Here is a 253,160-nt window from a genome sequence, read left to right on the forward strand (position 1 = left end):
TGCATCTGATGACCGGATCTTTTCTTAAAAGGTAAATGCATCTCACAAAATTTTAATCTACATGGAAGTAATCGCTCACCAAAAGACAACGCCATCTACTTGTTAGTGGTTTCTATAATTTTTTTTTTCTTTGTGTAAGGTGGGGGAAGTGTTGTATTTGAATGGCTGCATTTAGAAAGTTGATGGACTTTATGGCAATGAGCAAGATTCTGCAGTGCCAGATAAAGCAGTATATACAACTGTTCCTGTTTTAATTTTTTGCTTCCGTTAAACGTTTAAAATGTTGTTTTCAAAGGGAAATATGTTTCCTGCTTTTCTTCACCCGAATTTTTAAGTAGTTATTTCCCTTTAGCATTGTGTGATGGGTTTTGTTTTCTGGAGTGGGTTGGTCTAACTTTTTTAGGTAGTAACTCTTCCTTGGAATATTTGTACATTCAGAACCACTAATGTAAAGTTCAGAATTTTACACAGACCTACCATTCTCTCCATTTCCACCTCCCCAATGGTAAAATCTAATGTAAGTGAATGCCTTCTTTAGTACAAATGCATACCTCAATACCTTAAAAGTATTATATTATACATGACATATTAATATAAAATAAGATACTATGTCCATGTTTGTATATATATTATAGCACTACTTAATGGTATGTTGCACGCCTTGAATCTCATGGCTCATACTTCTCACCAGACTTTTTTGTAGGCACCTTTCTTATGCACTGCAGAATTATTTAAAAATGTCTGGTGAACTGTAAGTTACTTGATAATGATGCTGTTGCTGCTGTTGTAGGTGGTACATGAAAATGAGTTATCCTTCTCCCAGCCCTCCCCATGTCTAGGACTTGGAAATTAACTTTTTTGAGAACTGAAAAATGAAAATACATCAACAATTGATGACATTTATTATCTAAATAAATTATATTAAAATTCAGCAGAAAAAGTAGAGTCAAAAATTTTTAGCATATTTACCTAAATATGAAGTAAAATTATGGCCATCTAAAATATATAATCAGAGAGACACAAAAAGGCTTATGTGCAAAAATATCTGTTCCCTTGTTGTTTAATTAAATTGAAAATAATTTATATTAATAAATGGGGAGCTGGTAAAGCAAGTTATATACAGTATCCCCCCACACACACACCCATACTATCACTTGCCACATGTTTAGTTACTTCCTGTTAACTGTGGTCTGAAAGTATGAAGTAAAATTTCCAGAAATATGCAATGGTAAATTTTAAATAACTTTTGTTTCATCATATTGTTGTATTGCTCTATATTGTTGTTAATCTCTTACTATGCCTAATTTATAAATTAAACCTTATCAGAGGCACATGTGTTTAGAAAAAGATAGTATCAACTGTGTAGGGTCTGGTACCACCCAAGGTCTCAGGCATCTGCAGAACACCTTGGAATGTATCCCTCACAGATGATGGGGGTCAAGTGTAACAGAAAGGTCAATTATCACTAAGAACGTTACACAATTTTTAGTGGCATGGGAGAATGTGTATGATAAAAAGCTAAGTGAAAACGAAGGATATAACCTCTTGCAGAGTGCAGTGGTGCATGTGACTTGGGAGACTAAGTCTGGAGGATCAAAAGTTCGAGGCCAGCCTCAACAATTTAGTGAAACCCTCAGCAACTTAGTGAGACCTTATCTCAAAATAAAAAATAAAAAGGGTTGGGGTGTAGGTCAGTGGTAAAGTGCTCCTGGATTCAATCCTGGGGAGCAAAAATGAAAAAGGAAGATACAACCTCTTAAAGAAGTAGCTCAAGCAACTTTAATAGAATGCATGGAACAAGACTAAAAGGAAAGTTACTGAAATATTAATAATGAGAGTAGGAGTTTAGATGATTTTACTTTTTTGCCTTTAGATATTTTATATTTTCTGGCTAAAAAAATAGATAAAAGAAGTCTTAACAGGTAGAAGTCTAGACAAGGATACTGGCATACTTGAAAAGACAACATGTGAACAAATTTAAAGCATCTGATGGAGCCTGTAAGAGCAATTTGTCAAAGTTTACCTAGCATTGCCAGGGAAAAGTGAGGTAGATGCATCAGACCTGGAAGATTCTTCAATATTAAAACCATCCATTCATCTTCTCTTATGCTTCCTTCAGTTCAATGTTTAACAAACAAAATTATGGTTTTAATTGGAGTTCATACAGGTTCTCATAGTATGCACTGATTACATCAACATACATCAGTCTGCTGTGAGTAGGTAGATGGGAATCGGTTCTAGAGCAATCAGTCAGTTCTTAGTGATAAGTTCAAATTTCTGAACCTACAAACAGCTGAGTTGGTGGCTAAGCTGTAGTAATCATACCAAGTAAATTCTTGGCCCATAACTTGCCTTTCTCTCCTTGTTACTGGCCTTACATTACTATCAGTCTCAGACTTAGTCCCTCAGTTACTGGTCTTTATTAACCTAAAAGGTACCTTTTTTTATTCTCAGGTGAAGCCAGCATGGGAGGAGGTAACTCCAAACCTAAACCCAACAATGGTGAGTTCAGAACAGGAACCAGAAATAAAAACAAACTAGAAGAATAAGATATTGTGCTAAAAGGGCTATAATGGGAAACCACTGCTAGTGCATTTCTGAAGTTAGGAATATCAGCTTTTATCACAATACAGACTCTTTAACCACAGAAATGAAAAGGGGAACCAGAAAGAACTGCCAACCCTCCAAATTTGAGTTAGATCACCTGGGCAGTTCGTGAGAATCTAACTCACTTCCCTTAATTCTCTCCTATTTGAGGTGTAGACACAGGGGAAACCCACAGTGGCTGCTTTTGGCAGGATATTGTTTCTAGCTGCCCTGCAAAATGACAAGCAAAAAAGGGCGGCAACTCCCAAGGTCAAGGTCCTAAGGGACTGGGGAAGCACTGGCTCTGGGTCTCACTGCTGGTTCTCACTACTTGCTTAGGTCAAAAGGAGCATATTTCCCAGGGCTTCCTGCTAAAATCTTTGAAGAGGGAGACAGCACATTTTTGTTTCTCTGAGGGACGCCTGGGGCTGCAACCCCAGACCGCTCTTCTTTCATTTGCATAGTTTTAAGTTACAGTTTAAATACTCACCTTAAATGACATAGTATCCTCTCTCATGTAGAGCCACCCAGTAGCTAATCTCCACTGGTTGCGTGGGTAAGAGAGGCACCTGGGACACTTACTGGAAGAATTGCTTGACAAATGGCAACTACACTAATCCCTTTCATGTTCTCTCACAGGCATCTCCTCTACCATCGCCCCGATGACTACTAGCTCCGTACCCTGCGTACCCTGTCTCTCCAGCCTTCCCAAGTAAATGAGCATTCATTCGTCTGCTTCATCCTCTACCATGTGGCATTTGACTTTGTGTTGACAGCTTTGGCTTGAGGACTGGGGAGGAGGATGTGGGGAGAAAGGAGCAGAAGCAGTCAAAGAACTGTTTCCTAAGCTTGTAAAATGCATGTTGAGGCAGGAAGGGTGAGGAGAGAGACTGCCATTTTCATGAAGGCCTCAGATGCCTCTGGAACTTAAAAGCAGAAAGTTGCCAGCCAGTGGGTGAGGACAGCAGTCCACTAAGCAGGGTGACAGCTGCTCCAGGCTCTCCTGCAGGCAGGGAAGGCTGCACTGTGGCTTTTAGGAACAGCCATCAAAAGCTCAGCAGTTCACTCTCTTCCTTTTTCTGCCAAAAAGCACAGCACATTTAATCTTGGCCTTTTCTGCTGGGGTTCTATTGACACTGCTGCTGACAGCCATCGTCTTCCTCATCATTAAGAGCTGCAGAAAATGTAAGTGGTCTATGAGGAATGGGGCACCCTTCTCTGTCACTGAGGACAGTTAGCCATGAATGAGTAGGGGTGTGTGTGTGCGCGATAAAACCTGCTTAATACAGACCAGAACTGCAGTCCTTCCCCTTTTCTTCCTCCCTGTCCTCCCCACCACCCAACACTTCCTCCACTCTCCCCTTCAGCTGAGATTGAAGTGAGAGGCTCCCCAAACCTCCAGACCCCATTGGTGAGACTTGTCCCTCTTCTTTCTGGTACTTGTTGCAGATCACTACAGTTCCCAGGTCCCAGATCCTGACTCAGATTCTCCTGCCAAGGTAGGACTATAGTGTTGTTCCTATCTACTCCAGTTCCTCCAGCACTGGAGGCTGCCGCTGTTGGGCTTTCCCTCTGTGTTTCACTACTGACTGGGGTAATTGTATTGCTTCCTGGACCCTGGGAAAGTGATTCTTTTAAGAGTTCTTCTTATCTCTTCGGGTCCCCTCTTTGCAAAGTTGCAGTTGCTTCTAAAGAGACACACTTTTTGCTCCAACTTTATTCACTCATTCCTTCTCTCTGTCCTTCTGAAGCATTCATCCATACCAGAGGACTCGCTAACCTACGCCAGCATGACTTTACAATCCTTGGGAGAAAAGAGCAATCACTTGACTGCAAACCATTCTGCAGACTTAGACCCTGTCGTCTATGCTCAGATTAAAGTGACAAGCCAGTGAGACTTGAATCCAGTTCCTCTCATCTCAGCATATTACTTTTCCCTTTTCTACACTCTTCGGACTGCAGCCCATGGGAACATGCAGAGTTGTTTAGGCATGATCTGACAGTCCTATCCAGAAGTCTCCAAGACCAGTAGTCAGTCATTTTCCTGGCTAGAGGAAAGGTTGTTGGACCTTCCCACTTGAACCGACAGACTGACAGCTCCTTGTGTCCTCCCCTGTAGCCTCCCAAAGTGTGTAACACAGAGCTCAGTGTGCAAAAGGTAGTTCCCAAAAAAAGAAAAAGAAAAAAAAAAAAAAGGTAGTCCCCAGTGTCATTGATCAACTACAGAGGAGTCAACCCAATGAATAATCTATCAAGAATTTCAAATAAAGGCAAACCCTTCCCAAATGTTGACTCCTTCTTCATCAGTAATTTGTCTGTCCCTGTCACCTTCTCCAGAAATCAGCACCAGAGTTCTACACAAATACAAAGTCCATATTTATACAATAAATTTGTACTTTATTGTATAAAGCACTATTCAAATGTGAGTTTCCACCTCCTTTGTATGGCATAAGCAATATGCATAACAACCTTATATGAGTACCAAAGATAAAGATTAATTTAAACATTAATTTCCCTCAAATCATAATAATTATGTAGACAATACCATTAAAAATATCAATCCCATTAAGAAGATCTAGGCAAGCTTACCTAAAGTTCCTATTTAAATAATAAACAAGAAAACAAATTCAGGAAAATTCATAAAGATAATTTAATGATAAATAAAATTTATATAGAAAGGCTTTCTCTAACAGCTAACTTAAAGTACCTGTTTTGTTAAGCACAATTAATATGCTAATGATGCATGAATAAATTTATCAGTGGAATAGAATAAATAGACCAGAAATAAACTAAAGTACATAAGGACATTTAGATTAGGAAAATGGTTTATTAAATGATTTGGGGAAATTTGGTTTATTCAGTGAAGGTATTCAGATAAAAAATTAGCCATGAAACTTTTCACTCCTTATGTTAAAATGAATTCCAGGTATGTCAGAAATTAAACTGTAAAATATCACTGAAGTACTGCGATAAACATGAGAAAATTTTAAAAATAATTTGGAGTGGGTCATGTCTTTAAATGCATAACACAAACCCCAGAAATCAGAAAATATTGACTTATAAAATACCTTTAGAAAGTGAAAAAGACAAATGACATGTTTGCAAAACATTTGCAAAATATCTCATAGATGAAGAACTAGTTTTCTTAATTTATAAAAAAAATCTGTTAATGAATAGGGGAAAATCAAGAGACAGAAGGGCAAAGACAAGTTTGGGCCATTGGGCAAAAAGGAAACCAATAGTTCTTCAACACATGAACATACACTCACTCAAGCTCACTCCTAGTAAGAGCAACAGTAATTAGAACTACTATTAGATAATGTTTTACATCAATAAGTTTAGCAAAATTCAAAAAGTTGCTAAGGAACTGTGGGTGCAAGGTGGTGGGGACCCGAGACAGGCATATACTGCCAGTGAGAGAAGTCGGTTCAACTACTACCGAAAGCAATTAGCCATACCTAATGATGTTTTAAGTTCTATTTCCAAGAATTCCTAAGCAATTCTATTGCTAAGAATTTACCCTACTTAAGTACATGGAAAATTTACTATATAATTTTAACTGCAGCATTAATCAAATTGGTTAAAACTGATACTCCAGGCATTCTTCTAAGTGCTTGGAATTTATTCGTGGAATCCTCAGAGAATCCTATGAGATTATAATCAGTCTCATTTTAGATACAAAAATGGAGGCATGAAGAGGGTAAATAATTTGCCTAAGTTCACACTGCTAGGAAATCGTGGCCCTGGATCTCAACCCTAGGTAGGCTGGTACCAGAGTTTCCTTATTTATTGATCATCCTAACTCTCGGTAAAAGCAAAAGACTGAAACAATGTCCCTTGAGAAGAGATGAGTTCATGAAATCCAGTGCATTAGAGAGAATGAAGAAGCTGTTCTGTTTTAAAGAGAGATCTACAAGGTGTACTATTAAATAAAAAGTGCAAATTGCTGAACAGAACCCTGAATATGCTTTATTCATGTAGAGAATACGTGCATGTGTGCATTTGTATATTTAGGATACCTCTGGAAGAAAACACAATTAGCTGGTTTTACTAATAAGCTCTGGGGAGGGGAATCTGTTACCCAAAGAATGAACATCAGGGTTGGAAAGGAGGCATGCTTTCCCTTAATAGCCTTTTTGTAATTTTTGAAGTTCTTCATTTACAATCATGTTGAGGATCTTCAGGGAGTCCCACACCTAATGCTCCCATTCCCCACCTGATTCCTGAACCACCTGAGAAATAAGAGGACTCAAATCAAAATATAATTTTTATTATAAATATAACTGACATGGGAGAATATAGCTTATACTGTAGCTGCAAAGAAGAGGACTTTAGATTCTGAGCTCCGTAACCAACTCAGCTCGGCCACAGCAAGTCCTCCCTGCTCCTTCAAAGCAATTCAGTGGCTCGGCCTGCCCCTAAGGACTCAAAAAGAGATCATGTGCTTTTCGAAACGTACACCCAAAATATTTTTTAAAAAGGAAGACGAAGGGCAAACAACATACGCCAGTTCCTGCTCCAGTCTCACGTCAGACAGGATGTCCCAGGAAGAGTCCTTGAGGGGTGTTACCCAATGGAGCCTTGTCAACAGGGAAGGAAGCAGGAGTGAGAGAGAACCATCCACCACAAATCTCTTGAAAAATACATTGGGGCTGGGGGGGTGTAGCTCAGTGGTGAAATGCTTGCCTAGCCTGTGTGAGACCCTGGGTTCCATTCCCAGCACCAAAAAAGGAGGAGGAGGAGGAGAAATATATATTTTTAAAATCAAGGTAAAGAAATTGAGGTTTAAGAAGATGAAATAATTTATTCAATGTCACACAGCTAGTAAATGACAGAACTAAAATTTAAATCAAGTCTTCTGCATTAAAATTCCTTGCATCTTGCCTCCACACCACGGCTGCCCCACAGCACTAGTGGCAGGGGAACTGGAAAGGCAAGAACAGGTGATGCAAAACAGTGTTAGAAAACTCATTCTTTCCAAGATAGAGCAGCAGCTCTGGGCAGCTGCACTTGAGGGAAAAGCCAGAAGAGGGTTTGATAAAGGTGGAAGCTCTTGGTGAAGTGAACTGGTTTAAGCAAATAGTCCCTTGAAGAGGTCACAGCACAAACAGAGCAGCCAGCCCCAGGAATGGTCTTCAAGGAAGCCGCTGACATCAAACATGTCTCCCGGCCCCACGGCTGGGAGCCACATCAGCTTTCCCATTCAGAGCTGCAAGATCAGAGGTATACAATGTCCTGTGGCCATCAATTGATCACTCTTCCCTCTTTTCTTGAAGCTTCCCATTTTTATGTATTTCATCTACCTACCATGAGAAGTGGTGCACAGTCAGAGATGTTGGGGGATAAAATGAATAATTAAATAACTTAACAAGGATTCAAAAGATCTTTGCTAGGTGATGGAAGGAAAAAGCTCTTGGATCCTGGATCATGGAATCAGAACAAACCTGTATGCTGCTCAGGGGAAATTGTTCTGACAGTGTGAGTGTAAATCTTTCAGAACATCTGAGGTCTTGACCTGCCATGGAAGATCAATGTCTGCATCTCATCTTGTACAATAGGATGTCCTAACTTAGGTGGAACCGGATTGCCATTTGCAGAACCAGAGGGCTAGTGACCCTTTGAGCAAATTCCATGTATTGCCACAGGGAGGGATTGGAGTTCTGTTTCGGTAGAGGGGAAAGGGAGCACTTTTGATATTGAGGCTGGAGCAAGGGAGGCTATATGGAATCATTCAGGCATAGTACCCATACCCTCATCCCTTCCCAAGCTGCTTAGGGGGTTCGACTTCACTGCCTACGTAGAGAGGAGTCAGGAAGCAGACTGATGGACTGTGCTCATGAAAGACTTTTCAAGAGTCCATCTAATCACACAGGACACATGCAGAGTCCTATCAACAGCCAATCTCCCTGTCCTAACCCTGCTCACATCAGAGCCACTTGAGTATTGTTAAGACTGAGGTTGGTCAGCACCCCCATTAGAAGGAACCATGGCACTTTAAGAAGTGGGGTTCTGATGAGGACCGCTGAGCCTACAAACTCCCAGAAATAGGAGGAGAGGCACTATACAGGGAAGAGAAGTGCCGACATGTAGATGAGCGCTTAGAGTGCCGGTGAGTCCGGCCCTGATGGCAATATAACCTCACGAGTACCCTGGCTGCTCATGCTTCGGTTTTGAATCGTGTTTTCTGATTTGAATGGATATGTCCCTTACCAACTCTTGGTTCTTCGTTGATCAGAAGCAGCATCCCTTCACTCTGGCAGCAGTTTCCCGTAAAGGTTATAATTAATGGACAACAATCCTTTCATCAAGAGAATCTGAGCTCAACTGATTTAATTAAGACAACATTTAATACCAATTCAGAAATAAATTGGATATTATAATTTTGGGGGGTATCAGGGATTGAACCCAGGGGTTCTTAACAACTGAGACACATCCCCAGCCCTTTTTATTTTTTATTTTGAGACAGGGTCCCAAGTTGCTTAGGACTCCCTTAAGTTGCTTAGGGCCTCTCTAAGTTGCTGAGGCTGGCTTTGAATTTGTAATCCTCCTACCTCCACCTCCCAAATTGCTGGGATTATACGAATATGCCACCCTGCCTGGCTGGAATATTGTACTTGTGTATGTGTGTGTGTGTACTGGGGATGGAACCCAGGGCCTTGTGCATGCGAGGCAAGCACTCTACCAACTGAGCTATATCCCCAGCCCCCATATTGTACTTTTTAAGGAACTTTTCAAGAAATGATTTTTCCAGTAATATCCTGGGAGGAGTTAGTCATACCCTGGAGTTCATTAAACATTGATCAGAAATTTATTGGATAACAAATAAAAGTGGTTTTCTGACCCCATGACCCAGATGCATGAGAACTAAGGTCTGGAGATGTTATTCAATTGCAGCTTTGCTCAGTGTGTTCTGCCAAAGTTTTTCTGTCACCATTGTTAACCCATCGCAAATGATTTGCTGATAAGTTTAGAAGGTCCTTCTGAGAAATCAGAATCAGTCCCCAAGATGTGGGACAGTTGTCATGGTGATACTAGTGTCTCATTTATGAACTAAATAAACGAAATCTTCAGCCACATCTGTTCAGTATGAGCCATTTCCTTTGGAGTCAGGACATACAGGAGGAGCTTCTGAGAGTTGCCTACTTTGTTGGGGAATAGAAAAAGGAAAATTAAGTTGAGATCTGTTGCCTACTGAATGGTTCTGCAGCAAAAATTGCAAGCCCCCTCATGGGAGCTTCAGGGGACTAAAACCAAAGTTGGTTTTCAGGGCTGAAATCCGATGTCATTACTGTGAAACTCATTGGTTAGTCAGTGGGAAAGCTTGGCCCATGGGGTTTGTGTTGGCCTCTCCCTAGCTTAGATGAGGTGAATGCAACTGGGTTCTTTAGAACCCAAGAATGTCAAAATTAGTAGGGCCCATGCTTCAGGCTACTGCACTTTAATTGCCCTAGTGGGAGGAAGCAGACTTGATGGAAGTAGCTTGTTGAACTCCTTGCTAAACACATAGTGCTGGCCTCCACTGTCTCATCCTTCATAGCACCCTGTGTTTCCCCTTACTCCAACTGACAATCTTACATTTGTGTGTTTGTTTGGTGGTTTGTCTCCCTTCCATTTTATACCACGAGCTCCATGTAGGCTGACTCATTTATTTTGCTCACCCTTACATCCAGCATCCAACATGGTTCTTACTGAATGAATGAATAAATGAAAGGAAAATCCTGGCTAGTATGGGAATGGGGGTTCCAATTTATAGAGAAGAAAACAGGTTCAAAAAAGTGAAGGATGGGGCTGGGGAGATGACTCAGTTGGCATAGTGCTTGCCTCGAAAGTACAAGGCGCTGGGTTCAATCCCCAGCACTGCAAAAAAAAAAAAAAAAAAAAAAAAAGTAAAGGGCTGCCCAAGGTCATGCTTTAAAAAACTGATGAAGAAGTTGTTTTGAAAAAACATAGAACATGATTGTGTCGCAGAGGGAGTGGTCACTGGCAGACCAGAGAATGGTGTTGTTTTGTCCACGTCCCCCACCTCCACCGCTCCCAGAGCTCCTAGAGGACTAACAGCCAGAAACGCCATGGGAGCTGCCACTTGGCTTCTCAGGCTTCCTACTCTGGCCACAGGTCAGAATACCCAAGGGAGAGCACAAGTCCTCGCAGTCTTGGCTTTGGATTTCAGCTTCTCCAGGCTGCAGACTCATGTGTCTCACATTACAGTTCGCTTTTCCCTCTTTCCTTGAAATGTTGCTTTTACATTTCTATACCCAGAGAAGGGTGGGATTTATTTTATAATTATTTCTACAGTCTTCACTGCCTAACATGTTTGAGCATTAAAATAAATAAATAAATAAATAAAAGTTGACCAGAGGCACGTGCATCTGTTATTTCTGCTTTGTGTGCATTTCAGAGCTTAGCAGAACCACCACATAGTGGCTAGAGGATCTTCCAGACAGTAAGACCAGCACTGGTGCCTCTGATGAACAAAGATGAACAAATCACACAGTCCCTTCTCTATTTAAGACGTGGGGAGACCTGAAGACCAGGTTGCTGTGGGGCACAGGTCTCTGAACAGAACTTACCAAGGGTGTGGGGTTCACCGGAGAAGCATGGCTATTCTGGGGGCCTCTAGCAAGGCCTTTACCTGTAGCCACCCAAGGGAAAAAGGAGACACAAAGCTAAAGGGCAACTTCCTTGCATCAAGACTAAGGTTAAAACCCCAGAGACCGACCGCTCCCACCCCACCCCTTCTCTAAGAAACCTCTCTCGCCTGCTTACCCAGGATCCCGGAAGCTCCTTCTTTTAACAGGGACTTTGGCTCCAAAAACTCCAGATAAACAAAAAGTTTCAATCAAGGAGTAAGTCTCCCACCCAAAGCTTGTGTGCTGGGGAGGCAGATGACCCTCCAGACATGGAGGACATGCTGTGGTGGTCTCAGGACTTCCCTCCTCCCTGTCTACACACACCAGCTAAGAAGACTAATGATGCCTTTGTCACCATGATATAGATATCTTCTCCAGCCCATGGACTGGTCACCTTGGTCTCCAGGTGAATAGACAATAAGAAGAGGGTCACATTCATTCACTAGAAACTGCTCCTTGACCTCTTTTCATTGGCTTTAATTCCTGTCCTCCTCACCCCCACCCCCAAAGGCTACTTACCCCTTCTATTCCTTTGACTTCTCCTTCTCTTGGACAAATGGCTAATTATAGAGATGATCCCCAAACTGGTAAGCAGTATACAAATGATAAGAATGGACATCCTAGAAGGAATCAGAGCCAATTTCATGTCCCTTGGAAGGAACCATTTTTTTGGCTTTCTGCTCTATTTCACCTTTTCTGAGGTCTGCACACCACCCCTCCCAACCTAACCACAGAGTTCCTGGGAACTGTATCTCTTTAGAGTGACTCTGTCCCCTGGACCACACATGCCTAGACCTGGTAGACATCTGATCAGACTGGGCCAGTGAACCCTTTCGTCAGAAATTAACTGGGGACTGGGATGAGGTCTCAAACTGCCCAGTCTCATGAATGGGGAGTGGTAAATCAAGATGCCGTATTTTGTGGTGGAAGAAGAAAAGGGGGAATAAAAGAAATATCAGTACAGAAAGAAAAAGAAGCAAAAACATACAAGAGTAGTAGATTAGCGAGGGAGATGAAGTCCTGCTAATACTCCTGACAATTTCTGAGGTGGCCACATCCCAGCCCCTGCATTTGAGACACTGCTCTGTTCTTAAAATAAACACCCTCTGGGTTAAATTAAAGTAGCTAAAAGCAAGTTTTGCATGAGAGGCAAGAGCTCTACTAAATGGTTTTTATTTGTTTGTTTGTTTTAAAGAAGCCACATAGTCCTATTGAGGCTATGCAGTTCAAATGAAAAAACAATAAGCAGCTGAAAAGTAGCAAGTGCAAACCAGTCAATCACTGTATTGTGTTGTTGTGTCCCTCCCTTCCGCTCCCCTCCAAGCCCATCCATCTTCTAGGATTGTCACTCACCTGGAGCGGTCAGCTTTGTGGATGACTCTGGAAGCCCTGCAGCTTCTGTTCTTGTGGCCTGGCAAGTCTGTATCAGAAAGGATTATTGAGAGTGAGTGAGGCCCATACCCAGGTCCTTCCTCTGCCTTCTGGCTGCCGCTCTACCCACTACTCTCAATCTCCAGAGAGTGAGCACCTTTTGACTTCTAGCAAAGGAAAGGCACCAAGCACAGTTGTATAAATGTGCCCTGCACAGGGAACAAGACTGAGGGGACAGATCGGGGCTGCGCTCCAGGCCACGGTCTACTTGGTAAGCCACGTGCCCTGCCACTGGACTCCATGCTCTTAAAACACCTTTTCCAGATTTGTATGAAGGCTCCATGGGGAGTACAAATAGCCCATGGTTAGAGACCCAGGCTGAGGACCACGTCCATAGGAGGTTACATCTGAGGCACCAGATGGCCAGTTTCAGGCTTAAAGAACAGATCAGTAGGTGATGTAATTGTCACATGCTTCTGACAACCACAAAGAACTCAGTGGGAGAAGTCCCACCACAGTCACCCACATTGCCTCCTCTGAAAAGATCTAGGAGGGGTCTGTTTATCTAAACTGAAGAATACATTTAGAAGGATTTCTCTCATCCTGAGCTTCAAACTCAGGGCAGGCTCTACAGTGAAATAAAAGCAGAAGCACACGAAGCAGGAAGATGGGGGCAGGGCGGGTGTGAATGACTCCACACACTCCATGTGATGCTGGGTCAAGTTCCAGTAGGTCAAGTGTGAACAAGGTTCTCTTTCCAGCTCGGGAAGGAGTAGAGGGGGGTTCCTTTAAGTTCTCTGGTCTGTTTTCCTACTGTCATTTGTGCTCCAGATTGTGATAAAGATTTGCTTCTAGAAATAGAAACAATAAGAAGCCACAGGAGAAAAACAAAGAACAGCCAGTACCTTCCATAAGTCCTCTCCTGAAAGACAGAGGCTTTAAGGTGCAAAAAGAGGTTTCCAGCATTCAGCAGAAGGAGTTTATGAGTGAGCATCTACGGAGACCCCTATCTTAGCTCTGGCCAAAAGCTGCAAAGGACTGGTTCCACTGGATTTGTCCCTGTAGGTTCCAGTCCCACACACACCCTCCCAGTGACCTCTGAGCAGAGACTGCATTCCTTATAAGTAATAGCAGATATTGACTGGTTTGACCACATTATTTATCCATGTAGATTATTATTTAAGTTGACAATTTCCAGGCACCTGGGTCACATTTTGCACCCTGTGTCACTCTTCAAGAAGCTGACCATCAACACAGAGATCTCATACCTGTGAGACCCCATTAGCCTCTTCCAAGGCCCATCAACCAGATTGCCATGAGGGAATTGATGTTCCAACAGTGGACAGTAGTCCCAGGGACCAGACACACTCCCTTTCCCCAGACTCCCAAATAATCCCCAGCATCATCATGACTGCAATACCTTGGAGGGAGAGACCAGGCCACCACCAGAGAACCAGGGGAGAGCTTGAAAGGTACTCATCTTTTGTGGGATTTTATCACACCAACAAATGTCCCCACCATAGGTTACCCATGTAGACCCCTGATGGCCTCTACCTTTTCCAGACCAAAACTCATTGGCCTGGTCTCCTCTGTTGTCAGTCACAATCAGCTCTGTAAAATCCATATCGTCCCTGGCAAAGTCTCGCTGGATGCCACACCAGTACCAGCCTGTGTCTGCCTTGGTCAGGCAGGACACAGTGATGATGAATTGACTTCCTGTGTCCTTCAGAGCCACACGGTCTGTGCTGTTGGGAGTCAAAGCAATGATGTGGCAGTAATCCCGGAAGTAGCCTCGGCACCAATATTTAGTGTGGTCCTTATAGTAGGCATCATAGTTGCAGATGGCAGAAGCTGTGCCCAGCACAAAACTTTCCTTCACCTTTTTGTCCATGACCATGGCATCTGTGAACACACACACACACACACACACACACACACACCCACACACACCCTGTTATTCTTCCAAACATGCTGCAGCTCCTGCCCACCTGCCCACCTGAAAGATAATTAAAGAATTGGAGCCTGGTTTTTATTGCCTGTTTTTGGTAGGCAGCTGTTATGGGCTGAGCTGTGTTACCCTAAAATTGGTTATATTGAAGTCTCAATCCCCAATACCTCAGAATATGACCATCTTTGGACATAGGCCTTTAAAAGAGGTAATCAAGTTAAAGTAGGATCAATGAGAGGTAGTCCTTAATCTAACACGGCTAACATCCTTATTAAGTGAAAAAGAGATTCAGACATGGAAAGAAGGATAACCATGTGGAGTCACAGCAAAAGGGTAGCTACTATGAGCCAAGGAGAAAAGCATCAAAATAAAATAAAATCTGCAAGTACCTTAGTCTCGGACTTCTAACCTCCATAACTTTGAGGAAATATATTTCTGCTGTTTAAGTTAGACTGTGGTATTCTATTATGGCAGCCCTAGAAAACCAGCATGGCACCCTGAGAAGTCTCTATTCCTGGTCTAAGGGATGGTGCACTGCAGGCCTCTCACCATTGCCTGGCAGGGAGCCTGGAAGAGTCCAAGGTTCACTGACAGCACATCATCTGTCCCTGGCTTCCCACCTTACCTTGGCAGCCTCAAAAATAAAGTGAAAAGTTTGGAGGCTTCTGCTGGTTGCATAGGGCTGAAAAAAGAGGGATGCAGGTTCTGAGCCAGGAACTTACTATTTTGTCCATACAAGACCAGCATGGGCACCTCCATCATGTCAGGATATTGGTGTGAATTCATGCACACCAGGTCCAGCAAAGGAAGAGATGTCATGGTAGAGACCATCCCTCTCAGCCCTCCAGCTGCTATGTGCTGGGGGCCCCCAGAAGCTGCCTCAAATGTAGCTTATGGGGGCATCACCATCTGGCAAAGCAGGCACACATGCTAAATGTCATTTGTTCTCCTAAAAACTCCACAGGGAGGATTGCATAATCAGGACAGGCACACTGATGCTGACCCAGAGACAGGGGCACCAACTCCCATGGTGACACTGCTGAGGGGTGACAGAGCACGGCATGCCCCATCCTGAGTCCCATCTTTGGTGTCAGGCTTGGGCAGAAGGGAAAAGTGGTGTGGCCACATAGCTGCACAAATATTTTTGAGGGAAAAAGGGAGGGGAAGGGGAATTCAAGTAAACTGAAAGAGGAAAAACAGAACCCACATTTTAGCCAAGGGTTTCAAGCTCCCCACAATCCTCTTATCTGAGGTAGCCACAAGAATTAATAGGGACAAGACCTGCTTTCACCTTTTATTTTCCCAACCATTTAGGTGGCTTGAGCTAAAGAGCAGAGACTCCAGATTGGAAAGGAGAGGAAAATGCAAGGTATCTGGGAAGGTCACGGCCTGGAGGGCAGAAATGTTCCCTCCTCACATCTTACTTGAAAGAAGAGCCAAGGAGAGCAGAATGAAGAGCCCCATGACTGGACCTTCAACTGGAACGAGAGGAAGAACCCGAGGACCTCAGGAATTCTGGATCTGTTCGAAGAAAACAGATGAGTTTGAGCTTAAGGGTTTTATCCATCTTTGGAGAGATCAGTGAAAAGTGGGAACAACCAGTTATTCCAAGTAGTACTGGGGTGTATAGGTAGCCAAATTGTCCACTGAACAATGGTACCTCATCAGAGGGATGACATTCACCAATGTAAACTTATTATTTATGGGACAACTAGGAAAAGTCTGGGCTTCCCAACAGAGCCAAAGATAGCAATGGAGACACTCCTCCTGGATAAATCCACTCTGGCACAATGGGGCTTCGTAGACTCTCAAAAGAACACACACACACATCACGGCTGGCACGCTTTATGTGTGCAACCGCACCCTGTCTTGCTAGTGCTCTGGGTCTCATCAGAAGCCATTGCTTTTGCCCTTTCCCCACTCTTGAGACCCAATGCGTATCCAGGTGGGGGGAATCCCAGCAAAATTCCTACCTAAACTGACTCCCAAGGGGATGCTGCAGGCTCACCTGGGGAACGTGGTTAGGAGTGGAGCATGCCAGCTGTCAGTAGCAGTTGTGTCTGAATATGGAACACGGGGGCAGGTAGAGGTGTGGTTATTTTGGTGTCAGCAGACAGGGCTGCAGTCTCCAGAATTCTTGAGAACTTTCGTACACAGAGTGTCAGAGGCCATGTGTGAATTATGAAGTCTTTTGAGTCATTACAAGGAAGAGGGGTTGCTTTTCCGGGAACTGTCAGTGAAATTCCACCGATCAAGACTGCTCAAATTATGCCAACATCCTGCCTTGGCTCAGACAGCCTGAGGTTCAAATGCAGCCACCCAGAGGTAGAGAGGAGGTGGGCGTAAACTGCCAAGCCCCAAACAGCTTGTTTTTCTCATCATCGTCCTGTTTTCCTCAAACCTGTCACACTGAAACCCTTTGATGTTCCTGCCTATAAACTGCCGGTCCTTGTTCTTTGTTAGACCCAGTCTCCATCAAAGCTGGTCCCCATTAGATCCTAGTTTGCACTTATTTCCATGTCTTGTGTTTCTTAAATTTCTCATACCTTTAATATTTCTAATCTGACTCATTGCCTTAGCTCAGGGAAACTGCATAAACGTCACACAGGTCGTGACAATAGAGCCAGGGCAAATCAAGGGGTTCTGTCTATGCAACAGCTGCAGCAGCTTCTCCTGATTCCTAATGGGACTCGTGCTCTGACCTCTAGTTTTAAGTTTGACTTCTTGAACCCCCTTAATTCCTTGAATTTAAACTGGGAACTAATTATCACACCTCAGAACTAGCACTCCCATCAAGGGCCAGATGTGGATGGTTTTCTACATCATGCAATGTCTTCCCTCAAGAAAGGAGAGCCTTCCTCTAACTCACAGGAACTAGCATATGGGCCAGCAGTGAGCTTGTATCATGGTAGGTATTTTGCCTACATTAACTCATTTACTCTTATTAAAAACCTCTGAGTTTGACAAACAAATTGCATGGGGAGAAAGAGGAAAGGAAGGCAAACCTACAGATTAAACTGGATTAAAGAGACATAGGGACAAATACATGTAACTTGTGTGCATCCTGTTTCAACCAAACAACTCAGGGCATTTGGATAGTGGATAGAGAGTTGATACTGTTAAGAAATATTAAGAAATCACTATTCATTTTGTTTCAGATGTGATCATGGTATTGCTACAGCCAGTCTTTAAGATGGGTCCTGGCATATATTCCCTTATATAGTCAGTCTGAAACTGATCATACAGGTTGACCTGTGAGCAACAAAATATGGCAGACATGTTGTAGCCTTCAAATGCTAGATCATAAAAGGTTTGCAACTTCTACCTTAGTCTCTTACTCTGCCCCCCCCCCTCTTGGGGAAGTAAACCACCATGTCCTGAGGACTCAAACAGGCTATGGAGAGGCCTAGGTGGAAAGGAACCAACTTGTTAGTATCAGTTCACCAGACATGTGAGAGCCACCTTGTGAGCAGATCCTCCAGGAACAATCAAGCCTCCAGATGACTGTAGGCCCAGTAACCTCATGAGAGACCATGAGCATGAACCATCCAACCAAAATACCCCTTGAATTCCTGACTCATGGACAGGAGAACACAAGAGATAACAAAGCCTTATTTTCATAAATCTCTGAATTTGGGACTAATCCCATATGCTATAATGAATAATTAATACAGATGTTGTAGTCCTATTTTTTAAAGCAGTCTCTCTGTCAATGTTCTATGCAAAACACTCAGTATTACTCAGAGATGGCACCATGAAACCAAAAAATCAAAAATGCCAACAGAAAGAGAACAGATTATGCACAAATGGGTATCAGCAAAATGCCCAAGATGTGAAGAAATAAAGCAAATGAGAGGGCTAGATTTAGAGAATGAGTGATGTGTGTCCTAGCATTCTGAGTATGACTTATTAGTTCCACTGCTCCATCTGCAGGCTGGAATTAATTTTTACTCTATATGTGTCAATAAGAAGGCAAATGGGTGCTAAGAATAAGCTGAGTAATAACTTTTAAAGCATCTTTTATAAATACAAACCAAAATGTTCACAGATAAAATCATTTGATGTCCAGAATTTCAAGACAATAGGGTAAGGCAAGCGGGTGTGGCCGTAAATGAAACAAGGTTGACCGTATATTGATCCTTGTTAAGGCAGGATGGCAGATATTTGAGATTCATTATTCTAGTCACTCCACTTTGTATGTTTGAAATTATCCATAATAAGAAGTAAAAAACAAAAACCACTTTGACTTGAGTATTACTATTCTCATCTTACAAATGAGGAAAAATGAGGCTCAGAAGTTTAAGTAGCTGGCCCAAGTTCACACACCCAGTAAAGCTACTGGGATCTGATGCTAAATCTGGGGAGGGTAAAGGGAACAACAACAACAACAACAAAAAAAAATGAAATGAAAAGAGAAAACCCTCTTTCCATTGCAGTATGCTTGCTTCCCCAACTGCAGCAATACTGTAAAGTTGTATGCACTTTAGAGTTTACTAAAAGACTTTACATACTGTGTCATCTGAGTGATTGGGGCAAGATGCAGCCCAAGCTTTCTTATTCCTCCTAACAGGCTATAGTAACTAAGGGCAGAGTTTCTCTAGAAAATGTGCATTCAGTTGTAAGAAACTGAATGTGAACAATGCTCAAACTGTATGTAAAAACAGAAGTCTGACTCATAACCTGCAGCAACCTGCTCAAGAAGCCAACAGCTTATCTATAATACACCATAAACCAGCTGTGCTAAGTTAGGCTTAAAGGAAGTTAGATTGTTATCTCTAGTGACATTTCGGGAAGCCAAACAATCACCCTATAAAGATTCCCCCCAAATTTCCAGGATATAACTAATAAAGTGACATCTTCCCCAATTTTTTTTTTTTTTGTACTAGGGATTGAGCCACCCAGGGGTACTTAACCACTGAGCCATATCCCCAGTGCTTTTTGTATTTTATTTAGAGACAGCGTCTCACCAACTTGCTTAGGACCTTGCTTAGGATCTTACTTGCTGAGGCTGACTTTGAACTCACGATCCTCCTGCCTCAGCCTCCTGAGCTGCTGGGATTACAGGCACATGCCACTGTGCTCAGTCATTCTCTGATTTTTGTCGCCACTTCCAACCAGATATGCACCCTCAACCAATCACACAAAATGCCCCCAATTCAGTTAGCTTACAAGTTCCCCATGCCAACATCCTCTAATTAGGACACAGTTGAAGTCTTCCCTTTTTCCCTCTGTTTAAAAAAAAAAAAAAATTACCTGGACTGCAGTGGCTCCTGCACCTTGAGTTCCTACATTGTCAAATTGAAACCAACTCAGTGTAAACCATAGAACAACACTTGAGATCAATCAGAAACCATTCAACTGGCATCTAATTTCCAACTTCCCACTGCAACTGATTAAAAGTATTTAGATCAGTTATACAAATATATCTTGTCTTGCTTCCACAAATGCCTTCTAAAAGTCTCCCACCACAATCCCTCTCAGTGTTGTCCTCAACTACTTGCTGTCTAGCACTGCCCAGTTCATGAATTGTTGAATGCTCAGATAAACTCATTAAAATTTTCATGTTTATCTTTATCTCTCCACAGCACTATAAAGTCTTCCCACTCCTCTGCCCACCTGTGAGCCTCTTCCAAAGGCTAGTGATGGTGGTCAGTTTCTTTGCTATAACAAGCTCAGAATAACAAGCCTTTGCTTATTCTCAGTAAGCTAGTCTTCATTTATTTTCACACTTGACTTCATAAAATAATAATACTTTTGGAAAGATAAGCAAACCCAGTTACTCAACATTGACCTTGGTTCTAGCTTCTTCATATGGAGGACAGGGAAGTAAGATCTCAGTTTTGTCTGGGTGGTCTTTCAACCTATTCCCTTAGAACAAAAGCCCACAGCTACCCTTTACTGTTTGGCTGCCGAAGGACCTGAAACCAGGGTGGATCTCCCTATTTCTAACCGACCTCCTCACCAATGATTTTTGGTTCATCTTTTTGAGTTTACTCTAAAAAGGCACTTTCTCTCCAAGGGCTTCCTCTGGGCTAGTGGAACGCCTTATTTCATTATCTCAAGAGATTCCTATTTGACAAAAAATACAACTCCCTGCAAGCCATTGTGGCAATCAGAGAGGAGAGAGAGAGAGAGAGAGAGAGAGAGAGAGAGAGAGAGAGAGAGAGAGAGAGAGAGAGAGAGAAAAGCAATTCTGGAACCTAGGAGCTATAGCTTTTCTAATGACATCAAAAGACCCAGGGCAGTAGTTTTTCTGACTTCAGGGAAGTGGTCACTTTAAATCTAGTTTCCAAAAACTAAAGGGTGGACAAGGGCTACATGTTGCTACAGAAACTGGGTTAGAGTTATGGTTTGAAGATTACCAGGAAACTGAGAGCTCTATGGTACTTCCCGTTAATTCTCCAACTGGGCAGAGTTTTTGAACTCAGGGCCTCTTCCTGGAGATGCCCATTAACTAAAACCAAAAATTAAGAAATGGGAGGAAAATCTTGATTCTTACTGGACTGACAAAAGGAGAAATAAAGGACCCTTTGCTAAAATGAAATATTAACAAGATAAATTTGGTTATCAGGCTCTGGCCTAAGATTAGGTTTAGGAAAAATTTTCAGGAATGGCTAAGATACACTTATTCTCTTTGTTTAATTGGAATTTTCATCTTGCTGCACTTGTCAAGTTAATACATTGTCTTGGGAGTGAGCACCTAAACAATGCTGCAGATTTGGAGGCCAAACCAGAGATGCCTGGAGCCACACTCAATGCTGGACAGTAATGAGTGACACTTGTCCTGTCAATATCCTGATTAAGTAAAAATCAGCATAAGCAGCTAAAGCAAAACACCCACCAGTCCTCGCATATATGCTTTGTAGCTTGAACCCATCCATCTGTTAATAATACATGAGGTGAACTTGAGAGTTTGGATTTGAAGTTACCAGCTCTTCCTTTATGTCTGAGAATAAGTGGCAGGAAGCTTAATTTTTCCCACAGGGCACAGCTGAGTTTAAATCTACTGCTTGTTAATTGTGTGAACCAGTTACTTCTCCATGGCATCAGTTTGTTTTTTCTGTGAAGTGGAGATAAAAAAAAAAAAAAAAAAAAAAAAAATAGTTGCAGTACCTACCTCACAGATTGCCAGGACCAAAGGGGATAGTGTAAACTGAATGCTTAGTGCAGAGAAAGTGTTCAGCGAATAACTGTTTGTTGTCTCTTTTTGCCCTACATCCACTACCCCTATTAGAATGAAACACTAGGGTACATGATCAGGGCTCTTTTTCTAACAATAGATGAATAGTTCAAAAAGCTGGCAAGCACTTTGATCAGCCCAGGAATAGGGAGCAGGAAGTCCTGGGACAACAGGTAAGAAGGTGAGCATGTCATCTTGCTCCAGGTAACAAGCAGGCTGAATGCCCAGAGCAGCAAGCTGGGTCCTCAAGCCCCAAGTGACCAGCAGAGAGCTATACAACAGTTAGCTATCATCTTTTATTTACTCAAATACATCCACAGGTGAATGTAGCAGTTTACATCCCATTCAACTCAGTTTACTCCTTCTGTTCCCACCCTCTCCTGGGACTCTTTTGAGAGCAGGTTCTCTTCTAGAAATGAGTCACCATCACATAAGTGTCCAGCCCAATTAGAACCTCCTATTGGTAAATCAAGCAGACACCCTTCAAGTTCCATGACTTCTCCTGTTTTGGAAGGAGGAACATGGTCATTAATACACTTTCCCTCCAGTCAAGCCTCCAGAAAATTGAATTAGAGAAGAACAAGGGGAAAAAATTGGAGTGGAGGAAGAGGGTAGTAGTAATGGTATCACTGCAGGCAAACAACCTTCACTAGGTTACCCACCTAGTGAAGGAGTCAAGGGTACCTGGAAGGGCCCAGAGGGATAGGCCCACAGCATTGATGCTGAATTCAAAGGTCAAGGAGACAAAGAGGCATCTTTCATGGAAAATTACCCAGAAATTTGCTCAGGGCTTGGGTTGAGCTGGCACACTCTACAGGTTTTGAGGATCAAAAAATAGGTTTCCTTGAACTTCTTTATTTTGCAAGCATAGATGATAGGGTTCATCATGGAGTTAGCATGAGATAGTAGGATGCTCAGGAGCATCACATACTCTGGCACCTCAATATTAAAGTATATAATACAGTTGATGAAGGACAAAGGCAGCCAGCACAGAGCAAACAAGAAGAGAACCAGAAACAGGGACCTGGCTGTCTTGAACTCCCGTCCAAAAAATGCCCTTGTCTCTTTGGAGCCAGAAAAGCTCTGATTGAGTTTGTTCCGGATAACACAGAAGATTTCCAGATAGATGGTGCACATGATGATCAGCGGGATGAAGATCCAGGTGAAGAAGCTGAAGTAGACCATGTACTCCATACTCATGACAGAACGGAAACAGCATGGAAGGAAGGTGTCGTTTTGGGGGTACGTTGAGGTTTGTTTCCCATTCCAGCCAAGCATGGGAGTCAATCCCACCAGGAAAGACACCAGCCAGCAAAGACCCAGGGCCAGCCATATTCTTCTTTGAGTGGTGACCCTCCTGTATCTGTTTGAATGGAAAAGAGTCAGTGAGTTCACAGTAGGAACTGTGGAGATGATAAAGGAGTAGGGGTGAGACCAAGCACACACCCTTGCAATTCCTCAATCTCCTGTTAAAAGAGAAAGCTCTAATAGTCTATGGTGATTCTGGCTAAGACAAGGTGAGTAGGCACTGATTAGAGAAAAATTCAGTGAGGACTTTTCTAAAGAACAACCATTTAGAATGGGTCAGGGATATGCTGTCTAGAGTCAGGTGTTTGCATGCCCCACTCATGGCTCCAGAAATTTTTCAATTCTGCATGCAAGATTTATATAAGTTTCCCGGGATCAACTACCTGGTGAGAAACTATCTCTTCCATGTATGCTTGCCTGCAGTGCTCTGCACTCTTATCTGGCTGTTGTGCAGAGGCTCATAAATTACACTATGCCTCCCCCTCTCTTCCCTTTCCCTGTGCCTGCCCCTGTGTCTCTATCCGCATGGCATCCATACTTGGTGTTTGAGTTACATGAATCAATAGAGTTCCCATGTCGTGTTGAAGTGCTTTGGAGCCCTTACCAGACCCATCCAGTGACTCACCATTTCTCCTTGGAATGTCCCTCCTGACAACAATCTACCCAGATGGCAAGAGGAAAACTAATTGTTAAGTGCTATCTACTCAGTAGACTTTTCCTCAATTAACACTCACAACCAACTGGAGATATGTTTATGATAAAAAGAATAGCTACCATTTACTTGTAGCTACCATTTACTGAGTATAGACTATGTAACAGGAATTTTCTAAGAACTTCACATTGAAGCTGATGAGGAAGATGCAATTATTATCCCCATTTCATAGATAAAAAAAAATTAAAAGGAATCACAGACAAGTAACATATGCATTTGAAAGGAGGTAAGTCTGGCTCAGAGTATCTTAACCAGAGCATCATCTTATGATACAGATGAGGAACTGAAACTGAGAAAGTTAAACAACTTGCCCAAGGTCAGATCGCAAGATCAGAGATTTGAACTCAGACTTGTTTACCTCTAAAGTTTTGGCAAGCTCCCTCAACAGACTCTCTCCCCAAGAGAAGAGAGAAGAAGCACAAGACCAATGCAATTTAGGACATGTGAGGAATTCAATTTCTCCTTTTGGCAGTCTGTTCTCCTCATATAGTCACATGTTCTTTGCACAAAAGGAGAAACTTTTTTTTTTTTCAGGGGGGTGGGGGGATCTCTCATACCTCCCAAGAAGAAGAAAAAGAAAATATATATTCAAGAATCCCTTTCTCAACATTATGGCAGGCACAGAATAGGAAGCAAAGTTAAAATACTAACCTACATTTGCAAAGCAACACAGCCTTCTGTGCATCTCCTCTTACTTGTCTTCCTATTTCTCCTAAAATATCTTTGTGGTAGGTTTTTCTCATTTCTAAAACTCAAGAGCATTTTCTACTAAAGATGCATCAAGTTTTCTCTATTTTTAGCTGCTCTAGGGACTGATCACACACCCAGGGTCAGAGAGAAGGGATTAGAACATTCCTCTGAGAACACTCCTCTGTTTTTCCTTCCTGAGTCTCAGCTCATCATTGCTAAACTCTCACAGACCATACAGTGAGAAGTCATTCGCTGTCCTCTTTCAACCTCAAGGACCAATGTGAATTCATTTCCATTGGAAAAGTCTGCCATCTGAACTTCGTAGCCCCTCTCTCAGGCACCTCTACCCCTGTGGCACCCCTCTTTAAGCAGGTTACCTGACCGTGAGCTTGACCCGCAAGTATCGGTCCACAGCGATGGCCAGCAAGGACATGATAGAGGCATGGGTGAAGATCAGCAGCATGCAGGACATGAAAAGACAGCTGTAGAAGTACATTGGGATGTCCAGGCTGATGACAATGGCAAAAGGTATGACCAGCACCCCAACTGCAATGTCAGCCAGGGCTAGGGAGACAATGAAAAAGAAGGTGGTGGTCCTCAGACTGGGGTTCAGCTTGACCACCCAGATGACCAGCATATTGCCCACTATGGCACAGAGCCCAATGAAAACCTCCATGGCGATGTAGGGAATTTTGACCCACGGCAGAGTAGTGCTGTTGTCAGACATCATCCTGTCCCAGAGAAGCCTCCCAGGTGACCCAGCAAGATTTGTAACAGCGAGTGAACCTAGCTCTTGCCAGAAGTCTTCCTAGAGGTCCACACGCAGCAAGTCTGAAACTCACAGCTCGCTCATTGCTTCTCTTCTCTGGTGGGGCAATCTCTTGGAGAGCTCTCTTAGAAAGGACCATCACAGGATGCCCAGGTCCAGCCCCTGTGTGGGCCATACATCCCTGGCCTCCCAGAAACCCGAAGTACAGTTCATTGTGTACTAAATCCAAAAGTGTTGCTGTTCTTAGTTCCTGAGACAAGACACGCTCAAGGCCTCTGCCTTCTTCTGCTCCCCGTCCCCGCCGGGCTTTTCAAGCCCCATCAAGATAAGCAACCCTCTTCAGGGTGTTTCAGGAAGTGAGATAGGCCAAGAGGAAGTACAGAGCCAGGAACTCTAAGCAAAAAGATGGAAAGAGCAACAGAAGGTGGCGTGAGTGGCATGGAAGAGGCTCAAGATGATACACATCGGAATCCATTCATTCGGGGACTGGAGAGAGCATAGGTTTGGGTGGAGGAGGAGCTGGAAGCACTGACTATATAATATCCTTGCTTTCTGCTTGCCCAGCAGAAAGATCCCATGATAAGGACACACAGGAAAAGCAGAGGAATAAGAATTAGATTTTGGTAACAGCACCCTAACCTCAGCCAGAACTTATTCTTGGTGAATAATAGCAAGCACTGAGAATTCAGCTGCACTTGTAGACTCACTGCTGAGCACAGCTGGTACCCAGCCTCTGTATCAAGAATCCTTTGTCAGAGGGACAAGCAAAGAATCCCTGCTCAGGAGAACAAAAACTTAGCACATCCAGTGAGCATTGCTGCAGAGCCCCCATCTCTTCTTTCCAGCTCATCCCCCAGAAAAGTCTCAGATGCCTTCACACTAGCAGCCTGTGTCAAACCTATTTGAGGAACAGCCAGATAAGAGAACAACCAGTTGTATAGAAAAAAAGAGGAAAGGTAAGGTGTGCACATAATCACATGGTATAGCTTGCCACTCTTGTTCCCTAAGCCCAAACCCCAGTCCCACTCCACAGGAATAGGCTTCTGTTCAGATACCAAACCCCTTTTCCCTAAAGCTGCTCACTTGGCCCCCAACTTCTGGGAACCAAATACTTGAATGCAATTGTTATTTGGTCCAGGTGCTTCTCAGTGCTGCCCACAGAAGTCATTTTAACCAGGCATGTTAGAGAGACAGCAAGAAGGAACTCTTGGACCCAAACTCACAGAGTGGGATGAAGAGTTTGTAATTTTCACCTTAGGCACATATATATGTTTTCCAGCCAATATTTTTCAATGAGGCACTTGAGAGATGCCTGGCTGGGAGGCCTGTTGGGGTCCTCTTCTTTAGTTCTGCACAGTCCATGATCCCCCTTCTGTGTCTCAGGTTGGTCCAAGCTGATCTACCTCATGCTCACCCATACCAAATGTGTCATTTCCCCTTGAACAAACTCCTCAGACATTCACGGGCAGTCCTCTCCAGCTTATTTCTAACGTTTGCTGTGCCAACATCCTTGTACTGCTGGACCTTGCAAAACTTCACGAGCCTTCCGTGTGGCCTCTCATTCGTGATTCTACCACAACTGCTTTCCTTATCTATGTTTTAGAAGAGGAAGCTACTGAAGGAAATTTCTACCATGCTGCATGATAAATGCCTTTCTTACTGTAAAGCAATCTGAATCTTGGTCAATCACAGTTAAAAATAATAATAATAAGAAGAAAAATTCCCTAACACCTGCCCCGCAGCTGTCCAGCGGCACCAAATAACCTTATAAGAGACAAAGATCTTCCTGTGTAGGGATGAGTCGTGTTGCTTGGTTGTTGTATAGGTAACGTGTGGTTTCCTGAAGGGGTCTGGCTTCCTGAGGTCTGCCTCGGCACAGTCCATCCTGTGAGGCTGAGTATGGATGGAGCAGGCCTGGTGGCGAGGTAGGAGCACAGGTTTGCTGTCAAAGGAGTGTTGGTTACACAATGGGCAACTTACTCCTACGTTTAGCAAGAAAAAAACTGATGAACCCCGGTGCATAGTTATGGTTAAGAAGGTGGAGTGAGGGAAAGGTGGTTGGACCCCTGGAAGTGGACTGGTGGGCTGGCATCATCAGCAACGTGTCTGACACATGGATCTGGAAGCCCAGTCAGTTTGTGCTTTCAGGTTCTTTCCCCTTTTGTTCTTTACTACCTAGTCAGGCTCTTTTGGAACCAGCCTATCTCAGCTGAGGTAGAGAAATCAAGGGAAGGGGTCTGTGTTCAAGATTAGATAACTCAGGAGAGAATAACCCACTGGAAGAGGGGGGGCAGGAGACTTACTTGGGGCCACCAACTTAGCCACCTCCTCCCACCTGGGAATTCTGCCTTGAAGCCTCTGCACATACCTTAGAGTTCCTTTTTCTGTGAATAAGGCAGGCCCCTCTTTGGTGCTTTCTTTTTTGGGGGTGGAGGCAGGTACCAGGGATTGAACTCAGGGGCACTTGGCCACTGAACCACATCCCTTGCCCTTTTTTGTGTTTTATTTAGAGACAGGGTCTCAGTGAGTTGCTTAGCACCTCACTATTGCTGAGGCTGGGTTTGAACTTGCAATCAGCCTGCCTCAGCCTCCGGAGTTGCTGGTGCTTTCTAAAGAGACACAGTCCATCGCTGCTCAGGGAAGATTTGAGGGGTGAAGATCAAGGCTTTACCAGTCGCTTCTCATTTCAGTCTATGAATGCACCCTAAGTGTCCTGTTCACTTTAGATTAACAACTGAAATGCTAGCTGGGAAAGAGAACAGACAGGGACCAGGGCAAAATTCACTTCATTTGCCTGTTCCACCACCTGCATTCATAGCACACAGTCAGGCTTAGTTAACTTTCCTCACTGCCCCTTATTGGCCTTGGTCCCTAACCCATGCTCCAGAGGTGACCCGAATGATACTGCTGAAACCATCCCAGGATGGCCAGTCCTCAACTTCAAAGCCACATAGTCTCCATATTGCCTTGGGATCACGTCCACGTTTCTTGGAATAGCTTTCATTGGGAGCCTGCCCACAATGGGGCCTTGCAGCCTCTGCAGGCTCCTGCCACCTGCTTCTCCCCTAGAAACCATACACCCCACCACGCCCAGGGACCTGTAGCTGGGTCATTCTCTTTCACTTCTTCTCCCCTGTACCCACCCTCTCTTGGCCTGGCCAGAGGGCCCGTCTCCTGGAGTCCACCTAGAAAACAAACAGGCCTGGAAGGAAACTTCCCTGATATGGCTCTTCCCAGGGTCACCTCCATGCTGAGTTTATATGACCCCTCCCTTGTTAGCCTGCGAGTTCCTGGAGAGCTGAGACCATCCCTCTTCATTCCTGCATTTCTAGCCCCTATCATGATACCTGACAGATAGAGGGTGCTCAATACGTTTTTGATACATGAATAGGAAAGCACCTCAGTGAAACAGGTGGCATAAACTGGCACTGGGTATATGTGGGGCGCCATCCTTATCTAGCAGAATCAGACGAGGCTAAGCCATAGGACACAGAGGCCTGACTTCTTGGAACTGGCAGACACGGTCTGTCCCAGATTGCCAGGGAGTCTGTGGCATTGTGGGAGTGGCTCCCTGTCTAGTTCTGTGATTGTTTCCCTGAGCAAATGACTCTAACTCCATCCCATCCTGTCCATCATAGAAGCCCCTCCCATTCCAGCCCCCTTTGCCTGTGTATCTATAAATAAAAGAGTGGTGGGCTACTCTATGTTGTTAGAGGCCAGATCTGGTATGGCCAGACTCGCCACACCCTGCTCCCATTTAAAAAAGAGTACTGGCTCGTGTGTGTGTGTGTGTGTGTGTGTGTGTGTTTTATAATCTGCTTTTTTTTTTATTGTAAACAAATGGGATACATGTTGTTTCTCTGTTTGTACATGGCGTAAAGGCATACCATTTGTGTAATCATAAATTTACATAGGGTAATGTTGTTTGATTCATTCTGTTATTTTTTCCCTTCCCCCCACCCCTCCCAACCCTCTTTTCCCTCTATACAGTCCTTCCTTCCTCCATTCTTGCCCCCCTCCCTAACCCTAACTCTAATCCTAACACTAACCCCTCCCTCCCCCCATTATGTGTCATCATCCACTTATTAGTGATATCATTCGTCCTTTGGTTTTTTTGAGATTGGCTTATCTCACTTAGCATGATATTCTCCAATTTCATCCATTTGCCTGCAAATGCCATGATTTTATCATTCTTTATGGCTGAGTAATATTCCATTGTATATATATACCACAATTTCTTTATCCATTCATCAATTGAAGGACATCTAAGTTGGTTCCACAATCTGGCTATTGTGAATTGAGCAGCTATGAACATTGATGTGGCTGTATCTCTGTAGTATGCTGATTTTAAGTCCTTTGGGTATAGGCCAAGGAGTGGGATAGCTGGGTCAAATGGTGGTTCCATTCCAAGTTTTCTAAGGAATCTCCACACTGCTTTCCAGAGTGGCTGCACTAATTTTCAGCCCCACCAGCAATGTATGAGTGTACCTTTCTCCCCACATCCTCGCCAACACCTGTTGTTGCTTGTGTTCTTGATAATCGCCATTCTAATTGGGGTGAGATGGAATTTTAGGGTGGTTTTGATTTGCATTTCTCTTATTACTAGAGATTTGTGTGTTTATTGATTAGATAAGTTTATGGGTAATTGACTGATTTATAGCCACCATCGTTCTCCGGCAGTTAACCCTTTTCTCATCCATATGGGATGTGGCAGAAACCCCCACAGGTATATAATGACAATAATAAATCAGCTAGGAATTATCAAGTACTCTCTGTGAAGCCAGGCACCATATTAGACATTTTCTAATGCACAGTCTTATTCAATGTTCTCTGATGGAAAAGACATTGTCATTACTGCTGAACAAGAGGAGGCACAGAAGGGTTAAATCACTTGTCCTGGGAGCACAGCTAAGGAAGGGCAGAGCTGGTGTTCAAACCCAGTCTGGTGGCTTCAGAGCCCAGGTTCTGAATGACAGCCTTTACCAAGTGGGGGAACAACCAACCATATGAAGCTTTCACAAGTACAAGGAGCCCCTGGTTTTGATGTTACTCTATTATCAATATCAACAGATCAGTATCCTCAGATCTGGAAAAAAGAGTGACCATGAAAATTATGGGAACAAAACAAAAGCATATAATGCTTGGCAACTGCTCAGAGTTAAAAAGAGACGGCAGAACCAGAGATGATTGCACAATCAAGCTGCTGGGGCGGATGGGCCTCAAGGGGAGCTCTGGGTCAGAAAGAAAACCATTTATGGGATAAGAGTGCAAAGCAATCATTTTTTTATAGAGCAACAGAGTATAAGTGAACAGTGATCCAGATTTTCCCACCTAAAAGGAGAGTCGTGCCAGTTTTCAGCTCAACTATAAGAACTCAACTCCAGGGTTTACAAATAGCTTCTACTTGAACTCAGAGAATTGACAGCTCTGAAAATGTTCATTTCTACTTGCATCTTAGTGTATCCTCTGTTTGGGAGAATCTTTCACAGTTTGTCTATGTGGAGAGGATTTGTTAAAACCAAACATTTCTACTTAAGAAGGTGCACTGTATTGCAACACACCCAAAGCACATGAGCAGGTGAAAACAACCCTGAGCTGTTGCAGGTGCTCTCAAGACACCCTGGGTATCCTAACTACTTCATAGCAGACCATGGTGGGGGCACCAGAGTCAGTCAATACTGTGACTATTCATGCGCTTAATTCCTTTCCTACATGTTTTAAATAATTTTTTTAAAAAAATTAAAGTGTACATTGCAGAGGCAAGGCTCTTGGAGGATATCATAGGCCTAAATCACAGGGAAAGCCCTCACCAGTCCCACTCCCTGGTCCAGAGCCTCCGGGGACCTGACGCACCTGGGCAAAGCTCAAGCACAAAGCTGCAACTTTGCCCCTGGAGTGCTGCTTAACATCCTGAGGGGCTGGCCCAAGAGACAAGTCATTGGATCTTTTGTAGCGTCCCAGAAAAGCCTAGAAAACTTTAGCTGCCCACTTCCAATGACAGCAAGGAATAGTGTTTGGAGAAGTCAGGGGAAAGGACTTCTGGAGCTCCTAGAACTGGTTGCCAAACTGTCGGGACCGGATGTCGGGCAGCAGGCGGGCGGAAGATGGTGGCTGCTGCCCAGGACTCTTTTGCTGACTGGACTGCACAAAATCAGTCTGCTTGCTTCCTCTTGGCTTCATCACCACTTCCCCAAAGCCCTATATTTTTACAAAGCTTTATGTTTGCAAGCCAACAGCAGAGGCTTCGAAAGAACCGGTGCTCAGAGTCACCCCAAAAGGTGGCTCGCCCACCATGCCCACTCCTCACTATGTTCCCTTCTCTGCCTCTCTGCCAACCCAGAGGGAAAAGGCTAGGTCTCTCCCACAGCTTCCTCCAGAGGCTGTTCTGGAGCTGCCAGGGTCTTCTTACACAGGCCTGGTCTTTCCAGGTGTGGCCAAGGATTCATGACTTGCAAGGCCATAAGTGGGAGGGCGTGAGGCTTAGTACTGGCCTGAGGGAGTAGGAAGAGGTGAAGGCTGGGAAGTCGGGGTAAGGGTCCTTTGCCCCAAGTTACAAGAAAGCCTGGCCAGGGAAGGGAACCTGTACAGGGTGCCCACACCCCACCCACCCACCCACACAGAGTGTATCTGAAGGCCTCCTACCCCAAGTGGAGGATCTAGAAGAGAGTTCAGCTAATCCTAAAGTTGTTCCAGGATCTAGGCACTCAAAAAATGAGGAAGTCTTTCAACACCTGAGTCTTAAGCAGTAGTATCAGCTTCAAGCGTCTGAAAAACTTATTCCTGCGTCCTTGCTGAGCGCTATGCTCAGCAGTGACCACCAGAGGGCAGCACGTCTCCACTGCCACTCGGGATGGGGCTGCCACTGATAAAGCAAATGAGAACTTCAAACACGGTTTAGTCAATGATCTCAGATGGTGCAGATGATGAAAAGTGAGAACTAAGGGGCAGCAAGGGAGACAAGGATCGGTAGCCAACTGCCTACATGCACTCCAATCCCACAGAATATTCCAGGATGGTACCAAATCCAATTCTCTTGACTCAAAAAGCGTTGAGAAGCTGCTTTGCCTTTCAAACCTATGAGCAACCTAATAAAAACAGCATTAGGCCAGGTGTGGTGGCACATGCCTGCAATCTCAGTGGCTTGGGAGGCTGAGGCAGAAGGATCATGAGTTCAAAGTCAGTCTCAGCAACTTAGAGGCTCTAAGAAACTCAGTGAGCTCACACTCTGTCTCTAAAATACAAAAAAGCACCTCAATGTTTAGGTGCCCTGGGTTCAGTCCTCAGTACAAAACAAAGCAAACAAACAAAAAACAGTATTGGTGTTTTGGTGTTCAAAGCTCTTCACACACTCCACCTCATTAAATTAACAAAACTCCATAACTCAGGTAGTAGTATTGCATCTCAGAGGAGGAAACTGAGGCCGAGGTTCAGTGTTCTGCTCAGGATGGTACAACTGATGAGAAGCAGCGCTAGGATGGGAGCCCAGGCCCTGGCGTCCACATTCAAGGTGAAGACAAAGGCAATCTGGGAGGGGTTGCCAGTAGGTGGTCTTCCTGGAATTTTTAGCTACCTGCCAGTGTACTTCATAGTCCTTCCCTCGGCACCCGCTCATCTCTGACCTATCTTCCTCTTTCATTGGTCACAGGCCCATTGATCATTTTCCAGGCCTCTCTGGGGTGCTTTTTGTCTTTCGGAGCCCTTGACTTCTCTAAATGCTCTTGGGTTTCTTCACCAACCCCCTTGGGTCTCCTCTCACAGCTCACGCTCCTAATCACCCACAATAGGTGTACCCTCAGTGATAGAGCCTCAGCCTGTGATTTTGCATGGCCCACCATGGATCCCAATGTCATTCCCCAGGCGATAAACACCAGCAGGTGCAGGAATGAGCTCTGAATAGAACAACTGCTGATCCTACATATTTATAGCAAGGGCATATCCTGAAACCCACCCTCCCCCACCGCTTCTTTAAACTTCCACCTAATGACTCCTTAATGAATTGAATGCAAACCCTCCTCCCATAGTAAAAGACAAGTAACCTTCCCTACTTTGATGGCATGTGTCCTCCCTCCCTATTCCACTGAGACCTTCCATTATTAGTTTCCTAAGAGCTGCTATTGACAGGATGCCAATTGACAAGTACCAGGCAAATTGCTGGGTGTTTTACTATCACTTAGACAATCCCATATCAGCCCTGCGAGTATGCATGATGACATCCATTACACAGATGAGGAAACAAAGGCTTGGCGAGAGTTGAGTGACTTATTCTGGGCAACGCAGGCAGCAAGTGGCAGAGCTGAGGCCTAAACCCAAGTCCATCTTGGCTTCAAACCCTGGCTCTTTCCAATAAACCATATAAGGGCAGTCTACTATTGATTATGCCATTTTGGGCAGAAACTCACTTGTCCTAATTGGGTAAGACTTGATTCAGCTGGTTGGGCCAGCTGTTGGGAACAGCACATTTTGCGTCAATTTGTGTCGATTGTCTGCTTTCCAACTCCTACCAAAACTCAGCTAAGATTGTTGTACAGACCCGTGGAGAGCAGCTGGCCTCCCTGCCTCTGTGCTCTCCCCTCACTACTCCTGCGTCCAATCCAGGACCAGACAGCGGCATCCTGAGACAAGTTACTTTAGTTCCCTGCTGAACTGCCTTTCCACATAACCTTATTCCCTCTACTTTTTATTAAAGGTTAATAGAGAAAACTGTCCTATAAGTATGTCTCGGCATTTCATCATAATTGAAGATGTCATGTTGCTATGTCTCTGTGAAGTTTCATGAGAAGTCAGGCACAGGGGCACTTGCCGGTAATCCCAGCAATTTGGGACACTAAGGCAGGAGAATCACAAGCTCAAGTACAGCTTCAGCAACTTAGCAAGACTGCCTCAAAATAAAAAATAAAAAGGGCTGGGGATGAGGCTCAGTGGTAGAGTGCTCCTAGGTCCAATCCGTAGTACCAAAAAATAAAGTTTGATAGGACACTTTTCTCAGAGAAGTTTAGTGCTTGAAAAGAGGTTGCTTTTTGTTTATTTTTTTTATGAAGATCATTTTTATGGTGCATTACAATTGTTCATAATAGTGGGCCTCCTTGTTATATATTTATATATTCATATAACATCATTTGATAAATTTCATTCCCCAGTAAGGGGGCTGCTTTTTTTTTTTTTAATTGGTTCTTTTGAGTTATACATGACAGTAGAATCCATTTTGATATAATTATACAACATGAAATGTATCTTATTCTCATTAGTACCCCATTCTTATGGATGTATATGATGGTGGGATTCACTGTGGTGTATTCATATATATATACACACACATAGGAAATTATATCAGATTCATTCCACTGTCTTTCCTTTTCCTATTCCCCCTCCTTTCCTTTCATTCCCCTTTGTCTAATCTATTGAATTTCTATTCAACCACCCCCTCTTATTGTGGGTTAGCTTCCTCATATCAGTGAAAACATTCAACCTTTGGTTTTGAGAAACTGACTTATTTCACTTAGCATGGTAATCTCTAGATCCGTCCATTTACTGGCAAATGCCATAAAATCATTCTTCTTTATGGTTGAGTAATACCCCACTGTGTATATATTTGACATTTTCTTTATCCATTCATCTGTTGAAGGGCACCTAGTTTGGCTCCATAGCTTAGCTATTGTGAATTGTGCTGCTATAAACATTGATGTCGCTGTGCCATTGTAGTGTGCTGATTTTAAATCCTTTGGATATATACTGAGGAGTGGGATACCTGGGTCAAATGGTGGTTCCATTCCAAGTTTTCTGAGGAATGTCCATACTGCTTTCCAGGGTGGCTGCACCAACTTCCAGTCCCACCAGCAACTTATGAGTGTGCTTTTTCCCCACACTCACCAATGCCGTTACCTGTATTCTTGATAACTGCCACTCTGACTAGAGTGAAATGAAATCTGTGTAGTTTTAATTTGCATTTCTCTAATTCCTAGAGATATTGAACATTTTTTCATATATTTGTTGACCATATTTCCTCTTTTGATGGATTGCATATCTTCTTCTGTGAAGTGTCTGTTCGGTTTCTTTGCCCATTTATTGATTGGGTTATTTGGGTTTTTGGTGTTAAGTTTTTTTAGTTCTTTATGTTTCCTAGAAATTAACACTCTATTTGAGGTGCAGACGGCAAAGATTTTAGCCCATTCTGTAGTCTCTCTCTTCATGCTCTTGTTTTCTTTGCTGTGAAGAAGCTTTTTAGTTGGATGCCATCCTATTTATTGATTCTTGATTTTACACTTTCTGAGTCTTGTTAAGGAAGTCAGTTCCTAAGCCAATATGTTGAAGTGTTGGGTCTACATTTTCTTCTAGTACATGTAGGGTTTCTGGTACAATTCCTAGGTCTTTGATCCACTTTGAGTTTTGTGCAGGGTTAGAGATAGGGGTTAAATTTCATTCTACTGTATATTGATTTCCAGTTTTCCCCACACCATTTGTTAAAGAGGCTATCTTTTCTCCAATGTAAGTTTTTGGTGCCTTTCTCTAATATGAGGTAACTGTATTTACGTGGGTTTGTATCTATGTCTTCTATTCTGTTCCATTGGTTTTCTTGCCTGTATTGGTGCCAATACCATGCCATTTTTTGTTACTATAGCTCTGTACTATAAAGTATGGTATTGTGATGCCTCTTGCTTTGCTTTTCTCACTAAGGAGTCATTGCTTTGACTATTTGGAGCCTCTTATATTTTCAAATGAATTTCATGACTGCTTTTTATATTTCTAAGAGGAACATTATATGGGAATTTTGATGGAAATTGCATTGAATCTGTATGGTGCTTTTGGTAGTATGGCCATTTTGACAATATTAATTCTGCCTATCCAAGAGCATGGGAGATCTTTCCATCTTCTAAGGTCTTTCTCAATTTCTTTCTTTAGTGTCCTGTAGTTTTCATTGTAGAAGTCCTTCACCTCTTTTATTAGGTTGAATCCCAAGTTTTTTTGTTGTTGTTTGAGACTACTGGGAATGGGATGGTTTTCCTAATTTCTCTTTCAGCTGATTCAGCTGGATTATTGAAATCTCATTGATTTCTGGGTATTCATTTTGTATTTTGCTACTTTTATGAATTCAAATTTGTGGTCTAGAAGTTTTCTGGTAGTTTTTTTGGGTCTTCTAAATATAGGGACATATTCTCAGCTCTTCTTTTCCTATTTGTATTCCTTTAATTTCACTTTTTTACTTAATTGCTCTGGCTAGAGTTTCAAGAACTATGTTGAATAGATGTGGTAAAAGTGGGCGTCCCTGTCTTCTTTTTTTTATTTTTTAAATAATTTTTTATTTGTTCCAATTAGTTATACATGACAGTAGAATGCATTTACACATTTTGATTAATTGTAGATAAATGGAGTATAATTTCTCATTTTTCTGATCATACAAGTTATAGGATCACATCAGTTCCTTTTTTTTTTAGAGGGAATCTTTTCAAAAACTTTTTCTCTACATTTAGAATGATGTTGGCCTTGGGTTTGTCATACATAGCCTTTGCAATGTTGAAGTATGTTCCTTCAAATCCTGTTTTTCCTAGTATTTTGAACATGAATGAATGGTGTATTTTGTCAAATGCTTTTATGCATCAATTGAAATAATTGTATGATTCTTTTAAGTCTATTGATGTGGTGAATTACATTTATTGATTTCTGTAAGTTGAAAAAAATTGCATCCTTGGGATGAATCCCACTTGCTCATGATGCCCTATCTTTTTAATGTGTTTTTGTATGCAATTTGGCAGTATTTAAGAATTTTTGCATCCATGTTCATCAAGGATATTGGTCTGAAGTTTTCTTTCCTTGTGTCTTTGTCTGGTTTTGGTATCAGGTTGATACTAGCTTCATAGAATGTGTTTGGAAAGGGTCTCTCCTTTTCTATTTCATGGAGTAATTAGAGGGTTAGTACTAGTTCTTCTCTAAAGGTCTGGTAGAACTCAGGTGAGAATCCATCTGGTCCTGGGGTTTTCTTTGTTGGTAGGCTTTCAATGGCTTCTTCAGTTTCCTTATCTGAAATTGCTCTGTTTAAATATTCTATATCCTGGTTTAATTGGGTAGGTAATATGTTTCTAAAAAGTTATCGATGTCTTCAAGATTTTCTGGCTTATTGGAGTATAAATTTTCAAAATAGTTTCTGATTATTCTCTGCATTCAGTCATGTCTGTAGCGATATTTTCTTTTTCATTATGGATTTTAATAATTTGAATTTTTTCTCTTTTGGTTAGCTTGGCTAAGCATTTATCAATTTTGTTTGTTCTTTCTAAGAACCAACTTTTTGTTTTATTGATTTTTTTTTTAAATTTTAGTTGTAAATGGACACAATGCCTTTATTTTATTTATTTTTATGTGATGCTGAGAATCGAACCCAGTGCCTCACACATGCTAGGCAAGTGCTCTACCACTGAGCTACATCCCCAGCCCTTGTTGATTTTTTGAATTTTTTTTTAATCTCAATTTCACTGATTTTGGTGCTGATTTTAATTATTTCCTCTCTTCTATTGATTTTGGTGTTGTTCTTTTTTCTAGGGTCTTGAAATTCTCTTAGAACTGCCTTCATAGTGTCGCAGATTTTTCTAGGGTCTTGAAATTCTCTTAGAACTGCCTTCATAGTGTCGCAGAGATTTTGATATGTTGTATCTCTGTTCTCATCTACTTCTAAATATTTTTTTAATATTTTTTATTTTTATTTTTACAGACTGCATTTTGATTCATTGTACACAAATAGGGTACAACATTTTCATTTCTATGGTTGTGAACAATGTAGATTCACACCATTCATGTAATCATACATGTACATATTTTTTAATTTCACCCCTGATTTCCTCTGCTACCCTTTTGGCATTTGATAGTGAATTATCTAGTCAAGAAGGCTGCTTTTTTTGTTCATCTAGTTAGTGAAAGAGTTTTATATAAAGATTTTTTTCTGGTCCCAGGCATTGAAACCAGGGGAGCCCTAACCACTGAGGTACACCCCCATGCTCTTTAAAAAAAAAAAAAATTTTTTTTTGAGACAGGGTCCTACCAACTTGTGCAGGGTTGCCTTGAACATGGGACCATCCTTCCTCAGCCTCCTGAGTCTCTGGGATTACAGGAGTGCGCCCCCATACCCAATTATTCATTTTTGCCTGAGAAACTGGGATGTTCAGAGCAGGGCTTGGTTATCAGTGACCATGCTTTGCTTAGGTTTCCTAGGAAATCTGTATACCCTGTCTCATCCCTTGACTCCAAGTGTTTAGTGATTGTGTCTTGCCTGGGTTTTTTTTTTTTTTTTTTTTTTTTTTTTTTTTTTTTTTTTTTATGAGTAGTTCCACATCCTTTTTGGAAGTATGAGAGACGTCTAGTAAGTACCTAGAACTAACATCAGGAGGAGCCCTAGCATTTATTTCCAACATGTCTGCTGGTTGGTTGCTCCAGTCTGTTGCATGGGGGTTCTTGTCAGTCCCCTTCTTGATGTGAAGGTGAGGATTTTTTCTCCCACAAGGGGTCCACAGTCACATTTTAGATTCTCAGTGTGGGCCAAAGGGGAGGAAAAATGATAGAAGTGGAAATATCCCTCATTTTAAGTGAGTATTTAAGGAAGGTTCTCGATACAGCACTTGGGGCACCAATGTCCAGCAACATCCAGAAATATCTAGGAAACACTCCCTTAGGGATGGTGCCATGTAGAGCAGAATGTTTTGATTCACCAACATAGATGTCATTGCTCCTTACGTGCACCCCATGCACAGAGGATCACAGTCACCGCCAGGATGAGTTAATAGCTCCCTTCTTGGAATGGGATCCTACATCAGTTTATGCATTCCTTCTTGTGAGCACTTGTACAGTTTTTTAGAGTTATTCATTTACATGACTGCATCTCCCATTTGCTAGTAAAATCCTTAAGAAAGTATGCCTTGTTCATCTTTGTATCTACCTCCCACTCACTCCCTTTATCCTAAGGGTCATCAAGAGCCTGATCGAGTACCTGGCACCTAGGAGACCAGCAATTAACTGTAGTTGAAAGTATATAATGTGTTACTCTTAGGCGTGTCTTCTCCCTACCTACATAAATGCTACCCATATCTCTCTATGCTCACTGAGGAATCAGGAGGGATATAGAAAGACCTCTTCCTCTACACAAAGATGTTTCTGTGTCTTTTAATTTCAATCCCAAACCAGTACAAGTAGAAAACATCATGTGACCTATTTGGGTCTAGTTAAAGGGACCCTCAGGGAGAATGTTCAACGTTTATGATTTCCACATTTTTACCCACCCCAGACTGTTTCCTCCTCTCCTCCCTGTGATCTATCTGAACCGTGGGGACAGGTAGTCAGAACTCAGAACTCTTACAGCCTTTTCTCTGCTCCCTTGCTTGTCTTATTGATGCTCTGTCAAAACTAGAGCCCCTGCTGACCTTAGTTGACTGCTTAGCCTGACGTGCCTCCTGCACTAAAGTGAGGTTTTGGGAATACCAGGGATATGGAGTGTGGATGGGATACCAGAGGAAAAGGACACACAGAGTGGCTCATTCAAGGTCTAAACTGGAAGCTGCAACCAGGTTTCTTGGCTCACCAGGCCCTTTGCTAGCTCCTTTCTTACTCTGGTCCCCATCTGTGAATCCCCAGCTTGAACATCCTGAGTCCCGCCAACCAGGCACACGGCCCTTCTCTCAGCATCATGGCACTTGCTCCTTGGCCAGTCTGCTGTCACGGTATGCTAATGGGTGCAGTCTGGGTTCTAATCAATGGCATTACCCTGCATTGGCAGTGCCTTTCCAGGCCTGCCCTGCTTGAGCTGTTGCCAACACATGTCCAGCTATAGCCAGCCGCTTGCAGCTGCTTGTGCAGCCTGCCCAGCCTGCAAGCAGTGCCTCTTCCTCTGGGTGTCAGGCCTGTCCCACTTTGCTCTCACCCTGATGCACTCCAGAGGAGAAATTACTATCAGGCTCCATCCTTGTGTCTCAGAATGTGCAGCATCTTTGTTTTTGTTTTTGTTTTGCACGGTTGGGAATTGAATCCAGGGGAGTTCTACCACTGAGCTACCCGCCCCCAGCCCTTTTTATTTTTTATTTTGAGACAGGGTCTCACTAAGTTGTTGAGGCCAGCCTTGAACTTGCAATCTTCCTGCTTTGACCTGCAAAGTAGCTGGAGTTACAGGTGTGTGCCACCGAATCTGATGCATCTTTTTGTTTTGATGGCTGTTTCCAAATTAATAACTTTGACCACATTGCTTAATCTCCCTGTCTTTTCATTTCCCCTTTGGTAAATGAGAAGGGAATTCTGTGGGAACTGCAGCCTGCACAGGATATTGTCTCTCCACACAGCACCACCTCAGACTGGTATCAGAACATGGGTTTGTAGTTCACCATTAGGGCCTCTCAGGTGCCCAGTAAATGCTCCACTTAAAAGATGTTGGCAGATGCTGAACTAAAGGAAAATCCTTTCACTCACCCCTTCCTAAACTTTGAACTTGGCTTGTTGGGAACCCAGAATGATGCACTTGTTCCCTAGACCCAGGGTTTCTTGAGGGCTGATTCTTCAGTCTTTTACCGGAGGGTTCTTTTACTGTTTTAGCTCTCCCAGAGTGCACCTGGCTTCAGATACAGGATGTGTCCAAATGAGGTCGTGGGGAGGCAGTGATGTCTTCCTCTCTCCTCCACACTTGCCAGGAAGTCAGTGGCTTGTCAGCATGACAAGTCCTGCTGGGTTGACTCTGCAGCATCCCCTCCTCCATCATCTCCTTTGTGAGTCTGGTGGAGAGGCACACTGGGGCTGACACTGCCATTTCCAAGCACATAGACTGCTATGCCACCGACTCTCAAGGGCTACGTGGGCCCCCTTCAGCCGCTGCAGATGAACCTCCCAGGGCTGGATCTCAAGAGTCAGATTATCAGAGCAATAATCATAGTTTCCGTTTCTCACATGTCATTCATTCTGAAAGGCCTGGCAGATCACTCAGCACTATTCACTGCTGTAGAGGGGCCACCTCCTGTGCAGGGTATGAAGGTTACTGAATAACAGGGATATATTACAGCCAAGTCCTGCCAAAACAGCTGCATGACAGACATGGGGCATATGTGGCCTGTAATTCAATTTGCATTATATATATTCATATTTGCTCTTGACCCTAAATAACAAACATCCTCTAATCTTTCATTAACCCTAGGATTGTTCCTAATTTCAAAGGGGACTAGAATTTGCCCTCAGTCGAGAGGTTAGCCTCAGGGCTGAGACATGAAACCAGGCTCTCCAATCACTCCTAGGCCTCCGAGATAGTATCTCATTTCGACCTTGTCCCTCCAGAATGACTCAACTGGCCTAGTCTGGTCATTCCCCGAGGTAATCTAGACAGACACCGCTTCAGTGACTGTGACTTCTGGGAGGGCAACAGAACTCTAGGTTCCCAAAGATGGTCCAGCCTATGCGCCCTCCCAGCTCCCACCTCCACCCTACCAGTGCTCATGACTAGGGCTTTTTGTGTCATCCTGGAGTTGACGCTCTCTCCATTTCCTGCCAATAATGCTGGCTGTTGTTTCTGAGCAAATGGAACAAGTGACCAACGTGAACTCCATGCAGTCTGCAACTGGAAACATCTGCAGGGAGGCAAGGGCAGCTGCCGCTGGGCAGGGGGGCGGGTGCTGCAGGGGAGCTGCTGGGAGGGTTGGTGGGAGGAATGTCGGAGCACCCCAGGGAGGGCAGCACAGGGTGAAGCCGCATCAGAAATCAGCAACTAGCAACAGGGCAGGTCCTCACAACCCTCCCCTCCTCTTACTTGCTGAAAATTAACTCTTTACTATGTGTTGACCAAATGAAAGGAGCCGTGCAATTCTTTTTATAGATATCCTCTTAGCTAGGTGCTGTGGTGCATGTAATCCCAGCAACTTGGGAGGCTGAGACAGGAGAATCACAATTTGGTGAGATCCTTTCTCAAAATAAAAAATAAAAAGGAGGGTTGAGGATATAGCTCAGTGGTAGAGGGCTCGCCTAGCATCCACGAGGCCCTGGGTTCAATCCCTAATACCAAAATAAAAAAATAAGTAAATATCATTTTAGGTGTGAAACTGTGTTTCAAGCTGAAAATAGATCTTAGGAAATGAAGTCCAACTCTCCTTTTCATAGGTGACAATAAAGGTTCAAAGAGAAACAAATGTAAAGGGTGAACTTGTGCCCAGCACCAGCCATACCCCATGTGTAAATGTGTGCAGAAGGAGAGTGCATGCACACACACGTAATTTACTAGACTACCTCCCTTAAAGTCATGCTGAGTCATGCCTCCCTCAAAGTCAGGAGCCATGCTAGGGACATTCCTTTGCTGGGGACATGCTAAGGACATTCCAATAAGAGTAACTCTCCTGGCTCTCTGGGCCTGGCACAATGCTGGCACATCATCTAATCTACCACGACTCTCCCTTGATCCTTGGCACAGGCGTATGATACAGCCTATCGTTTTCGTCTGCTTTTTGCAGGTAAGGAAGTCGACATTAAGCAAGGCTAAGTAGTTTTCCCCACGTTGCACTGCTGGTGGGGCAGAACCAGCCTTGATGTCAGGCAGTCTCTCCGTGTTAACAAACATCATGTTACCCTGCCTGGAGCAGTTTGGCAATCCAACTGCAACTTTGAGAGCTGAGTTTCACTCATTTCTACAGATGTATAACAGAGGTTGAGAGTTTAGAATTTCAAATTCAACAGAAAGCCACCGAAAGCGCTTCCCCAACAGAGGGAATCTCTAGAGTGAAACCTACTTCTTGATTCAGACTCTAACCTGGCCAGAATTTTCTGAGCATCACATGGATAGTTCCTGTGGAGGGGACACAGACGGTCTCTTCCTGCCTGGTTTCACAGGGACCACTCAACCACCTGCTAAGCGCTCAGCCTGCGTTCCTTGCGCTTTGGACAGGAAGCACTAGTTTCCTCATCCGTACCCTGCTGGGCCTCAGCCCCTGCTTGTCTGATGAGCCAGAGAGAGACCTAGGAGATGGGGAGCAATGGGGGCTTCCTGTTCCCAGCGTGGGGACTCTGTCAGCCTCCTTCTAGCGATAACAAAGGAGGAGGTCTCTGCCAGGAGCTAACTGTCCCTAACACCAGAGGCCATGGGCACTGGCTGTCCCAGGCAGTTGTTGCCTCCAGCTGCACTTGGGACACTCCCTGTGGGCTGAGAACCGAAGGCAGGCAGAGGCAGCCGTGAGAGCACGGAGGAAGCCTCTGAACAGGAGCTGGTGGCCTGGGCAGTCCCAGAAGTCACAGTGGCGTCAGCTCATCTCCCCTGCTCTACTGTGGTGGGTGGAGGGGGTGGGACTGTCGTTGTGATTCATCTGGCCACACAATTTGAGGATGCTGGTGGTGTACCGGGCCGGACATGCTCCCCCGGAACTCCGCCAACCAAAGGACGCCAGAGGGAGGGTGTCCCCACAGAGCACAGGAGTCAGTGTAGTCTGAGTCCAGAAAGGGGAGCTCCCTGGAGGGTTGGCTGGGTGACACCACAGTGGCATTCCACCATTAATCTTGATGCTGCAAGTTGGCCTACATGATTCCTGAGTGACTGGTCTGGCTGTCTCCCAACTCTGAGGCCAGGACCTGGGCCTCAGACTGGGAGTTCTCTGCACAGTCCTGTCATGATATCATAGAGTTTGAGCTCTACCTGTCAGGACAGTACCCTTGACTCTCCTCAGTCGTGCCACTGTCCACATGCAGGCAGCTCTTGCCCCATTCCCTGTACCTCACCCCCAGGGCTGGGCATGCTGCACCTCTGCTGGAGCTGGCCTACGAAGGAAGCTGCTCTCAGGGCATTTGAGAAAGGGGAGCAGGATGGGAGCCAAAAGGAAGTCACAAAGATCAGCTTAAAAATAACCCCCTCCATGTCAATCGTGAGGAGGAGCTTGAGGAGCCGCCAAGTTCTGCCGGTGATGGCTCAGGACAATGTCAGAAAGGCCCCAACGCAAATCAGCAGGAGCTGCCACTTGGAGCCCACCCCTTGCTCTTATCAGCTTAGGCAAGCCACTGCCCAAAGCCTGCTCTCCTCAGAGACTTCCGCCCCAGCCGGCATCTGTTTCCTTTCCTATATTTAAACAACTGGGTAAGTGAAGTTGCATGAGCATTTCTGCCCGGGAAGAACGGAGTCTGCCACAGAACACACAGGGCACACAGTGACTCTGGGGCCTTGCGGTTCTTCTGCAGCTTCTGCTGGCTGAGTGGGGCCCATGGGTCCCAAGAGGGCCTCAAAACCCCATAATTCTGTGCAACGAGCAGCAAAACCGATGGATGCAAGGGCCCAAGGTTGATGGAGGCAGGCAGGCAGCTGGGGAGGTCCAAGTGTGAGTACTGAGTGACACCCTCTGACGCCTGCTGGAGTGAAGGGACCCTCAGGAAAATCAGAGATGCACGCAGCAGCCCCAGGCCTAAGCCCCTGTGAACGCAACCTCTTCACTTAGCTCTCTTGGGTTGGTTCAGGCCTCCTGGCTATTTCGGGCACCATTTCCACCCTTGTCTAAACAGAACTGTTTGTTTAGAGGAAGGTGACACCATCAACCTAGGACCTTTTCCTGGTTCTTTTGGCTCCTGGGTCCCAGGCACACCCTTGTGCGTGCAGGCGCACACACACACAAATAGCCTCATGGGGGAGGGGTATCACTGGAACTTTCTAAAAGATCTCTCCTCATGGTGATCCTGAGCCTACCTCCTTTCTCTGAGGCCACCAAGCCTCAGACATCACCCAGAACTGTTGTGAGTGGCCTTGTGCTGCCATGCACAGCAGCTGTCATTGGAACATAGTGAGGGCCTCTCCTGTCTGTTCATCCTGTACCCCTGGCCTCACTTCCACCTACCCCAGGCTGTTTGTCCAGTCAAGACACAAAGGCTTGGTTTTAAAATTGTCTTCCCTTCCTTAAACGTAGAAAACTCCCAAACCGTTGAATGTTTTGTACTTTGGGAATTTGCCCTGAGTTTCTGAATTTTAGCCATGAGAACACAGACTGGAGTCACCAGAATCTGAAACCTCAACAGTGCCCCTTACTGGCTGTGTAGCCAAAGCAAGTTATTTGAACTGCTGTGAGCCTATTTCTAAATCTGTAAAATGAGACCAAAGTAGGTTAATAAAAACCACCTCAAAGAGATGTGGGGAGGAGTCCATGAGATGATATTTACAAACACCTGACCAGGAACTCTTAGCCAGTCCTCAGCAGCTTGATGTACTCTCTATTGCTGTGTGAATTACCTGTTTCTGCTTGATTTGTGTTCCCCTTATTACTCCACATCAAAAACTTCATAGCTTCTTATTAAAACGAGCATTCCACTCAGCAGTTATAACTACTTCCCCTGTAATAACTGCAAATATTGAGGAGCTGCTGTGCTGTACAGAATGGTCCTTTGTGTCTGAACACATCCCTGAGGCAGGTATCCTTATTGTACCCATTTTATTTTGAGACAGGGTCTCACTGAGTTGCTTAGGGTCTTGCTAAATTGCTGAGGCTGACTTTGAACTTGTGATTCTCCTGCCTCAGTATCCCAAATTGTTGGGATTACAGTGGAATGCCACCACGCCCAGCCGGATTGGATGTTCTTTGTCCTGGAGGGGGTTGTTTGTGCACTATAGGGTGTTCAGCAGCATTCATGGCTTCTCCCCACTACATACCAATAACAACCTTCACCCCCAAATCAGTACAATAAAAAATGTCTCCAGAGAGTACCAAATGTTTCCCAGAGAGCAAAATCATTCCCAGTCTAGAACTTCTGCTCTAAATAAAAAGTCTAAATTTCAGAGAGGTTAAGCAACTTTCCCAAGGTCACAAGGTTGACAAGAAACAGAATGTAAACCAAGGTTTACCTAACACCAGGGCCAAAATATTCATCATTGTATCATGCTCAGGAGCTGAGAGCATGATACAGTGATAAATGGAACTCTGTAATCCCAGTGGCTCCCGAGGCAGGAGGCTTGTGAGTTCAAAGCCAGCCTCAGCAACTTAGCAAATCCCTACAACTCAATGGGACCCTGTCTCTAAATATAGTATAAAAAGGGCTGGGGATATGGCTCAGTGGTTAAGTGCCCCTGGGTTCAATCCCCACTACCAAAAACAAAACAAAACAAAACAAAAACAAACAAAAAAACCCTCAACAATAAAAACTGAAAGTAAATTCTCCAGGAAAACTAAGAAGTTATTTCAAAGATGGGTTCACTGCCAGAGGTAGCATGCTTTCCTTTATGGGGAAAATGCAGCTAATAGTAGCAGCTCCCAGGTTAGTTAAGTTCAAAGGCCATGGTCACCTTAGTAACTGCAGTCAGCAGTCAGGTAGCTACCACATTGGTGGTTCCTGACAACCCCCATGGCGTTCCTCCTGACTAGAGTCACCACAGAAGAATTTTCATTGTGAAATTACAAAATCAACAATCTCCCAAACAAGTCAGCAGGAGGATGTCGACAAAAGGGTGAGTCTCCATCTCCAATTCAAGAATTTAAAAGATCAGGACTTCTGCATATGTTAAAGCTCTATAATTTGTCAACTATTCGAACAGAAGGAGATGAAGTTCAATGGTAAAGACAGAAACTGCCTCACTGGAGCTTGTCAATGTAATTAAGAGACTGGGATGCAAATCTTTTGTTTTTGAAATACTATTAGAGCTGTGTGTTCAAACTGCAGATATCAACCCATTAGTGAATTGTGAACTCAACCTAGCAGATCATGACCAAGGTATATTTTCAATTAAGTGAAGTGGAATAAGATGAATGTCAGATTCCACTGCACCCAGTAGTTATTTTTGTTTTGATTGTAAGTGTGGATTTTCTTGCTCTACACCTTTATTGAAGTAAAATTAACATGCAATAAATGGCACATAAAGCGCATGATCTGACATTTTGGCATGTGAATGACACCGGTGCAACCATCACTGCAATCGACATAATAAACATGTCCGTGGCTCCCCAAAGTCTCCTCGTACCCCTCGATAATCCCTTCTTCCCTCTCCTCCCCAGTCTACCTCTTAACTCCTGATCTACTGTTTGTCACTATATATGCCAGTTTGCACTTTCTAGAAACTTACATAAATAGAGTCATACCATAAATATGTACTCTCTTTCATCTGGTTTCTTTCACTCCATAATTTTTGAGGTTCACTCATGCCATGTGTGCATCCATGTTCATTGTTATTGGACAGCAAGATCCCATCACATGCATCTATCACATTTGCTAGGCATTCACCGGTGGATGAACATCTTGGTTGTTTCCACTTTGGGGCTATTACAAATACAGTTGTCATAAACATAAAATATACTTGTCATAAACATCGTTCATGTTGTTCCTTGGACGTATGTTTTCTTGGTAAATACCTGGCTATGGAATGACTGGATTTTGTGATAGCTGTATGTTTAATGCCTTAAGAAACTTCCAAATTGTAGTGTAAAGTGACTAACAGTTTACGTTCCCTCAGTAATGAATGAAAATTTCAATTGCTCCCATAGATCCTCGCCAGTGCCTAAAATGGTCAGTTCCATTTTAGTCATTCTAGAAGTTTATATGGTAGCATCTCATTTAAATTGCATATACAATCAGGCATTGATTAACAAAGGGTATCTGTTAAGCAGTTTCTTCCTTGCTGTGTGAACTTCATAGAGAATACTTATACAAACCTTGATGGTATGGTATAGGTCAGTCAGTTACTCTACATGACCTGGATTCAGTCAAGAGACATGGTAAACTCAAGACATTTGAGATTGCTGCCAGTGTAACATGACCGGGTGTTTAACAGTAAACTTTTAAAAAAAATAAGTAGATGAAGTATTGTCTAAAACAATAATAAAATATAAATACATAAGACAGTAACATAGTCATTTATCATCATTATCCAGTATTATCGTAATTATATGGGCTAGACTTTTTTTTATCAGTACAGGGCATTGTACACGCTAGATAAGAGCTCTATCAAATAAGCTACATCCTCAGCCCTTTTTTAAAAGTTTGAGACAGGGTGTTGCTAAATTGCCCAGACTGGCCTCAAACTTTCAATCCTCTTGTCTCAGCCTCCCAAGGAGCTGAGATTACAGGCTCAAGGTAGCTTTTTAATTGGATACCAGACATGTGGGTTTTATATTGTCAGTGCTAAATATTTTTATATCCCCATAAATATTCTCAAGTGTGTTCCAGAGCACAGTTAAGTTACTTGGAAAGTTTTCTCCTTTCCAGACTTGCCTTTAAAGTGGTTAGGTAAGACCAGAGCCACCTTCAGTCTTGGGCTAATTTCTGTACTCCAACTGATGAAATATCTTTCTAAATCCTCTGCTGTGCCTGGGAGGAACATGAACAGTCTGACCCTTTGGGCGATTCTTTCTCAAGCTCTGAGTTCCCTCCCAGGCACGTGCTGACCCACAACCAGCTGAAGATTTGAGAGACCTCCTTCAGGCCCCCAGGGCTTGCTCTCTCTGGGTGCAGCTCTCCCGACCGTGCTCTGTGCTGAAAGCTCTGGTACTCTTGGCCTCTCTGGAGTCGACTCCCATGTCCATGTCCCTGACTGCGCTCTGCCTGCCTTTCTACCGTGTGCTGCTATGCGGAACTCTCCCAGAAGTAGGCTGGGCTAATTGTTGGACTTGCTTCATCTGTTTTTCCTCTCTTAGGGACCACGTCCATGTCCTGCCTGATAAAATTAGTGTCAGAACATTGCTGTGTTGAATATTGCCCCCACATTACTTGTCTCAGGCAGGAAAGTCGACCCGGTTCTTCGTAGGCCATCTTGGTCAGTAGCCTAAGTCTACACTGCAGATTTTTGCAGGTTATGGAAGTATGGTCAAACACTGTCTTCAATGACACGCTTCCTTGAATAGTAAAATTTCTATCCAGGCAAAGATTCAACCAGCGTTAGAAAACCTCTCTTACAGAACTCTAACTTTATCTTTTTAGGAAACTGTTTTAGTCAGTTTTCTTGCTGTTGTGACTAAAGGACCTGCCCAGCACAAGTATAGAGGAGAAAAGGTTGATTCAGGGGCACGTGGTTTCAGAGGTCTTAGTCCACAGAAGGCTGACTCCATTCCTTGAGGCTGGACATCATGAGAGAAGAGTGTGGAAGAGGCAAGCAGCTCACATGGTGATCAGAAGCAGTGAGACAGGTCTCTACTTGCCAGCTGCAAATATGTACCCCAAAGCCACACCCCCAATGACCACCGCCTCGGACCACACCCTCCCACTTCAGTTACCACTCAGTTAATACCTATCAGGGGATTAATTCACTGATTGGGTTAAGACTCTTACAACCCCACCATTTCTCTTCTGAACCTTCTTGCATTGTCTCACATGTGATCTTTTGGGGGACACCTCACATCCAAACCATAACAGGGACTCAGTATTTATGCAAAGACTGGGCTTGAGTTCAAGTAGTTTAAATAATTAAGATCATGTACAAAAGAGCAATGAGAAATGGAGCAGAGCCGTAACAATTACACAGACCACCTTTACCAGAAGGAGATGGCATCAGCAGAGCACCAGTTCTCAAATGCTGATCAACCCTGACTAATCGTCGGTTACTTTCACTGTACCTTCCTTTTGGGTGGTGATGAGCTCAGAGAGCCAGCCATTGATCTTGGAGTGGTAGAAAGGATGGATCTGCTTGGCTTGTTCTTCAGATCTCTGAACCCAATCAGAGCAAATCCTTCTTAGTGCTAGAATTATATCTTAGGCACAAGTGAGAAACTCTGAGGACATAATAACTCTTCTAGCACCTCTTGATATTTAGTAGCTGAATAAATATAGTTTCAAAGTCACATGTGCAAATGCCATTCATACCTGGTAAGGTAAGAAGAATCTGAGACATTAGGTCCTACAAGATGCAAGTCTGTTATGTTATAGCTCTATTCACCAATTTTTAGGGAGCTACTTGGTTAGAAAATAGTTCCCATTTGCATTTGAAAAGGTAATCTAACATACTGTATAAATTTACCAGGTGTGGAGCTGAACAGACCAGGGTTCAGATTCCCTGAAAGCCACAAACAGGTGGCCCCAGAGAAGACTCTTGACCTCTCTGATTCCATTTATTAAATATGGAATTTTAATATGTAATATGATTCCTGGCACATAGTATTCACTCAACAAACAGTTATAATCACCATCAGAGTAGTTACATGGAGAGGAAACAGTGACCGCAGGAAGGACATCTAAAGGTGGCATCTTTTTATTTGACCAGATAAACCATTTCCAAGTCTAGGAAAATCTTGTCTGTACTTCATAAAACCAAAATTGTCAGAAGTACTCTAAGTGGGGATGGCTGTTCTTATACCTGCCCTCCTTTCAAGGCCACCTTTCCAGACTCAGCGTCTCCTACAACAGTGCCCCATGAGAGCTCATCAGGATGAAGGTGGCCTTGGCACAACATTCAGGGCTAATTGTTGCCCTGTCCTGATATTAAAGGAAATAGCATGCTCCTTCCTCCAGAAACCTCGGCTAGTTCAAGGGCGAAGGTGGATGAACTGAGAGCAGAGCTACTGGGATCCGCCAGGATGGGGCCAACTTGGAGGCCTGTCAGCAGACCAGCAAGGTGTCCAAATAGCTCAAGCGTGATCCCTGCCCTTGTGGGCCAGAACAGTTGTGGGCAACCTGGTTTATTCATAATGCTCTGCAGAGGAGAGGATTCATCTGAATTTGCCTTTTCAGAGACAGAGAGCTCCCTGCTGTGTTAAAACAGCAAACTTCCCTCCAAAACAGAATACCTGGTCTCAGGATAGATCCAAGCCTGCTATGGCTGGCATTCTCCCCAGGACCCTCTGACCATCCCGCAGAAGGATTACAATTACTGGTTAACTACAAAATTCTTCATTTCTGTACTTGGAGAACACAGTTTTGTCTCCCTCCACTGAGACTTTATATCAAAATGTGGATCATTAAAGCTGTATTAAGGGCTGGGGATATAGCTCAGTTGATAGAGTGTTTGCCTCACATGCCAAGGCCCTGGGTTCAATCCCCAGCACCACGGAAAAAAAAAAAAAAAAAAAAAAAAAAAAGCTGTGTTAAATATCCAAATTCCTTACCATACACGGACACAGATTTTTAATTCTTTTCCCTTCTTTTCTGCCTCCTCTTCTGTCTAGCCCATTCTCCCTCTTTTCTAATTCCTCTCCTACCCTTTCTTTTCCACTCATAAACCCAACGCAGTTCCCCTCCTCTCCCACTAGAAACAATCTCTTGGATCCCCACAGATTCCAGTCTGTATCCCTTAATGCATTGTTAAAATTATGAACAATTAAATAGTTTAAGAATAATGCCCCAAAGTATAAAAGTATATATTATAAAAATAAAATATCCCTTCCTGTCCTTTATCCCACCCACCATTTCAACACCTTCTAGCTAACCATTCTTAGCAGTTTGTTGTGGACCTATCCAGAATTGTTCAATGCTTACACACCATTTATAGTCTAGCATATTAGCTAATAGTAGACACTTGAGAATCAGGGTACCTGGATGGAATTCTGAGTTAGCCATTTACTAGTTGGGTAACCTTGAGAAAGTTACTTAACTTCTCTATAAATTTTTTTTTTTTTTTTTTTTTTTTTGAGTTTTGGTCTCAAACTCCTAGACTCAATCAATCTTCCCACCTCAGCCTCTCAAGTAACTGAGACTTCAGGCACACGCCACAGCACCTAGCCGTACTTTGATTTCTTCATGCAAAATTAAGATATTAGTATCTACTTCATAGCGTTGTCCTGAAGATTAATAAGTTAATAAAATTAAATCGCTCAGAACAATGCCTGGCATATAATAAGCACTATATAGGTGATGATGACAATGATTGTGCATTTTATTATGTATTTTTCTCTTTGTTACACAAATAAAATCATACCATAAATGCTATTCTTCAAGTTTAAATCACCTACTAAACATACCACAGGTATCTTTCAATATTAATATAACCTTATTAATTACAATAACAACATGACATTCGATTACGGTATGACTGTAAAAGCTGGAGCTATTTTTGAATTTTCAGAACTGGAGAAAGTCTGTCATGATAGCACATCACAAAATATGTCCCAAGGCGATGATTTTGAGGTGCTGGGTTTTAGGCACAAGTCGGGATAACACATCAGAATTGGTGTTTGCTTTTCTCAGCACTGAGCTCCTAAAGCACAGGACTGGTTTCCTTCTGTGCTCTGAGAGCTGTTGGTTGCACCATTTGGATTTACAGTTGCTATTCTTATTGATCGATTTTCATGTGTTCCTCTCCAAACATGGTTTTCTGACAGGCCCTTCGAAAGGAAGTCTTTGCCTTCTGCCCCTTCCCATGACCTGGAGTGGGGAGAACTGATCCCCCAGGGAAGGTCTATGTATAACCTGGCAGAAAAGGAGCCTCTGGGAGCACATGAATGATGTGAATATGAAATCAAGAGACCAGATTGTGGAAGTGGGTGTGTGTGCACATGCATGGGGTGTGTGCCTGTGTGTGAGTGTGGAAATGTCATGGATTCTTCCCTTACTCTTCACCCCGATTTTCTCTCCCATGACTTTCTACTTATGCTGCAGAATAAAAGTTCAAAGTCAATGAAGAGTTAAAAACTATATTCAAAACTAAACCACAACATAGCTGTCAGGAAGCCCAGAGGCCTGAAAATTAGAGGGATGCTCTGCTCAGAGGAAATTAGTATCTGATTATAAGTACCAGGTCCAACCACCTATCAGTTTCATGACTTAACTTCTTTGTGCCTTCAGTTTCTGCATCTTTAAGGTAATGAAGATAATAATACTTAAGAGTCACACTGAAGAGTAAATGAATTAAATTCATAAAGTACCTCTAATAGTGCCTAGCCAGAGTCACAAATAAATGTTAACTATTGTTATCATTGTATCTAAGTACATCCACCCCGTCCCCACCTCCAAACCCCAGTTTTCTTTTGTGCCAACTTGCTTAAGCTTCACTGTTTAAAAAGTAATTTCAGGGAGGCACGGTGACACATGTCTGTAATCCCAGTGTCTCCAGAGGCTGAGGTAGGAGGATCACAAGTTCAAAGCCAGCCTCAGCAACTTATCAAGGCCCTAAGCAACTTAGCGACACCCTGTCTGAAAATTAAAAATAAAAAGGGATGGGGGAATGTGACTCAGTGATTAAGTGCCCCTGAGTTCAATCCCTGGTATCCCCCCCCACCAAAAAAAAGTAATTGGAAAGACAACAACAATAACAACAACTATCACCCACCAAGAGGCTTATGGGAAGAAAAATGTATCACTCTAGAAACTGTTCCCAAATAGAGGGTCAGAGCCATTTCAGGAACCATCTGATTAGATCTTGTAAGCAGTAGGCACAGAAATCCCTCTGGACTTTTTTGCAATCAGATGGGCAGTTATTCAGCACATTCCTGGAGGGGTAGTTTACAAAATTAAGCTAACACAGCAAAAGGACATAGCAGTCCAGGAACTTACCCACCTAAAATGGTCAATCAAAGACAGAGCAAACGTTTAAAGGGAGGGGAAAGTGTTTAATTATTCCTATTTTCCCAAAGCCTTTATTCACGTATTGCTCAGCAACTCTCCAAGGCTATGTGCTGATGGCGCTTTCAACTCCTATTCATGATATGCTGCTTGTTTCCTAGGGTTTAAGCATGACTGACAGGTAGAAATACACGTGTCCTATGGGTTATGTCTCCAACAGAGGAGAATCAAAATGGAATCAAAAAGATACTGGCCACTGAATTCAAGAAATCCAGCTGCCTTCTCCCAGCCTCTGGACACAACGGCTTCATTGTGTGAGTACAGAAAATTGAACTGAAGCTTTCCCGCAAGCATATCTGAACTTGGACCTCCAGTACACAGACTAGCAGCCAGCTCCCAGCCCAGGCACCCCCTCCTCTCCTCTCCATCTTTGCAAGAGAATTTAGTTCCATTTAAGTCCAGGAGACATGGCAAAAGCAACACTCCAAACACCGCTCCATTTATGGCAATGGGATCCTCCAAACCAGACATAGCCCTGCAGCTCATAAGCTCTTTAGATTCTCTGTGCCTCAAACATTCATTTCCTCTGCTCACATTGGAGGGAAGGGATAGGCCTGAAGAGTTGGAATTTTATCTTTTAAAGTTATTTTTTAAGGGAAAGGAACATCAATATCAGCAAGAGGACAGAGTCACTAATTATTAACACTAAAAGGATGTTAGCCAGCTACAGGTCTTAGCCAGTTTCTGAATCTTAGTTGAAGAAACTGAGGCCAAAGAGGTTAAAAGCCCAAACAGTACTTGGGAAGGATCCTTCAGATGAGCCATCTTGGGTCACCAGAGAGGTCGAAAGCTATGCCCTTGTTTCCCCTGTTTACTTCCACTATTGACTTCTTATTAACATTTACTGTATACTAAGTCCTATAGAAGGAGAAGGAGCAAAACTTTTCCCTGCAGGAGTTGACAGTGACTGACTAATTTCTTTTTTGTCTAAAAAAGAAATTGACCAGTCACTTCCCGCCCCTGCCCGCCCCCCACTATGGATCATACTCAGTGCCTCATGAACCATAGGCAAGCAATCTACCACTGAACTACATCCTCAGCCATTTTTTTAAATTATTTTTTGTTTTGAGACAGAATATCAGTGAGTTGACTAAGTCTGACTTTAAACTTGCAATCCTCCTGCCTCAGCCTCCCACGTTGCTGGGATTACAGGTGCACACCATTATACCCATGAAGTTTTTGAATCCCCTTCATCTTTCAAACCTCCCAACTCCTTCAATGCAGTAAGGAGCTATCCCTTTTTGGACCCTTGCATTCATATTCTTAGAGTGGAATCCTGTCTCATGTTCACCCCCTTTTAAAACATCAAGAAGTCCTGTTAATTATCCATTTAAATACTCAACACACATTTATTTGTCTCCTTCCATGCCAAGCACTGTCCTTTCCTGCTGGAGTACTTTCCTTACATCTCCATCCCTTCTTTTATCCCACAGTCCCACACTTGAAAGCCTTCCATTTGACTGGCATCACCAGTCCTGCCCAACCGACCTGCCCAACTTCTCTGTCACCAACATGCTATGTCTAAGTTCCCCTAGACAACTCCCAGGTCATGCTGTGTTTCCGCTCCTTAGCCTATGGTTGATTACTTGTTATCTATCAATTCAGTTTTAAATTCTTCTACTGGTGGCCAAGTTTTCCTGGAACCACCTCATCTATCCCAACTTAATTCCCCCTCTCCCCACCTAACTAGTAGAATGGCACTCATCCTTAGAGCCCTGTGATCATGTACCACCAACACTCTGTAACATTCTTCTTCCCCACCCACAGAGCAATGGCTCCCTGTTACTTATCCCCTGGCTACTCACCTCTAGTACTCGACTCTCAAGCTGCTGTATGCTTATTTGCTCACAGGCTATCTCCTCACCTGTATTCTGAGCCTTTTGAACTCAGGGACCATACTTTTCATTTTGTATTCCAAAGTCCAAGAAAGCCCAGATGCTCAATAAATGCCTTCATCAGATTAACCAATAGATCCCAGCCCAGCACAGTTCTCCAGAGTGCTCAGTGAAGACTCACTGACATCAAAGCATCGCCCAGGGATACAGGCAGGCGTGTAAATAGCAATTATGACACAAAAAGATGCTCATAGAACCTTGTTTTTTTTAAAGGGGAAACTTCCCTTTTTAGAGAAACCAAAGCCAAAGAACCTCAAAAGTCCAAGGGGTATTTTGAACTTTGTCTTAAGACAAACTGTCCCAGGGCACCAGAGGAGGCACCAGACTTTCTTTTTTGACACATTAAAGAATTGGAAAGAAGGTAGTCTGAACTTACTTGTAATTACTAAAAATATTATGCTTTCAAGAGAAATGCTCTTACTTTACCATGCCTAAGGAAAACATAGCTGATTTGGAACTCAGAAACTTTAAGGAATATTAAGACCTTATCATTAGCAAAGAGGCACACGGTGTCTGGGATAATCAGGATGAAAACAGATGTGATTTTTTTTCTTGTTGAACCATTTTAATTACTATTCATTTATTCAAGGGGATTTCCCCCCTGTGCCTTTACTACGAGAATGGCTCTCTTACTATTGTCTTTAAAGACTTTCCTTAAATACCTAAGCATTTAAGATTTCACACCTCTTGTTTGCTATTTGTTAGTTTATATGGCACATTCACATTTTTAAAAGAATGATTGGATCCAAAACATGAGCACATCAGAATGTACTAAACATTGAAACTATACTTGCAGGCCTGGGGGTGTGGCTCAGTGCTTGCTGGTCCAGTGCTTGCCTAGTGTGTGTGAGGCCCTGGGTTCAATCCTTGGCATGGAAAAAAAATTCTTCAGTCTCACCAAAAAATACAATTGTTCTTCTGAAGCTGGATCTCATATGAGTGGCTTTTTGTCACCAAGTCATATGTGGAAGGAGGATTTGGGCTGGGAATCTCATTGCTCATTCCCTTCTCATGTCAACAGAAATTGTGAGGCCTTTGCATTACCTGGTTTCCTTTGTGTCATACAGCTCCGAGCAGAGCGTCGGGAGGAGCCTCTTGTTCTAGCTGCTGAAACCCTGTTGGCCCTTCTATGGTGGGCACCTACACTACACATTTTGTCCTACAAATATTTGCTCATCTTGATTGTCTCAGGAATCCTTTGAGTTTAAAACCATATTGTCTGTAAAAAACAATTGCAAATCTACAGTCATCAAAAGGCATTTGGAGAAAAGTTTTCAACAACCAAAGCTGCATAAAGCACTGGAGAATAAAAGGGTTCCCAGGGCCTCTGGCATTCCTCCAGGAAAGGACAACTACACCACAGAGGAACTGGACTTTTGCCCAGTGGCCTTTGGAGTGACCTGAACTTTATATACTTTTTTTGAATAGAAGCCCTGTGTAATGACTTGGCAACAGGGAAATTTTCCAAGTCCATGCTATGGAAGTCAACTGATACTCAGATTCCTGTCAGTGCTTATATATTCCACACCCCAGTGAGTCTGATGAGGCCAATAGTAGAGGATCTCCCCAGCTCAGGCTTCCCTTTGCCCATGGCAGAGCTAGTCCAACCCTTAGCAGCAGGCCCTGGCTTTAGAGTCGAAATTCCTTTCAGTTCTGTTAAATTAAGTTTAACAGAAGTTATGTGTTTATCCACTCAAAGTTCAAGAAAAAGATGATGATGGAGGTCTAGTTCCTGACTTCAAAGAGTTTCTTGAAAACTGCTGTATTATAATGTCTTAACCAAACAGCATGGACAGAGGGATTCTGGAACTCAGAAGAGAGGATCTCAACTGAAATTGGGTGTTGGGGAAAACTTTCTTGGAGCAGATGGCACATCGTAACATAACTGCTAAAGGAAAAACTGGGAGGAGTCAATCCCAAAAACGTAGGTTTTCTGGGCAGAGAAAGCAAAGCAATATAAAGAGAATGGGCCATAATAAGAAGTGCAAGCAATTAAGCATTAATGAGGAAATTAGAAAATAAGTGGGAGACAGAGGAAAGGATAAGGTGTGATAGGGAAGACTAAGTCTACAGAAAACAGGCCACAGAGCATCTTCAACGACCTGCAGAACAGGTCCCCACTGCAGGGACCTATTGGTTGTGCTTTGGTTCTATGGGGTGGTATCAGGGAATGCAGTTTTCTATTAAATTTGTCTCTTAAGTTTCATTTTATTAAAAAAAAGAAAAACTGAGTAACAAAAACAAAATCTAAGAACAGCAACCCTAAATAACCAAAACAATCTTGAAAAGGAAGGAAAAAGTTAGAAGGTTTCACACTTTCCAAAGGTGGAAGTGGAGCAACAGCCATAGTGTTTGATGCTCAAAAAGTCTGTTTTGGAGCGCTAGGCACTGGTACTTGTGAATAGGTTCTAGGTTATCAGGGTTTCATTCTCTGATTATACTAGACCTAAAGGTATGCATAGCCCTGTTTCTGATGGCCATGGGGATGCTAGTATTATCTAACAGGCAGTGACCAAATAGTTACACAAATTAGCACAAGTTGACACCTTTGATCAAATGCCAACCGAACAGGGGTTGTCAAATTTCTTCTGAAAAGGGACAGATAGTAAATATTTCATTCTTTGTAAGCCATACGGTCTCCGTTGCAACTTTTCAACTCTAGTTGTAGCACAAAAGCAGTCGCAGACAATAAATACATGAATGGGTGTGGCTGTGTTCCAATACAACTTTATTTACAAAAATGGAAAGAAGGACAAATTTGTCTAGGAGGCAAAGCTTACCGATTCTGCCATAGAAGGTAAAATTTTAAAAGAGCAAACTGCTGTCTGAGGATATTTTAGTGAAAATATGAACTCTAGTGGGATTGATTGCTTCTTAAATGTGCTGGAGGACTTGGGGCAAGAAAATGCTGAGCTCAGGATTTTACAATCTTAGCTGAAGGTCCATCCATGTAAGGAATCTGATCTCTTCTCTGAAAGATACATAGTCTGAAGTTCTGGGATACATGTCAATGTGAAAACCACCCTGTGTTAGTCAGCTTTTCATCACTGTGACCAAAATACCTAAAATGAACAACACACAGGAGGACACATTTCTTTCGGTTTATGGTTTCAGAGGTTTCAGTCCATGGTAGGCTGGCTCCATTGCTTTGGGCCTAAGATGAGGCAGAACATCATGGCAAAAGGGCATGGCAGAGCAAAGTTGTTCAGTTCACGGCTGCCAGGAAGGAAAGAGGGAGAGAGAAAGAAGGAGGAAGAGAGAGAAAAGAAAGAAGGTCAAAGATGAGATATATTTCCCAAGGGCACCCAATAATCCACTCATACTAATCCATCAAAAGAATTATCTATTGGTGAGGTCAAACCCTCATACTCCTATCATTTCCTAAAAGCCCCACCTCTGGACATTGCTGGAGTGCTTTCAGCACATGATTGTCTAAGGAACAGTCTAGATCCAATCCATAATACAACCTCACATCACTAGACAACCGAAAAAAAAAAAAAGAGAGAAGAGTAGTCAGCTAAGGCAGACCCTGAGGCACCCAACACTCAAGTGGATGGGAAGGAGACAAGGTACCCATAAAGGAACCTAAAAAAATCTAAGACCTCCAAAGAGGGTGACATCACCAAGGCCAAGGGAACAGAGTTCCAAGAAACTGACTGACTAAAAAAAATTGGATGTGGTGGAGGTTGATACATTCAGTAAGTCGAAATTCAAAGAGATAAAAAATATCCACTGACTTCCAGAGAAACAATTGGAGAAAAGAAGTAAGTTGGGGAATTTTTAGAAAGATCTGTCATGAGGAACACTGTCCATTCCACAAGCACTCCCTTCCCTTATTTTTTTATTTTTTATTTTTGGGTGGGGGCAGGGGGTTAACAGAGGATTGAACCCAGAGGCACTTGGTGGTACTACAGTTATGGGCCCCTGAGCCACATTCCCAGCCCCTTTTTGTATTTTATTTAGAGACAGGGTCTCACTGAGTTGCTTAGGGCCTCACTAAGTTGCTGAGGCTGGCTTTGAACTCACAATCCTCCTGCCTCAGCCTCCTGAGCTGCTGGGATTACAGGCATGTGCCACCGCGCCTGGCAGCATTCCCTTTTTTAATTAGGAATCTCTCTTACCACTGTTTAACTTGCTGATGACACAAGAGGTTAAAGGGGACGTGGTTGTGTGGCTCCTCCTCACAGGGATGAAAGCATTGTGCCAGCTGAGTGGCAGGGATGTCAGGAAGCTGCCTAATGCCTCCATTCATTGGATGAAGTACCAAGCACAGTCATTGAGAGAGGAAGTTGGGGGTTGAGTGGGGAGTTGGGGGAGAGAGTGAATTTTTGGAGGAGTCAACAGAAGATGGGGAATTTGGGGGAATTTTTCTTTAAAGCAGTACAGATTTCCTGTAGCTCAGCATTTTCTTCTGTGATTTCTTATATGAAGGGAACATTTCTCTGATGCATAAACTTACAATATTAGACATGTTTGGTCACTTCTAGACCAGTTCCTAAGGTTTAAATCTGTCATATACATTTCTTTCCTTTTTTCTTTTTTCTTTTTTTAGTAGCAGTAATTGAACCCAGCTAGACAAGTTATCTACCATGGAGCTACATTCCGGTCCCTTTTTCTTTTTGTTTATTTTGAAACAGGGTCTCTCTAGTTGCCCAGATTGACTTCAAACTTGCAATCCTCCTTCCTCAGCCTCCTAAGTTGGTGGTACTACAGGCAAATGCCCCTGTATATTTCTTCTGTACATTTAATACATCTGGTGTATATGTAATATGTATTATATGTATATGGGCAGTAAATGAGTAAATAGAAATTTTCCTGGTTTCTAGCAGATCTAAGTGCATCTTTTCAAGTTCCTGATTCTCTGAGGACATTATCTAAACATCTGACCAGAGGAGCAAATCAGAACTACAGGTACAACAGTATTGACTCCCTCAATGTCTTACCAAGCATTGCTGGCAGATTTCTTCGTATTCCACTGTAAAACTTCCGGGACTTGTACTAGAAAACAGAACCACCCCTGCTGAAATGCCAGGTAAGAGCTGTGCACTGTGTATGTCTGCTCCTTCACAAACACAGTTTCCTCCCCATGAAAGGACACATGAAAACCATAATTTGGAATGCGATGAGAAACTGAAATCAAAAGTTTGTGTGTAGAGGTGACAGTTCTTTGGTGACCCAGCTGTGAAATGCAGTTTTTATGGTGTTTTTACAGATGAACAAAAAAGATCAAGCTACAGTGATTCTGTGTTAGCTTGGGTGTGTATGTATTTCTTAACCTTTAAATCAGAGAACTTGATTTGAAAGAAAAACAGAAGAATTTCACCTCCCAGGAGATTCATTGGTCTAAAGGAAAAAAAAAAAAAAAACTATACCGTCTGGTCTCACCTAGTACTTTCTTGGGTCCATTTCCCACACGGCAACCAGAGTGATCTCTTGGAAACATAATTGGTTCACATCACTCCTCCGCTTAAAACTCCCAAAGGATAGTGTTTACCAACATATTAACACAGTCATTTCTTGGTGTCTTAATGCTTTAGGGAAGTAAAAAGTTTTTCTTAAGAGATTGATCCCTTCCTGCCTTGAGTAGAAGTGAGGAAGAAGCCCTACTACAGATTGAGAAGCTTCAGATAAAAATAGGGTTACCCCATCCCTGCAATATCATTCATCTTGCCAACCAGAGTTGCAGTTTTGACATTGGTGGGGGCTTAGCATTTGACCTTCTCGGAGAGAAAACAAGCTGCAGTATGTAGAGAAAGGCCTGGTGGGGCTCCTCTCCGTACTCCCAGGCTCCACTGCTTCTGTGCTGCACATTTCCAAATTTTATTTCTAGCCCAAAGTCTCACTAGACAACTATAAGAGGCCATAATTACCAACCGAATGCAGTCTTCAATTTGAAGCTAATATGTTTAAAGTCAAATTTGACCTTTGTCCTCAAAATTCAAGATCCCTTTCCAAACTTATCCATCTCTAAATCTCCCAGGCTGGAAACGTAAGACAATTTGCTCATCTTTGATGTGCCCCTTTTAAAATTGAAATCAAATCCATATAACATAAAATTCATGATTTTTACCAATTTTAAAGTGTACGATTCTATAACTCTTAGTGTATTTACAATGTTGTACAACCATCACTGCTTTCCAATTCTAGGATATTTCCACATTCCTAAAAAGAAAACCCACACTTCTCAATTACCCCCATCCTAGCAGTACTAAGCTATACTCTATGAATTTGATTTTTTTAACATGTCTATAAATGGAGTAGTAGAATATGTAAACTTCTGTATCAGACTTCTTCAATTTAGCATATTTTCAATCATCATTGTAGCATGTAGCAGTACTTCATTCCTTTCTCTGACCAAATAATATTCCATTATATGAATATACCACATTTTTTATCTACTTATCAATTGATAGATGTTTGATTAGTTCCACTGTGGGGCTGATATGAAAAATACTTCTATGAACATTAGTGTACAGGTTTTTGTATGAATTTGTTTTTCAGTTATCCTAGATATATACCCAGAAGTGTGCATTAGTCAGTTTTACATTGCTATAAGAAAATACCTAAGATAAACAACTTTAAAAAGTTGAAATAGTACTTGATTTGGCTCACAGTTTTAAAGGTTTCAATTCAGTGTCAGATTGACTTGTTACTTTTAGGCCTGTGGCAAGTTATCTACTCCATGGCAGCAGGAGAAGCAAAAAGTAAGGATAAGAGTAAGTGGTCCCGATATTCCCTTCAAAGGCGTGCCTCCAGTGACTTGACTTCCCCTCACTAGGCTCCATCTCTTAAAGGTTCCACTGTCTCCTGTCAGCACCACAGGCTGATGACTGGGCCTTGAACACGTGGGCCTTCAGGAGATCAAAGTAAAGTAGAATTACTGGGTCATTTCATAACTCTGAGTTCAACTTTTTAAGGAACCGCCAAACTGATTTTCCAACCTGGCTGCACCATTTTATATTCCCACCAGCAATGTGTGAGGGTTTTCATTTCTCCGAATTCTTGCCAAATCTTATTTGCCCTTTTTGGGTTTTTTTATTTTAATCATTCTAGCTGATGCAATGGGGTATTTTATTATAGTTTTGAATTGCGTTTGTCTAACACCTAATTCTTAGGGTATCTTTTCATGTGTTTATTGACTTTTTTGCAGAAATAACTATTCAAATTCTTTGCTGTTTTTGAACTGAAGTTTTTTTTTTTTTTTTTTTTTTGTCTTTCTATTGTGGAGCTTTAAGGATTGTTTATATATTCTGGCCACTAGACCCTTATCATATATATGATTTACAAAAATTTTCTCCCATTCACTAAGTTGTGCTTTCACTTTCTTGATTATGCCCTATGATACCTAATTTTTAAATTTTGAAGTAAAAGATTGTATATTTATTCTCTTGTTGCTTTTTGCTTTTTGTTTAATGTTTTTAACACTGTAACCTAATCCAGGGTCATAATGATTTACAACTATTTTTCTTTCCAAGAGTTCTGTGGCATTAGCTCCAACATCAAGGTCTGATCCATTTCGAGTTAATTTTATATATGGCGTGAGGTTGGGGTCCAACTTCAGTTTTTGATATGTGACTATTCAGTTGTCCAACATCATTTGTTGAAAGACTGTCCTTTACACCCTGGATAATCTTGGAAACCTTGTTGAAAATCAGTTGTTCACAGATGGATGTATTTATTTCTGGACTTATAATTCTATTCCATTGATCTACATGTTTAGCTTTCTGCCAGTACCATACCTGTAGCAAGTTTGTTTAGTGATTTCTCTAAACTAATTTTGCAAAGTCTATATTCTTCGTCATTTGCAACCAATGATGTTGCTGTTCTGTTAGTGTTTAGCTAGTGATTGGACAAAGATTTCCTTAACCACTTGGAACGATGACAACAACAACAAATTCTCTCTTTTTAGATAAATTCTGTGTCTTTATTGGGGTGTGCCTTCAACACTCAGCCATGCAGTTTACCACTCCACCTTGGCCTTTACTGCCTGTTTGTAAAGGCCAACTGGAGGTGAGAGCTTTGAACTTTCTCTGGTTTTTCTTGAACACGTGAACAGCACTGGGCATAAATATGGGCTTGTACGTTCTCAGAAATGTCAGATCTTTTAAAAGCCCTTATTCTTCAAAGCATCTGATTCTTCAGGCTATCCTCCCAAGGTATTTGGTTAACCTATTACTTTCCCTAATTGTTATCTAATCACCTTGGCAGCAAAGACTAAAACATTTAGTCTTTGTTTATGTTTTCAACAAATGGCCCTAGGTATCCCACTTCTCGGTTTATACCCAAAGGACTTAAAATCAGAATACTGCAGTGATGCAGCCAAATCAATATTTATAGCAGCTCAATTCACAATAGCTAGATTGTGGAACCAACCTAGATGCCCTTCAATTGACAAATGGATAAAGAAACTGTGGTGTATATATATATTATATATATAATGGAATATTACTCAGCCATAAAAAAGAATAAAATTATGGCATTTGCTGGTAAATGGATGAAGTTGGAAAATATCATGCTAAGTGAAATAGGCCAAGCCCAAAAAACCAAAGGCCGAATATTTTCTCTAATAAGTGCATGACAATATATATGATGGGGGGTGATGGGGAGAAGTGAAGAATGAAGGAACTTTGGATGATGTAGAGGAAAAAGGGGTGGAAGGGGGTGGGATGGAAAAACAGTAGAATGAAACAGACAGTATTACCCTATATATATATGTATGATTGCATGAATGGTGTGAGTCTACATTGTATACAACCACAGAAAGGAAAAGTTGTACACCATTTGTGTACAATGAATCAAAATATTAAAAAATATTTTAATAAAAAATAAATAATTAATTAATTAATTAAAAATAAAAAAAGAAAGTTATAAAGCAAGATAAATCATGCCTTTTGAACCGATCCTTTAGGGAGTGACCAGGCAGATCAACCAAGGACAAATATTTCCAAGTAACATTCATGATATTCCCTCTAGTACTGGTACTAGGATGGAAGCTAAGCAGGCTAGGTCTGAGGCAGGTTAAATGCCACAAAGAGTGGGGATATAGCTCAGTGGCAGGGTGTTTGCCTAGCACCTGCTCTTGGGTTTGATCCCCAGTAACACACAAAGAGTTTCTGTGTTTGGACTGTAGCTCAGTGGTAGAGCACTTACCTAGACTGCACAAGGCCCTGCATTTCATCTCCAGTACTACAAAAGCAAGCAAACAAATAATAAAAATAAAATGCCACAAGCTTGCTCTTCAACAGGATTCAGCTGGTTTCTGTGCATTCGAATGTCTCCACTGATTTTCCGTAAACATTCAACTGTTTTTCAGGGATATGAAAAAATTTATTCTGACAGGTTTTTGCTTTTGTTCTTTACCAGATTTTTTGTTGTTTTTATGGAGACATTAACTTTTGAAGTCTCTTTCTCCACTATTTTCAGTGAGATGACATTCTGCCCCTTTTCTCAGACACCATGCCCAGAATAACTATTCCTTTAAAAGGCACCTTTATCTGTTTTTCTTACCATCACCACTACCACCTCTCAGACAGGCCTCAAGAGGCCACTTATCACTACCAGTTAAAAACACAGGTTCTTGAATTGTGTGTTGACGTTTGAATCCAGCTCTACCACTTCTTAAAAGTGTGACCTGGAGCAAGTTAATGAACATTTTCTATGCCTCAGTTTTACCATCTTTAAATGGAATAATAAAAGTGTCTATTATTATAAAGAACAAAAGAGTTAATTTTTTTTTTTTTTTTTTTTTTTTTTTTTTTTTTTTTGGTGCTGGGGATTGAATCCAGGGCCTGTGCTTATAAGGCAAGCACTGTACCTACTGAGCTATCTCCCCTGTGAGTTAATTCTTAATAAGTGATTAGTGTGAGGCCTGGAACAAAATAAATACTCAAAAATTGTCAGGCACTAAATGCATTCAGCAAACATTTGTTGAGGAAGCATTTATTGAGATTAACTACTTATCTCTGGGACTATTATACTGAACAAGATTGACAATAATTAAGATCTCTACTTCGTGGAGCTTACACGAAATGTCCCAAACACCTCATAAGCAGATTGCCATTTCTTAGAGGACTTCTGTTAGGAAACGATTTTTCACGAGGCTCTCGTGTTTCTTTCTATCTTATGAACAGAAGCACAGGTGGACTTACTTTTGAACCATCTCCATCTAGGACAGAGAACAGGTTTGTTTATTGTCTAGTGTAATAAAAGATCTCTTCCTCCAGGGCAAAGGCCAGGCAGGTGTGTATGCAGCCCATTATAACAGATTTGAGTTTCCCAAGTTGCTCAACTCTTGGTTTATGTGCCATCCATTCTGCATCACCTCTATGGAACTTGAGGAGGAAGGGGAATGTATGTGAAACTGACATTCACACTGTGTGCTGTGTGGTGAGTAAAAAAGTCTGTTGTCTCTGACTCAGGAGACTCATGTCTTCTTCATATCCACTCAACAGGCTAACATTTTAGCTTGCAGATTAGGACTCCACAGTAACGCATAACTTTGTAAGAGTATGCCGCTACGAAGGTATCTTCCTTATATCTCATTTTTACCTATTACATCTTGACTTCCCCATCTGGTTTTCAGGTTCCTTCCTACCGATACCTCTGAATGTCTTTTTCTTCTTGAAGGAAACCTGCTTCATGAAGAGGATTTTCACTATCATGTTCACTTCTACTTCTGGCATTTGGCCAGAACCCCTTTTGAAAATCGTTTCCTTTTTCCTTTTTTCTTATTTAATTCAAATTCATTTCTTTAGACCTATTTCAGGTCCAAATCTGACAAGAAAGTTCCTCATTGTTTCCTTTTCCACAAACATCTGTAGCACCTAAGAACCTACCCACGTAATACAGAGTTTGAGTACATATTATCTTACATTGTTTCCTAACGGCTCCGTGTAGGTGAGCGTTGCCTCCCGATTCTGGTTGTAAATAAGATGGAGGAGTATATGAATGACTGGAGTGATTAGGCATACACTCTGAAGTCGGAGTTCTCAGGTTCAAATATCTGCCACTTATTGACTGTGTGACTTGGGCATATTATTTAACTATTCTGTGCCTCTGTTTCCTCATCTTTAAAATTGGTATAATTACAATGATAATCCTCATTTCATCAACATGTGAGAATTAAAAGAATGTACTCAGTCAGGCATATTGACACATGCCTGTAATTCCATCTACTCAGGAGACTGAGGCAGGAGGATGGAAAGTTCGAGACCAGCCTGAGCAACTTAGTGAGACCCAATTTCAAAATAAAATGTAAAAGGGCTGAGGATGTAGCTCAGTGGTACAGCACTTGCCTAGCATCATGTACAATGCCCTGAATTGAATCACCAGTACTACACACCCACCAAAAAAAAAATTATATAGATATAATATGTATATATTATATATACATATTACATACATAAATACTGAAGATCAAGTTAGAAATTTCACAGAATTTAGAACTATGAGGATTTGTGGAGGAATGTAATAGTACAGAGGATTTCATATCTGAAAAATCTTTCTTATAAATCTCTCGAAACTACCAGATAAAATTAAACAAATGTCTTTTGTTTGTCAAGAAAATAAAGGAAATATTCAAAGGTCAAAATGAGACCAGAGCACAAATCTAAAGAGGAGAGTGAATGCCAAAGCTGGTAGCTATCACAGAACACTTGCTGGTTCACGATAATCTAGAGCATTTGTTTAATGGCCACTGGGAGACAGGACAGTAAGTTTCAGAGTCACACAAATTCAAAAGTAAGATTAGAAATCCAAACATTTATCCATGAATCCTTGCAAAGGATTGCATGCTCAGTAAATAGTTAAAAGAAACATAAGTATAAGCTTCAAAAGAATATAGTGAAAAAATCATTCATACCTTGTTGGCACTTGGTTTAGAGTTCAAAAGGTTTCCCCAAGAATTTTTAACCATATGTGAGAATTCAACTAGGATTGGGGCCTGAATTCAGATTTCCTTTATGTTCCAAAATTCCCAAGTCAAAATTTTTGTTCAAAGTGGCCCCTTGTGGGTTGTGCCTAATACATGTTGCAAAAGTAAACACGAACTCTGTCTATTCAGGCTTCTAAGAATTCTCATAAAGTTCCGAAGAATGTTAGTCCACAATCAAAAATCACTAAATATATGAGCACACAACATTCCCTAAATGAGAGACAGCAGAATAACATGTAGAGGAGTTAACGACCTGCAAAGACTTTAAATGCCCATGGAATATTAAGTAAGTATGCGTAATATGTTTAAAGTAAAAGAACTAATTGAAAATTCTGAGAAAAAATAGAGACTATTAAAGGCAACAAGATATATGTCGGAAAGAAGTAAATAGATATATAAATAGAAAAAACATAATAATTGAATTGAAAATTTAATGGACAGGGCTGGGGATGTAGATCAGTGGTAGAGCACTTGTCTAACATGCCTAAAACCCTGTGTTTGATTCCCAGGACCAAAAAAAAAAAAAAAAAGGAACAAGAAAAGAAAAACCCAAAACCCAACAATTGGACACGTTAAATAGTAGACTGACCAGAAGATTTAGGAAATTGAAAAACAGAGCTGAAGAAATTCTACAGAATTCAATTTAGAGAAATAAGTGGAATTTAAGAAAGATTCAAAAACATGGAGGATGAGTGCAAGAGCTAATCTATTCAGTTTTCTAAAAGGATGAGAAAAGATGAATGGGAGGCAATATTCAAAGAAGTAATGGTCTCTTCAATAAATGGGGTTGGGAACTCAATAATTATATCACAAGAATGATATTAGGCCCTTGCCTTATGCCATATACAAAAATCAACTCAAAATGGATCAGACTCCTAAACACAAGAGCTAAACCTTTAACATTCTTACAAACTCTCTGCCCCTCGTCTTCTCATCTTGTGCAGTGCCAGCAGTGTTCCTGAGACACACATGGTCACCAGGGAGCATTCAACACAGGCAAAGTGGCTATTGTGGCCATCCACTGACCTCAACTACATGGTCTACATGCTCCAGTGTGATTCCACCCATGGTAAATTCCATGGCACAGTCAAGGCTGAGAACGGGGAGCTGGTCATCGACGGAAAGTCCATCTCAGCTTTCAGGAGCGAGATCCCGCCCACAGCAAGCGGGGTGGTGCTGGTGCTGAGTATGCTGTGGGTCCCCTGGTGTCCTCACTACATGGAGAAAGCTGGGACTCATTTGAAGGGCAATGCCAAAAACATCATCGTCTCTGCCCTTTCTGCTGATGCCCCCATGTTAGTGATGGGTATGAACCATGAGAAGTATGACAACGCTCTCAAGAGCGTCAGCAATGCCTCCTGCACCACCAACTGCTCAGTCCCCCTGGTCAAGGTCATCCGTGACAACTGTGGCATTGTGGAAGGACTCATGACCACAGTCCATTCCATCACTGCTACTCAGAAGACCAGGGATGGCATCAAGAAGGTGCTGAAACATGTCCCAGGAGGGCCCCCTCATGGGCATTCTGGGCTACATGGAGGACCAGGTTCTCTCCTGTGTCTTTCAGTGCTGGGGCTGGCATGGCCCTCAATGACCACTTTGTTAAGATTGTTTACTGGTATGACAATGAATTTGGCTACAGCTGGGTGGTGACGTTATGGTCCATCTGGCCTCTAAGGAGTAAGAGCCCCTGGACCACCTGCCCGAGCAAGAACACAAAGGAAGGGAGAGGCCCTCAGTGATAAGGAGTCCCTGCCCCTAACTCAGTCCCTTAATATACTGAGAATCTCCCTTCCTCCCAATTTCCATCCCAGAACCCCTGAAGAAGGAAAGGGCCTTAGGTAGCCCTACTGTCACATATCATCAATAAAGTTCACAGCACCCAGTCCAAAAAAAAAAAAAAAAACTCTTAGAGAAAATAACAGAAAATCTTCATGACATTGGATTTGGTAACAATTTCTTGGATATGACCCAGAAAGCACAAGTGACAAAAGAAAATATAGATACATTGAACTGTGCCAAAATGTAAAGTGGTTGTGCATCAGGAAAGACTATCAACAGATTGAAAAGGCAACCAACCCACAGAGAATGGCAGAAAATGTTTGCAAATCATCTGTCTGATAAGGAATAACAAGAATATGTCTGAAACTTCTTCAACTCAAAACCAACAAAATCCATTAGTAAAAAGGAGGGAAAACAACAGAAAGTTTAAATTGAGATAATAGAAAAGAATCTAATATTTCACTAATTACAATAAACAGACACAACTCTGGGTTCAAAGTCAATACAGAGGTTGGGGATGTGCTCAGTGGTAGAGTGCTTGCCTAGCATGCTCAGCACCCTGAACTCAATCCCCAGCACCAACACACACACACACACACACACACACACACACACACACACACACACACAAAGTCAATACAGGGCCTGGGCATTGCTCTCTGGCAAAGTATTTGTCTGCCATGCATGAAGCCCTGGACTTAATCTCCAGCAACACACACACAAAATGTCAATATGGAATGAATATTTTAAAGTATTTTTTAAAATCCACTTTATTTGCTATTTACAAGATAAACTCTCAAAACACAAGACAAACAAAGGGTGGAACTTAAATGGCAACGTTGGGCTGAGGGTGTAGCTCAATGATACAGCAATTACCAAGAATGTGCAAAGCCCTGGGTTCAGATCCCAGAACAGAAAAGAAAAGGGGGGGGGGGGATTATTCTAAGTACATGAAAACTGGTATAGCTATATTAATATCTGATGAAAATATTACTAAAATAAATGGACCACTACATAATCATCATTTCCATTTCCCAGATAGAAACTTCTAAACTCTTTTGTACCTAATAAAACAGTTTCAAACTATATAAACAATGATGGAATTACAAAAAAATTGATAAATTTATTTCTTTCATTAACTGATGGAACAGCTATTATCAAAATAGCAATAAGGGATTATTTAAACATCATAAGCTGAATCAAGCTGACTATATATAAAACGTACTTCCAGCAAAGGAAGAGTATAGTTTTACAAAAATCGAAAAAAAAAAAACTAAGCCTATACTAGATCATAAATTATGTCATAATATATTTAAAATAATCCGTTCAATGCAGATCAAATTCTCTGAATGTAATGCAACAATTCTACATCAGCTTAAATGATAATTTTTAAATCATATATTTGAAATTCTGAATATCAAAGCATTTAGACTTCAACGGTAAATGATGAAAATAACATCAAGACTTGTGGGAGGCAGGACTGGGGGTGTGACTCAGTGGTGGTGCACCTGTCTAACAGGCCCAATGCCCCGGGTTCCATCCCAGCACCACAAAAACCAAGATGAAGCATAACTCATAAGATGCAACTAGGTAGTACTTTTTTTTTTTAATGTTTTATTTTTCTTTTCTCTCTCTCTCTCTTTTTTTTTTTTTTTTTTTTTTTAAACTGGGGATTGACCTGAGTCACAGCCCTTCTTAATATTTTATTTAGAGACAGGGTCTCACTAAGTTGCTTAGGTCCTTGCCAAATTGCTGAGACTGGCTTTGAACTCATGATCCTCCTGCCTCAGCCTCTAGAGATGCTGGAATTACAAGCATACACCATGGCACCTGGCAACCTAAATAAGTATTTAGAGGGATAGGTACATAATTGCCCATAGTAGCAAGAAAAAAAGAAAATTAGAGTGCATCAATTAAGAAGTGAGAAAAATTGCAAGTAAAATAGATTCAAAAAGCAAAAGGAAGGAAATATTTTAGTCAACAATTAAACTAATATTTAGAATGCTCTTTTACTGAGCATTTCTTATGTGCTGGACAAGGGGCTAGGTGCTGTGGATTTAGAGATTACAATTTAATGGATGAGGCTGACAAAATTGCTGCTCATTCTCTCAACACACTTAAACACATGAGGCTCATAAAAGAGGCCACCCCCATCCCCACCAAAGCCCAGTCTTGTCATACCAGACTTACAGGTGAACTAACAAAGAGAATGAGGGCAGAAGTTGATGGTGATAGTTTCACTTATTATTTTCCATATTCCTAGAACCTGGGGCAGGTGCTGATACTCAGTAGGTTCTCAACAAACACTTGAATAAATGAATTGTGCAGAACAGAATGAATTGGTTGCTTTGGAGACAGAGCAAATGTACAGTATCCAGCCAATTTGCCTCCATCTTTCCAAACCTTTGTCAGGCCATGCCTCAGAACTCTTGACCCAATAAAGCTCCACCTCCTTGCTCCTCCTATAAAAACCTCACTGGATCTCTGAGTGGTCCAGAAGTCAGGTTAAAGCACTATCGCCTTCCAAGTGCCCATCCCAAATTATGCTGAGCTTTGCCATGTGTCCTGTGAACAAGGATGAAAGAGCTCCACATCCCAAACAAGAAAATAATAGGACTTTGGTTTTCAGAGGTCCTTCCTATCCAGTCGTTAACTTTGGATGGATGATCTGGTGACCAACTGGCCACCATTAGTAATTTTCCATCTGGCAGAGAAGTGGATTGTATGCATGTGTGTGTTGGGGGAAAGAGGGAAGGTGGTATAGAGGTCATAAACTCACATCAAGGTTACATGTTTAGGTCAACGACAGCAGATGACCCATCAAAGGCCATTGTTATTCTCTCCTCTGCTCACTACTGTCTAATTTTTTTTGTTTAATTTTTTGTGAATCTCCTCTCATTTATGGAAGTCTGTCTTGAAAACAGGCTCTCGCCCATATGTAATTTGAAGAGGGCCCTGAGTTGAGTAATTCTATCAGAAATGTCTCTAAAATTGATTCCCTTTCTCTATTTCTCCCATGGCTATTGTCTTAATTTGAGATCAATTATCTGTGGCCCAGACATTTTCCATATTCCTCTCAAGGCTCTTCCTGTTCCTGGTCTTTCCCCACTCCATTCTCCTCCCCATTGCTACAAAAACCACCCTTGAATCATGTCACCCCTAGTTTCACTCCTTCAAGATTTTCATGGTGCCTTCTGAGTAAAGTTCTGCTTAAGAGAGAATTCAAGGTGCTCCACAGTCTGAACACAAATTAATTTTTTGGTCTTGTTCCCTGACAGCCACCCCCCTCTGTGATTCAGTGACAACACATATGCCTCCAGGTCTGTGTGCCATTTCCGCTCCATGAGATGATCTTTTCCTATGGACATTGTAAAATCTTAGCAGTTCCTCAATATTTTTTCTGTGAATTTCTTTCTGATTCTACCACTTCTCCCCACCGTTCCCACCTTCCATGCACCATACCATTTTGTACATTCCCTTGAAAAAGCACATTCTGCATTTCAGTGCATATGTTCATGTGTCCACCTCTCCAACCAAGATGTGAGGTTGAGAACTGTGCCTCACCTTTGACCCCTGGAACCCAGCACAAAGACCAGCAGGTGTTTAAAAACTATTGATGCTGTGGCTAAATTAAATAAATACTAACCCAATAAATACAGTGCTAGTAATTTCTAGTGATGTACAGTAATACACCTACATTTGTGTCCATCAGATTTTTTGAATAAAAATCAAGATACCTGGTCTGAAAATGGAAGAAAATAATTGAAATTGGGAAATGTCCTAGAACACTGGGTTATGCTGCCCCAAACCTATGTGTCACAACAATCTGATCAACATTTCAAGACTAATGTTGTTAATAATCCCTTCCTCTGCCTGTCATAATTCAAATGAGATTTATCAGTTGTCAACTCAAAAAAATATTTTACCTTTTATTGCTGTTTAAGTCTCTGCCTGGGTCAGGAAGCCTTAAACCTTTCTGTTTCTATTCATAGACTAGGACACTAAAGCTAAGTTTGGCCTGGAGTTATTCTGCTTTGTTTACTTTATTCCCAGTTCCCAATCAGGTATTTTGAGAAAACCCATTTCTAGTATGTACCTAGTCTTATGCTGGTAATTACAGTTAATAAGGTACAATTCATCAGTTCCTTACCTTGTACTAGGTAATGGGTTAAAAACTTTAGATGAATTATCTTTTTTCATTTTCACAAGTACGCTTTGCAAAGGGTATTATTATCATGGTAATATCATGGATAAGACTAATACTTAAAGACATTAAGTAACCTGTCTAAAGTTCTGGACCACAAATAAGAAGCAAAGTCAAGCTTTAAACCTAGTACTGAACGAAGCAAGAAGTCTCTGCTCATATCAAGCAGACTACATTTCTCTGAGAGGATAAGACGTTCACAAATAAAATGAGTGGAAAACAGTATTTATGGAAATACCAAGATAGGACTTTTTAAATCACAAATTACGAAGATTCCCTTAGGCCAGATTGAGATTTGATTTGCTTAACCTTGAGGGATGTTTAGGAGGAAAGGGCCTGAGTTTTAAAACAAAATAAAGTTTACAGAGCCCTGGGGTTGTAATGCAATCAGTAAATTCAATGATTAAAGGTGTAGGGTGGGCAGACAAGAGAGCTAACTCATGGGCAAATACCTCCAGAGCTAATAATTTGTTTGTCAAAGTCCCAGAGCACTTTCACATACATTATGTCAAGTCATCTTCAAACAACCCTGTGAAATACAAATCATCTCTATTTTGCAAGTGGGGACAAAGCATTGATTCAGTAGCTTGCCCCACATCACCAACCCGTCAGTTTGCAATCTTTGCCTCCTGGGTCCTAAGTTTTCTGCTACACCTCAATGCCACTCAGGACTTGAACAGTATGGCTTCTTGACAGCTTTCTTACCTGGTCCCTTCTGCTCAGTGGGTCCTAAAGGAGTCCTTCCTATCTGTCCAACTGGTAGTCTTCACTAACTGCCATGGAACATTCCATCATCCACATTCCGTCCATCCAACCCTTCTCCCTCCAGAGAATCAGGGATCCCCTGGTTGTAAGGACAGAGAACTGGACATACTCTAAAGTCTCAAGCTTCTAAAATTCGTGATTATCCTTTTTCTCTGGCAGCAATGTTTGTACCAACGAAAAACTGTTTGTTGGGCGACTTCCCAAGCCACTTGGACTATAAAACTTGAAATGGAAGAAAACTAGAAATTTCTGGAACTCTGATTTTGAGTATCTTGTCTTTTTCCTTTCCCTAGGCTTCCCTCTGAGGATAGTCTGTCTTACAGTCAATAAAAAAAATTTTTTGAGCACATATTGGGTGCCAGGGACTATTCTAAGTTTGGAGAATATATTGCCACAGGAAAAAAACCTGCTTGCTCTCAAGAAACTTGTATTCTAGCGGGAAATTCAGGTTAACTAAATAACATGCCAAGTGGTAATGGGCTTTCTGATGAAAAGGAGTAAAGTTAAAGAGTTAGAAAATGACTGATGGAATGGGGTCTGTTTTCAAACAGTTGGTCAGGGGAGCCAGCTTTAAAGAGCTACCTAAAAGCAGTAGGGAGTAAGCAAAGCCAACTGGCCAAGGGCTTCCCAGGAACAGAGAACACAGTGCAAAGGCCCTGGGGTTAGCTCATACTTAGGTTATTCCAAGAATGATAAGGAGGTCAGTGTGGTCAAAACAGATGAACAAAGGGGAGTGTGGAAGAGATGATGTCAGTGTGAGTGAGGGACCAGATTTTGTAGTGCCTTGTAGGTCTGTAGAGGATTGTTGTTGTTCAGGCATTCAAACTCACTCAAACAAACAAACCAAGCAATTATTTTAGGCCAGAATTGTTGGGTGCTGACGATGCAGAGATGAATTAGACAAAGTCTTCATTGTCAAGAAGTTCAGAGTCTAATGAAAAACAAAGACAAGCAGGCAACTATATCACAGTATAATAAGTACTGTGATCAGGCTAAGCACAGAATATCATAGTAAAATAATGAGTGAATGTCGAAGAAAGCTGATGTCTAAATCTGGGCTATTCAGTGAGGTGGCCACCAGCCCAATGGGGTTGTTTAGGATGTGAAATGTGACTAATCTGAATGAGGAGGTGAATTTTTACTATTACTTAACTTAAATATTAAGCAATGTGAAATATTTTTCATTAAACACAATCTCACACTTGCAGTTTGGGTAGGACTACGTCTACTTTTGCCATTGTTTTGTGGAGATATTATTGCTGTTTTGTACTGCTCATGAACTTTTTACCTTATAAAATGTGGCTACTAGAAAATTACAATTAAAAAAATATGTGCCTCTCATATTTCTATTGGACAAAACTAATCTAAACTGATAATGGAAGAGATGAATCAGAAATCTACCCATGCCAAAGTCCAGAAGGCAGAGAAAGCCTAGCACCACAGCACCTTTGAAGAATGAGAGGTGCTCAGAAGGATGCATCCTGAAGTGCCAGCAAGGAGGGAGATAAGGAAGGTCAAACAGCAACTGGGTCTGAATAGAATACAACAGAATCTGAATTTTGTCTTGAGTATAATGGACAGCTACCAAAGTGTGTCAGTCTTCCTTTTGTTACTGTGACCAAAATACCTGAAAAAGTTTATTTTGGGCTCAGTGGTTTCAGAGATCTCAACCCATGGTTGGCGCACTCCGGTGCTCTGGGCCTGAGGTGAGACAAAATATCATGGCAGAAGGGCATAGTGGAGGAAAGCTGCTCAGCTCATGGAGCAGAAAAAGTGAGCAGAGAGCCAGGGGACAAGATGTAATCCCCAAAGGTACACCCCCAGTGACGACTTCCTCCCACTGTGCCTGTCAGCTCGCAGTTATCACCCAGAATCAAAGTCTTTTAAATTTTTAATCCAACAAATGGATTAATCCACTGATTAGGTTACAATTCTCATAATCTAATCATTCACCTCCTAACATTCCTGCATTGTCTATCATGTATCCAAAACATAACACAAGGGATTCAAGCACAAGAGTTACCCAATCCACTGCAATGTTGAAAAGATCACTCTGGCTCTCATGTGGAGCATGAATTGAAGATGGGCAAGAATGGAAGGAAGAAGACCATCTAGTGCTGGGTGCGAAAATAAGGCAAAAGTCCAAGAGAGTGACCCAGGAGAAGAGAGAAGTGGGCTAACATGAGATATGAAGGAGAGATCAGGATGGCTACACTTGCCTTGGAGCAAGTTTGAAAAACATTCATTGTGACTCAGAGAGCAGTCCCTAATGTTTCAGGCTTAGGGGAACAAGTGACCCTCCAAGTCAAGAGCTCAGGCAATGACTGGGCTCCTAAAGGGACATGGTAAAAGAGCTGACCTTCCCACCTCCCTAAAGATTATGAGTAATAATTGGTGGGAAGAATGCTTTCCTGGAATCACACTGGTACATCTTGCTTTGCCTTTAATGAATGTGACTTCGGGAAGTCAGTGTATTCCATGCTGCCAGGCACACAGCTCCAGCATTTCCATTTCCTTTTATCAAAGGATGACTGAGTGACAAGATTGTATCTCTCAGAAATAGTCTCAGGGAAGGTGAAATGAATTTGAGGTGCACCCCCCACCCCAGTGGCAAACAAGAAATATTAAACATAGCAGACAACCACACCTCTCCTCAGCAACCCAGAGGCATAGTTTTGTAGAACCTAAAATCACTAATTGATTTGGGATTTGATTTTTTTGCTTTTTTGGTATGTGTGAGGGGATGTCTCTTTATGGAAAAGAATACTAAACTATGAAGTCTCTAGGCATCCAGACAAATGAATGTCCTTTAATGAAGGTCCTTGAAAATCAAGCTTCATTAGCTTCATGGTAAATCTGCCTCCGTAGAAATAGTTGTAGGAGGTTGTTTGTTTCCATCCATCAAACGTGTGTCAAATATATAGAGGGTATGGGCACTGAGCAGGGTACTGGGAATATAAATGTGCATGAGACCAGATGTAGGCTCTGCCCTCAAGAAGTCCACCACGTGGAGGAAGACATAGATAAGATTATTGCAGAAGAACATTATGAATGCAAGCACAAGGTTCTGTCTCTAAATACAGTCACATTGGGTGTTAAGGGTTCAAATAATAAACTGGAAGGGACAGAGTTCAGTCCATGATCGGGTTATTATTTTACTCTGGGGAGAATCTCAAGCTATTAGTAAGTACTTCATCTATTCACAGAATTATGGGTGCAGGGAGAAAGGGCACTCAATTACCTGACGGGAACCATGGCTTTGATATCTTCCTGGGGTATGTGACACTGGGGGGAGGTGTAAGATCTATGACTTACTTGAACAATATACAGAAAATACCTTCGGGGTAATATTTCCTGCCCCATGAAGCTGGGAACATTATCAGCTAAAAAAATAGAAATGAATTGAATGGCAAATTTAGTTCTTGCTAAGTCATGTCAGGACCAAGATGAACTGCTTACTAATAACTTGAGATTCTCCCCAGAGTAAAATGATAACCCTATCATGGGCTGAACTGTGTCCCTTCAGATTCATATTTGAAGCCTTAACACCCAATGTGACTGTATTTAGAGATAAAACCGTTAGAGTTAAGGTTAGATAAGGTTATAAAGGTGAGACCCTGATTCAACTGATCTGCTACCTATTGAAAGAAGAGGAAGAAATACCAGACAAACTCCTGTCTCTCTGTTGGTCTCTTTCTTCCTCCCCTCTTTCCTTTCCTTCCCCTCTCTTTCTCCATTCATCTGCAGGGCACGGAGAAAAGACCATGTGAAGGACATATCCATAGAGGGAAGGCAGCTATCTACAGTCAGGAAAAGTCTTCACCAGAAACCAAACTTTTCAGGCACCTTGATGTTAAACACCCAGCCCCAAGAACTGTAAGAAAACAAATTCGTGTTGTTTCACCAATCTGGTATTTGGTTATAGTATCCTGTCCTGACTAAGAAAGACCTCTAAATGAATATGGTCAATTTCCCCTCGGCAGAATATCCAAGAGCAATGAGGTATTACTGTGCCTCTCCTTCCATATTTCCGGGGAAAATCCAAGAAATGTGGTTAGTGTCCTCTCATCTCTTGGATCCTACTCCTTCTTCCTTCTTCCTTAGCCCCTCAAAGACTCTCAAGAGTCATCCCCAAGAGTCATATTCACAGCTAGCCAATGACTCTCTGTTCATGGATTAAGGAGGTCACTTCGTGATGCTGAAAAAGTACTGGCAATATTTAGAAATAGCTTGAGTACAAGATCCCAGGTAAATAAAATCCTGCTCTGAATGACAAACTAAAGGGAAGGGGCTCCATTATTCCCACTCTCCCTTCTAACTGAGTGATTCTAGGATCTAAGCTCTATTAGCTACTTCTTATCTGCAGTTTTGCTTTCTAAAGTTTCAATTACCTGAGGTCGACTGCAATCTGAAAATATTTAGTGGAAAATTCCAGAAATAAGCAATTTATAAGTTCTAAGCAATGTTTATTATAGTATATTGATATAATTGTTGTTTTGTTATTAATTATCATTGTTAATCTCTTAATGTGCAGACAGGTTTCCATGATTGTGACAAAATTCCTGAGATGATCAACTTGTAAAAAGGAAAGATTTATTTTGACTCACATTTCAGAGGTTTTAGTTCGTGGACACTTGTCTTCTATGGCAAAGCAGAATGTGATGGTAGAGCAAAGCTTCTCACATCATAGTGGCCAAGAAGCAAAGAGAAAGGGAGGGAGCAGGGTTCCATTCCCCTTCAAGGACAAGCTCCCAGAGATCTCACTTTCTTCCATTAGGTTTCACCTCCTAAAATTTCTATCATCTTCTAATAGTACCATGGACTGGCAACCAAGCCTTTCAACATGAGACTTTGGGAAACATTATAGATAAAAACTATTACATTCCTCCAATGACCTCCAAAGGCTTGTGTCCTCACAATGCAAAATGCATTTAGTCCACTTCCAAGAGTCATAGGAGTGTCAACATTTCCATCATTGCTCAAAAGTCCAAGTCCAAAGTATTCTCTGAGATCCAAGGTAAACTCTTAGCTGTAAGTCCCTGTAAAAACATGAAAATAAGTTACGTACTTAAAAAATACAACGGCACAGGATCAACATTACCATTCATAAAGGAAGGAATAGAAAAACAGTAAGGGGGAATCAGACTAAAGCCAGACTCAAAACCAGCAGGGCAAACATTAAAATTCTATAACTGTATGTCCAGTGTCTAGGGCATGCAGTTATGGGATGTGGGTCTCTAAGGGCTTATGTAGCCCTGCCCCTGTAGTCTTACTAGCTGCAGCCCACATGGCCATTCTCTTAATCTGGCTCTGCTCACTGCCTGCAGTTTCCCTTGGCAGGTGCACTGCATTCCTGGCATCTCTAAATTCCTGTGGTCTCCATTGCAGCTTGGGCATCACCCTCAAAACTTCACACTTCACCCTCTCTGAGGCTGCTCTCAGGGACTCCAACCCTGCCACACATTGCCTGGACTGCCAGACTTTCCTTTGAAATCTTGGTGAAGCCTCCAGGACTCGGCAATTCTTGAATTCTGCATGCTTGCAAAACTAGCATCATATGGATGACACCAAGGTTTTCCACCATCTCAAGCAGTATCCAAGCCCACTTGAACCATGCGGTGGCTTCGGAGTGCCTGGCGAGTCTCATGAAAGTAATGCCCTAGGCAGCTCTGGGTGAGGAGGTTAATGGAGGCTCTTAGATGAACACCTTTGAGCCTCTGATGGGCAGGGTCTGGCTGACCCCTGAGATGCCCTTAGGCATCCTTCCTATTGTCCTGCTGAAAAGTACTTCATTTCTTTTAATGGCACTAATCTCCAGTAATCACACCTCCTTGGCCACAACTTTAAATACACTCTTTTTCTGGAGGAACTACAGGTTTTTCATATCTTCATTTCTCTGTTTTGCTTCCTGGCTGCCATGAGGTGAATAGTTTCCTCTATCATATGCTTCTTCCATGGTGTACTGGTCACCACAGGCCCATGGTAGCAGATCCAAGTGACCATGAACTGAAACTTCTGAAACCATGAGCCAAAATAAATCCTTCCTCCTTTGAAGCTGATTTTCTGGGATATTTTGTCATAGCAACAGAAAGCCGACAAACATACTATACCTAATTAATAAATTAAACTTTATCACAGTTATGTATAAATAGGAAAAAAACATAGGACACATAGGTCTTAGTATGATCAGTAGATTCAGACATTCATGGGGGGGGGGTGTCTTTGACAATATCCCCTTGGATTAGAGGATTGTCTGTATCATCTTTCTAGAGGACTTCTCAGACCTGAATGTCTCCAAGTCCCACATGAAGGGATCATTCTCTAAGACAAGGAGGTACTTCTGGCCAGGTGGCCTCCCTAGACATCTTCAAATCACCCTTGAGTGCACAGGCAGCTGCGCTACTTGCTCAAAGTCCTAAAAACTCTTGTTCTTTGGCATTTGTGACCCAAATGTCTTTGCAAGACATGGAAATTCAAAGGTTTCACTGGAAGGGTTTGATTAACAAGAAATGGTCTTTCCCACTTACAGAAGGCTCTGTGGATTCCTTCTAACTGAAATGGAAAAAATCAGAGTACAATGTTAGGGAGAAAACTGCTCAGTGCTATGTCCTAAATGTATAGAAAGAGGAAATTTCTTAATATCCTAGGTGGACATACAAACCTGTGATGACCTAACTTGCATTTTGTGTGGGATTTCAAATGTTCTCTGAGCGAACACCAAGAACCCTGCTGAGCCGAATGTTTTCTCTGATAAGTGAATGATGATATATAATGAGGAGGGTGGTGGAGGAAAGAGAAGAATGAAGGAACTTTGAATGGTGTAGAGCAAAATGGGGTGGTAGGGGCTGGGGGATGGGAAGATAGAATGAAACAGACAGTATTACCCTATGTCATGTATGATTACATGAATGGTATGAATCTACATTGTGTAAACCATAGAAATGAAACGTTGTACCCCATTTGTGTACAATGAATCAAAATGCAGTCTGTAAAAATCAAAAAAAATTTAATTAAAAAAAAAAAAAAAGACCCTGCTGAGCAGTGTGGCAAACTCTCCCGCGAACAGGCTTCAAAACCAAGCCTCAGGTCAGGTGAGATGCAAGGAGATGTCTCTTACCTTTTTCCCCCTCTTATAACCCCACTGTCTGCATGCCTAAGAATCCTAGAATGAAACTATGCTGAAAATTGAAAGGGATTTTGAGGTCAAAACAAGACTTACTGAGGTTGCCTCACTTCTTGAGAACCTAGCCACACAGTTTTGAATTATGCATTTTTTTCATGAGCATCTGAAGGCCCAGTTGATTGCAAACTCTGTGAGTAACTATTTCTTTTGTGCCTTCTCTTGGCACTAGTATTTTCACTTCTGCATGGTATTTTTGGACACCAAATGTAGGGGAATTTTCCACATCAATTCTTCAATTCTCCAACACCAAATAGATGTCCAACATTTCAATTCTGACACTAACAGCTCAGGGGGTCCTTCCTAAAAAATTTCCCCCAACTTTAGATGCTGAAGTTATCTTTACTTCTGCCTCTCCCTACAAATTTGAGTTCCTGTGACTCCCCCTTAGGTTCAATCACCAGCTAGAATGACACAAAATTCAGGAAAGCACTTAGCTTATGTTAACTGGTTTACCAAAAAAACAAACAAACAAAAAAAAGATACAACTCAAGAATAGCCAGATGGAAGAGATGTATAGGGCAGAGCACAAACAGCATCCATACTGTATCAGGATTCTGCCCTCCCAGTACATCACTGTGCTCAACCAACCTAGAAGCTCCCTGGATCCTGGTGTACAAGAGTTTGTATAGCCCATTTCCAGTCTCCCCCTTCCTGGAGGTCAGGGAGTGGGACCAAAATTTGGTCCTTCTGGAGACCAGCCTCTATTCCAATACTATGTAGGGACTTCAACCTGAGTTGCCTTATTAGCATAAACTCAGGGGCAGGTGAAGGGACTCCTTATGAATAACAAAAGACACTCCTGTCACTTGGGAAATTCCAAGAGTTTTAGAAACTCTGTGCTAGAAACAAAGGACTGAGATTGTCACTGGAGTCAGAGGCTGAATTCTGGAGCTCCCAATGAAGCAGGCCCAACCACTTACCCAAAGAAATTAAACAAAAAAGCAATGGTGAAAGGCAGGAAAGGAACTTAAATCAGTATAGCTCTACTGGGAAGAAAAGAGGAGAAACTCCTCAGCCCCGTCTCTGGGGGACTGACACAAAGTCCCAGATTATATAGACAAGCAGGGACCAGGTATCTACATAGTCAAGCAGTCTTGGTCACACTGTGGTCCTGGTGATCATTATTTCAAGATTGATCAGGCAGTGGAGGTGGGGAAGTTGCCTGTGTCTAAGAATATTGCTATGCCAGAGGGGTAATTTTGACCTTTCACAAGAAGTTTATCAATTAGATCTGTTGTTTCTGGAGTCCAGAGGACTTGACTATAGGAGAGAAGGACTCAGAGGACAAGAGATAGATACAAAATGGAGGCAAAGATGCCAAGATTTTATCCTGGTTTTAACTACTTATTGGGCATTTGTAAGCCCAAGAGAAGAGATTGTGCTTTTAGCAAAAGCAGTCTCTAAATCCTTGTGACAAGATCAAATGAATGTGTTTGTATGTGTGTGTATGTGCGCGTGTGTGTCTGTGTAGGTTTAAGAGATGGGATCTTGCTATGCTGCCCAGTCTAGTCACAACTCCTGGACTCAAGTAATCCTCCTGAGCAGTTGGGATTATAGATAGGCATGTACCACTGCACCAGGCAAATATATTTTTATTAGACCTCAATTATGCACAGTAGATTTTTAATTTAGCATGTACCAGTTAGTTCCTTGAATAACTTGGAATGCAAGAAGGATAATGAGAGAATAAAAATGGCTAAGAAACCTCCTTTCTCTGAAATCAAAAAGATTATCAGATAACTTTGATTTTGTGAGACCTTTGTTTTCTACCAGGAGAATTTATGGCTTTAATTCCACACATAATCTTGAATATTATGAGAGAGTAGATAAAATGACATGCATTTTGCCTGTTTCTTTTTCTGTTGGTGTTGTTGTTAAAAAGCCCAATTCCAATCAGGCGCCATGGCACATTCATGTAATCCCAGCAACCTGGGAAACTAAGGCAGGAGGATCACATGTTTAAGGCAGCTTCAGCAACTTAGTGAAACTCTATCTCAAAATAGAAAATGAAAAAGGACTGGGGATATGGCCCAATGATTAAGTGCCTCTCTGGGTTCAATCCCCAGTACCATACACACACAAATACATAGAGACACACAAAGAGTTAAATTTCTTATTTGGCATTTCTCTATAGGATTAGCTAATTAAAGAGTCTCCCTGACCGGTCCTTGCTCTCTGACCCTCTTCGCTGCAGCTTTGCAAGCCAAAAGCATTAACACTAGCAAATTCTGGAGTCCAGTGTACTTGGTGCTCCTGCAGGTGAGAAACCCACTATTCCCGTATACAGGAGCTTGCAAGAAGCTGCATCTGAGGGTGCTATAAAGTACTGTGGGCAGTAGAAAGATGCATTCACATAGGAAAGTAGGAGAGCAGGTCAGTGGGCTGTGCCATGGTGCTCAATTACGCAATAGAACTTGGCAGTCTTTCAGAAGCTCCTTTCACCACATTCCAAGGGCTCTTGTTGAAGGAGCACATGGCTCTCTATTCTCCCCAAGGTGGTAAACTCAGAGAGGATGGCCTGCACTGCCCCATAACTTCCCACTATTAGAGTTTCTTAATTGTTGACAATCAAAACAGATTTTCTAAGAAAGGCTGGTTGGATATTTGGAACTGAGAAATCCCTGGATCCTCAGGCTTACACACACCTAATGTGGTCATCTGTTTCATGCTTATGCTGAGAATAAACAATGCCGAGATGTTCCATTTATCCCTTGATTCGCTTCCCATCTTTGGAGGCAATGGTGAAAGCAAAGGAAAACCTGTATAACCCTCTAGTTTCACTTGCTTGTACTCACTTTTATTACCAATTTTAGCAGTTACTTAGATAAGCAATATACTCCTATTAGCTTTGTTATTGGTAATACAGTTGATGTATGGTCACGATGGTAACAATTATAGTGTATTTATCAGCTTTTCATCACTATGACCAAAATATCTGATATAAACAACTTTTATTTTGGCTCATGGTTTCTGAGGTTTCACGGTTGGCTTGCCTGAGGTGAGGCAGAACATCATGGCGGAAAGGCATGACAGAAGAAAACTGCTCAGTTCATGGCAGTCGAAAACACAGAAAGGGAGAAAAGGAGAGGTTTGGGGACAAAAAATACTATTCCAAGGCATGCCCCAATGACCAACTTCCGTCAATCAGGTTCCACTTCCTACAGTTTCCACGGCCTCCCAGTAGTTCATTTAGCTATCAACACATTGATCCACTGATGAGGTTAGAATCTCCATGATTCAACCACTTCCCTGAAGCCTGCCTTTAAACATTGCTGCACTATGGACAAAGCCTTCAACACATGAATGAGTCTTTGAGGGACATTTCATATCCAAATCATAACAAGAGGTTGTTCAGGAATTTGGAGGTTGCTTTTGTCTGTCTTGAACTGGTTGAAACCACAGATCCTTCAGTTGGACCTGTGCAGGTATCCAATGAGTGATCTCCAAAAACTCCACCCTCAGATATCAGTAATGCCTCTATTTTCTGAATATGCATCCAATGATGAGCCATGAAGTTTGACTACACGTGCACAGATCACTGTTTCAACTTTCCTTAACTTCAGATATTTTTCCTCATCCCTCAGACATTTCTGCTTCTTTAGCCCATAAATATCCCTAAACCCTATACTCCGAGTTGTGGATTTGAGTCTGGGCACTCTTCCTCTCAGGTTTGGTCGTTTTGTGAATAAAAGTCTCTTTTGCAAAACTCATCAGATTGAGGACTGACATACTGTGTGGTGTGCAAAATGTGCCTTTTTTTTTGGTTTCTTTTCCATTTTCTGTCATGTTTATTATTTATTTCTTTTATTTTTTTTAATTTTTTTTATTGTAAACAAATGAGGTACAACTTGTTTCTCTGTTAGTACATGAAGTAGAGGCATACCATAAAATGTGGCTGTTTAGTAGCAATATGCTGAACTGAGAAAGACCTAAGAAAGCCACAGAGAAAGGTCTTGGTGAAGCTGAAGTTTTACCACCCCATGAATCCATCCTGATACTGAAATTGGGCTCTGTTAATGTGATATCTGCTCCTTCCTCATCTTCTATAATATCAAGGCCCAACTCAGGAATAACTATCACAGTTTGCCTGGGATAGATGAATTTCCTGGGACCCAGAATTTTCATGATAAAACTAGGAGAGTCCCAGGTCAAGTAGGATGAGTTGGTCACTATGGGCAATGACTTTGAAGTCAGATTTAGAACTTGCTTTTGTTTGGAAGGTAAGCAACTCTGTTATTGTGCTCTCTTGAATTTGGCAATAAATAATAATGTGTGGCTACACAAAAGTATATCTATAGCAGTAGAGAGAGGAAACAGACTTCAAAATAAAAAATAAATGTAAATTTCATGAGAGAGCAAGAGTCATGATTTCTACACTCCCATCACATATTGCAATGCATGTTATACAGTGAGTATCAAATAAATATTTGTGAAATAAATAAATCGACATACAAATTCCAGCTCTGGCTCTATCATTACTGCCTGAATGACATTAATTAAGTTACTGAACTTCTTTAAACCTGTTTCTTCACCTGTATAGTGGTGATGATAATAATTAGCCTCTTTATAGTAGTTATGGACTGAATCATGTCTCCGCCTCCAAATTCATACACTGAAGTCCTGGCCCATGGTATCCTAGTGCATCCTCACAAGAACTGGAAATTGGACACATAGGGACACCAGATAGATGCACACAGAGAAAAAAGCATGGGCGAGCCCAACCAGAAGGCCTCCAGCAAGCTGAGGAGAGAGGCCTCAGGAGAAACCAAACCTGCCAACATCTTGATCTTGGATAGTTCGCTTACAGAACTATGGAAAAATTACGTTGTTTAAGCCACTTCATCTGTGGCATTTTGTTAGAGCACCCCAAGAAAACGCTAATAAAATTGTGATTAAAAGGAATAACATACATAAATTACCTAGCACATGAATGCTCAGTGAATACTTCTTGTGCTTTTTATGATTATTAATAAAAATATCTGATCAGGCATCAAAAATATGTACAAAAATCATACAAAAGGGGTCAGAATTATTGCCTCTACCAGAGAACCTTGGGGAAAACTGAAGCTGTCCCAAATACTATTCACCACACTGGGATCCTAGAAAGTACCATGTATGAGTGTATCACTAAACAACATTGCAGCCCAGGGCGCCTCAAACTTTAAGGTGCATATGAATCAGTTGGGGGGTCTTGTTGAAATGCAAATCGATTCTGTGGGACTGCCATGGGGCCTCAGAGTCTGTATTTCTAACAAGCTCTCAGTAGACTGGCCATACTAGTCAGAAGACAACACCAGGCCACATTGAAAATATTGTGTATTGGCTACACAAGACACATGACACAAAACCAAATACACGAAGCGGCTAGAAAATACTCTCAAAACTGGATCCTGACACTGTAGATATGGTTAGAGCTCTCTGTACCTTTGAAATATACATATAATTTGGAGTCACAGAGTTAAGGTGCCCAAGCAGGTAATATTATTGGAGAATTTTGGAAGGAAGAAAGGAAGGCACTCAATTAAGCAGAGGGGTAGTAAGAAAACACTCTCTGTAGGGGAAGGCCTCTGGGACAGAGCAACCTTACATAGACCAAGCCAGGTTGTCTTCAGTTCCTTATTTCCCTATCCAAATAAGGACAGGAGTGGCAGGTGGGGGAGGGGGAGGGAAGGAAGGTGTGGGTGTGTTTATGGCACTGTTTAAGCTTCTGCTAGCTAATGTTTGGTTTCCTTATCTTTGGAGAGTGTAATGGCTGTTGGTGCCAGCTTGCAGGCCACCTGATCTCAATCAGGAGGTAGGCTCCGACAGGGAAAATGGACTCGACCTGAAGTTGCCTAACATGAGCATCTTTACTAGAGCCCCCAAATCTATATCACCAGGCTTTCACTGTACTCCAAAAAGCGATTCCTTCCAGGTAGCTAATCACACACAACTCAGATGTTCCTTGTCCCCTGAAATCCAGGAAGTTCCACAGGGCCATCAGATATGGATCCAGCAACTCTGAGAAGCTTATGTTTTCAGTGTTTTTCTAGAATTGGAGTTGAGAGAATGGATCCATAAGAAATAGCAGAAATTTCAGGTCTGAAAAAAACTTGGACTAATCGCTGACAACTGGGCATTCTTTTACAAGAACCAGGTTTCTTGCATGTGAAGTTACCGGAATGATTTCTGATGGTAATTTCTCCCTGAAGAGATTTGTGAGGACTTCATTCAAACTACAGGATCAAATACATTATTGTTTTTAGATAAGAAATTTGAACTTTGGAAAATGACTGTTTCACATGGGAAAATCACTTAACCTCTATGAAGTCTTAGTTTTCAATACTTAAAAAATAATATTTATTTCCAAGTAAATCATGGATTGAATGAGAGCTAAAGCATATAAAGTGCATGGTTTTATTATTACAATTTCTTCTTTCTTCAGCCTGTTTAATCACATTTCTTTCTATGATGTGATGGCAGGCTCCCTAAGGGCAGAAGGGGCCAAGGGCTTATATCCTTCTGCTCCTCCCATTCTGAAGTCTTTCACAGTACTTCTCAGTTTAAAAAGAGAGAGAGAAGCCAGGCTTGGTGGCTCATGTTTTTAATCCCAGCAGCTTGGGAGGCTGAGGCAGGAGAATTACAAAATTCAAAAGTCAGCCTCAGCAATATAGCAAGACCCTGTATCAAAATAAAAAGGGCTAGGGAGTAGCTCAGTGGTTAAAATCCCTGGATTCCATCCCTGACACATAAAAGTAGAAGAAGAGGAGGAGGAGGAAGAATTTTTTCTTGTGGTGCTGGGGATCCAACCCAGATCCTTGCACATGCTAAGCAAGTGCTCTACCACCAAACTATACTAGCAGTCCTCGGTAGGTTAATTGAACATCTTCCACATGCCAAATAAGAGCAGGGTCCTTGGTCTTAAAGCTCTTAGAGGTTTGGATTGTGCAGAGGGGAGTGAAGGAAGGGGTGAAGTGGTGGGGATGGAAAAACAGTAGAATGAGACAGACATTATTATCCTATATGCGTGTGTGATTATAATACTGGTGTGACTCAGCACCATGTAGAGCCAGAGGAATGAGAATTTATGCTCCATTTGTGTACAATGTGTCAAAATGCATTCTACTGTCATGTAGAACCAATTAGAACAAATTAAAAAAAAAAAAAAAAAAAAAAAAAAAACCTCTTAGAGGGAGACAAGATGAGTCAGATAAATATACGTGTCCTAAGTGCTCTGACGAATGTATAAGTGGGCAGGAGGGTGACAAAGCACAGCATGTTTACTTTTAATTTGGAGATTTAGATTGGAGGAGGGTTCAGACCAGATGTGTTTGAACCAAGTTTTAAGAAACACAATTTGGCCAGATATCCCACAGTGTGTGTCCAAGTATGGATTTGTGTATGTGTACTGGATGGAAGGGGAAGAATGGAGAACAAGGAGAGGGAGGGAGAGAGAGAGAGAGAGAGAGAGAGAGAGAGAGAACTCTGCACAGACCAGCAACTGTGTGGCCAGGGTTTGGAGTTGCCAGTGTGGGATGTGTGGGGAGGTGGTAGAGCAAGAGATAAGATTCCACACCTAGACCCAGGTCTACTCTTGGGAGATCTTGTAAGTTATACTTAGAGGTTTATGCTTGAACATGAGTGCAATGAACAGCCAGTGGAGGGAGTGGCACCATCAAGTGCATATGGAAGAGTGTTTTGACAAAACTTTTTTCTCTAGTTGTAAAAATAGGTTTTTTTCAATGGAAAAAATAATTTAGAGAACACAAGAAAACAAATCACTTATAAACTCACTACCAATATACAACCCTCAACGTTCTGGAGTGTGTCTTCCAGAGAAATCAGCAGGGTACACTCTGCTCCTACTCACCCAACCACAGAGCACTTCTGTGACCAGACGTGTGTGGGGGAGGAGGGTTCCCCACACAGCAAGCTATTCTCCAGCACATACTAACCGGGTGTCCAAGAATTCAATTCAATTCTGACATTGAGAGTGTCAGAGCCCATGGCAGGAGGCTCACTCACAAGACTGCACCCACTTCAGATGCTACTAGCACATTCAGGCCCCCCGTATTTCTGACAAAGTGGCTACAAACTAAGGTTCCCTCCACCCCCTCCTTGGGTTAGATCAATTTGCTAGGATGGTTCACAGAACTCAGGGAACACTTTGCCAGTTTGTTATAAAGGAAATCATAAAGGACGGTGCCAGGGCTGGGGCTGGGGCTCAGTGGCAGAGCACTTGCCTAGCACATGTGAGGCACTGGGTTCAATCCTTAGCACCACATACAAAAATAAGCAAATAAAATAAGGCATGCTGTCCAACTACAACCACAAAAAATTAAAATAAATAAATAAATAAAGGACAGTGCCAAACAGCTCGATGAAGAGATGATAGGGCAAGGCAGGGTAGGGTAGACTATGCAGAGTATCTCTGAGCTGGGAAGCATTCTAGACTTCTTGTTCAAGAGTTTACATAGAGCTCATCTCCAGTCCTGACCCCTTCCCTTCCCAGAGGAAGGAGGGTGGAGTTGAAAGTTCCAAACCTCTAATCCTCTAATCACTAGGTCTTTCTGGTGACAGGTCCTATCCTGAGGCAGTCTAGGAGCCCCACCCTAAATCATATCATTAGCCCAAACTCAGGTGTTATTAAAGGGGCTTGTTATGAACAGCAAAAATACTCCTATGGCTCAGAAGATTCTAGGAGTCTTAGTAGCTCTGTGATGGGAGCCAGGGACAAAGGTCAGGTATATTTTACATTATACTACACAGGGAAGGGAGCTAACAGGTACTACTGAATGCCTACTTTATGTTAGGTAGTTTATGGACATTATCTCATTTATCATAACACTAATGTTGGACCCCGTCAGAGCAGGTTCCAGTCACTTGGGAAAATAAAAAGTCTGAAATAATCAGTAAGAAATAAGACAAATCCAAAGTTTAGATTTAAAAAGTGGAGCCCCTGATGGGTCTTCTAGTCCTGATAGGAAATGGAACTGAGCAACTGAAAAAGGCCCCAATTCTTTATTCAAGGGGGAATACAGGGATAAGCTTTCAGGGGGAGGACTTTTGTTTCTGTGCTCATTTCTCAGTGTGGAAGGGGTCTGGCAGTAAATAGGCTGATTGGCGTTTAGCAGGTTACACCCACGTCTGGGAGGCAGTATTTGAACTTGAGCTGTGAGCAGGTCAGGGTGCCAGCATGAAGTAGGCACTCTCACACCAAATCCCACCTGGGAATCCCCAAGACAGTGACTTCCCTGCCTAATGGCTCCAACATGGCACAGTTCACACAGGCTCCTAGATGGCCCCCAGCAGTTCATTGCTTCATGTGTCCCCACAGCCACAGTGTTATGAAGAGGGCCTGTGGAGGGGAAGAACAAACTTGGCCTTGCATTACTAGGTAACCTAAGAAGAACATCTTTGCTAAAGTGCCAAGGTTCTGCATCATCAGGACCTAAAGCTCCCACTGTACACCACTAGGTAGATGAAATTGGGCACTAAATGGTGGCAGGACAGGCAACTTGAAAAGAGGAGATGGGATAATAAGTTCTCTTTGAGATGTTTGTGAGACACACAGGGACACACAGGCTTAGCACTCAGAAGAGAAATCTGCACTTCAACTAGAAACCTCGGAATTGATGCTTAGATTAGAATCAAAACCATGAGAATATGTGAATGTGCCCCAGGAAGAGAGGGGAGAAGACCAAGGAAAATGTCCTGGTGAATGCGGGAATTTAAGAAACAGTGAAAGAGACCTTACTAGTGTTTGTGAAGGATCAAAGAACCATGAAAGAAAGACATCCTGGAATTCACTAAATGTCGAACGTCAGAGGCAATCAGTCAGGTGAGCAGTGTAGACAGGAAACCATGGGGTTGTTGGGGGGGGGGGGGTCCCTGGGGAGATGCCATTTTATCAGTAGGAATTTTGCCAGAGCATTTCGTGCAGTGGATGGAAGGAGCCTGCCTGCAACAGGCAGGAAAATGGATGAGAGTGACATTCAATGCAGATTATATTTTTATGGAGAGCTTGACTATGAAGAAAGAGGGGTTAGCAGTTTATTATTTCATTTTTAAAGAATGAATTAAATAGCATCTTGTTATAAGGGGAGGGAGTCAACAGAGGCTGAATATAGAGACTGAAGAGAAAGAATAACCAAGGAAGGAAAGTTCTTCAGCAGCTTTCCTCAACCAGAGGCAGTAAATGTCTGGAGACACTTTAGGCAGGGAAGTAATTTCTAGAGTGTTAGTAAGTAGAGGCCAGGAATGCTGCTCGACATTCTACAGTCCCCCTCAACAAAGAGCTATATGGGCAATGTCAACAGTGTTGAGGTCAATAAACCTTATTCTAAACCAAGAAAAATCAGATCACGAACACAAATGAGGGCTGGAGATGTAGTTCAGAGGTAGAGCACTTGTGTAATGTGTGAGGCCCCAGGTCTGATCCCCAGCACAAACCAAACAAAACAAAACAAAAACAAAAAATAGAACATAAATGATAGGATTGGTTTCCATCTGATAAATGTCACCTCATCAAATAAACATTTGTCAAATCAATAAGTGAATTAACAATTCCATAAATAGATTCCATCCCACCTCTTTCCATCTGGAAAATTCTGTAACTTCACCATGGCACAAAGAATTTGAATATTTTGTATAAATACTACAGACTCAGAGACAAAACACAGGACCATACTCTAAGTTTTGCATAAAACAATGCTGCTGAGAGAATGCAAAAAAGTCTTGGAAGATGGGAAGGCAAAAAGGAAGTGCACATTTATTGACTGTTAACTTCACATACGCAATTTATATGGTCGTCTGACATCAGTCACCACACTCCAGTAAGAGAGATACTAGCTCCACTCGCCGGAGGAGGAAACGGACTCACAGAGGTCAAGTTATCACTAGGCCACTCATTCTAGTGAGTAAGAGAATCAAGAGTCGAACCCAGCTATGTGTCACTATAAAGTCCAAGTTCTTTCCACTGTTTGATGCTTTCCTTCTGCAATTCAAATCAGGCAACATCTCAGCCTTAAAGGACGAGCAGAAGTTTGCCAAAGAGGGGAGAAGAGGCATTAGGGGCATTCCAGATGTTGGAGCACATGCAGCACCCCGAGGTATGCAAATTTATTTGGGGTGTCTCTGTGATGGAAACAAAAGGCACATGGGAGGGGTGGACCACAGCTAAGCGTTCTCTAGAAGTCAGCCTTTGCTAATGCCATTCAACCAACTGCAGCTCCTCTATGCTGGGTTTTGCATGGTTTTCCTTTTTCTCAATATTCCAAGCACAGAGGTGTCTAACTAATGGTTTAGAGTTTAGTAAATCTTTTCCTTTTCCATGACAGCAAAAACAAGCTAAGTAACATACAACTCCCTTGACCGAGACTCATTTTATAAGGCAAAATGAGATATAGATTAATTTGGGATTAATTAAGCTCTCAGTAAGCAGCAGTGGGCACACAATTGACCAGAACATAAAACCAAGACCATTAAGGAGAAGCTCTAGCTTGTTAAGGGGAATGCCAAGTAAATGTCACCCTCTGCTCAAGCTTTTTAATAGTTCTTCAAAAATAAAAATAACAAGTACTCAGTTGTATTTCCTGACATTTCCTGTTTACTGAGTGTGTGTTCGAGCAGCTGTGTTAGAAAGCGTGACCTAAGAGCTTTTGGATCAAATTGTCCTTTGAAGCTCCTAAGTGTCAAGCTAGGGGATTACTCCCACCCAGGCCAGACATGGCCTCTTGGCAGTTCTGAGTCCCCGGCTCCTGCAACCATAGAGTCCTGTGATAACTGTGAGAGGATAAAGGGTACATGGAGGTCAGGACATCACTCTACCTTCATGGATAATGCCATTTAATTGGAAAAAGCAGGAAAGAATGATTTTTTTTTCCAGCAGGAAAGATAGTATTTTTCAGGGATTCCTGTATTTCCTGGTCTCAGTGCAGAGGTTGCCAGGCACAGATCAATGCTGAACCTCTCAGCTCTTCTGCTCTCTCCTGCACCCAAAATCTTTCCCTGCTCTAGTGAAATACAAAAGGGCAGGATACAGCCCAGGCTGCTGGATATATGCCAAATTACTTTCTGGGACAAGGATCCCACCCCTGATGGTAATAGGTAAATGTTCATGCTTAAAAATAAAATTGCTCTCTTTAAGAACAGTCTGTTTAAACACAATTTTTATCACTTTTGGGCCATTAACTCACTAATTCTAGCTTTGCCTCATTTAAAAATACCTAGTCATATTTTCACAATTTCTGTATAAATCTCTTCACACAAAAGAGTGATGCGTAAATATATTCATTATGGCATTATTTATAATAGCAAAGCCTACATTGCAAAGAAGAAAAGTCCAACAAAACTGAATTAAAAATAGCAAAAAAAGTAAGCTCATTTTCTTTCTTTCTTTCTTTCCTTTCTTTCTTTCTTTCTTTCTTTCTTTCTTTCTTTCCAAGCACTCTACCACTAAGCTATACCCCCAGCACTTGTGGGGTTTGCTTGTTGGTTGGTTTATTTATTTGAGAAAGGGTCTTACTATATTGTCCAGGCTGGTCTCCATAAGCTCAAGTGACTCTCCTGTCTCAGCCTCCCCCATACCTGGGACTAAAGGCATATACCACAGTGTCCAGCTTAATTGTAAGTTTATAATCACAGGTAAATGAGTAAAAAAAATATGGTACATTGATAGTGAAACATTTCACAGCTATTAATGATTCTAGTATTAGTATTAAAAGGATATGTTAGTCTTAAAAGGAAATGATGATATTAATAATGTTGAAGCTGGGCATGGTGGCCCACACCTGTAATCCCAGATACTTGGGAGGCTGAAGCAGGCAGATTACAAGTTTGAGGCCAGCTTAGGGAACTTAGTGAGACCTTGTGTCAATATAAAATTCTAAAAAAGAATTGGGAATGTAGCTCAATGGTAGAGCACCTTTCTAGCATGAATGATGCCCTGAGTTCAATTCCCAGTATCACAAAAATAATAATAACAATCATCATCATCATAATGTTGAATAAGCAAAACAAGGTACACAGTCACATAAGCAACTGATATTTTAACAGTAAATATCATACATAGCCAGGTATGGTGGGGCACAGCTGTAATCCCAGCAGTTCGAGAGGCTGAGGCAGGAGCATCGAGAGTTCAAAGCCAGCCTCAGCAAAAGCAAGGCTCTAAGCAACTCAGCAAGACCCTGTCTCTAAATAAAATACAAAATAGGGCTGGAGATGTGGCTCAGTGGTTGAGTGCCCCTGAGTTCAATCCCAGGTACCCCCCAAAAAACAAACAAAAATCAAAACAAAACAAACCATACAGAGAAAATAATAGAAAAGGTGTACAATAAGATGTACTTTGGATTAATTTCACTATCAGAAAAGGCCAAATATCCCTGTCTTAGTATGTTTGAGCTGCTATGACAAAATATCTTAGAATTTTCTAACAGAAATGTATCGCTCACAGATTGGTAGGCTGGAAAATACAAGATCAAGGTGCCTATAGCCTCAGCATCTGGTGAGGACATGTTGCTCATAGCTGATGCCCTCTGTGTCCTCACAAGACAGATGGGGCAAGGGAACTCTCTGAGCCTCCAAGGACACCAATCCCATTCATGAGGGTGGAGCCCTCATGATTTAAATTTCCCAAATGTCTCACCTCTTTATATTATCATATGAGGTATTATATTTCAATCTCTGATTTATGGGAGACACCAATATTCAGAGCATCCTCTCTACTGGAAATGCTTAAAGACAAAAGGAGTCCAAGAGGGGAATGGACTCACCCATAGTGCCTTTTACATGCTACCAATGCCTCTAGCACAGTCCATTTATTATTAGGGAATCATTTATAACTGAGTTGTGTGGCTGGTGACCAGAATGACATTCCTTTGTAAGAACAGAAAGAGTAGCAGCTGTTGTGACCAAGGAGTGGGGGTGGGGGGGTGAATTTGATTCGTACTCAGTTGATATACTGAACCTCAGAGAATGAACACTAGCTGCTGACCATAGGAGTCTCACTGCAAGGGTCCGCAGCTTTCCACTGAAAAGCTAGAAAAGTAGGCATCTGTCATCTTTATTTTCACATCCTCCTCTACATCTTCTTACTAATATTGAGAGCTATGGGTGGTAAACAGAGAGATTGCTTCTCTGATAGCATGGACCACAAGAAATGGGGTAGGCAGAGATAAGTCTGCTAGTTGCTCTGCTATGTTTCATCCACTGGATAGGATGTGTATCTCCTCTGTTCTCAGCTTAATCCTCCCCTTTCAGGTTTGGGCACCTGCTTTCATTAACTAGCCAAGCTTCAGGGGAGGCCTGACAGTGAGGCAACTTAATTTTTTAGATATGGGAGAAAATCACATCAAATAATAAATTGCTATCTATATCTATTTTTAAATTGTCACATGTGACTTAAAAATATCATGGAGAAAATAAAAGGGGACAGTGAGAAAGTCTGCTCTATGAAATATTTAAACTATAAAGCCAGCATTAAGGAGATTAAATAGATATAGATGATGGGCATAAATCAGAAGCACACTGACAAAGATTAGTATTTACTAAAGCTGTTTATCATCCTTCCAATGGTGGGGGGAAGCAATCACAGGGTTTTTAATGGAGGTCTAAACTATCATGCTATTATGTAACTTTTATCTCTTCTTGCTCATTTTGCCACAAGGCAAGACAATTTCTTCTGTAGCAAATAAACTTCCTCTGCTTTAAGAAGCTGTAGGGTATAATCCTGGACCAAGCACCCACCTCTTGGGACTCAGTTTCCTCATTTGCAAAAGGGAGAAGTTGATTCTTGTCATTTTGATACTCTGTTTATCTAAAGAAGAATATTTAGGGCTGGGGTTGTGGCTCAGTGGTAGAGCACATGCCTATCATGTGTGAGGCATTGGGTTCAATCCCCTGTACCACATTTAAAAAACAATAATTATAAAATAAAGGTATAGTGTCCATCTACAACTAAAAAAAATTTAAAAAAGAATATTTAGATATTTCTAGGACATGAATTATAACGTAGAAGCCATTCTAAAATACATTAAATTGTAAAGCACATCCTTATTTATGTACCACTAACAACAACAAATAAAATCCTGTCAACTAAACTGTGACAATTCTAATTCTTTAATTAGGCATCGTGACCCAGTAATCAGTCACACCAACCTTTTGTGCTTTGAAACATGCAGCAATTCTCCTGCTTTATAGTGTCCTGCTTAGCTTATCTAGGAAATTCTTGGGTATATATCTCAGTAACAAAACATATCTTTCTTTCTCAGGTCTCTCTCCCTTCCCCTCCCTCTCTTTCTTCTTCTTCCTTTGCAATAATATGTGAGATTTCAATCATTTCTCCAATGATGACTATTTCTTCACTAATATAAGATTCATGTCTCACTATTTCCATCTTTCTGAAAATACAATAACTTTGCATTTCACTGTCAAATCATAGCGCAATTTTTTGTAATTTAAATAGCTACTAAGCTCAACATGTTATTACCAACAGTATACTTAACTCAATTGGAGTGATGACAATATGAACAACTATGACTGAGTTAGAGCCTGAGCAGACCATGACATCAGGACTACAGTCTGACTTACATCAGCGTAAGCAGCATCCCTGCTGACTTCAGAGATGTTAAAAACATGGGGCAGGGTTGGGGTGTGGGAAGGATACAGGTGTATTTTTGAACTGATGAATTGAGATGTCCTATTCTCTTCCAGTAAGCACTTAATAAATATTTTTAGATTGCTGAAAGAGTGAATGAAAGGGGAAATGAACAAATGTGTAGCTAGTTGGGCATGTTGAAAATGTATCTCATTGCCTTTTTGAGAGTTTCTGAATCCGTGGCAAATTACCCTTCGGTCTTGATTTATCAGAATTGGCTGGAATCATGAGTCTCCCAAGCTTCACCTAGGACGTGGGCATCTGGTTCACATTTCTTTTCTTCCCTTCTACTTCTTATGCCTCTAACAGATTGAGAAACTACAAGGCCTATGTAATGAAGACTCAGTGTAACAGGATCTTGAGTCTCACCAGTGGCCTTGACTTCTTGTCCTCTCTGCAGCCCCCTTCCTCCTTGTCCCAGCCCTCTCCTCCTGTCCTTGTTTTCAACCATTCTATAATGTTCCATCCTTACACACTGACTACCCACCTGCATCTGCACTCCTGTGGCCAGGGGGTCACCAGCCATGTCTTGTGCGGTCTTCTGGTGGCCCTTAGGCTGCTGTTAACCTATTTCTCTGCTTTTCTTCTCAACTGCTATCTTACCCATTCCCTTTTTCCCCAAGCCTGCAACATCTCCTTCAAGTTCAGCAAATCATCTTCTTTCCTACTTTGTGATAAAATTAAAGCCATCAGGTTGGAACTCTTTGAGCTCCCTTGCAGCTTCTAAAAACTCTCATTCTATCCTTTCTTCTTTCTCTCCTGTCTCAGGGTAACATTTTCTCTGCTTCAAAACCACTTGGTCTTTCCTACACTTCAGGAAGCTCTTACTCTAATAATTATTCTATATCCTTTACACTAAGCTTTGCCTTTAATTGATGTTTCCTGACAGCAGATAAATATCTACTTCTTAAAAAAATACTTCCACCCATCCTTTCTTTTCTTCAGCTCTACCCTTTTCTCGCCTCCTCTGAAACCAAGTTTTTAAAGTCTTCCTATTACTGTTGTCTTTACTTTCACCTCCCATTCACTTGAAAGTCTACCACAATCTGGCAAACATGCTCACCATGCCAATAAAATTCTTCTTAAAAGTCACTAATTATTTCCATATGGCTTACCCTTACCTGACTTGACCTCCTCACAGATTTAATACTGTTGAAAACCTCCTCCTTGACATTTCTTCCCTGTGGGTTTTTGTAAAACCATTCTCCTATTTTTTCATGTCTTTCTCTGCTTTGTTCTTTCATCAGACAAAAGGCAGCTCTGTCTTCATGCTTTTGCCCTCCCCAGACTACTTCTGAGCTCTCTTTGATGATCTTTAATAAAATACGCTACTTTACTTCCACATACGACCCACAGCCTCAAATCTACACGTCTGACTAGAACTTTTCTCCACATTGATGATAATGGCTTTCAAATTAACACATCATCTTCCCTCATAAACCTGCTTCTCTTCCTGCCTCAGTGAATAGCATCGCTGTCCACACAGGTGTCAAGCTAGAAATATGTCCATCCCCTTGGACTCATTTCCTCCCCCTCATCTGATCAGTTACTCAGGCTTCTGGGGTCTGTACCCTACCATCTCTGGGACCCATTTCCATGGCTTCCACAGTAGCAGAGGCCCTTGCCCTCTGTCACTTGAACCATCACAGTGGTCTACTAATTACTTCTTCTCCCACCTGGCACACTACTGCCAGGTGCCACACTGCTGCAAGAAAAATCTTTTAAAATACAGATCAAACAGATCATGTTATTTCTCTGCTTAAAACACTTCATTTGCTCCCCTGGTAGCTTTCAAAATAGAGTTAAAGCACCTTAACCGGAAGGATATCCCATAATGTGCCCCTGCCTACACTTTCAGCCCTTTATTCTACCAAGTATTCCTAACACTTTCTTTTTTGATTGTTTGTTTTCTGATCATATTTGACTGTATACATGTGCTGCTTTATGCCCCTTGAGCTTCCTCCTGGGATATTCTGTCACCCTCTCATCTCTGGTCCAGCTAACTACCTGCTGAACATCTTCTCAAAGGTCTCCTCCTCTAGGGAGCCTTCCTTACCTCCCTCAATGAAGTAGATGCCCTACTTTGTTCTACAAGGATGACTACATATACCACTACCACCTCTGCTGTCATTATTGATTTATTTATAGGTTTTGCACTAGATTATATGCTCCATGAAAACAAGAACTATGTATTATTTATGATGTTATAAGTAGTAGTAGAATAAATGAATGAAAGAATCACTAAGCTTTTGAGTCTAAACTCAAGGTCAAGTGAATAAAAACTTGCTTGATACCCAGGATAAAGTAAAAATGTGTTTAAAGTAAGTAGTAATGGAGTGAAAGATTTGTAAAAAAAAAAAAAAGAAAGAAAAAAAGCACCTTATTATAATTAGATATCTACATTTATTTACATTTTTCTCTAAATTTTTCAGTGTCTTAGTGATATTCTAATTTTTAAGTGGAAAAACCTAGCTCATTAGGAAAATATCTCAATCTGAACAGCCAGTAAAATAAATTTAAATGGAACTGAAATACTTTAAATACAAATCCAGACACTACAGTACATCTTAGGCAACTTGTTTTCTCACCAAGCACCTTAACTGTGTATTTAAACTTCTCCAAGATTTTATCCCAATCTATCTTTCACCATTATTCTGTACTCAGTCTATACTCCAGGGAAGTTGAGCCTTTTCTTTCTTTTTTTCTTTTTTTTTTTTTTTTCACCTTTGCTAGGCAAGCACTTCAACCACGGAGCTACATCCCAACCCTAGGCATTATTTTTTATCTTTCAATTTGGCTTTGTAGTTATCTCCACGATTATTTTACATACCTTCAGTTAGAGGTATTCCTATTTTTATTATGGAATTTTATTTTTGGTTAGTAGGAAACATTTTTTAAATTATAGTTTCTGATTATTTGTTTCTCCTACATGGAACACAATTGATTTTTGCATTTAAATCTGTTTCTATGGATTTTGCTGAATTTGTAGATTGTCTTGAATTTCTATGTAGATAATTATATTGATTGTTAATACAATAGTTTGTTTCTTCCTTTCAAATCTCTTTACATTTAATATCTTTTTATTGTATAGTTACTTCCTAGGACCTCCAGTGCTAACTTGAATAGCAGTAGAGTAGTGGTAGATATTCTTCTCTCCTTCCTAACTTTAATGAAATGTTTCTAACACATATTTAATTGTGAAGTATACTAATCATATTGCTAGCTGTAAATTTTGGGTGGATACCCTTTAACAATTTAAGAATGTTTCTTCTATAATGAACTTGCAAAGAATGTTTCCTGTGAATTAAATTTTATCAAATGTTTTCTCTTCCCTCATTGAAATGATCATTTAATTTTTTCTCCTTTAATGTGTAAATGCAGTAAATTATATCAGTACATTTTTCTAATGGTCTAATATTATTTTCTGAGATGACTCTAAACAAATGTTAATTCTAATGTATTGTTGGATTTAATTTTCTATTATTGTGATTAGGATTTTTACATCTGCATTTGTGAGAGAGTTGGCGATAATTTTCCTTTCCCATTTATACTCAGTCTAATTTTGGTATCAAAACTCTGCCAACTTCATAAAATACGTTCTAGTCATTCCTTCTTTTTCTTTTTTTGTTTCAATTTCTTCTTTTTCTATATGCTGGAAAAGATTTGGAAAAGATATAGAAAGATTTACGAGATTTCTATTTTTTTCCTTAGGTGTTTGGCAGAACTTCCTTCTAAACCCTCTGGCCCTGATGTGCTTTGTTTTGTCTTGTTTCTGTAGGTAGATTTTAAACTATCAATTCAACATTTTGAAAATAACTATAGTTCTCTAATTAGATTTTCTATTTCTTCTTGACTTCATTTTGGTAAGTTTCATTTTTCTGGGGAAATGAGTAGTTCATATAAGTTTTCAAATTTAGTTGTATAAAGGTTATGACATCCTCATTTTTTAAAAAATGTTATATATGAAGTGATTTTTTCCCTCTTTATTTCTGTATTTTATTAGACTTTTCAAAGCATCAGCTTTTGATTTCCTTGATCTTTTCTACTGTAACTTCATTTTAAAATTTTATTAATTTCTGCTCTTTATTATTTCCTTTATTCTGCTTTCTTATGTGTATGTATTATTTCCTTTATCCAGTTTCTTGAGTTGGATACTTTGTTCATTAATTTTTAGAACTTCTTTTCTAACTAAGCATTTTTAAACTTCTGTAAATTTCTCTCAGTAAATTTCTCTGCATGTTATAAAATATATTTTATTTGTTATTTAGTTCTCTATGTTAACCAATGTTAGTTATGCTTTGACCTGTCAATCATGATTTATTCCAGAAGCTGTTTAGAAGTATGTTTTAGTTTGGTTTGGTTTTGGTCCAGGAACTTAGGCATACTAGGTATGTTAGTCAGCTTTCTGCCACTGTGACAAAATACCTGAGATAATCAATTTATAAGGAAGAAAGACTTGTCTGGGTTCATGGTTTTAGAGGTTTCAATCCATGGTAGCTTGTCCCTGTTGCTTCTGAGCCTTTGGCAATGCAGTACATCACAAGAAAACCAAACCATGGAGGAAAGCTGATCACTTCATGGCACCTGGGAAAAAGGGAGAGTGAGAGGAAGAGATTGGGATCTCAATATCCTCTACAAGGGCATCTCCCCTGCAACAATGTCACTTCCTTCCACCAGATCCCACTTCCTAAATGTTCCATTACTCCTAACAATACCATCAAAAAGGACCAATCCTTCAATACATGAGCTTTTGAGAGACATTTAAGATCTAAACCATACACTAGGCAAATGCTGTACCACTGAGCTATTCTCCCAGTTCATGTTTTATTCCCAAATCTACTTAGACTTGTTTTTTTTTTTTTTTTTTTTTTGCTTTGTTTTGTTTTTGTTTTTTGTTTTGTTGTTGTCATTGGTGGTGGTGGTACAGGGGGTTGAACTCAGGGGCACTCAACCATTCAGCCACATCCCCAGCCCTGTTTTGTATTTTAGAGACAGGGCCTCGCTAAATTGCTGAGGCTGCCTTTGAACTCGAGATCCTCTTGCCTCAGCTTCCTGAGTCGATGGGATCACAGGCATGCACCACCATACCCAGTTTATTTAGAAGTGTTTTAAAATTTCCAAAGGTATGGTGTTTTTTTGTTTTTTAATTGACCTGAAAATGTGATCTATTTGAGACTGATTTCTCATCACCTGGGCTAAGATGTTGGCATGATGCCATCAAAGGCCTGGATCCTTCTATCTTTTTGTTTCATTATCTTAATATACGGCTTCCACCTGGTGTCTTTTTTTATATTTCTTACTGTTTCCGGTAAAGTAGTTTGCTTATAGCAACTGTAAGACATACCCTGCTACTTGAACATACCATGATGCATAAAAAGGAAGAAACAGCCCAAATTCAACATCACAAAATTCATCAGGAATCATTCTCATCAGCTTCTTTGACTCAGAATTCAGAATTCAGAATTCAGAGTCACATTCTGGATTTGCTTATCAGAAGTCTGGGCACTATCCCATGCCCCAGCTCTGGACCTGGAGGGCTGGCTCCAACATTAGGCATTTGGGGAATATTTGTTGTATTAAAGACTACATAATCAGAAAAGAATGAATACTTCTGGCAGGCTAATCTTACAAGCCCCAAACTAGAAACCAATGGCAAAAGTCACAAATATTAACTCAATACTCTTCCTAACAAGACTGAAAACATTGCAGGCTGAGGATGCAAGCAGAAGCACCATGTACAGCTCATTCCTGGGGAGAACAATTTAAGGAAAATTAATTTATAAATAATAACATTATGAAGACTCTCAAACACATATTTATAAGTCTTCTGGTGGACTTGTTATAGGTAATTTCTTTCTTTCTTTTTTATGTGTTGGGGATTGAACCCAGGGGCACTTAACCACCAAGTCACATCCCCAGCCCTTTTTTGTATTTTATCTAGAGACAGGGTCTCACTGAGTTGCTTAGGGACCCACTGTTGCTAAGGCTAGATTTATACTTGTGATCCTCCTGCCTCAGCCTCCAGAGCCACTGGGATTACAGGCATGCATGTACCACCACACCCAGTAGTCACACGTGACTTCTGTTGTTCACAGCATAAACAGCGTATGTCTCCTCAAACAGTAGCCACTCCACACCAGACATTATCCATAGAGCAAATTTAGATAGTTTGAGCCAAAGGCATGTGTATACCGGGAAATAAGGTTTTGATGTTTAGGGCAAATGTTTGGATTACGTTTTGGTTTGTTTTTGTTTTTGGTGGCACTGGGAATCGAACTAGGGGTGCTCTACCTCCAAACTACATCCCTGGCCCTTTTTGTTTTTTACTTTGAGACAGGGCCTCACTAAAATGCCCGGACTGGTCTTGAATTTGTGGTCCTCCTGCCTCAGCCTCCAGAGTTGCTAGGATTATAAGTGTGTGCTACCATACCTGGCAGGATTACGTTTTGAAGGCTGCACTTGACTGTCCTATAACTGTACCCTTCCACCTTGCTTTGACCAAGTCAACACAGCTTGGGTGTGGTTGTTCAAAAATATTCCCAAAGAGCAATGATGATTCTTTTGGATTCCTGAACACATCATCTCAGTTGTGGGAGAACTCTGGGTAGTATGTCTAGGCCTCTCAATGAAGTTTTAATCAAAGCCCCATTTCCTTCCCGTTGTTGCTTTTGGAGTGGCCTTGTTCTGGGAGTCCTAGCTTTGACAACCACATCTCAGCTGGACTTTTCCACAGCAACCTTTGGACTTCTGCCCCACCCTCTCCCATCTGCACGCCATTTCCTCTCTTCTCTGTTTTGGCTCTGTGTGGCTCTTCTCAGTAAAGTGGTTGAAGAGTAATGAACCCGAAATACCTAAGTAACAAATGAGTCACCACACTTCTACAGCAGAGCTCTGATGATCAGCGGGTGTGTTGGGGGGTAAATAGCAGAGGAGGTGGTTGCCCAGAGAGAGAGAGAGGGAGAAAAATAGAAGCAAAATGAGCAAGCTGGCAGAGGTGGCTGAGAGCAGGCTGAGTGGGCGGAGGGGGTGGGAACTTGGTTGGCTTGCAAGGTGAGATCAGTGCTATGGCCTGTCACACCCTGGCTGACTCAAGCTAAACCCAGGCCCCTCAGGAATTGCTAACCCTGGGCTGTCTAGTAAAACTCAGCTGGACAAGCCACCTAACTGGTATCCCCTTCTGTGTACAAGTTCTGTGACTTGAAATTCTTTGCTTCAAGTTGCTGTAAAGCTGCTAATCAGAGACCTAAAATGGAATTACTCCAGTTATATGGTATCTGGGTACCAAGAATCAGGCAGAATTAAAATTTCTACTTTGTACTGTTTTAGTCTTTTGAAATTTTCAAGAATGTATAATTTTCCTAAAACTTTAACTTGGAATATAAAGTAGAGTTGGAATGACCATCTCAAGGTCAAAACTGGGCAATAATGGAGGTGACCACCATGAGCAACCAGGAGGCACTGGTCTGCTGAAACATCTTGGGATGCTGCTCCATCAGGACTGGATTGGCTTAGAACCCACTAGATAGTTTTCTGGTAGCTTAAGACAAGACTCCTATTTTTTATATGTTTTTAAGTAAAAAAGGAGTGGAGTAGGCTGAGCCCTTGGAACATATCTAATGTTGTAATTTCACGGAGATCTGCTTGGCCAGCCCACAGTCCTTCTCTAAGATGTTTAAACTGTCACAACAAGAGACCAGAGAGAAAAATCACATGTTCAAGGAACAGGGCTTGGATGCATCTAGGACTGTTAATGTGATACAACTACTAGGAGAATCTTTTGGTAAAAAAAATTACAAAATGTCCCCTGAGAAAGGCTGTCTCAGATCATGAGGATGACAGGATTTGATCACAAGTTGTCTGGTTCTCTTTTAGGTCAAAACCAGGAAGTGCAGGCACTAGTTTAAAAACAGAGGAAAATAAAATTGGTTGATTTGGATGTTTAAGCCACCAGCCCTGTTCCGCTTCACTTGACCCTGCAGTGGGGGCTGGTGTCAGCCTATGGTTTTATCTCCTGCAGCTCTCCCACCCCTATCCCGCATAAGTATAAAACCAGATGCCATGACTTGGCAAGAGTAAAGCTTCATCTTGAGAGGAAGTGGGAAGACGTAAGGCTAACACAGCTTTGGCAGCTAGAAAGAAAACAACTACAGCCCCCATGAAGAAGGACCAGACCCAAGACTTGATGGAAGTAAAGTTTTTGGTCCCCATTTAGTTCCTTAAAATGCCACCTCTGCATACTCCAACTTCCCCTAAGATGAGACAATCAGCAAATAACTGCAAATCCTCTTTGGAAATGACTTATGAAAGTAATGTCAGGGAAGTTCATATTCTTGGCCTCAGAAGTCTTCATTTCAAAATGTCACATATATATTCATATGTAGTTATATAGATACACACATATTTTTATTAGTGCATTTTAATTATGTAGAATAATAGGCTTCATTGTAAGGCATATTAGGACATTCAAAATGCTCTTTAAGACCAACTAAACAATGCATGCTTGTCATAAAAATAAAGGTAGAACCCCCCCCAAAAATTAACCTTCACATATTAACATTTTAAAATATTTAAGGGTCCAGTCCTTTTATAAGCATAGATTTACTCTCTTAACACAGTTGTGCTCATTGTGTATACATAAAATTTTATCTGCTGCATTTTAGATAAATATATCTTACAGGTTTTCCCTGTTATCATATGGAAAAATTAGGCAACCATTATTATTAATCATTATTAATAATGTCTTAGACATTAAATTTGTTTCCAGCATTTAAAATTATAAACCATCATTTAATTAATGTACAAAATTCGAAGATTTCTGCATCAGCACCACCACTCAGTCATGTGGCAAATCTGGCTTAGTGACCTGAAGGCTGCCGGACCATCGGGGGGCTGCAAGAGAGACTCCTGGGGGATTCTAAGCTTTCTTGAGATGTAAGACTCATGGATTTCTGGGACAGGGATCCTGAAGGACATAGAAATTGCCTGAAGTAATATCACCAGTCATCTATTTGTGTTTTTTCTGTCAAATATGACCTATAATCCTATCTCCAGGCAACACTTTTAGAAATTCTGAAGAAAAGAGAAAATATTTTCAGTGAGTAAGAGGAATAGGAAAACAAAGGACAGGAATGACACATGGTAAAGCTGAGGATCTCATTTCTAAATGCAAAGTGTCATACTATCTCTCATTGGGATTTCTTGTTGGAGCATCTTGATTTTAGGGGCCTTCGCAGGTGGATCACTTGCTGGGGCGATGTTTCAATCTGCAGTTAGGGCTGCAAAAGCAGAGTCAGCACCAGTCAGATGGGCCAGTCAGCTATGGATATGATTTTTCATTTGCCAAATGACTGACAGTGGTACAGTTGTCACTAAATGTTTTCTTTCAAAGGCAAGTGCTGTGTCAGACAAAATATAGTTCCTGAATGTGATAGAGGAGAATGTACTACAATACTACATACTTCTTAGTGGTAATTTCATTTTAAATCTCACCAATCCAAAGTTAGGTGCTCTTTTCACCATTTTGCATGTGGGACAATTAAATAGCAAAAAAGTAAAGTAACTCGCCCAAGGCCATATGACTAAGAAGTATTTGAACCAAGATTAGAACCCAGGGTTTACTTCAAAGCATGTGGTCTTTGCACTGCTTTGTGATGTCTCCCTTGTTAAACCTAACACATAAACAGGTTTGCAATAAAAAACTGAGTTAATACTTACTGATCCAAGGTGGAGCTTTTTCTAATATCGAGGAGTCACCATTATGAGCAGAATTATTCATAGCATTCCTTTGAGGGGCAACTCATGAAGACAACTCATGAAGATTCAGGTCAACCAAGCAAACTATTGATGAAGAACTCTGCCAGCAAGTTTGTGGAGTTCTTAAAGGCCTCACGAAGACTCTAATAACTAAAAGACCACAGCATAGGGTTGGGGGTGTAGTTCAGTGGTAGATGGTAGAGTGCTTGCCTAACATGCTTGAAGGCCCTGTGTTCAATTCCTAGCACTGAAAAAAAAAAAAAAAAAAGTCACATGGCAGCTTCTACTTCCATTTTCTCCAAGGACAGTCCTTGGGACGTATTATGGTTGTTGGAAATGGAAACCATTACTTCTACTCAACTTTTTAATGAATGATTAGATCAAAACATAAGTGTCTGTTTTTCCACTGTAATGACTTATGTAATGTTAGGAACCATGTTCGTCTTCTTTATTGTTAGATTCTCACTCCAAGTACTGTGCTTGATCCTAGTAGATTGTCTTAGTCTATTTTGACTGCTATACCACAATACCACAGACTGGGTGGGTTATAAACCACAGAAATTTTTTTCTTCACAATTATAGAGACTAGGAAGTCTAAGATCAAGGTACTGGGTCTCTTTTATAAGGGCATTATTATGGTTTAGATCTGAAGTGTTCCTCAAAGACTCATGTGTTTAAGGCTTAGTCTCCAATGCAATAATGATCAGAGGGTGGGGATTTGGAGAAGTGATTGGTCCTGATGGCTTGATCTCATCAATGAGTTAACCTATTAAAGGATTCAAATTTGATGGTATTATTGGGAGGTAGTGGAAACTGTAGGTAGTACAGCCTAGTTGAAGGAAATAGATCACCAGAGGTAGACCCCTTCTTTTCTCTTTCTCTCTGTCTCTCTGTCTCTCTCTCTCTCCTTCCTGGCTACCATGAGGTGAATAACTTTGCTCTGCCATGCATATGCACCATGATGTTCTGCCTTACCACAGATCCAGCAACAAAAGCCAGGAACTATCAACTGAAACCTTGGAAACTATGAGACAAAATAAACCTTTCTTCCTTTAAGTTTTATTATTTATTTAATTTACTAATTATTTATTTAATACCAGGGATTCAACCCAGGGGCACTTAACCACTGAGATACATCTCTAGTCTTTTTTATTTTTTTATTTTGAAACAGGGTCCTGCTAAGTTGCTCAGAGCCTCACCAAGTTGCTGAGGCTGGTTTCAAACTTGCAATCCTCCTAAGTTTTTTTTTCTTTCTTTCTTTCTTTTCAGGTATTTTGTCATAGCAATGAAAAGCTGACTAATACAGGTATTGATCCCATTCATTAGGGACCCACCTTGTAACCTAATCACCTCCCAAAGGTCCTCCCTTCAAATGCGGTCACACTGAGATTAGGCTTCAACATTCGAATCTGGAGGTGGGGTGGGGGCCTTCAGTCTACAGCACAGATGTTCAGTAAAGTTTACTGAATGAATTAATGAATGAACAAAAGTAATATCTGGGCCAAAGGTGTGGCCTGGAGATAGGAATGACTCATGGTCAATTCCCTACATACAGATGTATTTCTTAGGCTATATAGTATGAATTAAAGTGGCCCAAATCAAGATAAGTCAGGAAGTGTATATAATCCTTTTCCAATTTTTAATATATACAATAAACTCTTGGTCATAAGCATGATGCCATCTGAAATGAGAAGTGAAGAGTCTTCCTCTTCCTTTAGCCTGGTAGCATGCAGTAAGGATAAAATTTCTTTTCTCTCTCTCCTGCTTGATTCCTCAATCAAACAGGATTTATACTAGGCTTAGGCAGACAATCCCTCCTAGAGAGAGTGTGTACAGCATCCTGTTTGTTTCCCAATGGGAAAATTTGGACTGAAAGTGTGCATTAAGTTCAGTCTTTAAGCAATTAATATTTTGCCTGAGAAATAAGAAGTAAGAACATTACAAGTGGATTTTGTCATAATCCTACATCTCCCAAATGCGTGAACTCCAGGAAAGTCCAGATCCCCAGCAGAAACCCATCTGCTATTTTTCTAGTACAATCCTCCTCTGTTTATATTTGCTCGTTTCCCCCACAGAGTGCCAGGAGAGAAAAAATGATATTTTAAAAATTCATCTGCTAGTATTTATGCAAACACTTTTCTCTCCAAGTGTGGGTTGAGCAATGTGAGTAAAGCAGACACACATGCCTGCAAAGGACTACAGAGTAATTTTAAAGAAAAAAAGGGGAAAGTACACATCTAGGACAGCTGAAGTTGCCAGCAGAGGGGCAGGAATCATCCTCAGACCAGTGACACTTGACAAAGGGAAGTTCATGGCCTTGAGCCCTAGCTTTGGCAGCTCATTTGAATATGTCAATGAATCTTTTTACTATGAGTTTCAACTATGTGCTAGTCAGTGTGGGGATGATAAAAGCTTAAGATTTCTAGTTAAGAAGATAATAGTAAATAATTATGCTGGCATGCTACTCAAGTTGGGAAAAAGGAAAAGAAACATCAGTCGAACATCAGTTAGATACCACTCTTCACTAAATGTTTCACATACATTATTTCGTTTTATTGTCACTCCTAATCCTACGATGTTATTATTCTCATTTTTCAGATGAAGGTCGATACCAGTCTTATAACTTGCTCAAGATTGTTTAACTTGGGTTCTTTTGAAAATTCATGCTCTTTTTCCTGCATAACACAAAAGAAGTTTCTAAGGTATAAAATCTAATGGTATATGTATGTTTGGAATCTAAATAGCAAGGCTTTGTTGAGTGCTTACTTTGAGACAGGCAAAAGTCCAAGTTCTTGATATATATTAACTGATTTCAATTCTGTACTATCCTATGAAGTAGGTGTTGCTATTACCTCATTTTAAGGACAAGGAAACTGAGTTTACATATAAGTAAAGTTGTCTAAATCTCAAGAAATAGCAAAGCCACTCCTGGATCAAGAGCTCATGTTTCTAAGCACCAACCAGTCTCCTTCTCTTGTTTGAGGAACACCTTGAGGCACATTCTACTACACACACACCCTGCCAACATCCCAAGACTACTTGGACATAATGAAGACTGTATTCAGCACAGTATTTCCACTTCTTCCCTAAATTCCTCTTCTTGCCCACATTCCAGAAGCCACACCTAGAAGCTTATCACCTGAGTATGTCAGAACTGTTACTGAAAACAAACTAGATATTCTATACTCTTCAAATTTAAGAGCCAAGTCTAGCAGAGTGTGGTGGCACATGCCTATGATCTCAGCTAACCAGGAGGCTGAGGCAGTAGAATCACAAATTTGATGTCAGCCTAGGCACTTTAGTGAGACCCCATCTCAAAATGAAAAATAATAAGGGCTGGGGATATAGTTCAGTGATAGCAGTTACCTGGCATGTGTGAGACCCTGGGTTTAATCACCAACACACCAAACACACACAGACACACACACACACACACACACACCAAGTCAATGGTTTTAGAATTTCCCCTAGTGCCAAGACAATATTCCTCTGCCTGTGATAGAGACCAGCAGGACTCCTCTTCTTGCTGATGCCAGGAGGAGATGTAGGGGACAGTTACATGCCAGGCAAGGAGGCTCTTTGTCTTTTCCTGGTCTCCCCTCTCCAGGTTTCTGCCCACAGAATGAAATAAAAACATCAAGGGTAGGAGAATTCTTGCCCCATTCCCCTTGAAAGGGGGAGACTACTGTGTCTGTGGCTCCACTCCACCATGTTTAGGAGGGCAGAGCCATGGAGGAGGTGGCCAGGGGATCTGGTCTCAAAGCATTGGGTACCATTTAAAGGAAAGCAAGCAGAAGACTCAAGGAATGTGAAAGACTTCACCTCCACTCTCCCAAAGACACAGGGCGAGGTCTGTAGAGCTAAAATTAGTTTTTTCCCTCTTGCTACTTAGCAGGTGAGAGCTCAAAAGGGAGGTCATAGTGATATAGAGAAAAAAGAAACAACTTTTTTTTTTAACATATCTGAGTGGAATGAGTAATTCTGCAACCCCTGTTTACACACAAAAGTAGGCAGATGTGAGTTTCAGCAGTCAAAATCAAAAAAAGAGCCTGCCACAGTTTTGCTCGCTCCCTCTTCATAACCTTTCTCTAAGGGCCTGATCTTTTCCCAATGGGGTCCACATACTAATTTTAGGCACTGTGAGTACACATCCATCAACCTCAACCCCAGTGTTCAGTATGGGTAACCACCTGTCTCTCTCTCTGGTGAGGACTCTCATGATTTTCTCTGGGATCTTCTTTGTTCAAGAGATGCAATGTCAGCAATCCTGTAAAGCCTGCAGGTCCAGGACAATGACTCCACAGGAGGGTAGTAAGCCACCATTGAGATAGGAGATCCCAGTCTACAGTCACCCCTCACTCCCAAAATGAGAGAAAGATGCTGAAGATCAGCTGAGGAGGACAGAACGAATCTGTGTGATGAAGGACTAAGGAGATAGTCAGGAGATCTATCTTGCAGGTTGACATGTGCTTGGGGAAAAGAGACTTAATGTTCAATGTTATAAAAGGTTGCTATTACTCTAGGAATGGAGAATGAGAAAAGAAGAATCTTTTTAAAATATAGAAATCACCCTTCCTATCTGTGTAGAACCCTTTGTGACAGCAGATAGCAGAAAAGGTAGTCAATAGGTCCCCAGTTTGGTAAGTTCAAATCCCAGTTTTATCATGTCTTTCCTATGTAAACTTGGGCAAGTTTCTTAACCTCTCTGTGCCTTTCATCTGTATAGGAAAAATAATAATTTTTTTATGAGTCCAGTTACTTGAAAAGCTGAGGTAGAGGGATCATAAGTTTGAGACCAGCTTTGGCAACACATTGAGACTCAGTCTCATACAAACAAAATAATAATAATAATAATAATAATAATATCTTCCTCATAGGATTGTTGGAGGATTAAATAACACATATAAAGCCTAAAGACTAAAGAAGAGTGCTTTACACAAAATAAACCTGTAATAAATTTAACTTTTTCTGATAAGAGTAAGAGTACCGTAATTTTGACAATCTCTCAAGTTTAAGGCATCACTGAATTTGACAAGTGGTTAAAAGTAAATGCCAACCAAATTTTCAGAAAACATGTCATAGGGTATTTCCCTCTACAGATCCATCACCTTTTTCTAGGACCTGCACCCCACATCCTGCACAGAAATGTATTTGTTTCCATTTTTCATCCAACTAGGGTTTTGAACACCATTTGTCATTCTGATCTGTCCTCATTACAATATTCTGATAAACATGTTGAATAAGGAAACAGTACCCAACTGCTGTCCTTTTCCTCCTGTAGGCTGAGTTAAGGGTCAAGTCAGTCTTCAGAATGGGCACTTTAGCAAGAGAACAGGAAAGAAAGGAGACCATAGAAACAGAAAGCCTTGGGTTTTAAATTTTGGTTTCATAGCTACCTAACTGCTCAAGCCTAACAGAGTTATCTTTAAAAATGAGAGATTACACTCTATTTATGTATGAATGTGTTCTACTGTCATGTACAACTAATTAGAACAAATAAAATCTAAAAATTTTAAAATGGGGATAATGATACCTACATGGGAGGGTCTTGTTTTGAAGAACTAAATGGGATTATTTATATGAAGTGCAATTATTAAATAAATTGAGTTGGCACTCACTAAATATCAGTTCCCTCTTCCTCTTCTGCCCTTTCCGGTTGAGAGACAAAGTTGGACTACGCTGGGGGCAGGGTACATCATCAAATGTTGTGTCTGTTTACTTTTCTCCTACTTTTCTGAGAAGATGGGAAGAAATGAACAACTTACTGGTCTACCCTCTTCGTCATCCATCCTTCTCATACTTAAAAAAATGATCAAAGTTCAGCTAGATCTGAATTATTTAGCTACTCTACCAACCAAGGAATGAGTGTTCTGATTATCTCTATTAAAGATGAAAACAAATAAGGCCTCAAGAAAATTGACCTCAAAAGGGCCCCTTTCCAAAGTGGAAGAGGTATATCCAACACTTGAGGAGGCAGGACAATGAAGTACGGGGGTCTGGCTTGGCCTGGGCATGCTCGTCAAGGGAGGAGGTAGTGGGAGCCTGGCCTTTTCCCTATCAGAGTTACAAGGACAGGCTGAGTCTCCAGACCAGTCACCCCCATTAGGCTAATTCACCATCCAGAGTCCTCCTTCCCCTGAGTTCCATCTAATCACCCATCTTCACGTGTACTGAGGCCTTGCCCTTTGGCCCCACCCTCCCCATTCTCTTCACCAGCCAGAGCGCTTTCCTGAGATGAAGCTGAGGCTGAGGCTGAGGCTGAGGATGTGGGGCCCCTCGCCTGGGAGTCTTAGCTGCTGACACACACAACTGCTGACACTGGAAAGTACCGCTGCTCAATCAAAAACCACTTCCCAGAGATGACAGCAGTGCTCATGGCTTGGTTCCTGGAACATCAGATTTGGTCCAGAACCTTGAAGTCCACACCTCACAATTGTCCTTTCATGCCCCAGTTTCCCAGTATTTGGGAAGGGTAATGACAACAAAGGGAAATTGCTATCTACTGTCCAACCTGTCATCACTATAAGTTTGAATGATTTGACCAACTCCACATACTTTGAAAATTAATTAGTATTTGTCATGTATTCTGAAATGAAATTAAGCAGAGTAGAGGAAATTGGGAGGGTGTCCCAGGTGCAGTAAAATGTCAACAAATGTTATTTTTCTTATAAATTGAACTTTCACTTTATGTCTAGGTGGAAAATGTTAGGTGACAATTACTTTACTTTTTCATTTATAAAATACTTTCTTGTGTCCCCTTCCAATTTGGGGACATGAACCCATTACTCCCAGTTGAAATGCTTAGCAGTATGATTTTTAAAATAACAATAAGCATTTTTTAAGATTCTTCTTTGTACCTTGCCAACTTAGGGGATACTATCTTTTTTCTCTTCTGTTCTGTTCTGTTCTCTTCTGTTCTGTTCTCTCCTTCTTTCCTTACTTCCTTCCTTCCTTCCTTCCCTCCCTCCCTCCCTCCCTCCCTCCCTTCCTTCCTTCCCTCCCTCCCTCCCTCCCTCCCTCCCTCCCTCCTTCCCTCCTTCCTTCCTTCCTTCCTTCCTTCCTTCCTCCCTCCTCTTTTTAACAAAACAAGTAAAATATGTTAGATTATGACCTTATGAGATCTTGCTCAATCTGAACTCTGAAAGTTGTCTTTGCATTTCAGACTCTGTTTTGTTTGTTTGTTGTTTTTTCCCCCTCAGTGCTGGAGATTAAACCCAGGGCATCACACATACAAGCAAGCCCTCTATTGCTGAGATACATCCCCAGTGTTATTTTGAGATAGGGCCTCACTAAGTTGCCCAAGTTGGCCTTGAACTTGCTATCCTACTGCCTCAGTCTCCTGAGAGGCTGGGATAATAGGTATACTCACTGCACCAGGCTTCAGACTCATTTTAGAAACACAAATGTTTATTTGCTCCTGGTCCACTTATTTTTTGCCTCTCTGCTCAAATTTCAAGAGCACAAAAGTGTAAGTTTGCAAAGATCATTTGCAAGCTGCCATCCCAAACCTCTGATGTAAGAGATGTAAAGCGTGCAGTGCCGAAGCCGGCCTTGGCTGCTCTGATGAGAAGCAGCATGAGTGGAAGGAAGTGGTGACTCTACTGGCACAGTCAGCGCCTACAGCCTCATAAAGACAGCACATGAGCTTGGTTGGCACTCTGCAGCCATGCTGCCCTATCTGTCAACCTTGGGAGGATTGACAGCCAAGTTTCAGCATGCTGCACATACTCCCCAATGCTCTCATCACCCAGGCACACTTTGAAGTTAGACGACTATTTCTTATAACACTAAAAGCCTCTGCCTCATTCACACCTTCTTAGTGTCCCCCCACTGCCATGCTTCCGTCCAAATTCCTCCTGGGAGGTCCTTATTGTGCTCTGGTTCTACTGGAAATTAATTCCCAGGGGCAGGATATCCATAATTCAGCTTATAGCCTTTTAAAAAGTTATCATCATCATCGTCTTCAAAATAACTAAATATAAATGAGTCCCCACTCCTAAAGATTTGGGTTTGGATTTTTTAACAATGCTACAGTTTCTGTTCAATGCCTCCTCTAGTACTCTATTTTCTCTTGGAGTCAACCTATTGACAACCATTCCACCAAATAGCTGGAGGGCAAATTCCCTTCCTTATAAAATTTATTCTGAAAACAATTACTTAATTAAAACAGTCTTGGGCTGTTCATCTAAAGCAATGGGAAATGTGTTTTGAAGTATTTGGGCCTGTTAACTCTCTGGGGGAACCTGGAACTAAATGTGTTTATCTTCATTTCTGTGATTTAGCCACTATTCTGCCTCTGTTTTCCCTACTATATGATTGCTTTGGGGGGATTTGAAGATGTACTGCCAAAAGTTCAAGTTAGTAGTGATAATTCTTCATTGAACTCAGATTGAAGACTGACATGGTTTCTTGCCAGGCAGCAATCAGTGACCACAGGACTAAGGTGGTTGCCAAGATTCAGGATTTGCCTGAGTGGTCCTGATAGCTAACAGCCAACAAAGGAAGCCATCCAGACTATTCTGGGCCATGTTGGGCACAGTTGGTCTACTGAGGATGGTTATTTTTGCAATTTTGTGTTTTGCCAATCATTTTGGCAGGTTTAAAATCCCCAGAGGCCAATTTATGCTGCAGACTGTCACCTGCCAATGCAAAATAAAAAACTTATATATGTTTACTAGGAAGAAAGTCAAAGTTCTTACAAGACAAGGTCTTTGGATCCCCAAGGCCTGACAGTGTCAAAAAATATTAAAGTTCTTTGATTCCAGTCCTGGTATTGTCCTTAGAAAGTGAATCTCTCTCTTAAGTACAACCAGGGATTGATGATGGGCAGATTGAATTCTTCATTCTTTTTTGTTTGTTTTGGTACTGAGGATTGAACCTAGGGACCCTTTAACACTGAACTATATCCCCCAGCCCTTCTTATTTTTCTTTTCAGACAGGGTCTTGCTAAACTGCTGAGAGTGGCCTCAAACTTGTGGTCTTCCTGTCTCAGCTTCCCAAATCACTGAGATTACAGGTGTGGGCCACCATACTTGGTGAACTTTAAAGCATGATTTGGAAAGGAACAGCAATAACCTGAACTTAAAAGTTTAGAATTCATTGAATAGTTCTCTGATGATTTAATATAAGTGTTTCTCTCTAGAAATTGGTGGGCAAAGAAGGGAAGGTCCAAGGTGGTCACCAAAATAGCCAGACATCCAAACATTGTTCAAGGCCAAAGTCTTCAAGTTAGTAGTGATACTTCTCCATTGAACTCAGACTGAAGACTGACATGATTTCTTGCCAAGTCAAAGAAAAGAAAACTGAACTCTAGGATTCTCTTGTGCCTTCCTGAGGTTAAGTCAGCAGTCTCCCGAGCCACAGTTTCTGCTTACTCAGAATGCATTTGTTCAGGCAGTGCAGTTGGGGTAGCAGGGTCCAATAGCAAAGTGTTAGCTGATAAGGAAAAATCAAAATGATGCCCACTAAGCTCTCATTATCTTAAAAATTAGAAACTCTAATGAGAGCCTTCCAGAGTGAGCTGAGCAGCAGGAGGGCACCTCTGACGGACGCTGCCCTCTGTGAGGATGTCACTGCTGTAACCATGGGCAAGCTAAGTGCCCGAGTGCCTCAGAGCAGTTTCCCTGAAAGCAGCCAAGATTGATGAGACACTTCAGGATTCGGAAGCCATGATGAAGAGACCATGAAGCAACCCAGAATGGAGGCTGGCACCTGAGGGTGATTGTCTTTACCCATGAATTTTGTTAAATGTGTCTCTGAATTTCTCTTGGAATAGACTTGACTTTTATGGTGCCAGATTCCTCTAAATGTGATGCTATCTAAAGACAGGTAATATGCCCCTTAAAGTTCTCTGTCAAATCTGTGGTTCTAAAGTTGGGTTCTCATCATATTACAGGTTGAGGAAACTTTTATGTGAAGATGGGAGCTGGGGAATGCTTATTTCCCCGGTAATGAGCAACTGTGGAAACACACTTCTCAGACCTGGTAAATGACTTCTAGTGTTTTCTGTTGAAATACTACATCTCCTCACCCACTCTGCATCACATCTTGGCACTGCATGGCCCGGTGATACTGCATTCCCTCGTGGCTCAGAGCCAAGAGTGTGCCCAGCAGTACTTAGTACCATATAGGGAGTCAGCAGGACTCTCCAGGTTCCCTCCATCGCACTCCTACTGGAGCAAAGATTATCAGATCACTAGTCGCAGTGTTATTATTACCCTGATGTGCAATAAATCTGTGTGGTGCAATAAATTAAGGCAAGGCTCTGTTCTCACTTTATAGGCTGCCAATAGTTTTATTTTAACAGCTCGAAGATATGAGTTTCCTTTTTCAGTAGAGTAGAGGAAGCTGTGAAATTTGAATAGAGAACAAAAGGATAGTTGCGTGTGGTTTAAAAGACAGGTATTGTACAAGAGCCAAGTTCATGAGGACGACCGACACCTAACATTTTTGTACTTAATGGTATTAAAGGACTGTGAGGCCTTACAATGCCCACAAGAATTCATTAAAATTCATTTTCACATCAATGTCTCACGGCTGTGTTCTGCTGAGCTGACCTCTAGCACCAGACTTACAGACTTTCTTTTGGTGATAAACCTGAGCTGACTGTAAGATCACAAATTGGTTCTGGAACTCATTAAAGTCAGCAAATGAGCATTAGTGAGATACTTGCATAGTCTGAAAGTATGATAATCTCTTTTGGCAATTACAGCTTTGGGGATGAAGAGAGGGGTTCTGAGAAACTCTCCAACCTGCAACAGGATCCTGATCTATTTCAGATGTCTGTTAAGAGATGCACACGCCTTGGGTTTTTTCCTTCATGCACCATGCACCCCCACTGCAGGAGGCAAGGAAACGATTTGAGACATGCTTCACCTCTACCCTTGACCACATTCAAAGCCCAGCGAGGCCTTTAATCACAGCCCCTATGTATCTGACACTTCATTATTTTTATTTATTTATTTTTGTTAAGCACCTTCCTCTTTGGTAACAATTTCTATATCTAGTCTGTTTTAGGATATAGCCCTTACTTTAAAAAAAAAAAAAAAAGAGACTCAAATGTTAGTCTTTCAAGTTTTCTTAATCCTCTGGTTACAGAACCTTCCTTCTATCTTCACTTTGATCCATAGATTGCTTTTGTCTAAATTAAAGTGCTGGCACTTGGCTTTTGTGTCATTGTATCCCCTGAACATATTAAGCTATCAAGCATACGATTGATACTCAATATAAAAATATTGATTAATTCTTTCAAATACTCTTCCCAGCTCGTTCTATAACCACCAGTTCTGTCCATGCTCTCGCCCAGTTCACCATCATCCCTGCACTGCCCTGAGAAAACAGGCACTCTTTATGACTTTCCAGCCCCAAACGACAGGCTCCCTTGGTAATCCCCTCTGTAAAACCCTCACACATTCACCCTCACTTCTCCTCAGCAAATACATACTCTTTTTGCTTGAGTCTCATTTATTAGCAGCAAAAGTAAACACAGAAAATTTTATTCTCTGAGTTTAAGCATTCTTGTAAATTCTCTTTCTCTCTCTTCTTTCCCTTTAATACAGTCTACCTCTTGTTAATCTACAACAAGCCTAATCAGTAGAAACTCTGGAAAAACTGAGATCATAATCTGTGAATCTGGTTTGAATTTGGAATTTGTTCTCTCAGTGTGAAATTAATATTGTAAATTTACTGGAAGTGTGTTTTCCATGTTTTGTACTCTAATTTTTTTTTTTTCCTGCACAGTTTGGTATCCAGTTTAAGGAATTATCAGAAGGAAAGAGACATTTTTCCAACTCCTTTTCTGGTCTTTCCTCCTTCCCCAACCCCAGCCCCAACATACACACACACACACACACACACACACACACACACACGCGCGCACGCGCGCGCGACACTGAAGATGACAAAGATGGATGGAGTCCTTACTTGCATTCCCCTTAGGTTATATCATTGTTTGGAAGTAATTGGTTCTTATCCAGAGCAGACATGGACAGAGTAAGGAGTTTTAGCTCAGCCTTATAAAGTAGTATAAACCCCAGGCTTGGCTCTTGTGTGGTCTTCTTTCTAATGAATCAACACATTTGTGTTAACAAGCATTTATTGAGTGCTTACTTTATGCCCAGTACTTATATTATCTCATTTAACTCTATTCTTGCTGTATAAGATAGATATTCTCAATTTATAAATGAAGAAGCAAATATTCAGAAGCATTAGGTGACATACTGAGTGGGACAACCAAAATTCTGGTTTCCAAGCCGACTGCACTTTCTACTACACAATTTCTTCTTGTCTGGTGTTTAACTTTATGCTAACTTTATGCTAACTCTATATTCAAGAACTAGAATTCTCTGTATAAGTTGGTAATTCTTAAATAATTTATAGAGATCAGAAATTCTATTATAATAAATATCATTGAAACAAAACCCCATTTAGGGGCTATCATTGATTCCTAATTTTGATCTAGCAAACACTCAAGGAATATTTTGTGAACATTTATTCAAATTTCTCACTGGAAATCTGAAGCTGATGACACCTTAAAAATTCGGTTCATGTATAATTATAAAAAAATGGAAAAAAATTTGGTTCAATGATTAGGCTTCAAGAGAAGGAATAGGAAGCTTGTTGATTCTCTAAGGTGTTGGTAGTGGGTTCCTTTATACTATAGCAGTGAGTCTGAAAGTCATATTAGTTCACCTTGTTGTAAACTAAATTGAAAGTCCCAAGGAAATAGACAAAAAAAAAAAAAAAAAAACAAAAAAAAACCTTCCACCTAGATCTTTAAAAAGGTACTTAGAAACATAATGTCAATTTTTTTTTTTTTTTTTTAGAAAAAAGATTTTGGTTAATGAAAAACCATTGATTTTTCCCTTTAAAGTAGCTAATATTTTTATCAGTCTTTACTATGTGTCAGTTACCATTCTAAGTTTTCATATGTATCATTTACTCTTAACAACAACCCTGTGAGGTAATTAAAAATTTTTTTCAGTTGTAGATGGACACAATACCTTTATTTTGTTTATTTATTTTTATGTGGTGCTGAGGATTGAACCCAGAGTCTCACACATGCTAGGCAAGCACTACCACTGAGCTACAATCCCAGTCCCAGGATGAGGTAAATGTTATCCAAATTTTACACATATGGAAACTGAGTCTCAGAAAGTTTAGTAATTTGCCCAAAGTCATACAGCTGATAAGGGGTAGGATCAGAATTTGAACTTACACAGTATGGATTCAGAGCATGTTGAACCTCCTATATAAGGTTATCAGATAAAATATGGGACATGCAGTTATATTTGAATTTCAGATAAATCCTAAACACTGCCTGGAACATATTTATACTAAAAATATATTTGTTTATTTAAAATTTCAAACTATATTTTTATTGTTAAATCTAACAACCCTAACCATGCTTTTCTGCCTTCTATAAATTAAGATGTTCATATACTGGGGTTCCTCGATTTGCAGTTTACAAATGTTTTGTTATAGAACAATGTTAATTCATACCAACAAAGATGGTGAAAACCCTCTTGGATTCCTTTTCCCTCCATTTATTGAAGGCTGGGTTGGTCTGGTGACAGTCTTGTCCCTGATAGTGCAGCTGAATGCAAGCTTTTCCCTCCAGATAAGAAAGGACTGCTTACTTTTGACATTCTGGCTCCCTGCCTATACCGGGCTTTCTCTTCAGTGGCTAGCTGTGTCCTGCCTGCCTGGTGCTCATCATTATCCAACCTCCTTGGTGCAGGAATTCTTGACTCTTTCTGGGAGTTGCAGAGCTGCATGGGTGAGTAGCTGCTTCCTTCCAGATGACAAAGTTCACAGAGGGAAATGGAAAAGAATGAGCAGGCTGGAGTTTAGCAGAAACAGACTTTGCATATTAAGTCTTTTGTATAGAAATATAAGTAGGCAACATATATGCTATCAAACAAATAACCGTATGTGTATGTGCATGTGTGCGTGTGCGTGTGTGTGTTGTTGGAGATTAAACCTAGGACCTTGCACATGCTAAGAATATCCCGTACCACTGAGCTCTATACCCAATCTATAGATTTCATGCAATGTACACATGCCCCTTCCTGGCTGCCTTCTTTCACCAACCAGATAAGCTGAGCTGAAGAAACAACTGCTCTTAATGGACATCTAGAAACTAAATGTAGTGTCCCTCATATCACATCATGCATTAAAAACAAATATTTCTGGGTGCAAGGGCACATGCCTATAATCCCAGCAACTTGGGAAGCTGAGGCAGGAGGATCACAAGTTCAAGATCAGCCTGGGTAACTTGTAAGATCCTATTTCAAAATTTAAAAAAATAAAAATAAAAAGAGCTGGGGATGTAGCTCAGTGGTTGAATACTCTGGGTTCAATCCCCAGAATGACAATAAACAAATACAAATACAAAGAACTTTTGGAATTAGCTGATATGTATTGTCTTTTAACAATGTTTATAACTGAAAGTGACTGTTTATTTACAAGGTTGGATATTTATAGAATCATCTCTATTGTGAAGGTTTTAAAGAACTTTACAAATATCATAAATTTTTATGATCCCAGAATGAAATAGTATAATATTTATTATAACATAAAGTAACATTTCACCATGTTCCAGTTTCTATAAACTGCATTACCTGCCATAGTTTTTATGAAGGCACTCTGAAATTTTACACTTTTTTTTAGTACATATTGCAGATAATAACATTGAGGCTGCAAGAGGTTAAGCAATATGCCTAAGCAGTTGGTAAGTAGCAGAACCTGCATTTAAACCTATGTCATTTCACTCCAGGGACCATAAACATAATCACTGAAAACAATGTCTCTGCATCATAAGATTAGTAGACATTACTTCTATGGTAAAGAAGCAATTTTTTAAAAATTTTCAAATCTTCAAAGGCTTGAAACATTCTCTTGGTTAAATAGTAAAGAATCTTCAGGAGGTGGAACAGGTGGGTGGTAAATAGCCCAAAGGGTGGGACTGAATTAGATGCTGTATGACTAGTACACAGACTATGCCACATGACTCCCCATCCAAGCTGGACACCTGAACTCACCTGTCTCCAGGTTCAATGAGACAAGTCCACTGATCACTTGCTTAGATGTCACAGTAATGTCAGGTTGCCAAAAGAGATTCTAAATGTTTGCTCACTTTCTGTACTAATCTCAAGATTCACTGGTAATAAACAATTTGTGCCTCAGTACCAGTTTATGGACCACATCTTAAGTAGCACTAATATTGGTAAGATTGGCTCAGCACATAATTAATTAAAATAACAAAAAAACTAATGATGGTTGGCTTATTTTCTTCTCTCTCTCTCTCTCTCTCTCCCTCTCTCCACTCATTCACATTCCTGTATATTTACTGAGAATATAGCAATGAGCAAAATGAATCAACATGCTGTCTTCAAGGAACTTATATTTTAATTCAACCAATATCTTGATACCTGAAGATTCAGGTACCAGTTTGAGGCCTTGCCAATTACTAGCTCTGTGATTTTGTACAAATTTATTTAATCTCTCCAAACAAGTTTTTCCACTCTTAAAATGAGGCTAATAATACTGAATTTAATGGTGTTATTGGCAGGATTAAATTAGTTACTGTGGAATTATTCTGAAAACTGTAAAACTGCATGCCAAAGCCTTGTCCTGTCTTTCCATGTGTCCTTCAGGGCAGGAATCATATCATATCTTTGTATCCTCAATGACAGGCAAAAGTCCTTGTTAAGTAGCAAGCCTCTGCTAAAGTATACTGAATAAATGTGCATAAGGTCCTATACGTGTAAGGTACATTTTTGTTTAAAAACAAAGTAGGATGGAGCTTATTGGTACAATGCTTACCTGGCATGCTCAGGGTCTTAAGTTCAATTTCCAGCACTGCAAAAATAATTAATTAATTAAAATATTACACCTGCTTCCCAAATTCTTAAATTCTACTGCACCAATAGGACAAGTACATCAGGTACTGGCGGGCATAGTTTATGTAATTCTACTCTTGGATTACAGACTTCTAACAGTTCAAGTTCTAAAAATACATTTTCTAAACATTTATTAGATGGAAAGCTCTTTTTATCGATTTGTATCACAATCTGATACAAATTTGCTTCTTAACGGCCTTTCCCACTAATTGATCCTGGAAGTGGCTATGCTGGTCCTGCCAGTTCTAAGTATACCCACACTGTCTAGGATTACAACCTCTAATGGAATTGTCAAGGTATCCTAAGTTTGGGAAGCATCTGGAAGAAATTCTCAGCCAGTAATAACATGAAAATAAATACTTTCATAATAGCAAAATTTCAACAAAGCATCTGTTTCATTTGGTGGTCATTTCATAAGGAGCAGGACTGACACTGCAAGAGGTACAAATACAATTAAAATGCAGTGACCTGCAAGGAATGACATTTAGTACCAGGAATAAAAGGAATATACAAAATATACCACTGGTGAATAGAGATAGAAACTGTGGGGACTTCAGAGGAGGAGCAAATGAGAAAAGGCTCCGGGTAGGAGCTGTGATATGAGACAGGGCTCTGGTAGAGGTAACTGGAGGCATTTGAGACAGATAAAGTTTAATGAATTCATAGGAAACATAGCAAGTCGTTCATTATACATGTTAGGGTATGGTGAACGATAAGACTGGAAAAGGTGGGGAGAGATACATAACTGGGCAAGTGTCAGATTGAGTAGTTTGTACTTAATTAGATAGGGTACTACTACTAATAACTTCTAAAATAGGTGGAATTGTGATCTGGCCACTGCTTAGGAAGATGATTCTAGCAAGAACATGAGATGGACTGATGAGAAAGCAATTAAGCAGGAGAACAAACAAAAGTAAAAAAGCTTAGACTAGGGGTAATCAATACCTGGTCTAGCTGGGCATGGTGGTACATACCTGTAATCTCAGCGGCTCAGGAGGCTGAGGCAGGAGGATAGCGAGCTCAGTAATATTCCTCAGCGACTTGGTGATGCCCTAAGCAACTCGGTGAGACCCTGTCTCTAAATAAAATACAAAAAAAGGGGCTGGGGATGTTGCTCAGTAGTTAAGTGCCCCTGGGTTCAATCCCTGGTACCAAAAAAAGTAAATAAATAAACGAAAATAAAAATAAAATCAATACCTGACCTAGAATTGTGTCAATGTAGCTAAAGGGGAAGAAGCAGATGGAAGAACCATTGGGTAGGAAATATCTATACCTGAGCTAAACAGGTAGCCCTTAGCTTATGCAGCTATTTAAATCTAAATTTAATTTTTAAATTATGTAAGATTTGGAATTCAAGACCTCATTGTATTAGTCACATTTCAAGCACTCATTAGCCACATGTGGACCATTGCAGATAAAGAACATTTCCATAATGGCAGAACTATCGGATAGGACAGATACTACACTTTGGGGACTAACTGGGCATAGGGATAAGGAAGAAAGATTAAGGGACGCTGAGGTTTTGATAGCTCAGTGACTGAGAAAGAGGGTGCTATGAGCATCAAAGGGGAAGTCAGGAGGAGGAAGAGCCAAACTTTAGAGGAAAGATGATTTTAGCGTCTGTCAAACACCAGGTAAAAGAAAGTGTGTACACAAATGATTGTATGTCCATGGTGTGAGGCAAGTGAAATCTCAGTGGGTCTCCCAGTGCTTGTAAAGCAGCCTAGGCAGTATCTGCCTGGCTTACCCGCTCCTGTGTTCAGTTTCTACCTGGTCTGTGCAGTTCCCTGCAGATTACTAGTGGGCAGTCCGGCTCTTCAGTCTCTTTCAGACCAACGGTTCACACCCAAAGGCTATGCTGTTTCCTTAGCTCCTTGGTGCCAGCTGGAACCCTTTTCCCTCACAGATACTTTGTGCTTCCTCTCCCCTGATGGACTCACTTCCCCATGTTTGATCCTTGGAAAGTCCCCTTGCCCTCACTCATTTGATTGCTTCCTCTAGAACTGTTCCTTCCCACAGGGACCACCACTTTTTACTTGCTTTCTCTTCCCTCCCAGCTCAGATTCTAAGATCTTTTTCTATAATTACTTCCTTGGGTACCAAACCCATTGACTTTCACCAGCAAAACTCAGCCCTGATCAACACAAGTCTCCTCCAAGTCCCAAACAATGGAGGGTGGTGGAGGAGAATCACACAACCACACTGTGTGGTTTCACTTTACGACCACCAATTCAAGAGTCCTTAGTATTGTCCACACTATGTTTTTCTGGTCACTCTTCCACTATTACCCAGTCATCAGGCCTTGAATCCAAGAATCACGATCTTTTTGTTTCCTCATATACTGCCCAAGTCCAAATCCACTGCAATCAAAAGGTATCTAAATAAAACTAAAATAAATAAAACACAAAACAAAGTAGCCCTTTTCTCGCCTTGTACTCTGCTGCTATCCTAGTTCAAGCTAACATGAAAAGCCTCCTTACTGGTCTCCTGTGGGCCTTTGTGCTTCCCTATTGTGAATTTCTCTCTCTCACACACACAGCAAGACTTTTAAAAACATGAATCAGATGTAGTCATTCCTGGACTCACCCTCTTCTCAGGGCTTCCTGTTGCTCTTATAATGACCCATGGGCTCCACAGGATCTGGCCACTTGCCCACCTTTTTGAGCCTAACTATTTCTGCTCTCTGGCAGGCTGACAATGCTCAGCTATACTGGCCTTTTGCCGTTCCTCAACATGGCAGGAGCATCCTCATCTCTGGGTTTATGGCTGATTTTCTTTCAGCCTGGAAAAGCCGTTCCTCTTCTCTATCCCTGAATTCCCCAGTTTCATTCCTTCATATCATGGATGTATGGCACAAAGGTCTCCTCTGAGAGTCAATGTTTGGCCAGCTTATAATATCACTCCATTCCCTGCTTTATTTTTCTCACACCCCTTACCACTACCTGCAATTTTTGTCACTTGTTTCTCTCCCCTCTCCCACTCCATTAGTGTATAAATTCCACGAGGGCTTTCACTTGTCTGTGACTTTATCCTCTGTGCCTAGAACAGTGCTCAATTAGTACTTATCGAATGATTGCGTTCCCTCCAAATTCTATTCCTCCTGAATCTCTGACCCTTCACCATTTCACTTCCGGCTTCTCTCCTCTCTGCAAAGCCGAAAGTACCGGTTCCTACGCATCCTAGTAGTCCTCTTCTACTATCCCTTCTGTAGCTGCTCCTTTAAGCGGACTCCCCTACGCCGCTGGGAAGGCGGGGTCGAAACCTGGCCATCCGCAACTCGGAGAGGCGGGGCGGGACTAGGGGGAGGTGCCAGCGTGCTGCGTGCGTGCGCGTTCTGGAGGCGCCGCCGCCGCCGCTCCCGAGGCCGCTGCTGCCGCCGTCGCCGCGCAGAGTCGGAGCCGGAGCCACGGCCGAGAGGAGGGAGGAGGAGGAGGAGGTGGTGGAGGAGGCGCCGGACCCAGGGGGTGAGTGAGGGGCGGGGAGCCCCAGCCTGCTTCAGAGGAAGCGGGGGGCGCGGGTCCGCCGAGTTGGGGCTGTGGCGGCTCATGCCGCGGGTTAGTCCTCTGGCTCCCCCTTCCTCCTCCGCGTTCCCTCGGTGTCCGGGGCGGCGGCCTGGGGGCCTGGCCGGCGGGAGGGGCCGGGACTCGTAAGGCCCGACAGCCGCCGCCAGAGCTTGAGCCAACCACGCCCGCCGACCAAGCCGGTCGGCTGTGGCTGGGCCTGCGGGAGACGGTCGGGAGGGGCCGGGCCGGGTGTGGGAGAGAAAGAGGACATTGTGTCCCCCACCTTCTAACTCTCCGAGGTGTCATGGCACAGCCCATTTCCCTCGCCATCTCCTCGGACGCAGTGCCCTCGCCCCTCGCTGCCTGAGAGGTGTAGAAGATTGGACAACGCTGCCTTTTTACTCTTGCTGTCCCCAGACTAGGCTCAGAGATTCCTGCAAACCCAGGTTGCCCTTTGGGGGCACACGAGGAGGGTCGGAGCGTTGGGTGCATTTTCTGTCCTCTGTCCCCGGCTAGAGAGGTGCGGGTGGACTGTAGTGTGGCCCTCTCCGCACTTCTGTTAGGTTTCAGGGTTCTCCTACCCTTCCTGTTCCCCCAGTGGATAGGGCTGACATCCCTACTTGCCACTCCACCTCTCAGCCCCTTTCCCGCCCTCTTTCCCCCAGGTCTTCTGTAGCATGCCATGTGTTCGCCTGTTTTCTTGGGTTTCTGGTTTCCTAAATTTTGTTAGGAAAGAGGTCACAGTGTGATTCTTGTCTTCCTTCAATTTAGGGTTTGTTAAGAGTGTTGGGGTGGTAGGATTCTCGCTTACCCCTTCACTCAGGAAGTTAAGGACAGTTTCTTCAGCGAGGTTGTGTAATTCACTGCTGTAGGGAGAAGAGGAGGGAAAGACAGTTGAATCCCTGAGCTCTCCTCAAAGGGCTGAAAACCAGAGTTTAGGGGACCTTTGACCTCTCTGAAAAAGAACTATCATTGAAGAGTAATGTATTCGTTTTTGAGAGAGAAAATAATTTTGTGACTACTTTGAAGAGAGGAGGGTATGAGAAATGAAATAACAGGGCAGGAGGTTATTGGGCCATAGTCTTACAGGTAGCCACCTTTTCTGCTTCTTGGGTGGTAGATGATGGTTCTCTTTTTATTATAGTAAGAACAAGTGTCAGTTCTCATATTTAACTTGGGGAACTTACTTCAAAAGCATGCTGAGGGCAGCCTCACAAGTGATGCTGCTGGAAACAGGATTTGGAAACTTTCTTTGGGTTTCCTGTAAGAATGTGTGTGTGTGGGAGGGGGAGCACCTATGTATAGTTTATTTATTTATTTATTTTTTCTCTTTTGATGTAATTGATTTCTGCAGTACTTTGACATAATGAACACTGAATTAGGCTCCAGACTCATTTCTGTCTTTATTATTCTTTACTATAACACTTTGTTTTGAAATTATATTTATATTGTGTGATATGTTTTAGTGTGGTGTTTTTGTGAATCTTGTTATTTTGAATTATGCTCTACTTCAAATATGGATAGGTGCAAAGTATTGAGGACTATACATATTTGGTATTTTTTGAATGAATTAAGTGATTTACAAAGATGTGTCTAGGTATTATGTGTCTTCTGTCCTTTTTAGAAACTTATGTTAAGATACTACAGTTTACTTCTACTATTTAAGATGGCAATTCTTAATATTTTCTAGACCACTGACACCTTTGAGAATCTGATAAAATATATGGACCCTACCTCCGGAAAAAAGTAACAGGCATTTGAGCACAAAATTTTACATTCGGTTTCAGGGATCCTTTGAAACCAACCTTGGATACTGTCTTAAGTGAACTGAAATCCCTGTTGTTGTTTCATATCTAAACTTTTTCAAAGTCTTTGTTCACTTTTTGTGTGGCCTAAGGACTGACTGTACCTGCACTTAAAGACTAAACTTTGAGTCTTTGAGAACAAGATTTAAGAGTGATTATTACTATAGTTTTATGGGAGAAAATTCTAAAAACTTCTTCCAGTTTTAAACCAGTACACCCTTGATTTCTAAAGAAATAAGATTTTTCTAGTCACTTTTAGCATCTTAAAATCATAATCATAACTGACTGACTTTTTATTTGTACAAACTACTTTTCTTTTTTTTTTTTTTTTTTTTTTTTGGTACCAGAAATTGAACCCAGAAGTATTTAATCACTAAACCACATCCCCAGCCCTTTTTATGTTTCATTTAGTGACAGGATCTCACTAAGTTGCTCAGGGCCTCGCTAAATTGCTAAGGCTGATTTTGAACTCACAATCCTCCTGCCTCAGTCTCCCAAGTCACTAGGATTACATGTATGCACCCACCGTGCCTGGCCAGACTATTTTTTAGCAATATGATCAGCATTTGAAAATGTTAAAGTGATTTATTTTTCCCATTATCTTTAAAACTTGTTCACAGACATGTTTTATGTAGTTAATAATTATATAAACATTCAGTATTAACTCAACAAGTACTTATTGAATGACTACTATGAAGCTAAAACAGTCCTTGCAGTCATGGAACTTATATTCTAATCAGGAGGTATAGGCCATAACCAAATAAATATAGAATATGTCAGGTGATAAGAGCTATGCAGAAGAGTAAAAGTAGGGTGAGGGACTAGAGAAAAACATTGACCTGGAGGAACAGAGACTGGGGCAGAGACCTGAAGAAAGTGAGGGTATGTGTTCTCTTGGGGGAAAAGGGTATAGGCAGAGAGAACTTTTAAGTGTAAAGACCCTGAATGTACATCTGGCCTTTTTGAGACCAGCTTGGAAGCCAGTGAGTTTGGAGGATGGTAAGCAGAGGGAAAGGGAGAAGAGGGCTTGAGCTTAGAGAAATGGCTAGGGCTGCTAGAAGACCTTGTCGACCATAATAAGAACTTTGGAATTTATTTTGAATTGAGATGGAAAGCTATTGTAAGATTTTGAGTAGAAGATAGACCCTATTGTGACTTAGGTTTGTGAATATCATTATGGCTACTATGTGGAAATCAGTGTGTGTGTGAGATACAAGAATGGAATCTAGAATACCTATTGGAAGGTAAATCTTCATTTTTTAACCTTTTCCAGTAATTGCAAAGTAGCCATTCTTCCTGCTCTTAGGCTTCTAGGTATCTTCCCTGTCCCTCTCCATTAAAATAACAATAAAATTAACATTTGCATAGGCAGCATTTTCCTCTTTGGAATATTTTTCATTTCCAGAGGAATAAAAGTATATGAATGTATTTCTCCAGTGTATATCTGAATTGCCTTAAAAAATAGTTTATACTAGTTTTGACAGCCACAGTTGTTGAGTGTAAGTTTCATGGTAATTTCATTTTCATTGGGTATTATTTATTTATTTATTTTGCAGTGCTGGGGATTGAACCCAGGACCTTGTGCTTGACAGGCAAGCACTCTATGAACTGAGCTATAGCCCCAGCCCGTTTCATTGGGTATTATTAACACTTAAAAAAATAGTTTCAGGGCTGGGTGGGCTATAACTCAGTGACAGAGCACTTGCCTCTCATGTTTAAGGCACCACATAAAAATAAACAAAATAAAGACATGCTGTCTATCTACAACTAGGAAAAAAAAAAAAAATAGTTCCAGTCATAAAATGACATCTTTTAGATTGTTAAGTTGAATTTAGCTTGCCTCTTTCAACATTTAACTGTAATGCTAATTGTTGGGATAACAGAGATGAATTAAACAGGGTCTGTGCCCCCAGGAAGTTTTTACATTGGATTGTAATTTGTAATCTAATAGTTAAATAACTCAGAATCTTGCCAGTGTTTTCTGTTACAGATGAACTTTGTTAGTGTATGGTTAATGATCGCAGATATAAAATAGGCATTCCAGTTGGAAATCAAGTTTTTCATATTGGCAGTTTTTTTCTTACAAAGTAAGAATTACATAATTTATGTTTTGTATGATGTCTTTAGAATCGTATAGCTTTGACAGCCTCATGTTTGTTCTTTGCAATAAATTATGCAACTAGTACTTGCTGAGGACTCTCACAGTTGAATTTTAAATTGTAATTCTTTATGGTTATTCAAAAAACAGACTTGTTTTTGTTAAATGAGGTTAGCCTTGCATCTTTGAAATTTTATTTCCTTTATAAAGGGAAGTAATACCAGTCTGTTTTGATAGAAAATAATACCACTGTGAGGACATTTCTGGTTTTGAAATCTAGATAGCTTGATTTGGCGTGAGTGGGGAACTTCAGCATCAATGAAGTAAGTTGAACTAATTGAATTACCTGAAAGCATCTACCACTGTGCAAGACATGTGCTGGAGATGCAATAGGTGTTCATTGAACACCAGATAACTTTTAAACTCTTGGTCCTAAAATTCTCTTTATTTTAGATGTTCAATAAAAATAACTCATACAAGGCATTTTTATCTTAATGTTGTGATGTATTTAGAATTGTGAACCTAAGCTTACTTCTTCCCAATGTTATTTTCCAAATTAAATAAATCAGTTGTAAAGGGTTGACATACATCCAGGTATTTTCTGCTCTTTCTGATGTCATATAATTGCTGCATCACTTAATGCCAGATTCACATCTTATGGAAAATATTAGCATTAAACAGAAATGTTTAAGTTTTCATATGTTACTGAGACAGATGAGAGTCCATTTTGTATGTATGTGCATGAAATTTGTGGTTTACAAACTGTAGTTTTTAATGTTATTCAGTATCCCATACATAAAGATAATATTGACCCATTCACATTTTAAATTTTTTATAATAGTGGTAAGTGGGTTTGCATTGAATGATTCACAGTTTCAGCCCCCTGGGCACAGTTTTGAGATGACTGGTTAAGTGGGCAAAAATGATCCAGATGCGTACTGAACCTGTAAGCTTAGCTTTGTTCATTATCATGAAGTTCTGATCAACAAAGCAGTTCAGCAGAGAACTGTGTCATGCTCTCATTTCCGCTTGAAAATAGGCCTTTTAGACGTAAAAGGTACACACATGCACACACATGCACCAGTTTTTAAAAAAAAAAAAATTGATTAAGGTAGAGTTGAAACAAGAAATGATGTGCTTTTATAAATGGTCTGAAAATGATTCTTTTAATATAATTTTCAGAAGTAAAATTACATTAACTACACTTTAGGATTAACTATGTTTTATGAAATAAACTTCAATCACTAGACAAGTGAATGTTTAAAAAGCACTTATGACTTATTTAGGCTACCTAAATTTATTGTAGATAAATATGAAAAAATTTTTATAAATCACTTGTTTTCCCAGTGTTTGCTATCTCTGGGTAAAATTTAGCCTATTTAGGAACATTGGTAGGCAGCATTTCAAAGTATGGAATGACAAACTTATCCAAATTTAAAATTAAACGTATAATCCTGTGTTTGGTTTTATAATATATTTACATTAGGCTCTTTTACATAAGAATAGGAATATACTAAACTACAAATAACTCATAAAAGACACTGTTGAATTAATTAAAATTTTGAAGGGACTTTGAATTCACCAGGCTATATACTTATGTATGTTACTCTTTTTTTTAAACAATGTTGCATTATACTCACTAGTTCTGGATGTGAAAGTTTGTTTTGTTTTGGCTTAAGATAGGACTGTGGTTTAGCTATCATGGAAAACTGTAAAGGCACAGAAAATTAGGTATAACTGGACAAATTCCAAATTCAGTTTATACTACTCTAATTCAGTAGTAGGAAATCTCTTATTGCAGACTGAACATTTCAGATTTGTCAGATGTGTTACTCTGGAGAATAAATTCATTCATAATTATTTTCAGTGATATTTTAAAATTCATTTATAAATAGAATCATTCTGTTCTAGACAAGTTGGCTATGTTGTAGAACATTAAGAAAGCAACCACTAAGTTAATTCTTATCGCAGTTGAAATTTAACCCTTATCTTTGAATTTTGTCATTTGCATTCAAGCCCAAATCTATTGATGCCTTTGGAACTACTCTCTAAATTCCATAGTGAAAATGTTGCATAATTTCATTAAAAGTTTTCAGATTCAGCCATTGAACAGATGTTTTAGTGACCCAAAATTAAGCTCTTTGATGGACAATGAGTTATAAATATGTGGTTTCCACTTTAGAGAATTTGCAGCCCAGTAATTTATTTTGTTTGCTAAAGCCTGACATACATTTTATAAATAAACATTGTATTTTCACAGTAGAGTAAAAATAGAATAATAGACACTTTCTAAGTAAAATGAATGTGAATATTTTAATTTCTTAGTTGTTGAACAGCTATTTCTGTGGTCTTATTTTCTAACAACTTTTTAGTACTAGAGCAAATTGGTTTCCCAGTTGTTTAAACTGTAGTAAAATAAGAATTGTAGGCTGGGGATATAGCTCAGTGATAAAGTATGCACATAGGAATCTCAAGGCCCTGCTCAATCCCCAGTATCACACATGCACAGAAAAAGAATTATTTGCTTTGTTGCCTGATTTACTTCAGTTCTAGATTTTTATATTTTGTAAATTGCTTTTTTATTCAAATAATTATACACAGACCAGACTATATGCATGTGTATATGAACTGCATTGTAGGAAAGTTGTTTCCTTGTTCAGCTAACAATTTTAATTCTCTGTTTAGTATCAGAAGTTAGATATTTTTGTGTGTTTTTTTGTTTGTTCTTTTTTTGGTAGAACATCTTGTTAATACTTTTTTCTACACTGATTAAAATCATCCTGTGCCGCTAAAGTTAACTATCTGCTAGGACAGAAATGTACAGATAGACAAAATGCGTCAGTGTGCATTTTTAGTGAATGTTGGTAGTTTGCCAGTTTTATCTTCAAGTATTCTCTCCCTACCTTTAGACCTAACTATGATGTACTTAAAAGGCAACAACAGTATATTTAGTTTGCACAATGAGAATAGTTTTTCTGATTACCATTTTGCATGTTTTCAGTTAGGATTATTTAGACATTTACTAGTCTGAATAGATACATACAGTAAAACTCCATTTAACTGGTACTTTCTTTTGGTACATTGACTGAATTTTAGATAGTGAACCTTGTATTTTCATAAATACTACTGAATTTTGGATGACATCCTTTTATACTGTCTAAAAGTGAACATGAGCATTATTGAAACTGCAAACAAAAAAAGCCTGATGTTTTCTTTGCACCAAGAAATGTAGTTCATATTGTAAGGAATATGCCCTTGTAAGGCTCAGGATAATTTTCAGTGAATATAACTGCTTAAACATTTTTCCCCATTTAAAATAATTCATGTTACATTGTGGCAAATTCTGAAAAGAATAGAAGTATAAGAAAGAAATTGAAAATCACCCATGATCCTATCATAGAAGATAGTTACTGATAATGTTTTAATGTATATAATGTATATTTTTCTAGTTCTTTCCTTGCATGTACAAATTTTTTATTTTTATAGAAACTAGAGTTATACTTTTGTATATACTATTTCAATCTTCCTTTTTTCCCCCTGAACGGGATATTGGTCTCCTCGTGTGGGAGTGTAAGGTTGATTCTTATTATAACTATTTTAAATAACACTGGGACAAACATTTTTGTACATTTATCTTTGATTGCATCTCTGTTTTGTTTTGTTTTTCTTTCTTTAGGATAGATTCCCAGAAGTGGGATTACTGGATCAGAGGGTGGTTACCCTGTATAAGAATGTGTGTCTCACTGAACCTTCAATGGCTTTGAGTAGGTCAGTTTTTATAATCTTTGCCAATTTGATAGATATCTGTTACATTCTTGGATAGTAATCACAAGATCCTCATATTATTAATAATCAGTAAGACCATCATAGTGTATGAATAGTAATTTGTAGTTATCTTTTAAATAGTTGGTTGAAATGAGTTTCTTTAAAAATATTTTAGGTGAAAGTAATCTTCGTGATCAGAAGTACATTGATTGAAGTTTCAATTTGAACATTGTCCTCTTTTTTTTGAAATAAATACGATTTTAGTGTTATTTAACTAAAATGACGAACAAGAAAACTTGTTTTATAGTGTGTAATATTACATAAAATTAAATTATTTCAGATAGATAAGTGGAATAGTGACAAGGTTCTGACTTGAAAAAACAAGCTGTTCATATTTAGAGATGGCTGTGGAGGACAGTTCCTTGCTTTACCCTTTACTAAGTATATGATTTGAAGCAATTTATATGATTCGATGTTTCTAAACTTTGGTTATTATCTTTAAAAGGTGACTAGTAATAGCTACTTCATAGAATTATTGAAAGGGTTAAAAGTAATGTACAAGACTGCTTGGTGCATAGTAATAAGCTATTTTTGTTAAATTTAATTTTTTGTGCCAGTGTCAGAGAGGGAAGAAGTACCTTATTTTTGTGTCCTTGTTTACATGAATAAATACAGAGATGCAAATGGGCTGTGGTATATAATGGCATGAGGAGGGAGAGTGGTAGACATTCTTTGTGGCAGGAATAATATGTACCAAGTTAAAAAAGAGGTTGAGAAGTCAAAGGACAGGAGATTGATTTGGCAAATACCTAAGCTTTTGATTAGTTAGCAAATGTGGAAGTAAGACAATACAGATTGACAGGATGCAGCTTGTTAAACATTGAACAGTAAGTTGAGAAGTGTAGACTTTGTTCAGGAGCACAAGAAGTTTTAATATGAATAAAATGACTGATAAGGGTATTTATCAAAAGGAACTTCTGCTTTAGAGTATTGAGGGAGGAAAAGATAGAAGACAGGGAGGTCTGGTTTAATAACAGGTAAGGCACTACCTGAGGGTTTAATGGAAAGCAAAAGAGAAGGTTTTAGGGAAGTTGCTGGGAGTCATTGTTGAGAAGATCTTTGGTTCCAGTTTGGAGATAAAATTCAAAAGAAACAGTTGGAGTTTAAGATGAAGGCTGTTTGGAGTTTGGTCACCTTTGAGAGAAGACAGGACTCAGAATACTTCTGTTGCTACTACCTATTTTTAAAAAAAATTGAAGGTAAATTGACTAACATTTCATATATATATATGAAATTTAATTTTTTTAGCATTTTGAGTTCTTGGTTAATGGGGACTCTCACTTTTAGACTTCACATTTCTGGAGTTTTTAATCTTAAAACTCTTCACTGTGAGGTGAAATTCTTTTGCATGTGGTTTTGCAGCATTCAAAAATGCTGCTGGACTTTAAAAATATCAGTTAAGGGAGCAGAAGTGATAAGTGAAGTATAGACTTCTAGATTGTTAAGCAGTGTAGAATGTTGAAAGCATCAAAATATGGAGCAATAAAAAATAGGAATTTTAGTGTATGATTTTTGGGGGGGAGGGTGGGCTGAACCCAGGGTCATTTAACCACTGAGTCACATCCCCAGCTCTTTTTTGTATTTTATTTAGGGACAGGGTCTCACTGAGTTGCTTAAAGCTGAATTAAGTTGCTGAGGCTGGCTTTGAACTCATGATCATCCTGCCTCAGCCTCCTGAGCCACTAGGATCACAGGCGTGCACCACCTTACCCAGCATGAAATGTATGATCTTTAGAAAGACATATTGCTTTTAGTATTCCTGTTTTCCCCCTTCTCTTAATTTTCCTATAAAAATATATACATATATAAGTGTATGAGGGGCCAGTTTCAGTTATTTTGGCCCATCTCTAGCTTTAGTAGTACTTTACACTTGGCTGAATAATATGCAAGCAAGTGGCCTGAAGATTGATATTAATATTTATTTTTGACAGTAAACTCACATGAGCTGTGAATTATCTGCTATCTTTCATTTAAGAAAAATTATCAATCCCCAATTTTTAAAAAATACAGGTTTGTGGTACTTCTAAGATGTTTGCATTTTTTAAACCAGTGAGTTGTCATATCTTAATTATTTTTTTAGTTTTCAAGGATTGAAATTTACAAATTAGGACCTTATTCTTAATTTTTGTTCAAATCCCTTCCCTTTAAAAGTATCCTTGAAATTATTTTAAGAATATTTTAAATTCACATGGAAATGTAGCACACTGTTAAGGATTATATGTGCGTGCATGCTACTTATAAATACTATGTTTTTGTTATGTGCAACCACAAAACTCTAGATCTAGTCAACTGCATATTTCATTTAAAAAAATACCCAGTGGAGGGGACCACATATTTTAAATAGTGATTCAATATCACAGACTATAAGATTCCAGTTGAGTCTATTTTGAATAGCTTTGAAGATATTTCTGCTTATTTGTCAACAGCCAATCAGAATCATTTTCTTAGGACTGATCACTCTCCCATTCCATCCCCTAAAATATAACTGAGAGAATAGGCTCTTTCCTGGTTTGGATCACCGGCACAGTCACTATGACAGCCTGTCTGTATGACTTCCATTCTTAGAAACTGGTTTATATCTTGGCAGGAAAAGTAAGTCATTAGGTTAAGTAGCTAACAGTTCATGGAACATTATTGTAAGATAACCCATTCAATATTTTAAACTTTTTTTATTTTAGGAGTTGGGAGGTCTTGCCACATTGCCTAGGCTAATTCTGAACTCCTGGATTCAAGTGGTCCTCCTGCCTCAGCCTCCTAAAACAGGGCTTATAAGCATGTGTTACTAGTGGTGGGCTTGTTTTTACGTGAGTTGACGTGAAGTATGTGAGACATAAATAAACTTTAATATCTTTCTATGATTAAGGAAGAGTAAGAGAAAATGAAGACCACTGGTTAAATAGAATATTGTGTACATTTTTTTGCAGTCTTTATCAAAAGATTTTTTTCTTATTCCCTTTATGTCAGCAATATTGAATGCTGATTGAAAGTTCTTGACTAAGAAATCATTCATCCCCCAAAATAATACTGAAAAGAATAGTCTCCCACAGTTTTTATTGTTTGATTTTTAGGTACTTGGTACTATTCTGGTAACTGTAATTTTAGCAGTGAATAAGACTACTGAAGCTCTTTTCACCAATTAGGACCAGGTATTGCTGGAGAGAAACAGTAAATAAGTAAGCAAGATAATTCTAGAAGCCCTAAATGCTATGAAGAAACTAGAAGGATGAAATGATTGAGTGATGGAAGGATTTAAATTGAGTGTTGAGGAAAAGCTCCTTCAGATGGAGATATTTAAGGTGAGACCTGAGTCATAAAATGGCAGGCATGTAATGATCTGTGAGAAGACTGAACCAGGCAAAGCGTCTATTTTGTACAAAGGCTCTAAAGTGGGAAGCAGATGGTCATGCTTGAGAAATAACAAGAAGGGAAGAGACTGGTAGGTCCATGGGGAAGAGTTTGGATTTTATTCTGTTAACTATAAAGGAAAGATGCTAGATATCTTTAATAGATTTTATGGATAAATATGTGTAACTTTTGAATTTGAAGGTATCAGTATTGGTAATACTGGCTGAAAATGAACCTGTAGGGTAACCAGTAGTTTTTTAAGACTTAAAAATCACTAACTTATGGTCTGTAAATTTTTAGTTTTCCCCAGAGGTCTGCAGAGATAGGAATGAATTCTTTCTGGTATTGCAATAAAAAACATCCAGTAAAACTTGTATATTTACTCTCAATAGATTTATATAGATAAGATATTGTGTATCTTTTCTGTGACCAATAATTATGTTGACTCAGGCCTTTGGGGCTACTTACCACAATTCATTATCACACATTGTCGTGATTTACAGATTTATAATGAAATAAAATACTTCTTTTGCCCCTTAAGAACCTAACACTGAAGCTCGGTATAGTGACACATTCCTGTAATCTCAGCTACTTGGAGGCTGAGGGAGGAGAATCGTAATTCAAGGCCAGTCTAGGCAGCTTAGAGAGACCCTGATTCAAAATAAAATTTAAAAGGGGCAGAGACTGGGAGTGGGAATGTAATTCTGTGCCATGATTCAGTGCTGTCTACACTGTGGGGTTAAATCCCTACCAATGCAAAGAAAACCTAGCATTGAGGCTGGGAATATAACATTGTGTTAAGAACTTGCCTAACATACCTGCAGCCCAGGGTTTGAACCTCAGCATTGTAAAAAAAAATGGGGGGAAAATAGGAAAAAAAGAATCTGGTTTCTTTAGTTTTTAAGTTCTGATTAGGCTTTACTTATTTGATTAATAACATGTCACTGCAATTGGTAGGGAAAAAAACTCTTTAAAAACATGGAGTCCGTGGAGACTGAAAATTTTTCATGGAGAGATTGGAATTCACTGATTGATGTAATCTCTAGGGGAACCTATGGAGAGAAGAAAACTAACTTTTTTTTTTTTTTAAAGGATAGGCTTCTTACATCCCATTTAAATTGCACGGTAAATTTGTGAAATAGATATTGGTTCTGTTTTTAGAGGAGATGAAACTCTGAGTAGTTGTCTAGTTTATGAAAATTCACACAACTCAAACTATTGAGAATCATGTTGATAGCAAACTTCCAGTAGATCTTCTGCAGTACAAAGCAGAAAATAGTGATCAATAAATGCTTGGTTTTTTTCTTATCAATAAATACTTGTGCACTGCTTACATACAAACATGAATGAATGAGTGAATGAATAATAAGTGAATGAGAGAAGACTAACTCTGTTCCTATAATTCTTCCTTTGATACACCACACAGTTTTCCTCTTGGATGCATCTTAAAAGTTTCTTCAGAAATAAATGACTTTAGCAGTCTTTGTTCTCTGCTACACCCTTCACCAGTGAGGTTTAAATTACTTATAATAAGTTACACAGAAAAATCGGAGGAGGGAAATATAGACCAAGACACTTAGAAAATGTAATTTCTCTTAGATTTCTTAAAACTAATTCATTTGTCAGGTTGTTAGCTTTTTTAAAAAATCTACTTTAGACCTTAGTATTTACAATCAAGAAATATCATTTTTTTGTTCAACTTGTAACTTTTAATTATTTTTTAAATCAGTTTAAAATTTGCTATAATATTCTGAAATGAAATGACGGAATAATAGTATCAAAACATTTACACAGCCAACATTAATTGTCTACTAATGCCTGACTATTGTGGTGGTATATGTGTGCAGTGGGGCCATCTGTTTATTTGTCTTTCATTAGTATATATCAAAGTGTGGTTTGTTATTCAGAAATATGAATTAATGATTTTGGGGCACTAATGGCTAGTAAAGTTTTGAAATATATGTGTAGTGAGATGTTTGCCCTCTTTTTTTTTTTTTTTTTCTCTTCACATCATGTTTGTACCTAGGCAGAATAGTGTGAGATATCTAAACCCAGTGTTTATAATATTTCTAATCCTTTTAAAATTAATTAATATCTTAGAAAATTTAAGTTAGTTATTTTTATGACTGTCTTATAGAAATGGATGCCTGTCATGAAGTTAAAATAAATGATTCTAGAGAAAAGTTGAGAAAGGGAAGAGATGATGATTTAGGATTTACCATAGGAGAATATATGACAAGACAGTTGGTGTGCTAGACTGGTTAAGACATTTATTTTCACAAAAAAAGGAGAAATGAAAAAGATGAAATAAAGTCTATGAAGAGGTAAATTAATGTTAATGAGGTTAGACTATTTTGGATGAGATATTGCCTACTGGGATCTTTAGAGAGGATATGATGTGTCTATCACCACTTGTGTCAGTACGGTGATCACTACTTCATGAAGTATGCAATCTGTCTTGTTGGTTTAAGTTGGAAGTACAGTAAACCTAGATAGAATGAAGAGGGTTGTTTTTATGAAAAGGGAACATATTTTAAAATTTATTTCAAGAGACTATTTTCTGAGAATGAAGTTATAATTTGACAGTCCTATAAAAGATAATTTTATATGATATTTTGGTTTTTGGTACTGTTGAAGTGTTGTTTTTCCTGCTGGATTTCTGTATAACAGCTTTTAGACTGCTCTACTGTTATCCTGTTTTTTATTCTTATACAGTCAGTTTAATAATGACATATAGCCCTATGATATGAATTTTCCATGTTTCAAAAAAATTTTTGCACATGAGTTACAAGTATCAATTTGTCCTATAAATATATATTTCTAAAAGATTGATGAGTGGAACTTTTATAAATTTAATTAGTTACGAATATCAAATTAAAGTTGTAGGCAAGTGATTTGGGAAGGCTTATCTTAGCATAATCAGACCTGCCTTTATCTATATTTTAAAATTTGCAAATAATGAGTGATATTGGTGGTGTTTCTTTTATATTCAAGTGGTAAAAAGTTACTTTAGTAACTGAAAATTACTTTAGTGACTTTAGTATCAAAATTGGCCAAATAGTAATTATTCTCTTTTTAAAAGAAGTTCCTGTGCCTTTTGATTACTGAGCTTCATATTTAGGACACAGATTAGTTGTACACTATTCCTTTGAATTTTAAATAACTGCCTAGTAACTTCTGACTAGTATTTCACTCAAATATTACAATTTTTATGTTGGAATATGACAGCATTATAATTCAAGACTCAACCCCAGTCTATAGCTGAAACCATGGGTAAGGAGGGTTTTAGATGATGGAGTCATCCTTTTGTGCCCATTATGCTTTAGACTTGGACTACTGTCATCAGTAGAACAAACTTGAGATCATGTCACCACTCGGGTGCCATCTGCTTACATGAGTGTTTAAGCAATAGTAATGCATATAAAGAATCATTGCTTTGTGGTTTTTTTACCTTGCTCTGCTTAGGGTCAAGTTTGCTGACTTGAGCTTGTGTCTTATCATTAATTGTCACAGTTTAGATCTTTTGCAACCACAACATTTCTATAACCATGTGTTTAATATGCACTGTGTGTTGACATGTGGAAGATGGACATATGAAGTTTTTAATAGTACATCAAAGTATTTAATCAGAAAAATTGAAAGATGATTTTTTGAAACATTCACATACTTATAAATGAGTGCTCATTTTATCCAACATCCCCATCTATCTGTGGCTAATTTTTTTTAGTATAATAAATTATTCTTTAGTCCCATAAGCCAAAGTGTTCTACAGAAAATCATAGAAATACTCTCTTGTTAAGGAGAAATAGCAGATTGCCAGTGTTTACAGTTTCTTTTTTCTTTTCTAACGGACACATTACATTTATTTTTATATAGTGCTGAGGATCGACCCAGTGCCTCACATGTGCAAGGCGAGTGCACCACTGAGCTACAACCTCAGTCCATTTTACATACTTTTCACTACTATATTTGACAAACTATCTATTTGATGTTGAATGCAGACTAACAAAGAAAACCCTAAGTTATCTCCAAATTGTGCAGTTACAGGTGGTTTTTATTTCCCTCTTTAAACCTTTTGTTTTCTGAATTTTCTACATTGTTCATGTATTTTTAATCAGAAAATAAAATGAATTTGTTAGAATATAAAAATAAATTTAATATAACGTTAAAGATGATTCTCAGGCAGTACAATGAGCTAAAAGTTTTACACATGAACAAACAAAATAATCTGGAATGAAACTGGATGTTTTAAGAAATTGCATTTAATTTAAAATTAAGACAAACATTTGAGTTGCTTATTTCTGAATGTGAGGAGAGAAATGGGGAATTTCTTATACTATTGATGTTGTGCCTTGGGAATTTTATGCTTTTAACTCAAGTTTGCCTCAGTTATATTTATTTAATTGTATTATGGATAACTGTTTAGATACATAATTTAATCTCATTTATATAAATGGCATGCCAAGTTTTACCTTGAATATTTAGTCATTCGATAATGTATTTGTGGTCAGCATGACAAAGATACTAGGCAAGTTTGCATATAGTACCTATCAAGTGTTCCTTAATCTTATTTCTCAGTTTTTCTCATTTGTAAAATGGAAAAGAACAGCTTCTATTCCTTAGGCATGTTTAAGAATTAAATAAGTATGCCTGATATACAAAAAAGCATTTAATTTTATTGCTTCTCTTATCATTAACAAAAAGTTGACATTGCTATCTCATGGACGTTGGAGTAGAAGGTCCCTAGAGACTGAAACAATCATTTTAGACTTTGTTTCCTCTATTTTAATTAACCTAGGGTATTCCTTTAGTAAGTGGGGATGTTAACCATATGTTTAGTTAGTTTCATTATTTGTGTATACAGTAAGTCTTTGACATTCACATCTAACATTTAAACCTAAAATACTTAACGTGGGAAATTTGTAATCCAGCATAGGCAGAATTTTGAATCCTGAGTGTCACTATAGCATCACAGTTGTTATTACCTATTGGTCACTTTTGTTCTCTACATATTTTCATCAAAGGTTTAAAAACTTCATTCTTTGTGAATTGTGGTTCCCAGAGAAAGCCAGTGTTTAATGCTGGTATTTACAGATTTAGGTAAATGCTTACTTTTCTACAATACTGTGGTTATGAAGTGAGTATATTTTGTCGGCATTGCCTTTTTCTTTTCTTTTTTTATCACTTCAATACTTAATTTTAAAGTTTTCTTAGACCAAATTAAAATGTGTTTGTCTGGATTTCGTATTTCCATCAAATGGTGTTGTGGTGAAAGTGTACCTAACTTCTGGCATAAAATTATACCCCCACAGCCCCACTTACAGAAAGAAACATTGATTTTACTAGGCCTGGGGTAGAGCGAAGGAAACTGCATTTTATTCCTCCAGGTGATCTTCAGATGATTCTGATGCAGTACTTTTCCAATTTATTTCTCTGTATGTTTTCATTTTTAGTATTATGTTTTAAAGTTGCTTAAGACTGTATATTTAAAGCCTTAGAAATTAAGGAATTACAGTTTCTATTTAATCATGAAAATTATGATATGTCTCTTAATTGTATGTTTCCTTTTACATTTTAAATTAAAATACATAGATTATTGTGTCAGATCCAAGTAATACCAAATTCACTATAGGAAAAAAATGAAGGCTGGGGATACAGCTCAGTGGTAGAGTGTTTGCTTACTATGTGTAAGACCTTGGGTTCAATCCCCAGTACCAAAAAAAAAAAAAGAAAAAAATTCCAACAAGACAGTTCGGTTCACTACCTTTTTGAAATCATTATCATAGACATACTCAGACTTTTTAGATGTTTTTTTCTTAGTTGTCCTCCCTCATGAAAAGTTTAATGACATAGACATAAACAGAGACATCTGTTTATATAATATATATATACCTATGCTTTAAACTCCAAAAGAGTAAGTTTTATTTTTATGCCCTTCAGGAGTCAATTTTTGGAACTGGGGTTGTGGCTCAGTTGTAGAGTGCTTGCCTGGCATGTGTAGGGCCCTGGGTTCAATCCTCAGCACTGCATATAAATAAATAAATTAAATAAAGGTCTATTGTTAACTAAAAAAAGGTATTTTTTGAAAAAGGGAGTCAATTTTTACCATGTTGGAGCAACATTACCCCTGCTGAGAATGCATGTTGTAAACTAAAAGAAAAAAATACCCTTAGTTTCATCCTCTACTCCAGCCTGTTAAACATATTTTGATATATGGCTTTCTCAAAGGTGTTCAATGTATATGTTTTTTTCCTTTAACAGAAATGAAATCAGGTACATAATATTTCATGCTTCCTTTTTTTCTTAATATATTATGTTTTTTTCATGATAAAATACTTAACTGTATTATCTAATGAATGAATAGTATGAATGCATAGTATTTTATTTTGTGAATTTTTCATCTTTTATTTAAATAATTATGAATAGTTTTCTAGTTTTTTTATTATACAAGTTCTGCTATATTATTATAGTTGAATTTTTCCATGCAATCTTAATTACTTCCTTAGGATAAATTCTAATAAGTAAAATTATTTTATGTTGTGTATTTCAGTATTTTTTGATATGTATAACTTAGAAAGTGAAAGCCCCTTTCCCCAAGAACAAACCACCTTAAGTATTTGTCCCATCTTTTCCTGATACAGTATAACATAGTTTTATTACATAGTCCTATCTATCTTTTGAAACAAAATAATAGATTGCATCTTAACTATAACAAATTGCTTGTTTGCTTAAGGTTATTTTGGTCATCTTTTTATACTATTATATATAATTCTACCTTATTCTTTTAAGCAATATTCATTCTTCTGTTGAACAGTCCTTTGTTTCCTGTTTTGTTTGGGCATACATCTTTGCTTTTTCTGTATCTAAATTTCCATTTGTAATAGAATTTCTGGATCATTTAGGAATTGGAAGTAATTTATATACTTAGCTCTTTTTTTTATGTTTTCTACTATTTCCTTTGGAGTTGACTTTAATAACCACAGCTTTATAGTGTTGTAGTTTTAAATCTGGAAATATAAAATGTACTAAAGTATGCAGATATGCCTATATATTTTTCATATTACAAATTACAGTTTAATTTTGGCTAGGTTTTTGGGTTTTATTATTATTTTTAAGTACAAGTATATATTCTTTAACTAGATTAGAGTAATACAGACAGATATTTGAAGACTTTTGGCGCCTGGAAAGAATTCAGAACTCTAAAGGCACCTCTGTTCACTATAATAAGCACCTCTAAACACAGTGAACAAATAAGTTGTTCAGATGTGAGCTTTTGGGGAGTACCTGCAATCACATTTCGGTCAAAAATGCCTTTTAATCTTTGATTTGTTGATTGAAACATTTTGGAGTATACTCTCTTTCCTATGGAACTTTTATTCTTTTTAAAGGAGATATATTCTATATTTTTTACATTCTGGTAATGAACTTATGTTAGGTATTGTATTCTGTACTGTTTCCTGATTGTTTCTGTACAGTTACTTGTGTATTATCTTCAAAGTTATTTATACATTTTTCTGAAGTTTTGTATTGAATAAAGTTTGAAATAGCAAAATAGATTTTATTTTATATTAGGCAACCATTTATGAATCAACATTTGATTTTTATAAACTCTTTCTCTAAGTTGTGCTTTTCCTGGTTCAATAGGTTTCTTTATGGGAAAGTAGTAAACATTGTAAAGAATGATGTTTTGGTTTTTAAAAATAGAAATGTTTTGCCAGGAATGGTGGTAAGCCTGCCAACAACTCTGTACACTGAGGCAGGAGGATTGCAAGTTGGAGGCCAGCCTCAGCAATTTAGCTCAAAATAAAAAATTTAAAGGCAGGGGTACTGGGGATGTGGCTCAATGATAAAGTGCCCCTGAGTTCAATTCCCAGTACTCCACCCCCCCAAAAAAAGTGCTTTGTTTTTAAAAAGCACTAATTTCTTTCAGAGGCTGATTCTTCTTTAAATTCAGCCATTTGTGCCATTATTAAAAACCTTTAATGTTGATTCTGATACTATTATTAATTATACTATGATCAGTTGATTTTTTTCAGAAGATACTTTTAAATGCTGTTAGGACTCTGAAATATTTACCACTAGAATGAAGACTAATTATAATAAATATAATAAATGGTGTTCAGTACCTAGGCATTTCAGACAGGATTATTTCTAAGACTAAACTTTCTTGGAGTTAGGCTTATTTACAGGGGTCTTGATTTGGGTTAGGGAGCTTCCTGTATCAAAGTGGAAAACCAGCTGTTTTGCCTCATAATAGTGGTATTTTTTTCATGGCATATTTATAAAAATTAACATCTCGTCTTTGATTGTGTCTTGAGGCTTACTATTTAACCAGGTTGGAGATTTTATTACTTGGCGCAAAACAACTTCAATGTTTTGAGACTGTATATATGAATCACAGCCAAAAATGGTAGCTCATGTTTTTTTATGACTTTAGACCATGGTCAAGCCTGTGTGGTAATTTAGATAGAGCCTTACCCTCCTCCATTGCAAACTTTGTGAAAACTAAAATCATATAAAAATTTAAAATTAATTTAAATGAATCATCTACATAAGGAGAATATTAGATTTTAACTTGATTTTTAAGCTGAAGTATTTTGTGAAATTATTATAAATGATTAACAAAATTATAATGTGAAAGACATTTGCTTTTTATAAAACTTCTGATATTTCCATTTTATTTTTTCTCATTATTTAAAATATTTTTGCCTAAGTTGGTGATAAAGTAGTACCGTAAGACTTTAATTAGTAATAGCCAATTGGTGGCAAGGATTCTGTAGACTTGTTCGAATATACATCTTTACTGCAGGTAGAAGCTGGGAGATTTTATTTCTATGTTTTATCCTCTAAAAGTAAGCTGCTTTTGCTGGGTGTGGAAGTGCACACCTATAATCCCAGTGACTTGGGAAGCCAAGGCAAGAGGATCACAAGTTCAAGGCCAGTCTCAGTAACTAAGTGAGGTCCTAAGCAACTTAGCGAGACCCTGTCTCAAAATAAAAAGTAGTTAGGACGGGGAATGTAGCTCCATGGTTAAGTGGCCCTGGATTCAATCTCTAGTACCAATAAATAAATGTATGAATGAATGCATGAATTAATAAATTATGTATGTATGTATGTTGCGTTTCAGAAAGGCATCAAATAATTTTTATTTGTCCTTTTTATAATTATTTTCCTATTCAAAGTATTATTAAAGCAATCTTTGAAATTCCTTTTGGTCACACTGTTTTTTAAAAATTTATTTTTACTATGTAATATAAAAGGAATACAGATAGTGCAAAACAAAATACATATGAAAAGAAGACAAATGAGGCCAAAATAATAGTTATCAATTTGCTCTGTATCTCTACAGAAATTTCCTATAAAAATATACATCTGTACAGATATACACAGAAACAGTTTGGTTTTCACATTTGCCTTTTTTTTTTTTTTTTAAGTCGGCAAATACAAAGATGAGATTGAAAACTAGAAGTGTCCTATGAAAACATGCTTGTAATTAAAAATTCCATTCTTCAAAGACAAATTTTGATAAGTTTCTCCCATCTCTATCCTTCCTCTTTCATCCCTTCACTTCTTTTCTTTTAATCACCACTCTTCTTGAAAAGAGAGACAGTGTAGTGGTCATAGCCCTGGCTTGTCCCTATGTTAGATTTAACTGTGAACTTTGAGAAATAATCTTTCTGGCTCCACCATCTGGAGATTCTTGTTTGATTGATCATAATGAGGCAAGGCAGGGAAGAAGAGAATGTATTTTATCTTAGCCTGCATATGGAAGCTTGTTCACATACGATCTGGGGGAAGTAATGGTTGAATTCAAACTAACATTTTCCCCAGTTTTCTTGCCTTTCTGAAGGAAGCTATAGATAGATAGGAATAGGTCTTCATAATCCCTCAAATTCTCTTAAGAAATGCACTACACAAACTTTCTCATTTATTCTAATATTGGTTCATCTGTATTGTTTGTAATACAGTCATGTGCTGCATAATGATAGTTTAGTCAACAGTGGTCCCCATATTCAGCAGTGATCTCATAAGCTTATAATGAAGCTAAAAAATTCCTGTCGCCTAGTGATGTCATAGCCATCAAAGTGTTGTAGCTCAACTCATTACAAACATTTGTAGTGATTTTAATCTAAATAAACCTGTGCTACCTGTCTTATAAAAGTATAGTACATACAATTATAGGACATAATACTTTATAATGATAATAAATGATTTACTGGTTTATGTATGTATTATACTTCTAGAGGTAAAGCATGAATTACTAGTAATGTTCTATACTAGCATTGTAGTAAGTAAAAATTCCATTCTTCAAAGACAACTTTTGCCAAGTTTTTGCTGCCACCACTCTTGTTTTTTCTACTTGAAAAAAAAAAAAAGTTTGCTAAAACAAATATGCCATATTACACCAGCAGCAACCTCATACATCTCATATTAACTATGACTCTTGATTGCCTTATTTTCTCTTGCCTTTTGGTGTAATTTCATGTTTTGTTCATTGTAGCCCTAGGAGCAATAGATTATATCATATATGCACATGCCATATAACCAACTTGTGGATTAAGCTATGTACCATCTAGGTCTGTGCAAATATACATGACATTCTCAACAGAATCACCCAACAATGAATTTCTCAGAACACACCCCCATCCTTAAATAGCATATGACTGTATTTTAATTCTAAGGAAAATCAACATCATTTGTGCAGTGCAGATTAGCTAGACAAGAAGATGATTGATAAAGCAGTATGGTGTTGTGGTTAACCACACAGATCCTTGAGCCAAACTGCCTGGATTATAATGTGTCTGTACTTTATGTGTGTTGAACTTTGACAAGTTAGCTTTAACCTCTCTGTCACATGTATAAAATGAGAATAATGATCCTTCCTTCACAGGAATGTTGTGAGACTTAAAAATACTCATGTAAAGTGTTCAAAACAGTATTTTATACATGATAAATAGGCAGTAATAGTTAAAACTAATTTATTCCTATTTTTTTGTATCATGTTTTCTAACATTTCTTATGCTTTTCTTGCCCTTTCCTCCTGACATTAAATTAATGCTGTCTCTGATTAACTAGAGTAGGCATTAACAAACATTTCTTGTAAGGGGCTAGATAATATTTTAGGATTTTAGGGCCATATGATCTCTGTTGCAAATACAGTTGGCTCTCTGTATCTGTAGGTTCCACATTTGTGATTCAACAAAGCTTGTATCAAATACTCAGGGGGAAAAACTGCTTCTGTATTGAATATGTACAGACTTTTATTTCTTGTCATTATTCCCTAAACAATACAGTACCACAATTATTTACAGAGCATTTATTAGGTACTACCAGAAATATAGAGATTGTTTAAAGTATAGTTTGTAGATTTTATGCAACTACTGTGTCATTTTATACAAGGGACTTGATCATCTGTGGATTTTGGTGTTTGCAGGGAGTCCTGGAATCAATCCTCTTGTCAAGAATACCAAATGATGGATACTGAGAAACAACCATACCCAACTCTGCTGTTGTACATAGACTATATGTAAACAAATGAATGCAATTGTGTCCACTTTATTTACAGGCACAGAAATTTGAATTTCATATATTTTTCATTGTCCTAAAGTATTAACTTTCTTTTGATTTTTGGAGTTTAATTAATTTATTAAAAAAACAATAAGTGCATATAAACCATTTCTAGTTCATAAATCTTACAGAAACAGGCTGGATTTGACTCTTGGGTCATTTTGCTAACCCTTGAAGTAAAGGGGCCTACACATTCTGACAACTATTTCAGACCCTTTCCTTTTTAAGCATGCCTTTATTCTTTAATATCACTTTCAGGATGCTGTAATCAAAAGGAGGAGGAAGGAACACTAGATACAGCAAAAATAACAGATGCCAGTTCATCAACTCTGGATATCTGCCCACATAGAGGGACAGCTGGTAAAGACATAGATCAGGGCCACACCATGTAAAACTTTATTAGCCCTGGTAATCAACTTGGGCCTTCATGAACACCTTTGAAATTTTGAAAACTTTAAACCTAATTTTGGGCCACGTAATCTTTCCCAAAAAGATTAGATGCTTTTAAAAAAAGGGGTTTGTTGTGTTTTTCATAGCACTGTAAGAGGTCTTGTGCCTACTAACGTGTATCGTTGTTTGGTGAAAAGAGGAGCTAGTCTCTTAACCTGAAAGTTAAGAACTCATAGGAAGAGGGTGATATTTAAGGAACTTAGGGAATGTAGGGGATCCACAATAGAGTTGCATTTAAAACAAATAATTTTGGCTTATTGGAGGATGGATTTGAGGGGTAAAAGACTGGAGGCTGAAGGACAATCAGAATATCTCATCTTGTGATATCACATCTCGTCCCTTAGCTTTGATATTTGCATTCTATTCTCCTAATTCTCCTTAATCTGATTTCTTTTTTTACTTGTTCTAAATTAGTTATACATGACAGTAGAATGCATTTTGAAACATCATACATAAATGGAGTATAACTTCTCATTCTTCTGGTTGTACGTGATGTAGAGTTACATCGGTTATGTAATCGTATGTGCACATAAGGTAATAATGTTCAGTTCATTCTACTATCATTCCTACCCCCACATTCCTTCCCCTTCCTTTACTCCCCTCTGTCTAATCCAAAGTACCTCTATTCTTCCCTAGCCACTCCCTACCCCTTACTGGGAATTAGCATTCACATATCAGAGAAAACATTTGGCCTTTTTTTTTTTTATTGTAAACAAATGGGATACATGTTGTTTCTCTGTACATGGCGTAAAGGCATACCATTTGTGTAATCATAAATTTACATAGGGTAATGTTGTTTGATTCATTCTGTTATTTTTTCCCTTCCCCCACCCCAACATTTGGCCTTTTAGTTCTTTGGAATTGGCTTATTTCATTCAATGTGATATTCTCCAGTTCCATCCATTTACCTGAAAATGCCATAATTTCTTTCTTCTTTGAGACTGAATAATATTCCATTGTGTTCCTGTACCACATTTTCTTTATCCATTCATCTGTTGAAGGACATCTAGGTTGTTTCCGTAGATTAGCTATTGTGAATTGAGCTGCTATAAACATTTATGTGACTGTGTCACTGTAGTATGCTGATTTTAAGTCCTTTGGATATAAACTGAGGAGTGTGATAACTGGGTCAAATGGTGGTTCTATTCCAAGTTTTCTGAGGAATCTCCATACTGCTTTCCAGAGTGGTTGCACCAGTTTGCAGTCTCACGAGCAATGTATGAGTCTGCCTTTTTCCCCACATCCTCGTGAACATTTATTCTTGATAATTGCCATTGTGACTGGAGTGAAATGAAATCTTAGAGTAGTTTTGGTTTGTATTTCTCTTAACTGCTAGAGATGAACATTTTTTTCATATGTATGTTACTCAGTTGTATTTCTTCTTGTGAAGTATGTTCAGTTCCTTTGCCCAGTTATTGTTTGATTCCTATAAACTTTTTAGCAGGCAATTTAGTATTTAAAAGAATATTTAGTGCATTGTTCCTTTTAGCTAGAATAAGCTAAAGGTGCAAAAGAATGAACTTTATCTTACATTCCTAAGAATTGGGGCATCTGTCTAAATGTTCTTGGCTAACCTTTATGCTACTTGGAGTATGAAACTAGTTTGCACAGATTCATTCCTGTACAAGAAAGGCTTAAAAAAAAATCTGCATACTATTAGGAAAAAGACTTACACTGTGAAGATCCGGAGAACTCGTTTGTACTTATTTTAATAGTGAAAACTTGGTTTTGGTTTAGAATTCTTCTGACAGTTTATATGAGTAATAGTATTTGTAAAGTGCTTTTTATAAACTTTGTCTCATTTGATCCTCACAGTTCTGAAAAAAAAAAAAAAAAAAAGTAGGACAGATGGCCTCACTCCTACTCTTAAAGTTGAGAAAGCTTCAGAGAAGTTCAGTAACTTGCTCAGAGATAAGTAGCTATCATCACAGATTTATGCCAGATTTTTTGCAAAATAGTGGGGTGTGACAATTTCTTTTTTTAAATTGTTACTATTAAATTGTTTCTGGAGCAGGATTAGGGTGCACAGAATACACATGAATGTAGGTTAAAATTGAATAGTCCAAATCAATGTACATCATTTTTCTGGTCTGAAAAAAAAAAATTAGTTGCTCTTGGTTTGTGCATTATAGTTGAAATATTACTCTTGAGGACATTTACCAAAATGTAGCAAAGTGACTTAAAAAATTTAATCTTCTGTGTCAGAAGATTCTGTGCTATATTTGGTTTTGTATTCTGATACACCTACCTCAGTGCCACTCAGGTAAGATGTGTTTATCATTGGTATTATAGCGCTGTAAACAAGCCATGCAAGTCTGCTTTCAGAAGTATACTGTTGATGTGCTCCATTATGCTGAGAATTCCAGGCTCAGGCTCTCTTATAGTGGGTGAGAAGACAAATATGCATCTATATGCCACTGGTGAATGCATTGCTGCTCTGTTAACCTTTTAAGGGGTGAGTATGACGAACAGAATTATACTGACAGTGATGAGATGAAAGGTTATAAACAAATTTTTGGACTGAAAAAGCAGGGTGCAGTGATCATGTAGTGGTAATAATTATGCAGTGAAATACAGTAGTTATGTCTGCTCTCTCTTGGATTAGTTTACATCACAGAGCTTCTACATAGAATTGCTTCCTGCTGTGTGATCTACATGTAAATATAAAACTCAAATTATTGAAATAACTGATTTTTTCCATTGCCAGAAGTTTATATCCTTTTTTAAAAAGACTTGATTTTTTTAGAGCAGTTTTAGGTTCACAGCAAAATACAGCAGAGATTTCCCATATACCTTCTACACCACACAAGCATAGTATCCTCTTCCATTCTCAGCAGTTTCTCACCAGAGTGGTATACTTGTTAAAACGAATGAAAGAATATACACTGGCATATCATTTATGACTCACAGTCCATAGTCTACATTAGGGTTCATTCTTGGTGTTGTACAGTCTGTGGGTTTGCGTAAATGTATAATGACATTGTCTGTAGTATCATACAGAGTAGTTTCATTGGTCTAGAAATCCTTGGCACTCCTGCCCTTTTCTGTTTTGACTATACATCAAAAGGAACAGACAACAAGTTCTGCTACATTTGTATTACTGTAATTTTAATCCTGTTTGCAGCTTTGGGATTTAGAAATATTTGATTCAAAACTATGTTCTCAAATTATATCCAATGCTATAAGGTTATTTTTTGTTAATTGATCCTAAATATAATTTTGGTTCAAAGGGAATTATGAAAGCTGCTTCTTTTGGTTTTTAACAGTATTGAGTCAAGCTACTCAATTTCAGAAACAAAAGTGACTTTTTACTTTCAGTAATCATTTTAAAAACTAGTATACTTTACTTTGTGTAATGCCTGTGGGGAGATACATATATATTGTAATTAAGGTCATTGTTTGCAGTGAGTTTAACTTCAAGTATTTTTAGAACCTTTTATTCTATTCATGGATTCTCTGTAAAAGGAGGGAATACAAAATAGTCCTTACCTTGCTTCCAACAAAGTTGATATTGATAGAGAAGTCAAAACTAACTGTGAAACAGTTAAAGGAGAGATTGCCAAACAGGCCCAAGGCTTACTTTATATGACCCTCAAGCTAAGAAGGGCATATTTTTAAAGGGTTTTTTTTTTTTTTTTTTAAATGAACAAAGACTAATATGCAACATAGACCACATGTGACTCACAAAGCATTAAAATATTTGCTGTCTGCTCTTTGCAGAAAAAAAATGTGCTTGTGATAAGAGGAATATATAGCAAATAAAATAAGACTTTGGGGACATGCAAATCAAAACCACAGTGACACCATTTCACTCTTACTAGGATGCCTATTAGATGTCTATTGTAAAAAAACAACAGCAATAAGTGTTGGCAAGGATGTGGAGAGATTGCAATTCTCATACATAACTGGTGAAAATGTAAAATGGTTCAACTGCCTTGGAAAACAGTTTGGCAGTTTCTCAGAAAGTCAAACAAAATTGCCATATGATCCAGCAGTTGCACTGCTAGGTGTATTCCCAAGAGAATTGAAACACAGTTGTATGCTAATGAAAAAGTAGAATAGAACCCAGTGACCATCAGCTGATGAATGGATAAACAAAATTTGGTATAGCCACTCAGTGGAATAATTGTCATAAAAAGGAATAATTGCTGGCATATGCTACAAAATGGATGAATTTTGAAACATTATGCACAACGAAGTCCGACACAAAAGGTTACACAAGTTTTATGATTTCATGAAATGTCCAGAAAAATTAAATCTATAAAAACATAGTAGAGGGGGCTGGAATTGTGGCTCAGTGGTAGAGCACTTGCCTAGCATGTGTGAGGCACTGGGCTCAGTTCTCAGCACCATGTAAAAATAAATGCATAAAAGGTCTATCAACTGCTAAAAAATTAAAAAAAAAAAAAAAAAGCCAAAACAGTAGATTAGTTGTCGCCAGAGGCAATGGGAAGGGGAAGAGGGAAGTGTCTGCTACTGGGGGCAGTATTTCTTTTAGGGTTATGAAAAATGTTCTGGAATTAAGTAATGTTTATACAACCTCATGAATATAATTTTAAAAACTATTGAGTAGATACCATTTTGAAGTTGGGACTTAAAAAAAGGCATGAGGATTTGGATAGATAAATGAAGAGGTTGTGATAGTACAGTTTCTAGGAATGGGTGTAAATCAAATTATTGGTGTTTTACAGAATTGGTAAGAAAGAGAAGGCTAAGTGTCTTTTGTTTTTTTTTTGGAGGGAGGACCTCTAAACTGACAGATAAACTGACGGCCTATTTAAGATTATGCTTTATACTTTATTTTCATGATATAAATGGAACATTTGTTTAACCTGAGGCAGGATTTTATTCCATCCAGAAAGCACGAGCTTAAAGGCTGCCTGCCTTGGTCTTTTTTTTTTTTTTTTTTTTTAATTTTCCTGGCAGTTCTGGGGACTGCCAAGGACTTAAAAGCCTCACACATGCTAGGCAAGTACACTACCACACTGACCCACATTCCCAGACCCTTCCCTGGTATTTTTAACAGGTTACCCCAGGTTGAGCATCCTTAAACCTAAAATCTGAAATGCTTCAGAGTCAAAAACCTTTGAGCCCTGATATGATACCACAAATAGAAAATTTAATACCTGACCTCATGTGAGGAGTCTTAGTCAGAACGCAGACCCACTAAAAATATTATATAAAATAACCTGCAGGCTATGTGTATAAGGTGTATGTGAAACATAAATGAATTTTGTGTTTAGACTCATATCGTATCCTCATGATATCTCATTATGTATGTGGAATTATCCAAAATTGGAAACAAAAATTGAAATCCAAAACCCTTCTGATCCCAAGCATTTTGGATAATACTCAACTCTTAGATGGATTTTACTTCACATCATGTGCTTTGAAGAATTTGCTACTACTATCTTTTTATGTTTTAACCTATTTTAAATAACACAAAGGTTCTGTTTGTTATTTAAAACAAAAATCCTTAATACTGTTCCTTATATTTGCCACTTTACACTTTATAAAGTTCTTTCATGTATATTACCTTATTCTTCTCACTATAACCTGTAAGTTAGGTAGTAACATTCTTATTTCAAAGATAAATAAAGAAGCCATATAATGGAGTGATTAGGAGGCAGAATGGGGGCACTGGAATCAAAAGGCCAAGTTCAAATTCTCATCCTGCTATTTACTAGTTGTGTATGAATTTTATTGAGTTATTCTTTCTAGGTTATGTGCTTTCACTTTTGTAAATGTCATCAAGTTGTATTAAATAAATTGAAAGTAAGATTCTTAGAATCACTTATTGAGGCACATACCAAGTTCTCAATAAGTGTTATTAGCTGTTATTTATAGAACATGAGAACTGAATGAGGTTAAACAGTCTAAAGTCTTCCAACTGATAAGTATAGAGGCCAGTACTTGAATACAGGTGTTCTGAATCCAAGTCAGTTTCCTGTATTATATTTGTTATATACTTATTTATAAGACATAAATTTGTTAACCTTGTGAACATTCTTTTAAGTGGAAAAAAGATATTAAAGGAAAAGAGACTACCTTCTTTCAAATCTATTGCTTTAATCCACTGAATCCTACTTCTTAGTAGTTATAAACAAATTATGAACTATGTAGGGAAAAACGATAAAGGAAAACAGATTTAATGTAATTTAACAAAAATTAAGTAGCATGATAAAATTACAACTAAAAGTAAACAGTACCTGGGGGTAAATTTTGAAACAGTCAGTGAAAAGGTGACGCTCCTTAATGAAAGTTCAACAATGATAGGAAAAATGGCTTTTTTTTTTTTTTAAAGACAAGAAAGTATAGGCAGTTCACAAAGAAGAAACACATGCAACTGATATTTGAAAAAGTGTTTTGATCTCTTTAGTCAATCAGAGAAACTTGAAGTGGGAAAATAAATTTTTATGGTCATTAACAAAAACATTTAAGTTAAAAGCTCTATGTTGTTAGAGATGGGACCCACATATTCCTGATGGGAATGTAAAATTGGTAAAGTTATGTATCTACATGAAGAACCTTAAAAATATCCCAGCCTTTGATCTAGTAATCAGTGTTCCATCTAACAGTGTAACCCAATTTTAAAAAGACCTATGAATAAAAATGTATGAACAAAGATTCATTGCAGCATTATCTATAGTAATAGGAAAATTTTGACATACCCTGCAAGGATAGTTTAAAGTAAATTGTAACATAGTAACCTCTAGTGCCAAGCAAACTTAATCCTGAGACTAGTTTATTCTGGATAAATATTTACTAAGTAGCTCTTAAATATTTGATATACTGAGTTTCTACCTGTTATAAAAATAAATAAAATTCCTTTTGAACCCAAAATCCCCTTTGAAGTAGTGACTACTCCATTTCTCTATTCTTCCTTTATGCAGACTCCTCAGAAAATCATGTAGAATGCTATTTTCAATTTCTCATCTTCCAATCTTTCCTGAACCCAGACTTTTGTCCCAGGGTTATTTCATGAAATCAGCTTCTCAAGTCTCTGATGACATCCAGTGGTCCCTTCTCAGCCCTCATCCTACTTGATTTGTCAGCAGCATTTGACAATTAATCATTTCTACCTCTTTGAAATATTTTATTCTCTATAATCCCAGAAACCATACATGTGGTTACCATACTGGTTGTTCCTTCTCCCCCCCGCCTTTTTTTGGTGGGGGGGTGGGCAGTGTGGTTATTAGGGATTGAACCTGAGGACACTTTACCTGAGGATTTAGGAGCTATATCTCCAGCCCTTTTTATTTTTTATTTTGAAGACAGGGTCTTGCTAAATTGCTTTGGGCCTTGCTATATTGCAGAAGCTGGCTTTGAACCTGTAATCCTCCTGCATCAGCCTCCTGAGTCACTGGGATTACAGGCATGCTCTACCGTGCCAGGCTACTGCTTATCTTTTGATGTCTTCTGTACCTGTGATTTTTTGTGTTTGTTTTGGTTAGTATGGTGAATTGCATTTTCTTTATCGTGATAGAATATTTGTAACTTAAAGTTTGCTATCTTAATCAAAATTTGCCAGGAGCCCTATAAGTATACAATTTAGCAGTGTTAAGTACATTCATTGTTTTGCAAACAGCATAACTATTCATCTTCAGAACTCATTTTGCATAACTGAAACTATCTACCCATTGAACAATAATTTCCCCTTTCCACTCTTATATATGTATCTCACATTTTTTTTATTCAGTCATTTGCTGTTGAATAGTTGGATTGCTTCTTCCTTTGGAGTGTTGTGAAAAAGGCTGCTGTGAACATGGGTGCACAAATGTCCATTTGAATCTTGCTTTCAAAAATTCTTTTGAATTCTTTCCACCCAAAAGTGAAATTTCTGAAACATAATAATTCTATTTTTAATTACTTGAGGAATCCCTCTACTGTTTTCTATAGTAGCTGTACCATTTTTACATTCCCATCAGCATTGCATCAGGGTTCCAGTTTCTCATATCTTCACTAATACTTGTTATTTTTTGTTTTTGTTTTTGTTTTTTATTATAGCCATCCTAATGTATGTGAAGTAGTACCTCATTGTTGTGGTTTTCATTTTCATTTCCCTAATGAATAATGAATAGTCATGTTGAACATCTTTTCATTTGCTTATTAGCCATTTATATAACTTCTTTGGAGACATTTACGTTTTTTGCTATTTTTTAGCTGGTTTGTTGTTTTATAGTTGTTATAAGTGTTCCTTATATATTCTGGATGTTAATCCTTATTAGATATGTGATTTGCAAATACTTTTCTCTTATTCCATTGGTTGCATCTTCACTCTGTTGATGTGTCCTTTGGCGAACCAAAATTTTAAATTTTGATATCCAGTTTATCTTTTTTCTTTGTTGCCTGTGACTTTTGTGTTATATTCAAAAAATTACTGCTAAATCCAGTGTCATATAGTTTTCTCCCTATACTTTCTTCTATATACTTTTATAACTTTGCTCTCATGTTTAAGTCTTCAATCCACTTAGAATCAGTTTTTGATTTTGGCATGGGGGAGGGCCCAACTTCATTCTTTTGCATGTGAACATCCAGTTTTCTTAGCATCATTTTTTGAAAAGACTGCCCTTTCCCAAATGACTGGTCCTGGTCTCCTTGTAAAAAATCATTTGACCACATATGTGAGGGTTGATTTCTAGGCTCTCTATTCTACAAACTTGGGCATGTTATACTTTCATTTCCATTTTGTTCAAAACGCTGATTTTCCTTTGATTTCTTCTTTAAATCATGGATTATTAGAAGTAGGTTAGTTTCCAGATATTTGGAGATTGTCTTGTATCTTTCTGTTATTGGTTCTAAATTTAGTTCTGTCATAGTCAGAAAAACATTTTGTATGATTTAAATTTCTTCAAATTTACTGAGTCTTATTTTATAGTATTAGAATATGGTCAATGTTGGTAAATGTTCCATGTGCAATTGAAAGTATATATTCTTTAGTTCTTGGATGAAGTATTCTGTAAATGTCAGTTAGATCCGGTTGATGGATGATGTTACTTCAGCTAGGTTTGTACTGATTTCTTTGCCTGTTGAACATGTCAGTTACTGATGAAAGGGTGTTAAAGTCTATTAGATTGATCTATTTCTCCTTGCAGTTCATCAGTTTTTGCCTTAAGTATTTTGACATTCTGTTGTTAGTTACATACACATTAAGAATTGTTATGTCGGGCTAGGGTTGTTGCTCAGTGGTAGAGCGCTTGCCTCATATGCGTGGAGCACTGGGTTCGATCCTCAGCACCACATAAATAAAAAAATAAAATAAAATAAAAAGAATTGTTATGTCTTCTTGAAGAATTAACCCCTTTATCGTTGTGCAATGACCCTTATTATCTTAATAATTTTCTTTAGTCTGAAGTCTGCTTTGTCTAAAACTAATATATACTCCAACTTCCTTTTGATTGGTGTTAAGCATGTCTTTCTCCATTCCCTTTAAATTTATTTGTGTTTACATTTAAAGTGGTTTTCTTTAATAAAAGAAACTAAAACATATAGTTGTCTTTTTTATATACTCTTGACAGTGTCTTTTAATTGGTGTATTTAGACCTTGATGTTTAAAGTGATTGTTGATATAATTGGATTAATATCTACCATGTTTGCTACTGTTGTTTCTTCATTGCTTTTTTCTCTTTATTTTTTCTGCATTCTTTTCAGTTGAGCATTTCATTTCATTTTTTTCTCTTCTTTTACCATACTTATTATTATTTGATTCATTGTACACAAATAGAGTACAACTTTTCATTTCTCTGGTTGTACACGAAGTAGAGTCACACAGTTTGTGTATTCATACATGTACCTAGGGTAATGATTTTGTCTCATTCTATTATCTTTCCTCCCTCCCACCTCCTCGCCACCCCTCATTTCTCTCTACACAGTTCATCCTTCCTCCGTTCTTCCCTTACTTCCTCCTCCTCCCTCCCTGTTATGTATTATCATCCACTTATCAGAGAAAACATTCAGCCTTTGGTTTTTTGGGGTTGACTTACCTTACTTCTTAGCATGCATTCTCCAACTCCACCATTTACTTGCAGATGCCTTAATTTTATTCTTCTTTATGGCTGAATAATATCTCTTAACATATTGATCATACTCTCTAACTTTTTTTGGTAGTTGCCCTTGAATTTACAGGGTACGTATACAGCTAATTCAAGTCTATTTTCATATAACAGTATACCACTTAACAGGTAGTTTAAGTACAATTTTCCCAATTCTTCACACTAATACTTTATAACATTGCTATCATTCGTTTAATTTGTCCATAAACTTTAATCATCTAATACATGGTTGTTATTATTATTGTAAACAAACTATTCTCTGTTAGGTCAAGTACCAGTGATAAGACAAATGAAAGTAAAGTTTATGGCTTAAGTCATTTTCCTTCTTTCTGAAGAAATCTTGTCACATTTCTTGCAAGGCAGGTCTACTGGTGACACTTTTCCTCGGTTTTTGTTTGAAGAGGGTTTTCTTCTTCAGTTTGAAGGATAATTGAGCCGGGAGCAGAATTGTAGCTTGGTGTGGTTTTGTTTTTAACATTTTACATATTTCACTTCACACTGTTGCTTGCCTATTTCTGAAAAGCAGTCTAATGTAATTCTTATTCTTGCTTCTATTTTCCTCTAGCTTCTTTCAACATTTTTTTCTCTATTATTCTGAATATATCCTCCCCAGCTGTAAATCTTTTGGTATTTATCATGCTTGGTGTTCTATGAAGTTCCTGAGTCTGTAGTTTGGTGTTTATTCACTCTGTATTGGTTTTTGTTGTTGTGCTGTTCTGTTTTTAAAGCAGTTGGTTTTTCTCCAGCTTCTCTGCTATTTGACCCTGTCTTTAAAGTAGATCTGGAAACTAATACCATCTCCACTGCAGCTTCCTTCAAATTGTTCTTCCTGATTTTTCCCTTAATGTCTTCTTTCATAGTCAAGAGAGAGATCTTTTAAAAATTTTCATGGAAACTTGACATTGTCTGGCTCAGAACGATCCAGTGACTTCCTGTATCATACCAAATAATAACCAAAATCATACGATGGCCTAAAGGCCTGCGTTTAAGGGTTTCATCTCTTACCTTATCTCCTGCTAATCACTTACTGATTGCTCTCCTGTTAACAGGGCCCATCTTGTCTTAAGAAGGCCACCAGCAAGCATCTCCAAGGCTTTTCCACTTCCCTCAGATGTCTGGATAACTGTTCTTTAATTTTCCCTCACTTTTAGATCTTTACTTAAGTATAACTTTTTAAAATCAAACCTATATGTCTTATGAACTCCTTGTCCTCCTTTCATTCTTTGTTTTTCTCTAAAACACTTTCCCAGCTAGCTTATTGCTGGTAAGAGAGAGCATGGCACTTTTCGAGAAAATTAAAGCCAGCAAAGTGACTGGAACATTCAGTAGGACAAGAGGGAGTATGTTGTTGGATAAAACTAGATTGGAATAGGGGTTGAAATATGTAACCCCTCAGAAACCTGGTTAACATTTTGGTCTACCATTAAGTGTAATAGTAAATCACTGAAATATCTGTCCTGGAAAGAGTTGGAGGAGATCACTGATGTGATTAAATTTGTCCTTTTACAAAGATCATTCCAGTTTCATTGTGGAGAACAGATTGGAAGGGAAAGATTGCATCTGGGGATATCAGCTGAGAACTGTTTCAGTGATCCAGAGATCACTGATGGCCGCTTACCTAGACTACTAGGGTTGATAGCCATACAAAAAGAAATGTTTGGAACTGTCCAATTCTTTGAAGAAATCCATTTGTAAATATTGTCAATAATTTGTATCTCTCTATAGCCAGATTAAGATTTCCAGTTTATAGGATCTCCTTTTGATTACATTTTGAGAAAGTGGAATGGATTGCCCAGTGTAATTCATCTTCAGAATAAATCCTAGAAATTCTGTAAGCCAAATAGTTATGTTCCATTTTGTATATTTCTTAGCATTGGGCACAAAGTCAAAGATGCTTGTTTATCGGCATTGTCTATAACCTGTTCAAATTGAATCATTTCTCATGAAAGCAAGACTTTTACTTGTCCTGTGATGTTTTCCCTAACCTCCTCATCTTAAAAAAAATTAGGCGGACTGTTAGGATTTAGGATTGTTTCTTAACAGGATTTTTATATGTGTGTGTGGGGTGGCGGGGAAGGGGTGGGGTACCAGGGATTGAACTCAGAGACGCTTGACCACTGAGCCATACCCCCAGCGCTGTTTTTTCTATTTTAGTTAGAGACAGGATCTCTCTGAGTTCCTTAGCGCCTTGCTTTTGCCTGAGGCTGGCTTTGAACTCGTGATCCTCCTGCCTCAGCCTCTGGAGCTACTGGAATTACAGGCTTGTATCACTGTGTATCCAGCGTTTCTATTTCTTTTCTTTCTTTCTTTCCTTTTTTTTTTTTTTTTTTTTTTTTTTTGGTAAAAACAAAGGTCTCTATGCCTGTGCTTTCCCCTTTACAAAGCCTACAAAGCCAGTAACCTTTGGGAAGAGGAAGTTGTGTGAAACTTTAGCACTTGTGAGGATAAGAAACTCATAGCACTGCCTATGATAAGATAGATTTGAAGCTCTTAAAGCAAAAAGACTAAAATGGGAATCCTAATAGTGTTCTAATGTGACATTGTTTTTTATCAACATTGTTTTAAAATAGCGATCCTCTCTTTTTAGTTTAGTTTGGGAGGGACGAAGCATTAAGCTCTGTGCCTAAAAGTATGTTGTGTTTTTAAATTATCAGCAAATAGTAAAGTGTCTTAGTCCAACTTTATTTTGTTAATAAGGAAATTGAATATTAATGAGAGCCAAATAACTTAACAGCTTATAAAGCCTAATTTGGAATCCAGAAGCTCTTTCTTTTCATGAATTGCTAAGTTCTTTGGTCTCCAGCACATGCCTCATTTCTCTTGATATGTGTGCTTTCCAAAGAACTGTAGACCTTTCAGTAAGGTTAAAGAAATCAAACCAGGCATGGTCATGCAGCCACTTAGGAGGCTGAGACAGAAGGAGTGCAAGTTCGAAGCCAGCCTGGGCAACTTAATGAGACCGTGTCTCAAAATAAAAAGGGCTGGGGACATACCTCAGAGGTAGAGCTTTCCTGGCTTTAATCCCCAGTACCAACAGAAAAAGAAAAAAGTACATTTTATTATGCTCCCTCTTAATTTGGGGGTCCTAATCTTAACTGTGCTTGCTGTTCATTCTTGTTACCTTTCCAAAATTCTTCTCAAATTACCAGTAATACTCTAGTTACAGGAGTAAAGTACTGATTGTAGTAGTTATTATTTAGTGTATAATATTTGTGGATAATATTTGTGCCAAGTGTTAGGTACACATTATTTCATTTGCTATTCACAGTAATATTGCTGAACTGTTTTCCTTCCTTCTAACATTAAACCTTCCTTCTTTTCATCCCAAGTCCCAGTCCTGTTCTCATGAGATATTAAAAGGTTGTCTTGATTATTGAATTAAGAAAAATATAGTGAAAAAGTTCAGAGGCATTAGTGTTAGACAGCCTAGCTTTGAATTCAGGCTCAACCATTTCTTTTATTCAGTAACTATTTATTATCTACTGTTTTCCAAGTATTGTTCAGGGCACTAGGGATGACATCTTGATTTACGTTTTTAAAGGAAGAAAATGTTTGCCTTGAAGGGTTGCTAAAGACTAAGAAACATTAAGAGGCAGGGTTTTTTGTTGTTGTTGTTTATTTGTTTTGTTTGTTTTCTTGCCCTCTAAACCGGTCTCCCTGCTCCTGTTTCTCATTCTTCTGTTTCATCCTACCCATAGAGCTCCCCCCACCCCCAGTTCCTTTTCAAAAACTGTGAGTGGCTTCCTTCCTCTGATTGGAAAGTTCTAAGTTATTAAGATATCACTCTGCCATTAAAAATACCTTATGTACCCTTTCTCTCACTTTTCACAGTAAATGCTCTACCAACCCATCTAGATATTTTTAAAAATAATTTTTCCATTATATTATTCAGGATTCTCTTAACTCTGTGCCTTTTTTCTTGGAATTCTATATCTGTAAGATTCCTCACCTCCTTCCTCTCCCTGGACTTGAAGAAATACATACAAAGTACACAGAGAAAAAATCTCTCTTCTTTCTATGTCCCCTCGATACTCAGTTTTCTTCCAAAGGTCTCCTGTGTATATATATGCAAGTCTATGTGCACATACAAGTAGAGGTATGTTAGCATGTTAGAGTGTGAACTCTGGAATCAGGCTGAGTGTGATTTATGGTTTTTCTTCCTAGGTATGAGACCTTAAGCATATTACTGGTACCTGCATCATGAGTTTATCGTGATGACTTTTATTTTGTTTTTGGTGGTGCTGGAGATTGAACTAGGGCCCTGCACATAAGCAAGTGCTCTACCACTGAATTACATCTCCGGTCCCCATATTATGAGGATTTCTTATAGCAGTTCCTGGCACACAGTAAGTAAGCACTCAATAAATATTTGCTATTGTTATTGTTGTTATATAACAAAACAATATATTGAAAAGAGAATGGCATTTAAAAATCTGGAGACATAGGTTTGAATATTGCCACCTGGTTGTTGCTTTATGCCTAAGTCATTTAACCCAAGTTAAACTTTGTATGTTTTGTCATCTTTATAATAGGAATAATGAAACATAATTTTAATTTTGATTACCTGAAAAATATAAGGGAAAGCACTTTTAAATGAATAAATGCTATGTAAAGTTTCAGTTGCCATTGGTCATATGATTTTACTTTTCCTTCCAGGAAAGGTCACAACATTTCAGCTAGATAGAAGAAATGAAATAGCCTTCTAAAAACAAAGGTATCAGAAACTTATGCTAGTTATACCTTTCTGCTTTAGAAATTGTTCTAAATTTTAAGATTATGAATATATAATTTGGCACTGTTGCTAATGGAAGTATACCTGTCAAGATTTCAGTATTGAGAACTGGAGATGTAGCTCAGTGGTAAAGTGCTTGCCTGTCATGCCTGAGGCCCTGGGTTCAGTCCCCAGTACTGTAAAATAAATTAATTAACTGCTTTTAAAAAGAAATTTCAAAATTGAGTATACTTAGCATAACTTAGTAAATCTGGTCAGATGGCATCCTTAAGGGAAAAAAAATGTTTTTTGGTCATCGTGAAAGTATTAGTCACTGTCTTAAATTTTTTCAGAGTGATTTACAAATGTCTTATTTGCCTATGATAATAGTTACTGATGAATATTCATTTTACTAAGTAGATAGTAATATGTGGAAAAGGCAGAGTCCTCTGTTTCCATTTGTCAGACATTTACCGGTGATACACTTTTTCATGAATGACTCTTTATTGAATCAGGATATGGGTGTTCACTGGTTTTTTATAGTACATGTCATTCCCAAAGGCACAGATATAAGATAGTTTTGGATACAGTGATATTCACCCTTCTGTTAATTAGGAGTATTTAGGAGAAAACGTTATAGTCTAAGTGCCTTTGATAAAAGATTCTTTCTTTCTTTTTTATAAGTTTTGATCATTTTAGTATGAAGAATATATTTTACTTTGGAGATTTAATCTGATTTAAAATTACATAATTTTAGTAAGTTTGAGATTTTTACTTAGGAATATTTTTTATTTCCTTATATTCTACAATATGTGTTTCTCTGATAGACAAAATGGCCTAATTTGATAATGTCATATGTAACCTTGATCACTGTCAGTTTAAACTGATACTGTATCAATAAAGAGAGACTCTTTTCAAGTACATTGAAACAAAGCATAAAGTAAATGCCATCATTTCTTGTAGTTAATTTTTGAGTTTTCAAAACACTGTTATTTGAGATTGCTAATTCATTTGCTTCATGGTATGAAAATCCATAGTAGGAGGAACAGACCTATCACATTTAAGTTGTTTCACAAAAATGTCTTTTTTTTTCCCTAGTTGTCTTTCAGAAAACAATTCAGAAGATGAATCTTCTTAAATTAGATGTTTCTATTTCTTATACAAATACAAAAACTATCACTTAGAAATTATTTGTATGATTCCATGTAGCAACACTGAACCATATAACATGTTCTTATTAGTTTCCATATCTAAAATCTGTAATTATTAAAATAATATATCTTAAGTCTTTTTTGGGGAAGAATGAAATAAAAATTATTTTTTTGACAACATAGTAATTGAAAATAAGAATCAGATCACAATATGGATATTTTAGAAATAGAATATAAATTAAAATGTTAACAGTGATTCTGATTTATTTCAGATGGCAGATAACAAGTGAGTTTTAATATTTTTTCTGAGTTAATATAATTTATTAAATCCATAACCTAAATTACTTTATTATATATTAATTACATGAAGCCATAAAGCAGAGTATATGTAAATTTAGAAGATTTTCTTTTTAAAGTTTGCGTCATAGAAGGGTAGTCCCCTAAAAAACATCAGTTAATGTACATCTGCTAGAATGTCCATTTACTTGTCCATTTACTTACTAGTTCATTCAGCAAATAATTATATAACGTAACACTGTATGCCAATTTTAATGTTTTTGGTAAATGAAACAATTGTAATTACTAATTTAAGTAGTCAAATAATCACACATGAAAAATGAATATTGATTTGAAACAGTGACAAGTATTACTAAGGAAAGATAGCTGGTACAATGAGAGTGTATAAGGTTTTGATTCAAAGGGGTCAGGGAAGGATATCTTACAGAAGTCTCACTTGTGCTGATACGCAAGGAGAACAGACATTAATTAAGTGACAAAGGAAGAAAAGGGCATTTCTGGCAATGGGAATAGTTTGTGCTGAACCTCTGTAGTAGAGGTGAGCATACCAAATTTAAGGAACTAAAAAGAGACAAGGTTGACCTGCATAGAGAATAAATAAGGGTAGAGAAGAAGATAAAGTAGAAAGGAACCACATCATTTAGAACTTGAGGGCTTGTTTTGGACTTTAACCTTTATCCTTAGGGCAAATGAAACCATTTAATCAGTCTAAGGAGTATGGTTACCTTGATAAGATTTATATCTTGAAAAGATCATTCTGGCTGTAGTGTAGAACCAATGAACAATGTAGAGTAAGTGGCAGTGAACTAGTTAAGAGGCTAATTCAGTAGTCCCAGGAGAATAATAATTATTGTGTGGAGTTCAAGTCTTGATAATAGAAAAGGAAAGGAAGGGAAAGAAATGGACAGATTGTCTGCTTGCAGGGTAATATTGTCCACCCAGGTGATTCCAACAGTACTCTCTTCCTCCCTCCTTTCTACTTTTAAAAGGGCTTCAAAATACGAAGCATTGCTTTGTGATTAAATTACCACTTTAATACAAATGGTTTTCTTAAAAAAAAAAAAACCACTGCTATTCATAATTTCATTTTTAGAAGCTTATAAGGGAATTTTTTCATTAAATATAGACTTACAACTTCTCACTTGTGAAGATGTATATATTGACTATATGCAATTTTTTAAAATAAAGATACCTTTTACAACTGTAAACTTAAGGAACAATATTGGAACTGAAATTGTTAATTTGTGATAGATTCTTCTTTGCAAAGGCAATGTGAATTCCTTTACTACTTATTGTATATTCCTCACCAGGAAAGTCACCTTTATTGATTAAGTTTTGACAAGGATCTTAGGAATGAATTATAATATTTAATAACAAGAAGCAAACGTGGTTTTAATTGACTACAACCTAGCAGTGCTTAAATACCAATTTTCTCCTGTTTGAAAAGTGTTTTCTGGGCCATGTGGTACATGCCTGTAATCCCAGCAACTCCCAAGGCTGAGGCAGAGAGATCACAAGTTCAAGGCCACTCTCAGAAATTTAGGGAGGCCCTAAACAATTTAGCAAGACATTGTTTCAGATTTTTAAAAAATAATTTAACAAAGGGCTGGGGAAGGGTTTAATCCCTAGTATCAAGCGGAGGCAGGGGAAGTGAGAGAGATGAAGAAAGAAAAGTAAGTGTTCTGAAGGAAACAGGGGACTAATTTTTGGTCAAGTGTTACGTCTTCTTTAATGGCTCCCCACTGTAAATAACGGAAAATGACAGGAAAAAAGTATAAGGATTTTTTTTCATGTATCAGAGAACTAACATTCTATAAGACATGTTCATCGACTAAAGATTAAGAACAGAGCAGAGTCTGTTTTTTTTTTTTTTTTGTATTGAGGGTATTTACTGAACTGGGTAAATGTAAGCTTGGGGTTTTAGTGCCTTGGCACAAAGAAGATAGGAGACTAAGCTCAGTCTATTAAAAGACAGCCCACCAAGCTTCAGTGCCACCCCCAATCCCTGCCAACTATAAGGAAAATTGTCTCAAATGTTGGCAATGATTTGAAGTGGTGATGCAGATTGGGGAAGGGGTATTACTCTCTGAAATTTCGTAGTCACAATCCATCCATCTCTAAATCGCATTTTTTAGATTATCCCTGAGATACCTAAGAGGAGACAGAAGAGGAGACAGTGCAAGCAGTCTAAGCACTTGACAAAAACAAATGCATATCACAATAAAAAAAAATTACAAAATTCAAAAAGGAAAAAAAAATATTGAAAACAAAGAGCAGCCAAAATAACAGGTGAATTGAACCCCCATTGATTTCATATTTTGTAATTTTTAGGTATGGAATTTAAAATGAGTGTGTTTAGCAAAATAAAAATGATTTAAAATATATGAATGATGGAATTATAGCTGATTTTTTTACAGCACTGTTAACCTCATACTGTTCAGATACTTTTATACATAGTAATTCAATTAATCTTCACAACGCTATAATAGGGACTCTTATCACTATTTGACAGATTAAATAACTGAAGCACAGGACAAGTAAGTTACTTGACCAAGATCAATAATGGTAGAGCCAGGATTCTATGCAAGTGGATCATAAGTTCAGTCTTCTGTTTGTATACTACTTATGAGAAAGAAAATATGACTATGAAAAAAGAGCTAGAAATGAAATTTGTAAATAAATTAAAGTTGGCCAGGCGTGGTGGCATACACCTATGACCCCAGAAACTTGGGAGGCTGAGGCAGAAAGATCATAAGTTCAGTCAGCCTCAGCAACATAGCTAACCCCTAGCAGCTTAGTGAAACTCTGTCTCAAAATTTTTAAAAAATAGCGGGGACGTGGAGGGAATGAGGCTGTAGCTCAGAGATTAAGTGCCCCTGGTGCCCCCCCCCCAAATTAAATGTCAATTTAAAAAATTTAAATATCAATAACAATAGATTATATTAGAGAAGTAATGAAAAGGAAAATAGTTTAAAAAATAGATGAACCAAAAAAAAAAAAAAGAGAGAGAGACAGGAAAGGAAAATATATGAGAGAAGGAAAAATAACTTTAAATCGTAACAGAAATTTCTAGTTTTTCCTTGTAACTTTTCTCCCTCTGTTAATGGAAAATATGTGAGAAAAGGAAAAATAATTTTAAATTATAGCAGAAATCACTAATTTTTTTTCTTAAAGCCTTTCTCCCTCTGTTAATGAATGTGCAGAATGCCCAGGTAAAGTTTCCACTGCCTTCCTGATAGTGAGGTCTGACTGTGGTGATCAAGTTTTGGCAATTTGGAATGCAAATGGAAATTGCATGTGTGACTTCTAGTTATGCCTGAAAAGGAAAAGAGTATGTATATCCTTCCCTTCCTCTTTTCTTCCTTCCCATGGACTGGAATGTAGCATGGTGGTGAGCTATTTGGGGCTGTGTGAAAGAAGGCAATATTTTGAGGGTGACAGTACCAAGGTGTACTTATTTGGTCTCAGACTGCTAAGTTGCCAAGCAAGCCCTGGACTATTCACTTCCACCCAAGCTACTATATGGTTTCATGATAGCACCTTAGTCTACTTCTTAACAAATACAAAAAGAAAAGGTCTCACAGTTGTGTAACCAGAATTCCAGACATGAAGAAAAGCCAAGTAGACCTATTTAAGATGATGAATAAAAATTTCCAAAACTGCAAAAAGACACAAATTTAAGATGTCAAACTAAGCAAGACAAATAGAAAATTAAGCCTAAACATTTCATAGGTAAATCTGCAGACAGAAATATCAAAAACAGTCAAAGAGAGAAAACAGATTACTTTCAAAATTACAATTTTTCTGACAGCCAACTTACTAAAAGCAAGATAGAAACCAAAAAGCAATAGAACAGTAAGTACAGTGTACTGAGAGTAAATAACTATTAAGCTAAAATATCTTTCAATATTAAACATAAAGAATCTTTTTAGATAAATAAAATCTGTTAGTTTTTATCATTAATTATCACTAAAAAAAATTATATATAAACTTTCTGTAGAAGGAAAGTGATCCCTGGTGGGGGATCTGAGATGTTAATTAGAATAGGGAAGAAAAAAAAAAGAGGTCAAAACTAATGAGCCAGAATATCCAATCTAAGTTAGAAAAAGAAAAGCGATTTTAAAAAGGAAATAAACATAAAAACAAATGAGAGAAATACTAAAGAGGACTAAAATAGAATATCAACAAAGCCAAAACTGGTTGTTAGAAAAAGATAATAAAGTTAACAATCCTGATGAAATAGACCTAAAAGGAAAAAAAAAAGATTGTACAGAAAATGAAAAAGAATATATACCTTTATGTGCAGTTTCTATAGAAATTGTTACAAAAGAGAAAACTGGATACCCTAGCTTTAGGAAATAAGTTCAAATGTTAATAAGGTCTGTTGTCATAATAGTATATTAAGTCTTTCAAGACCTCTTTTCAGACTAGCCACAAATTTTGCTTCTGAATAGAGAAAGGGATTGAATTAAAAATTTTAACCATTTACTTGAATGCTTGGAGAATTACAGGATGCAGTCAATGAATAGGATAACTGAGTCAGTCATACTTTACTAAAGCCCCCCCTTCCCCATTACTGGAGATTGAATCCAGGGATGCTTTTAGAGCACTGAGCTCTACTTTTATTTTTAATTTAGAGATAGGGCCTTGCTGATTTGCCGAGGCTGGCTTGGAACTTGTGATCCTCCTGCCTCAGCTTCCTGAGTAGCTGAGATTACACACATGTGCCCCCACACCCAGTTTACTAAACATTTTGATAAAGATTTAATTGGGGATTAGGTGTATGCATGAAAGTGGTAGAATTTAGGTTCCTTTTTAATATGTCTATAAGGCAGGAGTGGGGAAATACATGAACCCAAGAAATTATGGAAACATACTTTTAAGAGTGTTTTAGGTATTAGTAATAAGTTTTTGATGACTGTACTGAAAAATGATGGCACAATACTGAGAATGATCTATAATTTAGTGTTTTCTTTCTCTTAAAAAAATATTGTCATCAATTCTGTGCTGTTACATATTCATATCATTCAGCTGAACTAATCGATGTACCTAGGAAAGATAAAGCATTAGGACAAAAAAAGTAGGACAAAGTGCCTTGTTTTTCTGGAGAACTGGTAGCAAAGAGTAGTATAGGTTGAGCATCGCTAATTCAAAAATCAAAAATCAAAAATCCAAATGCTCCAAAATCCAAACTTAATGAGCATTCTTAAGTTTGAGATTTTGGAGCATTTTAGATGTTGCTTTTGGATTAGGAATTCTTAAGCCCATAAAATCTATACAAATATTCCATCTGGGCATGGTGACACATGCCTGTAATCCTAGCAGCTGGGGAGGCTGAGACAGGAAAGTTGTGAGTTCAAAGCCAGCCTCAGCAACAGTGAGATTCTAAGCAACTCAGTGAGACCCCATCTCTAAATAAAATACAAAATAGGGCCGGGGGTGTGGCCCAGTGGTTGAATGCCCCTGAGTTCAATCCCCAGTACCCGAAGAAAAACAAAAACCAAATATTCCAACTTTTTGAAAAATCAGAAATCTAAAAAACTTCGGGCCCCAAAATAGAGGGTATTCAACCTGTAGCAATTTGTGGATGGACACTTTGAAGCACAATGTTCTAAACTAATGGACTAGTCTGTCTGTAGACTTGGAGAACTGGTCCCAATTATAGTGATCTCCAGGAAGGATTTGAGTTTGTTGTTTTGTTTTAGAGAGGGATTTGGGAAGGAGCAGAGAGAGAACGGAATTAAATAGATTATCTGGCAAGTTTGGTTGAGAAATTAGGTTGATAAATCCACAATTAACACAAAGTATATAAAAAAGAGATAGTATAAATCTGGAAGTTTAAAGATTAAGGAAATAATGTTCTTTCGTATTTAGTCTTTTAGTGATGCCACCTAATAATGTTATTTATTCATTCATTCATTCATTCATTCATTGTGCTGGGGATCAAACCCAGGGTCTTGTACATGCTATTAAACTCCCAGTCCCAAGCTTGTATTAGTTTTAAGAGAATAAGAGAGAACTGAGACTTTTGAGACCAGAATAACAGAATTAAAATTTTTATTATTTATAAAAGAAGACTACTTATTGAAAAAGAAGATGTATAAAGAAGGGGAAATAACTTTACAAAAATTTAAAGAGTGTGGAATGGAGGAGGAATTCTCTATTTAAAGCAGTTGGCAGAAGTAAAACCCAGCAGGTTGCTACTACAAAGAAACAAAGCAATGTAAAGATCTTTCTAACAATTAGACCATCCTAAAATGTAATGGTTCAGAGGGCTAGAAAACCATATTTAGAGCCTTTTTTAAAAAAAAAAATTTTATTTGTACAGGCTGCACTTTGATTCATTGTACACAAAGGGGGTACAACTTTTCATTTCAATGGTTGTACACAATGTAGAGTCACACTATTCATGTAATCATACATGTATATAGGGTAATACTGTCTCATGTTAAGTGAAATAGGCCAAGCCCAAAAAACCAAAGGCAGAATGTTTAGAGCCTTTTTTAGAGTGGATTTTCACAGAGGAAACAGTTAACTGTTTTTCAGGTATTACATTGTTAAATACTGACTTAGACATTTAAAATAAGACAAAAAAACAGATGTTCATGTAAGATTTACTATGTGTAAGTTAAGTATATTGTTTTCTAAGTTCTCTTTGTCTGCATTGACTTTTTATAAAATAAACTCCTACCATTTGTGGTTTGCAGAATTTTCTTTTTATTGTATTGTGACTTCTAATCTTTTTTGTCTTATTCCCACTGTCTTTGTTTACCACTCTTTCCTGTTACTTCTTTATTTTTCAGTTTCTAGCTGATTGAATTAAGTTTTATTTGCACAATTTTCCTCAGGATTTCTTCCCCCCGCCAATTTTATTTTAGCACTGGGGATTGAACCCAAAGATATTTTATCGCTGAACTACATTCCCAGCCTTTTTTATTTTTTATTTTGAGACAGAGTCTCACTAAATTGTTTAGGGCCTCTATAAGTTGCTGAGTCTTTGAACTCTCACTCCTCCTTCCTCAGTCTCCCGAGTCACAGGGATTATAGGCCTGTGCCATCTCATGATTTTTAATTTATATATAATCTAGTTGTTGGCATTATGTTTTCCAAATATGTAGACTTGTATTTTTTTCAGTGTGGTGGGGTGGACAATATCATTGCCTTTTCTTCCCTAACTTCTCCCAAACCAAAATGTTGAGGTTATCAGGGTTTGTTTTGTTGTTGTTCCTCTAGATTTGTACACATAAATGTTAATAATTAGATTTCTAACTTTACTTTTTATTAATTTATTTTCTTGGTGTGATTTTGTGGTTTTGTTTCTTTTGCACGTCATTTTCCTTATTCTGTTGGAGTACCAGATCTAGTGATTTTTTTATATATATTTATTAATAGTTCAAATTGTTTAATTTCCATCTTGATTTCTTCCTTGACCCATATACTATTTAGAATAGTTTAATTTAAAAACACTTTGGATAGTGTAACTTTATTTTTGTATTAATTTCAAGTTTAACTGTAGTGTAGTTGGGAAATAACTTTTTATGATTTCATTCCTTTGAAATTTGCTACTTGATTTATGGCCCATATAGTCTGTTCTAATAAATGACTGATGTGCACTTGAAAAGAATATAAAATTTGCAGTTTGGGGAGTTGATTCATTATCTGGTCAAATTTAATATACCCTTCTTTCTCAAAAAACACTGTTTTCCTTTTTCTATTAGTTACTGAGCCAGTTATGTTAAAATCTTACGATTGTAATTACGTAGTTTTCCCTATAATTCTGTTGACTTGATGTGTTTTGCTTTATATTTAAATTTTATTTTCTTACCTAATATTTATTAATATGTTAGTAAAGTTGATAATACTGATGTATTTGTATTATCTGACATCTTTCCATTTAAAAAAAAAAACAATTTTATTATTTATTTATTTTGCAGTGCTAGGGATCAAACCCAGGGCCTCACCAATGCAGGGCAAGTACTCTACCTATACCCCAAGTCCTCCATTTATTTTTAATTTGTCCACCTGTTCTTTATTGATGAATTAATTGGGGTAAAAAACTCAAAAAGTTTCCTGGATATGGAATTAGGGAGTGGCTCAGTGGGGTGGATCTAGCCTAAGGTCTCTAATAATATTATAGTTAGATAGTAGCTCTGTGGGATCATCTTGATGACTTCTGTATTTATAAGTGAAGGAAGACTTGAATATCTGGGGCTCATTTAACGACTCACTGTGATCTCTCCAAAGTGACTTTAGGATAACCTGACAACTCTAGGATCCAAAGGTGCAGATTCCAATGGGAAAGATCTAGGAGGTAGTTCTGGCATCATTTGTAGCCTGTCTACAGAAGTTAGCATCATTTCTGCTGTCTTTTATTCGTCACTAAGTCTGTCAATATTTAAGGGGAGGGGCATGTGTTTTTCCTTTCGAGAAACTTCTTAGGATTTTGTTTTCGTTTTTGGTGGTTTGAAATTTCAACTACATCATGTTCAAATGTGAAGATAGATACACACACACCACCATCACCACCACCACCACGTTTAGCATTCAGTGGACATTTTGAATCTGCAGATTTCTAACTTTCTTAGTTTACCCATGAAATTGTTCTTCTATTATTATTTTGGTTCTCTGTTCTCTTTCTAGACTTACTGTCAGGAAGCTGGTGGAACTTTTAGATCTATCCTTCTTCTGTTCCCTGTTACTATAATAAAATGCCTGAGTCTGGGTAACTCATAAAGGAAAGATTATTTTGGCTCACAATTCTGGATACTGAGAAGTCCAAGTACCAGCACTGGTACCAATACCGGTGGGGGACTTCTTGCTGCATCAGAACATGATGCATAGGGAATCACATGGCAAGACAGTAAATTAGCCAGAAAGAGATTACTTTTATAACAAAGCCACTCCTGAGATAATCCAGTATCTTTGTTAATCTGTGAATGACCAGAATCCTCTGACTCATTCACCTCCTGAAAGGCCCTACCTCTCAAATACTATTAACACATAACTCTGGAGGGCACATTCAAGTTATAGTACCTTCTTACCATACATCAGCCTTCTATATCTGTTAAGCTTGGTTAGGCTTAGCCTCTCTGACTTATCTATAAAAATGAAGATAATAGTCCCTACCTCATTGGACTGTTGTGAGATCTAAAAATATAAATGCATATAAAGTGCTTAAAAACAGTATTTTGTATATGGCAAATAGACAGTAATCATTAACAACTGATTTCTTGTCTCTTCCAACGTTACTTACCCTTTTCTTGCCCAATCCTGCTTTTGTTTTCTCTGATAAAATAGAACAGGGATCAGCAAACTTGTTCTTTAAGTGACCATATAATAAATATTTTAGGTTTTTAGGACCATATGATTTATGATGCAAATATAGTTGGCTGTTGGTATCCTCAGATTTATATTCAGGGATCCAAAGATCTGTTAATTGAAATCCTTGGGAAGGAAAAATTACATGTACATAATTTTTTCTTGTCATTATTCCCTAAACAGTGCCATATAACAACTATTTCTATAACATTTATATTGTATCAATATTATAAGTAATCTACAGATTTAAAGTTTATAGGAGAATGTGCATAGTTTATATGGAAATATCATGCCATTTTATATAAAGGGTTTGAGCACCTATTATGGATTTTGCTATGTGGGGTGGGGGAATTATTCCCAGAACCAGTCCCACATTTATACCATATGATGACTGTACATTACGTTTGGTCCATTTCTTGCTAAATATATTCTTCCTTCAAAGTGTTCCAGTCTTGAGAAGATCAGAAACAAGAAGGGTATCATGGTGAAAAATTCATCAATGAGATAATCTATGATTTCATATGATAAGAGGTCGAATTTTCATTACAATATACTCTGAAGATGATTGTTTTAGAAAGTCAAATCTTACTGTGATTTCTGTATTCACCCTCCTCTCCCCACAGCAGGCTGTGGGCACTCGTCATGGTTTGGTTTTGTTTTTGTGGTGCCAGGGATCTAACACAGGTCTTTTTACACGTTAGGCAAGCTCTCTAACACTAAGCTATACATACATCCAGCCCCACTTGTCAGTTTTAAAATATCCATAATATCTGCGAATATTTCAAGATAACAAACAGTATTCTTAATAATCCATCCTTGGTGTTCCTTAATGTAAAAAGTTTTTCTCCAAAATTCTTCATCACAACTGAATTTTCTTTAGTGAATTTTGTATTATAGGTTCAGTTGTGTAGGAAAAACTTATTATCTTGTAATTCTTTAGTTTATGTATTTTAAAAATACAGAGACAACAAAATTGGGATTGATTTGCTTCCCAGAAAAAGTCAAGTTATGTTATTTTGTAAGAGAAGTAGTTTTGCTGAATAAAGAATGAAAAAATAACTTGGGCCATAATGTTAAGGACCCAAGATTGACTTAAACATAGCTTAATGTTTATTCCTATCCTCCGTATTTGTTAGGAAATCTTAACCAGAGTAAGAAGATTTCTGGTGCTGTATTGGGAGTGCAGGGCACAAGAGATTTCCATAAAAAGGCATAGGATTTGCTTGGAAGGACATAGTGGTTTTCTAACTTGGCAGTAATGAGTTAGAACTAACTCACTCCCTTTAGAAAGAAAATATTAACTCTGCTTATTCTTATTGAGAATTTATGTGCTGTGTGTTTTATTGTAGAAAACTATTTCCATCTTGTATTTGCAAATGTACTTATGTATACATTCATAGGCATTTGCCAGGTGTACAGAAAATTTTCTATACATATAGAATCTGAAAAATGACTTTGGAACTTGTATGTTTTACCACTTGAGTTAAGGAACAGGGGCCAAATATTTTGTTGTTGCAGAATACCCAAAATAATTTGATCATTTCTGAGTTCTTTCCCTAATTTCTGTTGCCCTAGAAAAACTGGAACCATTTGGGGAATATAAATGAGCCTTGCTATATTAGGATTCCCTTTTGGAAGACATACTATTTAAACAACAGCAACCCCCAACGAAGAGGCAGGGAAAAGGGATTAAGGATAGAATTTTTCTGCATTAAATATATGCGTTTGTATTTAACTGTCAGTATTTTATTTTTGTGGAAATGAGGTAACCACCTAATACAAATGGTGTAGGATGCATAATGTCCAACACAAACCTCTTCAACCTTACCATTCCCCCCCCCCTTTTTTTTTAAACATTTCTATAATAAAATGTTGTTTGTTAGGGATCAGTTCTTAACTTTCTTCTCTTTCACTGAGTAAATTCTCTTTGGTCGGTCTTATCTACTGCTGTGGTTTTAATTGTACCATATTTTATAACAATGACTTCTGAACCTGTATCTCTAGTCCATTGGTTTCTACTTTGCATCCAGACTTGGTTTTTAAAATAGCTATCAGAATCCACTACATGCTTTTCCTCATAGGAATCTTAGGCTTTAATTTCTCCAGGAACGTATTATCTTTGTTTTTAAGCTTCCGCTTATATTTTCTATCTTAATGGCAGGTATATTTTCACAGTTACTTATAGCTCAAGATAGATACCTAAGAGGCATCCTTGATCCTTCTTCATTCTTCCTAATATTTGTCTCTAATCACTTATAGAGTCTGCCAATTTTTCCTTCAGAAAAGCACTATCTCCTCTTTAGTCCTAGTGCTATTGTACAGGTCCATGTCATCTACCTAAACTATAGTTTCCTAACTGTTCTCCCTCCTTTGGTGTCTCTTTCTTCAGTCTGGTTTTTATACTTTCACCAGTTATCTTTCTAGAATTTAAATCTAACCATATTCACCTTTTTAAAAATCACTGTTTTTAAGAATCTCTGGATAAAAAGGAAACCTTTTTTTTTTTTTTTGGTGGTGGTATTATGGATTAAATTCTAACGTCTGACTCTGAGCTGCATCCCCAGTCCCCCCCACCTTTTTTTTTCTTCGTCTTGAGGCAGAGTCTCATTAAGTTTCCCAGGTGAGCCTTGAACTTGAGATTCTTCTGCCTCAGCCTCTCAGGTCACTGGAATTAAACAAAATGTAAAACTCTTTAACATGACAGATGCCTTTGCAAGCATAAATTAGTCTCCATAGTCAGCTTAATCTTCCATAGTTGCTTTTTAAACCCAGTGTTCTAGCCCTGCTATGCTATGTGTCATTCCCTAGGTCTTTTGTATTTAATGTTTAGGCATATTTGTTTAAGCTGTTTCCTCAGAATTGACAAACTTTCCTGGACTCTCCTCTGTTCCTCCGTCCCTCCCTGAACTTTAATTTTGTCTCTGTGTACTTTATTCATATTATGATTATTATTTTTCCTCTGTGTGTTTTGTGATGATGGGAAACATACTTTACATCTTTGTTTCCCTGGCACCTGGGAGAATCTTTATAAATGTTTGATTCGGAACAGTTATCCTTGCCAAAATGTCTGCTATATAGTAGATTGTATTTACCTTCGTTATGTATGTAACTGGTATTCTGATAAATTTCCACTTTTTTCTTATTGTATTTTCTTAACTGTTGAGTGCTACACTCTACATTTAATAAAACATACCTATTTTAAATGTATAGCTCAATAAGTTTTGATACATGTGTATACCTATGCAAATACCACTGCATACCAATATTATTTCCCTAAAAAAGTACCCTTGTGTCCCTTTGTAGTTATCACCATTACACTGCTACCACTGGCCCCAAGCTTGTTTGTCCTTATAGCCTAGTTTTGTCTTTTCTAATATTTTTTGACGAGGAATCATATAGTACTCACTTCTTGTATCTGGTTCATTTTGCTGAGCATGTTTTTAAGATTTGTCCATGTTGTGCTTATCAAAAATTCATTCCTTTTTATTACTGAGTAGTATTCCATGGATATATCACAACTTGGTTACCCTTTCACCTCTTGATGGATACTTAAATTGTTTCTATTTTGCTGTTATGAACAAAAATAAGAGTTGAAGTTCTTTCTACCCACCTCTGGCCCCAGTCTATTCCAGCTTAATTTGTTTAAAATACTATCTTTTATGCCCTGAATTACTTTTGACCTTCTATTAATGGTCTGTTGGTTAGCAGGTTAACTCAAAACTTATTGGCTTAAATGTAGTAATCATCTATTGTTTCTCACAGTTTCTGTGGCTCAGGAAGTAGCTTAAATGCAAGGTTCTGGCTCAGATCTAAGAGGGTTAACTAAATACCACAAGATAGGCTACAAGGTGGCTGACTCACTCAAAAGGTTGATAAGTTGTTGTTGGCTATTGGTAGAAAGCTTCAGTTCCTCTTCAGATGACTCCTGAAGGACTTGTTAAATGTCTACATGACATCATAATGTACTCTCTAAGAACAAATGTTTCAGCAGATCACAACACAAGCTGCAAAGCCTTTTAGGAGCATGCTATTGTCACTTCTACCATATTCTGTTGGTCACTCATCCAATCTTGATTTAGTTAGGGAGGGAACTGCACAAGTATGAATAGCAGGAGGTTCAGATAATTGAGGGCCATCTTGGAGGATGAGTGACATAGTCTTTTTCTCAAAAATGAATGAACATGTATGCATGGTTTTACTCATGGGTGTAATTTGGTTGTTGTTTTGTTGTCTGTGGTGAGCATTGGGATCTTCTAGTTCCCAATTGTGATGTCACTCTTTTATTTTCACAATTGATTTGAAACCTTTCTTTTTCTTTCTTTCTTCCTTCCTTTCTTTTTTTTTTTTCCTTTAAAATTAATTAATTAATTAATTTGAGACAGGATCTTGCAAGGTTGCTGAGACTGGCCTTGAACTTATAGACTTCCTGCTTTTGCATCCTGGTTCACTGGGATCACGTGTATGCCACCACACTTAGCTTCTTCTTTTTAAATATGGGCATTTCATGTTATAAAATTTCCTCTAAGTGTGGCTTTATCTGTTTGATGGTTAATCTTGGTTGTCAACTTTTCTGGATTGAGATACCTAAAAAATTGGTAAAGCACACTTTTGGGTATGTCACATGCCAGAAACAATTGTCATGTGAGTCAGTGAACCAAGTGGATCTATCCTGAATGTGGGCTTGCCTAGTTTAATATATATTGAGTAGAAGTGTTAAGAATAGACATAGAGTAAGAGCAGAAGAAGCACTTGAAAAAAATCCATTCATTCCTGAGAACCTATATAAATAACACTCTTAAGAATAGAGTATAAAGAAGACCTGAAACCTATTTGAGAATAGCCAGACTAAAGTAACCTAAAATGCTAATAACTGCATAGAATAGGTAAGGATTCTTAACCTAGAATCCCCAATACTTGTATTAAACACACACATACACACACTTTTTCCACCTTGCCCTCTGAATGAAGTTTGATATTTCCTTTTGTATTGAATGCATGCAGCAAACTACAGGAGTACTATTAGCAGCAGCTGTGACTTTGTTACCAATAATGTTACTCTTAACTTTTCCTATATTCTTTTTCAAAAGTGTTTCTTGAAGGGACAACATTAGGTCTTTTTTTATCTTGCCTTTGAATTGGGAGTCTTTTGATGGTTTGTATTGATGCAGTTATGTATTTGTTTTTAGTCTTTTCTTGTTAGCATTTTTTCTTTCAAGTTGAAATATTTTTAAATTTCTTGAATTTTTTAAATATTTTATTTCAGCTATTGACTCATGCCTCTTATTTCTTTAATGGTTACAAGGAACTTAAAGTAAGCGTCTTTAACATGACAGTTTGCTTTCAAATATATAACTTCAGATATAATCTAAAAATCTTTAATAATGTAGTTCCATTTTATTTTTCTTTCTTATACTATTATTATATGCTTTCTCTATTTATTGTGCTTTCTCTATTTATTGTTAACCATGCGGTATGTTACTGGTTTTACTTTTTTTTATTTGAAAAAAATTTTTTCATACATATATATATAGCATTAATAATGTCTGCCTCATTCTTCCATCCTTCCCATCCCTACTGCCCACCCCTCCTCTCACTCCCCTCTGCATAATCCACAGTTCCTTCATTCTTCCCCACCCAACCCTCACTATGGATCCACATCCACTTATCAGAAAAACATTCTGTCTTTGCTTTTTTGGAATTGGCTTGTTCACTTAGCGTGATATTCTCTGTTCCATCCATTTACCGGCAAATGCCATAATTTCATTCTTATTTAAGACTGAGTAATATTCCATTGTGTATATGTACCACATTTTCTATCCGTTCATCTGTTGAAGGGCATCTAGGTTCGTTCCATAGTTTTCCATAGTTTAGCTATTGTGAATTGAGCTGCTCTAATCATTGATGTGGCTGCATCACTGCATGCTGATTTTTGTTGGGGGCTGTGCCATGCAGACGGCGCCAGGATGGCGCCTGGCAGTCAACCAGAGGTTGTCGGCAGCGAGGAGGTTAATTGACATAAGCACACTCAGGTGATTTATCGTCCATGCACACAATGCACGCGCATGTGTTCTCAAGCACTCCTAATCATGCCTGCTCGGACATCTAGCGTCTTGCTTAATCTTTGCATAAGAGGCATGGCCCTGCTCTCCGCCTCCTAGAGGTGATATAAGCGGGCCATAGGCGGAGGGAGCGCGACAGTAAGAGCAGCAGCTAGCAGAAAGAAGCAGAGAAGCCATTAGCAGAAAGGAAGAAGAAGCGGCAAGCAGGTAGAAGCAGCAAGTAGGGGCAGTGGTGGAAGGCAGATCACAGAGCAGAGAACTGAGAACATATCTTTAGGTTGCAGATCACAGATCGCAGTACTCGGGACACATCACTAAAGCACCTTAGGTAGACACACCCTTAGTTCACAGGATGCAGGACACACCTTTAAGAAGAAGCCGCAAAAGCCTAAGAAGATATAGAGTCTTTCTCTCTTATGCAAAGCCTCTCTCACTCTCCTCTCAAAGCAAGTAAGCCTCATTTCCTCTATCCTCTATAAACAAGCAAGTAAGGAAGCAGCTCAGAGATAGAAGTAGCTCAGTTTCCAGTTCACCACCCATAAGACCCGTGCAAATTGTTGCTGCAGGCGGTGACAAATATCCGTGGATTTAGTACCTCAAAGAGCCAGTGACAGATTTTAAGTCCTTTGGGTATAAACCGAGGAGTGGGATAGCTGGGTCAAATGGTGGTTCCATTCTAAGGCATCTCCATACTGCTTTCCAGAGTGGTTGCACCAATTTGCAGTCCCACCAGCAATGTATGAATGTGCCTTTTTCCCCACATCCTCATGAACATTTATTCTTGATAATTGCCATTGTGACTGGAGTGAAATGAAATCTTAGTTTTGGTTTGCATTTCTCATAACTGCTAGAGATGATGAACATTTTTTCATATGTATGTTAATCAGTTGTATTTCTTCTAGTGGAGTATGTTCAGCTCCTTTGCCCATTTATTGTTTGGGTTATTTGGTTTTTTGGTATTAAGTATTTTGAGTTCTTCATGTATCCTGGAGATTAGTGCTCTATCTGAGGTGCATGTGGTAAAGATTTTCTTCCATTCTGTAGGCTATCTCTTCACGTTATGGATTGTTTCCTTTGCTGAAAAGGAGCATTTTAGTTTGAATCCATCCCATTTATTGATTCTTGATTTTACTTATTGTGCTTTAGAAGTCTTGTTAAGGAAGTCAGGGCCTAAGCAGACATGATGAAGATTGGGGGGGGCCTAAGCAGACATGATGAAGATTGGGGCCTACTTTTTCTTCTGTTAGGCACAGGGTCTCTGTCCTAATGCCTAAGTCTTTGGTCCACTTTGAGTTGAGTTTTGTGCAGGGCGAGAGATAGAGGTTTGATTTAATTTTGTTACATATGGATTTCCAGTTTGCTCAGCACCATTTGTTGAATAGGCTCACTTTTCTCCAATGTATGTTTTTGGCACCTTTGTCTAATATGAGATAACCATATTTATGTGGGTCTCTTTGTCTTCTATTCTGTACCATTGGTCTACATGTCTATTTTGGTGCCAATACCATGCTGTTTTTGTTATTATTGCTTGGTAGTATAATTTAAGGTCTGGTATTGTGATGCTGCCTCCTGCTTCACTCTTCTTGCTAAGGATTGCTTTGGCTATTCTGGTCTCTTATTTTTACAAATGAATTTCATGATTGCTCTTTCTTTTTCTATGAAGAATGTCATTGGGTGATATACCTTACAGAAATAGAGCAAGCAATCATGAAATTCATCTGGAAGAATAAGAAACCCAGAATAGCTAAAGCAATCCTTAGCAGGAAGAGTGAAGCAGGGGGTATCGCAATACCAGAACTTCAACTATACTACAAAGCAGTAGTAACAAAAACAGCATGGTATTGGTACCAAAATAGATAGGTAGATAGTGGTACAGAATAGAGGACATGGACACAAACCCAAATAAATACAATTTTCTCATACTAGACAAAGGTGCCAAAAATATGCAATGGAGAAAAGATAGCCTCTTCAACAAATGGTGCTGGGAAAACTGGAAATCCATATGCAGCAGAATGAAACTAAACCCCTCTCTCTCACCCTGCACAAAACTCAAAATGGATCAAGGACCTTGGAATGAGACCAGAGACCCTTCATCTTTTTTTTTTTTTTTTTTTTTCTTTTTTTTTTGTGGTGCTGGGGTTGAACCCAGGGCCTTGTGCTTGCAAGGCAAGCACTCTACCAACTGAGCTATATCCCCAGCCCCCTTCACCTTATAGAAGAAAAAGTAGGTCCAAATCTTCAACATGTCGGCTTCGGATCAGACTTCCTTAACAGGACTCCCATAGCACAAGAAATAAAAACAAGAATCAATAACTGGGATAGATTCAAACTAAAAAGCTTTCTCTCAGCAAAGGACACTATTAGCAATGTGAAGAGAGAACCTACAGAGTGGGAGAAAATCTTTGCCATTCATACTTCAGATAGAGCACTAATTTCCAGAATCTATAAAGAACTCAAAAAACTCTACCCCAAGAATACAAATAATCCAGTCAACAAATGGGCTAAGGAAATGAACAGACACTTCACAGAAGAAGATCTACAAGGAATCAACAGATATATGAAAAAATGTTCAACATCTCTAGTAATAAGAGAAATGCAAATCAAAACTACCCTAAGATTCCATCTCACCCCAATTAGAATGGCAGTTATCAAGAATACAGGCAACAATAGGTGTTGGCGAGGATGTGGGGAAAAAGGTACACTCATACATTGCTGGTGGGGTTGCAAATTAGTGCAGCCACTCTGGAAAGCAGTGTGGAGATTCCTTAGAAAACTTAGAATGGAACCACCATTTGACCCACCTCTCCCACTTTTCGGCCTATACCCGAAGGACTTAAAATCAGCATACTACACATCAATGTTCATAGCTGCTCAATTCAACATAGCCAGATTGTGGAACCAACCTAGATGTCCTTCAATTGATGAATGGATAAAGAAACCGTTACACACACACACAATGGAATATTACTCAGCTATAAAGAATAATAAAATTATGGCATTTGCAGGCAAATGGATGAAATTGGAGAATATCTTGCTAAGTGAGATAAGCCAATCTCAGAAAACTAAAGGACGAATGATCTCGCTGATAAGCCGATGATGACACATAATGGAGGGTGGGAGGGGGCAAGAATGGAGGAAGGAGGGACTGTATAGAGGGAAAAGATGGGTGGGAGGGGTGGAGGGGAAGGAATAAATAACAATGAATCAAACACCATTACCCTACGTAAATGTATGATTACACAAATGGTATTCCTTTACTTCATGTACAGACAAAAACAACATGTATCCCATTTGTTTACAATAAAAATAAATTTAAAAAAAATGTCATTGAGATTTTAATAGGAATTACATTCAATCTGTATAACACTTATGGTAGTATGGCCATTTTGACAATATTAATTCTGCCTATCCAAGAGCATGGGAGATATTTCCATCTTCTAAGGTCTTCTTTAATTTCTTTCTTTAGTGTTCTGTAGTTTTCATTGTAGAGGTCTTTCACCTCTTTCGTTAGATTGATTCCCAAGTTGTTGTTTTTGTTTTTGTTTTTGTTTTTGAGGCTATTGTGAATGGGGTAGTTTTCACATTTCACTTGCAGTGGATTCGTTGCTTATGTATAGAAATTATTTTATATCCTGCTACTTTACTGAATTCATTTATGATTTATAGAAGTTTTCCAGTAGAATTCTTTGGATTTTCTAAATATAGAATCATGCTCTCTTCCTCGGCGCTGCCTACGGAGGTGGCTGCCATCTGTGTTCGGCATCATGGCTGCCCTCAGACCTCTCGTAATGCCCAAAATCGTCAAAAAGAGGACCAAGAAGTTCATCCGGCACCAATCAGACCGATATGTCAAAATTAAGCGCAACTGGCGGAAACCCAGAGGTATTGACAACAGGGTGTGGAGAAGATTCAAGGGCCAGATCTTGATGCCCAGGATTGGTTATGGGAGCAACAACAAGACAAAAGCACATGCTGCCCAGTGGCTTCTGGAAGTTCCTGGTCCACAACGTCAAGGAGCTGGAAGTGCTGCTCATGTGCAACAAATCTTACTTGCTGAGATTGCTCACAATGTTTCCTCCAAGAATTGCAAAGCCATCGTGGAAAAAGCAGCCCAACTGGCCATCAGAGTCACCAATCCCCACGCCTGGCTGCGCAGTGAAGAAAATGAATAGACGGTTCATGGGCACATTTTTTGTGTGCTTAAATAAAACCATAAAAACCGTCTAAAAAAATATATATATAGAATCATGTTGTCAACAAATAGTGATAGTTTCAGTTCTTCTTTTCCTAGTCATATCCCTTTACTTTCTTCTGTCTGATTGCTCTGGCTAGAGTTTCAAGGATGATGTTGCATAGAAGTGGTGAAGGAGGGCATCCTTGTCTTGTTCCAGTTTTTAGAGGGAATGCTTTCAATGTTTCTCCATTTAGAATGAGAGATACTTTTACAATGTTGAGGTATGTTCCTACTATCCCTAGTGTCTCTAGTGTTTTGAACATGAAGAGGTACTGTATTTTGTCAAATGCTTTTTTTGCATCTATTGAGATAATCATGATTCTTGTCTTTAAGTCTATTGATATGATGTATTACATTTATTGATTTCCGTATGTTGAACCAACTTGCATTCCAGGAATAAACCCCACTTGATCATGTTGCACTATCTTTTTAATATTCTTTTTGTATGCAGTTTGCCAAAATTTTATTGAGAAATTTTGTGTCTGTGTTCATCAGGGATATTGGTCTGAAGTTTTCTTTCCTTGATGTATCTTTGTCTGGTTTTGGCATAAGGGAGATGCTAGCCTCATAGAATGAGTTTGAAAGGGTTCCCTCCTTTTCTGTTTCATGGAATCATCAGAGGAGCATTGGTGTTAATTCTTCTTTGAAGGTCTTGTAGAACTTGACTGAGAATCTGTCTGGTCCTGAACTTTTCTTGGTTGGTAGACGGTAGACTTTTGATGGCATCTTCTATTTCATTGCTTGAAATTGATCTGTTTAAATTGTGTATGTCCTTCTGCATCAGTTTTGGTAGATCATATGTCTCTAGAAATTTGTCAATGTCTTCAACTTTTTCTATATTATTCGAATATAAATTTTCAAAATAGTTTCTAATTATCTTCTGTATTTCAGTAGTATCATGACATTTCCTTTTTCATCATGAATTTTAGTAATTTGAGTTGTCTCTTTCTCTTTGTTAGTTTGGCTAAGGGTTTATCAATTTCATTTATTTTTTTCAAAGAACCAACTTTTGTCAAGTTTTTCAGTTGTTTCTTTTGTTTCAGTTTTATTGATTTTAGCTCTGATTTTAATTATTTCCTGTCTTCTGCTGCTTTTGGTGTTGTTTTGCTCTTTTTTTCTAGGACTTTGAGGTGTAATATTAGGTCATTTATTTGTTGACTTTTTACTCTTTTAATGTATGAGCTCAATGAAGTGAACTTTCCTCTCAGCACCGCCTTCATATCTTCCCTGAGATTTTGATATATCGGTGTTCTCATTTAACTTCTCAGTATTTTTTAAAATTCCTCCTTGATTTCTTCTTTTACCCATTCATCATTCAATAGCATGCTGTTTAATCTCCAGGTGTTGGAGTAGCTTCTGTTTTTTATTTTATTGTTGATTTCTAGTTTCATTCCATTACAGTCTGATAGAATGCAGGGGGTAGTATTTCTGGGTATTTTTGTTTGTTTGTTTTTTGTTTTTTTTTTAATATTTTCTGAGAGTTACATTGTGGCATAACATATGGTCTATTTTAGAAAAGGTTCCATGTGCTGCTGAGAAGAAAGTGTATTCACTCGATGATGGATGAAATACTCTATATATGTCCATTAAGTCTAAACCATTGATTGTATTATTTAATTCTATAGTTTCTTTGTTTAGTTTTTGTTTGGAACATCTGTCCAGTGGTGAGAGAAGTGTATTAAAGTCACCCAGTATTATTGTGTTGTAGTCTGTTTGATTCTTGAAATTGAGAAGGGTTTGATGTACATAGATGCTTCATTGTTTGGGCCATATATACTTATGATTGTTACATATCTTGTTGGTGTATGGTTCCCTTAAGCAGTATGAAATGTCCTTCTTTATCCCTTCTGACTAATTTTGGTTCAAAGTTCACTATGTCTGCTATGAGGATGGGGTTTACTGCTTATTTACGCAGTCTATGTGAGTGATGTTTTTTCCCAACCTTTCACCTTTGGTCTGTGGATGTCTTTTCCTAGGAGGTGAGTCTCTTGAAGACAGCATATTGTTGGGTCTTTTTTTAATCCAGTCTGCCAGTCTGTGTCTTTTGATTGAGGAGTTTAGACCATTGACATTCAGGGTTATTATTGAGGTATGATTTGTATTACCAGTCATTTTGGTTTATTTGTGGTTCTTAACTTGACTTTCTTTTAACTTTTTTTTTTTTTTTATTATAGAAGGTTTTTATTTCATCTTCAAATCTGAAGCTTAATTTTACAAGGTATAAAATTCTTGGTTGGCATCCATTTTCTTTCAGAATTTGATATATGCTATTCTAGGACCTCCTGGTGTTGAGGGTCTGGGTTGAGAAATCAGCTGAGAACTGAATTGGTTTCCCCCTATGTGTAATTTGATTTTTTTCTCTTTCAGCCTTTAAAATTCTGTCCTTGTTCTATATGTTAGTCTTTCTCATTATAATGTGCCTTTGTGTGGGTCTGCTGTAATTTTGTACACCTGGGGTCCTATAAGCCACTTGTAGTTGATTTTCATTTCATTCTTTAGATTTGGGAAGTTTTCTGATATTGTGTTATTGAAAAGATTGTGCATTCCCTTGGTTTGTATCTCCATGCCTTTGTCTATTCCAATAAATCTTAAATTTGGTCTTTTCATGTTATCCCATAATTCTTAGAATTTCTGTTTATGGTTTCTTACCATCTTCTCTGTGTGGTCAACTTTATTTCCAGGAGTATATATTTTGTCTTCATTGTCTGAGGTTCTGTCTTCCAAGTGGTCTAGTCTGTTGGTGATACTTTACGTTTAATTTTTAATTTGGTTTATTGTTTCCTTCATTTTAAGGATTTATGCTTGATTCCTTTGTATAATCTCTGCTTCTTTATTGAAGTGATCCTCCACTTCTTGTATTTTCTCTCCAACATCATTCTTTATTTCCAAGATCTAACTACGTATTTTCTAAACTCCACTTCTGACATTTCTTCTACTGTGTTGTCTATGGAGTCTGTTGTTAGAGCATCTTGGTTTGTTTGAGGCACTTCGTTCCCTTGTTTACTCGTGTTGTTTGTGTGTCTTCTCATTTAGCAGTATGGAGTTGAAGCAGTACAGATTCTACCCTGAAGTCTTAGTGTCCCTGAGGCTTCTAGTACCTCACCTTTAAGGGGGAGACCAATAATAACAGCACCCAATGGAAATGAAATACCACCTTAAAACCAAATGGCTCCTATTAAGGCATTTATGGTTTGTCACAATAGATAGAAATGAAGTGTTCAATTATTTTCTACACTATAAACAGTAAGTTTGCTAAAAGGGTTCACCATTTCAAATGGTGGACAATGAGGCAACAGAAGTAGTGTAAAATGTGATGTTTATGAGGGAGAGGGAGAGAAGATAGAGGTAAAAAAGTATAGTAAGAGCGAGGAAGGAATTAATAGAGGTTGGTTGTAGTATTGGAGAAGTGAGAAAGAAAATCTAAGGAGACAGGTAGGTGTATATGTACAGATGTTTTTAAAAAAGTAAAAATATAAGAATACACAACAAAACTGTCATATACTATTCAGATGTCCCATTCTACAATAAATTGATGCATGAAAATTATTTGGATTCAAAGATGGTAGAGGTACAAGACAGGGCGAAGAAAGAAAAAACAAGGAGGAAAGTCTCAATGGAATATTGAATGATTGTTTCCATTGGCTTTCAAAATTTTTCTCAGCTTTCCTTCTCCACCGAGAGGTGGGGTTGTCTGAAATTTGATGTTAAGCTCCAGTCCAGTGGGTGCCGGACTGGTTGCATGGGTGAGCCAGTAGCAAGATGCCCTCACACCCTCTTACAATCTTCCCACCTGTTATAGCTAGCCCCTTCTGTCCCTGCACACTTCAGGACTCACTGAGCTGGAGAGGGCCCAGTTTTCTTTAGTTTCTTCAAACTGGCTCCCCCTAGGGAACTGCACCTAGTCTCTGGCTTTCCACAGGCTTGCCAGACCCAAACTGGCCCATATAAACCCAGCTGCAATCTGACGGAACCTGGGCTTCAGCATCCCCAAGCCCTGTCTTGCTGCAGTCCCTAGACGTCAATGCCCTTTCAGCTTGCAGAGAGACCGCCAGGCATGCACTCACACAAAGGAGAGACCCTGCAAAGAGGCAGCCAGATACCATACCAAGCAGAAAAGATCTCAGGGACAGTCATACCTGCAGTTATCCAATATATTTCTCAGCCCTGGCCTGAGCCCCCAAACTAAGACGGCCATGCCTTGAAATGGCGGAAGCCCCGCTGGGAAACTTGCAGGCCCTGGCTATTGTCAGAAGATGGCGGCAGCACATGTACCCAAACCTCCGGGACTGTGACAATGGACTTCCAGGCACAGCCAGCAGCAGGAGATCCGGTAGTGGTCTGCAGGTGGTCTATAGGCTAATGGCTGACAATCAGCAGGTGTAGGTCAGGCAGTGGGTTATAGGCAGGCAAGAGGTTAGCAGACTGGCAAATGGGGGATGATAGCCGGCAGTTCGTGAGCTATCCTCACTCAAAAGGCAGATGAATGGGGTAAACAGCGGGGGTGCGTAGGCAGCGAGACCTTCCTCAAAGAGAAACAGCATTACCTCTGCTTGAATCCCAAGTTATGGAGCAACAAGGAGTGCAACGTCCCTCTAGTCTGCCATCTTAGATCTGGGTTTACTTTTTAAATTATAATATTTATTATTTTTAAAAATACATATGTATTTTAGTCATCAGTGGACCTTCATTTTATTTATTTAGATGTGCTGAGAATTGAACCCAGTGCCTCACACATGGCAACCAAGCGCTCTATCACTGAGCCACAGCCCCAGCCCCAAATTGTAATTATTAACATATTAATTGTACCAAGTAGTGGAATTCACCTTGATATTTCCAAATATGCATGTATTGTGCTTTGATCATGTTCATCTGTCTTCCCTTCTCTGCTCCCCTCTTTCCCCTCTCCCCTCAGTTCCTTTCCTAATCCCTAATAGTTCATTCCTTGATAAATCCCCTACTTTCAGGTCAGCTTTTTTGTTTTTGTTTTCCAGTTTGCACATATGCAACAAAATGTGAGAATTGTCTTTCAGTATCTGGTTTATTTTGCTGAGCCAGTGTCTTCCAGTTCCATCCATTTTCCCGCAGATAACAGGATTTCGTTCTTCTTTGACTGAATAATACTCCATTGTGTATCTGTGTACCACCTTTTCTTTATCCATTCTTCTGTTGAAAGGCACCTAGACTGATTCCATATATTCCTTATTGTGAATATTGCTACAGTAAGCATGGGTATGCAGATATCTCTTTTGTATGCTAACTTCATTTCTTTCAGATATATACCCAGAAGTGGTATAGCTGGATCACGTGGGAGTTGTATTTTAGTTTTTCAAGGAACTTCCATACTGTTTCCATGGTGGCTGTATTAATTTTCATTCCCATCAGCAGTATAAAAGGGTTAATTTTTTTTCTGCAACCTCTCCAGCAATTGTTACTTTTGTTGTTGTTTTTTGAGTTTTTTGTTCTTTTGGTTTGTTTGATAAGAGTCATTCAAAGTGAGGTGAGATGCATTTCCCTGATCTAAAGATTTTGAACATTTTTTCATATATTAATTGACAACTTGTGTGTGTGTGTTTTTTTTTTTGTTTGTTTGTTTCGTTTTGTTTTGAGAAGTGACTGTTCAGATCATTTGTCCATTTTTTATTGGAATACTTGTCTTCTTATTACTGTTGTTAAGATTTTTGAGTTCTTTGAGATATTTTTAATCTTCTGTTAGATGAATAGCTGGCAGAGATATTCTGTCATTCTGTATGTTGTCTTTTCACTCAGTTGATTGTTTCCTTTGCTCTGCAAAAGCATTTGAATTCTGTGTAATCTCATTTGTCAATTCTTGATTTGGTTATTGTGCTTTGGAGTCCTATCCAATAGGGATATCACTGCCTGTGCCAGCACCTTGAAGTGTTTCCCTTGTATTTTTCTCTTGTAGTTTCAGAGTCTCTTCTTAAACGTTTAGGTCTTTGATCTGTTTTTTGAGTTGATTTTTGTACAGTGTGAGAGACTGTCTAGTTGTAATCTACATGTAGATATCTAGTTTCTCAGCATGATTTGTTGAAGAGTCTGATCTTTCTCCAGTGTATGTTTTTGGCATCTTTGTTAAGAATCAGTTGGCTGAAGATGCAGAATTTATTTCTGGGTCCTCTATTCTGTTCCATTGGAATTTTTATGCCAATACCAGGCTATTTTTGTTACTGTGGCTCTGTGGTATGTCCTGAAATCTGGTATTGTGCTGCCTGCGTCATTGATCTTTTTGCTCAAAATTGCTTTGTCTATTTGTACTTCCAAATAAATTTTAAAATTGTTTTTTCTAATTTTGTAAGAATGCAATTAGTATTTTAATGGGGATTGCATCAAATCCTTAGATTGCTTTGGGTAGTATGTTCATTTTAACAATCTTAATTCTCCCAATCCATGAACATGGGAGGGCTGTCCATCTTTTAGCATCTTCTTCAGTTTCTTTCTTCAGTGTTTCTTAATTTTCATTGTAGAAGTCTTTCGATTCTTAGGTTTATTCCTAGGGTTTTTGTTGATTGGTTGGCTTTGTGACTATTGTGAATAGCATTACTTTTCCTAATTACTTTGTAAACAAGTTCATTATTGTGTATTGAAGTGCTATTGACTTTTATATATTGATTTTGTATCCTTCTAGTTTATTGAATTTATCAGTCTTTTGATACAGTCTTTAGGATTTTCTATGTATAGCATCATATTATCTACAAACAGAGTTAGTTTGACTTCCTCCTTTCTTCTTTGTATGCCTTTTGTTTCTTACTCTTGCTTGATTGCTCTGGCTAAAATTTCTAGTACTCTATTGAATATGAATGGTAAGAGTAGGCACCCTGGTCTTGTTCCTGATCTTTGAAGGAGTGCTTTCAGTTTTTCCCCATTCAGTATGATGTTAGCTCTGAGTTTGTCATATATGACCTTTATTATGTTGACATATGAACCTTTGTTGCCTAAATTACTCAGGGCTTTTTATCATGAAGAAATGTTGAATTTCATTACTTTTTCTGCATATATCGGGATGATCATCTGATTTTTATCCTTGATTCTATTTATGTGTTTTATTTCATTTATTGATTTGCATATGTTGAACCATCGTTGCATCACTGGAATGAAACCAGCTTGATCACTGTGTATGATCTTTTTAATGTGCTTTTGAATTCAATTTATAAGTATTTTGTTGAGTTTTTGCATCTATATCCATTGGGGATATTAGTGTGTAGTTTTCTTTTTTCCTTGTCAGGTCTTAGTAGCAGATTAATGCTGGTTTTATAGAACAAATTTGTAAAGGTTGCTTCCCTTTCTGTTGTATAGAAGAGTTTGAGGAGCACTCATGTTCATTCTTTAAATTTTGGTAAAATTCAGCTGTGAAGAGTTTTGGTCTTGGGCCTTTGGAGAATTTTTAGTACTGATTGAATCCCATTACTAGTTATTGGTTAGAGTTTTTTGTTTTGTTTTGTTTTGTTTTGTTTTTTTTAAATATCCTCTTAGTTTAATTTTGGTAGGTCAGATGTGTCCAGAAACTTGACTGGGCTTTCCAATTTGTTGGCATAAAGTTTAAGTAGTTATTAAATCATTGAAGGTTATTCTTATTCACCATTTACGTTTGTGCTGATGAACTTATTTGCCCGCCCCCCCCTTTTAGGAATATGAAAAAAAAACTTTCGCTTTCATTTATAAAGAATATAGTCATTGTATTTATTTCGCTTTTTATATTGACTATTTTTTTCTTAAAGCATCTTAAAGATGTTCCATTTTTTGTCTTACATAGCTTTTCAAAAAGTTTATATTTTTATAAACTTCTCTTTCTTTTCTCTTCCTTTCTTTTATATAATGTTGCTAGGATTGAACATGGCCTCACATATGCTAAGCATGCACTCTGCCACTGAGCCACACCTGCAGCTCATCAACCTCTATATTTTTTAAATTAAAAAAATAACTGTAGCTACTTATGGAGTGCACTATGGTGTTTTGATATATGAATACATTGTGGAATGATGAAATCGAGTGAATTAGTGTATCCATCACCTCACGTACTTATCAGAAGGCTCCAATTTCTGAGACCCATTTTTAAGTTTGAAGAGAAATCTGCATTTGTTTCATACTTTCCTAGTGAATGAACAGAAGCATAAGAGTTGGTATGCTGATTTAAGGCCCACTCTCCTTGAACCTTTACTGAATACTCCACAAGATAGGTTCCTCAGATCAGGTTTGTGTTCAGCTGTACTTTCCACTGCAGTAAGCTACTGAACACTCATTCTTGCATAGCACTGCACATCTTACTTTCTAGAACAGGGGTATTCTGCAGCTTCAAGAGGTCTGAGGTTATACTGTCTGTGGTGAGTTTCATATCTGATGTATAGTTAAAGTATATAGTTTATTCTTTTTCTTACATATGTCAAAATTGACATATATACTTTTATTTTTGATTTTTTGACTTATTGATTTTTGATTTTTTGGCACCAGGGATTGAACTCAGGGGCACTTAACTACTGAGCCACATCCCCAGTACTTTTTTATATTTTATTTAGGGAGAGGGTCTCACAAAGTTACATAAGTCCCCTCTAAGTTGCTGAGCCTGGCTTTGAACTTGTGATCCTCCTGCCTTACCCCCCTGAGCTACTGGGATTACAGGCATGCACCACCATGCCCTGCTTCTTTTTGATTTTTATTCAGGGATACATATTAGTTTAACTTTGTTCCTAACAAAACCTTGTTCTTTTCTGAACTTTTACCTCTGACTACTTATAAGATTCTTTTTTCTCTCTTTGATAACTCTTTAGAAATTTTATTATTGTGGCTCTTACTATGGAATGAAAAATCTGATCCCGTTACTCCATCATGGCTATTGGAAATTATTTACTGCATTTTAAATTTTTTAATATAACCATGAAGATAAAAAAATAAAGTTTATGTTTCTTTAATTTTCTGCAGCCATTTGGCCCTTAAGTATATTATAAGACCTGCTGATAAGTGTAACAGTTTCATCTGATCTCCTATGTCTATCCTAATAATTTTCAAGATGACATTTTACATGGTTTAGCTATAATACGATAATGAACAAAACAGTATAAAATTACTGTATATTTCAGGCAAATAACATGTACTTTATATTAGGGCTCATGAGTGAATGTTTCAAGAAAGTACATAGCTGGTTTAAGTTATGGCTTCACAAAAAATTGGATTCATGATTATAGTTATACAACTGTTCCATGTTTTGTTTTGTTGTGGTGCTGGGGATTGAACCCAGGTCCTTGCAAATGCCGGGCAACCACTTGACTGAGCTACATCCCCAGCCCTTTTATATTCTGAGACAGGGTCTTGCTAAGTTGCCAGGCGGGCCTTGCACTTGGAATCCTCCTGCCCCAATTTCCTAAGTGCCTAAAATTACAGGTGTACACTACCTCACTTAGCCTCAACTATTGGTCTTAATACTTTTATTTTCTGGTCAAACACTCAGAAGTAACATGCACAGGTTTATAACTGATGCCTAATCAGAGATGATCTTCATGAATTAAAATGTCTAAATGTAGTTGTATAAACCTAGCTAAAATCTATGAAAGTTCTGCTGTGTATCCTCTGTTGTCCCTTGAATGGAATTAAAAAAAAAATAGCAAAACAAAACAAATTCACTGTTCTTAGCATGTTTGTTAATTTTTTTATTATTTTTGTGTGTGTGTTTTTTTTTTGTTTGTTTGTTTTTTTTAGATTGTCAGTATTTAAACAGACCACATCATGCGTGAGTACAAGCTAGTGGTCCTTGGTTCAGGAGGCGTGGGGAAGTCTGCTCTGGTAAGTTAGCCACCTAACTATAACCAATTATTATAATACAAGCAGAACTTTGGCTTTTGCTTACTTTCCATACTTTTAATCACTAAGGGGAAAAGGTGGCATTTTTTACATACCTAGTATCTGCCCCAAGAGGGACAGGGAATTAGTCATTAACCAAAGATGTGTGATTTTATATTGATGGGTCATTTATTTTTTATTTACCAAACATTTATCAGATACTTTATATAGTTAAACTCCAGTGTTCATAATACAGAAAAGAATATAATTGTTCTCATTTTTAGGAACTTACATTCCACTGGAGGAAATTATTGTAGATTCTAATAGAGTCTCCTCTGCCTCCACCCCAATGTTATGTGGAATGAAAGTTATATTTTGCATACATGCTATATTCATTCAGTAAATAATTTTTGGGCTTCCCACAATGTCAGACTCTGGGGTCACAACAATGAACCAAACCAAAGTCAGTCTTTCATAGAGCATACATTGAAGATAATAAATACACAGTTAAAGAGTTGCTTGATTGGGCTGGGGATATAGCTCAGTTGGTAGACTGCTTGCCTTGCAAGCACAAGGCCCTGGGTTCAAATCCCCAGTACCAAAAAAAAAAAGGGAGTTGCTTGATTGTAGTTAAGAAGAGATAGTCTGAAAGAAAATAGAGTGTTAAAGGAGAGGCTGTAATACGTGTATCTAAATTAACATTTGCACAATTGAGAGAAAGGTCAGTACAGTGGAGCAGGAGTGAATAGGGAAGAAAGTGGAAGGACATGAGGTAATAGGTAGGCAAAGGCCAGATCAGACTGAAAACTATCTAAGAACTTGGAATTTACTTCTGATAACAATGTGAAGACATTGAAGATAGAGTTGTTGTGGTTTTTTGTTTTTTTGGGGGGGGGGCAGTTAGTTGAATGGATATGTTTTAATGAGTGCACTTTGCTCTGCATAATTTAGAGTAGGGTCAGAATGGATATGGGAGAAAATTGGAAACTAATTAAATATACTAGGTTATTGCTTACCAAAGCTTAGATTGGAGGCATAGCAGTGAAGAAAAGATACATAGATGATTTGAGGATTAAATAGGAAGTAGAACTGACATAATTTTGTGCTGGATTGATATGATAACTAGGAAAGAAGAAATAGTCATGTCACTGTATGTGAGATGTTCAAGTAAATACATCAAATAAACAAATGGATCTTAAAGAAAAGAGTTTTTAAAAAGCCTGGCCCAGACATGGTGACTTCCACTTGTAATGGAAGTGGCTTGGGAGGCTGATGCAGGAGGATCATGAGTTCAAAGCCAGCCTCAGCAACTTACTGAGGCCCTAAGCAGCTCAGTGAGACCGTGTCTCTAAATAAAATATAAAAAGAACTGGGGATGTGGCTCAGAGGTTAAGCCCCATTGGGTTCAATCCCAAGTAACAGAAAAAAAAAAGAAGGTGGCTAATTATGACTTTGGGGTGCCATCAGTATCATTTAATTTCTTGAGAATTACATTATTATTTGGTATAAATTAGTACCTCTATGGGAATGTTTGAGAATATCTGTTTTCAAATGCATGGAACTTTCAATTCAGAAATTCCCTTTATAGAAATTTATCTCACACATAAATTCACATATACAAAGTGATGTGTTCAAAGGTATCCATTGCAACACTCATGATAATAACAAGAGTTTAGAAACCTACCCATAAGGGATGGTTAAAGTAAATTTTAATATATAGTCAGCATAGAATACCATCTGCCCATTAAAAGAATGCAATAGCTCTGCATATACTGATATGTAATGCTATCCATAATGTATCATTTAGAGAAGGAAAATAAAGGTACCAAAGAGAAAAGGAAAAAAAAAAAAGTTAAAGGTTGGGGAGAGATACCTATAAAACATGTATGCTGTCTCTGCAAGATTATTTAAACTATGGATATCATCAGTTACTTCATAGGAATTGATATTTGGGAACAAGGGTGGTAGGTAGACTAAGATCATTTTTTTTTTTTAATACATAGGAGTGAATGAGGTTGTCTAAGGAGAGACTACAGAGAAAAGAGCCCAGGACTAAATTCTGTATACTTCTCAACCTTTAGAGAATAATAAGATTGTAGGAGCTAGCATAGAAGGTATCTTGTTCTGTACCTCAATATAAAAGAGTGTATCTCTTTGCTTAGAAGTCAAAATTTTAAAAGGGAAATAAATGGTCTGGGAACATGGAGGTAGTTGAACATGATAAAAGCAGCAGCTTTGGTCATGTGGTGGTATCATAACCATATTGGAGTGGGTTAAAGAGTAAGTGGGCTGGAGTTGTAGCTCAGTGGTAGAGTGCTTGCCTAGCACATGTGAGGCAATGGGTTTGATCCTCAGCAACACATACAAATAAATAAATTAATTAAATAAAGGTATTGTGTCCATCTACAACTAAAAAACATTTTTTTTTTAAAAGAGTTAAATCAGAGGAGCTAGGAATATTTCTTAGTGATGGAACATTTACCTAGCATATGGGAGGCCCTGGGTTAGAACCCTAGTACTCTCTCCACCACCATCCCTGCCCCCAAAAAAATGAGAGCTAGGAAATTAAACTACAATGTAGACAGCTGAAGAAGTTTGACTATTACAAAGAAAATGTGCAGAAGCTGGAGGGATCACGAGGTTAAGGGAAGCTCTTGTTATACTTTGGGGATTTTAGGTAGTAGAGTGTGTTTCCATATTTGTATGTTGGAGGCAGTAATTCTTTGGAGAGGAAAATGATATAAGAGGAAGAATTCCAATATGAAAGACTATTTATTTTTATAGGAGTAATGAAAGCTGACTTTTAGAAGTGAAAAATATGGGATTGTTTTTCATTTTTGCAAATCTCATAAATGTCTGACTTACAGAGGGGGGTGGGTTTTCACGCCTTCTTTATCCAGTTTCTTGCAATAGCATATTTTCTATAACCTTTGGAAAACTCCCGTAAACTTAATGAGAGAAGGGGAATACCTCTTAATATCATTAGGAAAATAGTATGATCTCAGGGATCCTTTTCCCTAGACCAATATTATTTAAATCATGTCAAACCAAAATATGAGGTGATCAAATTCTTGATAAAAATGACCATTAGGGCTGGAGATATAGCTCAGTTGGTGGAGTGCTTGCCTCACATGCACAAGGCCCTGGGTTCAATCCCCAGCACCACAGGAAAAACAAACAAAAAAAAAAAGATGATTAAAGCTGGACATGGTGACTCATGCTTGTAATCCCAGCAACTTAGGAAGGCCCTAAGCAACTTAGCAAAACTCTGTTTCAAAATAAAAAATAAAAGTGGGCTGGGATGTGGTTCAGTGGCTAACTGCCCCTGGGTTCAAGCCCCAGTACCAAAAAAATTAAAAATGATGATTAAAGCTTTTAGTGTGATTATATCCTGAATTCCCTCTGAATAATAGGAACTTAGGAAGAATTAAAAAGTTCCAAGTTTATTATATTTCAGTTAATCTGCTTAACTCAAGCTCAAATAATGTAGAAAATATTCCTTTGAGTAATTTAAATGTAAATGATCTCAGTCCACATGTTTACCTTTGCTTTTAGGCAGTAATATACCAGACCCTGTTTTAAAGCTGCCTAGAAGATATCTCACAACCATCTTCTTGATTCCTTTTATTTACTGAATGATAAAATAATTTGTTGCTAGCATGTGCTTACAGAAATCTTAGAGATAAAAGTACCATAGTCACCCCTTATCTGCAGTGGATACATTCCAAGACTCCCAGAGGATGTCTGAAACCACAGATAGTACTGAACCCAATATTTATACTATGTTTTTCCCTCTACCTGCATGGCTGTGGTAATGTTTGTTATAAATTAGGCACAGTAAGAGATTAAGAACAATAGCATGCTGTAAAGCCTTTTATCTTTTATTAAGTCAAGAAATTTTACTTTTTTACTTTTAAGAAACACTTTGCAGCTTCTCTTTGGTACATTCTAATTGCAGGCATCACTACTCTTATGCTTTGTGACTTTCATTAAATAAAGTAGGGGTCATTTGAATATAAGCGTTGTGATACCTCAGCAGTTAATCTGATAACTGACATGGCTACAAAGTAACTACTGATGAGTAGATAGCATATACAGTGTGGATACACTGGGCAAAGGAATGATTTGTATCTTGTATGGAACAGAGCAGTATGACACAAGACCTCAGCACACTGTTCAGAATGATATGGTTGAAAATGAATTATTTCTGTGATTTTTCCATTTAATATTTTTGGGTCATGATTGAATGCAGGTAACTGCTGTTGTTGTCAAAAAACACAGATAAGGGAGGACTGCATAGATAACAGCTGAGTAAGATGAGGCAGTATTTTCTAATGTAAAGAGTAAGACTTTGGAATCAGGAAAATGGCACATTTGAATCTCTGCTGGCAAATGGGAAAAATAACTACTTGGGAGTGAATGTAAAGCTTAAATATTATAAATTTAAAGTGACTAACCTGGAACACAACAGGCATTCAGTAAATTTATATTCCCTTTTCTCTTCTTCCCCACATTGGTACAGCTTAAAAATTTAGACCCATTCTCTCTCTGTCTCTTCTGAGAACAGGGGATAAAAGTTATGAAGTTATATAAAGAAGTAATAGGTTAAGTATGGATTTTTAAATTTTTAAATTAGAATCTTATTTATATCATATCAAGTTTTAAACTTAATATAGTTAATTATTTAGTGTTATAGTTACAGCAGTATTGATGAATTTTTAATTTGGCCACCTTTTTTTAAATAGGTATGCTTCTTAATTAGAGTGGGAAATAATGATACTTTGAATTTGTGTATTTACCCAGAATTTTAACATAATTTCATTTAATATTTCCAACTTTGTGAGGTTAAGTAACATTCAAGAAGGTTTGATATTTCTTTCAAGCCCTTAATTTTTCTGTTTCTCTTCCCTCAGACAGTTCAGTTTGTTCAGGGAATTTTTGTTGAAAAATATGACCCAACGATAGAGGATTCCTACAGAAAGGTAAAATGTGAAACTGTGTATGCATGCTTTTGAGTATTTCATTATGACTTTAAAATTTGATCCATGAAATTGCTTTAAGACTGAAAAATTATAGGAATATATGCTATGTCTGTTTTTAAGTTTCACCTTGATAAATATTTTTTATAGAATATTGGTTAGATATAGAAAGCTCTTTGTTCTGTTAGTGATTAGTAATTTGTTCTTTAGTGTATACATTTTCCTAGTAGGGAAATTTTTTTTTTAAAGTTGGCAAAAACTGAATAAAATAGTAGGTATATTTTCAACTACTTTTTAAACTTAACAAAAATTAATATCAATTTTATGCTTAAAGTTATCCAGTGAGTGAAAGTTTTGATTTTTTGTTTAGTTATATAAAAAAAATTTAAAGATATTTTACTGTTAGACTATCAAAAATTAGAATCTGTATGATACTGTAATGGGGATACATGTCATAATTTGTCAAAACCATAGATTGTATAATACCAAAAGCAGTCTGTAATGTAAACTGTGGGACCCTGGTGATACCGATGGTATCACTGTAAGTTCATCAGTTGTGACAGATGTGCTAATCTGACCCAGGATGTTAACAGTAGAGAGAAGCTATACTTGATGTAGGCAGAAAGAATATAGGAAATCTCTGTATCTTCACCTCAGTTTTGCAGTGAATCTAAAACTGCTCTAAGAAAATAAAGTCTGTTTTTAAAAGGAAAAAAAATCAGATTGTTGATCATGACCAAAGCAATAATAGTCTGTTATAAGACTACCAAGAATTGTGAGAATTTTTATAATTTTATTTTCCAAGTATATTGGGGGGAAACAGTAGCCAAGGATATATATCTGTCCCCCAAAAAGATTAAACCTATCTTTTAACAAATAAAGTATTGCTTTGTTAGATGTTTTTCGAATTTATCTTTAATAGTACTATAACTTTTGTTGAATTAAGTTCATCAAAAAGTACTGGCAGAGAAATTTCATGGTCTTCAAATCGAAAAGAAAACTGCTCTAGATAGGTGAACTACAGACCTAATTCTTTATTCACTAAACATGCCTGGGTGCAGACTGTGCAGGTTTCTTAATTGCCCCATGCCTCGTAGGTTGATGAGTTTCTGTCTGACACAGAAGCAAAGTTTAAAATGCTCGGTTAATAAATTCATTTTTAGAAGAGAGTATTGCTTTACTGAAATTTCCCCAAATAAGTTGCTAGTTAAATCTTTATCCAAAAAGCAAGGTCTGTACTTAGAGTGCTGAAGGACTAACTCTCTTAGTCCCTTCTTTATTAAAACTTTTCCACACAGTTGATTGTTGACACTTTAGGCCAATCTTCTCCTCTTTTATAAGATAGTGAGAAAATGGAATTCAGAGTATAAAATTTCACCTTAACACAGTGTTTTTCTAATGAAGAGCCCTTTTCTTCAAGTCTTGAGGAATGCTTGAGCTCAGTGCTATTTAATACTTCTGTGCTTTCCTTATATCTTAGATTTTGTGACTACCTTAGTAAAATTTTTAAAACTTGAATATAGTAAGTTTGCGCATTTTCTTTTTTTATTTGTTCTTTTTAGATATACTTGCAACTTTCCTTACCTCAAAATCTCATATGCATTTTGAGCCATTTAATACTTTATTTTCTCTGAATGTGAATATACATTCTATATGCATTTTTTTCTGTTGGAAATATATTTACAGTTTTTATTAAATTCTAAAATATGCCATTTGCCTTCTAAAAGAACAAATAAACATCATTATCATGGTCAGAAAATATCCACACTTAACATTAACCGTCTTGACTTCTGTAATGTTAACAGAATGTGTTTGAAGACCCCTATTCTTTATATGGTATCAAATTTAGTCCCAACCAGTGTAGCACACTACTGGAAAAATGCATTGTAGTTGTTAGTTGATACTTTGGATGAAGAGGTAGAAGAAAAATAGAATGAACTTTTGATGTTAATTTTTCAATTTTTCTTCTTTTCACTCTAAACAGCAAGTTGAAGTAGATTGCCAACAGTGTATGCTGGAAATCCTGGACACAGCAGGAACAGTAAGGACTTTTATTTTCCCCCAACATATTTTAATTTGAGAGCAGTTTTTGTCATCTAAATTAAAAGTAATCATTCTGATTTTTTAAAAATTCTCTGTGAATGTAGTACTTAAGTTTTCTTAGATATGTAAAATAATTAATTTGTGATGTTCTTAATACCCACACACACATAATTAAATTGTATTTTGAGTTCACCTGCAGAGTATGTGTTGAGTTTCCTCTCCTTATATTGAAGTAAGGAGTTGTAATCAGTGCTTTAAAAAAAAACAAAACAAACAAAAAAAAAAAACGTTATTTTAAATCAGAATGTTAATTAGGGTAGACATTTTCCTCCCTGACCCTGCCTTCCATGCCCACTAGTAAATGAATCCAGCCTCCTACAACTTCTCAAACGCTATGTATGTTTTCCCTCAGGTCCCGTGTATTTGCTGTTCCCTTTGCCTGGGACACTTCCTTATATCCAAAAGAGCTTACTTCCTCACCTTTGTGACCTTCCTGTTACCTGTTAGGCCTTCCCTTTAGTACATAAACTTGCATTCCTAATCTCCAGAGAAACTTCCTATCTCCCTCCCCTGCTTTTTTTTTCTCTGTGTCATTTATTACCATCTAGGATACTTTACCATTCTAAAATTTTTATTTATTTATTTGATTATTTGTTTTGTCTGTTAAAACTCCTCCAGAGACTTCTGTTTCTCATTTGCCAACATATCCCTAGGCCTGCAACATGTCTGACATGTAGAGGGCCTCTATGGGAATTGTTGAATGTGTGAATCTTCTATAGTATCCTTAGGAAGGAGGTTGGGCTTCTTATTTGGGATTCTGTGAAGACAGAAAAACTTGGGTTGCCTATATGTGTTTACTCTTTTGATTAATAAGTAACAGAGACCATGATCTCAAGAGAATATAGTAGGAATAGTAATGCCAGAATTTCTAATAAAGTTTATTAATGAAAAATAAAAAATAAAAAACTCAAGTTTTTACATCTTTCCCAGAAGATGCACTGGCAGCGGTGTAGAAAGTTCAGTCACAGGGTTGGGGATATAGCTCAGTTGGTAGATTGCTTGCCTCACATGCACAAGGCCCTGAGTTCAATCCCCAGCACGACAAAAAAAAAGAAAAGAAAAGAAAGAAAGAAAAAAAGTTCAGTCACAGTGCTACAATAGTAGAGACTGCTTGGGATAGAAATTGAGTGCATCAGCTTGAGTGGAACAACTAGAACTATTTCAGATGTAGTAGACTAAACAGAGGGACTGATGATGGGAAACCAGCAAGCCAAGGAAACAAAAAGTTCACAGGACCTTGTAACTTAGCCTTATGTTTAATGTTTCCAAAGATAGGAAGATCCAAAATGTATAGTAATCAAGACCCAACATATATGTATTTTTAATATTCTGCTATATGTGCTTTAATTTTATAAGATTATGTCTTATTTAATATCTATAGTTAACATATAGCAACAAGTGTCACCAAAAAAGTAGTGGGTTTAAAATTGAAACAAAAGTAATTTTAATTTGATGTGACTATAGCTGAATGACTAAATGTTACCAATCTGACTGAAGGAGATGACAGGAAAAAAAAAAGAAAAAGTCTAATGATTATGAAGATGATAAAATTTGCTACTAGAGATATTGAGACTGTGCTGGATGACTAAGCTATAGTTCAATAGTGGATTTGTGCCTCAGATTTTTTCTACTTGAGTAGCAGTTGTATTATAAATTTTCCAAGTAGTAAACTAAGTAGGATTTGTATGTGCAAAAGAATTTTTTTTCCCTAAATTGCACAAAAGCAGATGGAGGTAGTTTAGAATTTCTTCTACTTGGGAGGTGGAGGTAGGAGGATTGCTAGTTCAGGGCCAGCCTAAACAACATGTCTAGAACCCATCTCAAAAAAAAAAAAAAAAAGTCTTCTAATTCAATAGTTTGTTGTCATTGTTTCTAGTCCCTAAGTAGGGAACAGGAGCATTTACCTCAGAATTGCTAGAATATGTATTATGTCTTATGTTTTCTGTCATTATAGAATGTAACTAAAAATGTACAAGCTCACTTGTGATTGTTCTGTTTGAAATTATTCCAGTATACATTCAAAAAATTATATATTTATAATTGGATTTTTTTTTTTTAAATTATAGGAGCAGTTTACAGCCATGAGGGATTTGTATATGAAGAATGGCCAAGGGTTTGCACTAGTATATTCTATTACAGCTCAGTCCACGTTTAATGACTTACAGGACTTGAGGGAACAGATTTTACGGGTTAAGGATACAGAAGATGTAAGTATTTTTCTCTGTATAAGATATACAGCCATCTCGCTCTGGCGAAATAAAGTGTCTGATTTCTCATCAAAAGGTGATTTAGAAGGAATCTACCACATGCCAGAAAGAGCCCCTATGACCAAAATAAATTTTAACTTTAAAAATTAATCTACAAATAATATGCTGTGATGTTTAGAAAATGAAGACATATGTGATAAAGAACTTGTGCTGTGTGGAATAAAAAGTATAGTGGAGAAAGAAGAGGAGTCAAAAGTAATTCATAGAAGTGGGTCTCAAGTTGAGCTTTGTTGTGTCAAATATAGAGTTCAAGAAACATAATAATATGTTTCTATTTCTAAAATTCTATTTGTATAGTTTTTATTTACATGTACTTTTTCCCTTTGAATTATGTTAAAGATTTTAATTAACTGGATTTAAAATTTTTTTGGTTTTGCTTTAGAAATCTTATTTGATGAATAGCATTTTGTTGGTGGTGTGTGTCTTTCTTTTGCAAAAATAAAATGTATGTTTCTTGTTTACTGTAGTTTTGAGTTAAAGAGAATTTCTTTTCAGCAGTATAAATTAGCATGTAAATTTTCAGTTGTACCTTTTCTGTCTCTTTGTGTTTTCTCTAATTATTAATATATCTGCTCAGGACCTTAACCTTGGTAATATTGTAGGGTGGGAGGAATTTAAGCAATATGACTCATAGCCACTCATAACCTAATGAATAGTTTTCTTCTTTTCCATGACTAATTTATCCAAAAGAGTTCTGTTTTCATAGACAATTATGTGCAGATCACTGAACTCTGGTAATGTTAATCCCCTTATCCCTTGTAATAAAAGAAAAAAGATGGAGTTGTAGAGCCTAGTGCATTTAGTCTAACTCTTTGACAATTACCTGTTTAAGTAGAAGGTGTACCATGTCTCTTGAATTATTTCTTTTGTGTAGTGTCCATCAACTCACAAACAAATGACTTCTTTGAACACCTTTTAACTGAGGAAGTTAACAGCATGTTAGCTACCTACTTACTGGAAGTAGGGAGTTGTGGATGGAGATAGCCAACCATCTGCGATATGGAGGAAACTGGAAAACATAGCTCCTTCTGGCTTTATTTTCATTGCTAATACCCTTTTAATATGGCACTCAAATAATCTTCAAATCTAGATGTCAAATGTAGAAGTAGAAGCTATTATTGTGTTGGTCTTGTCACTACTTTTAGCATTTTAGACCTGCTTGATGAAGTATTTATGTTACGTAGGTTCAGTGAATTCATTCTTCTCTATTGCAGAAGATTCTTTTTCCTTTAGACTTTTCTATTTAAAATTCAGCTATTTATAGTAGTCCCCATGAGAATTTTGGGATTACATTCTTAAAGTAACTTGACATATGAACTTAGTAGGATCTCTTTGTATATTTTTTGATCTTTTCCTTTCCTTCCATTTCTGCTCCCCACCCCAACATACAAACATACAGTGCCTTTTTTAAAGCAATCGGTGAAGTTTGTAGTTTTAATACATTTCATTTGATGGCAGGTAATTGCTTATTTATACAGAGACTGAGTAATGAGTATGTTGTTGCTCATTGTATGTTTTTGGTTTTTTCCTTCACACAGGTTCCAATGATTTTGGTTGGCAATAAATGTGACCTGGAAGATGAGCGAGTAGTTGGCAAAGAACAAGGCCAGAATTTAGCAAGACAGTGGTGTAACTGTGCCTTTTTAGAATCTTCTGCAAAGTCAAAGATCAACGTTAATGAGGTAATTACAACTGCTGGACAATACAAACATGTGCCTTTTTAGTTTTCTTTACTTTAAACTAATAGCCATCTTTTTTTAAAGAAAAATTTTGGAGCAATCTTGATTGTATCACTTTCTAGAAAATACTGTGTAGTTCCTAGCAACTATATTCCTTAGCTTATATAAGGTCACTTTGATAGCAGTAATGAGGGTATTTAAATTTTATCTTATTGTCAAAAAGGCTGTTAAAATTGAAGAATATGTATAAAGATCTGCTAAGCCTTTAAATAATATGTCAGAAAGTGGTGTGTGAAAATTGTCACAATACCCTTATATTATAACAATTATCTATTCTGATGCATGTAAAAAGTCAAGTAGGATAGTACAAAAATCAAAGTAGTTTTTATAATGAACCTTCATTACACATAAAGATGTTAGTGCCTTTGTGAATACCACAGAGTTTGATGTTCTGGGTCTTGCCTTGCTTTTAGTGCATGCAGAAAAATGGGGAATCTAAAGAATGGACATATCACTGGAATTTACTCAGTCCTTTATGCCTGATACAGCAAGTGCACAAAGCTCTTTTTTGTTCCTGAATTTAGCACTCCTTGTCTCTTGAGAATGTAACTGTGGACTGGAGTGCTTTAGCAAGTAAGCTGCATGCTTGGGTGCCTGGGTCTAAAGGACCAACTTTACTGGTTCCCTTAAAAAAATCAGTACAATTCCCAACCAGTGCCCACTAATCAAGCTAAAACTTAGGTGATTCCATTTGCTTTTGTTAACTGTATCATAAACCTTTTAAAAACAGCAAGCCTGTGTGCTTGCTATTTGTAGCATCACAGGTAGTCAGAATTCAGATTGCTTAAAACATAGATTAAGAATATAAGAATATGAGAATGTTAGCAGAGTCCTTTCTTTGTGCTTTCTTTTTCTCTCTGGTCTGTGATTCTTTAGGTCACTTTTCCTTGACTAATATACTACTAGACTATTATCTGACTTTTAAAGCAACCAAATTACTTTAAATACCTGGCAAGGGAAAAAAAAATTCAACATACTCACTTTCTGTTGTTTCTTAAAATAATCAAGAATGCCAGCTGGGTGTGGGAGTTCATACCTGTAAATCCCAGTGACTTGGAAAGCTGATCAGGAGAATCGCAAATTCAAGGCTGTTTTTTTTAGTCAACTTTTTCTGTGCTGTGACTAAATGACCTGACCAGCACAACCATAGAGAAGGAAGAGTTTATTTGAGGGCTCACGGTTTCAGAGGTCTTAGTCCATAGAAGGCTGGCTCCATTCCTTGGGGCTTGAGATGAGGCAGGACATCATGGGCAGGACATCATGGCACAAGAGTGTGGCAGAGGGAAACAGCTCATGTTTTTGATCAGGAAACAGAGAGACTCAATGCTCCAGATACAAAATATATACTCCATAGCCAAGCCCCCAATTAACCACTTCCTCCAGTCACACCCCACCTGCCTCCAGTTACCACTCAGTTAATCCCATCAGGGATTAATTCAGTGATTATGTTAAGACTCTCACAACCCAATCATTTCTCCTCTGAACCTTCTTGCATTGTCTCACATGTGAGCCTTTTGGGGGACCTCACATCCAAGCCATAACAAAGGCTAACCTCAGCGATTTAATGAGACCCTGTCTAAAATAAAAAGGGCTGGGAATGTTGCTCAGTAGCAGAGCACCCAGTACCACCAAAAAAAAAAAAAAAAAAGAAGAAGAAGAAAAGGAAAGGCAACCTTGCTTTTTTAGATGAAACCTTTTTTGGGGGGGGAGTACTAGAGATTTAACCCAGGGGTCCTTTACCACTGAGTTACATCCCCAGCATTTTTATTTATTATTTATGGGGGTACTCAGGGGCATTTGACCACTGAACCACATCCCCAGCCCTATTTTGTATTTGGAGACAGGGTCTCACTGAGTTGCTTAACACCTCACTTTTGCTGAGGCTTTGATAAACTCGTGATCGTCCTGCTTCAGCCTCCCAAGCCAATGGGATTACAGGCGTCTACTACCACACCTGGCACGTTAAACCATTTTTAATGAGTATATGAAAACAATGTTTAAGCTTCATTTATTCAGCAAATATTTATTGACTACCTACTGTATTCTTGGCACTATAGTAGGCACCTAGGTGATAGTCATACATACTGAAACTGTTTCCACCCTTAGAAAGTTTACCTCCTAGCAGAGAGCAGGTCCTCCCGAGATCTTCAATGACAGATACTTCTTATTCACTGCCAAGTAAATGAAAGGAAATTTGGTATGCATCCAGCTTCAACTTTTTCTGCTGTAGAATTATAGTTTCCTAGAGGTTATTTTGAAAAGCATAGCTATGATAAAATTTTAACTATTACTTCAGTTTTCTTTAAAAGAAAGAAAAAGTAACTTTGATAACCCATTAAGACTGGTGAATTCACTTGGTTAGTGAAACAGTGGTATAAGGTCACCTTCTGTAGGATTGTTGACTTTAGGGATCCATTCTTTACTGTCCCTGACATCACCCTCCCTGGTTACCACTCAACTTCTTGGAGTTCTGATGCTTAGTTGGGCAGAGGTCCAGCACACAGGGCCTCTTCCTGTGAGAGCCACAGTGCAGTGGAGGGGAACTATTCCTCATCTTTTGGCATTGAATGTTTGTAGGAACCTACGTGCTACTACACCTCTTCTGGTTGCAGTTCCAGTGTAGTAACTACTTTTTCATGGCAGTCTTGTTAAAGTCAACCCCTGACAAGAAGATTTGTAAAACAAAGGTAGAAAAACAATAAAACAAAATGAAAGGCACTAGCCATTTTTTAAGAATCTTTTTTTGAAAAAATATCTTTATGCTAGAAATTCTTGAGAGTATAATTTAAGACTCCCCTCCCCCATCTCTTTTTAATGTTTCTCTCTTTATAGCCTAATAATCCAGAAACAGGATTCCTTTGATAGTTAATAGTTCCTCAGATGGCTTAAGCTGTCTTATAAATGTTTGTGTGATTTCCGAATGACTAAAGATAGAGGGATAATAGCTTTCATAAGATTCAATTCTTGGCCTTAAATTTGGAATTAGACAAGGACATACTACTTAGCCAAGCTCTCTTATTTTCTTATTTTTTTTTTCTTTAACTCTTTTCCACACCACTTCTTTTGTGTTCTAAAAGTAGTATATAGCTATTCCCAAATCACATCAGTCCTAATCAAGAAGTAATTGTTCTTTGCTGACACTGGAGTAATAATTGGAATCAAGACATCCCAATTTAGGAATGGGAGAGGGATTGAGAAACTCTATTCTGTGTTCCCTTTAGATTTTTCTATAGTTCAGAGAGATGAGGAAGAACCTAGGCTGGGGACTTTCAGCATTTCTAACCAAATATTATAGTTCGAACTTGTCCTCATCACTGAACCTTCTGCTGCTGTGAGGTAGGCAATGTTTTCCAAAGAAATAACTTAAAGTAATATTACCAAATTAGTTACCTTCTGTAAGATATGTGCCAGAGACTGGAAACTGACTGGCATGAAGAAACTGAAATAGAAACTACACGTGTGTTTAATAACTTACTGTTATGGTTTACCTTTTTATTATTTTTCATATTATAGTTTACACATTGAGCCTCCGGAACTAATGAGAGCTCATTTGTGGCTTATGTTAAGTTCTTGAAGGTTTCAGAGTTGTGAAACAACTTGAACTTTGGGGTTGTTAAATCAACTACCGTTTTATTCATCGATTCTGTGTTTTTCTTAGAAATAAGATAACAGTTAAGTGGTTTCAAGAAGATGGGAGTGGGGAGGATGGAGCAGAAATATAAATTATTTATAACTTTGGAATAAATCACTCGTATTTTTTCCTTTTTAACAGTGAATCTTTGGACCATTTTAAAAAGTAAATAGATGATTGTTTGTCATCTAAAAGAAATGTGATTACTTACTATCTTAAATACAGGTCAATAATTGTAAAATATTTTAAAATGTACTCAAAGAATTCAAGAACAATAAAATTTCTGTGTATTCTTTATTCAGATTCTCCAGTTATTAACATTTTGCAACAGGCTTGTAAAAATAATACTTGTTTATTTCTAAATATTTTAGTATATATATCCTTGAATCAAAGACATTCTCTTACACAACCACAACATAGCTATTAAAATCAAGAAAGTTGGGCCAGGGTGTAGCTTTGTAGTAGAACACTTAACATGCGTGTAAAAGATCATTCTAGGTTCAATCCCTAGCACCACAAAAGAAATAAAGAAAAATAAAATCAGGAAAATTGATGTAAACACAATTCATGTTTGGTATGTATTCAGATTTTGCCAGTTGTCCCTGTTTTGCTCCTTAAAGCCAGTTCATTTGTAGGGAATTTTTTTGTTGTTGTTGTCAAACTGGGGATTAAACCCAGGACTTCACACATGCTGGGCAAGTGCTCTTCCACAGAGTTTCATCCCAAGAACTTTTTATTTTATTTTGAGGCAGGGTGTCACTAAATTACTCAGGCTGGCCTTGCCATTATCCTGACTCAACTTTCTGAGTAATTGGGATTACAGGCTTGTGCCACCATGCCCAGCTAGGCAGTTTTTGTTTTTGTTTTTTAAGGCAAATATATATATATTTTTATCCATCTCTACAAAGCATTATTTATTCCAGATGAGTAACAGTAAGGGACTTCCATGATACTTGTTTTTATTCCAGGTCTGCATTTCATAGTGAAGTACCAAATTCAGCTGATCTATTCCAAGTTTCAACACTTTGGAATACTTACTGCTATAAACTATATATAATCTTATCAAAATTAAAATAATCTGCTTTTGTGAAAAGCTTTTGTGTTGTATTTTTATTTTCAATACTTTGTACTTTCCACTTTAACATGTCATTTGTCCCTTCAAATCAAGGATCAGTGGACTTTTTCTGTTTTTCACTTTAACCAAAATTAATATCACCAAAAGGGGGCAAACAAAAATCATGTAACTATATGTGACGCCTGAAGACAAACAGAATATCTCTTTATCCTATCTCACCCAAAAATGTATAACTGAAATCTAATCATTAGAAAATATCAGGCAAACTCAAATTCACGGAAATTTTATAACTCTACTAGCTTTTTTCATAAATGATGATGCCCTGGAAGACGATATCCAAGGAACTGTTGCTCATTTTAAAACACTAAAAAGTGGCTTATGAGGCTGAGGTAGGAGAATTGCAAGTTCAAAGCCAAGCTCAGCAAAAGTGAGGCTTTAAGCAACTCATTGAGCCCCTATCTCTAAGTAAAATACAAAATATGGCTGAGGATGTGGCTTAGTAGCCAAGTGCCCCTGAGTTCTATCCCTGGTAGCCAGCCCCCCCACCTCCACAAAAGACTAAAATGTGTCAGGAAACAAAATATGTGTGATCCTGGATGAATTCTATCCCTGGTTGTGGGGGGAGGTTGCTTTTTTAGGACATTATTGGGATAGTTGATGAGGTTGCAGTTTGCACTGTAGATAATACCAAATAATGTGTCAATGCTTAAATGTCTTGAATGTGATAACTGTAAGACACTTATGAAAGATAGTATTCTTGTTCTTAGGAAATGCACACTCAGCTCCTAAGGGACTTGTGTGGAATGTAGACTACTCTCACATGATTATGAAAATAAGTGTGTGCATAGAGAGAAAAATGATAAAAAAAGTGGCAAAATGTTACTGATTGGTGAATTTTAGGTACTATTCTTGCAACTTTTCTCATAATTTTAAAGTTTTCACTACCAGTTCTTATTACTGAATGTCTGAGAGCAATTGTACTTCCTTCATAAATAGGTAAGTCCTTCTTTACCCTAACTGAGAGTCAGCTGGGACTTCTAAGAAACCCAGCCTCAAAACAGCAGCAAAATACAGATCTAAGAGCATAATATCTAACAGAATCAAAATTGTTTTGTGGAATGAAGTTTCAAATATTGGTTAAGTACTTTTTCCTTCTTTTTACTTAGATATTTTATGACCTGGTCAGACAGATAAATAGAAAAACACCAGTGGAAAAGAAGAAGCCTAAAAAGAAATCATGTCTGCTGCTCTAGACTCGAAGTCAGCAGCAGCTCTGAGCCAGGTAAGATGCTAAAAGCAAAACAAATACCTATCTCATCATTTCCTTTTGGAATTTTTTCAGCTTTATCCACTTTTACTTTTGCCCATTCTGAGCTTCTGTGGCTTGTACATGTGACATCCCCTTGTAGATACATCCATCTGTTGGATAATTTGGCCCCTGCATGAAATTCTAAGCTCTGAGAGGGTAGGAACAGGTCTCATTTGCTCACCACTGTGTTTCCAGTGCCTGCTACAGAGTGGGTATTAATAATATGCACGCCTGTAATCCCAGCGACTCGAGGCTGAAGGAAGAGGATTGCATGTTCGAGGCCAGCTTCAGCAATTTAGTGAGACCCTGTTTCAAAACGGAAGATAAAAAGGACCAGGAATGTAGCTTAGTGGTAAAGCTCCCGTGGGTTCAATCCCAGTACCAATTTAAAAAAAAAAAAGTCTTAATGGATAATAGGTATTCAAAAAACAGGGTTTGGAGCTGGGGATGTAGCTCAGTGGTAGAGTACTTGCCTACCATGGTTGAGGCCCTGGATTTGATCCCCAAACTAAAGTGGCACAGTGGTTCCTCTGAAAGAAAAGACAAAAGTGCATGTCTGATCAATTTATCTCAGACACACCCATATATCTCAATAGTGATCACTCCTCCCTAAAGGTTTCCCTGCCCTGATTTCTAACACCATGGATTAGTTTTGCCCCTTTTTGAACTTTACATAAACAAAAACATATAGTGTATTATTTTATTTCTGACTACTTTCATGAGAAAAACCCATGTGTCATGTAGCAATAGTTCATTTTTATTGTGTGATACTTCATTTTATTGTATGACTAAGCTAGTAATATATTTATATATTCTGCTGTTGATGGACATTAGGGCTTTTTTCAGGAATAGCTTGGATAAATCTCCTTGCACATTCTTGTACATGTCTTTGTGACATTTGTATGCATTTCTGTTATGTGTGTATATAGAAATGGAGTGGCCTGATCATATGCTACACATATGGACAACTTTAGGAGATCCTGCTAAAAAAGATTTTCAAAGTGGTTTTACCAGTGCTTACACCCTCTTGCAGTTTATGAGTTCCACATCCTCCCCAAAATTGATGTTATTAGTCTTTGTAACTTGAGCCATTCCTGTGGATATGTAGTAGTACATTATTGTAGTTTTTGTAGTCTTTCCCCTCTCAAGTGTATGTTGACATCTTTTCCAAAAAATGTTCCACCTGTAGGCTTCTGAATAGTAGTTGACTTTAAGTATTATTTAAGTTTTTGTGGCACTGGGGATTAAACCCAGAGATACTCTATCACAGAGCAACATCCCAACCCTTTTTATTTTTTATTTTGAGATAGGGTTTCATTAAGTTGCTGAGGCTGGCCTGGAATTTGTGATCCTCCTACCTCAGCTTTCTGAGTCGCCAGGATTACAGGCATATGCCACCACAGCTGGCTACCACTTAAGTTTTTGTTAAGTGGATCCAGTGGAAATTAGTGACAACATTTAAACTGTCTATTAAGTGAGAAACCAGGTTGCATGGGACCAATTATTGTCTTTCTTTAATTATGTGTTTAAATTCTCTAAGGTTTCTCCTCTATTGACTAAATAATACTCCAAAAGAATATTTTCATGAGTAGGAGTAATACTGAACTTGGTCAAATTAGAGGAAAGTAAACCCTTCCCACTCGACAGTTTGTTATACTAACTCTTGTCAGTTTTGTCTTGTCTTTTGGGTTCATTTAGTAGATAAACTCTTCCCGAGCTCCCCATTAACTCCTCTATCTTCTTCCTTAGAGATATAAATGAGTAAATTTCTCTCAAGGAAAATAACTGAGTAACTGTACCCCCCTTTTAAGTGAAAGCAAAGGGAAAATGGACAGAATGGAGAAAAGGGTGTAAGAATTGTCTTCAGTAGTTGCTTTGGGCCAAATGGTTGTTTTAGGCTTTTAGTGAAAATTTTTAAAAAATATTTTGTTTTAGTTGTAGGTGGACACAATACCTTTATTTTTATGTGGTGCTGAGGATCAAACTCAGGGCCTCACACATGCTAAACCAGCACTGTACCACTGAGCTACAACCCCAGACCTTTTAGTGAAATTTGATTCAGTAACTTTAAATCCTCAGTTCCCTGGAAGTTTTTATTGTTAAGATTACTGGGGTTTTTTGTGTATTCAGGGGAAGGTGCAAAGATAAGGACTTTAGTTCTTAAATACATTGTTTCACTCCTTTGTAGTTGACTGGCTCATTGACACCATTACCTTAGCTGACCCTAATTTAAGTTTCCATTCTCAGTTCTTTTAGCTTAAGTTGTGACTAAAAAGTTTCATTCATGTACAGTATGATTGTATTATAAGTTTTACCCTAGAGGAGAGAAATCTTGGCTCAGATCTAAAAATAGGCTTTTATTCTGGTTGTATCAATTCTTAGACTATGATACATAATTTATCTTACAATGGAGTTAATCACCTAAGATATCTGTGGATGTCTGATAAGTCCAAGTAAGTGGCTTAGCAGTTAGAATACTTTGCAGTGTGTTTTTTTGTGTTCATTATGTATGTTGTTCCTATACTTTTAAAAGTATTGACGCTGGGGTGGTATGCACACCGGGAGTCCTCAGGAGGCTGAGACAGAGGATTGCTTGAAACCAAGAGTTAAAGGTTATCCTGAGCAATATAGCAAGACCCTGTCTCAAAAGTACTCAGACACTGGATAGATTTAAATAACAATTTTGAACGTTTTTAATACAGAGTATATGAACCTTGAGGGCTGCTTACCTAGTCTATAGCCTCTAGACAGAATCATAATAAAGCATGTTAATTTCTTTTTTATATGTCCCATTTTTTAAACCCTCAGAGAAATTAGTCATCAGGAGTTCTTTCTTTAACCTAAGTTTTTTCTGCTGAGCAATAATACTTGCTGATTCTTCCACTCTTGAGTTTGGGCTTTTTCTGTGTCATATCTTGCCCTAGCCTTTATTGGAAGTGGTCATCCTAATGTATATAAGAATAAAATGATAGAATAAATTCCCCATGGAAAGTTTATGCAGGCAGGTGTCATTTCCTTAGTGGAAAAGGAACTTTTAAAATATAAGATGAAGGGCTGGGATCGTGGTCCAGTGGTAGAGCACTTGCCTAGCATGCATAAGGCATTGGGTTTGATCCTCTGCATAAAAATCAATAAATGAATGAATGAATAAGGTGTTGTGTTGATCTACAACTAAAAAAAATTTTTTTTAAATAAGATGAAGATAGGATAGAAATGAAATGTCACTATTTTCCTGTTTACAAATAGGACTATGGAATACAATATGATGCACCAAGTATAATGAAACCAAGGATAGGCTAAAATTGATCAAGTATAGACAACCTTCCTGTGAGTTTATTATTTTATATTTGATTATTTTTTAAAACTTTTCTCACATTTTTTATTGGTACATTATAGTTGTACATAATGATGGAATTTGTTATTACATATTTGTATATGCACACAATATAATAATATAAATTGATCAGTATCACACCCCAGCATTAAAACATTTTTAAAATAACTCTGTTACCTTAGCTATTTAGCATAATTTAGATCTCTAGTAATAATCAGCAGGATCATTGTTTTTGTGTGTGTGCGTATGCAGGGGATCAAAGGTGTAGGGTCTTATGCATCACTAGGCATGTATTCTACCGCTCAACTACACCCTCAGGTTAAGATCATGGTTTTCTATGTTGTTGAATATCTACTTAATTACTACCATATTCTGACCCCTAGAGATAACCATATATTTGTGTATGTGTGTATCTATTCAATGTTCTAGATTACAGGAATGAAGAACTGTTGCCTACTTGGAAAGTGCCAGCATTCCAGACTTCAAAAAAATAAATCTGAAGAGGCTTCTCCTGTTTTATATATTATGTGAAGAATTTAGATCTTATGTTGGTTTGCACAAGTTCCCTGGAGAAAAAAAAAAAAAATTGCTCTGTGTATATCTCTTGGAAAATAAGACAATAGCATTTCTCCTTTGCAATAGCAGTTATAACAGATGTGAAAATAAATATACTTGACTCTAATATGATTATACAAAAGAGCATGGATGCATTTCAAATGTTAGATATTGCTACTATAATCAATGATTTCATATTGACCTTTTTATCATGATTCCTCCCTGTTAAGCACTAAAAAGTTGAACCATTATACTTTATATCTGTAATGATATAATCAATTATGAAATTTCCCCTCAAACTCATTGCAGCAGATAACTTTTTTGAGTCATTGACTTCATTTTATATTTAAAAAATTATGAGATATCATCTGTCATTATATTCTAATTAAAATTGTGCATAATGCTTTGGAAAAATGGGTCTTTTATAGGAAAAACTGGGATAACTGATTTCTATAGCTTTCAAAGCTAAAATATATAATATACTAAACCAACTCTAATATGGCTTCTTGTGTTTTACTGTCAGATTAAATTACAGCTTTTATGGATGATTAAATTTTAGTACATTTTCATTTGGTTTGTGTGTTTTTGTTACTGTTTATAGATTTAAGGCCTTTATTTTATAATGACCACATTGTTTTAAATGCGACAGTAGCTCCTTTCTGCCTGGTATCTGCAGAATTCTTGGCTTTAAACTATACTAACTGGTAATTTCTGTAGGAACAGACCTCCTACTTCCTGTTCCAGATAATATTTATTCCTACTATACAGTAAAATACATCAGACTACATAGAATAGTTTTGTATATTCTCTCTCGATCTTAAACATTGTATCTTACTGAATAAAATATCCCACTGTGTATTATTTTTATATGTAAAGAGATACGTTTAATACTGTATCAGGGTTTAACTTTTACTATTTCAAATCTTCCACAGCTTGTAATTTTATTAAGGAAATCCTTTTGCCATTGTTAATTTGTTGGGTGTGGGTCCACCAATGAAGTGTTATGTAAAAGCTTTCAAACTTGCTTTATAATAGACTGAAGATTTTGAGAGAAGTAAGTGAAAGTTAAAACACATAGAAAGAATGTGTTAATTACTTTTGCTTTAACTATATATGAAGTAGTATAGTAGTAGTAATATGAAAAAGATTGCTAAGTTAAAATTTTAGCTGGCTATATAGTGGTGCTTTTCTTTTCCTTCCCAGTTATTTCCATTTTTAGAAAAGATAGGGCTTAAGTAGGACATGGACCCAGGGTGATGTTAATTATGTGTTCTCCATAAAGAAAGGTAGAGCCAACAGCTTCTTAGCCAGTTAAGTACTGGAGAAGGAAAGAAACAAGCTTAGGAAGCCTGTGCCTTGTCCCTGAATATCAAGAAGGAGATCAGTCCTAGAAAGTCTAAATCATTGCTCAGGGATCTAGATACTGTCTCATTGCAACTAGGTGTGAAAAAATGTTCATACCTTGCTGTGATTTTCCAGGAGTGTGGTCAGCCCATTAGTTACTGAATTGACATATAAAGTCAGCTTTCAAATGTAAGTTCTTTCCAGCCTGAGAAAATGTTAAAAATATTGTTTTTAAAAATTGGAAATTGTATTTTTTTGAGTTTCTAATAAACTTAGTTACCTAATGACACTTCCCTTCTGCTGATCCAGTTATGCATATGTCCGTGATTGAGGGACAAAAAATACATAATACATTTTTAAAATAAGTGAAACATTAGGGCCAGTTTGTTCAGGTCAGTGAGGTTTGTTCATTTGTTTTTGTTTTTGTTTTTGAAATGTGGTTTCACTATATTGTGCAGACTGGCTTCAAATTCTTGGACTCAAGCAATTCAGCCTGCCAAGAAACTGGAACTATAGATGTGCATCATGTTCCCAGCTTAGAGACATGCTCTTATTTTAAGGTCCTCTTTAGTTCTACTTTAAAGTACTTCTCACACACTTTCATGTACAAACCAGAGAACTCTCTAAATATTCTCTTGTTACATAGGTTGTATAGTTATTTGTTACATTAAATACAAATCATTAAATAAGTCTTAAGTTTCAGTCGGCTTGCCAAGTAGCATAAACTCACTGTCCTCTTATTTAGAATGTAGTGGAGAAAGATGGTTGTTACTGGATTCTTTGTCACATCTTATACAGTCCACTTGGGTTAAAGGTGGAATTACCAAGAAAAGGTGCCTTTTTGGCACACTGGTGTGCAGAGCAAGACCAGCTGAAATCAGAGCTGTGCAGTGGTTATCAAGAAAATCTGTGGTTGCTGAGCAAGCTGGAAAGGTATCCTATTAGTATGTGAGAAAGGTATGTTTCTGTATTGTCCCTATGTGAACTCCTTAGTCTTGGTTCCAGTGAAAAGATATATTTTTATAACTGAAAAATCAAGAGTCTAGAATATTACACGAATCTCCTGTGATAAATATCCAGGAACTGAAAGAATCCATATTAGTGTTTGAGGCTATTTAAGGTATAATAGCTTTGGTTATATGAGTGACATATAATTTAAAGACGTTTTGATGCCACATTTAATAGTTTGCTGTTTTCAACTAAAAACAAATAACTTTAATGGCTTGTTAGTGCTCCCAATCTAGATTTAGAAATTAAGTGAATATATAATCTAACTATAATCTTTCCCTCCACCAGGGGGAGCCTCAGTATCAGTTAACACTGCTACAGGCATTGCAAGTATTCAATCCATCTCTTCTATGTACACTGCATTCCTCATCTAGGCTCCCTCAAGAGTTTACAGTCTAGTTGGGCAGGAAAGATACACAAAGCAAATTCATCAAAGATATGGATAACAGTAACTTACTGAACTGTGGCCACTTGAGTCCTCTCAAGAATGGAAAAATGTAGATGTTGATGTGTTACCTGCTTCTCCCACAACTCTGAACTCATATCTGTTTGGCACATTGATCTGCCACCACCAATGGCTATCTTTCACTCCTCAGTGAAGCAAACTAATTCTTTGAAGTTAATATACTTGGAAACTTAAATAGGAAAAATAGCCTTATTTTATTACCAAATTTATTAAAACAGGTAACTTGGTGTGCAGTTATTCTCTGCATATGAATAATAAGGAAACATTCTGCCTAGCCAATTTAAAATATTTTGCCTCTTTCTCCTCATAGGGGTGTGGTGTGTGTGTATGTGTGTGTGTGTGTGTGTGAATTCATATGCCTGAGTTTTAGGAACTAAGGGACAGAAAGAGAATTAAGGAATACCATACCACGGTATTTTCCTTTCTAAGCGATATTAGTAAGCTGTTAGAAGTCATAAAATATGCTCTTATAAATTGTATGTCTGTTAAAACCAAAGTACAAAGAAATTGTCAGGTAATGTGAAGGAGGAATAATTTGTAAAATAACCTTTTCTTTAGGTCTTACACTTATTTAAGTGCTAAATATGTGTTAAAATAGCCCCACTTGAATTAGCTCCAAACTTAAAAAGGCAGAATGGTTTAGGTGCTTTTTCAAGATATGGAAAGAGCCAATCTTATAGGGAGGGAAATGATTGTGAGCCTTGAGGTAGACTAACCACCTAGCTATTATTAGCATGTGTAGTCTTCAGAAATATAAATATTGAAGCCAGGATTGGTGGCACATGCTTGTAATCCCAGTTACTCAAGGGGCTGAGGCAGGAGGATCGGCAAGTTGAAGACCAGCCTCAGCACCTAGTAAGACCCTATCTCAAAAAAAATAAATAAATAAAGAGCTGGGGTTGTGGCTTAATGGTAGAATACTTGCCCTACATGTGTGAGACCCTGGATCCATCCCCAGTACTAGAAGAAGAAAAAAAAAAAAAAAAAAGTAAAAATTTTGAAAGTTACTCCTGAAAATGTAGGACAGATACTATGTTCATCGTGGCTTTTTCTTACTTCAGTTTTATCTTGGGCTAGTTGAATATGTAGTCCATTTATTGCCCTGTCTTGCTTAAATATTCTTGTTGAGAACAGCAGGAGGCTTTGAACTGGGTGCCTAGTTCTGTTTTCTAGGAAGGGAACATGGATTTTGCTTTGCAGAAATAAACAGCTTTAAAAGGGAATTGATGGGGTGTGTATTCTTTGGGCTTGTTAAGAAGTGACCTCCTGTGGTTCTGGGCCCAAGTTGTGATGTACCTTTCCCATTAATTGCTTCTCTTAAGAAGCAAAAGATTGGAAAATCTTTAATAAACCTTTCCATTTTAAACAGACTCTTTTGAACTCAACTGTTGTTTTCAAAGATTTTTTTTTTTTTTTTAAACTTAACCATTTCCAAATTTTGTGCTAAATGTCATAGAGCCCACAAAGCAAAACAGGGCATGTCCTTTATGGGCCTATCAGCAAACATTTATTGTGCCTCTGCTGTATACCATGTGCCAGTCTCTATGCTTGGGATACAATGGCAGACAGTACAGACAAGAAAAAAACCCATGTAGATTTTTAATGTTTAAAAAATTGTAAAAGACCTGTGTGTGTGTATGTGTATGTGTGCATGCGCATGCTGCGCTTCGGCTCAGTAGAAGGGCTCTTTTCCTTAATAACCCCTGTTGGTAGGTGCCAACTTTCCCACTGGGATCCTATCATCAGGCCATCCCTTGTAGGTGAAAGGAAGGGCACAAGTCATAGTTGTTTATGTAGCCCTCTGTCATTATAGCCCTAGGTGTCACTGAAGTCATTCTCCAGTTTGATAGGTTGGGAATTTGAAGGAGCCACAAGGATTAAGGGAATGCAAAGTTTATAGTCTTTCTAGTTTAAAAAGTAGGAGTTGGAATATTGGGACCAGCCTAGCCCCTGCCTGTCTTCCATGGGCAGGGGATACATTTAATGGGGAAGTTTAAAGATGATATTGGATCCTTTCACTCCCACCAGGGTCCTTATGCCCATGCCAGAAGCTTTGAGGTCCTTTGGGCCTTTGGAAACACCAATGCAAAGCTAACCCCATATTTTCTGGTACATAAATGATTCATCTGAACAGAAGCTTTGAATCTCAGCCCAGGAATCAGCCCGGTCTGGCCCAGAACTCTTTGGTAATAAGCAAGCTCCCTGGCCGGTGGTGGATGTAGAAGTTGAGTGGTACGTGGAGGTGGTCTGGGATGACACTAGCTTTGATTCCTCTGCTTAGGGAACTGAGTCTATTCGGGGGATTTGGTTGCTGTATTTACCCATTTAGAAGAAACTCTGTTGCTTAAAAAAAAAAAAAAAAATCTGCCTAATGTCCTCCTCTTTCCCACCATTTCTGCACAAATGGCTGTATGTATACTGCCTTGCTGGCAGCTCAGCTCCTGGTGGGGAGACAATGCCTGGAGTATGGCCAGTAGTGGGACTGGAGGTGTGGAAGGCACCAACACCCAACTCTCAACTTCCTTCCCCATTGCCCTGCCCCTCCCTCAGCAGTCACAATGAGGGGAGGAGAATCTAGTAGACTCAATGTCCCTGGTAGGGTGGGGTCTCCAGCCTAGCAAGTCAGAAAAGGTCTCAGGGTAGGGTAAGTCTGGGACCAGGTATTAGCAGAAAGAACAGGGAGACAAATCAGGTCAGGAAGACCAGTGGAAAGGGATCAGCCAAGAAAGGGAGAAAACTTGAAGACAAGTAACCTCTGGGATGGCAGTTGGGATCCACTCAGGACTGAGCAGGCATAGGAGAGAAGTGGCTGTGATCATCTGAGGGACCTAAGCTCAGGCAGCCCAGTAACAGCACAGCAGTGGGGACAGATAGGGAGATAAGTGGGGGACTAAGGCTCCCCAGATAGCCTGCATTAAAATAGAATTGGCCTGAGAAACCAAATCAGCAGGCCAGGGAACAAGGGAAATGCACAACAGCTTGGAGCGGGAGGCTGGGGACTGAAGCCTACAGCACTACAGAGGTCACTATGTCTGGGCCTCCCTCTCCTGGGTAATGGGCTGTGGAATAGAAGGGAAAGAGGCCTTGGGAGGCATAAGGAGGCCTTGCCTGCTGGCCTCCCTAAAGCAGAAGCCAGAAGTGGGGCTCAGCCTGGGCCTAGCTCTGAGGAGTAGAGGTCACCTTGGGAGCCCTGTGCTTGTTAAAGATGCAGAAATGAGGAATGAGCAGTTGCTCCCAGTCTAGAGGGGAGAAGCAGCATTCACAGAAGTGACTTACAAAGTAAATACTGTGGTTTGGGCAGAGGCACAGATGAGGCCTGTGGGGAGCTCTTCACCGATGGCCTTCAAACTATGTGGTAAAAGATAAATAAAAGCCAGTCTGAGGTCGTGGGGGAACTGAATTCCTCAGGAAACGGAGTATGCAAAGACATAGTGATATGAAAAAAAACAAACTTAAAGTAACTAAAGTAACTTAAAGCACTAAAAGTAACCCTTCCGGAGCAGCTATGAGGAGTGTCCAGAAACAAGGCTGAGTAAGTAGGTTGGGGTCTCATTGAGCAGGGCTAGGTCTCTGACACCTGGCAGACAGGAAGAGAGGATGAAGTCAGACAGATCCTGCACTCTCCTCTGCATCCTTTTGGACCCTGAGCAGCATTTCCTGACAGCTGCAGGCCACAACCTCCTGTCAGGGGAGGTGAGGAAGGGGTCCAGAGATCAGAGGGAGAGGAAGGCAGAGGATGAGGACAGCTTCCCTGCCAACCACCCACAAGGCAGCCTCAGACTGGGTGTCTCAGCCACCCTCCCTGACCAGTGAGGGGGCTTCACTATCAAAGGGAGAGGGCTCCAAGGAGGGTAGGGTGGATAGCCCAGAACAGGAAGCAAACAGGTTGGGAATCAAAGAGTAGAGGTGCAGAGCACATGGGAGGTGGTGTTTGGTGTTGATTTCCACATCTCTGGACAGGGACCAGGGTCTTGAGAGACATTGCCAGAGGGGTGTAGTAAAGCTAGATGGCTTCTGCGGAGTGGAAGCCTGGGACTGGGCAGCTGGACCCTGAACCTCATTCAGTAGTGATCCTGTCACCTGTACTCAGGCCTGACCAAGATGCAGGGAAAGGAAAGCATAAAGTGATTGTCATGGTCCCTCATCGGATTATTGTTGCCCAAACTGTTCAGGGGCACACTGGTCCTCACTGGCACCAGGAACACAGGTGCTTTGGGGAGCATTGGGAGAGTTTAGGGAAGAAAGGAGAACTCCAGTAGGTGACAAGAATATAAGTTTATTATAGGGACATTGGGAAGGCAGACTGCATAGTGAGACCTGTCAAACACATATGTTCCTGAAGTTGTGGGTGTGTATCAGGGGCTTGGAGGTGGTAAGAGGAAGGACATATGTCAGGACTTTTTGAAGGGAGAGTCTCTGGGGAGTGGCAGGAAGTAAGTCCTGTCAGAATCAGAGAGATGTTTCCTCAAACTTTAAGGGTTGGACAGAGGCAGAGAGTAAGGCAAGGAACATCCTCTCAGTAGTCCCAAGGGGATGACTGCAGTTGGAGTTCTTGGCCCTAGGCCTTTCCAACCCATCACCCTTTGGCTGCATCAGAGCCTCATGTCTCTCCTAAGGGGCAGGCTTCACAGAGGAGGGAATAGGATTTAGGACAGTCATAGCACCTGAGACCTGGGGAGCAGAGAGCAGACTGGAGGCTGGATTCTTCTCGAAACCATTAGGATTTGACTCATGTACTCTCCCCCTGCCAAGAATTGAGGTCCCAGGGTTGACAATGAGGGAGAGCAGGGTACAGGGGTGGTGGCAGTGTCCCTAGAGTAAATTGATCTTCAGGCAGTGGTGTCCTCAAACACCTTCTCCTGGACTTGACCCAAACAGCACCCTCCTCCACCCGCAACACCCCATATATCATCCCTCCACAGAACAGTATGTATGTGCCACTGGCAAGTAATAGCCCATCTGGGTCATATTTCTACAATATATATACAAAAACATGTTTGCACCTGTGGCCTTCTCCGATCCTTGTCACAATCCTGTGAGGTAATGAGAGTCAGTATACAATTTTTTAACAAGATACCAAGGCTCAGAGAAAACACTTTATTTTGTTTTAGTCTGGGTCACATGCTCAGTGCTGCCCTAGGGAATAGGTAGTGCAGTATTGGTGGAGTCTGTGTTCCAGGCAGTGAGTGTGACCCCCGCCCCAAGGAGAACTGTGTCCTCTAAACCTTGCCACAGCTGTGCATTATCCATGTTTCACAAATGAGGAAAACAAGGCTCAGAGAAGTCAAGTGACATGCTCAAGTGCACAGTGACAGAAATGGGTCTCTTTGACTCCAAATCCAGTGTTCATACCATTGTGCTGGTACAAGTGCTTTAACTGCCTGGGTGGGAAGGTCACCCAAGGCAGATTGACAGCTGCTTTGGGGAAGCTGGAGACTGGGTGTCTTGGGCCCTGCAGGAAGTGTTGGTGTGACTTGGAAAAGACAAGCCTCTGGGGAGTAGGTGGGAATACATGGGGCATAACTGAACCAGGTTTCCATTAGTTTGGGTTCAGACATCACCCTGAGGGGTGAGGTTCAGAGGAAGTGCCTGAGGAGAGAGAGAGGTCCTGGATCTGAAAGATTGGAAGGAGCAGTTCCCACCAGTCCCAGCATGGACCCTTTAGTTCCACTGTGGTTAGAAAACATCTCTAGTTCTGGCCATCCAGCCACAAAGAAGCAGGTGGAGACCTGAGCAGATGCCTGGGCCAGTGGGGCCCCTGTACCTACCAGGGAAATGGGCCAGGTGTGGGGTGGAGCTGCATGCCAGGGCGGGTATTAAATGAGCTTCCAGTTCATTTGCATGTCCTAATTAACCATAAAATGAGCCCCAGAGGCAGAATTAAGCTGTCAGTTTCTCTCTGCTTACTTTCACTATCTCCTCCTCCCCATACACCCTGTTCCTGGCTCTCTTATGCTCTCCTGCATTGCTTAGGCCCTAGGATAATTCCCATTCATTTCTTCACTCAGCCTCAGCAAAGTAGTTTCCATCATTGTCGAAGCAGGACCCCAGAAGGAGACAGAAAAGTAAAAATTATAGGAGGGTAAGTGAATCATCATAATCTTTGATTAGCAAAGCATGAAAGTGGATGGGATGTTACATCAAGACCCAGGCAGAATTCCTCCACCACACAGTTGGCATGCCATTTATTATATATGGGGGAGGACAGGTTTTGATCTTGATTTATCTCTGGAACAGTTTTGGGGATAAGATAAAAGGCCCAAGATTGGAAGTGAATGGGAAATGTTAGAATCCTAGCTCTGCTATGTGATCTTGGACAAGTTGTTTAACTTCTCTGAGCCTACACATGTAAAATAAGAGTAACAGCACTCACTTCCAGTGTGTAGTGAATAGGAAATAGCACAAAGGCAAAGGTGCCTGGCACCTGTGAATTATGTTGGCAGCAGATATCACTTCCTAGTTGTTTTGTTCTGACCCATGTTAAATGAGTCTTCAGTCCCTTGAATCTGTTCTGGTTAGTTGATGGTTAAGTCTGTTTCTCCCTTTTCCACTGGATTCCCTGGAGGTCAGCACTGGGTCCTTCTCGTGGTGCTGTTCTAGGTTCCTAGCACCAGTGCTGGCACTGGGTGGAATTCATCGGGTTTTGTTCAGTTGATCTGAACTGCTGTGACCAGCCCAGGAAAACAGACGAGTCACAGATGAATAGCCAGAGGTGACTTGGTTTCCTATGGAATCAGACCAGACGCAGCTCATGTCATCCTGAATAATTTGCTGGGTGGCCCTCCTCTCAGAAAGCAGCAAATCAGTGTGTGGACTCTTCACGTGCGCTGTCCCCACACACACATCAGGACACACACATCAACCGTCACCACCAAAGGCAGCCACAGCCAACCTCCCTTCACAGAAGACTGTCAAGAGTGCACTGGGGAAACACACAGGACAGGGGCTCTCTCCTCCAGAAAGAGGGAACTCTTGGCAAAACTGCAGGTGAAGTAGAGTAGAAAGAACAGGGGTTTGGGAGCCAAATAACCTTCTGGTTCAAATTCTGGTTCTTTTCATTTGCTAGCAGCCTGATCTGGGCAGTTTGCATGACCTCACTAAGAGCCTTCATTGCTGTACCTGGAAAATTCTTTCTAGGGTCACTCAAAGCTTGAAAGAGATGTACACACTTCCCTGTAAATAACGGTACTCAAAACAAGTGCCTCTGTGTTCCTCCTATAGCCCACCCTACCAAAACTAACCATCTGCCATTGAGGTGGAATTTGAAGGTGACCTTAACCACAGCCGCTGTGCACCCCCCCATCCCTTCCTCCATCTCCACCCCCTGGGGGTCCAGGCTGCAGTCAGTGGTGCCTTTCTCGTTATTTTTCTTCTCCACTTTGCTCTTAATGCTCTGAAGGTGGGAATGCATCTTGCCTCTAATTGCAGCTGTCACACCCCATCAGACTGAGCAGTGGTCGGCTGGGAGGGGGAGAGAGGGGAGCAAAGGCTCTTCCTCCTGGATGGCTTGGCCCAGACAGGGACCCGCGTTGTCCTCTCACAGCCACTGGACGTTCCTGCCAGAGTGGGAGGATCAACGCGGGCCCTAGATCTGTGCCATCACCACGGGCCCCTTACCCCCAGCGACTTTCAGAAAGCCTGGGCATGGCAGATCTGGAACTCTCGGGTTTAACAAATCTCAGGGTGAGGAGGATAACCCAGGCCCGCGCCTAGTTTGGAAACGGAGGGGCCGCGAGTTGGGGCTAGGAATATTTCTTCGGGGCACACCCTCACCTCACTGGTCAATTTACTTGTTCTGCCCCAAGAGTTAAACCAAGAGGCTGGATGTTGGGGTGGGCAACAGACAGCTGTTAAGGGCCAGTGTGTAAATCCAGATCACAGCATTCACCTTCCAGTTGGCCTGGCTGTTCATCTCCCAGTGGTGTGTTCTGGGACAGGTAGCCAATGTAGGCTGCCATCTCATCTGGAAAACAGAATAATGCCTGCCTTGCCCACAGACTAGAGAGCTTGATGTGAAAGGGCTTTCCACAGTGCACAGTGGCATACATCACCTCATTGCTTCCCTATGCTTTTGGGAAAACACACCTTATACACGGACTTCCTCATTCAGCCTATATACAGGATCCAGGTATGGGCTGAAATCCATGGCAAGAAGAACGCTAGGGGTGGGGATTTGTCTTCCTCTTCTCTAACCCCCAATCCCTCTGCCTGTGGCAATGCCAAGCCTGGGAAGCAGACAGATATAAGGTTGAGGGCACCAAAGACAGGTCTTTATTAGGGGTCTCTGTGGCACCTGTGGCCCCAGTGCCCTTCTCCATACAGAATGTTCAACTGAGGTCTTTGAGTGCAGCAGAGTAATGTCAGAGGGATTTTCTGGTCTCCTCCCCTGATCCTCCCCTACTGTCATCTCCAGCCCCTAAAGCGACCACACACACACACACATATACATTCTCTCCAGGAACTCACCTCCTCCACCAGGAAGCCCTGTGACAGCCTCTCCCATCTGCATTCTGGTCAGCTCTGCCTAAGATCCTTTCTGGGAAAAAGGAACTTGGATTTGGGCTTCAGAAGGCCATACCACCTGCCTGCCCTCCTCCCTAGGGGCCCAGCCTTTTAGGTTCAGCCAACTTTCGGTCTCTAGTGTTCAGACCCAAACAGCTGTGTTAATATCAAAACCCGAGGGGGAGGGATCCATGGCCTTGGGGCTGCTTGTTGGGGAAGTTTCCCCTTGTCTGGGTTCCCCTGGACTTGGGAAAAAGAAACGTCCAGAGCCCTTGGAATGGCTCCGCTTCTTGACCTTCTGAGAGCGTCCTGCTCTTGACTCAGAGACCATGGGTGTCACCCAGCCTGGCTTCTCCTTCAGCAGTCGATCACGGTCGGGCCTCACACTACGCAAAAACTTCCTGAAAATGTTTGCTGTTAGGGCAAACTTGTGGCCCAGGTCCCGGGGTCGGCCTTTCTCTCCTTTGTGCTCTCCTTCCCTCTCAGTCTCACCCTTCTCCCCACCCTTCTCCAGTTCTGGCAGATCTAGCCAGTTGCCCACCAGGTCTGCAAACACATTGTCCCCTAACACCAGAGGCTGCCGATTTCTGCCCCTTGACATCAATGTAGAGGTCCAGTCATCTGGTTCCACTCGCTCTGGCCCCTGCTGGGCACAGCTTTGGTGCTTCAGCAGCTGTGTCCTGGGCAGGGGAGCAAGATTCCTACCACAGAGACTCCTATGGTGTGGAAATTTGGTGCTGCTGCCCGGAGAAGGTTGGCTGGATGGGGAGCAGGCTCCAGGTCTGGCAGGACCTCTGCCACCTGCCCAGTGAAGGTGCTTGGACTGTGTCTGGGGGCTTTCTTGGCAGCCTGGGACAGGACCCCCTCCAGAGATCTCCAGCTGTTCCAAAGCTGTCTGCACCTGTAGGAGTTTCAGTTCTTGCAGAGCACCCATCATGCAGTTCATCTGATCCTGTAAGCCATCACCCACCTCCTTCATGGACATCTGCAGAGGAGAAAGCACAGGGCCAGTGAGCACGGGAGAAGCAGGGAGGGTTGCCCCTCAAGACCCTGAACCATGGGCTGGGGAGATAGCTCAGTTGGTAGAGTGCTTGCCTCGCAAGCATAAGGCCCTGGGTTCAATCCCCAGCACTCTGAACCAGCCACCCCCAAAAACACAAACAAGGGTCATTCCAGCCTGCCACTAACCCCACCTCTACAGCCTTGTACAGTGCTAAGCTGTGCTGAAAGAATTTTAACAGTACCAAAGCTAGATAAGGGAACTGACGTAGATGGCAGTGAAATAACTAAGGAATACTCCTCCACTTATGATGGCGTTATAACCAGGTAACCCCTGGTAAAAACTGCATTAATACACCTAACCTACCAAACATCACAGCTTAGCCTGGCCTATCTTAAACATGTTTAGAACAATTACATTAGCCTACAGTTGGGAAAAGCCATCTAACACAAAGCCTATTTTATAATAAAGTATTGAATATCATGTAATGTGCTAAACACTTAAAGTGACAAAGAATATGGTTTTATGGGCACTCTTTCACACCATGTTTAAGTCCCAAAATTGTTAAACCAGGGGCCATTTGTATGTGTGTGCTTGTGCACATGAATATATACATAATATGTTAATTTATTTAATCTCTTCAACTACCCTGTGAGGTAATGACTATTATTTTTCCCCTTTGACAGATGAGGAAAGGGAGGCACATAAGTAACTTGCCCAAAATAGCAAGAGGTGGAGCTTGAGATCACTTCAAGGGTGCACCAAGTTGTGGTGGCCATCCTTATCCTTTTTTGTGTCTGTGTCCTCTTCTTCCTTGGTGTTGATGGTCAAATCTGTGAGCATTTACCGTGTAATTGGAATTGTGCTACATACTCTATACCCATCACCTCATTTAATCTTACTTATATCAATCCTGTGAGGTTGCTATTATTATTATTGCTTTAGTAAAGAATAAACTGTAGTACATCCAGCTCACAGAACTGGGACTCAAACCCAGGACTGTCTTACTCCAAATGCTGTAGTCCTGACTACCAAACAGTCCTGCAGAAGGCTGGGCAGTGGAGCTGGGCTTTAAGGCTGCTTTGTCCTCTACAGGGCTAATGGAGAGGGGTTGAAAGGAACATTAAAGAGAAAGAGTAGGTTTCTTGTAATTGCTCTTCCCATCCAGCTGATCAGCAGAGAGTTTAAGAGGCCAGGAGACTCCTGTTTGCTGGGAACCCTTGCCCAGCTCTTCCTAACCTCTCCCTCCCTCCCAAACACTGTCCTATCTCAGCTGCCCTCAGACTTGGCTCCAGTTCTCTTCCTGCCTTCTCAGTCCAATAGGCTCTGCTGCCCTGGCCAAGCCAGAATGGGGATCCTGAGTCAGTTCTCCCAGCCATTTTGTGGGTTCTTCGACCCGAGGCCCAGTTACCATCTGGATGGACTGAGAGGTTGCCTTGGGTAAAGGCTGCATTTGAAGGATGGGGAGGAGAGGCTCCAGCTGATAACATTCACAAGGTTCCCAACCCCAGGGCCCAAGCTGTCTGGGTCCTGCCAGCTCCCTCCCCATATCTGATCAAGTTACAAACATCAGGCCTCCAGTACATGGACCATCTGTTTCTGAAGCCCCCCAGAGACCCAGGGATCATCTTACCTTCCAGTCTTGTCTTAATGCTCAGAGCTAAGCCCAGGGGGTGGGGGTGGGGATTGGAAGGGCAGGCATAGAGGCTCTGCAAGGCTGGGCTGGGCTGGCAGCTGACCCTCTGAGGCTTCTGGGTGGAATCTGCTCCTGCCACCCTTGGCACTGCTGGGGAGAGAGGATCCCCCACTAAGGGACAATGGAGGACTGACTTCCCGAAGGGCAAGGAGGCTTTCAATGAGGTGTGGGGATTGCCCACACTTTGTGCACCTTCCAAAAATAGGGCTACAAATGGTGGTTTGAGGACCCAGGCCCCCAGGGATTTGCTTGGGCAAGTATATGCCATTGGATGGCAGCAACCAAATTCAGAGCCCATGGTGTGGCTGTGCTTGCTATCGATGGGCCTTACCCTGACCTCTTTTGCTTCTACCTTCCTTTCAGAGGCACTCAGCTGCATCTGGGAAGAACCAGAGTACAGCAAGAGGAGATGCTAAGCCCCAAACTAAGCATGGTTCTTTCCTGGTAAACTGCTTCTCCCTCTGACTTTCCTACCCCTCCCCATCCTCTAATCCATGTACCTCTCACCCCTGCCTAGAACCTCAGTCATTTTTAGCTTCTGCATTCAACCATCCAGCTCCTATCCAACTTAATCATGTACTATTTGAAGTCCTCCTTCCTTGGATGGTTTGCAACTTCCCTCTATCCCCTAGGAATCTGCAGAAGCCTCAGAGAAGGTCTCCCAGCCACCAAAGGTATCAGTGCCTGGCCAGGTCTTTCTGATAACACACTTCCCATCACTGACCTGGCTCTCCATGGCCCAAAGACTTAAATCCAATTTGGTCCTGCTATCAAGACCCACAACAGGATTTGCAAACCCAGGCAAATCCCTATCCCTTAAGCATACCCACCAAGTTCCTGTTAGTGCCTCTGTGTGACCTTAAGATGCTTTTATCTGCTACTTGAAGCACTTAATTCCACGTCCTCCATGAGTTTAAATGCTCTGTTGCTCATGAAATATTTATTGAGCAACTACTGCCTGAGGGCAGACTAAGATCTATATATTGTTATGTCACCCTGGAAACTTGATGGCACCTTACACTTGCTACATACTCATAAACCATATATTAAGTACCACTGATTCCCCTAGATCATCCCTCCAGACTGCTTGCATCCTTCAGACAGTCAACTGCTACTAAGGAAGAGAGAGCCGTTGCCCAAGGTTTCATTTCACCAAGCAGCAAGGAGTCTGAGCTGGCAGGCTTCCTTCCAAAAGGCGAAACACAGTCCAGGTCAGAGGCAGTGGGAGGAATGAAATGACCCCATTCAGTCTCTTCCAGTGTGGAAAAATCCATAAGAAATAATGCTGACATTTTGTGCAGTTTCCCAGCGAGAACGAATGTGTGGGTATGCATGAATTCAGGGCTGCCCATAAAACAGAGGCCCCGTTTAGTAAACGAGGGCTGAAATTGTGCCTGTATGGAAAATAATATTCTCTATTACTTAAGAACTTAGGTTCTGGAGACCAAAGGAACAGGGTTCAAATTCTAGCTCTGCCACATAGTAGTTGTACCACTTGGGCAGCTTATTAAAATTCTGTTTTCAGTTTCTCCATCTTTAAAATGGGAATAAGTTCCTGCCTTGTGCAGCTATTGTGCACATTAAATGAGGTCATGTGTATCTCTGCATGACACAAATCATTAGATGAACAGTGACTGTTAAGACCTGTAGGGATGGAGCTGTGGCTCAGTGGCAGAGTGCTTACCTAGCATGTGCGAGGCACTGGGTTCGATCCTAAGCACCACATGAAAATAAATAAATAAAAAATAAAGGGGAAAAAAGACTTCCTGTGTACTTGTGGAACAGTTCTTCCTTGGTGAAACTCAACGCATGGTAATGGCAGAATTCCATTCATCATATCTGGGCTCATCAAGAGGAAACAAATCTCTTCTACCCCATGCAGGGGAAAGGAAGGGAGGGAAGGGGAAGCCTGGGTGTCCTCTTGCCCACTCTCACACTGACCTCAGCGAGCCCAGCCACAGGCAGGGTGCAACACTGCCAAGCGAGAAGGCAGCTGTGAGAGGGATGAGAATAGAAGAAGGAAGTGAGTTGTGGGAAACAGGGAGGTCCAGGGCAGTTCGAGCAGGAGCATCCGCTGGGTCTTGACCATGAGGGGAGCCAAAAAGCATAGCTCTTCCCACCAACCCCAAGGGAATGATGTCACCCGCGGAGAAAGAGCCAGAGGCCAAGCTGCTTCACCCAGAGCGTGGGACCTTCTTGGATCCCAGGGTTTCTCTTGCCTCAGGATGGAAGAGGGAGAAAAGGCAGCAATGTGGTGTGGGGAGCAAAGGCAGGCCCCCGAATGAATAACTCTAAATCCCAATCTCTAGACTGGAGGCTGCTGAGTTCCTCTCTGGTCTCCTAGTCTCAGTGCCTTCTATTCTTCCTCAGGACAGGGACCACGTCATACCCAAGTGCTCTCAGGGATCAGCTAGAGAAGTCTGATTGGTCCTGATTAGTTTGAATGAAAATTAATCTAACATCCCCTTCTGTTAGTCCCATCCCTTGTCTTACATATGCGCGTGCACACAAACACACGCAAACACTGAGAGAGAGAGAGAGAGCGCTATCCACCATCAGATGCAAACCCCTTAATAAGCAAATCCCAGTGAAGGTCATGGGAATCCCTTCTGAGGAATTCCCTAAGGGCCTCACCCCTATCCTTGCCTCTGCAGCGGTCCTCACCATTTCCCATCCCAACACCTTCAGGGACTCAGTTTCATCCTAAACATTTGCCGCACATCAAACTTTAGTCCCTCTGGTGGTGGTTTATACCAGCCCCTGGCAGGCTCTGTGTTACAGCAGCACAGCTGCTGCCCCTCTGGGTTTGGTGAGAGCCCCTGCAGCAGTCTGGAGATCTGTTCCTGAGTCCTAGCGGACCACCTTCCTTGGGCAAATTTACCAAGCTTTTGTGCTGCAGTCCTGAATCTGTGATAACCCCTCCCAAGTGTGTGGCACAGACCCTTTTTCTCTATATTGCCTGATCCCTCTTTGGTCTGGGAGGCTGGCTGGAGGCAGTGGAGGTCACCACCCGCCCCCATGGATTAGGAAACGAGGGAGTCTCTTAGATCATCTCGCTCAGTGTTGCCCCAATATTCTTCGTCAGGCCTTCTTCATTATTTCCACCGTATCTGCACATGATGAAGACTCCTAGTTAATAATTTTTAAAGTCTGTTTATGCAAATAAATGTATTTATAAAGGAAATTTATGAAATATGTGACTTGCCATCAACAGATACTAGCTAGGAATGTGTATGCAGTCTTGATCACCACCAGGGGAAACACTGTTCTTTGACTGGGCCCCCAAGTTCGGCCCCTTCCTCTGGGCCAATGATCTTTCATGCCATCATAATCCCTGTCCAGCAGGCCTCATGGAGTAGGTGTGAGAAGAAATCAGGACAGTCAGCAGGAAGTGCAAAGGGTAATTGCCACCAGAGGAGGAAGAGAAGCATGAAACCATCCACTGAGGTACTCCAAGACCCAATTCACTTCCTTCCCACCGAAGGCTCCTCTTCCTTGTGTCACCCGAAGAGGGAAAAGGAACTGCCTGCCTGGAGCTAAAGGTGAAGATGCCATTTTGGAAAGTCAGATCCCACCATCCTGAGCCCAGAGCGGGTAGCCTAGGGTCAGCTGTCCATGGACAGCACCCTCCCCCTTGGCACTTGCTGGGCCCTTTGTGGTGTGGGAGGAGTGGAGATGGAAGAAGAGATGCCAGCATCCTCGGCTCCCTTCCCAAGCCCTGCCCTGGGCCTCTGACTGATCCTGCAGCTGTGCCCTCCATCCATCCATCTCACGCCCTCTCCCAGCTCCGCCGGAATCCTTTGACACAGGCTCAGCTTTGCCCATGAACCTGGCAGTATGCCCTGCCTCACTTCCCCACCCCCATTACTCACAAGATCCCCATGCAGTTCCTTTCAGCCCCTGGGGAAGCTAGGAGGAGGCTCAGGGCCGGAAATGGGAAAAGCCCAGCTTTTGCCAAGTGGCCCATTCTCCAGCTCAGTGAATAGGGACCTTCTTGGCTCTTGGCTGGGACTCTCAACAGGAAGGTAACATGGAAACGGTGCCAAGAGCTGCAGGAGGGAGGAGGGTAAAGAAAGGAGGAAGTGAGGGATGTGAAATGATGAGCCCTCTTTCCCAACTGAACCATCTCCTGGGAGTCACATGCTCAGGCGAGAGGCTGACAGATGGAGAGAAGGGCCCAAGTTGCCTCCTCGAGGGCTCGCCTCTCAGTCTCAGCAAGGTTTCTGACCAGCTTTAACTCCTCTCGCCTGCAGCCTGTCAAATTCCGTAGGCAACCAAGGTACCTCAAGATGTTATCTTCTTTTCCTCCTTCCTATTTCAGGTCTTCATACCCTCTTGCCTGGGTTTTTTGTTTGTTTGTTTCGGGGGAGGTGGGGTGGTACCAGGTATTGAACCCAGAGATGCTTAATTACTTAGCCACATTCCCTGTCCCTTTTTATATTTTATTAGAGAGAGGGCCTCACTAAGTTCCTGAGGCTGGCTTTGAAATCATGATCCTCCTGCCTCAGCCTCCCAAGTCACTGGGATTACAGGTGTGCACCACTACATCTGCTTGCCTGGACTCTTATAATAACTTCCTCATTCATCCTCCTGCCTCATTTTCTGCCCTCCCCAGCCTCCACTAAATACTACCTCTAGGTCCCAGAGCATATCTCTGATTATGCACAAAGAAAAGGTCAAACTCTATAGCATAATAGTCAAGTTTCTTTCAATACTGTTGACCACTGTTTCTTTGCACATACCCTATGTTCCTGCCAAACTTACATATCCACACTGCTTCTGCCTCTGTGCCTTTTGTCTGTATTTCACCACCTGCCTGGAATGCTATATTTCTCCTGTGCATGTCTCTATCTATCCCTCAAGGTGTAGCTCACCTGCTGCCTCTTCCATGACAGGAAACTCTCCCTGATCTCTCAGTTGGAGGTCACTTCTCCTTTCTAAGAGTACTGTGACCCTTTTGTAGCATGTCCCTCTATTTCTGTACTAGAGGTGTGCATATATGTGCTGTGCTGGCTAGGAATATAAGCTCTGCAGTCAGGTATGAATCCAACTGCACAACTTGTCAGCTCTGTGACCTTGGACAAGACACTTAACCTCCTCACGTCTCTATTTTCTCATTTAAAAAATAGAAATAATGAAAGCACAGCTTCTTAATGTTGCTTTAGCAATTAAATAACAATATGTGATGTGCCTGGTGTATCCATGTTAACATCAACATATGTTATTATCTTTTTGATTAAGTTGTAGATTCCCTGAAGACAGGATCTGTTTATATTTGTAACCATAATGTTGGAGTCTGATTAATGCCTTAAATGTATATGAACTCAATAAATATGTTCTGTGAATGATTCTTACTCAAACCAGTCTAATTAATCCAACATCACGAGTTTACCAAATGCTTGCAGCACATTATGCTATATGCTGAGAGTATGCAGTTGGGAAGGTACTTATCCTGTTAGGTACTTTTGCTTATACTGTTATTTAATCTTCAGAGTAGCTGTACAAAGTAGGTATTTTTAAAAGCACATTTTCAAGATAAGAAAACTAAAGTTCAGAGAGGTTAAGTAATATACTATGGTCACACAGAGTCAGAATTTGAGTTCAAGTTGATCTGACCCCAAATCCTGTGCTTCATGTTATTCCAACCTACTCCAGTCTAACTGGTCCAAGAGCCCTCCTACCCCATGTCTAAAGATCAAGCACACTGCAAAATGAGATCCTTTGCAAAAGTTGAGGGAAATTTGCTCTTTTGTTCCAAGAGCCAAAAGCTGTTCCTATTGTAACTCCTCTCTTCCCTTCTTTTCTCCTCTTATTGCCTTTAGGTCCTGGTGCTTAGCCATACACCAGAAACTTCTGAACTTGTAGCCACTAGACTAGAGAATTGCCTTCTAGGAACACCAGGGTGCCCTAGGAGGATCCTTCCCACCTGAAAGAAGTCCCTCTGCTGCTTCCCCATGTCTCAGTCAGGATGGACATTCCAGAAGATGGCCTCCTACAACCTCCCTGCCCTCTGGGGAGGCTTTCCCAGCTTGGCTGTACTTCATGAGCCCTGATCAGCCTTTATGCATTCTATTTGTTCCACACTGATCTGAACTCACAAGGAATGCCCTGTGAGCAGCTTACATTTGCTTCTTCCGTGTGTCTGCGTCTCCCCCATTTGTTGGGAAGCCCACGGGGAGCTATGTGTAAGGAACAGCTGGTCCCAAGGCCTTGTGCTCAGGCAGGGCCCCTCTTTGGCAGCTGAAAGGGGGACAAGATGTGCTCCCTGCTGAGTCTCTGCAGCCCCAATTCCCTCATCTTAATGAAGAAGTGTGTCAGCTGCCACTACTTCTCCAGCCACATTTCATCCCTGAAACTTGACCCCCCACCCCTCCCACCAAGCAGGAAGGAAGGTCCAGTTCTCTAGGCATCAACTTAATTGAGTCAGGATCCCTGAATTCTCAGCCCACCACCTCCATTGCTCACTTGTTACAATGCAAATTTTCTGCTTCAGGGAATTGGAAATTTGTGCTACTGAAAATCTAGATCTTCTTATCTAGATTTTCTGGGCCAAAGATAGGGCCAAGATGTAGGAGGGGAGCACAGAACCTACCAGAAAAAGATAATTTCATGCCCGGTTAATGTTTCTTTTTGCAGCAGGTTTATCCCACAGTGTTTCCAGGACCTTTGATCTTGCAAGGAATTTAGTGAAATAAATGAATGTGGAAATTAACCAGTTTTACTACAAGAGGACATTCCTCATCACAAACCAACTGGGGAGAACCAGGCAATACAGAGTCCTCCTGGGTGGCATGGGAGAGCCTCCCTTGGGTGAACCATCTGCAGAGCAAAAGCTCCCAGTTCATTATGTAAGCCAACTTATGCCTATCCCACCCGCTTGCAGCCAATTTCTCCCTAACCCAGTCACAGTCAAGCTGCATGGAATTCAGTCCCTACAGTACTTAGAAGGCAGTCAAAGGGCTGACCTTGGACTAACTCAGCTCTACTTCCCCCTTTGTTCCCATTGGAGATACTGAGGTACTGAGATTTGACCCCTGCTACTTAAGCTGAGATGTCAGGGAGTGAGACTCAAGTAGCTGTGCCTTGTCACTCTGCTCTGTCTCCTTTGCAAGCAGGCTGGCATCAGGGAGGGGTGGAGCACCATGGGGGGTGGGGTGCAGAGCTCTCCCATCTGAGTGTCATTCTGGGCCTCAGGCCAGGCATTTGGCTTCCTTTCCAAGAGAGTCAAAGGCTGGAGCTGCTCAGACAAAGGGCCAAATAAAAGCCGATGCGGAGCTGGGTGACTTCAGCCTCTCCCCTTCCTTCTCCCAGGCACTGGGGGCTCAAGGCCTTGGCAGGGGAGGGTGCAAATCAAGATCTGGAGTTCGGCTCAGTTCAGAGTCCTATTTGCCTTTTTTTTTTTTTTTTTTTTTTTTTTTAATTCTCCTGGCATCCACAGACTGTCTTCCTCCCCTCACCACCTCCCACCTAGGGTGCTGGAAAATATGCAAATCAGTAGGATTTTAAAATTCGAGCCCATGCCAGGAACACCCACAAACCCTCCATTAAGGCAGATCCTGGTGTGGGTGGTATGGTCCCTGATTCCAAGCACAAAGGGATTCTATGAGATTCTTTTCTCAGCATGGGCCTTGGACCTCAGACATTATCTGTGATGATCTTGACCTTTCTTTCTGGTTCTGGACATATGAATGGGGAAAATGAGAATTGTATATGTGTGGCTGAGGCCACCCTCCTAAACTGGCAGCAATGCATGTGAAAACTAGTGAGGGAACTAGTACAGGTTCACAAGAACAGAATGGATACTCTGCTCTCATCAAGAAGTATTTTTCTGGGCCAGTAATTTTCACATCTGAGTGTCGCCACAGAAAGAACTTCATGGACTAAAAAACTGATCATCAATCTAAGAAGGCAGACAAAGAGTGTCAGGGCAACTTGGTCAGGAAATATCAATGAGAACACCTGCTCCTTCAAGTTCCATTCCCCTGACCCCTCCCCACCACCACCGAAGCTGTTCCTAATAGACTGCCAAGTTCCTTCCCAAGCAGGAAGACTGTAGCCCTTTGTAGGCAGAAGTGGGAAGGTTGTCCTGAAATCTGGACAGCTATAAGCTGACACTTTCTGGAAACAGGTCTGCCGTTGTGCACCTGGGTGCCCCTGGGTCTGAACAGTAAGAATAGGAGGGGGGAAAAGTGAGACAAAAGAGTCAACATCAAGAGAGACAAACTAAAAGAGACACACAGTCAGAGGTCTAAGCAGACACAACAGGGAATCCGCTAGAAGAAGAGAAAGGCAGGGCAGACTGGGTGCAAATGCCTGAATTCTGGTGTTTGAAGGAATAATACAGATAGAAGGTATGTGTGGCAGCGGGGGTGGGAGTAGGTAGTAGGTGAAGTCACTGAGAAACCAACCTGGACTCCCTAACATAGCTTTAGCAATCACCGCCCCTAGTTCGGTGATTCACTCCCGCCCCTCTAGACTAAGCTACTTCTCCCAGTCCCAGTACCCCGGGCCTCCGCACGCTCCCTACACACTCCCCAAGCCCAGACCTGACATCTGGCTGGGCTTGGGCAACTCCCGCTCGCGATCTGCCAGGCGGCGCCCCTCCTCCCGCGCAGGCCCTCCCCCGTCATTACAGCTGCCAGCCCCCTCCCTGCTGGCAGACAAGCCCAGGCAGACAGCCGGCCAAGCCTGCCCCCGCAGCCGCGCCAGCTCTGCCCAGCCAGGCAGAGCCGGGGGCCCGGGGCGGTGCCAGCTCCCCTAGTGCAAGCGGTCCCAGGTGACCTACCCGGGGTGGAGATCTCGCTTGTGCACCCTGTCCGCCCCGCCTGCGGGAGCGCTCCAGTCACAGCGCAGCCCTAGCACCCAGGCGCTGCCGTCCAGCTGCCTGGGCCCGTCGCTCCCGCGCCTTGGGTGTCTGCGGCGCCTAAGCCGCACTCACTCCGTCTGCATTTCTAACTAGAGTATCCACTTTTATCCGTGTGTGTGTGTGTGTGTGTGTGTGTGTGTGTGTGTGTGTGTGTGTGTGTGAGAGAGAGAGAGAGAGAGAGAGAGAGAGAGAGAGAGAGAGAGAGAGAGAGAGAGAGAGAGAGAGAGATTTCAACCTGGTCGGTTGCTCTCTGTCACTTCTTGTCTAATCGCAAATCTTTCCCCGAAGTTTTCTTGTGGCCTTTTCCTCTAAGGACAGGCCCTACTTTCTTCCTACCTGTCCGCGTCCCCTCATCTCCTGTCTTGCCTTGATTGCCCTGTGCACGTCCTGGATCCCCGGACAGCCGGCAGGGGCCAGGTACCCGTCGGAGCGGAGAAGCCCTCCCAGCCCCCGGCGCCAACTACGTTCTTACCAGCTCCTGTTTGAGGCGTCGCAAATAGCAGTCCATTTCCCCGCTCTTCTTCCTTAATCGCCCATTTGCTGGCAAGACTCCACGAGACAGTTCCCAGGTGGCAACACCGACCCCACCGAAAACTGCGCGCTCGGCGTTTCTTCGCTGGTGAGCTCCGCACCTCTTGCTGTGCTGAGCAGATCTCTCCTCCCAGGCTGGAACTTACAGCAGCCTACCCCACCGCTCGCCGCGCGCAGCGGGTGCAAGGGAAGGAGGGAAAAGTGCGGTAGCCAATGAGAACTCAGGGGGAATGTCTTTGGCCAATGAGGAGAACGGACCGGTAGGGGTGGGGGGAAGCGCGGGCCAGGCTGCAGCGCTTGAGCTGAACCCCCAGTGTTTGCGGGGGTCAGTGAGTACAGGTGGGTGTCGCCTGGTCCTGGCCATCGTGGCAGGAGACATTCTGACCCCAGGCTGTGCCAACGCCACCAAAAAAGCACACGACCCCCCGTTTGGTTATAGAGGGAGAGTTCAATTTTACGGGTGGGGAATTGGGTAGCTGTCTTAGCAAGAGACAAAAGTGCCACAGTGAGATGACCTTTTCCAAACTCCGATCAGAGACAAACATCCCCAACCCCTCTCCCAGATATCCCTCAGAATCTCTTTTCTTCCAGAAGAGGACCCTCAGAGTATGGCTCCGCTTCCTCTCTCCTAATGTAGTGTCCGCTCAGCCCATCTCTCACCTGCAGAGCAGACTAGCCGCTGCTCGGTCCATTTTCTTATTTAACACCAAGCAACGGAGGGTCTGCTGTGCTTGCTCCCAATGAGGTTGAGGGTCTGGGGAAACTGAATAAGACAGGCAAGGTCTTTGCTCTCAAGAATTTACAATGGAGGACGGAGGAAGAAGAGAAGATAAACAGTAAGATAGATAGATAGATAGATAGATAGATAGATAGATAGATAGATAGATAGATAGATAGATAGATAGATAGATAGATAAATGCGGTAACTTCAGAAAGTGATTTTAAAGGAAAACATAAAAACAGGGATAGTGGGTTTGGGATCCGGCTGGGGTGGGGGTACCGGGATTGACATGAGCCACCGCATCCGGCTCTACCGGGTCTGCTTTCAATAGGGTGGGTAGGAAAACAGTCCCTCCTCTCTCCAGGACTTCCCCCAGTGATGGCCTTTGTAAGGTTGGGGAAAGGAGGAGGGAAAGCTCGGATTCTAGCGGACAGACATCGCGGCACCTGAGGCGTGAGAGGTCCTACTTGACTCGATCTGGAATATGGAGTTGACGCCGACTGTCTCGAGAGGGGTCGCAGGTCGTCCGGGTCGCTCCTTCCAGTCGAACCCGGGACTGTCCACGCAGGCTCCGGCGCCCACCAGGGCTAATATTCTTCCCTGTACAGAGGCGCCGCATAAACCCGCCGGGCCCACGGACGCGATATACAGCAGAGCTTGTGAGTAATTAGGACAATTAGCGACGCATTGTTTCAAAGTAATTAATGGGGGAAAATAAATACGGTAACTACTCTGGCAGGATTTTGGGACTGCGAGCGCGTGAGTATGCGAGGGAGCGAAGGAAGGCGTGAAGAGAGAACGCAGGCGCTGCTGATCTTTAGCCTGTCACACTTATGGCAACAATTGAAAAAAAAGGTGGGGGGAGACAGAGCAGAACCGGGGGGCAGAACCCCGGCCAAAACCTGTGTCTCTGGAACCTAAGTGCCCGCACTCTGCTCACGCCTTTCGCAGTTACTGCTCAGGAAGCTGTCTGCCAGAAAACTCGATGGCAGCAGAATGGAACTACAGATCTGATTGGACATTTCCAGTGCCCACTGGAAGAGCTTAAAATCATTTTCCTTTGCTCTCCGGTCAGGTCTTGAAACTGCCACAGAAGGGAGAGAGCAGCATTGTCCCTAGGTCCTCTGGGTCCTTGTAGCTGTGAGCAGAAGTTTTCCAAGGGACCACTTTCCTTGTGATCCAAGAGGTGTTCTGGGTGGGAGTCATTTCCAGGGACAGAGGTACAGTTTCTGGAATTGAATACTCCAGAATTGGAATAGAAAGAACTTTTGAGGTTGAAATCTAGTCCATGTAGAGACCCTTACATGCCATAAAAGAGTTGCCCAACCTGAAGGACTTTGCTTTGCTCACTTTGATCTCTGGCCTCCAGCATAGTGGCCTGAGGTAAGGAACTCAGAGTAAAATGTCTGTGGATTTGTCACTGAAATAGTCTTTGCAGTCAAGTTTAAGCTCTGATTTTTCTCCATTCTGGATACCATTTGGGCCTGAATCCTCTTAGAAGTTAAGAGGCTGGCTATAGTTAAAAGCCCCAAGAGAAGCAGGCTGACCTCTTGGCAAAAACCTAAAACTGGGTGGTTATACCTTCTATAGTGCTGACAACATAGTGCCTTGAGCCCAGGCTTTCCTTTTTGGGGGGCTTCAGTTTCGCTCACAGTTTAAACCTATGTGAGTCTAACGTGACACTCCTTACAAAACTCTCTTCTGACAACCATCTGTTAGGACAAGAGGGATGTTTAGTTCATCATACAGAAGACTACATTGTAAGAAAAGGCAGCTCATATATTCCACCCACTGTTAAGGTGATGGAGATGGCAAGAAAAATAATTGATAACCTAGTCTCAGTACAGGGCTTAAAAGAGAGGTCCCAGACAAGTCAGAGATACATATATTGCCATACAGTTCCACAGGGTTTTGGAAAACAAGTTCTGCCAACTCTGAAGTTCTTTCATGATGCTGGGTCATTATAATTCCTGAGAAGGCCAATATTACCCCCCAGGGGCATATGGAGGTCTCTCCCTCTCACCTTGTTTCTGAAGAGGTAGTTCTTCTTTGGCAGAACATGTGACAAAGTAGAAAGAAGAATTACCTTTCACCATTTCTTTTCTTCTTCTTTTTTTAAAAGGGTTTAAGCGATAGAGAATAAAGCCTGTTGCCATGGTTATGTAAACATGGGTAAATATTCCTGGGTTGAGGATGGGGGTTGGGGTACATGATTCATTTTTGCTGAAGAGGAATCTGATGGCTCAGCCTCCACCCTCCCGCCCCCTGAAACTCAGCCTGGAGGGAGACTAGATTATCTAATTTTAAAATAAATAATAACTTAGAGGTTTGAGATTGATTGTGAGCATATTTTCTCAAAGTCATCCAAAGCTAGATTGGAACCTTCATAATGCACCTGGGCATTTGTCCCCAGTTAGTGGAGATAAATGGATAGTGAAGCTGGGCATAGTAGTGCACACCTATAATCCCAGTGACTCAGAAAACTGAGATGGAGGGTCACAAGTTCTGAGACCAATCTGAGCAACTTAGTCTCAAAATTAAAAAAAAAAAAAAAAAAAAAAAAAAAGGACTGGGGAGGTAGCTCAGTGCTCCTGGGTTCAATCCCCAGTGCCAAAACTTAAAATAAAAAAAAATGTAAAAACTGGGTAGTGGGCATTTTTCCCAAGGGATGTAGCTCTTGGAACTGTATCCAAGGTGTCAAACACTTGGGATTTATACCCAGCCTAGTCAAGAAGGGTGGTCCCCTCTGTTGGACTGCCAGAGCCTGAAGGTCCTGGCATCTATAGATGAACTCAAAGGGAGAGGCAGAACCAGGTGTGTCCCAACAGAGCTCAGATCCTGAAAGAAACAATGGAAACACTGCCATTCTCCTGCCTCCAGGTCCTATGGCCCCCACCTGAAGTTCCCCACCCACCAAGTCCTGGCCAGCTCTGGAAGACACACCCTTAGGTGTCCAATTCCTCATCTCCACTGGAAACAGAAGGCCTGGGAGCTCATCCCCATATGAGGAAAGAAAGTGTGGCCATACGGTCTGGAAGCCAGTAAGAGCACTCTCCCAAAGGTAGGGTTCCACACCCCCATTAACTTCATTCCTCACCCCCTGTGGCTGTGGACAACCATTATTCCCCATCCCCTCCCCCATGCCTCTGAGCATCAACAGGAAAGGCTGACGCTGGAGATAAACACATGTTGTTGGAATGTGTTCAGATATCACTGCAGAACTGCTTCTCTCCAGGGAGAGGACTTGCCTGACAAGCTGGCCCAGAGGTGCTGAGCTGAGACTGTGTACGTGTCTGCGTGTGAGCACATGGGAGTTATGGAGAAATAACTATACTTGCTATTCTTGGAAGAGTCTAACTCCTGACTTGCATGACATCGTCCCCTGTCCACTCCAGATAGAGAACTGGGCTCCTCTGCCCCTTATGAGCCCAACATCATGAAGGGCAGCAGAGAGGGTAAAGTGGCCTCTGTGTTGGGGAAGCCTCTCGGTTCCAAAACAAATATCTATTTTTGTCGAGGATACCCTATGATGATAGAATCAAAGACTCTTGTCAAAGCTCCATGAGCTGTGGGTCTTTTCAAGGAGTTTTATGCCCTCCATTTATAGATAGAACAACTGAGGCCCAAAGAGGCTTGTGTGTATGCAGAGGGAATAGTGCTCTTTCTACCATTCTACTCTGTAGAAAGCAGGAGGGATGTGCCCTAAGGTAGCACCTTGTGATGAGGGCCATTGAGGAGTTTGGGTGGTTTCACATCCATGGAATCACTTTCACCTTTTAAAGTCACTATGTTTTAAGAGCTGGCTACCAGTTCTGTAGGTGCTAACACTTTTGAAGGAGGATAGAAGGAATGTGCTGGAGGAAGAAATAGTAATACAGTATTTTGAATAAGATCCATGTATGATCTCTTACCTGAACGATTTGGTGGGAATTTTGAGTGCAAAATTAGATTAGTTTAAATAATGAGAATTTTAATCTGTGGGCTGATATTCATCCTTATACAGAATAATTTGCAGCTATGGGTTTGGATCTTATGGTGCTTAAGCAATGGCCTCATTGCTTCTTGGAAAGCAAATATTTCCATTTTGTGAACATTTGTTGGAAAAGCAAAAATTTTTCAACCACAAAGAATACCTAAAGAATGTTCGGGGCACAGCTAAGGGAAATACTTATGGTATTGGTGCAAACTAATGCTGGTAGATGCAAACTGAACCAAGAAAGTGACTTGCTTCCAGGACCCTACTAGAACATTCTGCAATGTCTGACTCCCTAGAAGCCCAGCAATGGCTTTCCTGTAATCTTACCATGGCCTGTAACTCACAGAAAAGACTTGTTTTATTGCTTACTATTGGGCCCTTTCCACCAACTGTAAGCAAGAACCGGGGGCTGACAGCCTGCCAGGGAGTGACTTATTAGCAAGAGGGAAAGAAAGGCTACCTGCTTCTCTTCTTGGGGTCATGGGATAAGGAGAAAAAGAGATGACTCCCAGGTTTGGCTTACTTCATATTTGCTTCCACTAGACTGGCTTTTAAGCCTTTTCTGGCATTTTGTAGGAATCGAAGAACTGGCCTAGCACCAATCAGATGTCAGCCTGGAATATGATAGAAATTTCACCCTAGAGAACTTGAAAGGAGTCAATGCTGAGGTTGGTGGCTAGAGAAGCAGACTCTATTCCTGGAACTTGGAGTGGGCAGGGCTGGCAATAATAGTACCACCAGCAATAGCAAAGCTATATCAAAAGCAAGCTTCAAGTTTCCAGATATCAAAGGCTGTGAGGTCAAGTAACAGTTTCGGCAGTAACAAATGAAGATACCTACTGAAGAATAGGAGCTGAACATTCAATGGATTTGGGGTTTTACTCCCCCACCCCCACCCCCCGCTAGCACTGGACAGATTTTCTTTGCTGTGATTATTCCTCATGAATCATCATACATAGAGAGTGACTGAGGTGATGGAGAGTGAATAATAAATCCCCTTAATGGACTTTCATGTCTCTGCCGGGAGGGTTTTTAGAAATAACTTGCATTTTAATCTTTCTGACTTTGAATCATAGAATTTTGGAACCATAAAGGGCCTTATGGATGATCAGGGCATGTGGCTTTATGGAGAGACCAGAAGAGAAGCTATGTGGGTTTCAGTCTCCAATCCATCACTGGAAATAGTCCTGACCTAACATGCATTAAAGACCTTCTTTGTGTCAGGCACGAAGTGAGTGCTCCTACTCTTCCATTCTGCAGATAAAAGAGGAAAGATGAGGACAGAGTGACAGGCCACACACAGGGTTGTGCTGGAGCCACCAAGGGTAACTGAATCTGGCTGGGGATCCCACACATTCTCAGTCACTCTGTTCCTCACTCTATGGATTTGAACCAGAAATCAAACTTCTGTGGGGTCTCGGTTTTCTTCTATGTGATCTCTGAAGTTTTTTTTTTTTTTTTTTTCCTTAAAAAAAAAAAAACAAAAAAACCTCAAAGTCTGCATTTCTTGTCCAAGCATGTGATTTTACAAGTCAAGAAAGAGAAGCACAGAAGTGTTAATGACTTGCCCTAGGTGACTCAGGGGGCTAAGGGCAGAACCACACAGGAATCCAGACCCAGTGACCACTACTCTCAGGCAAGACTTCCTTCCCCTCCACTTTCTTTTATGAGGCATTTCTAGGAGAATCCAATTCATCTTAGAGGGGATGAGTACAATGGTTTCAGATAGATTGGAGATGTTGGGTAACACCAAAGATGAGTTCAGAACGCCAGTGACATTTGTCTTAAGTATCTCCAACTTATCCACCTGCTACTGTTTGTGTGCCTTTTTTGAGTCATGAATGGTGACAACAGGGAAAGAGCATGATGATACCCATATCTATTGTAGTACATACATACTTTCCCAGTGGTTCTGCTTTGCCCAGTTCTTTCACACAACTTCCTTCATGGAGTCTGTCAGTGGTGGCATTTCTGCTCTTGTCTCCCTCCCTGTGCTTTGCTCCCCTCTGTCCAGAATCCGATCATTATCAGGTATGCAGCCTGGTAATGTAATGTAATGGGCATGGCTGTATGGAGCAGGGTGCAAGAGGATCCCAGCTATACTTTGGTAATTGGCATGTACTACCTTTAACAGAATCCCCATCCCAGTGTCCTTCCTACTGAAAAAGAAATTGGAAAGGGGTGATTGTGTCAATAAGCACATCATTGGAGTGCATCTGAATCAAGAACAAGGGCATCCTGGGTGTGGCGTTATACTATTCACAACGGTCCTGTGTGTCCCAGAGCAAGTGGGGCTCAGACACTCTGAAATGAGCTCTCACCCACTGGTGAGTGGAAAATTAGCTTTGGCAGGTGAGGAACTGGGTGACAGGTGAGGAAGCCAGCAGGGTATCGGTGTTATCCTCCTACTATTGCTGTTTGTTGGTGTTGCTAACAGTCTCTCCCCACCGCTCCCCCTCCTCTGAATTGCAATTAGGTCAGGTGAAAATGACTTGGAAAGGCTTGGGTGTGTAATATGAGGACACTGGAATGGCCTCCTGCCCTTTGGAAGCTAGCCATGTGCTTTGAAGGTGGGCTGCACTCGGCCAGTTGGGAATTGGCATTTTCCTTATGGCCCACGCCGCAAGCTGTGTGGTTTATATTTCTAGTGGGTGGAAGATGAGATGGCGCTCCAGGGACTAAATCCTAGGAAATTCTGCCATATGGCATATTGTTGGAGGCAGTGTGTGCCAGGACTGGGAGGCAGGAGAACTGGGTTCTTGGACTGACTTTAAATCAGCCCTGTAATGTCTAATGTCTTGGTTTCCTTAACGATAAAGCGGGGCAAATAATCTCACTGCTGCCTCTCGGTCGTGAAGGTAAAGTGTGTAAAGGCCCTTTGAAATGTCAAGAGTATGGTTCTAAATGTGAGGCCCGACTGCCAGGGGCGTTTGCCAAGCCTCCTGGGAAGCATCAGTCTGCCTCTGCATCAGTTTCCACAGTCTGTGCTCAGACAGGTCCTTAAGCATCACACATCCATGAATCTCATCGCCTTTCTATAGTCAGCAAATAAGGGAAAGGGCAGGCTGATGCTCTGCTTCTGTCTGATCTTCTTAACAACCCCCAACCCCCCTCCCGGTGTTGATCTTGCTGCCCTCCCTCTTCTGCTCTGGGCCTGTCAGTTTAATTTAACGAGGTTGGAAGAAAGGTTTGATTTAATCAAACCAGTTGCTGTATCCATTCTGCTCAGAGGTCCCTCAGTGTCACCACTGAGGCTCAGATTAGACAGTGACAATTACTTCTTCTTCCCTGGCTATTGCCTCCCCCTCCCTTTCTCTCCCTAGAGGGAACAGGGAGGTAGACCAATCTCTTGGGACCTAAGAATAGATGCGGGAGGATCAAAGGAAAGAAACAGGCACTGGCCCCAGAAAGCCCCTCAGTACCTTACATGGCCTTGTTCAGGGCTGAGGAACAGCCCTAAGGGTGGGGGCAGGAGAAAATGTGAGCAGAGTTTCCTTACAAAGGCTCAAGGCTGCCTGAGGACAGAGCTTGCTATCATCGATGGCCCTTGGAGATTAAAAGCAGTCTCCCTTATTGTCAGGACACTTGGGTGGAGGCGGGTAAGTAAAGCAGCTGCAAACTCCACACACTCAAAACACGAGCATTTATTTCAGGTTCTTTGCCTGGATTCTGGGGTCTCTGAAGCTGGGAGACAACAGCAATAATAAGGTGAGGCTCCATCCATCTGAGTTTTGCAGCTCTGTTCTTAGAATGCAAGCAGCAGTGACAGGAGTAGCTGCCACCTGAGCCAGGGTTTCAGGGGAGTCCATGTAGGCCGTGAGGGAACTGGTATGTGTGTGTGAATGTTGGTGGCTGGAGGACAAGGCAAGCGGGTGTCTGGTGCAGAAAGTTTAAACTTCCAGAACAAGTCTTCTTTCTTGCCATTTAACCCTTTTATTTCCCTCTGTTTCTAGGAAGTGGGTGCTCAGCACTTCTTGTTCTCTTGTACAGCTCACAGAAGGCAAAGCCCTCTTGAGGGGAACCCTCAATAAGAGTTGTGGAAATCCTTTTTCCTTTGCTCATTTGTGTCACATTTTTCCATCGGCTGGGCAACTGACAGGTGCACCCCTCCCCCTGCCCTTGCCAGATCCCCTCCCTGCCATTTGTCTCTTACCCAGATACCCAGCAGAACTCACTATCATGGAGCTGAATATGATTAGTGGAAACCCCTCTGACAGCTCCAAAGTGAATCCTTCAAATGCATATTCTATTGAGTACATCTCATTGCTGCTGACAGCCGCTTTATCAATTAAATTCCACGTTTGCAGTCTTTGGAGACACCATGAATCTCCTTACCTAATAAATCACAGGCTCCCAGTTATTGTTAAATGTCCCATCACTCTCTAATAAACTCCCTGCCAAAAGGGGCAGGTTATTTATTATGCTGCGTGGACAAAAATGAATCTGGCCCCTTTCTCACAAGTAGAAGAGCAAATGTACCGCCTTCCTCCCTAAAGACTGAGGCAGCGATGTTAAATGGGACAATCAATCAACTCAGGTCTTAGGCAGAGTGGAATCTGGTCTGGAGGGAGGTGGGATCGCCTGGGGTTCTTTTTCCAAGCCAGGCAAACCTCATGAAGCACTGTGAAAACAGTTATTCTCCATGTTGGGAGGTAGCCAACTAAGACTGAGTGGTCTCATAAAATAGTAAGTTCTGTCCAGAGGGCAGATGTTGTTTTTTGATAAATTTGATACAAGTTAAGATTATAGATGATGTTAGTGCCCTGAACATATGATCTGAAGAAAGTCTCCATGGCTGGTGAAAGGACCTAGGAAGCACATGCCCAGCAAGATAAGCAGCACATGAGTAGCACAGTCACTTAGAAAGCAAGTCCCAGGAGCTGTTAGGCATTAGGACAGTATATAAAGTGGGCTATGCCATTACCTACCTCAAATTAGATGCCAAACTTAGTGATGCATCCAGGCCTGAAAGTTCAAATGCAAACTCCTCAGCTTTGCCACAAATCAAGCCCCAATCTCTATTTCCAACTGTTTCTTTTTACTGTTACATAACAGTACCCTTTTTGGAAGAGCATAACACACTTACTTTATATTCCTTATGGTGGCAAACAAGGCACTCCATAATGTGGGGCCAATATATCCCTGCAGCCTCATTTCCTGATAATTGCTGTCATACTTGCCTCTGTTCATGACGAAGAACTTATCTTCTCGAAACTATTATGGGTTTTCATGCTTCCACGCCTCTACACAAACTGTTTCCTTTGCCCAGAATATCTTTTGGAGACTTGTCTTCCTGCTCTCCTTCCACTCCCACTGCCTGGAGAGCTCCTTGTTCATCCCTCAGAAGCTCAGAATATCAGCCTCCACTGTTTCCTGGGACCTGAGCTCTATCTCTTGTGGTTGCTGCTTTGACAGAAGTGCTGGACTCCAGATATTAGGTCAAGAATGATCTTGCACATGCAGTTTTTCTCATAGTTCCATGCATACTTTAAACCACTTTGCTTTTGGGTGGGGATGAGGAAGATGTAGAGAAGAAAGCTACTGCACTCTGAATACCAAAAGCTGTTTTCATCAATTTCTCTGAAGTTCCCACTCTCTCCCACATGACAGCCACACTTTGAGCAACTAAGGCTCTGCAAAATGTCAGTACTGCATATGATTTTACAGCAGCTTGTGCTACTTGCATATTTTGTGCTTGATCATTTCCCCAGCTGGGCTGCCAGCTCCTTTCAGATGGGGGTAGAAAGAGCTTGGGCTTTGCTGTCAGGCAAATCTGAGTTCCAATCCCATTTCTGAACTCTGTAACTTTGAGCAGATTCCTTAATTTTCCTCTGAGGACCTCCCTGAAGGAAATATCTCCTTTAGTGTCTGACACAGAAGGATTTTAGAGTTGGTATAGTTTGGATATGAGGTGTTCCCCCAAAACTCATGAGGCAATGCAGTGTTCAGAGTTGAAATGACAAAATGATTAGTTTCTGCAATATGGCCTAATAAGTGGATTAATCCACTTGATAGATTAATTTGAATGGACTATTGGGTGGTAACCATAGGCAGGAGGGACATGACTGGAAGAAGTAGGTCACCAGGAACATGCCTGTGGGGTTTATATTTCTATATCTCTGCTTCCCAGCTGCCATGAACTGAGAAAGTTTTTTCCTCTGCTGTGCCCTCTGGCCATGATGCTCTTCCTTACCTCCAACCCAGAGCAATGGAGTCAGCTGACCATGGACTGAACTTCTGAAACTGTGAGCCCTTGATAAACTTTTCCTCTTCTAAGTTGTTCTTGTCAGGTATCTCAGACACAATGACAGAAAGCTGACTAACACAACGATAAAGTGCAGACATAAGCCTGGCCTCAGCTCACCCCTCCTCAAAGCTCACTCTCCATTTGTAGTCTAAGCTTCTACAGACCTTTCCCCCTCCCTGTGACAAGGTCCCTGGCTTCTATTCATTCTTTAGATCTTAACTCCAACCTGTGGGATGATATGGCAGACTGTTAATTGCTTCTAATGTCCTTTCCCTCTTCTTTTATAATAATAGACCTTTCCAACCAGTGTGTAGCTGGGCATGTGATTGTCCAGAAAAATAACTACACTTCCCAGACTCCTTTGCAGATAGGTATGACACTATGATTACATTCTGGCTAATGAAATACCTGGTAGAAATGTGGGAGTTTTTGAGAATATTTCATAATAAAGACTGTTGGGTGATGACCTCTACCCCTTCTGCTTTTTATTTTTAGTCTTCCTTTTTGCTGCTGGCTACAACAACAATTCAGAGAACAAGACAGAGGCTTGGGTACCTAGGAACTTTGTGGATGAGAATTACTATGTCCCTACTACTTCTAAATTTTCCACAAGGGAGAAATGAACTTCTATCCTGGAAAAATAGACTTCAACCTTAAAACCTTATTTTCAATCCAATCTAATCCTGACCCCTAAGTCTTTCCTTGCTCCCCATATCTGGGTTAGCTGGTTCTCTGAGACTTCAATATCACCCTGTAATTTACATTGAAAGAGGCCACCTGTTTGTGTCTTTCTCCTTGAGGTTGAAGACTCTATTTATTTTGTTCCATTTTAGTATGGGTAGCACTTTTGATTTGTAGCAGGTGTTCAGAAGATTTTGTGGAAAGAAAGAATAAAGATATGTTTGTTGATTGAATGTAAATAATATTGCCTACCTTTTGTTGCTTTGAGGGTAAAATGAGAAAAAGTGACAATAAGACCTTGGTTTCCCTTCTTTCTACATTCCCCATTGATCCTCACACCTAGGGCAGGCCACTATCCACCATGCCTTCGTTTACACTGCCTCCCCTCTGGGCTCAGAAACCCCAACTGCAAAAAAGTATGGGATAGGACTATTGTGAATCACCTCCTGGGTCTCAGTCTCACTTTAACTATTTCTGTTCACAGGAATCTCTGAGGTGTTACCAAGTCATGGAATGTTAAGGACTTTGATCTAGTTTCTTCTGGCTGCAGGAGGTAGATGGGTTTTGATGCCAGAGCAAAGATTGGTCTTCAGCATTGTTACGATTATATCTCCTGAGGAATAAAATTTTAGTGATTTGTTTTTATTTATAGCAATATAATTTGTTCTCATCAGTGTGATATTTTTTTTCTATCAAACACCATAAACAACAAATGCAATAACAGAATACCTATACAACTATAAATGTTCTTTTTTGGGAAGTAGTCTCTTGGGGTGAGAGCCAGTTCTTTGACATTGACTGGTGTGAGTTCTACAGAACCACTGTCGTATGTATGAAGACCAAGCAGAGATTTTTCAGTAAGAAAGTGTCAGTTATTCAATTTTCTAAGTTCATTAACTACCTGGTGCTGGGCTGGAGAGCTTGGGGTAACAAAAGTCCTGTCCTTAAGAAACCCATAGTTTATTTAGTATGAGGCACAGAGATGTAAACAACAGACCATAGTAAGAACCAAAATGTATTTATAGCATAAAGAGCCTGGAGTGGGGAATAAAAAAAGGGCATCACAAGTTCAAGGCAACCTTGGCAACTTAGCAAAATCTTGTTAAAATAAAAAAGAACTGGGGATAAAGCTCAAAGGTAGGACACCACTGAGTTCAGTTCCCCGTACTACAAAAAAAAAAAAAAAAAAAAAGGAAAGTCACTCCTTAGTTGGAATGTAGCTCAATGGTAGAATTTGTGCTTAGCATACACAAGGCCCTGGGTTCAATCTCCAGGACCAAAACAGGAAAAAAAGAAAAAGAAAAAGAAGTTACTCTTGTACTGTGGCGTGCATGAGCTACGATGGAGAAGAAACTCTGGGCAAGAGGTTTTTGTAAGAGTAGATGCTATAGAGATTGAAAAGGAATGAATGAACCATTTGGAGGCAAAATTACTTGTTCAGTAAATTAATTGTTAGAAAGAGGGATAGAAGGCAGAGTGAATAATAGTTCCTAGGTTTGTGATTTGTGCTCTAGGTGGATGAAAGAAGTGGGATGTTAAAAGGAAGATGGTGATCTTAAGTACTATGCACTCACATCATCTCCCCTAATTCATATGAATAGTGGACACTTTCTAGATGTTTTGCAAATTTCTAAGCAAAACACATCTATGTTCAGTTTCCTCTTCTAATAGGATTACCATGCTAAGGCCTTCCTACATCAGTTGGAATGTGGGAAACAACTGTTTCTCTATGTGAGAGATAAAGACTAGAATATTATGTAAGGACAAGGTTGGGGTTGGATGAAGTCTATTTGGTACTGGGGATTAAACCCAGTGACCCCTTGTCATTGAGCTACATTCTCATCCCTTTTAAAATTGTTTATTTTGAGATAGGGTATCTAGGCAGGCCTCCAACTTGGACTCCTCCTGCCTTGGCCTTCAGAGTCGCCGGGATTACAGGCATGTACCATGGTGCCCAATGCAGAAAACAATTTAATTTTATAATTATGTATAAGATTAAGTTCCAGAAATAATTTGTTTGGAATTACAACTAAGACTTTGTTAAAGGAACTCATTTAATAAATACTGGGCACTTACTGTGTGTCATATTTCTATTTTCCTGTCTTCATTAAGTGGGGGTGACAGACAATAAACACATGATTTCAGGTAGGTAGAAATATCAAAGAAAAAAAAGGAACAAGGGAATAGAAATGGGGAAGGCCAGGGGGTGGGCAGGATAAGGAAGCTATCTTAGGGTTTAAAGATAGATCTCTG

The 253,160-nt window shown here is 39.7% G+C and overlaps 5 protein-coding genes and 1 pseudogene across 14 annotated transcripts in view; 3 read left to right on the forward strand and 3 right to left on the reverse strand.

Moving 5' to 3' along the window:
• Positions 1-4,995, forward strand: part of LOC306658767 (transmembrane protein C1orf162) — a 5,080-nt gene extending 85 nt beyond the window's left edge. The window contains exons 1-6 of the mRNA XM_079136043.1: positions 1-31; positions 2,455-2,502; positions 3,226-3,298; positions 3,677-3,771; positions 4,036-4,085; positions 4,338-4,995. The exon at positions 1-31 is cut by the window's left edge and continues 85 nt beyond it. Coding sequence (XP_078992169.1) covers positions 2,466-2,502; positions 3,226-3,298; positions 3,677-3,771; positions 4,036-4,085; positions 4,338-4,481 — 399 coding nt within the window. The 5' untranslated portion in view covers positions 1-31; positions 2,455-2,465 and the 3' untranslated portion in view covers positions 4,482-4,995. The remainder of the gene's footprint in view (positions 32-2,454; positions 2,503-3,225; positions 3,299-3,676; positions 3,772-4,035; positions 4,086-4,337) is intronic.
• A 2,336-nt stretch (positions 4,996-7,331) lies between these two features.
• On the reverse strand, positions 7,332-26,120 carry LOC306658785 (transmembrane domain-containing protein TMIGD3-like). Its single transcript, XM_079136094.1, is given in 7 exon segments — positions 7,332-9,728; positions 11,736-11,836; positions 12,570-12,636; positions 14,142-14,489; positions 15,960-16,007; positions 16,010-16,056; positions 24,803-26,120. Coding segments are annotated over 7 exon segments (1,056 nt in total). The 5' UTR covers positions 25,156-26,120; the 3' UTR covers positions 7,332-9,636.
• Positions 21,635-125,903, reverse strand: LOC306658747 (adenosine receptor A3-like). 5 transcript variants are annotated; one of them, XM_079135974.1, is made up of 4 exons: positions 125,262-125,903; positions 123,650-123,753; positions 122,599-122,634; positions 21,635-23,078 (listed from the first exon to the last, which is right to left on the reverse strand). In XM_079135974.1, the coding sequence occupies exon 4, from the start codon at positions 22,991-22,993 to the stop codon at positions 22,484-22,486; it is 510 nt and encodes a 169-aa protein (XP_078992100.1). In that variant the 5' UTR covers positions 22,994-23,078; positions 122,599-122,634; positions 123,650-123,753; positions 125,262-125,903; the 3' UTR covers positions 21,635-22,483. The 5 variants fall into 5 exon arrangements, 2 of the variants coding, with proteins under 2 accessions (XP_078992100.1, XP_078992101.1); XR_013763138.1 differs by lacking the exon at positions 21,635-23,078 and adding an exon at positions 78,674-79,242; XR_013763139.1 differs by lacking the exon at positions 21,635-23,078 and adding an exon at positions 100,961-101,604.
• A 98-nt stretch (positions 125,904-126,001) lies between these two features.
• On the forward strand, positions 126,002-217,502 carry RAP1A (RAP1A, member of RAS oncogene family). 5 transcript variants are annotated; one of them, XM_079135945.1, is made up of 10 exons: positions 126,027-126,139; positions 133,758-133,849; positions 137,047-137,202; positions 194,797-194,880; positions 199,791-199,859; positions 201,841-201,897; positions 204,026-204,166; positions 205,765-205,908; positions 211,838-211,953; positions 215,744-217,502. In XM_079135945.1, exons 4-9 carry the CDS (start codon positions 194,824-194,826, stop codon positions 211,922-211,924), a joined length of 555 nt encoding a protein of 184 aa, XP_078992071.1. In that variant the 5' UTR covers positions 126,027-126,139; positions 133,758-133,849; positions 137,047-137,202; positions 194,797-194,823; the 3' UTR covers positions 211,925-211,953; positions 215,744-217,502. The 5 variants fall into 5 exon arrangements, with proteins under 5 accessions (XP_078992068.1, XP_078992071.1, XP_078992069.1 ...); XM_079135943.1 differs by lacking the exon at positions 137,047-137,202 and adding an exon at positions 142,276-142,351; XM_079135941.1 differs by lacking the exon at positions 137,047-137,202.
• LOC306658778 (large ribosomal subunit protein eL32-like) lies at positions 184,597-185,075 on the forward strand (annotated as a pseudogene). Its single transcript has one exon. The product of its transcript is annotated as a large ribosomal subunit protein eL32-like (transcript).
• A 6,268-nt stretch (positions 217,503-223,770) lies between the features above and the next one.
• On the reverse strand, positions 223,771-239,464 carry INKA2 (inka box actin regulator 2). Its single transcript, XM_079144892.1, has 2 exons — positions 239,224-239,464; positions 223,771-228,174 (listed from the first exon to the last, which is right to left on the reverse strand). The coding sequence occupies exons 1-2, from the start codon at positions 239,257-239,259 to the stop codon at positions 227,332-227,334; spliced, it is 879 nt and encodes a 292-aa protein (XP_079001018.1). The 5' UTR covers positions 239,260-239,464; the 3' UTR covers positions 223,771-227,331.
• Between the last annotated feature and the right edge of the window lie 13,696 nt (positions 239,465-253,160).

This window comes from Sciurus vulgaris (assembly GCF_902686455.1).
Source record: "Sciurus vulgaris genome assembly, chromosome: 1".
NCBI classification, from domain to species: Eukaryota; Metazoa; Chordata; class Mammalia; order Rodentia; family Sciuridae; genus Sciurus; species Sciurus vulgaris.

Coding starts and splice junctions, on each gene's coding strand:
- LOC306658747 (XM_079135975.1), bottom strand. CDS start 22,993: ATGCTTGGCTGGAATGGGAAACAAACCTCAACGTACCCCCAAAACGAC.
- RAP1A (XM_079135942.1), top strand. CDS start 194,824: ATGCGTGAGTACAAGCTAGTGGTCCTTGGTTCAGGAGGCGTGGGGAAG. Junction 194,881..199,790: donor GCGTGGGGAAGTCTGCTCTG/GTAAGTTAGCCA, acceptor CTCTTCCCTCAG/ACAGTTCAGTTTGTTCAGGG. Junction 199,860..201,840: donor TAGAGGATTCCTACAGAAAG/GTAAAATGTGAA, acceptor CACTCTAAACAG/CAAGTTGAAGTAGATTGCCA.
- INKA2 (XM_079144892.1), bottom strand. CDS start 239,259: ATGGACTGCTATTTGCGACGCCTCAAACAGGAGCTG. Junction 228,175..239,223: donor GACGCCTCAAACAGGAGCTG/GTAAGAACGTAG, acceptor TCTCCTCTGCAG/ATGTCCATGAAGGAGGTGGG.